Source organism: Rhamphochromis longiceps, linkage group LG3 (assembly GCF_057381845.1).
Source record: "Rhamphochromis longiceps isolate RC_006_pf linkage group LG3, R_longiceps_female_GT1.1, whole genome shotgun sequence".
Taxonomy (NCBI): Eukaryota; Metazoa; Chordata; class Actinopteri; order Cichliformes; family Cichlidae; genus Rhamphochromis; species Rhamphochromis longiceps.
Genome location: NC_140559.1, coordinates 65,367,054 through 65,610,846, shown reverse-complemented (window position 1 = coordinate 65,610,846; position 243,793 = coordinate 65,367,054). Strand labels below are relative to the sequence as shown.

The window sequence follows — 243,793 nt, the reverse complement described above, 5'->3', positions numbered from 1 at the left end:
AAATCTTGACATATTCAGGACCAGAGATGGAAAAAAGTAATCGGATTACAGTAACGCGTTACAAGTAACGCATTACTGTAATCCGATTACTTTTTTCAAGTAACGAGTAAAGTAAGGGATTACTATTGCAAAAACGGTAATTAGATTACCGTTACTTTCCCGTAGGAACGCTGCGTTACTGCGTTACTAAAACCGTGATTTTTTTGCGAGAATGTCTCATGACAGTGACAATAGCAAGTGCGACGTTTGTGACAACAGCTGTGTGCAGATCAACAATGGATCACATATCGAGTGCGGGAGAGAGTATGAGCGTGCAGCGTTTAAAGCGTGGAAGTACTGACCTTACTTTGAGTTTGATTCCATAAAAAGTGACAAAAACATTAGTGTCCGTTGTGCGTGGGAAGAAAACTTCTTTTTACAGCGAAAAAAACCTCCTAAACTTCCAAGCAAGCACCGAGTGCGCTACCACGTAATGGGAAACTCACAGAGAAACTTGCGGATTCTTCCACTGACCGCTGCGGCACACCTGCACCAGGATAATCCTCCGCCTACCCTACTCCCTCTTTACAGGTGAAAATAGAGCAAAAAGACCGCTAGTCTTTGACTTTATTTATTTTCTGCTGTGTTTTACTTGCATCTATTTGAAAGACTGTGTGTAAACACACAAAAAATATATATTTTATGTGCTGGAATGTGCAGAAAATAGGTTTAAATATTAAACAAATTTCTTCCAGTCAGAGAATGTTGCATATAATTAAATGTTTGCTTGATGCATAAAGTTAAAATATTAAAAGTAATAAAACAAGTTTTAAAAAGAGACTTTTCATCTGATTACATTTTGTATGATGGATTATGTAGAAAAGGTAGAATTGGGCTGAAAGATCTATCGCTTTATCACCTATTCAGGTTGTAAATCGTGTTTTTAAATAGTAACTAAGTAACTAAGTAATTAATTACTTTTGAAAATAAGTAATCAGTAAAGTAACGGGATTACTTTTTTGGGGAAGCAATCAGTAATTAGTTACTGATTACTTTTTTCAAGTAACTTGACCAACACCAAAGAGAGTGAACATGAAAGCAGCATGCAGCTGTAGCTGGGGTATGGATAGAATTAAACCCAGAATTTTTTTCTTATTCTTATTTTATTAAATTATATTTTTATGTATGTACATGTTTAGAATTAATGTAATTATTTGGTAAAATATGTTTAAATGTTTTGTATTATGAAGTAAAAAAAAGTTTTTTGATTGTGTTTATTTTGTTTTATTTTGATCTTGAACAAACTTGGTGGCTGTAGGGCAAATTTTATTGGATGGTGAAAATGATTGGCTTTTATCAGTTTATTCTTTCCTGTATTCGTGGCTGTTTGGTTTGGAGCTCGGTTTTACTTTGGTGGTTCGGACCGGAAGTGGTTTCTTTTCCTGAGTATTTTGACGCTCGGATGAGTCTGTGAGGGAGGCACAGTTGAAGAACGCTGGCAGTGTCGAGGGTCACAGGAATGTATAGTAAACACAGGCAGAAAAATACTCACACATCCCCGGCACAGTGTGGACGTGTGCTCGCTCTTCTTTGTTTCTTGGTGCTGAACGGCGCAGTGGAAGGAGCCCCCAGACACGGAGAGCGAGGTAAGAGTACCGCCGAAGAAACTTCTTGTGCTTAACAGTTGCTGTTGACCCGCAAAAGCGCCTGCCTCTGTGAGAAGGCTTTAGTTTAAGCAAGAAACATGTCACTTTGACACACAGAAGACCGTATTTTTGGTCTGTGTGATGACGTTTCAGTGAAAAAAGATGTTATCAAAGCTGTTATTAACGGCCAACACATGACCTGCAGACCTTTGCTGGGTGTCCTGTACTCAAGAGTACGCCACTGACTGCAGCAGCAGTGCGATATCTGTTAGATGTGATGTTACTGTGATGTTAATGGGGGAGGGGGCTCTTCTACTGAAATCTACCAAAGACTCGCCATGTTTAGGAAATCAGAGGCCAGATGTGTTCCAGGCGTTATGCTGGGCAGACACTGTGCGATTTTTTTTCAGTCGCGCGATTCAGCTCCTGCTCAAACTGCACGATTGACTCGCAGGAGTTCGTAGATCACGGCACAGGGTCTCACACTATACGACCCGATGCTCTGATGCGACCTGAGTGCTCAAACTGTGCGTCCATAAAATGAAGGTTATAACAGAAATTCTGTCGCTCGCTCTCTCTCTCTGTCTTTCACTCACACAGACACACCACCACCATCAACTTTGTTAAATTGCTAATGAAAAACATTGATCAGGCAGCTGTGATTGAGCAGGAGTGTAGATCCAACTATTTTCATGGTTGTTGTGGTCGTGATAATTTTGTGAGGCCACATCGAAAAGGCTCGGGTGAGCTTGCCATAGTTCTACAAGTTGTGCCTCCATCGCTTGTGTCCAGATCACACGCCGCACTGCCGTGCTGCGCCGTCTTTTTCGCTGACATTTGTGTTTGCGCGTGCGCAGTGTGAGAAGCTGCGACGACACCCTCGCGACCAAGCGATTGATGATCGCACGACTCAAAAATCGCACAGTGTAAGCCCAGCATTAACGAGTTATTGTGAGCAGGCCAGATTCTAACTGTGGCATCGTCTGCGTCTCCCCAACACGGCGAGGGAATTTATCCATGACCTCTTTTACAAGTGTGTTAAGTTTGTTACAACTCAGTGATGTCTTTAGGGGAACTCGCATGTGTGAGTTCAGTATGAGGCCGGTCCATCTTCGTGCGCTGCCCATAAAAGGCAGGCTCAGAGAGTCGCTGGAGGATAGGCAGACTGATGCAGCCCAGAGCCAACAGGCTGGCTCCCACACTGGATTTATGTATGATTAAGGATGATATGAGAGAAGAAACGGCTAATTTATTGGTAAATAAATCAATGATGATGATGATATGATGCATCCACTGTTACTACTAATTTTAGAAGTAACAATAGTAACTGAAATAAAATTATTAATGATGATGATAACAATCATGAATGATAAGTTATTAATACAGTGTAGCTGCCACGTTTGTAAAGTGGTATGGGAGTGGTTGAGTTAGTGGTATTTCGTTAAGTAACCGGGTGATTCAGTCTTTGATGTCTGAGTTTTTTCTTTCTTTTTTGTGTGGTGTAAATGTGGCATTTACATTACTGTGGCAAGTTTAGATTCTTCACCTGCAACTGATTATAAGTGATAAAGTGTCAATCTAAAGAACATGTAAAGCCACCGGTCTAAGTGCCTTTAATCAGTTCTTGCGTGCTGCTTACAGCTCTCATCCCTGCATATGTCTTCTGTTTGGAATTCTGTTCTGCAGGACAGTCACCCACTTCCTCTCTAACTCTGGTGCCCTCTCAGACCCTCACTTATTCTCTCATGAATTTTGAATTACTTTTCACAGAGTTAACATCACAGGTACAGAGATATCATATCATATCTGTCATATCACGGATCTGAGAGAAGAAGGGAAGGAGCTATATGAAAATGATTTGTGATGTTGCAGAGCTGGATGACTGCACTTCTGTTCTGTAAGTGCTGATTTATGACTAAAAATCTTAAATCCTGTAACAAATCACTAAAAGCTCACTTAAAAATATCTTAATTGGCTCCCCTGTGGGCTCTGAAAGGGAAACTCCAGCAAATACATATAACCGGTAGGAAAATCCTAACATCTATCAGCATGTCTACAGGTAATACAAATAAAGAAACAAAAAGAACAAAACAACAACATGCAGGTCATAAAGAACTAGATTTCCATACTGGATCAGATTTACTGGACAGAAGAGGAATGAATGTTAACAGAAGCAAGACAGAATACTTATGTTTGTGCATGCAAGGGAAATGGTTGTAAAAGTGAACACCAAAGGAGTGGAGAGAGTGAAGTTAGATGTTCAAATATCTGGGTCAACCATTTAAAGCAACAGAGAGGTGAAAAAGAAAGTGCAGGCAGAGTTGAGTGGGTGGAGACGAGTGCCAGTGTTGATTGGTGAGAGAAGGGTAACAGCAAGAATGAAAGGGATTTAAAAAAAACCTACCCACCACTTTAATCACACATTGTTTTAACATATGGTATAGAAACTGAACATTTAGAATAGAATAGAATTGAACTTTATTGTCATTGCACATGTCACAGGTACAAGGCAACAAAATGCAGTTTGCATCCATCCAGAAGTGCTTTAGCCATGATATAGATATATTACAAATATATTAGGGGTGTGTATTGGCAAGAATCTGGCGATACAATATCTGTCATAATACAGGGGAGACGATACGATATATTGCGATACTAAAAGCCAGGCGATATTTGTGTTTAGGACTGAATTTAATTAGGAAAACTCACAGTAAACAGTCCAAACTGTTAAATGCTTGACATGAGCCATCTAAAACAAAAACACTCTCTCTAAGTTCAAAATGAATGGAGAAATTAACATCTGCCTTATGAGAAGTCATGTTAAATAAACAAACAAAAACTACTTTACTGAAATATCAACTATTTCTTTAACATGAAAAAAGGTAAACAATGTAACACTGAGGTCTTACTTACTAAGTACTATGATTGTAAAAAACGAAAACAAAGCACTTTTTATGTGACCTTAACATAAACAAATATAAATCAAAAATGAAACTGCTTGAAGAATCCAAGTAAACATTAACAAACAATGTAAAGTGCTATTAAAATTAAGTGTTAATAAAATAAAGTACAGCTCTGCAATGTCCATCAATGGAACACTTTTAGTAAAAGCTGAAAAGGGGAATTTACTCATTCAAATAAGTGCTTATGAGACTCAACCAAAATACCAAGCATTCTCAAATCTGAGATTTTACATGTTATAGTGTTTTCTCAGTGCTTATTTTTCAATTTCCAGATTTTTGTGCAGGAATACAAGCTGGTCGACATGGTCAGCTCTCAGGACACTTCTCTGTGCATTTACCATGTCTCCTGCAGAGGAGAAAACTCTCTCTGCAGAGACACTTGTTCCAGGAATGCATAGGAAACTCCTTGCTACTTTGGATAGTTGAGGGTATTCCTGTTCATGGTCCTTCCACCAACTGAGAGGATTTCCTGTGAGAGGCAAAGGGGTCTCATCTCTATACCTCTTGATCTCAGCTGCAGCAACATCATGTTCTGATTTTGGTGCAGTATTGTCACAAACATAGCTCCAAGCAAGTCCACCAATGCACATGAGGTCCTCTGTCTCTTTAGAGGTGGCAGAGGGATCGAGTCAAAGCTGTTTTTGTTATGTGGGTGATAATCCTCCTCTGTGGTATTCTCTTCCTCCACTTGTTTGTCAGACTCCTTATTCTTTTGCTCCTTAAAAACATTAAATTAAAATAGTATTAATGTCACAAAGTCAAAATTTAAAACCAAGATTCACCCTGTTCTGCTCTAATATCTGATGACAAATGTCATCAATATACTTTTTTTTTTTTTTAACTTTATTCACTTTCTTATAAATTCAGTTGAATTTTTCCAAGTAAATTCATTCATTTATTTACTTCCTTTTTTCCCCCTTCTTTATCACAGCCACCACAGTGTCCAACAGTCTGGAATAGGTCTCACTGGCCTCTGCTTCAGACAGGAAGGGCAGGTCCTTAAACCGAGGATCAACAGTTGATGCCATCCATAGTGTCTCCCTCTCATTTACATATCTCTTTCCCAGATCTTCTGCTATGGCAGTCTTAATGTCCCTTACTGTCGGTGTATCATCAACACTTTCTTGTGCACCCATCACAAGCTTGGCATGAAGAGGAGCAATGATGGACAGGGTTGGCATGCTCCCCTCTCTCACCAGGGTGGCGTCCTTCATAGGCTTGAGTGCCCTGACAACTTCTTCTGCACATATGATGTCAGACTCACTTAATGTGAAAATTTCTTTTTCACTCTTCCTAACTTCTGCAGAAAGCAGAGCCGCACAGATGGCTGGTTGCTGTTCTAAAAATCGATCTATCATATCATAGGAGCTGTTCCATCTTGTAATTACGTCCGTGATCAATCTGTGAGCTGGTAGCTGAAGGAGGCACTGTTTCTGCTTCAACTGATTGCTGGCTGTGGTGCTGCGCCTAAAAAAGGCTGTTACACGTCGGATCCTCCCGAGAAGTCGCACCACGGATTGTATTTTCATTGCTTTCTGTGAGGCGAGATTCAGACTGTGTGCAAAACATTGTATGTGCGTTATGCCTGCAAGTCTAGCCGTGAGAGCCATGTTTGGTGCATTATCGGTAACAACAACAACAAGGTCCTTTGCGTTCAATCCCCATTCAGCCACAGCGTCAGTTAGTAACGCTGCAATGTGTTCACCTGTGTGACTGTCATGCATGGCTCGGGTTTGTAGTACATGAGACTGAAGGTTCCACTGGTCCGTTATGTGATGAGCTGTAACAGTTACGTACGATTCAGTGGCTCTCGAAGTCCAAGAATCGCATGTCAAAGCAACTGTCTCTGCCGAGCTGAGAGAGTCCAGCACTGTCGCTTTGACTTCTTGGTACAACTTTGGCAGAGCGATGTCCGTGATGTGTTGTCGGGAAGGAACGGTGTAACGGGGCTCCAGCGTTTTAATCCTATTACGAAATCCTTTATTCTCCACAACACTCAGAGGGCGCATGTCTTTGCAAATAAAAACAAGTACTGACTGCGTTATTTTTGTTGCACGAGTTGAAGTTGCTGGTAGTTTCAAAAAGTTAACTTCTTCAATTGTCCGTTGAGCGAGATCACCTCATTTCGTTTTAAAATTAGCATTTGACGCTACATCGCTATGGTGTCTACACACGTGTGTTTGTAAATTTGTGGTGTTACCCGAATATTTGACTCTATTTGTCATAAATCCAAAATAAGTCCACACATCAGCTTTGAAAGCTGCTGGGGCCGGCTGTATCCTCTCCTCTTCGGTCATCAGTTAGCTAGCACAATTGGCCACTCATCCACTGTTCTACTTCGTTGGTTTTTGGCAAACTAGACGCTTCTACAGTTATCGCGAGACCTCATTTTTCCGTAACGTAAAGGCGGTAAAAACGGCAAACAAGTGGCCGGAGTTTGAATTGCAACATACAAAAGAAATACACAGTAAATGCATGTAATTTTTCAATTAAAAAATCGATAACACTGATTTTGAATATCGATTCAGTATCATTACACGAAATATCGCGGTATTTTAATGTATCGATATTTTCCTACATCCCTAAAATATATATTAGCAATAATATAGATATGTAAGTATATTACAGAAATGGGTCTATTATGGTATGTTATAATGTACACGGTATGAAGGTATGTTATGAATATGCTATAACTATAAGTATGTACAGGCTATGAACAGGATATAAATATGAAAAACTATACAGAATATGAGATGTACAGCTATACATAAATGTGAACTATGCAAGTAATAAACAGTTGTAGAATTAAAAATTATTGTATTTTACAGAATGATTATTTATACAGAATTATACAGTAGTGCAGTTAAGATAAGTGAGATATGTGGATAATTTCTACAGAGGCTATATAAAGTGCTAGTGGTTGAGATTGGTGGTTCAGACCATGTTATTATTGTGTCCGATACAGTTGTCCGTTGTGTGTGTGTGTGTGTGTGTGTGTGTGTGTGTGTGTGTGTGTGTGTGTGTGTCCAGTCCATGTGTTTAATGTGGGTCAGATGTCAGGAGGCAGAGTTCAGGAGTCTGGCAGCTGTGGGGAAGAAGCTGTTCCGGTACCTGGTGGTCTTAGTCCGGAGGCTCCTGTAGCGCCTCCCAGAAGGCAGGAGGGTGAAGAGTCCATGTGCTGGGTGACTGGGGTCTTTGATGATTTAACAGTGTTTCCTGAAAACCTTCTCTTTAAAGCCATAAAGCCTTTGAATGAAAACAAACGCTGTTGTGACAGTGATGTACAGTCTTGTGGTATTATTTCTATACATTTTACGTCAGATAAAAACTTTGGTTGTAAGCTTCAGATAATTATTTAATAAAAGCGAGACATTTTAAATGAGAATAAGAAAGTATTTCCTTGTGCCCACCTCTCCCTGTTAATTCCCTACCTGGCCCCTGGCAAAACTTTGCTAGATCCGCACCTGCACAGTTACCAGCTGTCAGCGTAAAAAAGGATCCTGGTGTTATTTGTCTCTCAGAAACTTCCCTTCAACTCATTCATGTCACCTAAAAGGTAAGCCTGTTTCTCCATCACCTGTTCAGCTCTGATGATTCAGTAAGGACATCTCCTGGTTTCATCCTCATGTTTCCCTCTCACCAGATAACCAAATGATATCATGACCAGCAGTTTTACAGCTGTGGCTCCAGCAAACATAAGCTGATACTAGAAATTAATATTAAATAAATTCTAACAACAGCTGATCAAGCTTAAACGTGCTGCTGTTGCTGTTGTCCGGTGATTTCCTCTTTCTGGCGCAAAGTGGGCGATAAACAAACAAGAGAGACAGAACTTGCTCCAGAAAAACCGATCAGCTGATCATTGATCGGTTTCATGATTGAAGTAGCAACAGGAGAGGAGGGGGACAGAATGAGAGAAGAAGAGGCAGCTGTGCAGCGTAAAGACAGAATAACTCCAGCTTTGTGTCTTTTTCCATTCTAGCTGAAGTCCGGGACAAACTGTTCCTTTTCACCTCAATACGAAGCGCGTAATATTTTCTCTGAATGCGGGACGATTCCGTCTTTTTACAGGACGGTTGGCAACTCTACTAACTAACCTTATGAATAAAATAAAGTTCGCTCCAACAATTCTGATGAAAACTCCGTCATGCTAGCTAGTACGCAGTACGAGTTATTGTAACTGACTGTAAAAAGTCAGCACAACGAAAATAAACTCCACCTAAACTTGGTTTATATCTGACCCAGATAGACTGCAGGTCATAACTTCTTACCTGAAGTTCAATTCACCTGACACTCGGACCCGTGCTGCCTCGGGTCTCTCCTCCTCCTGCCTCCCCTCTCCCTCATCCACCTGCTGGCCTCCACCACTTGCTAATGTTACTGAATCTGTGGAAGCTCCGCCATAGCCACCACCAAACAAATGAGTTGTTTTTACACACCGGCCAGCATCTGGCCAATCCACCACCTCTCATTGTTTATACCGTTACAAAAAAAGAAAAAAAAAATCGGCCCACCAAGTTTGTCCGATGGCCAGTCCAGCTATGGTCATGCCATCACGCGTGCTTGCTCATAGGGGTCATATGTTTGTTGGGGTTTTCTGTTTCTTTATATTATTGTAGGGTTTTTATCTTACAACAACAGTTACCTTGAGATAGGGCTGCTCAATTAATCGAATTTTAATCACGATTACGATCTGGGCTTTCAACGATCATTAAAAATGACTGAGCCGATTATTAGCCCCTCCCTCATTTATCCGCGACACCTTATAAACCGGTCCTGGCGCAAAAAAGGTTGGAGACCGCTGATTAAGAGGACCCGAGGGAAGCTCGGAAAGCTAAGCAGAAGTTATTTGGAGAGGAGAGTGACTGCCGTTGGTTGAAAAGAGAGGTAAAAAAAACTTCAGTGGTGTTGCACACTATTTTATATTATTTTTTTAAAGTCATTGTTAACCCTTTAAAGCCGTCAAAGCAGCACGCTCCATTTTGTGTAACTATTTTTAAATCCCTGTAGAACCGGAACTGCGTAAGCTAGCGCAATAATTTGTTTTGCATATGAAACCGGAGGAGTTGTACTTACATCTTATGCCATCAGCTTGTCCTCGGTCACGGTTTCCTTCCACATAAAGCTTTGCAAAAATTGCATAAAAAGCGCTTGCAGGAACAAAAACATAATATTCCAGAAAGACGTTTTGCAGATCCGATCAGCTGTTCGTAACACTTCCCACAGTGAAACAGACGTCTGCGGGAACTATTGCATGCCCGCCATTTCCTGGCCGAAACCGGAAGTGACGTCATCTTCGCGGAAAATGTAGTTTTTTTTAACTTGTAGGCCTTAAAAGCCTATACTGGTCATGTTTGACTTTTCTGAATAGTTTCTGTGATGCTTAACTCAAATTGCACTGCTGGAAATAGCTTATTTTGATGCACCTGCTGTTTTTGCATCATAGGATTGTTTTTTGGTTTTTCCTGTAGTATATAAAAATTGGTGTATCTCCAAAATAAAACTATGAACACACTCAAAATAAATTTCCTGTTGATGTAAACTATTTTTTGCAACTTTTTTGTATTTAAAGTTTTGAGGGATCTTAAATTTCTCCAAGTAGAAATATATGTAAAAAAACCAAAAACGATTTTCAATTTTCTTGTAGTTTATTGCACTTTTTTGCAATTAATGTAGTTACTATGGACTTAATGCATACATATTATTAAAATATGGGCTATAACAGTTGTATAGCAACTTGAAATGCTCCCACAAATGGCACTACAACATGTAAAAAAAATAATATAAGCTCTGGCGGACTTGGTCCTATGGTAGGTCTTAAAGGGTTAAATAAATATCGTCAAATAATCGAGATCTCAATTTCAGTGAAAATAATCGTGATTATCATTTTTGCCATAATCGAGCAGCCCTACCTTGAGATACCTATTGTTCTGATTTGTCGGTAATAAAAATGGAATAAATAATTGAATTCCTGCATCTTTTCCCCATTTTCCTGGCTTTGGTGTTTCATACAGCTTCGTGATTACTTCATTTGGGGGTGCAGTTAAAGGCTGAGCTCAGATTGATAAAAATGCTTGATTATGTTGTTGACAAAGCTTTAAAGGCTGTAACCTTCCAATTCTGGTTATAGTATTCCCGTATTTGGGAAAAGTCCTGTTCCAGATTATCTGTCTCTGTGTTTGGAAACTATCTAGTACTCCCTTTACATAGTTTCAGTTGTAAGGCCTTTTTTAAATTAGGAGGAAATTTTGTGTAATTCACTTTCAATGCGGTTTTGTTTATATAGAACCAAATCACAGCATCAGTCGCCTCAAGGCACTTTATATTGTAAGGTCGACACTACAATAATACCTACAGAGAAAAACCCAACAATCATATGACCCCCAATTAGCAAGCACTTTGTTGACAGTGGGAAGGAAAAACTCCCTTTTAACAGGAAGAGACCTGCAGAAACAGGCTCAGGGAGGATCTGCCATCCGCCACGACCAGTTGGGGTGAGAGAAGGAAGACAGGATAAAAGACATGCTGTGGAAGAGAGACAGATATTAATAACATAAAAAGAATAATATAAAATACATAGTAAAAAAAAAAAATTATACTGGGTTTAAAAGCCAAACCCAAAAGGTAGGTCTTTAGAGCAGATTTAAGAGAGCCAGAGATTAATAACAAGTATGACTCAATGAAGAGAGGTCTATTAACAAACATTCTTTAATAATTACATTTTTTAGTAAGGAATGTGACTTTCTTTAGCTAAGAAACACAATTCCAGAATAACAAATATATTTTTCTGCAACATATCTGAATAACAAAAAAGCTTAACTTAAGAAATGTTAAACATGACATATTTCACGCAGTAAACATTAAAATTTTTACATTTTCAAAGCAATGAGTAACATATTCATACATGATGTATGTGATCATGTCATGTGAGTCAACAAAGTGAAGTTAACTCTGAACTTTGGTTAACAAACAGAATTCCTCTGAAACTTCCTCAAACCAATGAGCACCATATTTCCTGCATGCTGTATGCACTCATGTTTTCCAAAACATTTTTTGTACTACTTAGCTGTGTTGTTTTTGAAAAAGTTGTTGTATCTCATTAATGTAAGTCTCTCAAAGCATTCACTTGACAGTCTGTTCCTTCTGGGTGTAAGCACAAGATTGCCGAGGCTAAAAAGCCTTTCGGCTGGTGCGCTTGATGGTGTGGCTGTGTTGTACCTCAGTGAAATTGCCTTAATCCTGGGAAATTGGCGAAGAACACCCAGCTCAGACCCAGCAGATTTCAAATATTCCATCACCTCTGTTTCAGCAGAGTAGGTACAGTCGTCCTCCTCAAATGAAAAAAAGTCATCAGTGGAGTTAGCAGGGTTCTTGTGATCTTGAGCAGGTTGTTGGTCTTCAAGAGACAACCCACGGCACTCTGTAGTAAGCATTGCCCTAACCATGTCTTTTTTCTCTTCTTCTCTGATCTAGCGTAGCTTAAATTTAGGCAAAGTGACTGCAGCCAGGAGAGCTTCTTTATTGTCCATCATTGAGGAAAAGCGCACCTTGATCGCCTATGAGAAAAAAATACATCAGACACTTCACATAAGAGCATGATAAATAAAACAAAAATTTATTTTAGGGTAAGGGTATATATAGATTACCTTAACAATGATATCAGGGAGGGATGCTATCAGCTTAAGCTCGTCCTGCAGTGCCAGCATCCTGGACATCCAAAATAGCAGTTCTCTTCTCCTTGCAATATGTCTAGTGCAACAGTGAGTGGCTTCAACACGATACAATACTCCTTTAGGAACAGATACTCCCGATCAGTGAAGCATTTGACTCCAAACTGAGTGCAGACCGTATTTAATTCAGCAAGGGGAATGTCAGTGATCCTGGACAGAGCGTCGTGAAATGAATTCCATCGTGTTGAAACAGGCACTATGAGTTTTTTCTTGAAAAAATTATCTACCAACTCTGAAGCAACAGAAGAACGGTTTGCTTTTGTCCACATTGCAGAACACTTTGAAGCCGAATGTACTTGCTCGATTTCATTGCCGATGACATCATATGTGTGTCTCCCTCGAACTCTTTTACATGCTAGCGCTGCATGTCCTCGTACAAAAGTAGAAGGAGCAATCCAGTGTGCCGTCATTCCGAGAAAACTTTTGTTATGGCTGGTCCAAATGTCAGCAGTCGTGGAAATATATTCCAAACTCTCGAATGTCTCTTTAAGCTCCATTTCCATGTCAGCATAACACTTAAGTAGAAAACGTTTTTCGATCATGCAGTGCTGCTTTTTTGCCACACACAGGTATTGTGTTTAATATGCACCTAAAAGACGGAGACTCTACAGTACGCAGCGGTAGCATCTCTTCCACAATCATTTTCTTAAGCTCACCTTCAGACACTTTCTGTGCTGCTGAAGTGAAATCAAGTTTCGTCTGCTTAGCAGTAGTTGCCGCGGTGTTATCCATGGATGATGAACAAGAATCACTCAGAAGGCTTTATCTGTGCTGCCGTGTCAGGTGCTTCAGCAGATTACTCGTGCTATTGACTGCGGCCGATAATTTTTTCTCCCCAGGACATAGCTTACATATTACCGTAATGTTCTTGTCTGCTTGTTTTAGAAAAGTGAAGTGACGGGAATATTTCCATTTCATAAAACAGGCCCCCGCTTCAGCCGAGTCCGACATCTTCCGCTGTAGGATACGACTATGCGGCAAACTGGCGCGAAATGACGTACAGCTGCACTACAGTGATGTTAAAGCGGCAGAGTTTATTTTTACCTTTAGAAGATAAATTATTGAAATTAAATAATGATTTTCAGCGAGTTCAGTTATTTTACAATGTAACGCAAGTACATTGCGTTACATTGTAACGCAAACTTCACATTTACCTAATGACTGACACTATCACCACTATTGGGCAGAGAGGTCAGTTTCATGATGATTCATATGCAAATTGTCATGACCATCGATCAGTGGTTATTGATCAATGACCATGAGTACCGTTCACAGAGAGTTGAGGAATGGCTGCAGTCACAGGATTGTAAGATGGTGAAAGATGTACCCTTAGGTCAGCTCCTCGATTCAGAGATGGTCTTTCCCAGTTCACATAAATGACAACAACAGTAGCAGACCCTGATCACAAGATGGCAGTAATTTATACTGGATTTAGTATAGGCTAGATGCATGCACCCGAGTGACACTGTTGTCTAAGATCAAAGGAGAGAGATCACTTTACTTTGGTATTTTTTCATTTGTCTATTTTTAGTTTCAACAAGATGAGCATTGCTTACCTTGCTTATCCTGCCAGAAGGCCACTGCTCCTATCTTGGTTGTTGTTGTATTTGTATTGTTCATGTTATATCAACCATAGTTTCTTTGTTTGATAAATCCCATCTAGTCCAAAAGTATACGTCAGGTGCAACTTTTTCCAGTCTGCATGCTGGTATAGCTTTGAATATCTTATAATCTACATTGCAAACACACTTACTCTCATGGTCCGGAGCAGAGATGGGCAGTAATGCATTACTGTAATCTGATTACTTTTTTCAGGTAACGAGTAAAGTAAGGGATTACTATTGCAAAAACGGTATTCAGATTACCGTTACTTTCCCGTAGGAACGCTGCGTTACTAAAACCGTGATTTTTTTTTTTTTTTGTGAGAATGTCTCATGACGGTGATGTAAGCGAGTGCGACGTTTGTGACAACAGCAGTGTGCATATCAACAATGGATTATATATCGAGTGCGGGAGAGAGTATGAGCGTGCAGCGTTTAAAATAGAGATGGCACGATACCACTTTTTTATGTCTGATACCGATACCGATATCATAAATTTGGATATCTGTCGATACCGATATGAATCCGATATAGTGTTTTTTAATCAACAAAACTGTTTTTTAAATATCTTGCTGCATTTTGTATAAGTTCATACTCAAGTTTAAAACAACAACTACACTAAAGCTATTCTGTTATACCTGTATGCAAAAAAAAAATTTCATAGTTCAGCAATACTGATCAATCTAATAAACTTAAACCTACACCATCCTCCCTATTCTGGTATTTTAAAGAGTACTTATGGTAAATATTAAGCAACCTAACTAACAGGGTTCCAACTCCCAGCAACAACAAAAATAAATAAATAAAAAATAGGGAACCACCCCTCACGCTCCACCTCATGATGCTTAATCGACGTAATCAACCTTAATTTGATGCAGTGTGAAAAAAAATGCACAGAAATCAATTATTTTTCAAGAAATATTAAATAGATTCAACATCTTTCTTCAACAAAATTGCAGACTGCACAGATGGTACCTTCCCAAAGGAAAAAGTACTATAGCTTACTAGGGTATTTATATTAGACTTAATAGTCACTATATACAGTAATTGACTTCTATTCATTTTACATCAAATTAAAACTTTGGGTGTCAGATAATTATTTATTAAAAGCTCGACATTTTAAATGAGAATAAGAAAGAAAAGTATGTCTTTGCCCCCTTTTCCCTGTTAATGCCCTATCGGCCTCCCTGGCTAAACTTTGCTAGATCCGCCCCTGCACAGTTACCAGCCGTCAGCTACGTAGAAAAGGATCCTGGTGTAGAAAGTAATATTAAATAAATTGTAACAACAGCTTATCAAGCTTAAACGTGCTGCTGTTGTTCAACCGCTGGTTTCCTCTTTCTGGTGCAAAGTGGGCCAAAAACAAACAAGAGAGACGGACTCACGACAGAAAAGCCGATCAGCTGATCATTAAGCAGTTTCATGATTTCATGATAGCAGCAGGAGAGGGAGGGGGAGAGAAGAGGCAGTCGCTCCATATATCGTTTGTTAAGCTTAACGCAGGAATGCTTTACAAACATTCAGAGATGGACTTACACACTTGCTTTACTTCTCTCGGAGATAACTTTGTCGGAGATGAAATGCCGGGTTGCTAGCGAAGCTCCACATGCTATCCAGACCACCGACAGGTCCCGCATGCCACAGCCGCTCTATCACGTGATGCATACTGCTCCGACGTGCTAACGTTCTGAGGTGAGTTACGGCGTGTTGCAAGTTTTGTGAGGTGCTTTCGTGATATTTAATGGATCGGATTACATTTTTTATTTTTCTCCGATATCCGATCCAGTAATTTAGGTCAGTATCGGACCGATACCGATACATAAATATCGGATCAGTCCATCTCTAGTTTAAAATGTTGAAGTACTGACCTTATTTTGAGTTTGATTCCATAAAAAGTGACAAAAACATTAGTGTCCCGTTGTGCGTGGGAAGAAAACTTCTTTTTACAGCGAAAAAAACCCCCTAAACTTCCAAGCAAGAACCGAGTGCGCTACCACGTAATGGGAAACTCACAGAGAAACTCGCGGATTCTTAAACTGACCACTGCGGCAAACCTGCACCAGGGCAAACCTCCGCCTACGCCACTGCTGCTTTACAGGTGAAAAAAGAGCAACAGGACCGCTAGTCTTTGATGTTATTTATTTTCTGCTGTGTTTTACTTGCATGTATTTGAAAGAGTGAGTGTAAACACACACACACACAAAAAATATTTTATGTGCTGGAATGTGCAGAAAATAGGTTTAAATATTAAACAAATTTCTTCCAGTCAGAGAATGTTGCATATAATGAAATTTTTGCTTGATGCATAAAGTTAAAAGGTTAAAACTAATAAAACAAGTTTTAAAAAGAGACTTTTCATTTGATTACATTTTGTATGATGGATTATGTAGAAAAAGTAGAATTGGGCTGAAAGATCTATCGCTTTATCACCTACTCAGGTTGTAAATCGTGTTTTTAAAAAGTAACTAAGTAATTAATTACTTTTGAAAATAAGTAATCAGTAAAGTAACGGGATTACTTTTTGGGGAAGTAATCAGTAATTAGTTACTGATTACTTTTTTCAAGTAACTTGACCAACACTGGTCCTGAGTCTGCTGGCTCAGTGTTTTGTGTTTCTTTATGCTTTTGTTTATTCTGAGTATGTATTCTGTTATGATTTGCCATTTGTTAGGTTTCTGTTCTGTGCCTGCCCTGGCCCCACTTCTGTGTTCTGTTTGTCTATGGTGTCACTCTGTCTGTTTAGTTCACTGCCTTGTCTGGTTCTCTGTGTCTGAGTTTCCTGTTTTATTGTGAAGGTCCCCGTCTCATGTGAGTGTGTTCTGTTTTCGAAGCTTTTCAACACAGTCCTCTCTGGTGACATCTGGTGGCCAAAAATATGAAGAGCAGCTTGAATCCACAAAATAAAACCAACTGCTTCATTAAGATTGCTCACTCTACAGAGTGGAATTCTGTCTGATATTGGGCCACCGTTGTGTTGCTTTAAACGTGTATTTTTTGGGATGACAAAAATGTTATTTATTTCTTTAATAAATCATTTTGACCAGTAAACTTTCCTTGTTTAAACATGCATCATGGTGTGGTCTTTCTTTGCTTGTGACGTCTTGATGTTGGTAAATACAATCATTGAAAAATACCACGTTACATATAATGATATACAACACATTATGGAGTATGCTTCTGCTGTGAGGTCCCGCCTCCATGTACTTATGCAGTTAATCGCTAGATGGTTATTTTTATAAATAATATTACATTAGGGAAATTTCCCTATAATTTTAATAAATTTCCCTTTTTTGACACGCACCGGAGCGTCAGCTTCAAGCGGGCCATCACTATTATTTAGTTTTCCCAGTTTAGGTTTCTTTAGTCATTTGTCATTCCTCACTGCCTCTTCCGTCACCCTATTACTTGTAAATAAACGTCACTTGCATTATCAGTTAACTGCCTGCATTTTGGGTCCTTTTCCCTCCAACACAACACGGCCTCGCCTCGACAGCCGTGACACTGTCACCTGACCTCAAACAATAAAACAGAATACTGAAGTTTGTCTTATTCAACTTTCCTAAATTAGAAAGGAATGATATCTTTTATGCAGTCTGACTGCTATTTTTTTTCTTAGAGATGTAGTGATGCTACACTGTCAGCAAGCTGACCCAGTCTATGTAAGAAATCCCACATTATATTAATCTCCCTAATTCTTTTGTGTCTCCAAGGACTGCAGCAGGGAAGGACCGTGATGGTGGAATGGATTTCTCCAAGTCAAACGAAGAGGCATAAAGAACCTGCCACAAAGGTCAGATATATGTATATATATATATATATATATATATATATATATATATATATATATATATATATATATATATATATATATATATATATATATATATTACCGTACACCCTGCCCTATATGAGACAACTGTTGTTGTCATTTGACACCATATTAATAAATTTAAAGGGAAAGGGAAAATATCTCATTAACCTTTCACTTACCTTTTATTTATTGTCACTAAGCTCCATGGCAGCTTAAAATGAGGCTAAAAAAGTGGTATAATAATTGGTCTGTTGTCCATGGCCAGTCATTTAACTGTTTATTATTAGGCCAGTTTATGTGGCTGGTAACTACTGTAGAATGAAAGTCCATGTCTTAGTCCAGCCTCATATTGCTAATTATAGATCAGTTTGTAGTTGTACTTGGTAAGTATGTCTGTTGCTGGACTCCGCCACAGGTGGGATCCAATGTATGAAGATGAAACAAAAAGTCCCAAAACATTATCTATACTTATGTCCAAATATATGTACATAATGACTGCACAATTGCTTGGTATCTGTACTTGTACCTGATTTTTGACTTTGAATATTTAAGCATGGCCATGGATGTTAGTGGCAGCAATGTTGTTGTTGTTTTTTTTTTTTTTAAACCACCTCTGTCATTAAGGACATCTGTTATCATGATGGGATGCTTTCCTCTGTGGATTCTTTATTCACTTGAAAGCTTTTACTGCCTTCATCGCCAGCCGACACATTGTTTCAACCTCCACAACCTTTACTGTTTCAGATGGACACAAACATACTAAAAGATACACATTCAGGTGGGAGAATGAAGCCACTAAAGTTTTAAACTCATCTGCTCATCTTGTTTGCATGAAATTGGTAGTTTGGAAACGGTTTTCAGTGACTTGCTGTACTCAATCTCTGTTTGGCCTGATGGTACCTTGATGCCAACCAAGGAGGAAAAAATTATTGTAAAAAAATTGTTAATTTACAGTTTGTCCTACTCTTATTAGCGTCAGCTGTATTTAGTCCGCACCTCTTAGAAATAAATAGAATAGATCCGTCACTGTTACAAGAACAACAAAACACAGTATGGCATCTCTTCATTAGCTGCGTGTAGATTTTTACATTAAAAATCCTTTAAAATAAACAAACCAAAAAAAGTTATATATATATAAAATAAATAAAATATAAGAAGCAATGTCATCAGTGGTAGTACACATTGAGTAAGAGGTAGGAATGTTGCAAAACTGTAAACGCTGGCAGCAAAACGTGAACACAACTTCAACACAGCTGTCATCTTTACACACAGCAACTCACAATTGAAAACACGTTTCTAATGGTGTGTTCAACCCCTTTGAACGAAACTGCAAGAGTTAAAGATCTACAATATCAGTATGTGCAAGTGTAACCTACACATACTTTCAGCAGCGACTCTTTGAGTACAATTCTATGTCCATAGGCCTACTGTTTGTATTCTAGATTGTTACAGATGGTACTCTTGCAGTACTGTAGACTATACTGTAATGCACATATATCTGGAGTGCATATACTGTAAATACACTATTTCACAAGTCTCTTTCTGCATCACTTACACACACTTATTTTTATAGAGAGTGTATTACATAGAAAATCTATGGATTACATAGAAAAGCCCCATGAATATATTTTCCATAGATGAAGTAGGGTTCAATCTGGCAAAAAGGAGGTGGAGAGGCAGGAACATAACTGGTCAATGTCCCTGGCCAAATCCCTCACCAACGTACTGGCAATTGTACCCTTTGTGCATTTTACACACCGGCCTGGGGGCGCTGGAGTGCAACACAAGAAAAATAATAAAAAGAAGTAAATCACACAGCGACAGTTTTACAATGACTAGTCGTTTTATTAACTTGACAGGTAGCGAGCGTCAGGGCGGGCATGGCCAAAACAACAAACAAAACACACTGGAAATGAATCAGAACTAACTTACCTATAGTGAATCAACCCCAAAAGAAAATACAAACCTCTAACCCAGGGGTGCCCAATCCCGGTCCTCAAGAGCTACCGTCCTGCAGCTTTTAGATGCATCCTTGTTCCCACACACCTGAATCAAATGAATGGCTTGTTATGAGGCCTTTGCCAAACATGATGGCATGCTGAAGAGATCAAACCATTTGATTCAGCTGTGTTGGAGTAGGGATGCATCTAAAAGCTGCAGGATAGTAGCTCTCGAGGACCGGGATTGGGCACCCCTGCTCTAACCTGTCTCCCTACCCGAAACAGGAGAAAAAGGTTGTAAAAGAAACGGCTTCCCACCCCTACAGCTACCATGTCCAGATACGACTCTCTAAACTGTTTTTACTGCAGCCCAGCTCTGTCACACGCCACGAAGGGCCCCAAACTCACTGGAAACAGGAAGTAGTAGGAGGGGCTGGCGGCCCAGTCAGGTCCCAATTTGTAGCTGGCCTCATTCCCTCTTCCACCAATGGTCAGCCTCCACCTGGAAACTTACATAACAGACATCACAGAGTACAAACAATGCCCCCCGCATGGTGTGGCAAGTAACAGCACCACACGGCAACAATGACCTGGGTCATAACATGCAGCTATAGGTAACTGGGGTGGGAAGCATATTGCATTACAAGCATGTTGATTGTGATGTGGATGAGGTGCTCTGGCAGACTGAAAGAGAAGAGAGGATGCAGCAAAGTTGTTTTTTTTTTTGTTTTTTTTTTTACTGTAACTCTATGCAGTAGGTTCCTCTGTTGTATATGCAGACCACGGTATGCAGTGATGGGAGTACAAATAACGAGTACAAGTAAGTTACAAGTAATGCCGTTACTTTTTTCACTAATGGGTAATCTAACTAATTACTATTCCTATCGTTACAACGCCGTTACAGTTACTAACAAGAAAATGCGGTCCATTACTAATTTTTAAACAAACAGACGGTTGAAGCTGTGTTCAACTTACCGCATCTTATATCGGTTGTACGGAAGTAGCTGACTACGTAAGTAATCTGGACTGTACAGCTTTAAGCAGCTGCGCACGCTCCCAAGGACGGTAATCATGATCACTGTCTAGCACAACACCTGGAGCTCAGGGGGCAAAACTGAGCTCCAGGTGTTGTGCTAGACAGTGCTGGCATGAGTGCTTCGGCTCGACATCAGTAGCATCAAAGAACTTATGCACACAGGGACTATTCGGCACATCATATGGACATCTACCAAAGAGCAGCTCGCTAACTGCCTGACAAAAGTGGGGATATCAGCACTTGGACTGCTAAGAGCCCTGAGAGAAGGGGAATGGCAGCTAGAAAGCTGAAAGGACTAATGACAAAAAATAAAAAATTAACACTCATAAAAATGTTTCTTTTAAACACTAGTTTGGAATGTTAAATTATGTTTATGTTATATTGTTCAAAAAGAAAAAAAAAATTGTTCTAATCTGTTTTCCTTTCCTTAAAAGAAAAAGGGAAGATGTTAAGATGTATCTGTCCCACTGCGCAAGTGTCCGGTGAAGGGGGGCATGGCTACACGCAGGCGGGAAGGGGAAGTAGGAGTTTTTGGAGTGTCAGTTTTTTCTTGTGTGAAGGAACGAAAGAAGGCAACCATTAAAGTTGGAGTTAACATACCAGTTGTGTGATTATTGGACTAACACGTTTACTGTCTAGGACAGCGCAGCGAGCACTCTCTGCTTATGAGTAAAAAAAAACAAAACAGGGGAAGTTTTAGGAGTGACGGAGGGAGAGAGCAGAAAAAGAAGGAGAGCAAGTTTTGCGATGTGAGAGATTTGTGACGTTTAGCGTGTTTGAGTGTGTAGTTAATGTGTTGTCTTGTGTAGTTAGTGTGTAGTGTTGTGAATAGTTTTGTGTTGTGTGTCAGAACAATGAGGCGAATGCTGTCTCCAGGTAGAAACAGGAGTGATACACCTGCTGCTTTCAGACCTGCAGGTATCAGGCTGTGATGTCTCCTTTATAGTGGACAGAAATAAATTTTTTGGAGTGGCGCAAATAATTTGTGTGGCATCTTATTGAAGAACAGCTGATTGTTCTGTAAATAGTTTGAAATGGTTATTTAAAAAATCAAGGTAAAAGGTAAATGGATGCAAATAACTTTGTTGTTTGCAAAACTTGTGCATAGGATTTTAAAATTGACAATTTATATTTGCATTTTAAGTTATGAAATATGATTCATTAAACATGTTTGTGGTTGTTACAGTAAAAAATATAACCTTTTCCACTCTGATTTTATGTTTTTTGTCTGATTTTTGATCAATTGCGTTAATACAGTATATCAAAATGAAAACATGACTGTAAATTCAGACACGTGAGGTTGTGCTGAAAAGGATGATACCAAACAAGGCAAAGGAAATAGTTTTTAAAGGTGAAATGTGGAGGAAACATCAAAAGTAGTTAAAAATGGCCAATTATACCCTGGACCCCAGAGGGTTAAACGTTTTCTTCAAAGTAACGCAATAGTTACTTTTTAAGTAATTAATTACTTTTCAAGTAATTAATTACTTTTAGAATCTTGTAACTCAGTTACTAACTCAGTTACTTTTTTTGAAGAAGTAACTAGTAACTAGAATTAATTACTTTTCAAAGTAACTTGGCCAACACTGATGGAGTGGACGGAGAGTGTGCGAGTGTGAAGAGGAGTGGACGGAGAGTGTGCGTGTCTTTCCCGTTCGTGTGTGGCCCCCCGGAGCCCGGCTTTCCCCTCACTTTTGTAAATAATCACCTGGTGCATCATAATAAAGACTCTTGTGCTTTCAAGACCTAGAGCCTGCGCGTGAGTCCGTTCAGTCCCGTTGTGACAGAACGGTCCAGCCACAATGGACTCAGCAGGCTCGGCGTCACCCGCCCCAGCCCCGGTCTCGTTGGATGAGCTGTTGCAGCGACACGAGCATATGTTGATGCGGCTCAGTGGAGACGTTGCCGCTTTGTCTCTGGCTCTCGCCCAGCGGACCCCGTTGACTGACTCTCCGCCCCCGCCAGCCTCTCCGGCAGACGAACCCATCCCGGGCGCGAGCGCGTCTCAGCCCGCAAGCGCGGCCCAAACTACACCTGTGGTCGTCGGGCATCAGCCTCCCTCTCCTGAACTGTTTCATGGTGAGTTGGATAAGTGTGCAGGATTTCTCACACAACTCACTTATTTTTTTCGTCAGCAAATTCACTGGTACCCTGGCGATGGAGATAAGATTTCCTTCTTTGTGCAACTGTTACGTGATCGCGCTCTACAGTGGGCCCAGGCAGTGCTACGATCCCACCCCGACATCTCCTACCCCGAGTTTTTGTCTAAGTTTAAGAGCGTTTTTGACAAAGGATCCGAGGCTGCCGCCGCCGCTCAACGCCTGTTAAATCTTAAACAAGGTAGACGCAGGATGTCGGATTATTCTGTCAATTTCTGGGTTTTGGCTGAGCAAACGGGGTGGGGGCAGGAGGCGCTAAAGAGTGCCTTGCTTAATAACATCTGTGATGAATTAAAAGGCGAACTAATAATGCATGACCTGCCTGCCTCTCTTGACTCTCTAATGACTCTGTGCATTAAGTTAGATGATCGCCTTCAGGCTCGCAGAGACCTCCGGGGGCGGGCCTTTCAGGAGCCACGGGCGCTCTTGGGCCCACCAGCGGGGGAATGGAGGGCTAAACCCAGTGCTGCCCACAGTGGCGAGCTAAGCGAGGAAGGCGAGCAGCCCATGCAGCTGGGTCGCTCACGGCTAACACCCGCGGAACGTCAGCAACGCATGGTCTCTGGTGAGTGCCTGTACTGCGGCCGTAAGGGCCACTTCATTGCCACCTGTCCATCTCGACCAAAAGGGGGCGCCCGCCCGTAGTTAAGGGAGTACTGGTGGGCGACCTGTCTAGTAAAAGCTCCCTTCCGCGCTTAATGTTACCGGCCAAGTTAACAGTTCACACAAAAACCCATTCTGTGATGGCGTTAATTGACTCTGGCGCGGAACAGAGCTTTATCGATTCAGCCCTCGCGGAAAAATTAGGGGTTGGGTCTGACCCTCTACCTCATCGTTTACATGTCACCGCCTTATCTGGGCAGCGGCTGCCTGATATAACCCATGTCTCAGAGCCCGTGTCACTCACACTCTCCGGCAACCACACCGAGGTTCTAAGCCTATTCGTGTTTAAAGCTCCTCAAACACCGCTTGTCTTAGGTCACCCCTGGTTGCGACAGCATAACCCTCATATCGACTGGAAATCTGAATGCGTGGTGGGCTGGGGAGTGGATTGTCACATGAATTGCCTCCGGGCTGCCACTCCGCCCTCCGCGTCTCCTCCAAATAACCTGTCTGAGCCTCCGGATCTCACCTCTGTTCCACCTGTGTATCACGACTTGGCTGAAGTTTTTCGTAAAGATCATGCACAATCGTTACCACCTCATCGGCCGTATGACTGCGCCATTGATCTTCTCCCAGGCGCCACACTCCCCACCTGTCGCCTTTATAGTCTCCCCCAACCTGAGAGAGCGTCTATGGAGAAATACATCACGGACTCACTGGCAGCAGGCATAATCCGGCCGTCCTCTTCCCCTGTGGCAGCCGGCTTCTTCTTTGTAGAAAAGAAGGACAAGTCTCTCCGGCCTTGCATTGATTACCGCGGCCTTAATAACATTATGGTTAAGAACAAATACCCCCTACCGCTCCTTTCCTCGGCTTTTGAACTTCTGCACGAGACAACGATCTTCAGTAAATTAGACCTCCGCAATGCCTACCATCTAGTTCGGATCAGGGAAGGCGACGAATGGAAAACAGCTTTTAACACCCATCTGGGGCATTTTGAGTACCTGGTGATGCCCTTTGGGCTGACTAACGCCCCAGCAGTTTTCCAGGCCCTCGTGAATGACGTCCTCCGGGACTTTATCAATCGGTGCGCATTTGTCTACTTGGATGATATCCTTATCTTCTCTAAAACAGTGGCGGAGCACGAGACACACGTCAGACAGATTCTGCAGCGTTTGCTGGAAAACAGACTGTTTGTGAAAAGCGAAAAGTGTGACTTTCACGTGGACTCCGTGGCCTTTCTCGGATACATAATAGAGCGGGGTGATCTGAAACCCGACCCGGCGAAGGTCCAAACAGTGCTTACCTGGCCCGAACCCCCAAACCGTCGACAGCTCCAGCGCTTTTTAGGCTTTGCCAACTTCTACCGCCGCTTCATCCGAGATTTCAGTAAACTCGCTCTGCCTTTAACCAGACTCACTTCTCCTAAAGTGTCTTTTCAGTGGGACCAATCCGCGCAGGAGGCTTTCCTACGTCTCAAAGAACGGTTCGCTACAGCACCTATCCTCTGCCAACCCGACCTCCAGCAACAGTTCGTCGTTGAAGTGGACGCATCGGATTCCGGGGTCGGGGCGGTGTTGTCCCAACGGAGGGAGGGTAAGCTCCACCCATGTGCCTTTTTCTCTCACAGTCTCTCCCCAGCAGAGCGCAATTATGATGTTGGAGACCGGGAACTTCTGGCTATCAAGTTAGCACTGGAGGAATGGAGACATTGGCTAGAGGGAGCCACTCAACCATTCATCGTGTGGACAGACCACAGAAACCTTGAGTATCTCCGAGCCGCAAAGCGACTCAATCCCCGGCAAGCGAGGTGGGCTCTCTTTTTCACGAGATTCAACTTTTCAATTACGTACAGGCCCGGGAGCCGCAATGTGAAGCCAGACGCCCTCTCCCGACTGTATGACTCCTCTGAAGCGGAACCCGAGCCAGGTCCGATTCTTCCTGCCTCCTGCTCCATCGGCACGGTGACCTGGGAAATCGAATCTCAGATTAAAGAAGCTCAGAAAACAGAACCAGATCCCGGGACCGGGCCCCCAGGTCAGTTGTTTGTGCCCTCCTCTGTTCGTTCTCAGGTACTGCAATGGGCACACGCCGCCCGGTTCACCTGTCACCCGGGAGTACACCGCACCATACGATTCCTCCAGCGTTACTTCTGGTGGCCCACTTTGGCTCGGGATGCACGGGAATACGTCGCCGCCTGCACGACCTGCGCCCGTAACAAGTCGTCCAACCAACCTCCCTCCGGTTTGCTACAACCGCTGCCCACTCCGGGACGGCCTTGGTCCCACATAGCCTTGGATTTCGTCACCGGATTACCGGCTTCAAAAGGTAACACAGTCATTCTAACCGTTGTGGACAGGTTTTCTAAAGCTGTCCATTTCGTTGCCTTGCCCAAGCTGCCTACGGCCCTGGAAACCGCTCACCTCCTCACCACGCATGTATTCCGCCTCCATGGAATTCCGGAGGACATTATGTCAGACCGTGGCCCCCAGTTCACTTCACGGGTCTGGAGGGAGTTTTGCTCCGCCCTCGGCGCTAAGGTTAGTCTGTCCTCTGGCTTCCACCCTCAGACCAACGGGCAGGCTGAGCGGGCGAACCAAGAACTGGAGGCTGCTCTGCGGTGTGTGGTGTCCACAAATCAAACGACCTGGAGTGACCAGCTGCCATGGATTGAGTACGCCCACAATTGCCTGACTTCCTCAGCCACTGGAGTTTCACCTTTTGAGGCGTCATTAGGATTTCAGCCTCCGCTCTTTCCGGCCGTTGAGGGTGACCTCTCTGTGCCATCCGTCCAACACCACCTGCGTAGATGTTGCCGGGTGTGGAGAGCCACCCGAGCTGCCCTCCTCCGGACGACGGCACGTAACAAACAGCTCGCAGACCGCCATCGGACACCGGCTCCTGAGTATGCGGTCGGACAAAAGGTATGGCTGTCCACCCGCTATGTGCCCCTCCGGGCGGAGTCCAAGAAACTGTCTCCTACTTTTATTGGGCCATTCGAAATCGGTGCGCTTGTGAACCCTGTGTCTGTTCGGTTGAACCTTCCGCGCAACATGCGTGTCCACGACGTTTTCCATGTCTCCCAGATTAAGCCCGTGCTCTCCAGTCCTTTGTGCCCTCCTTCCGGGCCCCCGCCTCCCGCCCGGATCGTTGATGGGCTGCCGGCGTATGGGGTCTCCCGCATTATGGACTCTCGGCGCCGGGGGCGGGGGGTCCAGTATTTGGTCGATTGGGAGGGCTACGGGCCGGAGGAGCGCTCCTGGGTGCCTCGCTCGGCTGTTTTGTGTCGGCGCCTGCTCCGTGACTTCCATCGCCGGCACCCTGGTAAGCCCGGTGGGTCGCCGGGTGGCTCCCGTTGAGGGGGGGGTACTGTCAGGGTCCCTGTGCCTACCCGGTCGGCTCAGTACGGCTACATATGTTTTGTATTCCTTTTTTTATTTTTTTCCTGCTCTCTCCTTTCCCCTCTTTCCCTCCTCCCTCTGCCTGGGCGGAGCTAACCTGCGGGCTCCTGCCCTTGGCCCACGCACCTGTGGCTCATCACGAGTGATCCAGCTCCTTTATAAGACGGCAGCCCTGTGTTTCTCGTCGCTGGACCGTTGCCGACCCTCGTCAGTGTAACCCCAGCTCAATGACTTCAGAAGTGTTTCATAGCGATTTACCTAACTACCCATTCGTGTCTCTGTGTACAGATTCCCTGGACCTACCCCTGTGTTACCCGAGTGAGTGGAGTGTGAGGAGGAGTGGACGGAGAGTGTGCGAGTGTGAAGAGGAGTGGACGGAGAGTGTGCGTGTCTTTCCCGTTCGTGTGTGGACCCCCGGAGCCCGGCTTTCCCCTCACTTTTGTAAATAATCACCTGGTGCATCATAATAAAGACTCTTGTGCTTTCAAGACCTAGAGCCTGCGCGTGAGTCCGTTCAGTCCCGTTGTGACACAATATGCTTTTGGAAAATGTGTGTAAACAATTAGGAAAAACTGTAATGCTCATGATTATGCAAAGGGGAAACCCAAGTGAACAATAAAATTATGCATGAAATTATAAGTCAGGCTCACGTAACCAGCATACTAACGAGTGGCCAATGCTAACATAGAAGATGTGGGTACAGGTGAGATCTATGTAAATGACATATTCCAAGACATAGCAGGTCTGTTGCATTTGAAGCAGTTTACTCCTCACATGTGGAGTGATAAAATTCCTAATGACACATTTCCAGTTAAATGTCCTCCACCGCATGTTTTTAGTAGCCACACAAAAGCCTACCAAACTCTTTCTCATCAGTCATACGTCCCTGGTGTGAACCCATCGTCCTTGGAAATCCCCCTTATTAATGTTTGAGCATTAATATTTAAGTTGTTTAGCAAGAGAATATAGTGACACAGGGTCTAGTTTACTCCTGAGTGAGGTGTTCAGATTCCCCTCCCCGACTATAGTTGGAATTTTATCCATCCATCCATTCGCTTCCGCTTATCCTTTTCAGGGTCAGAGGGGGCGCTGGAGCCTATCCCAGCTGTCATAGAGTGAGAGGCGGGGTACCATCCTGGACAGGTCGCCAGCCTGTCGTGGGGCCAACACACAGAGGCTGACAACCATTTGTGCTCGCATTTACTCCCACATTCACACCTGTGGGCAATTTGGATTAATCAATTAACTTATCTAAGTATATTTAGGGCTTTGGAGCGTGATGTCACGGGGGTGGGCGTGGAAAGGATTTTGGCCTGATGTGCCATTTTCCGGGTCCAAAGTGCAAGCGAAAAAAGAGCGAAGGCACACACAACAGCCATGGTTCGTATTTGCTGTATTGGCTGCACAGTTCGATCGCACGACCGGCAAGAGAATAAGCTTGAAAATGGTTTATCTTTTCACTCTTTCCCAACCTGGAAGCAACATGAGGCAGCTCGTGTATCGATGTTACCAAACGAAGGCGTCTAGTCTGGATAGCAGCTGTGAGACGAGTTGATATCCAGTTCTCTTCTATCTCCAAATATCTGGTGGTGTGCTCCAGATATTTTCATTCCGGTAAGTTCTAACTATGTTCATATCACTCTTTATAGCCTATTAGTTTTATTTTCAATGCACTCTGAGGTCACAGCAAATTAGAACAAACATCCTAATGAGTGATTTTGCAGAACTACCCTCTATTTATAGAGTTGCTAATTATTTGGCATTATTGCAGCAAACCAGCCTATGACAAGGATGACATTGTGACTGGGTTCCAGCGCTACACAAGGGACCTGCTTCAAACATACCACCATGCCAATCAGATTACTTCTTCATGTGAGGGTGAAGAGGTGACCCTCCTGGATAAGATGGTGAAGGTTTGCTGCGTTTGGTGAACAGTGTGGTAGTAAAACCAGGGGAAAATGAAACTTGCTCCTGTTAAATATTCTTAAGTCTTTTGCTGTATAAATAGTGGTATTTTTTCAAAAGATACAGTAAATAAAGTGCTGGTAGTGGGTGACATCATGTAAACACTGTCATGATTTTGTGTAAACATTTTGTCATTTGTAAACTATAAATGACATGGATTCTACACTGTTACTGATGTGATGTTCTATAAAGTGGTTTTAATTTTTTTTAAAAAAGAGGCAAAAATTAGTTTGTTTCTTTATTCCACTTTTGAACAGTGGTACTCAGTCGGGACATATTTGGTAAATGCAAATTATTTACACGGCAGTGCACTTCAGGCATAAATCTAGACCCCTAGATAAAACATTATTGGTCATTCCCACGACCCACAGCTTTACCGTGTTCCAGCAAAGTATCCAGTAGCAGTGACAACTCCTCCACAGTAGCAGGTGGGATTTTTCTGTTTTGAGGACGGCTCCTTTTACCTTTCAATATGGATGGTCTGTTTATGTTTTGATCAAGAGCCTTTTTTGGGCAGCTGAAGAGGAGAAGTATTATGGCCAACCTCTGGTCATATTACCCAGCAAAACCCAGTATGCATGTTCATCTGTAACAGTCCTTGTGCCACGGATCCGCACAGTTGCTTCTACATTAAACAGAAGAACAGTGACGTGGGTGCAGGTCTCCACGACTCCGGCCATACAGCTGCAGTGGGCGGCTTCAACCTTCCCTGTGGTGCTCACAGTGACCCATGACTGCAATGCTGGTTCATTCAGTCTTTGAAAGTTGTCATGTATTTAATATATATTCTTAATGCTTATTTGCTGGTTATATTGTTTTATGTATAGGCCTTTATAAACCAGGCCCAGAGGTGACAAAGAACTAGGTCGCAGGCTGACAGGAAACTGCATGCTTTTGCAGAGCATATGAGGTGCAGACAGAAAGTGAAACTAAGCAGAGTGTTTGATTGAAACTTAAAGTGTGCGTGACGTCTAGAGAAAGTATATAACAATCAAGCTGGCTGCTGCTGCTTTAGACTTGAGCTGGTGTCTCTGTGTGCTCAGTCTCCTTTTCCGGAAATGTAAAATAAAGATTATTTTTTGAGTTAGACCACTTTGAGCCATGAGTTTTTCTTCGCCGCCAAAAGTGGGAGTGCAGGACCTGAAACACACGCAAAGTTCATTTAAAGACAAGAACTATGAGCCAAGGCCGACACAAATGTGTTTTATCTACTTTATCATAACTGTAACAAAGTGTTTAGAAAGTTAGCACATACATGTAATTTTTCATTTCTTTATGTGTCCATCTATAGAACGCTGCATGTTATAGTGTAAATATGCCTGTTATCTCTCAGAAACCTGCCTGCAGAAAATGAACCTAAAGTATGTAATGCAAGGATGTAATCACTTTCAAGATGGAGAAAGCATAAAGTGACAATTATGAATCACTTAATATGATAAGGAGATTCTGCAGGTCATTAATCAATGTATAAAACTAAAATAAAATGTATTTTTGTGACACAGGATACAAACATGGAAGCAAGATGTATAATTAGAATTATTTATAATAAATATGAATAAATCATTGCCATTTCTTTAACCATAAAGAAAAATTAAATCCTCCAGGACAATGTTACATCAATGCACAGAACTCACTATGTTTTCCATCTAACAGAGCCTCCACATGTTCTCACTGTAATTTCCCCCTCATGAGTGAATTTATGCTGCACTAATTTGAATGTTCGGGGGAAAATCAAATGCATTTCACTCGCAGTACTCAAGCTGACTTACCTTTGTTTGAATGACGACTTGTACACGCTGACTCCACAGACAAGGTACGAAATATGTCAGGCTATGCCAATAGCGGTTGGTCTTCAGGGTTTCTACTCCATGGCCGTATTTCATACTGGTCCACATTTTCTGCAAGTACTGCCGCTCCACCTCTGGACGCAATTGGTCTCTATATAGTTGATTCTCTTTTGAGCTGCTTTTAAGTATCTTTCTTGTATTCGTCGTTCCAACACAGTGTGTTTGTTTTGATTGTGGACCCGGAAAATGGCGCCGCGCTCCCACAATGCATTGCGGCGTCAACTCCAAAGGCCTATAGTTCCAAGAAGATGGAGAAAATGCCAGGTCAGCTGAGGAGATATATGGTCTCCTCAGCTGAACTGGAAAAAATGTTCATGCATTTGTGTCATCGCGTTTAGATTATTGTAATGCCCTGTTTACCAGCTTGGACAAATCATCTCTCTCGCCTCCAAGCCATACAAAATGCACCGGCAAGGCTACTAACATGTTCTAGCAATCAGAGATGTTTTTTCATTCATATAGCACTATTGTAATCATACTGACCACTATAAACTTCAGGCACTTTATCTACCTCTAATTCATAGTAGATTTAAAATCACAAGTTAACCCAATAGGCATGGCTTTGAATAGTGAAAAGAAGCCAAAGCACCTGGAGCTAACCCAGTTTTCATCATGACCTTACAGGAGGAATATCCAGTCAGAGGAAAGATCTTGCTCTCGTCCAGTGACCTCCAGCTGGTGCTACAAGTGGAACATAATCAGTAAGTTCTCATGTCAGCCTAATCTCTCATATATCCTTCTGTGCCTCTGATGTTATTGGTACACAGTGCTATCTGGTTGACTGCTGTCCATTTGTTGTCTAGCTGTTTTATTTATTTATTTTTTTGCTTGCCTTTGGTTTATTATCTGAATAATTAGACGGCTAAGATTTAATGGGCCTGTTAGTGGTCTTTTGCTCTGATGACTCTAGATCTTGGTAAACACAAATGAATTCTACTCCAGAGGTCCAGCAATATCAGCTGTCACCAGTGCCTCTAGTTACCTTTACTTCTGGTTGCTCAGGTGTCTTTGACTTAGCCAGAAAGAAGTCAACCTGGAGCCAGCTAGGGTTACCTTTTCTGTGCTCAACACACACTGCCTCACCAGCACTCATTTTTCCTTGTGACTTGCCGTCACTCCATCACACCCTCTGTCAGTCTGGTGCTGATGCACACTAAAATCAAATCAAATCAATTTATTTATATAGCACTTTTCACAGGATAAAAACCACAAAGTGCTTCACAGTAATATAAAACAGAAATACATAAAATACATTAATAATAAAACACACAGCACAAATCTAATTAAAAGTAGTCTTAATACCAAATAATAACTAGAAAAGGTTGCATTTCCTGTGAAAATGCAGTGTGAATGCTGTGTATAAATATTTTTATTTATCAAAAGTACTACAAAATAGCAGAAATACTATTATTTAGCAGAAATACTATAACATAGCAGAAGTACTATGATTTGTCACAAATACTACCATTTAGCACAAATACTATAATTTAAAACAAATACAGTGGAACCCCGACTTAAAAAATTAATTTGTTCCAGAGGGTCTTTTGTAAGTCAAAATTTTCGTAAGTCGAAGCACCTTTTTCCATCGCCTTTTGAGTGAGATGATGCTGGCTGAAGATGAGGTTCTTGGTGGAGGAGGAGTGGCAGTTTTCTATTTTATCTATTTCGTAACGTGGACATTTTGCCATACCACGGGCAGAAATTTCCTACCCTCAAACAAATGTAAGTCATGGCCAAACGGTAATAGGTAAGAAAAAAATTGTTGACTCATGAGCGTCAGGAGTGTCTGAAGATATATTGACACAAGCCTCATGTCTTAACTTCGTTTCGTTAAGGAGACATGACAATTAGAAAATGTGTCTCATTGGAGAATTCCAGCGCTGATTTTGAACAAAGTGTCCATTGAGTTTCTATGGAGAGTTTTCAGACTTTGTGCTGCTCTGAGGAGATTTTCCAAAAATCTCTAACTCCCACAACAATGATAGTGACATTTTCTGAAAGCCATAGAAAATACCTATGTTTTGATGTGAAATTGGTGAGGGTACAGAAAAAAAACATGGCTCAGCCCAGCAAGCAAAGCTGGTGATCACACTGATAATGTTGTCCCATTCAGTAAAATGGGCCAAAAATGACATAAAAAGCTTAATATCTGAAAAAGTATAAAAGTTATGTGCACCAAAAGATATAGCACGCTTCACCTCTTTTTAGCACAATTTTCAGCCTCTTCTGCTCTTTTCAGCACAATTTTCAGGTTCTGTCTGTCTACTCTGTCTTTGCTGCACAGCTGCCTCTTCTCTCATTCTCTCCTTCTCTCTCGCCTGTTGCTACTAAAATCATGAAACTAATCAGTGATCAGGGCCCTGTTTCAGGAAGCCAGTTTAGTGGAAAAACTGAGTAAGTATACCCTGAGTTAACGAAAACTCTGGGTTTTCGGTTTCACAAAGCGAGTTCAGATGAAGCCTCAGTGAGTCACCATGACGACACACTCCGTGAAGCTAACCTGCCCCCTAGCAGGTTTACTACAACTAACCCTGACTGTCTCCGCCCCTTTGTCGGAAACCTGACAGTAGGAAGTGTCGGACATGGCGTGTCCCTTCCTTGAAGAGCCAGTAGATCGTGAAGCCCAAATTCTCTGCAGAGCTCTCCGCCGGGAGAGAGTGATCAGAGCGCGTTTGGACATTTTATCATTTCCTGATGATTTTCTGTGCGAACGTTACCGTTTCTCAGCACAATCTATAAGTTATTTGGATAACATCCTCAGGCCATATATTACGCATGTGACACATCGCGGACATGCTCTCATTTCATTACATATTATTTGTATTGCACTTCGGTTTTTTGCAAACGGGAGCTTTCTGTATAATATTGGTGACGCTGAGCACGTTTCCAAGGCTACCGTCTGTCGGGCAGTCAGGAATGTTACAGTTGCACTGAAACGTCTCCTGTACTCGTTTGTGGTGTTCCCCGGTCATAGACCCACAAGATTTATCAAAGAGGGATTCCACAAAATTGCAGGTATCAGGATGACCAAAACTTAATTTATGATGTGGTGATACTTGGACTACTACTTAAATTTTACATTTATTTTCACGGTTCCCAGGCGTGTATAGATGGCACTCACATTCCAATCATTGCTCCTTCAGTAAATGAAGGAGACTATGTGAACAGGAAGTCTTTCCACAGCATTAATGTACAGGTACATAGTTCCCTGTAGCATTTCAAACTAACAAATCATTTCATTATAGTAATGGATGCTAATTTGTGTTCTCTGCACTGTGAAGATCATATATGATGCTGCCAACATTATCACAAATGTGGAAGCCAAGTGGCCAGGCTCTGTCCATGACTCACAAATATTCCGTGAATGTACACTGAGCACAAAATTTGGACATGGTGAGTTGAGAATACTTTAAAATATATAAAGACCAATTGCTTCAGGGACATTTGAACTGAAGTGTATCTATCTGTCTTAGGAGAGTTCACTGGCTACTTGCTTGGTGATAGGGGGTATCCATGTTTACCCTATTTGCTTACCCCTTACTCTGACCCTGAACCGGGCCCACAGCAGCGATATAATCTGGCTAATTGCAGGACAAGAGACAGAATTGAAATGACTATCGGAATGCTTAAGGCCCGGTTCCAGTGCCTGCAAAGACTCAGGGTCACCCCAGAAAGGGCATGTGACATTATTGTGGCATGTGTGATTCTTCACAACATTGCCACAATTAGAGGAGAACACTGTCCTTCTGAACCAAACATCAGCAGTGATCCAAACCATGAACATCCTGACCCTCCCACGGACATACAAGATGGAAGCGCAGTCAGAGACACCATATGTCACAATCATTTCTTTTGACCCATCACCTCAACATGTTGAAAGAAGAATAAACAGATTTTTGTTCAACTGGCTTTATTGGTCGCCTGTATTTCCTGTACACAAAGTATTAAAAGATGTAAACCTCATAAAGTGTCTCCGTTGCTTCCTCCTCTGTAACAGCTGTCAATGTTTCTTCATTATTTTCCTGTAGTAAAGAAATAAACAACATTGCTGTTCTACTGTAAACTCATATAATCTGTGGAGTATTACTCACAACTGCATGTTGGTCTGGCTCAACAGGAGGCTGCACCAGATGCAGTACACCACCACCATCAACTGATAGAATATGAGGTTTATACAGGTCACCTATAACTTACAAGGGACCAAATGGCAATTAACAAACATACCAATCACCTTACACTTCATTGTCATTATGCTCTCAAAGACAACCAAGACTGAGGGAAGGCAAAATCAGTAGGAAAATAACTTCACTACAAAATAATCCATTATGGTAAAGAGTTTATCAAATGAATGAGTAGCACTGCAAAGGTGACTGTGAAGAAAGGATGTATGCACATCATGTATTATTTTGAATTTACCCCCTATGTAGGCACTTGTGTCTTGCGGGGTTATTGACTCAGAGGATGTCCCCGCAGAGATGCCTTCAGCCACAGGGCGCCCACTGTTTTGGCTGAGGGCCAACTGCTCAGCCTCTGTGAGTGGTGGTGGTGGAGGACCCCCACCTGTTTTTCGGGCCTCCGCTTTTTTTCTGTTGGCTATAACGGGCCACATTTGAGCATACAGAGTAAGCAAATATGTACTTGTAATGTGCTCAGATAATTTCAATAAGTGCTTACAGAAAGAAAATTAATGTAGCCTCTAACTGCAATTGATTTACATGGGACAAACAGACCAAGCACTATGGCTCATAATACAATTACACCTTACCTGTTTGGACTATATTTTTATATTTCATTTTTACTTGCTGCCAGGCACGTTTGGGGCCTGTTGGGTTGCACTTGTGCTCACATCATCACAAAATCAAATGTATAAAATAAAAAATTAAATATAATAAAATAACATGTTAAATGGGTGGAAATCCCTAGATCAATGTTTAAATTAACACTCACGCATTGACTCTGTCGGCTATGTTTTGCCATGCATGCTCCCTTTTTTTGGCAGCTGAGGCTGTGTTACTTTTTTTCTGCAAAATTTGCATGTTATCGGCATATGCTGCCATCAGAATTTCGGCGTCAAGCGCTGTAAAATACATTGACCGCGCCTTCTTTCCCTCCGTCTCCATGGTGACTCGCTTAATCTGTGCTCCACTAATCAGGGCTTTATGTATCCTCGTGCGCGCACTTCACTTGGGGTTAAAGCAACTCCGCGTTGATTGAACTACTTGTTATCAGCCTTTCTGAAACCGAATATTCCGAGTTGGACAGTTCGGGGTTACTCAACCCTGAGTATCGTTTTTCACTCTGGGTTTTCTAAACCGGCTTCCTGAAACAGGGCCCAGCTGATCGGCTTTTCTCTCTTGTTTGTTTATCGCCCACTTTGCGCCAGAAAGAGGAAACCAGCGGATGTCGCGCTAAACAACAGCAGCACGTTTAAGCTTGATCAGCTGTTGTTAGAATTTATTTGATATTCATTTCTAGTATCAGCTGATGTTTGCTGGAGCCACAGCTGTAAAAGCTGTTGAACATTATGTCAGTTTGGATATCCTAGTGAGAGGGAAACGTGAAGATGAAACCAGGAGATGTCCTTACTGAATAATCAGAGCTGAACAGGTGATGGAGAAACAGGTTTACCTTTTAGGTGACATAAATGAGTTGAAGGGAAGTTATGAACTGTTTCTGAGAGACAAATAACACCAGGATCCTTTTTTAGGTAGCTGACAGCTGGTAACTGTGCAGGGGCGGGTCTAGCAAAATCTTTGCCAGGGGCCAGGTAGGGCATTTACAGGACAAGGGGGGCGCAAAGAAATAATTTTCTTTCTTATTCTCATTTAAAATATCTAGCTTTTATTAAATGATTATGTGGATCGGATCTTTCAACCAAAGTTTTTATAATAATGTACGAAATTGACTGTAGATCATTGTCAGTCAATCAGAACGCTGTGTAAAAATAACAAAAAACAAAAAGGTGCATGCAAAACATTTCTTTACTCCCAAGAAAATCAATCTGCTACACTGTTTACTTTAAACCACTCCAAATTTAAATGGTAAATTCTAAATTGTGCCTTGTCTTTATCCCCTGAGACTTAAGCATATATTTATTTTCTTACTTCTTTTATTTCTATTTATTAGTTTTTTGGCTGTGATGTACCTGCAGCCTCGTCCTCTCGTCTCTCTGTATGCTGCGCTGCATATAGGAGAGATCAAAATACAGTTTACTATGATTAGCGCCTTGACCTGAATTTTAAAAATATTTGGCAAAAAGCACTATGCTGCTAAAAAAGGAAAAATAAATATTTGCAAAATATCTGGATAAATATTTATTTTACGTGTTTGATGTGTGTGGCGGGGCGTGGTCTGCAGTGCTGCTGCAGGGGAGGCGGACCCACCTGAGCGGCATCTGCAATCACGCCTCTCCGGCTTAGAGACTCTCAGCTGTTGTGTTGGTGTGTCGGGCTGTGTGGGTCAATAAAGAAATGCTACAAAGCGTGTTCATGCAAACATCGCCATGTCTGCCGTGGTACAATGGGACTTCTGCTCCTGAACCTGTGCGCACAGCATCTGCAAATCGGGGCTGTACGAAGTCACTTCATCTTTACGCAAGACTGTAAGCTGTCATCTGTGAGGAGCGAGCGGTGTTTGTTTTTACCGTAGTTCATGGTGGAGAATAGCTGCTCTGCTGCGTTTTGCTCCCTGTAGCCGTATGAATGGCAAACTGCACTCATTGGCAGCGGCATAGGCACACTTAAAATTTCTTCTGAAATTTTCGCTCTCTAGTTTTTTGTCACATTTCCAACCCACTTCCTTTATCCAGTCTTGTGACCGGCAAAAGTGACCCAAAATGGGCACTCTAGGTGTAGTTACTGTTTGTTTGTGTATTTTTAAGTCGTTTTAAACCTTGTGATCAACAAAAAGTAAGAGTAAAACAAGAACTGACTGCATTGCAGTCAGGGCAGGAGCAGGAGCTTCGCTCATGCGCGATTTATTTGCAGTTTGGACCTATAGGTGTGAGCATCTCCTGCTCTGACAGCAGCTCGGGTGGACTTCTGCGTGAGGACTATCTGCCACCTGTGAGCCCAACTGACAGTAAGAGCGATACTTGCTTCCACGTCAAAAAGTCGTCATAAGTCTCCCGATAAGACCAGAAAAAGTCGCCAGATTTGTCGCTAGTCGCTTTTTAGAAAAAAGTTACTAAGGGGGTTTGAAAACTCGCTAAATATAGCGACAAAGTCGCTAAGTTGTCAACACTGCGGCACTGTCTGCCGACTTGCAGTTTTAAGGCTCAGGGAAACGAGCCCGCCAGCACTCTCTAGCGGCTGCGACCACTGGCGATAAGGAAAGGCTGCTTTTCATAGAGGACTCGCTTGGGGAGATGTCTTCTGGTTGACGCCAGCTCCCAGAAGAGCCTCGGGAACTCTCGTGTGATCTTTGGATACCTTCAGAATGGATTATTATTTAATCTGAAAAATTCTGTTAGATTTCCCACTTACCACTACAGGGAGCCCAAGTACCACCAGTGGTACGTGTATCACAGTTTGAGAACCAATGATCTAGACATAAAATTAAAGTCTTGATAACTCTAAAATCTGAACACAGAAAATAATTGGCTAGGACCTGTAGATCTGCCTTAGCAGTGATTGAATGTAATGGATAAGTGGCTGGATATCTGGCTGCTTTACACATTACAATCAATAAATACAGAGAACCAGATTTTAAAGGGGGAAGAGGACCCATACAGTCTATTCTAGATGAGAGTACTCTTAAAAAAGGTGTTTGACTTCACTGAGAATGCTTGTCTAGCACAGCACAGAAAGTCTAAGATCAGGCAACAAAGGAGGTTTGAATTACAGGGTGGGCCATTTATATGAATACACCGTAATAACATGGGAATGGTTGGTGATATTAAAGTCCTGTTTGTGGCACATTAGTATATGTGAGGGGGCAAACTCGTCAAGATGGGTGGTGACCATGGTGGCCATTTAGAAGTCGGCCATCTTGGTTACAACTTTTGTTTTTTAAATAGGAAGAGGGCCATGTGACACATCAAACTTATTGGTAATGTCACAAGAAAAACAATGGTGTGCTTGGTTTCAACGTAACTTTATTCTTATGCACCCTTACAAACTCCAGCTACTGCAGCATCTTAACGAGGATGACCCAGATCGGCGCACAGAATTTGCAGAATGGGCAAAACAAAAATTGGAACAGGACCCTCAGTTCATGCAGAAGATTGTGTTCAGTGATGAGGCAAACTTTTATGTGAATGGTGAAGTTAACAAACAAAACCACCGCTATTGGTCTGACACTAACCCACATTGGATGGATCCCTCCAAGACTGTTGGAACAACAAAAGTGATGGTTTGGTGTGGTATATGGGGTACAACGATAGTGGGCCCATTCTTCATCAATGGAAACCTCAAGGCCACTGGATATTTGAAATTGCTACATGATGATGTGTTTCCCTCTTTGTGCACTGAAGCTTGCACGTTCCCTGAGTTTTTCCAGCAAGATGGTGCACCACCACATTATGGGTGCCAGGTCCGAGCATTCCTAGATGAACAGTTTCCTGGAAAGTCGATTGGTCGTCGTGGACCAGTTGAATGGCCCCCAAGGTCTCCAGATCTGACCCCCTTAGACTTTTATCTTTGGGGTAATCTGAAGGCAATTGTCTATGGTGTGAAGATACGAGATGTGTAGCACCTGAAACTATGGATACTGGATGCCTGTGCTGGCATTTCTCCTGTGGTGTTGCTATCAGTTTGTGAAGAGTGGGAGAAGAGGGTTGCATTGACAATCCAACACAATGGGCAGCACATTGAACACATTTTATAAGTGGTGAGAAACTCACCACCCATCTTGAGGGGTTTGTCCCCTCACATATACTAGTGCCACAAACAGGACTTTAATATCACCAACCATTCCCATTTTATTATGGTGTATCCATATAAATGGCCCACCCTGTACTATGTCTTCTAATGATACTGCCTAGGGGAAGTATGTATAATGTAAACAGAATTGGTCCTAGCACTGAACCCCGTGGAACGCCATAATTGACCTTAGTGTGTGAAGAGGACTCTCTATTTACATGTACAAATTGGAGTCTATTAGATAGATATGATACAAACCACTGCAGCGCACTACCTGTAATACCTACAACATGTTCTAATCGCTCTAATAGGATATTATGGTCGACAGTATCGAACGCTGCACTAAGGTCTAGCAGGACAAGCACAGAGATGAGTCCACTGTCAGAGGTCATAAGAAGATCATTTGTAACCTTCACTAAAGCTGTTTCTGTGCTGTGATGAGCTCTGAAACCTGACTGAAACTCTTCAAATAAACCATTCCTCTGCAGATGATCTGTTAGCTGTTTGAAACTACTCTTTCAATGATTTTTGATATGAAAGGAAGGTTGGAGATTGGCCTATAATTAGCTAAGACTGCTGGGTCTAGAAATGCTTTTTGAGTAAAGGTTTAACTACAGCCAGCTTGAAGGCCTGTGGTACATAGCCGATTATTAGAGATAGGTTGATCATATTTAAGATCGAAGAATTAATTAATGGCAGGACTTCTTTGAGCAGTTTTGTAGGAATGGGGTCTAAAAGACACGTTGATGGTTTGGAGGAAGTAATTATAGAAGTTAACTCAGAAAGATCAGTTGGAGAAAAAGAGTCTAACTTAACATCAATGGTACTAAGAGTAGCTGTAGATAATATTACATCTGTGGGATGATTATTGGTAATTTTTTCTCTAATGATAAAAATTTTATTTGTGAAGAAGTTCATGAAGTCATTACTAGTTAACGTTAAAGGGATGGTTGGCTCAACAGAGCTCTGACTTTTTGTCAGCCTGGCTACAGTGCTGAAGAGAAACCTGGGGTTGTTCTTATTTTCTTCAATCAGTGATGAATAAGATAAGATAACCTTTATTAGTCCCACACGTGGGAAATTTGTTTTGTCACAGCAGGAAGTGGACAGTGCAAAAGTTATGAAGCAAAAATTAGAATATAATAAGAATAAATACAGTACACAACTGTACAGAATAGAATAAAATACTATATACAGTAGAATAAAATAGAATAAAATATACAATAGGATAAAAATAGAATACAAATGCTGTATACAACTGAGTAAAAATACGATGCCAGAAAAGAGTATTGCACTTAGTGTTATTGGACATGTGTGGATGTGTGTGTTTGATCAGTTGAAGTCTTGAAGTTGGAGTCTGACAGCAGTGGGGAGGAAAGACCTGCAAAATCTCTCTGTCCCACACCGTGGGTGCCGCAGCCACTGAAGGAGCTGCTCATTGCTGTCACATTCTCCTGCATGGGGTGGGAGATGTTGTCCAACAGGGATGACAGCTTAGCCACCATTCTCCTGTCACTCACCACCTCCACTGGGTCCAGAGGGCATCCTAGAACAGAGCTGGCCCTTCTGATCAGCCTGTTCAGTCTCTTCCTATCCCCGGCAGAGATGCTGCCATCCCAGCAGACCACACCGTAAAAGATGGCTGAGGCCACCACAGAGTCATAGAAGGTCTTTAGAATAGTAAGATGTTCTGGCTTTGCAGAGGGCTTTCTTATAAAGCAAACAAAGGCTAAATGATGATCCTCTAAATTTGTGACACGCCATTTCTTCTCCAGCTTACGGGTTATCTGCTTTAGGCTATGCGTTTGAGAATTATACCACGGAGTCAGGTACATCTGTTTTGAGGCCTTAGTTTTCACAGGAGCTACAGTATCCAGAGTCGTACGTAGTGAGGAGGTAAAATTATTAACAAGATAATCGACCTCCGTTGGAGTAGCGTTCAGATAGCTGCTCTGCTCTATGTTGGTACAGGTCATTGAAGATGATAACAGTGAGTGGATTATATTCTTAAACTTAGTTACAGCGCTTTCAGAAAGACATCTACTGTGATAAAGTCTACTCTCCACTGCTGTGTATTCAGTTATTGTAAATGTAAATGTTATCAGGAAATGATCAGACAGGAGAGGGTTTTCAGGAAACACTGTTAATGTTACGTTTCTATTTCATATGTTAACACAGTGGTTAACCTGTAGATCCTATTTTTCTAGGCCCCCCTTTTGTTTTACAAGACAAATGTCCCCCCCCCCCCCGCACACACACGCACACACAAACACGTCCTCCAACCACACACACCCATATTTTTCTCCATTGTGGTTTATTTCACACCTCAAACATTTAGCATTTAGTAGACAATTAAGTAAATACAAGTAAAAAGGAATAAATTACAGGTAGTAAGAAAATAAACTACTAACTTGTTTATGCTACATTCACACCTACACGGGTATTTTTGAAAACGCAGCTGTTTCGTCCACACGTAAATGAATTGCAGAATGGCAGATAGTCAGATTAACAGTATTTTGTCTCTATCTTCAGGTTTTACACGCTTACATACACACACCCAGTTACTGTCCCTCCATTTAGAAAGGCAGAGGCGTCATGATGTAATTATTTTATGTGTAGTTGTTTTTTTTCCTGTGTAATAATATTCAACATTGCTATCTATACATTTTTCGAAAAATGCCTCTCTGTGGAAATTGGTTTAAAAACACAAAAAACTGTTTGTCCGTGATTTGAATCGAGGGAACAAATCGTGGCAGGATCAGCCTGATATTATTTGTATCCCACTGTAACTTTACTGTATAAAGAGCTAACGTCTCCAAAATGTCAGGAGTAGTTGGTCATTACAACAAGTGTTTGTGAACTAAAAATCAAGAATGTGGGATCCTGTTTGTCCGTGATTTGAAGAGCCCAGCGTGTGATCCCGACGAAGGGAAAAGCAATTCTGCAGGGGAGACCTACCTTGGCACTTGTGCAGGTGAAACCAAAGGGAAGATATGCTTCACCATATTTTCTAGTCTTTGGCTTAGAATGAAGTTGGTTTGGAAATATACTCAGCGATGCTTCATCTCCTGCTTTGTGTTTGTGTGGGAGCCCCGTCAAAAACCTGTCAATTATGCTATTATTTACTTGTATGTTATTTAATTTTTTTTCCCCTTTTCATACTGCGCCTCCCCTGCAATGGCTCTGTGCCCCCCCTAGGGGGCGGGCTCCACACTTTGGGAAGGTCAGAGTTAACACAAGATCTAGAGTGTGATTAAAGTGGTGGGTGGGTTCTTTTACAGTTTGAGAGAAGCCAATTGAGTCTAATAACAGATTAAATGCCATGTTGAGGCTGTCATTTTTAGCATCTACATGGATTAAAATCACCCATAATAATTATTTTATCTGAGCTTAGCACTAAATCAGATAAAAAGTCTGAGAAATCAGACAGAAACTCTGTGTAAAGCCCAGGTGGACGATAGATGGCATTGGTGGGGACGGATGATTCAACCACCGAACCCTGCCCTGTTTTTTTTTTTCCACCCTTTTTATGTTTTCTTCTTGATAAAAAAAAGAAGAGAAATATACTTGCCTACATATGCTATTCTACAAGCTTTTAAACCATTAAAAATTACAATTAGTAATTTATAGTTGTATATGTGAATTATATAATGTTAAATTACTATTAAACAAATGACTGACTAAGTATTTTAGGCTTTAGTTTACTTCAGCCATATTCCATATAAATCAGATATCATACAAAAGTAAAAATAGCTTCAAATACAGTCATAACAATAAAAGAATATGACTTTAAGGACTTAACAACATTACTTCAGCTATAGTACACCAACATCTCTGATACATTAGCACTAAGGGAACACTGAATGACCCGGTGGTTTTTGTCCATAAAACTACTCATCTAAGATTACCATAAAGTAAAAGATCTCTCAGCAACATTATGCAACATTTTAGGCACTATTGCCCCTATCAAATCAGTGAGCTGGGATGTTTTCTTCTAAACATGAACTACTGTTACAGCAACAGACATGGACTACTGGTGCCCCACACAACAACTCAATGTCCACTATGTGAAGGAGCCAAACACATGCCTGCTCCTCTCGTTAATCTGTAGCACCAAAACATCAGTCAGGTACCAGTTACCTTGCCTCTTCACCTCTGTCCGAGCTACAACATGGCAGAGCTGCCTCTGTCACCTGATAAATAACAGTGAGACATTCCACATACATGCAGTCACACATGTGCTTCAGATACAGTAATGAACCAATAGGTCATCATCCAATTTCACGTGTGATCTTGTATCATCATTACTCTCTAAGCTTTGTGCTGGTTCTTCTGTCATCTGACAAATAGGACATACATGACAATAAGAATAAAATGGGTAGCTGCTTCAGTGTTTCTGTCAATTTGTGCAGATCTTGCCTCATCTGTAATGTTTGTAGGGTGAGTGCATTTTTAAAACAATTTGTGCAAACTGCACTACAAGGTGGAATATTTGCAAAATCATGCCTACCTCATGATATTTTGTCTCAAAAATTAACCCTATGAATATGTCAGTGCCATTAGGATGAAATTATTGTGTCACCAACATTTTAACATTAGACATATAATTTTAACAGCCTCTGTAAACTAATATCCTGGCTTGCTCAAGGCTGCCGTTTTCTCTGACAGTTTCAATCAAAATTAGAAATGCTACTCTGAGACTGAGATAACTAATAGTGCTGCCTGTGGTGCAGTCAGTTTCCAAAACACGTTATTCATTGTTACAATTTTAGACTGTGGGCCAAAGCCTAGCATAGCCTGTAACGTTATTATGACGGAGACATTTTATGAGTGAACTTGACTTTAAATGACTTACAGGTTTCTTTGAAAAGTGCTTTCTTATATCCAGGTTCTTCCTTTTTGTGGCATCCTCCTCTCCTCCTTGGAGGGCCTTGCAGCGCAGGCTTGCCGCTGCTAAAACTAAACAGAGCTCCCTGAGAGGCACAGCCAATCACATTGGCCATATTTGTCACATGAGGTAGGACTCCAGTAGCGAACGTAATTTAACTCTTTCTGCACCGCTAGGTGAATGAGATGTTGACAGATCTTTTTTTTTCTTTCTATCGGGTTTGTTTTTCTTTACTCAAAGAGATCAAATTATTGGTGGGGACAATTCAATAATCGTTGGATATTGGTAGGGACATGTCCCTTCCGTCCATGCCAAATCTACGCCCTTGGATGATAACAAATAAGACTGGTTTCTGAGTTTTACAGCTGGGGTGGACAATGTTAAGCATCAGGCTTTCAAATTAATTAAAAGTCTGTCTTGGTCTTTCATTAATTAATAGGCTGGTGTGAAAAATTGCTGCCACACCGCCCTCTCGGCCTGTGCTTCGAGATTTCTGGTAGTTAGAATGACTAGGGGGTTTTTGATTCATTTAAACTGACATACTCATCCTGCTGCAACCAGGTTTCTGTAAGGCAGAGTAAATCGATTTGCTGATCAATTATTAAGTCATGTACTAACAGAGACTTGGAGGAGAGAGACCTAATATTTAATAATACACATTTCACTGTTTTACTCTTTGGTTCAGATGTGGATACTTTATTGTTCTTTCTTTGTGATTTTTTTTATGTTTAAGTTGTTTGTTGCTGGTTTTTAGTTTGTTTTTTGTCTGTTTAGGAGCTGACACAGTCTCAGTGGAGATGGGTTTTTTGGGGGAGTAGCAGGAGGAGAGAAGCTGCAGAAAGGCGTGTAAGACTGCAACTCTGCTTCCTGGTCCCAACTCTGGATAGTCATATTTTGGGGTTTTTAATAAATTTGTCCATATTTCTAGAAATGAGAGCTGCTCCATCCAAAGTGGGATGGATGCCGTCTCTCCTAACAAGACTCGGTTGCCTACAGAAGGTTTGCCAATTATCTATGAAGCCCACATCGTTTTCTGGACACCACTCAGACAGCCAGAAATTTAAGGAGAACATGCTGCTAAACATGTCACTCCTGGTCTGATTGGGGAGGGCACCAGAGAAAACTACAGAGTCCAACATTGTTTTGACAAAGTTACATACGATTCAATATTGATTTTAGTGACCTCCGATTGGCGTAACCGGGTGTCATTACTGCCGACGTGAATTATGATTTTACTGAATTTACGTTTACCCTTAGCCAGCAGTTTTAAATTTCCCTCAATGTCGCCTGCTCTGGCCCCTGGAAGACAATTGACTATGGTTGCCGGTGTCTCTAGCTTCACATGTCTGAGAACAGAATCACCAATTACCAGAGTTTGACCCCCGGCGGGTGTGTCGCCGAGTGGGGAAAAACGGTTAGACACATGAACGGGTTGGTGGTGTACCTGGGGCTTCTGTTTAAGACTATGCTTCCTCCTCACCGTCACCCAGCCACCCTCTTTCCCCAGCTGCTTGGGGTCTGCCGGGGAACAGCTAGCGGGGCCTACACTATCTTCGGCTGCAGCAGCTACAGGGGCCTGGCTAGCTACAGGTGAATGAAGCCGAGTCTCTAATTCAGTAATCCTGGCCTCCAGAGCTGCAAATATGCTACATTTGTTACAGATATCATTACTGCTAAAGGAGGCCGAGGAGTAACTAAACATCTGACACAATGAGCAGGAAAGTGCAGGAGGGACAGGTGAAGTAGCCATGGTGCTAGTGAGTCGGCTACGAGCTAAGCTAAGCTAGCGAAACAGTACAGACACAGCGAGTGAATACGTTGGTTATAAATTAGGTAGTGACTACACAGAAACTGTGCTTCGGATGAAACGTGAAAATTATACTATGAAAAATGAATGTATATAAAAGTTTTTAATTAAATTGCTAAGCAGATAAGCTACTCAAAAACACCACTGTGTTTGAGCAGGAACAGGAAGTGATACTCTACCGCAGAGAGAGCGAACACCAAGTGACAGTGCTACCAAGAGTTAGGAGCGATCCTTTTCAGTTTTTTCTTTCATCATCTCCAACTCTCTTTGCTGTTTAAATCTCTCATGGTTCAGCTGTAATGAAAATTCTTTCTGCTATTCAAATGTTAAGTTTGTGATTGCTGATACAAGTGTGTTTGGTAAAACCTTACCTTTAGTTCAAACCAAAATCCTTGCAGTGTTTTAATAGTTAAAACATTGAAATCCTGCCTCCAAGTATGGTTCCTGCAGGAAGACTGTGTGGATAGGGTCAATTCAGTAAAAATCTGTCACCAACCTTGACTTATCAAAGGATTATTAGCGAGTTCATTTAACTACATGTGTCTCAGATTTTGTGTGTCACTATCATTTTCTGTAGCACAGTTATGTGCTTTGGTCTCCTAAAATCCCCTGCTATATTCCAGTGTCTCATTCACATTCTTTTTGTACACATTGTTTTGTTGGTATAAACAATTATCAATTTTCACATATAAAGAGTGAAAAAAAGTTTATGACAAGAAAGTATTCTGTGTGATCTTGGCTTCAGGTTGTGTTTGATTTGCTGTCTGCCACTGATGCTGACACTTGCATTCAAAAGGGATTTTAAAAAATTAGGTATTTTATAATTACTTACACTTTCCTCTGTTTCTCTTTCTCTCCCCCCCCCCTCTCTCTCAGTGAGCTTTTGGGTCAAGACTTTACAGAGACATACTACACAGAGGATGGGAAACCTGTTACTCTTACTAATCACAATTACACTGTAAGTATAAAGAAACAAGAAGGGGTAGATGCCTAAGAAAATTTCAGTTATATTATCAATCTATTCAGGCTAACTCATCTTAAAGAATTTCCTGATTGTAACATAAACTCAATTTATGTGCTCTAAACTTGGGTCTCTGTTTGTGAAGTTCATTGTTCCAAAAAGCAGGCAGATCAGTTCCCTCTCTTCATAGAATGATTCTTTTAACCCAGATTTTTGAGATAAAACTATATAAACAAACAGACTCTGGTAATGGTGCTAAAGTACTGAAACTTGTTTACTTCCTAATGCTAGCTGTTTCTATTTGAAGGGCAGTCTGAGATTATAGGAGAGCGAGAGGGTGAGATCACTTTACTTTGGTATGTTTGAATTTGTGTATTTTTAGATTTGACAATGCACGCACTGCTTCCCTTGGACCAGCTGGCGAGCACTGTGAGGGTCATGTTCTTTACTTTTCCAGCGCGTTCAGTACCACCAGGCTGACCCTCCTGGGTGATAAGCTGAGAGTGATGTGGGTGGATGCCTTTCTTGTTTCCTGGATTGTTGATTGTCTGTGATGACACAGTGTACCGGGCTGTGGTTGACTTCTTTGTCACGTGGTGCAAGCAGAATCATCTGCAGGTCAGCGTGACAAAGACCAAAAAAATGATTGTGGACTGTAACCTCTGGTACAATCCAGGGGGTCATTGTGGAGGACTATAAATAGCTCGGAGTACACATAGATAATAAACTGGAGTGGGTTAAAAATACCACTGCATTCTCAAGGAAGGGCCAGAGTCAACTCTATTTTCTGAGGTGGCTGAGAGGGTTCGACTTGGACAAAAAATTGGCCTGGGCATTTTGACTAGAGATTAGCTCACCAGGTATTATAGGAAAAGCCATGAAGCCTAATAAACTTAGACCTACACCATCCTCCCTATTCTGGTATTCTAACCCGTACTTAGTGGAAACCAAAAGACTGCTTTGTTAAGTTAAGCTCCTGAACTATCTATAGGGTGGGCCATTTATATGGATACACCATAATAAAATGGGAATGGTTGGTGATATCAAAGTCCTGTTTGTGGCACATTAGTATATGTGAGGGGGCAAAACCCTCAAGATGGGTGGTGACCATGGTGGCCATTTAGAAGTTGGCCATCTTGGATACAACTTTAGTTTTTTTCAATTGGAAGAGGGCCATGTGACACATCAAACTTATTGGTAATGTCACAAGAAAAACAATGGTGTGCTTTGCTTCCATGTCTGTGTTGTCCTCCCTCTGACTTGTCTGTTTTACAAATGTGTCTGCAGCTGCCTTCACAGTTGCGAAGTACCTGGCGATACTTTTGAGGCTATCTTGTGTGGCGGTCATCATATGATGGGCAGAGAAAATGTCTATCCCATTTGACTGGAGGTACTTCAACAGAAGAGTTGTATGCTCAAACACTCTAAGAAATCTGTGCTGTTAACACAGTTTCATGCTTCAAGAGACACTCTTTAAAGCCTTGTGCTTTGGCATAAACAGCTGGCTTTTCTTTTTCCCTCTTTTTAATCTTCCAGCGTGAGCACTGCATCAACAAAGAGGGCATCATCATCTGGTTTTCCAAAATGTCCACAAAGATTTTTTGGAGGGCATCATGCTTGGCGCACCACCATGTCTCACCTATTGGATTGAAGCATCTGTGTCTTGTCTCTTCTTGGGTTTGTTTCTCCTACAGATTAACCCTGTGATAGGACTCCTTGAACACTGTACTGCTCCGTTAGAGCTGGGCGATAGAACGATAACGATATGTATTGCGAAATAACTTTTTCTCGATAGAAAAGTTAAACTATTGCGATAGGCCTCATCTCTCTTGTCCTCTTAAAAAAAAAAAAAAAGAACAGCCAATCCAAATTAAGTAGCGCAGAGCCGAACCAATCACAGCCGCAGCGTCACGTCACGTGACTTGTTACGTACAGCACAAGTGCCAAGCCGCACATGTCAGGGCTCTGTGTGCGGGCAGGCAGAGATGAGGATCCAAATGCAGGACTCGAACACGGAATTGAAACTCAAAAACCTCAGCTTTATTGCTGGCAGGAAAACAAACATGAAGTGATGATGGAACACTGAGACCAAGGACACACAGGCATAATCTGATGGTACGACGCGACACCGAGCATGGGAAAACACAGGGCTTATATACACAGGGTAGTAACGGGGGAATCGGCAACAGGAGGGAGACACAGCTGGGAGAGATCAGGGCTAACGAGACAGGGGGAACAAAGCTGCACACACTAACATCAGACAGGAACAAGAACCTTCAAAGTAAAACAGGAAACAAAACACACTTTACTAAGACACAGACTAGACAGAGACAGACTTGACACTGACCAAAGGCTACTAAATGATAATCATAATCACAACAGTATCAGATCATAAATCATAATATGGAAAAACACCAAGAACCAGAGAAACAAAGGAAAATCCATGATGCAAAAGCACCAAAACATAATGAACTCAAAATACTGGGTCCAACGGACCCAGAACCGTGACAGCACATGTGTATTTGTTTGGGAAGCATATATATATATATATATATATATATATATATATATATATATATATATATATATATATTAGGGGTGCAATGATACTCGTATCGATATTGAACCGTTCGATACAGTGCTGTCGGTTCGCTATGCATATGTATCGAACAATACAACATTTTTAATTGATTAACTTTTCTTCTGACGATGCTGTCTGTGTTGAGCGTGGGTGGTGGATCTGCGTTCGACTACTCCGCCTTGGCTGCACTGTCGAGCGCAGATCCATTGAGCGCAGGGCAAGCTAACAAGACAGAAGCTAAGCTCGTTGCAACATGGCAAATTGAACCTCCCCCACCCTCATTCAGATCTGGCCTTTGGGACTATTTTGGTCTTCATGTGAAGCATGACCCTGAAGGTAAGCATCTCAGGGACAAAAGTAAAACAATATGTCGGATGTGCCACGCAATGCTCAATTACATGGGTGGGAACTACTGCGTTAGCGCAGTTTGCTCGTTAACACGCACGAGGCGATACGCCGTAGCTCGTTAACAGAGATTTGCCGTGTTGTGGCGTTAACGTCACGGGTGGGAACAAAATGAATATGACTGCACATTTACGCCGACATCATCCTAGTGTAAAGACAGGTGGAAGCAGACAAAAACAACAAGCACGCATGCTACAAACTTTACCCGAGTCATTTAGACAGCCGTAAGCATGTGATTCTCCTTATGGGGACCTGATATGTTTAATATGCTGCTGAGAATATAGCCCAGAAGAAGTGTATAGTATAGCTTTTATTTTGGAAAGAGACATTTCTCTGTAATAAACTCTCTTTTCCAAAGATGAGTGATGTCTCGATTAGATTGACTTATTATTTTATCCCTTTGTTGTTTCAGCAACATTAAATTTAAAAACTGTACGTTTGAGTTAAAATATATATTTATTATTTTAATAAATGACAAATTAAAAAAGCATGAACATTTTTTTGTATCGAAAACATATCGACTCTGGTGTCACAGTTCGATATTTTTTCGATACAAAAAAAATGCGCTAACGCACTAGTTCCCACCAATATAATTGAGCATTGCGTGGCACATCCGACATAGTGTTTTACTTTTGTCCATGACGCGCTTACCTTCAGGGTCATACGTCACATGAAAACCAAAATAGTTCCAAACGCCAGATCTGAATGGGGGAGGGGGGGGTTTCAATTTGCCATGTTGCAAGGAGAGCTTAACTTCGGTCTCCTAGCTTGCCCTGTGCTCAGTGAATCTGCGTTCTACTACTCCGCCTAGGCTGTACTGTCGAGCGCAGATCCACTGAGCACTCAACACAGACAGCATCGTCAGAAGGAAAGTTGATAAAATTAATTAAAAATTTTGTATTGTTCGATACATATGTGTACCGAACCAAAAGCACTGTATCGAACGGTTCAATATCGATACGAGTATTGTTGCACCCCTAATATATATATATATATATATATATATATATATTTATATATATATATATATATATATTTATATATATATATATATATATATAACTCTGTCATGCTAGCTACTACACAGTACGAGTCATTGTAACTGACTGTAAAACGTAACGTTAGCACAGCGAAAATAAAATACACCTAAGCTTGGTTTATATCTGACCCAGATTGGCTGCAGTTCATAACTTCTTACCTGAAGTTCAGTTCCCCTGCCCCTCTGCCCAGCGACCTTGGGTCTCCCCTCCTCCTGCCTTCCCTTTCCCTCATCTACCTCTTGGCCTCCACCACTTACTAATGTTACTGAATCTGTGGAAGCTCCGCCATAGCCACCACCTGCCTGAAGGGCTTGTTTCTTATTGGCCCTTATTTTTTCCGCACCTCCTTTTCACTTTTTGTTCACCATTTTCTTGTCTTTGTCTGTGATAAGATTGCTTTCAGAGCCGTTGCCCGAGCAAGGGGGGGGCTGTAATTGTGCCAGCCCAGAGTCGATCATGACCAATTAGCCAATCCACCACCTTTCATTTTTTTAAACCGTTACAACCCCCCCCCCCCCCCCCCCCAAAAAAAAAACAAAACAAAACAAAAAACAAAACAAAAAACATCGGCCCATAACAACAAAAAATCACCAATGGCCCACCAGGAAAATGCCCGATGGCCAGTCCAGCTGTGCTGGGGTCCATTAATATCTATCAGACAATGCTCAGGAGATTTCTTTATGAGTCTGTTGTGGCCAGTGCCATCCTCTATGCTGTTGCATGCTGGGGCGGCAGGTTGACGGTCTCAGATGCCAATAGACTCAGTAAACTAATTCACAAGGCCAAGAATGTTGTTGGGACAGAGCTGGACTCCCTTAAGGTGATGTTGGAGAGGTGGATGTTGTCTAAGACAAGGACAATGCTGGACAAAACCTCCCACCCACTTCATGATATGCAGGACAGTCATAGGAGAACGTTCAGTGAGAGACAAAGGCTACGTTCACACTGCAGGTCTTAATGCTCAATTCAGATTGTTTTGATCAAATCTGACTTTTTTTGTCTGCTTGTTCACACTACAAATAAAATGTGACCGCAAACGCGCTCTAGTGTGAATCCTCAAAGCGGCCCACATGCCCAAAAGAAGACATCACACACAACGCGCTCTGTTTAGACCCAGACCAAACAGTATTGTTTGACTGATGGCCCTTAATATAAAGACTTGTTGCGGACTTTACGTTTCCCAATTTTGCTTTAAGTTATAAAGTTATTTTGTTATTTACATATGGCCTACTACTATACTACTACTACTATCCTTATTGCTGTTTTAGAGGAGCGGTGCTGTTGGGTCTAAACTCAGACCCCGCTGTATCCAGGACTTATTCCCATGAAAGAAAAACAAGGCAACAGTGTTCGATCGATTTCTTGCGCAAGGGAGGCCCTTCCATCTGTGACCAGCACGTCGAAATGACCACAATGGTGGCCCTCCTCTCGCTGCCTTTTATTGACAAACTTCAAACAATAGTTTACAAAACACCTCCCCCTGCAACCCCGTTTGGTTACATAGACAAGGACTGTATGTAAATGTATACACTGTGTGTGTGTGTGTGTGTGTGTGTTAGACCTCCTGCTGACCAAAGGGTCGTAAACCCAGGAAGCTTACATCAAAAGAAACAGATCTTTCAGATAGGATGTATCTACAATAAAACCTCCCCCAGCACAGAGTGGCTGGAGAGGTGGTCAGAATCAAAGAGATGGCTTTGATCCTACTGCTTAAACTAAGACTATACAAATTTAAGAAACACAATGGCAACATTCAACAATTAGACTTAACATTTCCCTCCTTTTTGTCATTGTATACTTGAATTTCAACTTATGCACCCTTTGTTTGGACAGTGTTAGTATAGATTTCATTCATACACAGTAAACTACATCCTATACATAAGCAAATCAGTATCAACAGTTCAAAAACAGGAATTACTATTTTCAAAAGAAGATGCCACCAAGGACCAGGTAACCAAGCTATCCAGCCTTGTGGCAGATCTACTCCTGTCGTGCAATTCATTATGTATTTCTTCAAGTAAACAACTGAATGTCAAAGGTCAAACAAGAAGAATCATCATTCTCAAAAATCATATGTCTCTACAATCCATCTGTATACAGACATAGGCATTTAACCACATCAGTTGACTTTATTGTTTGTCCATGTGGCTCTCAGCTAACTTCAAAGTTGCAGCCTGGTCAACACCCTTCTTTATGACTCCTATCAACCCCCCAAATCTTCTCACTGTAGGCATCCTGTGGGGGTTAGAGTCAACTGGTGAATTATCTGCATTTACGACTCTTCTCCTGTCCTGTTGTCACCACAGAAAAAGCTTTGTAAAGGAAATTGGATCAAGGTGTTTTGATCTTCTTGGCTCAAAACCTCAAGTGTTCATGATGTAAATGTAGACAAAAGGCTTCTCTGTTTACATCCTTCTTGCAGAAGACAAAAGAATAGGTGATGTTGCCATGTTCCATGGTTAATCTCCAACTTGGGCTAATCCATTGTCCTTCATACACATAGGCAATTGGCCTGTTTCCAGTTCGTTTAACTGTATAATGTCCTGCAGCAAGTCATATTCTTTGAGTCAGACGAGCAGGTCTGTCCTACCAGAGCAGTTCACCTTCCCAGCTACTGGTGAATCAACCTTCCATTCAGGTTCAGAGCAGTTGAAAAGTTGGCAGTGTTCCTGGATGTGTTGCCAAAGCAACCAAACAAACTGTCTCGCTCTCAGTGATGCTATAGGGCCACAGTCCAGAAGAATATGTAGCCAGTGGCATCACAAGCATAACCATTGGTCTCGTTGTTTATGTGAGCGGTTGTGTTCTTAAACTGCCACCAGTAGTTGTTGAAAACCCATGCAGGTACTGGGTGTGGTTTGCTCTGTTCCAGTGCGTTCCCTGTCATCCCACTCAGGGTCCACAGGCACAAGAAGATGCACAGCACATTCCCAGCCATTCTGATGAGTACCTGTGGCTCAGTTGGTTTCTTCACCGGATTGAGACGAGGGGCCCTGGAGGCTTTCCCCCCCCTTTGTTCCCGGTCTTCCTGCCACTTACTCCGAGCTGGCCTGGATGTGTGTCACCTTCTTGCAGTGCGCTTGATATATCCAAGTGTTCCTTCCAGCAATCTTCACTGCTGTGGTCGTCGTCAGCAGCATCCGATATGGACCTTTCCATCGTGGACTGGACCAGCACTTCCTCTCCATGGCCTTATCATCATCCAATCTCCAGACTTCAGACTCTGCTCCTGCGGAGAAACAGAATCATCTTGCATTTGTGCTGTTCACAGAACCACAAGTCCATCGCTGGACCTCCTCTGCACTGTCACTTTTTGGAGCTTGGCACGCTCCCTCAGGTTCCATTTTGTGGGCGATCCTCTCAGCCACTCCTTCTCGTCATGGCACCCCACGACATCTACAAATTGAAAAAATGACACTCCTCTCGCCACACGGCTTTCGCCATGTGTCAACTCCCCAATGAGACATGTACAAGAGTGTTGCACCGTCTCCCTAAAACAATCTCCAGGGTTGGTCCCTTGGAGCAGCTTCACTCCAAGCTGTAACCCTGTGTAAAACATTAATCAGCACTTAAATGTTCAGCTTGTTTAACTCCCAGCTCCTGTATCTTAGAAGACAAAGTCTTAAATTTAAAACAACTTCACATTTGCAACCAACTATAGATCATAAGAGTAATAAAGTATTCAGCATCACAGAGACAAGTATCATTGCAGGTTTATTCTAAACTCATTAAACTCCTATTTTTCCCCATAATTTGTTCCAAATTATTTAACATCTCAACGTTATTCCACATTGTAATCAGTGAACTTCACTTATAGGCCATCAAAGCCTCATCTGAACATGGATGCACCACTTGCATAGGTTTAATACTTGTAAATAAACAGCTAATCACACAAATCACTGCAACAATAATAGAAAACATTGTTTAATGTTACTTCTGGACCCCACCTCTTGACGCATGGACACTCTCATGCGTCAACTCACCAAACCTGGATCCCTGCCTTAAAAACTGGCTCCACCAGGAGCCTGCATACTCAAGATCTGGAAATAAAATCAAACTTCACACGTATAAACAAGTATATCACAAGGGTAACAAGCATTCAGCATCAGCGAGACAAGTGTCATGTGCAGGTTTTCTCAAATCATTAAATCACTATTATTACCATAATTCGCCTCAAACATGGATCATCCCATGTGCTCAGTTAACATTAATGTAATTGGTGACTTCTCTTAAGCAAAGTCACTCCACTCATATATTATTATGGGTCCAAAAGTGGCCAGCAAATGAGCCCATAATAAACTATTCCATAAACACCGTAATCTCTTATTTGTTTTACTCATGTCACTTCTCCGCTTCTGCCGAATCCTCCACAGCATTCTCAAAGAAACAAACATTAGCAATACACATTGACTGTGGTCAGATGGAGGTCAGACACAGGTCAACAGGTTCCAGAGGTGCCATAAAAACACCATAAAGTTAGCCATCCCTAGCCGTGGAAAGAATGTCATTCACATATAAACCCAGAAATCCTGTAGTGGGAAAGAACATCAACCAGTTGTCCTGGTATAAATCGCATCATCAATTCACATGAAGAACTGGCATGCTGTAAGAAAAGAAAATGCAAATATCAGCGCTTGTGCAGGCGTATGCATACTTTGTCACAGTTATCTCTGTGAGCAACACAAGCCTATGAATAACACACACATGGTAAATTCACAGACAGAGAATTTAAACTAAAAAGGTTAAATTTTCAGAGTTCACATAGTCATGTGACCCACAGGAGGAATCCTGTGGTCTCCTTCTGCTCCTGCAACAGAGACACACACAGAGATACATCCACACCTTTATCAGGTGGGGGTTGACTTCACAGAATGGTGTTAAGTCAGTCAGTCTTGTCAGCTTTTGTCAGTCAGTCAGTTCCCCATTTATTTTAAAATTCTCACTCATTCACTCAGTGATTCCTTCTTTTGCTAATTGTGGAAATTATCGTCGCATTCGTTTCCACGCTCAGCAAAACAACGTCATTTCAAAAAGAAAAATAATTTAGACTGGATTTCCTTGTTGAATCCTTTTGGACAGGAACTTGTTTCCTGATTGTCCCAAATAAGAGCCCATTTTAATTTTGGAGAAGCTCACTTTGCAACAGTTTTCTCGACGACGCTTCGGTTCTAATCGTGCAGATCTGCTCAAACAGAGATCATCAAACAAAACTTTCAGTGCACCATGAAAGTAACAAAATAAAAGAAAGAAAATAAAGGAAATCAAAGGAAAGAAAGGCCTTGTTTAAGTCATGACACGTGTTCTTCATGCCAGGGGAATAAATCGTAACAACCCAATTGGCAGGTTCAACTTTAGTAATAAAAGACAAATCAAACAGCCAGTTTAATCTCAAACATTCATCCAATCAGCCATACACACAACATACAGCTTAACCCTGTTGTCTTAGCACATAATAAGTTTCTTCTCGTGTGTCATGGTAAAACTTCTTCACACACCAGAAACTCACAATCAGCTCACTCAACTCACTCATTTAAGACCTCTCATCAGCATTCTGTTTTCTCCTCTATGATGCAACCATCTGTCCTCCTATAATATTCAGTCCACTAGTCTATGTATCACTTTCATCTCACTGGTGACTTGGACAAGATGACAAACAGAATCTCATGCTTACGATGCTGTCTGGTCTTCATGAGTATCATTGTATGTGTATATGCATGTATGGTTAATGCATTTTGCATTAACCATACATGAAAATCAGTATGTTTTTATGTTCATCTCTCATCACACTTTCATTATTCTCATCACTGCTTAAAACAACACACATCTCTCTCTGTTTTTCTTCTTTAACTGTACTTTTCTCCAAAACAGAAAATAGCATTACAGCTGTTTCAGACTGAGAAACACCAAACACTCTTCGTGCTATCATTCATCCACACAACTATTTTATTTCTTTTTGTCCACTGGGCAGGTGACCTGCAGAATCACGTCTGCCCCAGCTGGATACCTTTCACACACACCATGACGTCAGACACTCTCACACTCGCGGAATTGATCAGGAGAAAAACTTTCTTCATCTTCATACTCTGTTACAGAAACACCATATGTTTTTTTTTTTTTTTTTGTGTTGTGTCAGGGATGGATATGTAGTTGTAACGTTTGTGTTCACTAACTTTACTTTCTGTTTCCTACCCTGCCTACTCTGTCTTGGACTCAATGCTGCTCCTAATGTCTCTCCATACTCAGCCTTTAATTTCTCCTCCACCTCTGCCTCTGCTCTCTCACACTCTTCTCTGGCTCTACTTTCTGCTAACATTCTTGCTCTTCCTAATGCTTTTCTACGGTGTTGTTCTAAAGTAGTTGCAGTGGATTGAGCTGTTTCATCCTCAGGTTTCACAACTACTGCTTGCAATATTGCTCTTTTAACATTCTGTGCTTCTCTCCTCTTCTGAGTCTGCTCCAGCCACAACTTAACAACTGCTAACTGCAATTCCTTCCTCTGCTTCGCTTTACCTGTGTTACCTGCTACACTTACAGCTATTCTTTCTACCAGCATTTTACACTTAACTTCCACTAATGTCCCTTCAAATCCATATTTCTTACACCAACAACCTACATACTGCGTGCTGCCTGGTGAAAATTTCTCCATAAATTTTACATCTCCTTCTAAGGCAGACTTACACATTTTATTCTCCATTACAAGACAACAATCAGCCACACTCACGCAGACCACGTCTGGCCCGCACACACACACAACATAGGCCTATCGCTTGCGTCTGCACGCACAGCTAGCGCTCTCTGTTGAAAACTCTCAAACGCCCCATATGGCGGAGAATTCAACCTTCGGACACTCTCCAACGCCCCAAATGGCGGAGATTCCAGACTCCAAACCTAGGTTCTCTCCACGCCCCAAATGGCGGAGAACTCTCTACGCCCCAAATGGCGGAGAAGCCTGCGTCTCTCTCACGCGGCTAGCGCGCTCCCGGACTCACGTTTAACGCACAGCCCGTAGCCGCTCTCTATTGTTTTGGGTCCACGTGCGCTCTCGTGACCAGCGCTCCCCCGGACTCAAACGTTTCACGCAGAATCACGGTGACGCGTTTTCTATCTAGGATCCTAAATTCATTCACACGGTTATAGAGACGCTCTCCGATTGCTTACCGTTGAGTTTCGTTTCGTTCACAGGAGAGTCCTAGAATCCCGTCAGTCGCCGTCCAAGAGGGGAGTTCAGACGCTATTCCACCGGCCTGGTCACGAATTTAACACTCCAGGTCTTTGTCAGGCATCCTAACGGCCTGGTCGTCGACAGTCTGCGGCGTGTCCTCTCTCCCCTCAGTGTGCGGCGAAATTCTTGGACTCCGGCTCGAAGGACCAATTAATGTTGGGTCTAAACTCAGACCCCGCTGTATCCAGGACTTATTCCCATGAAAGAAAAACAAGGCAACAGTGTTCGATCGATTTCTTGCGCAAGGGAGGCCCTTCCATCTGTGACCAGCACGTCGAAATGACCACAATGGTGGCCCTCCTCTCACTGCCTTTTATTGACAAACGTCAAACAATAGTTTACAAAACACCTCCCCCTGCAACCCCGTTTGGTTACATAGACAAGGACTGTATGTAAATGTTAGAGATGGCACGATACCACTTTTTTATGTCCGATACCGATACCGATATCATAAATTTGGATATCTGCCGATACCGATATGAATCCGATATAGTGTTTTTTAATCAACAAAACTGTTTTTTAAAATATCTTGCTGCATTTTGCAAGTCTGCAAGTTCATACTCAAGTTTAAAACAACAACTACACTAAAGCTATTCTGTTATACCTGTATACAAAAAAATATTTCATAGTTCAGCAATACTGATCAATCTAATAAACTTAGACCTACACCATCCTCCCTATTCTGGTATTTTAAAGAGTACTTAGCGTAAATATTAAGCAACCTAACTAATAGGGTTCCAACTCCCAGCAACAACAAAAAGAAATAAATAAAAAATAAGGAACCACCCCTCACGCGCCACCTCATGATGCTTAATCGACGTAATCAACCTTAATTTGATGCAGTGTGAAAAAAAATGCACAGAAATCAATTATTTTTCAAGAAATATTAAATAGATTCAACATCTTTCTTCAACAAAATTGCAGACTGCACAGATGGTACCTTCCCAAAGTAAAAAGTACTATAGCATACTAGGGTATATATTAGACTTAATAGTCACTATATACAGTAATTGACTTCTATTCATTTTACATCAAATTAAAACTTTGGGTGTCAGATAATTATTTATTAAAAGCTCGACATTTTAAATGAGAATAAGAAAGAAAAGTATGTCTTTGTGCCCCCTTTTCCCTGTTCATGCCCTATCGGCCCCCCTGGCTAAACTTTGCTAGAACCGCCCCTGCACAGTTACCAGCGTCAGCTACGTAGAAAAAGATCCTGGTGTAGAAAGAAATATTAAATAAATTCTAACAACAGCTTATCAAGCTTAAACGTTCTGCTGTTGTTCAGCCGCTGGTTTCCTCTTTCTGGTGCAAAGTGGGCCAAAAACAAACAAGAGACACGGACTCGCGACAGAAAAGCCGATCAGCTGATCATTTAAGCAGTTTCACGATTGAAGTAGCAGCCGGAGAGCGAGAGGCAGTCGCTTGTTAAGCTTAACGCAGGAATGCTTTACAAACATTCAGAGATGGACTTACACACTTGCTTTACTTCTCTCGGGGATAACTTTGTCGGAGATGAAATGCCAGGTTGCTAGCGAATCTCCACATGCTATCCAGACCACCGACAGGTCCGGCATGCCACAGCTGCTCTATCACGTGATGCATACTGCTCCGACTGCTAACGTTCTGAGGTGAGTTACGGCGTGTTGCAAGTTTTGCGAGGTGCTTTCGTGATATTTAATGGATCGGATTACATTTTTTATTTTTCTCCGATATCCGATCCAGTAATTTAGGTCAGTATCGGACCGATACCGATACGTAATATCGGATCGGTCCATCTCTAGTAAATGTATACACTGTGTGTGTGTGTGTGTGTGTGTGTGTGTGTGTGTGTGTGTGTGTGTGTGTGTGTGTGTGTGTGTTAGACCTCCTGCTGACCAAAGGGTCGTAAACCCAGATCTTTCAGATAGGATGTACAGTGGGGCAAAAAAGTATTTAGTCAGCCACCGATTGTGCAAGTTCCCCCACTTAAAATGATGACAGAGGTCAGTAATTCGCACCAGAGGTACACTTCAACTGTGAGAGACAGAATGTGAAAAAAAATCCATGAATTCACATGGTAGGATTTGTAAAGAATTTATTCGTAAATCAGGGTGGAAAATAAGTATTTGGTCACCTCAAACAAGGAAAATCTCTGGCTCTCACAGACCTGTAACGTCTTCTGTAAGAAGCTTTTCTGTCCCCCACTCGTTACCTGTATGAATGGCACCTGTTTGAACTCATCATCTGTATAAAAGACACCTGTCCACAGCCTCAAACAGTCAGACTCCAAACTCCGCCATGGCCAAGACCAAAGAGCTTTCGAAGGACACCAGGAAAAGTATTGTAGACCTGCACCAGACTGGGAAGAGTGAATCTACAATAGGCAAGCAGCTTGGTGTGAAAAAATCAACTGTGGGAGCAATCATCAGAAAATGGAAGACATACAAGACCACTGATAATCTCCCTCGATCTGGGGCTCCACGCAAGATCTCATCCCGTGGGGTCAAAATGATCATGAGAACGGTGAGCAAAGATCCCAGAACCACACGGGGGGACCTGGTGAATGACCTGCAGAGAGCTGGGACCAAAGTAACAAAGGTCACCATCAGTAACACACTACAACGGCAGGGAATCAAATCCTGCAGTGCCAGACGTGTTCCGCTGCTGAAGCCAGTGCATGTCCAGGCCCGTCTGAAGTTTGCCAGAGAGCACATGGATGATACAGCAGAGGATTGGGAGAATGTCATGTGGTCAGATGAAACCAAAGTAGAACTTTTTGATATATAAACTCAACTCGTCGTGTTTGGAGGAAGAAGAATACTGAGTTGCATCCCAAGAACACCATACCTACTGTGAAGCATGGGGGTGGAAACATCATGCTATGGGGCTGTTTTTCTGCCAACGGGACAGGACGACTGATCCGTGTTAAGGACAGAATGAATGGGGCCATGTATCGTGAGATTTTGAGCCAAAACCTCCTTCCATCAGTGAGAACTTTGAAGATGAAACGAGGCTGGGTCTTCCAACATGACAATGATCCAAAACACACCGCCCGGGCAACAAAGGAGTGGCTCCGTAAGAAGCATTTGAAAGTCCTGGAGTGGCCTAGCCAGTCTCCAGACCTCAACCCCATAGAAAATCTGTGGCGGGAGTCCGTGTTGCTCGGCGACAGCCCCAAAACATCACTGCTCTCGAGAAGATCTGCATGGAGGAATGGGCCAAAATACCAGCTACTGTGTGTGCAAACCTGGTAAAGACCTATAGTAAACGTTTGACCTCTGTTATTGCCAACAAAGGTTATGTTACAAAGTATTGAGTTGTATTTTTGTTATTGACCAAATACTTATTTTCCACCCTGATTTACGAATAAATTCTTTACAAATCCTACCATGTGGATTCATGGATTTTTTTTTCACATTCTGTCTCTCACAGTTGAAGTGTACCTCTGGTGCAAATTACTGACCTCTGTCATCATTTTAAGTGGGGGAACTTGCACAATCGGTGGCTGACTAAATACTTTTATGCCCCACTGTATCTACAATAAAACCTCCCCCAGCACAGAGTGGCTGGAGAGGTGGTCAGAATCAAAGAGATGGCTTTGATCCTACTGCTTAAACTAAGACTATACAAATTTAAGAAACACAATGGCAACATTCAACAATTAGACTTAACAGGTGCTTCAAAGGATAGCTGCAGATTTCTGTCAGAATCTGCAGATTATACAGTACAAATATAATGTTCACGTTTCTCCAGCGCTGTCTTCCCAGCAGTTTCACTAACATCTACACGGGATGGCCAGGAAGCATTCACAATGTCTTCTCGGGCGCTGATAATTGCCGTCTGTCAGTTGTGACATGGCCATTCAAACAGCAGTCGCTTTCTAAAACATCAGATGTGTATCAGATTCAGTACCACATACGAAAGTGACCCAGGTCGGATTTGAAAATATCGGATTTGTGCTGTTCACACTGTCATACCATGATCACTATCATACCATGGGTCACATAGGGTCAAAAAAGTCGGATTTGATGCGCTTTCGCCTGCAGTGTGAACGTAGCCTAAGATCACCCAAATGCACCACTAAATGACACATGAAATCATTCCTGCCTGTGGCTATCAATGCTAACTCTAACCCTGTACAACTCCTCCACCTAATGCACAGTGCAGTAGTTACACCCTATTGCATATGCTCTACAGGGAAAATAACAAGCTTATAGTTTAGAGTAAAATGTCAATCATATATTCACCTCTGTAATATTCTTGATATTAATTATTTAGCTATTTATATATATTTGAGCTATTTGTTATATTTTGTAAACTTTGTAATATATTGGTATCATTTATTTTAGTTCAGTCTTTTCCTGATATTGTCTTGGAGCAACTGTAACCACATAATTCCCTTGGTGATTAATAAAATATTCTGATTCTGATTACTTGTCCTGATGGAAAACCACTGCCATGTCCTCAAACCAGAGATGCCAGTGTGAAACTAGTCAAGGTTAGGATTGTGAATACAAAGCCAAGGGTCCCCGAGAATTAGAGGTGTCAGCAGGGCTTAGTTTTTAACACTTCTTGGCCCACCCTAAAGCTCTTCTTTGTAGTAATTCCACCAGGCAGGCCATTCTTATGCTGTCAGAAATACAACTGTGCTGTTGAAACACAGGGAAACACTGAAAATCCACTACTAGTCTCTATTAGGACTGGGCGATATGACCCAAAAATCATATCTTGATATTCTTTAACTGGATGGCAACATATGATATATATCTCGATATTTTTTTAAAGCCATAAAGTAAGAATAAAAAGAGGGTTCTTAGTCAAAGCTGTGTCTATAAGATGTTAAACTGTGTGTCTTTTTCATAACAGTGACATGGTTGTATTTTCCTTAACTGAACGAGTCGTCAGTCATTTTTGCACAATGGGAGGAGGTGCTGTCGCGTCGTCCATGTTTTCTACAGTCATTGGTAAAGACAAACGAGGCCCTGGTTGATGTGACTTCCTTGTTACGTGATTTGAATTGTTGAAAAGATGCAGGAAATACAGGAAATGTTTCGCATGATCTGGATCCGAGTTTAATGTAAATTAATAAAACACACCCTCCCAACTTGCCAAATGTCAGTTATGTCCAAGTCAGACAAGGACTTCCTGTAATTTTTGTGGACATATATAAATCAATATGTATTTATTTAAGTGTGTGTGTATTTCAATTGTCTAAGTATATATCTTTCCAAATGTGCTATTGGTATTAAATTCTCACCAGATGTAAGTAAAAAAAAACCATACATCCACACATACAAAAAAAACCCCCAAAAAACCATAGATATCTGTAAAAATGTGTAATAGTAGGAAATGACAGAAAAAGTATTGAACACATTAAAAGGAAATCAACATAAACCAGACATAACCAGAGGGAAAACTGTTCCGGTTGATGGAAAACACTGGGGAAAACTGTGGCGTCACAAGAACAGTTTTTTTACGAGAATGGGAGCAAACACTTGCTCAGGTGAGGAATTGCTACTCTTAATCCACTGCTGTGAGACCTGCCTTCCTGAACAGACAGAAAGAAGGATGGTTGCGGACAGGAGCTGGCTGGCAGTGGTGAGGATGGAAGCTGGTGAAAGGTACCCTTAACTGTACTGGTAATATGTCCATATACAGGACATGGGCGAGGTTGCAATGGAATGGGCGAGGTTGCAAATTTTCTGAGTTAAAGGAAACTAACAAACCTAAAATCAATCATACAGAACAATACAGAAATAGAACAATATGGGAATCAGGAAAAATCATAACCACAAGGAAAACAAATTATATTTATAGAAACTACAAGCATAAATGACTTCTCAAAACTCAAAACAGTGAAGACTTAAAAGACTTCTCTGATGTTGTGCAGCCAGATGCAACCAAGTGAAAGGAGGAGCTGTTCAACTTTGTCTATGGTGACATCCTGAATAACATCCAGAAGTCTCTCTAACAAAAGTAATCTAATCTCCAACAGGTCAATCCATCACACCGAAGAAACAATTCTGTATTTTTGTAGAGCTTTTTTGCTAATGAAAGATGGAGATAATGTTTCTAAATCTTTTCTCTTTCAGGATCATTGCTTTTACCATGGCCATGTAAGAAAACATCCAGATTCCTGGGTTGCACTCCGCACATGCTCAGGATTCAGGTACTGTCCCTACCTCATGATTAATTGTTGTTACACTGTATCAAGTGTTATTAGGTGAACATAAACAAACATTAATCTATCTTTTTTTCATTTATCTGGTGCCACGTCACTGGTGTTATATATGTGTTATACAAGCTATCGCCAGTAGTGGTCACCATGTAATGTGTGTGTATCTTCCTGAGGTATAATGAATAAAAAGAAGAAGCCTGAATGTAAACAGCTAACGTGTTTATCTGTCTGGCTCTGTATAACTCCTGCTTAGTTAATGACACAAACAGGGGAAAACATAACAGCGGGGATAACCTCCACCTTTAGGCGTGCTGGCATACTATCCGCCACCTGATCCAACTCACCACCTGGTTGGGATCAGCTGACAGTTCAGCTCTTTTCTTCATCTGTGTCCAGAACTTATGGGTATAGATCCGATGATACAATTACAAAAGCAATCGTGTATTCCACAAATAGGAATGCACATTGTATTGCCTATTGCTGCACCTGTAAGAGACAGAAAAAGCAAAACAAAACAAATGTACAGCACACAAAAAAATACAGAGATACATAAATCTACAATATTCCTATAGTGTGTGTGTGTGTCTGTGAGAGGGAGAGAGTGAGTGAGTGTGAGAATGCCTGTGTCTTTGTGACAAATTTACTTGATAATGAGGGTGAGAAGCTGCAGCAATGCCCTGCAGAAACCTGGGGCAGACAGAGATAAAACCAGTACAACCACGCTATCCGCAGCTTCCAAGAGTACCAAAGGCCACCACTAGCACCCCAGGGCCACATCTCAAGACCGTCAAGCAGCACCCACCCCAGTCCTCCACCACCACCAACTGAGGTAGATGCACAGGCCAAACAGCAACCGCAGCTCTCCAGCCCTCAGGAAGACCGCCAGTCACCTGCAGCCCAGGAGACCACCACCATCCACCTCCAATTCAAATAGGGAAACGAGACTACAGCAGATCACCCCCACTAAGTAATGGAATTGATCAGTGGGAACCAGAGAGAGATAAATTCATCCAGTTGGTGTTTTGAGGAGACAGACATTTTCTCCAGACCAATGTGGTCAAGAACTAAATCTTTATATTGAACACATAAGCATCAGGCTTTTCTTGGTGATGCATAAGGAAGTAAGGAGTACACATGATGTATTTGCTTCCATATCTAGTTCACTTATGTTAACTATGTTATGTTGCACAGTGAGGTTGAGATATAGCAACTAAACCACGTGGTTAGGTCTTCACATATCTTCTGCAAGAACTGTTGGACAGGCATGCAGAACCATATAGCATGCACATAGCTCTCAACAGAGTTGTCTTTGCAATAGGTGCATATGTTCGATTGTGTAAGACCCATTGGGAACAACCTTTGTCCCGTGTAGTGTGTTCTATAGAGATTATTGTGTAAGTTGTAAGTTGGGGCATTTAGTCATTTTTAAACAATAGCTTATAGCATTTTTGATCACCGTTTGGGCAGGTATTTAAAACATTTTGTTACCCAAGTAGGTATTTCTTGATTCAGTTGACCAGGATTGAATGTTTCTTCTATGATGGATTTCAGTTGATGATATTCAAGAATGTCACATTTGCTCAGTCTATGTTTTGATAGTTCTTCAAATGAAATGAATTTTCCATCTTGTATAACATGTTCTAGATTTTTTAAATCCCTTTCTCATACCATGATAAAAAACTTAGTATACCCTTTTTCTGATAAACAACTGGATTGTTCCAAAAGGGTGTTAGTTTACATGGAATAAGCGAAGACTTAGTTGTTTTTAGGAATTCCCACCAGGCTGTCAGAGAAGTGTTTATGTTGAGGCTTTTAAAGTAGTTATGCTGCTTAATACTGGAGATGAGGAAAGGCAGATTACAGATTTTTGCTTTTGCACAGAATGCTTCTTCTAGGTCCAGTGAATGATTGTCTAATAATTTTATTTTTCAATTTTTCAAATTATTTTATTTATACAGCACCAAATCACAACAACAGTTGCTTTAAGGTACTTTATATTGTAAGGTAGACCCTACAATAACTCATACAGAGAAAAACTGCCTTCTGCGATGACCCGTTGGGGTGAGAGAAGGAAGACAGGATAAAGACATGCTGTGGAAAAGAGCCAGAGCATAACTAAGGGAGGATTCAGGGTCACCTGATCCAGCCCTAATTATATGCTTTCGCAAAAAGGAAAGTTTGAAGCCTAATCTTAAAAGTAGAGAGTGTCTGTCTCCTGAATCCAATGTGGAAGCTGATTCCACAGAAGAGGGGCCTGAAAACTGGAGGCTCTCCCTCCCATTCTACTTTTAAATACTCTAGAAACAACAAGTAACCCTGCAGTGTGAGACCAAAGTGCCCTAATGGGGTGATTTGGTACTATAAGGCAGCTGTTCCCAACCCCCGGGCCAAGGACCGATACCGGTCCATGAGTCGTTTGGTACCGGGCCGCAAAAGTTGAGGCTCGAGTGTGAAATATATGGTTTTCAGGGTTTTTATCGTTAACTTGGTTTCCCTGGGTCTTTCCCATGTTGTAATTGTGTGTCTTATTTTGAAAGAAATATTTGCATGTTACCATAGCAACCAGAGAGCATTAAAGGGCAAGAAGAGGATGTTACTCTCAATGTTGTTGCCGCATTTCAGGAGGACGCTGCTAACGGAGTTACACAATTACACAGTGATTTCGCGGTTATTATTATATTTACAAAATACCACAGTTTTTGTCTTGGTCGTATCATTTTATTTTGTTGTAATTATCCGTGACACCTTAAACGGCGGTCCGTGAAAATATTGTCTGATGTTAAATCTGTCCGTGGCACAAAAAAGGTTGGGGACTGCTGCTATAAGGTCATTAGCCCTTTAAACCCAAACCTGCAGGACACCGGCCCTCGAGGCCTGGAGTTGGACACCCTTGCTAAAAAGGGGTTAGGGTTTAAAGGGTTAAGATAAGATGGGGACTGATTATTCAGGACCTTGTATGTGAGGAGCAGGATTTTGAATTCAGTTCTGGATTTAACAGGGAGCCAATGAAGAGAAGCCAATATAGGAAAAATCTGCTTTTTCTAGCCTCTGTCAGTACTCCTGCTGCAACATTTTGCATCAACTGAAGGCTTTTCAGGGAGTTTTTAGGAAATCCTGATAATAATGAATTACAGTAGTCCAACATAGACTTAATAAATGCATGAACTAGTTTTTAGCGTCACTCTGAGACAGGATATTTCTAATTTTAGAGATTTTGCACAAGTGAAAGAAAGTAGTCCTGCATATTTGTTTAATATGTGCATTGAAGGACATGTCCTGGTCAAAAATGACTCCAAGTTTCCTCACAGTGTTACTGGAGGCCAAGGTAATGCCATCAAGAGTAAGAATCTGGTTAGATACCATAGTTCTAAGATTAATAATAAGCTTAGTTTAATCATTTTGAAACGTATATCAATCTTTTGGATTGGATGTAGTGATAAATGTCTGTATTTTAATGTCTGAGTTGGCTGGAAGTTTCACTCACATGTAACTGCTTCACTTCTTGCATGCATTACCTGGCTACAAGCACAAGTTAACTGAGTAGGCTAGTAGCAGGTCAAATTAGCTTAGCCTTAAGAACGATGATGCATCTCCTTTTGTTTGCTGGTAGTATGGTGATGCTTTAGTCTTTAGTCTGGGATGTGATATCCTTCTTTTCCTAAATGGCAAGATTGGAGGGAGGTCTGAAGAGAGCCACAGATACTTCATCCTAATTTGTTCTGCTTCATGCCGTACTAGTTTATTAATCCTTATTCCCGTGGCTGTTATATGAGCAGCTGTTGTGAAGATATGGCAAATAAAATCCTTTTGGCTACAACAGGGGTCGGCAACCTTTCTGATGATGAGTGCCATCTAAAATATTCTCAAAAGCAAATGTGCTATGTCAACCGTTGCATAAACAATAAATTTAATAACGCTGCATATCAACAGTTAAACACTACATAGAGCAACTTTATTGAACTATATTTTTTGACACATGTTGGCAAAGTGCAGATCAGCTATTTTCAAAAAACACGTTTTTATACATAACAAGAACACCAAAGGAAGCATACAACAGAAAATGCAAATGCTATTTAAGGTCTCATCACAACAGTGACATGAAAAAATAAACTGGGCCTATATGACATTGGTTAATACAGGGATGTACATGTTAATGTGAATCCTGCCCCTGCTTTGCATTTGCCGGTTGTGTTATCTGGGGATCACATTTTGTAACTCACACAGGTCTTCAGCAGTCAGACTGCTATGGGAGGCAAAACAAGTCTGTATTTTTTGTCTATCTTTGTGCTTCAATTCAAACTGCAACACTTTTTCCCCCTTTTACACAGAGGGCTGATATCACTGAATTCTAGTGACACCTACTACCTGGAGCCAATCAGCAGTGTAGATCCAGTCTACCACTCACTGTTGAGTACCATGAAGCTGCCAATTAAGGGTGGAAGCTGCTACCACACGCATCACACCACACAGCCCAACCTTTTCTCTAATCTGCTCTCATCATTTCATTCAAGGGTGAGTCTTCCAGAAATCAGTGGTACACCTTTTCTAAACCAAATTGGGTTGATTAAGTCAAAAATTACATTAGGTTTATATAGACAGATCTGGAACAGAGAAAAATAATGAATTACTCCCCCAAAAGGGAGAAAGCACAACCAGAATATGTGTAGCCACCTCAAACAGGATTTAAACCAGAAACCTTCTCTCTGTGAGCGAATTTCTAAACCACTCCACCACCATTCAGTCTATTTTGTAGCTTTCATGTCTGTGTCAAAGCACTTTCTCTAAAGGTACCACTGGCGTCTATGTTCTCTTGCTAAAAGTATTTACTTACCTGCCTTCACACACGAATTACTTGAGTGACATCTCATTCTTAATCCATAGGGTCTAATAAAACGTTGGCCATCCCTTTGCAGCTATAACAGATTCAGTTCTTCTAGGAAAGCTTTTTACGAGGTTTAGGGGTGTGACACAATAAGACCTAATTTATTTCAAAGATGTTTCATTGGACTAAGGCCAGGACTCACTGCAGGCAAGTCAATTTTGTTTGTTTGTTTGTGATGCAACAACAAAGAAAAGAAAAAACACAATCAAACAAAGCATAAGGAAAACAGGAATATTTTAAATGTAATTCTTCCCTCAAATTGTATCCCACATTCCTTTTAGAAAACAGATTTATAATATTGTCAGGAAGGTTGTATATTGCTTAATACATAATTTGTTCAGTGTAAAAATGAACCAGAAACCAAGAAACTCATGATCTTTTTCTATTTCCACACCATCTTTGTGAATCTGTGCTTATGAGTTAATTTGAAAATTCCCAAATAACATGATTTTAGTTTTGCTTAGATTCAATCATATTTTGTTCTTGTCAAACCATGTTGTCTTTTTGTACATTTCTAAAGCTACCATGGAGGTGCTGTGTAGCAGTCAGAGGTAGGACTTAAATACAGGACTCCAATGAAACGGTTCAACTGAGAGAGGCAGCTTTTATTTGCTGTGGAAAACTTTAAATGGAACACGGAGACGAGTCACTAATACGAGAAATGTGGAATGCAGAGACCACACCCCTGCCTCACACCCCCACTGCCCAATAAGGCCGGGGCTCTGGGTCTCTTCCACAGTGTATGTTATGTTTAGCTTTGTCGTCCTCCTGTCAGCCCCAACAGGGCAGTTGGCAGCCTTCAACTGCTTGATCATAGGGGGTTAACTGTTGACTGTTGTTGCTATTTCATATAATATAATATAATATAATATAATATAATCATATAAATACAATTGATTGATTCAATATTTTGTTTTTGTTTACTGCTTTAAAGGATCTCTTTTAGTGCTGAGCAGTTATATCTTCATCCAGTGTTTTTCCCCATAGTTCACTGTCTAAATATGTATAATATTTCATGTCAAGTCTGTGACAGCCTTTTTACACCTTTTCTGCACATTCGTCCACTCTAATGGACTGACAAGTATGTGTCTCTTAACATTTTAGGTATTCCCTATCTCCTATCTTTGTTTGAGAGTGTTTTAGCCCATCAGTTTATGTTACTGTATTTATAAACATGTTGCTCCTTCCTTCTTCTCTTTAATGGCAGGTTAAAAGGAATACCTTGGGTACGACTAAGTACATCGAACTGTACATTGTGGCGGATAATACATTGGTAAGATGACTCATCACCTGCCTTATTCATGCCCAAGCCGATTATTCCTGTGCAACTACAGGAATAATCTACTACTACATTTGTCTGCTAAGATCAAACTCACACAGCAGGATGGACACTCAGTTACATACTAAACAATTATGTAATTCAAGATAATATGACTCTTTTATATGGACAATTCTAAGCTTATCTAGTAGTTGTACTGAGGCAAAAGTAAGTGGAGTTAGTATTTGTCTGCTTAATGTGGGGATAGATTTAGGTTGAATTGCCAGGTGGACGGACTTTCAAATGGTTGTTCTGCAGTAATTAAATACTATGTCTCAATTGAAGTACACTTTGGGCTCCTGCCACATGTAAGGCGACTGGAACACAATTCATTAAAAAATACTGACAGTATTCTCGCCAGTATTCTTCTTGATGTTTATTAAAGGGAAAAACACATTTTAGTTGTAAACCACCATCAGCATTACTAAGATCCAGCAGTGTATACAATGTTCAGAGATTCTAAGTTGGGCAAAGTGTTATAAAATATATTTACCAATAAGAAGACTGAAGTCCTCTCCCACTCTAATTGGTATCAGTCGGGATTAATTGTTTCTAAAATGTTTTACATTTTCCCCTCATGGCTAACATTCATTTATGTAATCGTGCAGTTTCAACGGCAGAATCAAGATTATGAAAAGACTAAGGCGAGGATAATGGAAATTGCTAATTATGTGGATAAGGTAAGGATGAGGGCTTCTGCTGTTCACTCCTGTTCTCCAGAGAACAGACAGTTTGATTCAACAAGCTATTGTTGCTGGGTCCACATATATTTCCTTGTCATGTATTAGTTATCTACTTTGAGATAACTTTTATGTTCTAAATCCGTAGTGATTGAAAACACACAAATACAGTACTTAATATGACTTCACCTGTCAGTAGTTTTAATATTGTGACAGTCACTAGTAATAGTTGTTGTTGTTTTTTTTTATTTGCCATTTGGAAAAATGTAGAAAAATAATATCTGTTGTGTCTATGTTCAGTTCTACAGGGCTCTGAACATCCGTGTGCCTCTCATTGGTCTGGAGGTTTGGACTAAAAGAGATCAGTGCATCATCACCGAGGAGCCAAATGCAACCCTTTGGTCCTTCCTCCAATGGAGACAGAAGCTAAAATCACGCAAGAAGCATGACAATGCCCAGTTGCTTACGTAAGAAACATACCACAGCACTGAGCCAACACCAGACATGTAGAAAACAAAATCATGTTGTTTACATCGGGTCTTTCACCTCTGTCTGAAGCATTTTTGTATTTCAAGCAGGAACTTTAAATCATTTTCATACCTGTTGGAATCAAAATAATATTTTTCTTGTCAGTTCACAGCTACCTTTTCAGTGATCAGTTGGAAACAGAGTGGATATGCCGACTGTGGTTTTTCATTAAAAAAATAGTTATACTATACAGTCAAGGGAAAAATAATGTGTCAAGTATACCCAGTGATTTAACAGTGTGTAAAACCAGTAGCAAGTAGTAACTTGCAGTAATCACTTTCTGAATGACTCTCACATCATTGTGAAGAAATGTTTTACAGTTACTCAGGAAGATTGTGACATTTTGTTAACATACCACTGAATGCCAAAAATTCAGCTTCTATCGAGGTGACTACATTTTCTCAAAAATAATTAATGAAATGATTAGCAGCACCTGGCTGTTACTTATCCTTTAAATTCCTGTGTACTCAGTTTTACACATATATGCCTCTGCATAAGGTCCTGTGAAAACATATTTTCATGACTTTAGTATACAAATTCAGTATGGCTTCATTGCTGTCTGCGGAATAAATGCTAAATTTATTTTATGAATCCATTCAAGTGGTTTACATAATAGACATTTGTTCACTTTTTCATATTCTTAGTGACTTTACATGGACTTGCATGACAGAAAATGTGACCTTTTTTCATTGACAAGAAGTTTAAAAAAAATATTATTTGTTAAAGGTCTATGAAAGAATGTGTGACTTTCTTTTGTCAAATAAGTCAAGAATTGGGGTGGCTGTGAAACTGATTAGGCTCCAACGTTTATCTTTTGTTTATCTGAAACTGGGTCACAGTGTCAGCAGACTAAGTGGAGTATTTCCAGCAAGCCTTTACAGTGTTGTGATACAATACTGCAATGGCAGGAAGTAATATCTCTTATTTCAACCACCTACAAATTATATTTTTAGTATTCTTAGAATTTACTGCTCCTATCACAAGACGACAAAACAAAAAAACAAGAGGAGAAAAACAACATCCAGGACTCAGACTCTGTAGAGGCTCTCTCAGTGAGGCCTGTGATTAAAATCACTGTTATTCTTCATTTTTAATTCAACATATTTATTGTTTATGTATTTTATTTATATTCAACATGCCAGTATTGAGCAATTGAGCCAAGCCAACTTTATTTATAAAGCACTTTAAAAACAGGGAGTACTGACCAAAGTGCTGAACATAATTCAGTTCAATTCAATTTTATTTATACACAACAACAGCAGCCTCAAGGTTCAAGAGAAGTAAGCCAGGATAAAAGAAATGCTGTGGAAGAGAGCCAAAAGATTAATAAAATATAAGTACTATAAATAAAATACATAGTAAAAAAAACCAATAAAATTATAGAACATCAATATCAAAATGAACATTCTAGACTGGGTTTAAAAGCCAAACCGAAAAGGTCGGTCTTTAGACCAGATTAGAAAACACAAGCAAAACTTTAATCATGATGGAGAGGTGATGGCATCTCTGACCATGTTCAGTCTAATAAATCAGGGAAGTTGAGCAGGTGCAGGTTCAGCAGCATGTCTGAATGTAATACATTTAATTATTACATTTTTGTTGTTAAGCATTTTCACAGCGACTCTAAAGTGGCCTGCCATCTGTCACTGCCATTTGTGTTTGTGTTTGTGCTGTTTCTGGCACTTGTTACTCAAATTGTAAAATCAATAATATTGGATCACCATTCACGGGGGAAACGCAGTGGTAAGCTGGAAAGTGGACATCTTCGTCTGCTTATGGATTGGCTCATCGCCTCTTTCCTTCCCGGTCTACACCTGGTAGGTACCTGCTGCCGGACCCAAAGAGCTATTCCGGCTGTCACAGCCCCGTTGCTTGGCACCAGAGAAAGCACCAGGTGATCCAGGAGAGAAGGACAATTGCTGCCTAAGCATCATAACATTGGTGTAACCTTGGTGTAACACTCCCACTTTCCCATGTGGTTACTTGGGAAAATGAATTAGAATCAGAATCAGAATCAGAATGGGTTTATTGCCAGATGTTGAGGTTTACAACATTAGGAAATTGCTGCGGTGCTTCAGTGCAGACAATAAGAATTAAAGTGCTATGTAGAAAGAAAGAAAGATATGTGCATGAGATATACATGAGATATATACATGAGAATAAGAATTATGAGTGCTACGTAGAAAGATATATACATGAGTGCAGGTGGTGATCAGTTACCCATCCATGCATTATACTGTGAAAGCATCCGATGTAACAGGATTGATCTGTAATTGTTTCACTGAATATCAAGCTCAGGAGAATTGTATTAAATCAGTTGCGCTCAACCTCTGTGATGTTTAGACCTGGGCTGATAATTAGCACAGTGCCATGTGTCTCTGCACTCACCATTGTATGATGAGCCTCTGGCAGTTGGTTAATATATAAACTAATAAATGCTTATAAAACAAACAAAAGATTTTGCTTCCAATAGAGCAAAAAACTCAAAATAGTAGCAGGAGCAGCACAAATGTTAATTAGAAAAATGTAGACTCGGTGATTAGATGTGCTGATACATTAGGATCTGTTTTGTTTTCATTATTCAGTCAGAGCTTGATTCTGTTTTAGCATGCCAAGAGACCAACTGCATTCAGTGCATCCACTGTGGACCCCGAAGTGAACAGGAAGAAGGTTGAGGTTAAGTCATAATTCACTCTGTTTCTCGTGTTTTTTCTCTGTGTGAAAGGGGTGTGACATTCAAGGGGACAACTATCGGCATGGCACCACTGGAGGGGATGTGCAGCCTGGAAAACTCTGGAGGCATCAATGTGGTATGTGGAAATACATTTCTACTTTTCTTTCCTTCTTCCTCCTCTTTTTCTCTGTCTTCACGTCATGTAATTTTTTCCTGCTCGCTTCACTGTCTGTTTTTGGGCATGGAGAGTATCCACTGAAATATCACTGACCATCTTATTTGTATTATCAGATGGTCAATGATCCAGGTTAAAAGCCCACTAATTAACAGGCTTATATAAACAGGTAAATTACAAATCCAGAGGGTTTTTTTTCTAATTTTTAGCTTTTTCATTTTCTTATAATAATTCACAGCTGACATCATTCTGCTTTCTAGCAACAGCTGAATTCAAAAGAAAAACTTGCTGTACTGCTCAGATAGCGAGACAGCCGCTGCTCCTAGAGAAGCCTTTAGTATCTGACTCAAAATAAATGTTGTTGATGTACCCCACATATTATTGGGATCACTGCAGTCTGAAATAATGGAATAAAAATCCCAAAAAAGTTTATTCTGTTCACCTGGACGTAGCGTTTTAAGTGGGAGAAACATTTTGTCACTCATCGAAGTGATGATAAATGAGCCGCTCAGTCTCAGCTGACTGCAGGTTTCCCTAACCTTTTAAACCATACATACTGACTGAAACTAGTACAACTGGCAAAAATGGGCTATGAGGTCAGTTTCTTCATTAATATGCAAATTGTCATGACCATTTCCGTACCTGGTTGACTGAGCATCCATTTAGACACTAGAAAAATAATTTTATTTTGTTTATCAAGCTATTGTTAATGGGACATGGACATGCCCACGAATTGAGGCATGTGTAAACCGTGTGTAAATCGTATGTGCGTGTTATGCCTGTTGATGTCTACATTATTTTCTGACATGAAATTTTGAGACAGGAGAAAGTACTGGAGATGGTTCTTTGGTATTAACGAACTGTAATATAGAAGTTTTAAAAAAAATCAAGAGCTCTGTGTGTTGCGAGTCTTCTAGGCTTAGCACCCCTCTGGCCATGCTGGAAACACACTCACTCATTTTGTTACTTTAATAAAGATATAATTTAATGTATGTTAAAAGTAACAAATTCATTCTTTAAACATGTCAGTTTGAAAAGTTAACAATCAAAAAAATAATATATCACTGAAAAAGGAACACAAAGTTAGACAATCAGTCAAACAAATACAAATTTATAACCAGGAGTTTTGAGATACAACATACAAATCCACAGTTCAACTTTTAACTTAGATGCACTAAAATCATTTTAATAGACTTAACAATAACCATAATAACCTGGCCCAACCATGAAGTCAGCTTACTTTGACACACCCATATTAAATTAGTTTGAACATATTGTTGATAGACTGCATCACATAAGTGACAGCTCCTTTTGTTATTCCTCTACAGGACCACTCAGAGCTGTCCATTGGTGCTGCAGCCACCATGGCCCACGAGATTGGCCACAACTTTGGGATGAGCCATGACCATGACAGCTGCTGTGTGGAGGCCACTGCCGATCAAGGAGGCTGTGTGATGGCCGCTGCCACCGGGTTAGCCACGAGCTCTGCACAGGACTAAAGAAACATCCTAGTCACCCTCAGATGTTGTTACTAACACCTTGATTTCAACTCAAGTCAATTTTATTTATATAGCACCACAACAGCAATTCCCTCAAGCTTCCTTATAAAGACCCTACAATAATATAGTAAACATGACAAGGACGTGGCAACAACGAAAGGAAAAAACCTTTTAACAGGAAGAAATGTTTTATAGAACGAAGCAGCCATAACACACTGACACATTACATTACTTGACACATGAAAAACAGTTCTAGCTGCTGAAATACTAGCATGGCTGTTTAACAAACTATTCCCTTGATAATTTTTTATTAGATTTTTATATTTTGCCTTTGAATTTGTTTTTCTTGTGTTGTCCTGTAAATAGGTACTACAAATCTGAATGAAGGAAAACAAGTATTTGTGTGAAAGACTTTGTTCCTTGATAAACATGATAAACAACTTAGTTCAATAAAAATTACAATATAACAAACTGACATAATACAATACAATATCAGACAGAAAGCGTAGAATCAAAATATCATGTAAGCTTTTCACGGTTTACAATAAGTAGCAGTGGCTATAGTGGAGCTAAACTGAAACCTAAGGATTGCTTTCCTCCAGCACTGTCTAAGACAGGGGTCTCAAACCCGCGGCCCGGGGACCATTTGCAGCCCACGTCACCCCTACTTGCAGCCCGCATATTGAGGTGAAGAAATATATATATATACACTCAACAAAAATATAAACGCAACACCTTTGTTTTTGCTCCCATTCCCCATGGGATGGACGTAGAGACCTAAAATTCATTCCAGATACACAATATAACCATCCCTCCCAAACAGTGGTCACAAATCAGTCCAAATGTGTGGTAGTGGGCACATCTGCTATATTGAGATAATCCATCCCACCTCACAGGTGTGCCACATCAGGATGCTGATCTGACATCATGAGTAGTGCACAGGTGTACCTCAGACTGCCCACAACAAAAGGCCACCCTGGAATGTGCAGTTTTTTGCGCTATTGGGGGTCTGGGGACCCAGAACCGGTCAGTATCTGGTGTGACCACCATTTGCCTCATGCAGTGCAACACATCGTCGCATGGAGTCTATCAGATTGTCAATTGTGGCCTGTGGAATGTTGGTCCACTCCACTTCAATGGCTGTGCGAGGTTGTTGGATATTCGTGGGAACTGGTACACGCTGTCGTATACGCCGGTCAAGCACATCCCGAACATGCTCAATGGGTGACATGTCCGGTGAGTATGCTGGCCATGCAAGAACTGGGACATTCTCAGCTGCCAACTGCCCTGAACAATGTGAACCATGATTCATCCGTGAAGCGCACACCTCTCCAACGTGCCAGACGCCATCGAATGTGAGCATTTGCCCACACAAGTCTGTTACGGCGACGAGCTGGAGTCAGGTGAAGACCCCGATGAGGACGATGGGCATGCAGTTGAGCGTCCCTGAGACGGTTTCTGACAGTTTGTGCAGAAATTGTTTGGTTGTGCAAACCAATTGTTCCAGCAGCTGTCTGGGTGGCTGGTCTCAGACGATCTTGGAGGTGAACCTGCTGGATGTGGAGGTCCTGGGCTGGTGTGGTTACACGAGGTCTGCGGTTGTGAGGCCGGTTGGATGTGCTGCCATATTCTCTGAAACGCCTGTGGAGACGGCTTATGGTTGAGAAATGAACATTCAATGCACGGGCGACAGATCTGGTTGACATTCCTGCTGTCAGCATGCCAATTGCACGCTCCCTCATTGCTTGTGGCATCTGTGGCATTTTGCTGTGAGACAAAACTGCACATTCCAGGGTGGCCTTTTGTTGTGGGCAGTCTGAGGTACACCTGTGCACTACTCATGATGTCAGATCAGCATCCTGATGTGGCACACCTGTGAGGTGGGATGGATTATCTCAATATAGCAGATGTGCCCACTACCACACATTTGGACTGATTTGTGACCACTGTTTGGGAGGGATGGTTATATTGTGTATCTGGAATGAATTTTAGGTCTCTACGTCCATCCCATGGGGAATGGGAGCAGTAACAAAGGTGTTGCGTTTATATTTTTGTTGAGTGTATATATATATATATATATATATATATATATATATATATATATCCAGCAGATCCCGGGAATAACATCGGAGATCTCTGTCCAGAAGAGCGCAGTCCTGGGAACAGCTAAGATACTGCGCAGGACCCTCAAGCTCCCAGGCCTCTGGTAGAGGACCCGAGCTTGAAGGATAAACCGCCCGCAGGGGCGTGCTGGGTGTTTTTTTATACATATATATATATATATATATATATATATATATATATATATATATATAATTTAAAAAAAATGATTTAACATGAAGGCAATATGAGCAGTGTTACAGGCATAGCCCTTTGTGACAGTGTATGGACAGTGTAGTCCGTGCTGCAAGGAGAATGTGTGGGACTGCCCCTCCCTTTGTGTGTGTGTGTGTGTGTGAGTGCGAGGCACGGAGGAAAAGGAGAGTTGAAAAGTACAAGTTGCTACTGGTGAGAAACAGAAGATGAAAGCATGTAAATATAATAATAACCACTGCAAGTGTAGAGTGCCTGACGAGCCCAGTTGTAAGTAAACTGTTAAGACTCGTCTATACACGGTTTGTGTTTTCCAATAACGTTCAGTCATAGGTTTTTTTGTCATATTTAAAATAAACAAAAACACTAAATTTTTGGAAATATTTGTGGACTTTCCCTCTGATGAGATGACAGTGCCAGCAGTGGCCCCCAGCTCCTCTGAGTTTGAGATCCCTGGTCTGTCAGCTTATACACGTGACTAGTTTACAAAGGAAGTGGCTTAAAAGTCTAGGCAATAGCTGAGAAGGCCACGGGATTAAGATAAGTGCAGAACTGTTCTAGAGTCAGTGCATCTTCTTTATATATCACCTTGATGATTATGATGACCATGGATTTAGCCTCTAGATGAGCATCTATGTTGAGAAGAGGGAGGTAGCTGAATAGTACTTGGAAGGTGTTTTGCCCATGCACGCTTTTTCCTTCTTTTTTTCTTACACCCATGTCCAAGATTACTGTGGTAGTCGTACATTCAATATTAATGGTTTCTGTGATGGGAGCAGGGATGGTAAAGAGCCATGTTTAAGCCTAACTGCAAAATATATTAAAATACTTCATCATTCACAGCTTCACCTTTGTTTTTTTATCTTTGAAAAAAAAATAGTTCAAGTTATACAAAGCAGTAACACACAGCTCATTCAGAACCTGTGACCTCTGTCTCTCACATGCTCTCTCTCTCCCTCTGCTAATTGCTAATGACTTAAATAGTATATCAGTCAAAATACTTACAGATTGAATAATTGTAAAATGTACAAATGCATGCATAACATTGATATTTTTTTACTTTCTGTTCAATGTTAATAATATGATAATGTCCCTGTCCAGGCACCCATTCCCTCGAGTCTTCAGTTACTGCAGCAAACGCGATTTGGACCGCTATTTCCAGAAGGGAGGGGGCATGTGCTTATATAACATTCCCAACATGAACGATCTGGTGGGGGGCAAGAAGTGTGGCAACGGCTTTGTGGAGGACGGAGAAGAGTGTGATTGTGGAGAACCAGATGTGAGGACAAGTATTCAATTTGAACTTATATTAACTTTCCCTACCAGATAAAAGGATAAATAAAGCAGAGGTGGGAAACTCCAGGCCTCAAGGGCTGGTGTCCTGTAGGTTGCAGATATATCACCCTGGGTCAATACACCTGCATCGAATGATTTGTTCATTACCAGGCCTCTGGAGAACTTCATGACATGTTGTGGAGGTCATTTAGCCATTTGAATCAGCTGTGTTGGACCAAGGACGCATCTAAAACCTGCAGGACACAGGCCTGACCCCTGCAATAAAGTAATGCATTATGTTTAATTCTCGTAAGTTAAAAAACTTTTTTGATGCTCATTTACTTTTTGTAACAGCTTCAAACCTTGGTTATGATTTACTTGTCCTATTATTAAATTATTTTGCAGACAATTGTCAGCTGATTTTCACACAAAACTTAGCTGAAGAGAAAATATCCAACTTTTGACAAAACCATCTCATCATCATGTCCATTCTGTAGTTTTTTCAGCTTTTAAAAACAGATGAAATGCTATGCTATGTTGTTATAGATAATCGGATTTTTAATTGTCATACCACTGTGCAGAGTTCTCATCTTTGTCGAATGTAGGTTTAAATAGAAGAGAAAAGCCAGAGTATTCTTATTATGAAAGTAATGACTTCACATCACTGCATTTCAGATGCATTTATTTACTGTATTGTTTAAAAAAATTAAACAGCACTTTTTTGAGACTGTGATACGACGCCCACTGCGGTGGCTGTACCTCAGGAGGTAGAGCAGATCATCTACTAATCAGAAGGTTGGTGGGTTAGGTTATCCCTAACCCTAAAGTTGGCATGCCTTAGGCATGAGGTTAACCCCAAGTCTGTTTCCGATGCATCCATTGGAGTAAGGAGTAATGTTAGATAGAAAGCACTTCTGCATAGAAATAGTGCTTGTGCCCATTGTGATTCAGCATACAAGCCTTTGTTAGGGAGTATGGATGTACTGCGATCACTGTTGTTTTCTACTGGTGCCAAAAGCGGTGGTCCACTGACAGTCTTGAAAGAAAATGAGGAGACTTCACACACACTTCTATACTTATTCACCACTATGCTAGTACTAATGCAGCTAGTTCATGTTATTTACACCAAATATTGATCCCGTCATCTGAATGTCAAAGTGGAAATCAAGACTCGAGTCCTGATTTCGGTGAGTGGATTAAAAGTGCATTTTTAAGCCTTCCTTATGTGCAGATAAGATAAGATAAGAAGAACTTTATTTATCCCGAGGGAAATTCTTTTGTCATACACATTGCAGTCACACATTGCTCAACAATTTTGGAGCCGCAACTGCGAAGGCCTGTCCCCTCGAGTATCCATTATGTCTTTAGAACAAGGAAAAGCATTTGGTCTGCTGACCTGAGAGAACGAGGCAGAACAAGGCAGCAGCTCAGACAGATACTCTGAACAGAGAAGTATGTGTGTGTGTGTGCGTGTGTGTGTGCGCGCGCGCGCGCGTGTGTGTGTGTGTGTAGTTGCTTTTGCTTATTGGTTAAATATAGTTCTTTTTACATAACTGAGCTTACTCTGTAAAAAAGGTGATTAAACATAACCTTCAAATCATTTATGAAGTCCGTTTTATTCGAATCATTAAAGTTAAAGCAGAGGTTATTATTTTATTATTATTGTTTTTCGTTATGTACGCTTCAGTGTTTAAACCTTGATATTGTGTGTTATTGTATGATTGTCAACAGGAATGTGAAAACGACTGCTGCAATCCCAATAACTGTACCTTGAAGGAGGCGGTCCAGTGTGCCCATGGAATGTGCTGCGAGGGGTGCAAAGTAAGAGAAAGCCGAGAAAGACAAAGCTGATTCTGATGCGTCGGGTCTGTGTTTACATCTTTGTGTGGAATCCGTGTACCTGCTCTCATCTGCTGTTTGGTTGTTGTTGAAATGGTTTTGTGAGCTTTAATCTGAGAATCTGGCGTTTATCAGAATCAGAATCAGAATCAGAATGGGGTTTATTGCCAAATGTTGAGCAGGTTTACAACATTAGGAAATTGCTGCGGTGCTTCAGTGCAAACATGCTGTCATAAATAGCACTTAAATAGACATGGAAAAAAATAAAAGTAGGGATAAGAATTAAAAGTGCTACGTGGAAAGATATGTGCATGAGATATATACATGAGAATAAGAATTAAGAGTGCTACGTTGAAAGATATATACATGAGTGCAGGTGGTGATCAGTGCCAAACATAGAATGATGCAGTGACACAGCGTAGGGTCATGTGTTAGTGGCGGGTACAGTCATATGGTTATTGTTCATGTGTCCAACAGCAGAGGGGAAGAAACTGTTCTTATGGCGAGAGGTTCTGGTGCGAATGGACCGGAGCCTCCTGCCTGAGGGGAGCAGGTCAAACAGACTGTGTCCAGGGTGAGAAGGGTCAGCTGAGATCCGGGCTGCACGCCGCAGTGTCCTGGAGGTGTACAGGTCCTGCAGAGATGGGAGTCTGCAGCCAATCACCTTCTCAGCAGAGCGCACAACACGCTGCAGTCTCTGTTTGTCCCTGATAGTGGCTCCAGCGTACCACACGGTGATGGAGGAGGTGAGGATGGACTCGATGATTGCAGTGTAGAACTGCATCATCGTCCGTGTTGGCAGGTTGAATTTCTTCAGCTGCCTCAGGAAGTACATCCTCTGCTGGGCTTTCTTTCTTGTTTATGGCAAAACACAGTTATATTTAAAAGTTGATTCTGGATTTAATGAATTGATATCGCTTTATTCAAGCTACTCACCTCCCACTTCCACCTGCACTTTCAACTGGACCACGGCCAATCAGAGAGGTCCCGCCCCTGACTATCTCTGATTGGTTTAGTCCACGATAGGGGCATGATGTGTGTCTGTTGTTGACCACAGGGAAGGTTGCAGATTTTTTTTTTTTTTTTTTGCTACCTGAACAGTTGGTCGCACAGGTGCAACCAAATATTTTTTTTTTAGTCGCACCACTGAAAAATTTGGTCGCACTCTAGAGCCCTGTATTTGTTGTCTTGTGAGTATAATGGTTAACACACTCGCCTTACAAGTGAAGGATTAGTGTTGCAAGATAATCTCGTGTACTCCAAGTGCAGGTCCCGAGGTTGGATAAATGGTAGGGCTGTGTCAGGGGATGTGGGTTAAAAATCAGGTCCAAATCAGATGTGCTGGTCCATCCATTGTGGCAACAATTTGTTTGTTCTCCTTTATACGTTTGCATTTTAAACCTAATGGTTTTACTTAAAAACTCTTTTAATACTGTTTTTAGTTTTTCTTCTCATTTAGACTAAAGAGTATTTCATATAAACATTGGTTCAAATAACTATTTGTAATGTGTAAGTGTGCTTTTAGATTTAAACCACCTCCAGGATTTTGTTTTTTACATCAACAATGAACACACAAAGATATTTTCTAGAAAAAAGCTTTCATAAACCTTCTGTATATTGCCTACCCCTATGGTGATGGGAGGTAGAGCTGTCATTTGCTTGGGAAAATCTGTTTGCTTTGGGAAAATTCTAGTTAAACGCATCAGAAATCAAATTTGAAGTATTTGTAGGCAGATATTTACACTTTAATCCTTATATGTAGAAGGCTTCAGTGTGCATCATTTTGCTAAGTATCACTAAACTAAAGATGCTTCTCCATGTCTTGTGCTCCTTTCCTCCTTCCTCACCCTCTGTTCCCTACGCATGTCAGTTGAAGCAGGCGGGTACCATGTGCCGGCGCCCAGCAGGAGCATGTGACCTTCCAGAATACTGCACTGGGGCTTCTCCTTACTGCCCTGCCAACGTTTACCTGCTGGATGGCTCCTCTTGTCAATACGGAATGGCCTACTGCTACAATGGCATGTGCCTCACCCATGAACAGCAGTGCTTGCAGCTCTGGGGCTACGGTAATGAAAATGGTTTTACATGCACTTCATCACCTCCCTCAATATGACATTAATTTACTGCACATGCCTATAAACCACTAAGTCTTTGTTGAAGGTCAGTATTTAATAAAACTACAAATGAAATGTCCATACTGTCAGCTTACCAAGGTTAGTTAGTTGACATTGTATTCCAACTTATGTTTCCTAAAAGTGATGTCTTCAATTTCTTGTAACTCTTCCGTCTAGTCATCCAAACATCTGTGTTCTCTTCTCAGGAAGTTTAGTACATAGTAAATAGCCTGGTACTTGGAAAGGTCTATCCTTACTTTCACAAAGCACTCAAAGCACCAAACATTCACATATCCTTACATTTCTAATGTTACTCAACTTTTGATGTAGTGACTTTTGCCTTTGGGGTATTTTGGGAAAATAGAGTTAATTGGGTATGATATGTTTCCAGGAGCTCAACCGGCCCATGATGTCTGCTTTGAAGATGTCAATGCAGCAGGAAATGATTTTGGAAATTGTGGGAAAGATGAATATGGCACCTATGTGAAGTGTAAGAAAAGGTAAGTGAAGCTTCACATATCAGGTATCACCGCATGTGTTAAATAGCATCAGCTATTTACCGTAGGGTTATCCACACTGATAACAGATACAACTAATATTGGAAATGCTTTTGTTGAACATATCTTTACAGTACTATACTTTGACACATCATGGAGCCACACAGCTTTCAAATGTAGTGTAACAGTTTATTTTTAGTGTGTCAAAGAGTCTGATGGCAGCAGAAGGAACAACCTGCTGTAACGTTTCCTCAGACAGCCTTTCGTCCTGGGAGCTCAGCCACATAGCTTCCTGGTCGGCAACTCGACGCCTTTGGACAGCTTTCCAGCTGTTCCTGCACACACACACACACACACACACACACACACACACACACACACACACACACACACACACACACACACACACACACACACACACACCCTCTCTGGTCCTCAGCATCACTACAAAAAGAGAGAGCGTTCGTTAGTGAAATCCCCTCCACCTGGCCCTCAGCTTCCCTGTTCCCTGCTGCAGCACGCCTCCACTGCAGCAGAGCCAGGGACCACACCCCTGCCACCCACCCCCACCACCTGACTGAGGCTGGGGCTAGATCCTGCCGAACCTACTCCCCCACCGGGAGGAAATCGGCCACGACCATCTGCCTTCCCGACCTGTGGACCACCTTGAACTTAAATGGGTGCAAAGCCAGATATGAGGGTAGAAACAGAGTTATGATGAATATTAAGATAAATATTAAATAGATGAATATAGCAATATAGGTAAAAACATGTGGGCAAATATGTCATGGTGTACAAAAGTGATGGGGTGCATCAAAGTGTCATTAATACTGTTCCACATGTGTGGATCTGTGGATGAGTTAAAGAGTCTGATGGCAGCAGAAGGAACGAACTCCTGTGATGTTCCTGCGAGACTGCGAGGTTGAAGGAACCTGTTGCCGAAACTGCTCTTCAGATTGTCAGGTGTGTTATCAAGGGGGTGGGAGTCATTGTCCATGACTGCCAGCATTCTGTCACTGATCACCTCCTCCTCATGCCAACAACAGACGGATAAAACATATAGAGCAGGCTGCTGCATACATTGAAGGAGCTGAACCTTCGTAAAACCCTTTTTGTAGGCAGCTCCGTGTCCAATCCAATAATGGCCGTGTCATCAGAGGCTTTCTGGAGGAGACAAGTTTTTGTGATGTACTTGAAGTTGGCCGAGTAGATGGTGAAGAGGAAAGGGGACAGAACAGTTGATTGGGATGCTCCTATTTTGCTGTTAAGACTCTCTGACACACAGCTCTGCAGTCTCACAAACTGTCGTCTGCCTGTCAGGTAGTCGGTGATCCACTGGACCAGTGGAGCCTCCGCCTGCATGTTCTCCAACTTCTCTCAGCAGCCCTGCCTGGATCGTATTAAAGGCACTAGAGAAGTCGAAGAACATTATCCGAACTGTGGTGTTGGGTCTGTCGGGGGAGGAATACCCTCTCTGCAGCAGATGTATCACTGCATCATCCACCCCTAAGTGGGGCTGGTATGCAAAGTGCAGAGGGTCTTGCTCACAAGGAGTCTGAGGTGTTCCAGGATAAGCTCTCTGTAACTTTCATAACATGAGAGGTTAGTGTTACAGGCCTGTAGTCATTTATTGCCCTGGATGATTTTCTTAGGCACTGGGACCACTCGTGATGTTTTCCATAGCACTGGGACTCTCTGGAGGTGCATGCTCAGGTTGTATAGGTGATGAATTATTCCACACAGCTGGCTAGCACAGGCCTTCAGCATATAGTAGTAGATAGAGCAGTTACTTTAGACTCTAAGACCAGATTGACCAACCTGTGCGCCTCCTGGATTGATTACAAGAAAGCCTATGACATAATGCCCCACACATGGATACTAGATTGCATTGAACTTTACAAGGTCAACAGGATCCTTGGACTCTTTAAGAAAGCTGCTGATCTCAAACCTGCACAGCATCTGCTTTAAACACTAAATGTAGTTAAAGATCTTCACTTGTATGTTGATCTGTAATTATTAGAGATGGACCGATCCGATATTACGTATGGGTATCGGTCCGATACTGACGTGAATTACTGGATCGGATATCGGAGGGAAATAAAAAATGTAATCCGATCCATTAAATATCAAAAAAGCACCTCACAAAACTTGCGACATGGCGTAACTCGGCTCATAACCGTAGCACGTGGCAGCAGTGTGCCTCACGTGATAGAGCGGCTGTGTGTTTTTGTAGCCTCGTTACCAATGCGGCATTTCATCTCCGAGGAAGTTATCCCAGAGAGAAGTAAAGCAAATGTGTAAGTTCATCTCTGAATGTTTGTAAAGCATTCCGGCGTTAAGCTTAATAACGATATATGGAGCGACTGCCTCTTCTTGCTGCTACTTCAATCATGAAACTGATCAATGATCAGCTGATCGGCTTTTCTGTCGCGAGTCCGTGTCTCTAGTTTGTTTTTGGCCCACTTCGCACCAGAAAGAGGAAACCAGCGGCTGAACAACAGCAGAACGTTTGACCTTGATAAGCTGTTGTTAGAATTTATTTAATATTACTTTCTACACCAGGATCCTTTTCTAGCTGACAGCTGGTAACTGTGCAGGGGCGGATCTAGCAAAGTTTAGCCAGGGGGGCCGATAGGGCATGAACAGGGAAAAGGGGGCACAAAGACATACTTTTCTTTCTTATTCTCATTTAAAATGTCTAGCTTTTAATAAATAATTATCTGAATCTTACACCCAAAGTTTTAATCTGATGTAAAATGTATAGAAGTCCATTACTGTATATAGTAACTATTAAGTCTAATATACCCTAGTAAGCTATAGTACTTTTTCCTTTGGGAAGATACCATCTGTGCAGTCTGCAAATCTGTTGAAGAAAGATGTTGAATCTATTTAATTATTCTTGAAAAATAATTGATTTCTGTGCATTTTTTTCACACTGCATCAAATTAAAGTTGATTACGTCGATTAAGCATCATGAGGTGGAGCGTGAGGGGTGGTTCCCTATTTTGTTTTTTGTTTTTTTGCTGGGAGTTTGCAACCCTATTCGTTAGGTTGCTTACTCTTTAAAATACCAGAATAGGGAGGATGGTGCAGGTTTAAGTTTATTAGATTGATCAGTGTTGCTGAACTATGAAATATTTTGGGTGCAGTGTATTTTTTGCATACAGGTATAACAGAATAGCTTTAGTGGGTTTTTTTTTGTTTGTTTGTTTTTACTTGAGTATGAACTTATACAAAAAGCAGCAAGATATTAAAAAACTGTTTTATTGATTAAAACACACTATATCGGATTCATATCGGTATCGGCAGATATCCAAATTTGTGATATCGGTATCGGACATAAAAAAATGGTATCGTGCCATCTCTAGTAATTATTTCACACTATGTTTTGCTAATAGTGTGTTATTTACCACAAGTGTTCAAAGTCATTCTGTGTAATCAGAGAGCATGCATAACTTATTCAATGCCATGTGCTAACAATAGGAGCAATAAGCTACATAGATGATGTTTCCTTTCCATGCTTGGATAACATGTTCTGCCATTTGTTAGATTAGAAAGTAAACAATATTGCACATGGTGGAGCTTATTCTTTGGGTTAACTCGTCTATGAACATTATACACTTTCAATACGTAGATATCCACATCATCATAAATTTACAGTGATGAGCAAGTAAAGTTAATCACAAGTACCACTATATCATTTTTTTTCAATCCCTCGAGGACATATTCATTCATTTATTCATAGGTTGTGTCTTAATCTTTATTCCAAGTTGTCACATTTAGTTTATAACCATGTCCTTTGGTGAAAGACTCTGAGCCTTTCCTCATTTGTTGCTAAAAGAAACTAGTTCTCACCACTACTTCCACTATATTTACTTTTTTATCCAGGGCTAGTTTTAATCCCATGTACAGAGCTATTCGTCCTACCATATGGCATCTCCCCTACCATTATATCTCAAGCAGTGGATAATTGATGTATTTTTGAACCCAACTGCGCTACTGTGGCTGTTCATCAACATTCAGAGGTTATTTGAAATGGTTTCTCAGAGGTTAAATGACTGGCCATTGAAAAATTAAGTCTTATGTGCTTGTATCTTTGTTTAGCGATGCCAAGTGTGGGAAGATTCAGTGCCACAGTGCTGCCACAAAGCCAAAAGGCACCAATGCTGTGTCAATTGACACTACCATCAAGACTGGAGGAACAGAGGTGAAATGTCGTGGCACATACGTCTACAGCACCCAGGATGGCCAGGGTGACCTGCCTGACCCGGGTCTTGTCATGACCGGCACCAAGTGCGGAGAGGGCAAGGTGGGTTCAGACCAAGCTGGAATTTTGTGGTCAGGCAAATATTGATTGAAAACATGAAAACTTGATACTTACTGCATGTTGAAGTTGCCCTGTGGCTGGGGCCCTATCCAGATCAGTCAAATGTGGCATGCATGGAGCAGACATCAACGGATCACTGGGTCATGGTCTGTGGTGTTGCTATTGAGGTGCCAAGCATGCACCCACTTGTCACCACCTAGAGTACCAGAAGCCCAAAACAATAGCAGGATAAGTTGTTTAGTATAACCACAAAAGATTTGGCAAACCACATACTCACCTCTATTCCTTAATACATAGATGTATTTTCCTTAAGAATATGGCAACATTCAAGAAGAAATAAACAGGCTTTCCAACGGTAGAAGATTCATTGCCAAGAAGCATTGTTAGAACAAAGAAATAAGTGTAAATTGCCATATATTTATCAGTTTTAATATAACCTCCTGCCAAATATAAAGTTAAATGTTTAGAGCCAGTTAGTCTGGCCCCAAGTGGTCTACACGTTGACTAATATGGCTTTAATGTCACTTACATCTCTTTGATGTTGGCTTCTGAATTGAACTGAATTAAATATTTTGTAATTTCGAGATTACACTTTATACCCAGATATAATATAACGGTATTAGGTAATAAAAAATTTATTAAATGTTTTAAATGAAATTAACGAGCATTTAAATCATTATTGAAATATTTAATTAATGAATTCCATTTTTTATTAATTAATAAAATTGTAATTAATTAGTAAGTAGCATATTTAATTCATCATTTTGTCATTCCTGGCTCCCTTATAGGCCTAAGTTAACAGACTCATTCAGATGTGGTCTGAATGTAACTGAAACTTCAAGGAAAGTTTGATATCTCTGACTCTTTAAGTATAAGCTGTTTGTGGTTTTTATTTACTGTGTAAAGGAGCATGGTTTATAGTTGTCACCTGTTCCCTTTGTCAAAATTTACTGATCTAATATAATGCACTGATCATTCGATCAATGCATATTATTGATCTAATAAAAAGGGCTACTGGGGGTTAAGGAGGCCTGTTTGTGTATCTTGTTTATTTGGCACTTTGTCGAATGGAATATAAAGTTGTAAGTAAATTCCCCACATACACCCTACAAAATAAGAGCTGAATTATGTGTGAGATACAAATGGATGAAAATGTACCCATCTGCAAATTGTCTTTCTGTATATATTGCTTTCTCTCTGTAGTATCCCCACAAGAGTTAGGCCAAGGAGCCCCTTTAAACTCTGCGTGTACCTGCTCTGTAATCGTTATGTAATCTTTGTCCTTCTGTTGCCAAAGGTGTGCAGAGACCGCAGATGCCAAAATGCCTCTTTTACTGAGTTAGAGACTTGCCTTGCACGCTGTCACAACAATGGGGTAAGCATACAGACACACACACCAATATAAATGTATATATACACAATAATCACACAGAGTCACACAACAAAACATGGTGTCAAAACAGATGCTTACTCTGGATGGCATTACCTTGGCCTCCAGTAACACTGTAAGAAGTCTTGGAGTCAATTTTGATTGTCCTTCAGTGTGCATATGAAACACTGTCTTCTTCCATGTGTGGAACATCTTAAAACTAAAAACATCCTGATGCTGAAAAACTAGTTCCTGCACTTCCAATAATTCATTATTATCATGCACTCCTAAAAGCTCCCTGAAAAGCCTTCAGTTTGATTAAAAAATGCTGCAGCGAGAGTACTGACAGGGTCTAGAGAGAGAGACTATATTTCACCCATACTGGCCCCCTGTTAAATTCAGTAAGATTAAAAATTCTTCTCCTGACATACAAGGTCTTGAATTGTCAAGCCCCATCTTATCCTTGAGACCTCAAGTACTATATCACCCCAATACAGTACTTCTCTCAGAGACCACTTGTTTACTTGTTGTTCCTAGGATATTTAAAAGTACAATAGAATGGGAGGCAGCACCTTCAGTCTTTACAGGACGGAGGCAACGGAGCACCAGGGAGGAGGTCTATGGCACAGTCATAGGGCCTGTGCAGAGGAAGAAATAATGTTTTATCTTTATTAAAAACCTCATGTAAGTCATGATGTGCTAGTGGCACAGAGGATAAATCAGGCTTAGGCTCGGGTTCTGTCTGGGGACTATTTAAAGCAGGGGGCAGAGCTGATTTTAAATAGTGAGCCAGGCAAAACAAACTCCAGCTCTTCACTCGCCCTTTTGACCAGTCAGTATGGGGGTTATGTCTTGCTAACCAAGGAGTCTTGGAAACAGAAAAGGTGACAAAGGTGACAGATTCCCTGTGATTGCCAGAGACTAGGTCCAAGTGGACAGGTTCTGTCTGGTGTGTTATGGTTGCATAATGAAGGTGTTTGATAGATTTTGTTAGCGAGCCTAGAGGTGAATTGAGTCCAGAGGGCAGGCAAATAGGTGACTGCAAGGTAGCTTAGTCCAGACTTGTCAAAAACAAAATCATTTGGAGGCCAAGTTGCCAGTGATTAGCAGACAATCTGGCAGAGAATGGAGGCTGAAGCTGGTATTTGTGTACCCGTGCTTGATTGTAGCTTGGTGTGTCTTGACCAGGGCAAAGTTTTTCCAATGCCCAGTTTTACACATATGTTATGAGAATAACCCTAGTTGGCACAGCCTAGTTTGTGTTTTGAACTGCTCAGCAGCTTTTTCGAAGTGGATCCTGTCTCACCTGACAGAGTCTATTATATCAGGATTGAATTAGTATTTGAAACAATATGAGTAACAAGAAAATGCAAGCATAGAGTCTCCTTTAATCTCTTTCTTCCCCGCTGTCAGTGAAAATATTAGAAATTAGCTGAAGTCAGGAATATTTAAAATATTCAATATGCAGTTTTTTCTCCAGTATGAAAATTTCATAGTGTTGAGATAAATGCGCATATAAATAAATACAAGCACACAATGCCTTAATGCATTGACTAATACACCTCCAGGTAGTCACAAATATCCAAGCATGCACACAATCACACACACAGACATGTATACAAAGGGAGAGAAAGGGGTCAGAGACCAACTTAAGACATTTCTTTTGTGTGTATAATATTCAGGTGTGTAACAGCAATGGGAACTGCCACTGTAATCAAGGCTGGGCACCACCCTTCTGTGAGAAGCCAGGACTTGGTGGCAGTGTGGACAGTGGGCCGGTTCAGTATGGCAGTGAGTATACAACATAAACCTATGCCTTAAAGAAAATGTTTTTTCACCTTCAATATATTTGAACATTTTTGGTGTGCTGGATGGTAAAAAGCATTATCGCCATGATCCTGCAACACTGGGTGTTTCATCTCTGTTTGCTGTTTCCTTTCTTGATGGCTTCCTCTTATGTGCAGGGGTTGAGGGTAGCCTCCTTGAATGTGAATGGGTGCAGGGATGCAAATAAGAAGTAATCAAGCAGAAGAGACTAGATATAGTCTTCAAGAAACACATACTGACAGTACAAATGAAGTAGACGGGTCTGTGGTGGGGTAGCAGTTTTTTAGCCATGGGACAAATTTTAGCACAGGTGTTGCTATTTTATTTTCTCCTTCTCTAAATGCAAATATTACTTTCAGCATGGAGTAAAGCGCAGAGCTGAAATAGACGTTTTTATTTTTACTTTGATTAATGTCTATGCACCAAACTTAGGGTCTGAGCGTAAGGTTTTGTTTTTAAACATTAAAAGAGAAATTAAGAGGTGCTGATCAAGGGGACTGTGTTTTATTGGGTGGGGACTGGAATTGTTGTCTTGATTTTACTTTGGATGGGACTGGGGAGGACCCGCATCTTCAGTCGTCTTCTGATGATTCTGGTGATTTTAATTCCCTTACTCAATAGTGGGAAGTAGGAAAGGCCCAGATTTGTGTGTTTTGCAGCAGCAATATGGTTTTAATTTGACAGCCAATATCAAGAGAACTCTGCAGGAGTTAAAGAAGAGATAAAACATAAAAAGAATGTCTCTGGTTCACAGTTAGATCAGCAGAATAATGACTGTTGTAATGTAATGACTGTTTAAATTCTAAAAGACAAGAGCTTGATCATTTTCAATATGAGAGAGCTAAAGGAGCTTTGGTTCGAGCATGCTTCACCAGACTCCAGGACATGGACGCCTCAACCTTTTCTTTAATTTGGGGAAGTCTGTAGCCCAGAGAAAACAAATGGTGTGTCTTCGTCTTTCGAATGAAAATGTGATCACAGATCCAGCTGAGATGAGAAGGCATGCGGTGGACTTTTACACAGACTTGTTCAGGGCAGATAGCAGCGATGTAGACTCTGCTTCAGAACTTCTGCAGGGGCTTCCTCAACTCGGTCCAGAGGATCGGGACATCTTAAGCATGGATATAACTTTGAATGAGCCGTCTGCTGCTGTATCTCAGATGGCTTCAGGCAAAGCTCCAGGAATAGATGGTTTCCCGTCAGACTTTTTTAAGCACTTCTGGAGTCTTCTGGGTCTGGACCTTCTAGAAGTGTTTAAGGAATGTTTTAAAGAAGGGAAACTTCCAGATTCCTGTAGGCATGCAGTTATTTCTCTCATACCAAAAAAGGGAGATTGAACCCTTCTTAAAAACTGGAGACGAGTGGCCCTGGTACAGATTATAAGATACTTTCCAAGGTCCTATCAGATAGACTGAAAATGGTCATTTAACTGTTGACTGGTGTGGATCAATCTTATTGTATTCCAGATAGGTCTATGATAGATAATTTATTTTTAATGAGAGATGTATTTGACATATGTAAACTACACTATACTAGAGTTGGCTTTTGACCGTGTAGACCATGCTTTTCTTTTTTCCACCCAGAAGACCTTTGTTGTTGGGCAGGGGTTCCAGACATGGGTGAAGCTGTGGTATAGCGACACTTGCTGTGTTGTGAAGGTGGGAGGAGGGTTGAGTTGCCCTGTGCCAGTTAGGAGAGAGATTAGGCAGGGTTGTGCTATCTCAGCCAGCTCTATAGCATTGCTATTTAGCCTTTTCTGTGCAGGTTGAGGAACAAGCTGAGGGGTTTCTCTTTGCCAGATCTGCCTCAGAGCCCTCCTGTTATTGTGTCAGCATACGCTGATGATGTTAATGTTTTATATGAAAAAGCTTCTTCAGCCAGGGTTAATTGGGAGAAGAGTGAGGTGTGTTTAGTGGGGCAGTGGAGTTTGGCATGTATTACTAGACTCCCTGGGAATCTTTGATGGGGTTAAAGGGCTATTAAAACTCTTGGGTTTTACTTGGGGAGTGATGACTTTCGCACAGACTCCTGACCCCAGACCTGGGATGTGGCTTTTTGAAGAGCCGCTGTTTTTTAATGACTTTTTTCCAAGTACTGTGTTTTCTACTGCCACTATAAGGAGCAAGTTTGTGGAGACTGGTATTATCAAACTGGGCCATCTCACAAGGATGTCAATGGGAACTCTTGGGTGTGTCACAGGCCTCCAGAGTGCTGGGAAGGATTGTGGAGGAAACTTGGCAATCCCTGTCGGCATCACTGGGAGAGTTTACTGGAAACTGTGTCCTAGCTGATCAATGGGCTGATGACAGCGGATATGTTTTTCTCTCCTTGATGGTCTTTAAGGAGCAGCCTGAGGGGAGCCTACTTCTCTCCCTGAGAACATCAGTGCTAGATAGTTTCAGCTCTTGTGGAAAGAAGCAGCTATATTACAGCTGTGTTACCTGCAGGTGGAGGGTCCATATAAGCCTCCTGTTGAAAAACGGATGGCTGACCTCCAGTGGAGGATTATACATTGAGCAATAGCCACAAACAGACACAGAGCCCACCTGGATCCAAGCACTGGGGAGGGATGTCCTTTCTGTTCACAAAGGGAGACGCTGGAGCACTTAGTGGTTCATACAGTGGAGCACTGTAACAAAAAATAATTTCCCCCAGGGATCAATAAAGTATTCTGATTCTGATTCTGATTCTGATTGTCTGCGGCTAGTGGGTTTATTTTCTTTGTTGCAGGAGTGGGTGGAATCTCTGCAGGAGAAATTCTCTGTACCCTTGTTTGTCTTTGGTCCTAAGTATTCAGTGAAGAAAGGACGGACTCTGGTTCGGATTAATTTTTTGTTTGGTACATCCAAGCTGGCAATATAGAAGACTAGGAAGAACCAGAAGTTAGGTCAGGGTTGGACTGATGCTGTGCATAGTTTAAAGGGATTGTTCAATTTCAACTCAGTTTTATTTATACAGCACCAAATCACAACAAAAGTCGCCTCAAGGCGCTTTATATTGCAAAGTAGATACCCAACAATCATATGACCCCCTATGAGCAAGCACTTTGGCGACAGTGGGAAGGAAAAACTCGCTTTTAACAGGAAGAAACCTCTGGCAGAACCAGGCTCAGGGAGGGGCAGGGCCATCTGCTGCGACTGGTTGGGGTGAGAGAAGGAAAACGGGATAAAAATTGTTGGCATTGCGTCTGACAGTACAGCATGATTTTAACTCTCTGACTAAAGATCTGGATTCCTTTACAACTATGTGGGGGATTGGACAGGTTTTGTGTTCAATAGGAGCAGATGGGACATTTGTCCTTAATTTTTAAGTATGTGTGTGTGAGTTTGGTTGGGGTTAGTAAATGGTTAGTGCATATTGATGTTGCTGATGATGTAGTAGCAACTTTGTGTTAGGTTTGACTTTTTCGTGGTTTTTCTTTTTAATGTGGTGTAAATAAAGTTGTGTTAAAAGCCAAAGTCTCTCTCTCTCCCTTTCTCTTTCTCTGTCATGTCCATTTCTTTTTTCTATTCCTCCTCCTTTTTCTCCTCTTTCACAAGCCTGGGCTTTACCCGCTGCCTGCTACAGCTTAATACTCACTCTGAAAATAAACAAAACATAACTTTATAGTTAACATTGTTTTTCCCTCTGACTCGCTGACAGGCTCAGAATGTTCGATCACTAGAAGTAAACAGAAAATTTTGACATGGATGGCCCTTTTTCCTTGATACTTGCTGATCTAAATTAAAGTGTTTCAATTGCCATATAAATATACTAGTAAACACATTAGTGTGTATGTATATATGTGTTTGTGTATGTCAACAGGTCAGGTGGGGCTGGTGGCTGGACTGTTGTTTGCCTTCTTGGTGGTTTTACCTGCAGTGCTGCTGGTCTTCTACTGCCACAGGATCAAGACGTCTTATTACCATAAGTGGCTTTCCCAAAGAAAAAAGAACACATGCAAGAAGTACTGTCTGTCTTTCACTGTTTGTCTGTTTCTTAACACTACATTTTCTTGATACAACAAAAAGAGGAAAGCCTAGAATTTAAAAAAGTAGCATTTTCATTTTGGGGTCTAGCAAGTAAAACTATATAATATGCACTGATGTATTATGATGCTCAAAACTGAAAAATAATGTACATTTTAGAATGACAGAAAAATGCCTTTTTTCAGGGAACACAAAACGGGTTAACAATTTAAAGCAGTTCTGCAGCAGTGGAGGTTGATTGAGCGTTAAAAGCTGGTACTACTAATTCCTACAGGTGTTCGCAACTTTTCTGGATTACTTCCAACCCCCTCTGTCTGCATAAAAGTAGTGTTGGAACACACTGTGGTTTCTTTCACCATCAAAAGGCACTCAGAAGCAAACTGACAGGAAGAGATCTGCAGACCCAAAACCACAAATGAATCAGAGGACAAGTTTCTGAGAGTTAACAGCTTGCGTAATAGGTTGCTCACAGGAAAACAGCTTCAAGTACACTTTAACAGTGGTCTTCAAGCTGTAGGTTTCACAGGACGAGTTGCGGCAAGAAAGCCACTGCTAAGGCGTCAGAATAAGACAAAGAGGCTTGCCTCAGCCATGAAACACTGCAATTAGACTACTGAAGACCAGAGTATAATGGGCTAATGAATCAAAATTTGTAGTCTTCGATTCATCATACAGGATCTTTGTACACCGTCGAGTAGGGTGATTCCACAGTGTGTGGCATCAACTGTCAAACATGGAGGAGGAAGTGTGATGGTCTGGGCTGTTTTGCTGATCCAGGGTCAATGACTTGTACAGAATGAGAGGCAAAATGGTGCCAGTAAACCATTTTAATATGATTTGTTGATTGGTTCGCCTCTGTCTTTGTAACAGACCATAGTGCTGCCCCCTCCATTGGCGTACTTATCAATCGCTAATGTCTCACTTGTAAGCTGAAGGTTGTCAGTGTGATACAGCATGGGGCATTTTTAAGAATGAGGTTTTTTTTCTCTCTTTTTGTTTCTCAGTACAAACAGTAAAGGTATCACAAACACAAACACAAACAGAAATTCCATAGACTGGTTAGAACAAATTATTTCTAAGATGGTAGCTTAGTCAAAGAACCATCTCACTCAGTTAGACTTGTCTAATCACTGGATGGAAGCATTTGTTTAATTTCATTTCCACTAACATCAGCTGGATAAGAAGCTTCATGTTCCGTTCTAGTTTTCTTATCTCTCAATTTGGGCCATAAAACCAGAATGTCAGAATGAGCGAAGTGATGAAGCTGTACATCTTCCATGCAACAGGCTCTTGTTTATTTTTTTGTCTTTCTGTGCTCAGGATGGAGGGATCAGCAGATAAGCGAAAGAATGGCCATCTTAATCCTGCCTTTCACCTGAAAGTTGTAGGACCAATCAACACAGTTAATGGCCACAAGGGGGTGAGTGATATGTGTGTTTCTAGTGTGTTACAAAATAAAGCAAAAGAAAGGGAAGGAGGAAATGGGAGTAGGGTGATGACTGTTTTTCTGTGAATGAATAACTGAGTGTCCATGAGGTTAACCTTCATATTGAATTAAATATTCAGTTTGTCAAATTATTGTTTAAGCATCCTATGTCTTAATATCAGCCTGAAGTTAACATTTTAATATCTGACTTATAAGATACAAAATGCACACATGTACTGCACACATAACAAATTGGTATCTCAGAGTTTTTACCCCTCAGCCATAAATGGCCGATGGAGTTTTGGCATCACCCTGTCAGGTTGGTGGATGAACAGGCGGCATGAACACCCAAGTTTGTGAATGTGGTAACTTGAGAATGAGGTGGTATAAGAGTTTCAAATAGGAAAGTGGAGAAGGAGACTCCCTTACTGATACAGAGTGAGTAGAAGATTGATGATGAAAGCTTCCACTGCATGGATTTCATTTTTTTATGTTTTATGTTGCTTTTATCTAGCTTTAATTTCTCTTAGGAAATACTAACACAAAAATGTATACAAAAAAATACTTTAAAATGGTGAAATGATAAAATTACATGAGAGATGTGAAGAAGAACGTCAAAGGTGAGTAGATAAAGAGGACAGTGGCATTATTCATCACCGAAAGAGATGGAGCTACAAAGAACATTTCAAAAAGGACTGCTTTAATGAAAAAGAAGCAAGAAAATAAAAATGAAAATAATTATTTTTCAAACGTGTGTTTGGTTTGTTACTAAAATGACTACATTTTTTTTTAATGTTGCAAACTTTTCAATTTCTTTCCAATAATACCAGTAGTGACTAAAAACAAAAGGAGTTTTTACCTCTGAAAGGCTAAAAACATTAGCATGGAGTGTATAAATTAAACCAAAGAGTCATAAGCCAAATATCAATTACATATAGGGCACCAGTGAGTGCATAAAACAATATATAAATAAAAATAATATGCAAAAAAAAGCAGCTAGTAAATTATAAGATTAAAAAACCTCCTGAATCATGGGACAAATTTTGCAGCAGAATGGTAGATATCATTTAGTGATCCAAATTTTAATTTAAGATTATTGGATTTATGTTTCCAGAGTGTTTCTAGGACTACGAATTAACAAGTGGCAGTAGACAGAAATAAAAATATCAATTGAGAATATAAGTCTAAGATTTTGAGAAAAAAAGTTCAACTTTGGTTTTTCTGTGCTTTGCTATTCAGGGCACATCAAAGTACAGACAATGTTAATACAATCAAAATCGCCAAATAAAACTATTTTTGGCTTGTTTTCCCAATAATACATAGAATTAATATTACCTGAGAAAGAAGAAGGTACAGATGCGTGTACTTTCATGGAGAAGTTTATAGCGGACATTTTTAAAACCCCCCCCCCCCCCCGTCCTTGAGAGAGCACAAAGGATAACCACAAGTCAAGTCAAAGTTCTATTGCAAACCGATCGAGAACTTTCATAATTAAGTGCTTAAGTTACAGAGATCGTGGAAGGCAGAGAAAATGTTGACATGTGAAAATATGCGTCCTATAAGCTTAGTCAATACAGATAATAAAATTCTCTGTAAAATTCTCTCCAAAAGATTAGAAAATGTTTTTCCAGTTATTATAGGAGATGATCAAAATGGATTTGTTAAATATAAGCAGGGTTTTCATAATGTAAGACGAGTCCTCAACATTCTTCATAATCAAAGTGAACAGGAAGATACAGCCATTCCCTCGCTCAAAGCGGAGAAGGATTTTGATCGAATCGAACAGCCATATCTCTTTGATGTCATTGTTAGATTTGGGTTTGGTAAATCATTTTTGCATTGGATCAAACTACTGCACTGTCATTCTGTTCCTCAGGTTATGACTAATGAGATAATTTCGGAACCATTTGAGATTAAAAGAGGGTGTCTGCAGGGTTCACCATTATCTCCACTTTTATTCCTTTTAGCTATTGAACCTTTGGGAATAGGTGTTAGAACCAGTGGACAAATACAAGGTGTTACGATTGGTAGAAAGGAGCATAGAATCGCTTTATTTGATGATGATGTCATATTATTTTTAAAGCAACTAAAATTTTCTGTGCCTGCAGTAAAGGATTTAATAGACCGGTTTGGGGCCTTCTCAGGGTAGAAAATAAATGTAACAAAATCATCATTAATGGTACTTAAACAAGAATATAGTCAAAACGTAAGTCAGAATATAACTGGCTTTACTGTTAATTCTGAATTCACTTATCTAGGCATTAAAATAGTTCCTTCACTAAAAGATGTGGCCCTACTTAACTATAATACAATTCTACAGAAAGTTTCCAACTATCTGGAGCGTTGTATAAGTTTACCATTATCTATTATTGGAAGGATAAGTGTTCTTAAAATGAATGTATTACCTAAACCAGGTGTCGGCAACCTGCGGCTCTTTAGTCCTTATACTGTGGCTCCGCGTGGTTTGGGAAAATAAGTTAGAAGTATTTAGCTGAAGTGTATTTTCTTTATGTTAGTTCTTTTTAACTTGTAGTTCTAAATTGGAAGATTATTGTGATATTGAAATATAAACATAAAATTATATTCTATTATTTTTTCATAGCTCAAAATTAGTCACACTCACGGAAGCCGGTATACCCGCAGAAACGCCGTGCATTTATCGAGACTTTCAACCACAGAGAGGCCAATTATGGATCTTCGGATCCACATTATGTCAGCAGCTGTTCTCCACCGTGAACTATGTTAAAGACAAACACCGTTCACGCCTGACAGATGACAGCTTACAGTCCTGCGTAAACTGACTTCGTACATTTGCAGACGCTGTCTGCAGAGGATCAGGAGCAGAAGTCCCATTGTAAACATATCACAGCAGACCCGACGATGTTTGCATGAACACGCTTTTCAGCATCTCTATACTGACCACTTTTCACACACGGTTGCTGTACGCATGCAGCCGGCTGTAGCTTTTCAGCTCACAGCTGACATACACCACCAACAACACAACAGCACAGATAGCGCAGACGTAAAGGCAGCAAGGCGTGATTGCCGTTGTGTCGCTCAGGTGCGTCCGCCTCCCCTGCAGCGGCGCCGCAGACCACGCCCCGCCGCACACATTAACCAGGGAAAATACATATTTAGGCAGAATTTTGCAAATATCTATTTTTCATTTTTTAGCAGCATAGTGTCTTTTTTTTCCAATTATTTTTTAAAAGTCAGCTCAAGGCTCCAACAGCCCAAAGGCAATATAAGGGTGGCGGCTCACAACAGTTTTTGTTTGCTACATGGATCATTTTAGTTCAGCTGGGTGTCTTTTTTCTTTTGTTATATTTCTTTAAGAGTTCAAAATGTGTTAATTACATAAATAAAATGTAATTTTCTCTGTAGCACTTCATGGATTTCATAAGCAGCACACCTTAGTTGTTCACACAAAGCATAAAGGTAAAAAACAATATATAAAGTGTTATCTTCATTTTAGATGTTAAAAAGTATTTGCGGCTCCCAGTGTTTTCTTTTGCATGGAAACTGGGTGTAAAAGGTTGCAGACCCCTGACCTAAACTCTTGTATATGTTTCAGACTGAATTGTTTACCAAAGTAGCATGATTAATCAGAGAGTTTATTTGGAACAAGAAGCGTCCCCGCATTCGCTTGTCTTTGTTGTATCTTCCCTTCGATACAGGGGGGTTGAAATGCCCCAATTTTTACTGGTACTATCTGGCTATTCAACTAAGGACAATAATGTGTTATTTTTCATCCCAAAATATCCCTTCTTGGGTGGGGATGGAAGCAAATTCTCTTAAAATTCCATTAAACTTGTACTTATACTCTGCACAGCCAAAACAATTAAAGAAAGAAACAAATAATCCTATAGTCTGAAATATGATTGAAGTTTGATTTACAATAAAAGAAATGGTGAATATTAAGAACAATCTCTCTCAGTTTAGTCCTATTTGGGGAAATGCTTTATTTGTACCAGGAAAATGATCTTTTCTGTGATGGAATAATGGTTTCATTTGAGGATTTAGTCTCAAAATTTCAAATTCCAACAAAACATTTCTTTAAGTATTTACAGATTAGAAGCTTCATTTCTTCCATGCATGTTCCCCAGTTAACTAATTTAGAGGCGTTAATGGTGAAAAAATGTTGTAACAAAGACTTAATTTCAACATTTTATAACTGGATTGTCTCTGCCTCTCCAGAAACATCAGCTTCTCAGTTAGAAATGATCTAAATATTAATATTTCTGAGGAGACATGAAGTCAATTTGCTTAAAATCACAAAATCGGTTAATAGTAACCTAAAGCTATTACAAAACAACTGGATCATGCAGACATATGTAACACTGGTGAAATTGAATAAATATAACAACAAAATTCCAAATACATGCTTTCCACTGTATATGGGAATGCAGAATTGTCCGCGCATTTTGGCAGGAAGTGATAACCAAAATAAACCAAATTTTAACTACAAAGAATGCTTTAGATGCAGAAATGTTGCTACTACATATGTATCCTAAAAATCTTAAACTAAGAGCCCATCAAATTAAGTTTATGGATTATTGTACATTACAGGCAAAACGTATAATTGCATTAAACTGGAAAAAATCAGATCCTCCTGCTATTGGTGCTTGGATAAATTCTTTGGCACAATGTATGGCAATTGAAAGGATAACATATTTTCTTAAATACAAGTTAACATATTTTGATGATATTTGGAAGCCATTTAAAAACTTTATAAAAGAAGCAAATATCAGACAACTCCTGCAGGAGTGTCGATGAGGTGAAAATTGTTTTGTTTGTGCTAGCTATTTCTATTTTGTTTTTTGTTTTTTTTCCTTCTTTTTGTTTCCTTCAATTGTATAAATGCCACATATTGTACTAATGTATGTATACTTCATGTGTTTTTATTTGATGTAGGTTTGGGAGAGAGCAGGGATGGGAGGTGAGGGGGTAAAAGTGTTCTTACTACTGCGGCATATTACTGTGAAAACAAATCTTTGTATGCTGTTGCAAAACCAATAAAAATATTGTAAAAAAAAAAGAAAAAAAGAATTAATATTACCATTATCATGAAAGTCATGAATTTAATCTGCACGCTTTACTTGATGATATCTCATTATGTAGCAAATGCCTCTGACAGAAACATGTCCAGGGGCCCATTGGTACACACATACAAGCTCATTCTCTAACCTCTGCTGGCTTTGAAATGGAATTTACATCGATCACTTATCATCATCAAACAAGCAAAAACGTCTCTGTGTTGACTTATTTTGCATAAATGTGTTTTCACAGATCCTAGTTAATCACTTAATAGTTTTATTTATAACTGTAGGTCTAAAGAAAAAGCAAAGAACCAAAAAATGTCATGAATTAATGTGAAGTCTATTATCTCACTGTTGTTTTATGAATAAGATTCTCCTATTGGTAAAGTATGCATTCTTTCTCTTCATGACCAAAGTAGGAAATGAATGCCCATATGAGTTCTTCTCTCTGTGAAATGATTTGAAGCTGTTTTTCTGTTAGGTTTGTTAACATTTGTTAACATAAATGCCTTGAAGTGACTGTTGTTGTGATTTGGTGCTATATATATATATATATATATATATATATATATATATATATATATATATGGGATTTAACTGAATTTCTTGTAATTGTAGATTTCTCACACCAGCAAAGAGGTCCCATCTCTTAGACCAGGCCCAAATGGCACCCACCCAGTCAACATAGTGCGACCTCTGAGACCTGCCTCATTTGCCAAGGGTGGTCCACGGACTCTTCCAACTGGCAAGCATCCAGTAGCACCACCCAAATCCCCATCAACACCTCAGAGACTGAGCCCGCCACAGAAACCTCTACCCCTTACTCCAGCACGATCTCCCCTGGTAAGGCCCTTTATAGAGTGTAAGGAAAAAGTCAGGGCATATAAACTCAAAATAGTCTACAGAGGACAGGAGCTTTAGACAAGCAAAAATGCAAAATTACCTAGACAAGGGAAGGTATCCTAGACAGATGCCCAAATCACCTCAATTGCCTCCTTTGATATGGAGGAGCAGCAGCTGTTTTCTGTAACCTTCTCAAATGACTGAATTCTTCACCCTCTCTCTAAGGGAGTGTCTAATCAACCTTTGGAGAGAGCTAATTTCTGCCGCATGTATCTGCAATCTCAATAAAAACTCCGGCAATGGAAGGAGCGGTGGGCTCTGTGCTTCATGACTGGTGTATTAACAGTAAAATTGTAGACCCTTACTGCTCACTGGACTTAAACGCTTTGTCTATTCAGTACAGGCCCTTTTCTCGACCTCGGAAGCTAACAGTAGCAATAATTACCATTGTTTAGCAGAGAGAGCACCCAGAGGGCATCCATGTTGTTGCTTGCGACTTTAATATGTTTGAAATCTGATAATACCTCCCACCCACTCCACGACGCGCCGGCTAGTCACAGGAGCACATTCAGTGGGACACTGAGATTCCAAAAAAGCACCACTGAACGAAACAGGAAATCATTACATCGTTACACCCTTTATTGCACACGCTCTTTTCTGCTCAGTAATATTCTTGTAAACATTCTTGAATATTTATTTATAATCACCTCCGTCAATTCTTGATTCCTTATTATTGAGTGATTTGTATATGTTGTGCTATTTCTTAAATTTGTAAAGCTGTAACATATTGTATTATATTGTTAAATAGTTTAGTCTGTTACTGTTTTACTATATTGAAGCAACTGTAACCCACATAAAGTAAAAATTCCCCTCTCGCTCCTGCGGGCGGTCTGTCCTTCAAGCTTGGGTCCTCTACCTGAGGCCTGGGAGCTCGATGGTCATACATATGTATGTATATGAGAGAGAGAAGATCTTAGTGCTGTTTTAAGTGCAAGAGCTAATAGTGCTGCATTAAAGCATATTAGAAGAACAGAAATATACTTTATATAATGTTTACCTTTAGTCAGTAATTTTTTTGATTTATAAGTGGATATAAGCTACCAACCTCCAAAAACATTTTGCATGTCACTGTTCAGTAATGTACATAAAGCTAATATCTTTCTTTTAGTTGGTGTCTGAGCTGCAGCCCACACCCAAATTCCCTCCTCAGAGGCCTCTCCCCTTGAGCCCTACCAGAGCAGTCTCCCCCCAAGTGAGTCCAGTCCCGACCTCACTCTCCAAAGCCCCTCCAGGCCTACTGGTCATGATGCCCTCAGCAGCAGGACCGAAACCTGTGGGCAAAGTCTCTGCCATCCCACCTTTGAGAGCTATCAGGTGGGTTAACACAATGATTCTGCAGAGTCACGTACAGTGGGGAAAATAATTATTTGTTCATTTCTGTATATACAGGCCACTTATAAGTGAGCAAACTTACAATCAGTGGCTCAGTCTCTAATTTGTATCCAGTTTTATTTTATTGGAAAGACTGAATGTCAAAAAAAGTCTCTCTCTCGATTCAGAGATGGTCTTTCCCTTTTCACGTAAATGGCCGCTTAACAGCATACACTTAGTTTTACACTTGCGTACACTTGTTAAGTGCAGGAGGATTGCCAGGATTTATACATCGGGGAAACCAAACAACCTCTGGGTAAAACACAGAAGAGCCACCTCGTCAGGCCAGGACTCTGCAGTCTATTTACACCTACAGGCCAGTGGACACTCTTTCAATGATGAGTATGTAACATCCTGGACAGGGAGGAACGCTGGTTTGAGGGCGGAGTCAAGGAGGGCATTTACGTGAAAAGGGAAAGACCATCTCTGAATCCAGGAGGGGGCCTAAGGGTACATCTGTCACCATCTTACATGCTGTGATGGCAGCCATTCCCCAACTCTCTGTAAATGGTACTCATGGCCATTGATCAGTGGGTTTTGGTCAGTGGTTGTTGATCAATGGTCATGAGAATCTGCATAATTAAGATTAAGGAACTGACCTCACAGCCCATTGTCCCTTCAGTGAGCTGGTTTCAGTCATTATGCAAATGTACTGTTTATAAGGTTTGGGGAAACCTGCAGTCAGCTGAGACTGAAGAAGTCACTTGGATGATGACGAAACGTTTCTCCCACAAAACGCTACGTCCAGATGAACAGAATCAACTTTTGGAGATTTACTTTCCTGGATGATTGAGAATGGATCAAGTAGAAGATAAAGAAATCTTAAATAGAAATGTGACTGCTGACATGTATTTGGGTGTGGGTGGGGTGGTATTACAAATGGGATAAAGTGGCAGGATTGAGCAGCAGTGCAGACTGAGCAGTACACGATTTTAGAGTGGCAGTTAGTACAGTAATGCACGGAGTAAAGGTTTTTATTTTTATTTAAATACTAATAAAAATTAATTTAAAGATCATCAGTTATACCACAATCTTTGTTTTTCTCTGCTCTTTTCAGACCGGTTCCAGGCACCAAATTAAACACAGCTTCACATCCAGCATGAAAATGATCTTCTTCTGGCCTCTCCTCTCTGTTTTGAGGTGGCAGTAGCTGACAGCCTATTTGCACTAAAGAGACTTTGGCTGTTGAACCACAGAGATCTCACAGAAGTTAGAGGAGAACAAAACACAAAACTGAAAATGGAGAGACAGAGGAGCAAACTAACTTAACCACAATGATTAAGTGGTCAAGTGGTTGTGCAAATAGGCCTTGCAGACTAACACAAGTGTAATTGTTGGGGGATGGTCAAATTTACCCAGTTAATTTTTAGGGTTTTGTTTTGTTTTTGCTAATGTCCGTCTATAAAAATGCATTTTGTACTGACTTATGTTTTGTTTACAGTTTGTTTCGTGTCACGTGGTATGATTTATTATATCCACCAAAGAGATCTCGTCATTCCTGAGTAGGGATGGGTATCACATAAACGGTAATAACCAGACCGAAAAGCAGCGCACATTTCGGTGCTTTATTTCGGTGCTTTCTTTTCCTGAGATGTCATACACTTTAGATTCTAGCCAATCATTTTACGTTTCCGAGGATAGTAGGCGAGCCCAGGTACGTATGTTCTTTTAGAGCAGAGCTACAGATTAAAAACGCCCAAGGCGAAGCGGTCAAAGTCTGGCTGTACTTCACAGCAAAAGATGCAAACTCAGCAGCCTGCAACAAGTGCTTTAAGGTGATACTGTGCAAAGGAGGTAACACCTCGAATCTGATGAAACACCTGGCAACGCATAGCGTTTTTTTAAAAGCAGAGAAATGCACCGTATTTGATAGCTTGCTGCAAGACCTCACACCGTGCACATCTACTGCGGGTGTGGTGCCTGTTATCGGTCCCGGAGTTAGCAACATCCCCCAAGAACCCGAAGAGTAGAGTCCTGGCCCCTAGCCCTGCCAGTGTAGCAGAAATGATGAGGATGATGATGCAGCAGCAGCCGTTCTTCTCTGCGTGAGTAGCTTATTGTTGTTCGTGTGTAATTTACGTTGAGTAGGCTAACCACGTTATTACATTAATGCATGTAAGGTGAACTAGCAAACACCGTCGTAGTTACATGAGGCTGTCTTCTTGTTTGATGGCAGATACTCCCTTCACCCTGCCAAAAAGGCTAAAATGACCAAAGAAAAAGTGGAAAACAGTTAAACATGAAAGGTTTTTGGACAAAGTTGGTGTTTTTTCCCCCCCATTGATTAAGCACTGCTTCCAGCCAAGAGTGATACCATAAATCCCCTATAGCTGCAGAAAAGGCTAACATTGTTATCTTTTTACAAAAAAACAGCTGAACATGAGAAGTTTGTGTTCTTCATTCTTTAAGCACCGGTTTGAGCAACGTTTAAGCACCGGCACCGTTTCAAAACTATCAGTTTGGTACTGGTATTGGATAAAACCTAAACGATACCCATCCCTATTCCTGAGGTGTCCTGAAAGCTTGAAAATAAGTTGAAAAATAGTTTACTATGAGTCACCTCATCTATACTTCTAGGTTTTCTAATTTATTCTATCATAAGAGCAATGTTTGAGGTCTAAATTCAGAAATACTGGCACATGAGTTGATAGAAAAGCTAATGACACAGCAGCTTTTTATCAACACTGTTTACATGCTGGAGGGGTAGATGAGGCCTGCAGGACACACATGGGTGGTTTTTCTTGATTTAAATTTGTTTTCCTATCATAAAATTACATAAAATATTTTTTACAAAACTATCAAGGTTTATTTTTCTCCTTTTTTTTTTTTTTTAACTTTCATGAATCTAAAATAAAGATTTTGTGGAAATATTACAAAGGATTTTTCTCTCTTTTGTCTGCTTGTAAGATCTGTTTCACGAATTCCCATGGCCCTCAAACTTATGCAGAGACAAAATCTACTTCTGTTTCAGCCTAATCCAAATATAGTGTAGATGGCTTTTATACTACCCCTATCTGTATATAATCTGCTCCTATTGCACTTACTTCTCTTGCACTTCTGATTAGATGCAAATTGTATTTCGTTACCCTGTATTTATACATGTGTAATGACAATAAAGTTGAATCCTAATCCTAAAGATCAGAGCTTAGTAAACAGGAAAGTTGGTTGTTTTCCTATTGTGGTAGACTGTTAACACTGAGGTCTTTTGTCACATCCTGAGATGTGTAACCATGCCAAAGTTCAACAAAAGAAAATACAATGTAGTGTTTCTCATGTTTACACATTTCCCATTGGATCAGGTAATTATTATAAACTGCTGATGGCAGTCAGGTGTCATTTAGGCTTAGCAGCAGAAGAGGACATAGCAAGATGACATATTTATAACCACTGCTGTCAAAGCTTTATTTCAGGAAAAGTTAATAGAATCCCATTGAAAAAGTGTATGAATACAGAGTTTTATATCTTAGGGTAAGGTCTTTGGCTAGTCCATTGAGCTCCAGTCTTTTGAGAAGTATTAGTAGTAGGGTCTACTTAAAAAGAAAATGGATAGAAAAATATCAAGGACAGGATTATGAAGATGTCAGCGTTTGAGTTGAAGAGCATCATAGGCATAGCAACACAGAATGTTAGAATAGTGATGAAGAAAAGATGTGGGTTTGAATCTCAGGTTACTATGAATAAAAATTAAAATCAATCAAAAATTTCAAAGTTAAATCAAAAGTAATTTATATTATTTCAGACTTTCTTTCAAATCAAGTTCAGAGTACCAGTGACATTAGCTTTGAGGAAAAAACAGTTGAAGTTGAATGTATCTATTGCAGTGAGTCTGCCAATTTGGTAGAGTGGATTGCAGCCAGGTGATGTTGTGGTGAGGATCATCCCCGTAAGTATTTTGTAACCTGGGTTGTCGGTGTTGTCTGCCGTGACGCATCAAGGTCCATCCACCTATTGTATGTGTCAAGTTAATTTTTTTTTTAACAAATAATCGTTTTTGAATTTCAAATAAAAATAGTTTTTTAAACTTTCTGAATTCTATAGTATTTATCTTTATTAAATTGAACAAAAACAACTGATGTCACCGAGTCAATGCGTTTCTCGCCATTATAATGGTGAGAAACGCATGTATACATGCACTTGCAATGGGTTATAAGCAAACTTTCTCGACTAAAGAAAAACACTTCTTCATTTTGTGAATAATTAGAAGCGTTAATTGAGACTAACATAAATCTGCTTCCTCAGTCAAGGTATAAATGAGTACAAGGAAGGAAATTTTTGTTTACACAATGCTTGTACCCACTTACTCCTAATCAAAGGTGCTATATCCAAGCTTATATATGCACAAGGGGTCTAGTAGAGTGCATGTTTGGTGTTTGAAAGAGTCATTTTCAGTGCCTTTGGAATATACTTTGATTCATGCCGAGAAGATGCCTTCAATTCCAACAAACCACAGACAAGGACTTGAACATGTCATGGTCAAATTACTGCATTCTACTCTGTATTTTTTTTATTCATTGCTGGTATATTGAGACTGATGCATCTCACATTTTCATTTCTAATTCTACTTGGAGTATCTTCTTTTTCATTTCATGCTCCTCCTTTAGATACTTCAACTTGTGTTAATGAAATTCAATAGCCAGCTTTTCATTCATCGTAAGTCTTCTGTTCGAGCAGTGCTGGCACACATCATAGCTTCTGAGGAAGCTATGCCTTGCAACTCTGCAGTTCTGTCCATTTCACTTCCACCTACACACAAGAACAGTTCATATGATCAAATGAACACATTAAACGAGACACCTGTTGATGAAAAACAATAATCTGAAATGAGAGAATAGCTAAATCAATGCACTAATATACTCAAATCAGGTGTGCTTGATCCCTCATCTGAACTGGCTCTCTGTCCTGGTCGTTGTGTCCCTGGGCAAGACACTTTACCCTACTTGCCTACTGGTGTTGGCCAGAGGGGCCGATGGCGCGATATGGCAGCCTCGCTTCTGTCAGTCTGCCCCAGGGCAGCTGTGGCTACAACCGTAGCTTGCCTCCACCAGTGTGTGAATGTGAGAGTGAATGAATAGTGGCATTGTAAAGCGCTTTGGGTGCCTTGAAAAGCGCTATATAAATCCAATCCATTATTATTATTATTATTAACTGTCTAGATGGCCATTATAGGATATGTTCGCCAAAGGTTGTTGGTTCTCTATTATTCCTGTCAGCAATTCACTCAACTGCTCAGTGTCCTTATTTGCAGGTCCTTCAGCAGTCTTAAACCTCTCTCTTCAGGTTTCTGCAACAGTCTTTTTTAGATTTTTTTTTATATTCGTCCACAAAACTTGTATAACATAAAATATGAAATGAAAACCCTTTAACATCACATAACAGTAACAGAAGTAGGGCCGCTAACACGGTCACATAAAGTTAACAATCCTTACCTAAAGTTGGTGAATTACCCTGTAAAAATTTGTTCATTGCACTGAACTCATTACAGATGGATTGCCATGAAAAAGAAACTGATTCATCTCTGATAATATTTAATATTATGATCAGTCTGTCATAATGTTGAAATCAGCTGGAGATGCACTGATTACAACTCCTTTTCCAAAAAAGCTGGGGCACAGTAAAATGGAGATAAAAACCAAATGCAATTCACAGTGAACAACACATCATGAAGCTTTAATTAGAAGCAAAACCCAGACTGTAGAATGTAATCCAGTCTGATTTCAGAATCCCTTTTCTATTTGGAGTAACCATGTTCAGACCTCATGTGATCCTATAGCTAAAATTTGTTCAGATTAATTCTGGCGAACTCAGACTTAAACTCTAAAGAAAGTCTTTGTGGCAACAAGAACAGGAATATTTTCAAACAGGTATGCACAGGTGAGCTCAGCTGTAATTAATGGCAAGTATTCTGCATGGGTGTGGGTGTGCGTGGCTCATATTTAATTTACATTTCATTTCACTACATTTCACTGTGTGTCGCTACATTTCACTGTGTGTTATACTTGTATAACTATGCATGTGACAAATAAAGAACCTTGAAACCTTGAACCTGAACATAAGACCACACTCCAAATAAAATAAAGATGGCAACCCATTTCCATGTAGATTCCTTTAATGTTATAGTTTTTTCTGAAACGTTTGAAAACAAGGCCCTGATGAACAAAGCAGAGCCAACTAAATAATAAAACAGCTTTATATGGCATAGTTTGGTGGTGGACTATCAAAATAAATGAATCATAAATAATAAATAGCTGGACTGAAGAATGTCTTCCACAAGGAGGCTGAACAAAATAACAGCTGTAAAATGATCACCTGGCAAAAAAAGCAGTTAGAATAAAACCTGTGTACACAAATTACTTCATTTAGCCTCCAGATGATATTACTGGTTTATCCTCATGTAAGACAAGCACAGTAACTCTTTGCTTTATTTTTAGCAACCTCTAAAACCACATTCTTTAGCTACTCTTTTTTTTCCAGAGTTATTTGGGTGTCTAAGTGAAAACATGGGGCAGTGGTAACAAGATTGTTCATAAATTTTGTGTTAATCCTGATTCTTTTGGTTAACAGCTGCTTGATATCTGTCTTCTTTTTCATTACATTCATTCATTTCATGTCTTTGGGAATGTAAGCCTGGCTGCATCATAGTATTTCACATGTAGCTCTTGGCAGCCGTGTGGTCAGCTAGCTCCAGTTGGCTACACATAATTCAGCTAATTTGAACCTCAATCAAGCATACGAGAACCTAAACCATGTGTTTCACACAGTGCCATGACTGAAAGGAAACCATCACAATAAGGCAAAATTGCCTGCCACACTCCAGCCAGATCAAAGCCTTGTGGTTTTGCCATCCATAAGGTTTATTTTCTCCTATCATTCCCAATGAGCACTGATGGGCATTTTTAAAGTGAGATAGCAGCTTGATGTGTTGCCTTATAGCTTAGTTACAGCTCTTTTTCCCATAAGCGGGATGCTAATGCCCATAAGTGAAAGCAAATGTGAATTCCAAGAGAATCCAGGGTTTAAGTGTTCCCATGGCCCACAGGAGGGGAAATTTTGCAGAGAAAATAAGAATCTGATTTTCTATACTCTCAGCTGTAGCTCGAGATACTCGAGATGCCATCACCTGCGTTTTATGGTGAGAAATAAATTTGAGCTTAGCCAGGTAAATTCTGTTCCCATGGGTACAATCTGCCTGTAGACATAAATGACTGTGAATGAGCCAGTATCATAAACTGAAACTGACCTCACCTTCTTCACATTTATGGGGATTAAGAATCAAAAGAACCATGCTCATATCAGCATAAGCTGTGTACACAAATGCTGCTGTAAAAATTGAGTTAGTCTGAGGTCACAAGTTGGCGCTTGCAGAGAGAGGGGGATGTGCAAAGCAACCTGGCAGCCTTTCTTGGGGGAAGCCCTATTTTGATCCCTCAGATTGTACCAGATCCATGCATCTGGTTAACAGAGGATCTTCTAGGAAGTGGTGTACTTCGAGGCCATTTTTTGTTATTAAAATAGTTAAGTGGCTCATAAAAGTTTGATCAATCATATACTGGCAAAGCTTGCAATCAGCTCAAGTCAGTCGTAAGACTTCCAACTGTTTCCATGGGTGCCAAGCAACAGATGTATAAGAAAATATTGCTGTAAAGGTTGTATGTATGTGTGTTCACTTCATATAAATAGCTGCATTCTTCGTTTTTCTTCGATCCCAACTTCTTGTACAGTACACTCTAAGTGATGAGGGAGAGATTTTTTAAGGACTCCACAAAAGCAATTCACTTTTTACTCACCTGTAAAAGCCAAAATTACTGTATTTTCTATAAATAACTATACCCAGAAGCTGCCTTTCAGTTTCTAAACATGAAAAACATACACAAGGTTTTCAAATTACAAACGTAGTTGTTAGCAGAATAAACAAAATCAGGATATAGTAAAATGCAAGTAAAACAGAACTTGAAATGTTGTGTCTAGGGCTTTTATTTTGTTTATTTGTCTCACATTCAGTTTGGTTTGTGCTCAACCAGATATCATCTAAGAATAAGGGAACAAATGCTATTATCTTAAAGTTCACACTGGCTATGCTTATAAAAAACAACACACATCTACTTGCACATCTGTTTCCACAGTACCTTAGTGCTACAATCAACAACACAATAGAACTATGTTTTATTTTATCTGTCTGTCACCAAACATATATGGCAACTGTCTAGTGAAATTTGTTTTCTACTCTAAGTGAAACGTCAATCTATAAGAAAAATCTGACAACAGGTCAAGCATGCAACAGAATCTAGAAAAATAAACATTCTTTAAATGCCCTTGTCACTTACATGAGGTCTTAGTTTTGTCTGGGCATAGCAGTAGTGTTTGAACAACTGATCTTTTAATTGTTCTCTCGAGGAACTCTGAAAATGTCCATCTGCATTTTGTTCATACAGTATTTTCTGGAGTCAAGTTAAAACTACCTGGAATTAGAATGTCTGACAGCACAATCCTGTAAGAGTAAGCATTAATCCCTGAGTAAATATAACTTAAGGCATTCACAAACGTGGTATGTAATGTGCTACTCTTCTACTCTCTTCTCAACTTTGTGTTCTTTGATTTTTTTTCCCATCTTTTTTTACCGAGATGGTTGGTGAACAAGTTATTATACATCTCATCCTCTTCCTGCTGCTCCCTCATGTCTTTGTGCCAGGGTCCCCACACCCCACCGTTGTACTGAGGATTAGAACGCAGGTCTTTAGTTGGGTAGCACACCGGCACAGCAGTCTTGTTGTACTGAGCTAGCCGCATTAGCATCTTCTTTACTATATGCGGGTAGCGCTGAGACAAGTCCACTCTCTCATAGGGGTCCGCTGTAATGTTGAACAGCCAGATGGACTTACCTCGGTCCCAGCGGACGCGTTCATTATGCAAGCGAGTGGTTAGCCGCTGATTCAAAAAAGTTTGTGGGGGCACCCAGTCACTGTAACCAGGCACACCTGTTAGTAGCTTCCAGTGGCCAACTCGGAGTGCAGCCTGAATAGCTGTGTTCCATAGGCCGTACCCAGCCTTCCACGATCCATTTTTGGCTTTGATGTAAATTGGGTCAATATTATGGAGAATGTCATGACGAGGTGATGGGCGGCCTTCACTAATAGTTTCCCAGACGTCATACCCATCCAGATTCAGATCTTCATCTAAAGTTCCCTCACCTAGGGTTACCAGTGTAGGGAACCAGTCAGTAATATGGATCAAAGATCGACATTTTGTTCCTTTGTTCATTAACAAGGGACTGTGAACAAAGCCCACTGCCTTGATCCCCCCTTCCCAGTATGTGGCCTTACTACCCCTCAAGGGCCAGTTACTTCCTCCTGCTAAAGGCTGGCCCCCATTGTCAGAAGAGTACACTATAACTGTGTTGTCATAATAACCATAGTGTTTTAGTGCTAATGTGAGGTTATGAATGGCTTCATCCAGGCAGGAAACCATGGCAGCATATTTACGACGGTACGGGTTTGGGATGCCCTTGTATCGCTCGAGGTAGCGAGCAGGAACTTGCAGTGGGGAATGAACCGCCTGGTAAGCCAAGTACAGAAACAAAGGTTGCTTACGAGGGTTGTGATTTGCTAAAATACTGACAGCCTTTTGTGTAAACATCACAGTAGAGTACAAGCCGCGGTCCTGTTCCCAAGCTGCTTCTTCCCCTTCATACAGATCATAGCCACACATGCTAGGGCCTTGGCATTTGTAATGACTGTAGTAGTCCCCACTTCCTAGCAGGGAGCCAAAGAACGTGTCAAAGCCACGCTGGGTAGGAAGGCATCCACGTTTGTAGAAGCCCAGGTGCCACTTCCCTACCATGTGGGTGGAGTAGCCTGCGTTCTTTAGCTTCTGGGGCAGAGTGATATTTTCCAGGGGTAGGCAGTTGGGCTGAGCAGCTCGGATGACAGAATGCTGAAGGCCTGTGTGGATCTGATATCTAAAGGAAAAAAGAAAAAAGAGATAAATTGTCATATATTAACCACAGTAGCCCTACACACCCCAATAGGGTGACTTTTCACAGAGAGGATCTCTGTACTGAAAATTTTACACCAATATGTTATTATCCAAAGCAGAAGAGGGCTTATAGGCCTGCAAGGGCAGGGTAATGTTGAGAAGTCCAGTGAAAAGAAGTTGATGGGTAATGGGAGGCAAAAATAACAGACCAAAGACCAGACAGTAAACTATGATTTGTAGCAAAGGGTGACCTGCAGCCAACTTGGCAGCAGGTCACCCTGTACTTCATCTGATAAATGAAGAACAGATACTATACTAAATGCAAATATAAACTCCTAATTTTGGTGTGCAAGGGAATTCATTTTTTTTAGATGGGTGATTTATTTGACTTTTAATGCTACTTTGCAAAAACTTGGACCTGCAGGAGTTTTATAGAATCGTTTATGAGTTCTAACTCAAAACACAGATTTTCCACGTGCAGAACTTCCAAGAATGTCCCAGTCATATGCCTCCACACAATCAGTTACTCAACAATTGAAAACATCACAACAGAGGAGGCTTGACATAAGTTTCCAAAGTGACATAAACACTTTCTTTATATACTTAAAAAATAAGTGAAAACACAAAGTGTTATTGTAATATGTCCTATAAATTATTATATCTGAATTCCCTTAGTATGCTACACTCCACCTTAAATGAAAGCAGTTTGCTTCATAATTGCTTCATTCCAGTATACTTCAATAATGTACACTCAGCAGACAATGGCTTAAATAGTAATCACTTATTATTGCTATGTAGTTTCAGTAAGTTTGTACTTCTCTTCTCAGGTACATAAATAGCAGAGCTGTTGAATAGGTTCCCAGCTTCAAGTTCTTCAGAACCCCCAGATCTCTAAGAATCTGTCCTGGTCAACTAACACCTCCAGCCTGGTCAAGAAGACCCATCGGTGCCTCTTCTTCTTGAGGACATTGAAGAAGAACAACTGACATACTGGGTAATGTCTACCGCTGTGCGATAGAGAGCATTGAGAGCATGTCACAGTCTGGTATGGTAATTGCTCTGTCGCTGACCACAAAGCACTCCGGCAGGTGGTGAAAACTGCCTAACACATCACAGTGACTCCACTTTCCTGCCATTGAGGATGTCTACAAGAAGAGATGTCTATGCCGAGCACGCATCATTCTCAGGGATTCCTCTCATCCTGCCAATGAAGTCTTCCAGCTCCTCCCCTCTAGAAGGCGCTACAGGACCTCACAGACTAAAACCAGCAGGATTAGGAACAGCTTCTTCCCAACTGCTGTCACCCTACTGAACTCAGTCCCCCACTGAACCTTTCCATTCACACTCAACTTAACCCGTCTACACTGCTCCTCCCCCCTATCCCTCCCAATGACCACAATCATGACTGTCATTTATTCTAATCATTCACCGTATGCTCACACTGGTTACTGCTATAGTTTTAGGACACTGGCATAGCATAGTCTCTGTCATAGTGCGTACACTGTTCACTATTATAGTCTGTTCAGATCGCTAGGCTTTCACTACTGTAGATGTCTTGATGCATGCTCAATCATCCAGGTAAGTAAATCTCCAAAAGCGATTCTGTTCATTTGGCCGTAGCGTCACAATTAACCTTAACAAGCAACATGCAACTAACCATAACATGTCTTTAATATGATTGTGACGGAACTCACAATCATATTAATTGTGACGGAACTGGAAGTGGATTTGAAGAGGTGACAGTACAAACCACTGCACTACTCTACCAGTCCAAGTGAATATTTGTAGCAAATTGATTGGGATGAAGGGATTTCTGGGATATGGTTGGACGAAAAAATGGTACTTCCCTGCAAGCATAAAATACCAGACCTTTTCGTATAAAAATGTACTTCTGGCTGGCTATAGCACAACTGGAACACAAACTATTACATGACCTACATGCAAAACTGGTGTGGTTCTAAAGAGAAATGTTAAATCAGATGTACAATGAAAAACTGACTTTGTATCTAACACCATTTAACTTGCGACACAGCATTCTGTGTATTATGTAGAACTGCTTTTCAAATTTGTCTGATCTTTTCATTTTATCATTAAACAAAAAGTTGTGCATATTGCATTGCATATGGGTGTAACCTTTCAGCCATTTGATCATAAGCACAGAGCTTTCTAGGCTGAGCACATGTGTGATGAATTGATGGGATTATAGCTGTTATACAGTTTCATGGAGCCAACAGCTGAAGTAAATACTCTTCAGATGCTAAGGATTTTGCTTAAGTGGAGAATATTTGTATGATTATTTCTCACCATCTCTGCTAACTTGTTCCTGGGAAATCCTAACCTACCTCATCACCAGTGTTTCAGTGCCAGCTGCAGCTGGCAGAATTATGCTTTTGGCCTTACACTGTGCTTTGCTAATTCAAAATGTGTTTTTGGCCCTTTTCCAAAACTACTGGGGACTGCAAATGCAATCTTTATAACATAGAAAATATTTTTGACTCATATCCAAAGCTGGTTCCCATGACTTTTGAAATTTCAAACTTTACAGGATAATAGTAAGGCCCATATCTGAATCTGATGTTTCTAGGCATTGCAAGTCTTTGAGGTGGATTTAAAACGAGACCATACCAGACCTTATTGTATAATATGGCAATGGGTCGACTTTCTTGTCAATTGGTGGTCTAGGCAGGTGAAGCACTGTAACTGTAACCCAGCTACATTCAGTGTTCAGCTGACTGCATAAGGTATGATTTATGCAACCACTGCCTTAAACAGTCCTTGTAATTTTTGTTATCTGTGACTTTTCAGATTTACTGCTTAGATGCCAAAATACAGTTACTTGCATTAATAAACAGAAAAATTTGTGGTTGAGTGTTATACTTTCTGACATCTCAGAGAAGTCCAGTGTACCAGTTTAAATTTGGGTATAAAATGTGAATTCATTTTGCTGCCTAATAAATAAAATATATTGTCACAAATTAATCTGAAGGTCAAAAAAAATAATAACAATAATAATAGCACTGTCATTATGCTCTTAAATAGCATATTGACAGTGCTATTGAAGTTTGATTAAAACCATGTTTCCTACTGCCATTGTATTGAGAAAATATAGGAATATATTGATTGATATGTGGTATTTCCCCAAAGTACAGTGGTATTTCTTTCATATATATATATATATATATATATATATATATATATATATATATATATATATATATATATATATATATATATATATATATATATATACACACATATATATATATATATATATATATATATATATATATATATATTGTTAAAAACTAACTGAGAACTTGGATCTAATACTCTAAATTATCTTCAATCTCTTTTAATTCTATTTAAATAAAGATTACTCTTCTCCTTCTGCCTTTTGAATCAGTCCCGATAGAACAAAAGAGAAAACTACAAAACAACAATGTCAAATGTATTTAGACATATACATGTGCGTTAAGACTTGACCCTAAAGAGCCCCAAAGCAGCTCCTGCAGGTTTGATGGTGTTCACATACCAAAAGGTTACAGCCGTGTAATTGGCATGTCATGCTAAGAGCAGCCTGGGCTCGCTCCACAAATCAGTAAAACCAGCTTGAGGTCTTGATGGAAAATGCTACAGAGGTAAAGACTTTCAAAGTATGTCTGTGTTGTTTCTTTTTGACATACACGAGGGTGAATATGATTTGACTTTATAGGTTTTGGAGCACCTGAAGGACATTTCTAGGTCTTTAGTGTTTATAAGGACTTAAATAATGACTGCAGTAACTACTGCTCTCTTGAGACCAGCAGGGCATAAGCCGAGGATCTAAAGCTTTGGGGGCTGGCTCTTTTATCTAGCCTGGACTCAAGCCTCACATAGCCAGAAAAATATTTCCAACAAAGAGTGGCTCACTTCCAGTTCTTATCATGTACAGACAGCTGTTGTATTTGCCCAGGAAAATGCAAGTTCTGCTTTCAAACACAGCTATAATCATGCTATCTCTCTGGTTTATTTACACAACCACTAAGCCAAAACGCCAGCAAATCATACACGTCATTAAACTTGAATCACAGAGCCCTGACAATCGCTAAGGTCCCACATGGCAAGTGAATTGGTGACTCCTTCAACCACTGAGGTTGAGGAGGTTCCCGGACAGACTAGCTGCCCAAACTGGGAGCTTTTCCTAGTGTTTCTGCACAACTTTCTCATCAAACATGGCTCAAATAAGAAGCCTCAGCCTAATGATCTGCATTTAATCAAAGTCAGCCTCGAGTAGTTCATCTTACTTTGCTCTTCCTTATAGCAGCTTCTTTGTTAATTTCCTTGCTATCTCTGCAGTTCTATTGCTCCCTTGGCTTGGATTTTATGTTGTGTATCTTAGATTACTCTTGGAACTAACATTGCTGAGTCGTTCCATGCACTTGTACCATGCACTATCATAGATAACAGTCACATACTGAAAGTGTTAACTTGTGGCACTGACGATGTTTTAATATTGCCCATACGCTGTATATTTGCTCCAGACCAGTCGATTCCCAGTTATCATTTAACTTCCTTTGTTTGATTAACTTGAGCAAAGCTGTGATGGCTGGCAGTCCCTTGGGCAGTTTTGTTGGATTAAAAACATTCTGTCAACCTTGGCAGAATGTTTTTAATCCAGCGATACAGCCCAAGGGACGGCACACTTTCTGTAGAAATGTGAACATTAAATCAATAAATGCACCCATCTTTCCCTAGAAACAACTCCATTATCCTGCCCTTTTTACAAGTTTGCCTGGGTAGGTTATCTTGTCCAATTAGGACAACATCTCCTATATTCACCAGAGTAGGCGTAGGAGTTTCATACTTGTGACTAGATTTTACATCCATCAAGAAGTTTTTCCACCAGCAGTTCCACCCCCATCTTGGACCCATGTCCTCCTGGCTTTTGCTGGTCACCTGAGATGGCAGAAGAGAAATTAGTCTCCCACCAACCAGGAAATGAGAGGGTATAAGTAACTGGAGCTCTGACGCTTCACTGTATACAAAGAACAGAGGTCTGGGATTTAAAACTGCCTTTCCTCCTATCAGCGAACTCAGGGGATCCTATCCTATCAGGGGCGATCATGGCTTAAGAGTTGGGAGTTCGCCTTGTTCCTTGGGCAAGACACTTCACCCATTGCCTACTGGTGGTGGTCAGAAGGCCCGGTGGCGCCAGTGTCCGGCAGCCTCGCCTCTGTCAGTGCGCCCCAGGGTGGCTGTGGCTTGCCATCACCAGTGTGTGTGAATGTGTGTGGATGACTGGATGTGTAAAACCCTTTGGGGTCCTTAGGGACTAGTAAAGCGCTATACAAATACCATTTACCATTTAACTCCTCAAAGTTTAGTGAAGCCCTCCGTAGGACCCTCTTTAGACTTGTTTTATAGACCCCAAAAGTCTTTCCCACAAGCAGCCCCACAAAGCAGCATGCATGACAATAAATTTCTAGGTGATCCTGTTATCACTGAAAAATCTTGTAATCTCTGATTCTTTAATTGACTTCCAAAAACTTAAATCATAAAACTTGGTCTGCTCAAGCAAACGTTTTGGCATTGTCGCTCGGTAATGGAGATGTGACTTGCTATGCTAGTTTCACCTTCATTCACCTGCAACTCTAACAACATGACACTAACCATCTGCCCCTTAACAACCAGTACATCTCCCTCACTTGCAAAAGAGTATCTCTGACCCCATCACACAATACACTACTGAATAAGAAGCTGAGAGTATCTATTACTGGTAGGCAGTACCACTAGCTCAAACTAAAATCAGGATACTGCAGCCTGTCTCCCACTATCTGTGTTTATGTAATAATGGCTTCAAATCTTTGATTGTTGAGTCTCTCTTGACATCTTGCTCGTATTTCAGGTTTAAGATTTCCTTTGCTGAAATTATGTTCTTGGGTAACTTTCCTCTAAAAAACATCTGCCATGGTGAGCTACTCTGGAATTAGTGCTCCCTTTATTGTTTGACTACAGTGGGAATTGACCATGAGCCTTTTAACCCATAGTTATTCTCAGTACTGTTTTTAACCTTCTGTACTTCTCTAGGTCTAGCTGTGGTTCAGCTCATTCAGTGCTGGTAAGCTATACTGTAGCCTACAAGGTAGATCTTAGCTCAGAGTTCACCTCATCTTGAACACATCAATCCTTTTTAACTTCATCAGTGAAACATGTATTCCACCACAGCTTACTTTGAATAAGGTTCTGAACACTGTCATGTGGTGTTTAGCTCAGCAGGATTGCTTTTGCTATCACAGTGTGACCACAGCTCTGGATTTGTGAAACTTTGTAATTGAGTCACAATGTTGAGGCAGCAGCACTGTCACTGGAATCCAGTGTTGGGGAGTAGCGGAATATATGTACCGGCATTATGGATTTAAAATACAAAATATGAGTAACTGTATTCTGTTACAGTTACCGTTTAAATGGGCGGTAATCAGAATACTTTATATTGTATTGTAATGCTCCTAAAACATCAGAATGATGCATCAAACACCACTCTTAATTTATCTCATAATGTGGCATGTAGTATTTCACAGTCAGGCTGTTTGCCAGTTGTCTCAGTGACACTTGATGCTGAAAGTGGTCCAAGCAATGTACATCCTAAACTGCTTTCAACAGCTATTAGTGATTTTGTTATTTTCTCAACCTTGCAACACACTACTTGCCATTAATAATTCACTCCTATTGATAATAAGAGTTCAGTGCCTTTTATTGTGAAACCAACAAGCTGCTCTGTCCTTTTCAACTCTTTGCTGTGTATTCACCACATTTTCCAGTGACACTCCCACATGAGCGGATGATCCGAAGTTGTGCCTCAGCAATGATAGCCAGAGGTGTGGACTCGAGTCACATGACTTGGACTTGAGTCAGACTCGAGTCATTAATTTTATGACTTTAGACTTGACTTGAAAAAATGTTCTAAGACTTGTGACTTGACTTGGACTTTTACACCAATGACTTGGGACTTGAATTGGACTTGAACCGGTTTACTTGAAAAGACTTGATATTTTACCCCAAATATAAAATTTAACACGCATATTATATAGAGATTGAAAATGTAACGTCATTCACGGGTAGAACCGCAAAGGATTCTGGGAACTCGTGGCAAGCGGTACTAGCGCACGCAGGCTTTCAATTAAAATCAGTTATACAGCGATAAAAAAGAAACACAAAAATGTCAAGAAGCTGTTGTATTATTAACTGCAATAGCCGGTCGCATGACAGCCACGGGAAGCCGACGGGTAAAGAGATCGGTTGTTATCGGATTACGTCGTTGAAGAGAAATTGTTCGAGCCATGTTTCCGAAGTAATAAAGAGGCGACTGGATTGCAGCCATTCAAAGACCAATTATAACGTCCCAGAACACCAGCTCACAGGTTAGTCTGCTCCAAGCATTTCCACACAGGTCAGTCTGCTGTTGTAGTTAATGCGTCATTTTTCTTAACATAATTGGTGATATAGGTTACAAGCAGTGGCGGCTGGCCCATAGGGGGCGCTCGGGCTCCGCCCCCCCAAATGTGGAGGAGTAAAAATATATATTTTTAAAAAATTCATCAATGATAGTTTTACTATGTGTGTGCCCATATACAGCCAGGCGTATTTTAACATTTTCACCAGCTGACTCATTAAAGTTCAACCAACAAACGGTGTTTTTCTTCTTCTGGGGCGCTCGTCAAAGCGCCCTTGATATGCAGCGAAATAGCCTATCATTAAATGGTTGCCAGGGGAAAATAATAAATATTTGACCTATCAGCGTCGCTGAATTAAATGGTTTGGGGGCGCTTAAAATTGCGCCCCTGCAGAAAACGCGCGAAGATTTGCTGTTCTAGAATTTTACCTCAGTCAGTAGCCTAAGTGAGCTATAAGGTCAGAGAGAGACGATGGCAGCGGTATTGTTAACGGTTGAGGCACAGCCTCCCCCAAATTCGGTTAGATCGCTTCTAACCTACCCTTTTGCCAGAAGGACAATGGCAGAAAAACTGCAAGTTAAAGAGTTGGGACCTGACAAGCCCGAAATTCAACTAACCCAGGCAACGAAGGAGAAGTCAAAAGCATACAACAGGACTTTTTGTCGGAGTTGGTTCCAGCGCAAGTCGTGGCTGACAGGCTGTGGAACAGCTAATGCACTTTTTTGTTTCCCGTGCATACTGTTCAAAAGTGACAAGTGTGATTTGACGTGGACACAATCTGGACAAACCGACTTAAAGCACCTCTCCGAACGAATCAAGAAACATGAAAGCTCACGAGTTCATATGGACAACAGTGTAAAGCTAGCTGTGCTAGGGAAAACTAGCATAGCGGCGCAGCTAGATGATGGACATCGGATTGCTTTAAGAAGGCACAACGAAGAGGTAGATAAAAACCGTCATATTTTATCTAAAATCATCGATTGTATTAAGTTTTGTGGTGCTTTTGAGCTAGCAATGCGGGGACATGATGAAAGTGATTCCTCAGACAATCCAGGGATTTTTAGAGGTTTAGTCGACTTGATGGCATCAATTGATCACGACTTGAGGCAACACCTTGAAAATGCTACTGTATTTAAAGGCACCTCGAAAACAGTCCAGAACGAGATCCTGGATTGCATGTTGGCAGTTCTGAGAGAAAGGATCGTGGAAGAAGTAAAGGCAGCGAAGTTTTTAGCCATTCAAGCTGATGAAACCACTGACATTTCTACACACTGTCAGTTAGTCATGGTGCTAAGATACATTGACCAACGAAACCGTATTCAAGAGCGTTTTTTTGAATTCATCAAGCTACCCAATGCTTGTGCAGATGCAATAGCCAGTGCCTTATCGGAGAGGCTGCGCTTCATCCTCCCCCAGGGACAAGAGAGAAAGTTGATCGCCCAGGCCTACGATGGGGCCGCTGTAATGAGGGGTACCACTGGAGGAGTGCAGCGTAAGATACAGGACATTTATGCTAACGCTCACTACGTACATTGTTATGCCCATCAGTTAAACCTGGTAATGCAACAAGCAACCTCCCACATCCCTCAAATCAGTCACTTTTTTTCCGACATAGCAGGATTCGCTTCTTTTTTTACTAAATCGAGCAAGAGGACTGCAGTGCTTGACGAGGTGGTGGCGCACCGACTTCCAAGTGCATCGGCAACCCGTTGGAACTTCAACAGTCGTGCTGTGAATACAGTGTATGAACATAAAGACGATCTGGTGAGGTGTTTTCAGACCATCCGTAACAGTGAAGGATTTGATGCCCCTACAAAGAGAGATGCCGGTGGTTTCGTGAGAATGCTGGAAGACGAAGCTTTCTGTTTTTTCCTGGCCTTGTTTCACAAGATAATGCCACATGTAGACATGCTGTATAACCACCTACAGAAGAGAAACATCGATTCTGTCACCATCGCAGGGATCACCCAGACATTCATCAGCCGCATGCAGGCTATCAGGTAGGCATAAAAGCATAAATATGTAACCTAGAATAAATGTTAATTATCTATGCATAGATTCTATCAAATTCTCTGCATATATTCTGTGTTCTGTGACTTAAATGTTTAATGGAATTCAGATAATTTTGATTTATATCAGCCTTTGAAGTAATTTTATGAAAAATATTTGATTAAGTATATTTGATGAAGTATATTCCCAGTAATGATTTGATGTAGCCTATACCATAGGCTATTTCCTGAAATTATGACCAGGGCCTTTATTTACTTGCACTGGTTTTCCCCCAGCCATTAAACCAGGTCCGGTTATTAATTAAATCCGGTAATTCCCGGTAATTAGAACACAACCTTTGTTTGGTTTGTGTTTGGTTAATATATCCCTATTCAGTTTTCAGAAGCCATTAATGAAACTTATGTATTGGATCAGGGAGGCACTTCCTAATCTGGTTGTGGATGAGGAGTACAGGGGACCTGTTCAAGACCCACCCACAAAGAGACGGAGAACATTGGGGGAAGACAGGCAACACCATTTGGCACTGGAGGTAAGCACTAGCTGCTTGGTCTGATTTAAATCGGATCATCAGATAAAATCTAATGACGATGCTGTCAGATGTCATTTGATATAGTGGTCATGACTGTTTTGTTTTGTTATGGACAGATTTTTTTTTTCAGAATAATGATTAACATGAGACATGTGCCAAAGTCTTACCACTGAATCTAACTCTTACCAATTATATATTATTGGATAGGTGTGCGACACCATTATGAGCCATGCCAAGGAGAGGTTTTCTTTCACCAAGCACCTTGTCAGCGCCACTCTGTTGCAAGGAGACTTGTTCCAACAACACAGCAAAAATTTTCCAGATGCAGCACTACAAACCACAGTGGAAGCCTATCCCTCATTGGACAAAGCCAGACTTAAAACAGAACTGTCCCTGATCTACGACAACGAGGAGTTTCAGAGTTGTAGTGGTGCGCTGGCGCTCTATCAGGTTCTGATGGAAAACAACCTTCAAGACACATTCACCGAAACTGTAAGTCTTCTTAACATCCTCATCACCACACCAATGACAACATCAGAATCGGAGAGGTGTTTCTCTACTTTAAAGAGGATAAAAACTTTCCTGAGAAACAATATGGCTCAGGATCGGCTCAACGCTCTGGCTATGCTGTCCATAGAGAAAAAACTCACACAAGAACTTCCTGATTTCAACACCAGGGTCATCGAGAAATTTGCCACTCAGAAAGACAGACGAGCAAAGTTCTTGTACAAATAAGAACCCTTAACCATATTTACTCTCTTTCTCCATCCCTCTCTCTTTCTCTCTTTAGCCCACCCCCCCAATCAGTTTACAGTTGTTGTTTTCAATAGTTATTTTTCATTCATTCAAAAAAAAAAAAAAAAAATCTGTTCATGTTCATTTTTACAAATCTATACAAATGGCCAGAATATGGTTGTTCATTTTAAATTTAAATTAAAATTGTGTTGTTTGATGTACTCATTAAATGGGTCATTTTAGTCGATATCATAAAAATTGCCCCCCCTGAGATTTTTTTCAGGAGCCGCCACTGGTTACAAGCAAGTCTGGCGCTGAACAGAAATTGTCGCGCTATGCTCCTTTATTTATTGTGTTTATTGTGCATAAATAGTGAATTGTCCTGACACAATATTGCGTTTCGCTTCTGTTATTATGGTACATTGACAAAAACATATACTTTTATTCACAGGATAAAACTGTTGTTTTGTATCACTAATTGCCCAGTGCGATTACAGCATACAGTATTATTGTCACTGCTACATTTCTGTGATGCTACCAGAAATTATTTCCACTGCTAATTAATTACCGTTGAGCTCAAAGGTTATATTAATAAACGGTTAACGAATGTGTATTTATGACGACGATTTGTGAGACTGGTAAACTTATGATACATACGATGGTCTTTACTTTCTACACGGTGCATTTCAAGGTCCTGCACCCATCCGTCGGTAAACTGTACCTGGGCTTGTTGCAGTGACCGGAAGTTACTAAACTTCATGAGTGTGTGCACTCACTCCAAGAAGCGTATAATTATAAATATGCATATAAATATGCTACGATGAGATAGCTGACTTCATCTAACTAGCAAATGTTGTCCAGGCTACGTTGGTGATACAGTTTTTTTTAATGTGTATGATATTTTTGTCATGCGATTTTAAAGCCGGTCCTACAAGCGCATCCAAGAATAACATGCAGCTTATCTCAGAACTGTCGGTGAAAATTATTCTTGGAGCTAGGTTTAATTGAGCTGCATTTTAAAGAGGTGCAATTTCACAATTTGTGTATATTTTCTAAGTTCACTATTTTGTCATGTGTTGAGAAAAACAGATTTAAAAATTACATGGTCTAATATTTACATTTAGCATATAACTGCGACATGCTTTTTTCCGTTTTTTTTTTTAAGACTCGAAAGGACTTGAAATTCAAAATTTCAGACTTGTGACTTTACTTGGACTTTTACACCAGTGACTTGAGACTCGACTCTGACTTGCCTGACATTACTTGAGACTTGACTTGAGACTTGAGGATAAAGACTTGAGACTTACTTGAGACTTGCAAAACAATGACTTGGTCCCACCTCTGATGATAGCATTAGCTCTTTCACTATGCTCTCATGAACTATGCGTTTTTGGCTGCCTCCATCTGGCAAGCAATGACACCAAAGCATTTGTTCTGCTACTATCAGTACTCAAATGTACTTCTTTTTGATCGCAAACTAATTGATGATGTCAGGAGGTGAAACACTCAACTCTGCAGAATTTCACTATGTGTTAAGGCAGACATAACACTATGCCAGTTTTCTTGCTTCCTCTTTGTGAGCAGTCACAGAATGTTCTGGATAATATTCTCTTTCATGTTTGTACTTGCACAATATATCCAGTGTGATAAACTCCATTTGCTGTGTGTAGCTCTATGTATGCCCTTAGGGCGACTTTTTCACTGGGGTACTGAATTTTGTTTATTGGTTCTGAAGAGGTTCTATTGGCGCTCTTGTTAATGTTCCAGTCAGATAGCTTCTCCCATTTACACAGTACATCACTGTTATGAATAACTGTTTTATACTGAGACCAGAATTCATGCCGCTAACTTGTTTTTCTATCAGCAACATAACTGATTGTTTGTCTGATGACCTGAGTGAACTTGAACTTGCATCACTACCCTGTACACTCGTAGATTTGCACGCCTTCTGAATTAATCTACTGGTGCAAGCTTGCCATGCAAGACTATGGTCGTGGTATCCCTGAATACTTGCAATCTCTACCTACAGATCATCCATTGGCATTATAACATCAGTGCCATGATCCATTAAACTTTCCTCCTTGGCTGACAAGACGGACAGCATTTTACAGTGATGTGGATTGTTCCCTGCTTTCTTCGAATCTATTCAATGTACTCGGCCACCTCTGCAGCTAGTGTAAGCTAGTGTTAGCTTCTTGTGTCATGCAGAAGTCAGGTTTCTAAACAGCTCTCGACAACTGTTAGAATTCAAAAGGCAAGAAGCAATCAGCTAAGTAAAGAGAAACAGCTGTCCATCATTACTTTAAGAACTGAAGGTCAGTCAGTGAGGAAAATTGCTAAAACTTTGAATGTGTCCCCAAGTGCAGTCACAAAAACCATCAAAAAGGGAAAGGGAAAGGAAAACCAAGAGTCACCTCTTCTGCTGAAGATAAATTCATCTGAGTCACCAGCCTCAGAAATCGCAAGTTAACTGCACCGCAGGTTAGAGCCAAGATAAATGCCACACAGAGTTCCAGTAGCAAACACATCTTTACATGTTCAGAGGAGACTGTGTGAATCAGACCTTTATGGTCAAACAGCTGCTAAGAAACCACAACTAAGGAAAAGCATCAAGCAGAAGAGATTTGTTTGAGCCAAAAAACACAATGGACATTAGACCAATGGAAATCTGTGCTTTGGTCTAATGAGTTTGGTTCCACCTGCCATATCTTTGTGTGGCGCAGAAAAGGTGAACGAATGGTCACTGCATTCATGGTTTCCACTGTGAAGCATGGAGCAGGAGGTGTGGTGGTGTGGCGGTTCTTTGCTGGACCATCATTCATTTTTCAGCAGGACAATGACCCCAAACACACCTCCAGGCTGTATAAGGCCTATTTGACCGAGAAGGAGAGTGATGGAGAGCTGCGCCAGATGGCCTGGCCTCCACAGTCACCTGACCTAAACCCAATTGAGATGGTTTTGGATGAGATGGACCGCAAAGTGAAGGCAAAAGGGCCAACAAGTGCTCAGCATATCTAGGAACTCCTTCAAGACTGCTGGAAAACCATTTCAGGTGACGACCTCATGAAGCTCATTGAGAGAATGCCAAGAGTGAGCAAAGCAGTAATCAAAGGGGTGGCTCTCTTGAACAATCTAAAATCTAAAAAATGTTTTGAGTAATTTTTAACTTTTCTGTTTACTTTATAATTCTATATGTGTTCATTCATAGTTTTGATGCCTTCAGTGAGAATCTACAATGTAAATAGTCATAAAAATAAGGAAAAACCATTAAATGGTTGCCCAAACTTTTGACTGATAGTGTATAATGTGAGTATGGTGAACAAGAAGATGGTTCAGATGCAGCTGGTAGCCAAGGTAACCAGTCTAAACAACCTGTAAAAACTCAGTCAGGAGCTTAAGAAGGTCTTATGTTTTGGATTCAGTCCTTTAGTGACTTAAATTTGTCATGACAAGTCTCTCCAAGTATGCCAGTGAGACTTGAGACAATTTTGTTTTCTGAGCTTTTGTGAATATCCAGTTTACACAGACATGTAATGTTTTAGTCTCAACACAGGAAGAGATGCTTTTCTTTCACCCATATTCAACCTCATCATGCTTATCTCGCCATCAAACTGTTTAACTCCTCACTGGAGGGGAGAGGGAGGAGAAACAGGGGGACAAGGGAGGGCGGGAACAACTGAGTTGTAGGTACTTTTCTACACTGTGCAATATTTGCAATATTTGTCTTTTGTTTTTTGTTTTGTCTTTTTTCTTATATTTGACTGTGCAATAATCGCTGTGCAATATACTCACTCAAATGAGCAATCCTATTTATCCATATTGTATATTCTGTATCTATATATGTGTATATATGGTGTATTTATGCTTATATCCTTACTCTCATTCCCCTTAATGTATCTGTAACATGCAACTTCTTTCGGTGCTTTGCTACTGGAAACTGAATTTCCCGGAGGAATCCACCCGAGGGATTAATAAAGTTTCATCTAATCTAATCTAATCTCTCTGTGACCACCTGCTCATTATCAGAAGCATGGAACCATAACTGAATCTACACCTAGATGGATCCTAAGGTCGCGGCTCCACTTGGTGATCAGAGCAGTGGGCAGCAGCCAGGGGTGCTACAGTTTTCTCATTATTGTCTTGGACACCCATCAATGTGATGCAAAACATTGTATAAACTCTTTTGTTAGCTCTTTTGGTTTGGGCCCAACAGGGCCTTCAAAGACAGCAATAGTTAGATCTGCAAATCAATGTTTAGGTGGAAAGTCTGAAAAAGTGTTATAGTTGAGTAGTAATGAAATTGTTACAATTCAAAGAAAGCATCAAACTATGTAATTGTTTGCCATATCCTTTTAATCTTCAAAGCTCTTCAAAGTTTGATTAATTTCCTGATGCTTAATTTCCTGCCTTGTGTCTTCTTTGTAAATTTAAAAATGTTTGGAAATAAAAGATTTATGGCATAATTTTTTTTTACTCTTACTGTAATCTTGTACTTGGAAGCGACTTACTTCACTTTAAAGTTAAGAAAAATGTAGAATGGGAAAATGCTGTTCCCAGAAAGGGGTGGTCAGGTGGCCTAATTCCTCCTGAAAGATGATTTGTCTCTAGACTACAGTACTTGAGTAATCTTGCCATAGGCATAGATTGGATAAGAGCATGTATATGACCAGTGCATGAATGTAACTTCAGTAATTGTTTTGGGGTACAACTTTAATGTACTTTAAGGTACTTTAATTTTTTATATAATGTACTCTAGGTGTTTCTCTTATGCTGATATATGCTTCTAATGCACTATAATAATGGACTTTGTACCCCACACAATGTTTAAGCTTTAGTCAGTTATTATTTTTCAGATTTTAAGATACGAATATGACACTGTAATATTATAAAATAAAGCTACACTGCAGATAAGTAGTTATATTGATCCCCAGCTGCAGCAAGAATGTAATAAAAACAATAAAGATTATAACAATAAATATAGTATAATGTGTATATGTATTTATCACCGCTCACTCAAAACAAAGCACTTTTTCAGTGCACTTTTCGCGTGACAGATCTGTATGAGGGCACGGACAGCACATGAGCCTGGAGATCGCTTCCTCTAGTGTATTTATTTCTGACCAAACACGTCCTTGATCTTCCCAGACGCCAATAGTTTCTCCTCTAAACTCCACGACGCATGGTTACTACAACCGGGACAGAGCAGAGAACAGTCTCTATAATGCACTCTACCTTCCCGTCATGAGCTGGCTCCTGGACGGGCTGCAGAGAGGTTGGACGTAGTAATTCTCCAGTTTGACTCCCTCTGCTGCCAACTGGTCCAAGGTCGGGGTTTTGATCTCCGAGCCGTGGTACCCGACATCCCGGAAGCCTTGATCATCCACCAGGATAAAAATGATATGTGGCTGAGAGCTCGATTTCCCAAACTCATTCCCTTGGTTGTGCAGCTCAGCGTTCCAGTTTTCCCACGACATCTGAACGCTCCAGGTCTGCGAAATAATACAACCGAAGAATAAACTTAACGGTACCCACAAGATAAACATGTTTCAGGCAGATTTAGATTCAAGTCGGCGTTAACTGTTGGCCCATAACGCTGTGTATGCGGGCGGCGGCGTTTTGCACATGTTCAGGGGGAACGGCAACACTTGGAAATCGGGTTCAGTCTTTCTCTCCACGCCAACAATCCTCTGAGAGCTCCAGGATTTGAGGAAAGGTCCCAGAAAACAAACACATCTGGCGTAGCTGCTTTTTTCCTTTTACCGCGGGCGAAAACGTTCATACCGTGATAGACACACAAGCCCATGCTGAGGTTTGTCGCAGCACAGCTTTAGTCATTCTTCCGGTTGCGTAGTTTTTGTCAGAAGACGCGCTGGACTTCCAGAGCTAACTCGCAGCGTGTAACAGCTGCTCCACTGCAGATGTTCTCCATCCTGTGACTGAGCCGCGTTTCCAAGCTGTCAGCGCTCTGAGGACTGAATCCACACGCTGAGGAGGCAGGTCCTTCTCTCTTTGCAGCTCCCAGAGCAACGTTTTACCAAGAAACATCCAGGAGCGGCCCTTAACCCCCGTGTGTGTTAGCCACAACTACAAAAATTATGTTTGTAGTACTCATCTTTAAAGATGAACTAAAACTCGAAAAAATTACCCCCCCTCCCAAAGAATAATTAATAATTATATCTTAAGTTAATGCTCAACCCTGTTAAATCACATGCAAGTGAGACTAGCAAGATGAGGGCACGAAGACGACAGAAAAACTGATGAATACCAGTATTTTCAGCTGTATAACTACAGCTAATGAGGATTTGATAACTTGAAGGACTTTTGTAGGTAAAATAAAAAAGTAAGTAATGGTTTTGAAGTGCCGTGTTTCACTTACAGAAACAACAATATACGATCAAAATGTTCTGAGACTGTCTGGTTGCAATATGTTTATGCACATGCAACATCTACTGTTGGGATTCTGGGATAAACATAAAAGGACTGGTTCTTATACAACCCATTTCTACTTACTCTTCTTGAGCACTCAAAGTGCTTGATACAACTCGTCTCATTCACACCTATTCATACAAGCACTTTTTGATGGTTTTCTATTTAAATGCTTCCAGTCTAACATTCTCACATTCAAACTCTGAAGTATTGAAGTTGCCAGCATTCTTGCAAAAAACATTTTAGATGGTGAGTGTGTTACACTGACAGTTACATCTGGCTTCATCAAATTGCTGATAGGTTTCTGAAATTAATACATGATTTTTACATTTACATTTCTTATCTCTGTATTAAGACCATTATAGAAAAGGGCTGTGTCCTTTTTCAGAAAACAAGCTAGTAGGGTATTGAAATAGCGTTGCATTTTAGCAGGCGCTCAAAGTTCTATGAAAAATGTGCACTAGTGTTGTGACATCTAAATGAGGTGGGACTTGGCAGCCTGGTTAATTAGAAAATAAAACATTCTAATGTTATAAAGTTATTTTTGTAGGGTAACCTTAGACTAACCAAAAGAGGCTGAACCTTGAAAACACTCTTATAGAAAGGCAAGAAAAAAAAACCCAAGCACCTGGCTAATAGTTGATATGTTTATTTGTAAAATTGTTGCTGTGAGTTTGACAGAAAAGTGAGGACTGTGCTGATGCAGGCAGAAGGTCTTAACTGTACCATGCAATTGTTCATTTGCCAAATATAAAAGCCATTAAACTTATCCATAAATCCATTATCCATGACACATGGTGATGCACTGTCATGTAATGTGCTTGTGCAATCAAATTTTTTGTGATGTAGCGTTCTTCAAACATTATTCACTTACTCTCAGTTAAGTTAGGTTGGGGATGAAGATTTTTCCTGCTTTCACTGTCACCAGGACCTGAATTAAAAGCAGAAATGTCATACAAGTTGGTAGAAGGCATTCGAATTGAATAGAGGTTGCAGCTTTGCAAGCTAATAGTTCCCTCATAAATCCCAGAAAGAAATGTTTAGGTATCTAAGCTGAAAAATCTTAAAAGAATAAATTTAGCCTCAATGTAACCTTGACAGAAATAGGAGTGGGTTTTTTAAAAACCGTTTTTCTAAATATGAGACTCATTTAAGGTGTTTGTTTGCTCCCAGGTGATACAGCAGTCTCTATCTGGTGCTGACCTAAATCTCTCCATATGATCCAATTGTGCTATGTAAAGAAACCTGCTGTAAGTCAATGACCTGGGCCAGAGATGTTAGGAAAGACTGGAGGTGCTGTGAAAGGCCCTCACATTCTGTAACTTTAAGTATACAAAGTATACTTCACCTACCGCCTACTGGTGTTGGCCAGAGGGGCTGATGGCGCGATATGGCAGCCTCGCTTCTGTCAGTCTGCCCCAGGGCAGCTGTGGCTACAAGTGCAGCTTGCCTCCACCAGTGTGTGAATGTGAGAGTGAATGAATAGTGGGATTGTAAAGTGTTTTAAGTGTCTTGAAAAGCGCTACATAAATGCAATCCATTATTATTATTATTATTATTATTATTATTATTATTATTATTATTATTATTATTGTATTCGCATGCACATACACACCAGTCAACAGAGTAGTGTGTAGACAAATTATTTTTCTTGTTAGAAAAAAAGCTGATAGATTTAAGCATCCAGAGCAAAGATTGTGCAGGAGAGTTCATTTAGCATGTCTGCACGTGTTACTAGAATAGAAATGATTTATGAATCATCAGTCCATGATAAAAATCAAATGTATTCAGTTTCCTAAATAACACAATTCACAAACTTAATGTTCAGCATTGAAAGAGGTACAATTACTTAGTCGTGCTATTACAAAGAGATGAATATAAGGTTCAGAAACAGGATGTGACCTCAAGTTCTTAGAATGTTTTAGGAACTGAGCTCATCAAAAGTCACTTTTACTATGTGGTGGGATAGTTTTCAAGCAACACCTCATTTGATAGTCTGAAACAAATAATAAATGGTTACAAAAAAGAACAGTCTCGCCACATTAAATGGACATTATGTGCAATTGCTAAGTTTTCATGAGTCTCTGCAACTGCATTATGCTTAGGAGCTATCAGACACAGCTATTAATTATGATGATAAATGCATTTGAGATGCAGTATTTTTTTTTTTTACTTAGTGCTTCTTCCCCTAAAATCTAACCAGGCTTTATAATCTATACTGCAACAAGGCACTGAGAAGTCAGATATTAAATACTTTAATGTTCAGTTTAGAAAGTTGTTTTTATCTTTGAACATAGTTCAGGAGTCTGACCAAGAAAATATAGATGACTAAGTTAAAATAACTACCATTCGATGAACACTAGTGCAGTAGCCTGGAGCGCTGCAGGCACTGAAAATGAAAATGAAGATACTGGCGTCCCAGTCCAACCAAGTCATAGCTTATGTTTTCCAAGTGGAAGTTTGTTAGGCAGTTTGCTGACTTTAAGTTTGTCTAACCAAAACCTCAATAGCACAGGTGTTCAGTCTTATAAATTAGGTGACTTTTCAATCGTTTGATGGGAAATAATGCTTTGGAAGGATTAACATGGCATAATGTACTCATACCCTACAAATGGAAATGCCTACCTAGAGGTCATGTGCCATATAGGCCGCCAAGCTATTTCATTTTCTCCTGAAAAACATTATTCTTATTTTTTCCATGAACAAAAAGCAAGGAAAATCAGGGCAAATGTCAGATCTTGTAAAATGTATTCTGTGTTTCATCAAGAGTGGCAGGCTAAATTCTGTCAGGGAGCTGCAACTTTTTGTGCCAAGTGCGAACTACAACCACATTTTACAGTTTTTCTCGATTGCTTAAACACTATAACCAGGCTTTTAAACTAAAATTTCAAAACCGTAACGCTATTTTTCAAAAAGCTCACCCATTTCCCTGAACTATAAACACTATTCCCTGCTTTGACACATGAGTCAAATTTGGTGAACTGTTACTGCAAAACTCTACACACAAATCCCTACATTTTTCAGTGCTTACACCATGTAGTCATTTAGAAAGCACTAGCATTCAATAATGTTAACTTAAGTCAGCATAGCTTGAGCTCAATTAGCACACAATTAACCAGGTGGAAACACTAGGAGTCAAAATTTATCACACACCAATCAGAACCTTCGAATGTGTGACAGTTACAGTAATGAGTGCTTCTATTTTTGTAGGACACAGAGACGACCACCTGGTGGAGGCAGGTTAAGGCTTTTGTCGGAGGGGCAAGAGAGGGAACTTGTAAACATGGTAATTGCAAATAATGTAATCCGCCTGCAAGAGATTCAAAGGAGAGTGATTGAGGATGATCATCTTTTTCGAGGCATAAATGCCATCAGCCTCTCCACAATTGATCGCATCCTCCGAAAGAATCAATTCCGGATGAAACAGGCATACCGAGTCCCTTTCGAACGAAACTCTGACAGAGTGAAAAACCAACGTGTGGAATATGTTCAGGTATGAGTTTGGATATTGTATAAAGTATTGTGTACCATCACAGCATGGCAGTTTATGCTGCCATTTCAGCACTCTTGAACTGTGGTTCAGGGTACCGATTGACTCTACTGTGTTATGTGTTTTGCAGAGAATCTTTGAGATTGAAGGACGGCCTGTTCCCCATGAAATAATCTTTGTGGATGAGGCAGGTTTTAACCTGACCAAAAGAAGGAAAAGGGGGAGGAACATAATTGGCCATCGGGCTATTGTAAATGTCCCTGGTCAGCGTGGGGGGAATGTCACTATGTGCACAGCCATCAGCCAACGAGGGGTACTCCACCGCCATGCCGTACTAGGACCCTATAACACTATGCTTCTCCTTGCTTTTCTTGATGGTTTAAGACAACATATGTTCCAGCTGGACTACAGGGAACCAGCACAGCCAGAGCAGCCTCACTACGTTGTTGTGTGGGATAACGTCAGCTTCCATCGCGCTGCTCTGGTTCGTGACTGGTTTACCAATAACCCAAGGTTTTCTAATATCTTTCTGCCTGCATACTCTCCCTTTCTAAACCCGATAGAGGAGTTATTTTCGGCATGGCGGTGGAAAGTGTATGACCGAGAACCTTATGTCCGTGTTCACCTCCTTCAGGCCATGGAAGAAGCCTGCCTAGACATATCAGTAGATGCATGCCAGGGGTGGATCAGGCATGCAAGAGGATTTTACCCCCGCTGCCTGGCTAGGGCCAATATAGCCTGTGATGTGGATGAGATTCTCTGGCCTGACCCAGACCAAAGACAAGATGCTGAGGTGGAATAATGTTTTTTGGTGTGTGTTGTACTGTATAGTACATGAATAAAAATGTGCCACTGTACATACATTGGTTGCGTCTTTTGTGTTTATCATGTGAAAAGGTTTTTGAAGGGGAGAACCATAAGCAACCTAATTGTTTTGGAACTATTGTTTTGAATTAATTGTACCAGTGTGCAAAACTCTGTTGTAGTGTGTGTGTTTTTGAGGGCTTGTGTTTGATGTCTGAGGGCAAAGTTTGGTTTTTCAGCAAGAGTGAATAGTTTTGAGTGTAGAGCTTCATTTTGACCTGGAAATAGGATGTTTGGGAAATTGAGTGAGATGTTATGGATTTGTGTTTACTGTTGTGAGAATATGAGGCATAGTTTCAAGAAATGTGTTTTAGCAATCGAGAAAAACTGTAATACTAAATAAACACTTCCAACACATGTAAAAACTGTAACCTTTTAGAGTGCTTTTGCCTGTATACAACAGCAATGTAGTGGATGATTTCATTGTGTGAGCAGAATGAGATCTGAAGTGGATTACCCATATGAGCTCCCACCCCAGCTCTGTTATTGTCTCACACATTCCAGAGTGAGTTGATGGTGAACCAGATGGAGTCTACAAAGCAACTGTGTCTCAGTGGAGAGAACCCATGATTAGCTGATAGAAGAGAAATGTCAGCAATGCTGAGAGCTGCCTTAGTTCAGCTTTTGGCCCATTTAAGTTATGTTAAACTTTATTAACTGTTTGAAAAGCAAAACATTGTTCAGAGACTTTCAGCTCTTTTTGGGGAATCTGAATTAGCAATTTTGGGCCACTGGGGATAATCCAAACAGGTACGCTGTGTTCACACTACAACTGTGGACACTGGTTGGACTGGCTTTCCAACCAAAAATGTATAAATAATGTTGTCAGTCTTTTTTGAGTGACCTTTCTAGAAAGTTGAGAATGGCTTTAATATACTCTTTGCTTTTAATTCTGTTTGGTCTTCACTACTTCTAAACACGATGTTTAGAAGTACACACTGTGTTTTCAGCTAACTTTTTTAAACTATACAGTATAATCCACTGGCTAGTTGCTGAGTTTTAACTTTGTACAGCAGTGTAAATTAGGTTACGTCAAAACAGTGAAACTGCTGATCATAAAATGAAATCTGTGGATAAGGATTGTTTTTGTCAGGATACCTTGGCATTACATATGAACCTGTTATGCACGCTTTAATGTTATTTTCGATGTTAAATGTACTGGGTTAACAATCTAAACAAAAGTAAGCAGCAAGAAACAAACAAACCAAGTCAACTAAGCTTCAAGGATGGGAAACACCATTAGAAGCCTTGTGATTTGCACTAATCCTCACCCGTTTATCTCCTTATTTGAACTTTGTCTCTCTTTAAAACCAGAGTTTGCTTTCAGTGCTCAAATTTGTCACAAGTATGGCATCAAGGGAACTATGTCAGAGGACCTTTTGTGTGTTTCTCAGAGACACTAGTGGGCGCTGAGTGATGGGTTTTAATGAGATCATCTATATATGGTCAAGAAAGAGAGATTCTGCAATATTTTAGTACAACCTTTGATGCATTTTCTTCTGTGTATAACACCATCTATCACCATCTGGAAACTTTTTCTCTCCCCTACAACAATCTAGCGAGTCAGCTTATCTTAAAAGGCTAAAGGCAATGCTTTGACCTTTCAGCAGATCCACTCCAAATCTGGGGTGAGTTAAAAGTTATAATGAACAGCAGGCGATCCCAATAAAGAGTGATTAGGAAAAACAACACAGCAGACGCCTCCACAATAAATTAGTATTCAGCTCTAGGCTCCTGGGTTTTACGGGACTGACTGGGCAGAAACAAGCTGTTTCTTGCTAACATTTCGTGTCTACCAGCCATTTTAGTTTAATAATAAGCTGTACCATTTTACACAAAGGACAATGTTGTTTAAAAGATCACTTTTTCCAGCTTGTGTTGTGTAGGTTCTGTTGTGTTTATTAACCAGATTCAGTAAAATGATGATGGCTGTAACACAATCTTAAAATGATATTCAGTGTATTGCTCCATCAAAGCCACAGTCCTAACCTGCTGTTGCCTGCATTGTCTGCACGTCAGACAAGCCACAGCAAAGAAACCTTACTGGGTTAACAGAAGGGGCCCTGTTTGTTTCTGCTTGGCTGACTTCAGACATACTCTTCTGTTCAGATACAATCGCTATCTGCTTGGTTTCCATGATGTTGCTCAGGTGAACAAGAATCAGAATTCTCACCTGTCACCCACAGTTGCAGATGTTTGAACAGCTTTAGTCTGTGCGGATGCAGATGGATGATAGATTGCAGTGAAGCAAATTCAGAGAACAAAAGACAGAGTGAAAATTCTTAAAGCACAAGAGCAGTCAAAGAGCATAGAAAGACTGTCACCATTTAGCATATACAATTACCATATAATTGTAAAGTGACTTTTCCCCCGATATTTAATTTATTTTAATTTTTGGAGATTGCTTAGATGGCTTAGCAGTTTCAATGCTTTCTATTCAGATCATTTGGGGGAGTCATGATCGAAGCTTGTTTCATCACACAGACCAAAACAGTCAGTAAATACCACTATGTTTAGTTTTATACCAGGATGTGTGCCTTAAATTTACAGGTGAAACATAATGTATGAATCCAAACAAAATAAAAGTGACAGGAAGTTTTTGTCCTTAATTTAATTTTTGAAATTCAAGTTTCATGGTCAATGCCAGGAATGTTTACACAGTCCCTAAGAGCAAGAAGCAAGAAGAAAGATCTGTGCCATTGTCTCCTCACTTGTGAAAACCACTAAAATTAAGGGGACATTCCAAGCCACAAAAGAGGCTGGAGAGATGAACACGATGATAGTTGTAATGGTGGCCTTGACACCCTGTTCAGATGAAGAACAGATAAGGACGAGCTGTTGAGAAAATCCTCCACACAGACCTGTTGCCTTTTGAAATGTGGGCAAGTGTTGATGCAAAGGTATGCATGGTAAGTGGAAACCCTTATTTCGTTCTTGACTTTCAGGTACATAACACAGCTAGAGGGAAGACGCTACACACACAGGCCACTGGGGCCAAGGGCAAAGGCAGACAAAACAGATTGTGAGGCAGATAGTGTATTGCAAAAAGAGATACAGTGGGGCAAAAAAGTATTTAGTCAGCCACCGATTGTGCAAGTTCCCCCACTTAAAATGATGACAGAGGTCAGTAATTTGCACCAGAGGTACACTTCAACTGTGAGAGACAGAATGTGAAAAAAAAAATCCATGAATCCACATGGTAGGATTTGTAAAGAATTTATTCGTAAATCAGGGTGGAAAATAAGTATTTGGTCAATAACAAAAATACAACTCAATACTTTGTAACATAACCTTTGTTGGCAATAACAGAGGTCAAACGTTTACTATAGGTCTTTACCAGGTTTGCACACACAGTAGCTGGTATTTTGGCCCATTCCTCCATGCAGATCTTCTCGAGAGCAGTGATGTTTTGGGGCTGTCGCCGAGCAACGCGGACTTTCAACTCCCGCCACAGATTTTCTATGGGGTTGAGGTCTGGAGACTGGCTAGGCCACTCCAGGACTTTCAAATGCTTCTTACGGAGCCACTCCTTTGTTGCCCGGGCGGTGTGTTTTGGATCATTGTCATGTTGGAAGACCCAGCCTCGTTTCATCTTCAAAGTTCTCACTGATGGAAGGAGGTTTTGGCTCAAAATCTCACGATACATGGCCCCATTCATTCTGTCCTTAACACGGATCAGTCGTCCTGTCCCCTTGGCAGAAAAACAGCCCCATAGCATGAAGTTTCCACCCCCATGCTTCACAGTAGGTATGGTGTTCTTGGGATGCAACTCAGTATTCTTCTTCCTCCAAACACGACGAGTTGAGTTTATACCAAGAAGTTCTACTTTGGTTTCATCTGACCACATGACATTCTCCCAATCCTCTGCTGTATCATCCATGTGCTCTCTGGCAAACTTCAGACGGGCCTGGACATGCACTGGCTTCAGCAGCGGAACACGTCTGGCACTGCGGGATTTGATTCCCTGCCGTTGTAGTGTGTTACTGATGGTGACCTTTGTTACTTTGGTCCCAGCTCTCTGCAGGTCATTCACCAGGTCCCCCCGTGTGGTTCTGGGATCTTTGCTCACCGTTCTCATGATCATTTTGACCCCACGGGATGAGATCTTGCGTGGAGCCCCAGATCGAGGGAGATTATCAGTGGTCTTGTATGTCTTCCATTTTCTGATGATTGCTCCCACAGTTGATTTTTTCACACCAAGCTGCTTGCCTATTGTAGATTCACTCTTCCCAGTCTGGTGCAGGTCTACAATACTTTTCCTGGTGTCCTTCGAAAGCTCTTTGGTCTTGGCCAAGGCGGAGTTTGGAGTCTGACTGTTTGAGGCTGTGGACAGGTGTCTTTTATACAGATGATGAGTTCAAACAGGTGCCATCCATACAGGTAACGAGTGGGGGACAGAAAAGCTTCTTACAGGAGACGTTACAGGTCTGTGAGAGCCAGAGATTTTCCTTGTTTGAGGTGACCAAATACTTATTTTCCACCCTGATTTACGAATAAATTCTTTACAAATCCTACCATGTGGATTCATGGATTTTTTTTTCACATTCTGTCTCTCACAGTTGAAGTGTACCTCTGGTGCAAATTACTGACCTCTGTCATCATTTTAAGTGGGGGAACTTGCACAATCGGTGGCTGACTAAATACTTTTTTGCCCCACTGTAGTTAAGATAGTCTTCATCCAAACATGGAATGTTGATGAGGGGGAAGAGAGGAAAGAGAAGATTCAACTTAAATGCTTTGATACACTGTGTTTTCAGCTAATCTTTTTGGTTTCATTGGTCTCTACAATATTTATTTAAAAAAAAACTGTTCCCTTGCTACTGTAATTTGCTATCCACCTGTACTTTCACTGTGTGTGGATTAAGAGGAAATAATTACACATAAGTAATATAATGTTCTTCTGTATTATTTGAACCCACTAAGGTGAGCAGGAGATTAGAGTTGTAAGACGGCAGTGATCTGAATCGGGAACCAGCCTAAACCTAACTTTTGATCCCAAATTTTCTGGCCAGACATTATGGCAAAAGAACTGTCTCATAGATGGTCTAACATTCTTACCAAACCCCAACTAACTTATGTCCTACAAAACCAGCAATATTTCAAGACCACTGATAATCGATAAATTAGTGTCTCAGTGATGTACAGAACAGGGAATGTAATCTCTGTCAGTCTTAGCTTTTGCTATTATTTCACAGTGGTTTCTATTTGTTATGTATGGCTGGTCCCCTGCATGGTGCTCATTTAGTATTTAATTAAATAAAACAAAGAAAGTAAAATTCAGCAAACATTTAACAGTGTGTCTTGACGCCTACTCAATCACCTAGCAAGTAAACAGTACATTTCCACAAAGACTGAAACTAGCCCACTGAATGAACAATGGGCTATGAGGTCAGTTTCTTGATCATTAATATGCAAATTGTTGTGATACAGTCTAAAATCTAAGCAGCAGATCTAACAGGGACTTACCATGCTTCTAGATGAAAATACTCTTAAAAAGGTGTTTGAATTCACTGAGAAGGCTTGTCTATAACAGCATGAAAAGTCTAAGACCCAGTAACAAAGGAAGCTTGACTTAATTGTTGTGCGTCAGAAACCACAGTGATATAGGGAGAGTGTCCAAAGCGGCCAGACGAGAGAGGAGGATGCCACACCGAGGATGGGGACAAGTGGGTTAAAAATTTGTTTGACAAACCAGTCACCCAAGCAGAGAAAAACGACGCCACTTCGACGCCGAGCCAAATCCTGCTAGTGCAGTGGATCCCAAACTTTTTTTGCTAGGCCCCCCTTTGTTTTACAAGAAAAATGTCCCCCCCCCATGCGCACGTGCACAAACACACAGAGATTTTTTAAAACTCCTTTTTTGCATTTACGAGTGGACGAGGAATACAGAGTTCGTATGTGCCTTTTTTCACGTCATGCTGTGCGCCACGTTATTGTTTACATGAGATGAATTGCATATTCTGTCTTATTTTGGATATTTCTATTTTGTCTCTATCTTCAGGTTTTACATGCTTACACACACACACACGCAGTTACTGTCCCTCCATTTAGAAAGGCAGAGGCCTCATGGTATAATTATTTTACATGTAGTTGGTTTTTTCCTGTGTAATAATATTCAACATAGCTATCAATACATTTTTGCTAAATGGGTTTAAAAACATAAACAACTGTGGGATACTGTTTGTCCGTGATTTGAACCGGGGGAACAAATCGTGGCAGGATCAGCCTGATATTATTTGTATCCCACTGTAACTTCACTGTATAAACACCTAACATCTAGAAATGTCAGGAGTAGTTAGTCATTACAACAAGTGTTTGTGAACTAAAAATCAAGAATGTGGGATCCTGTTTGTCCGTGATTTGGCACTTGTGCAGGTGAAACCAAAGGGAAGATTTGCTTCACCATATTTTCTAGTCTTTGGCTTAGAATGAAGTTGGTTTGGAAACATATTCAGCGATGCTTCATCTCCTGCTTTGCGTTTGTGGAGGCACCCCGTGCTAGCAGTGTCCAAGCGTTGCTTCTTTTTTTTTTTTTTCCCCTTTTCATACCCCCCCCCCCCCCCCCCCCCCCCCCCCCTTGCAATGGCTCTGCGCCCCCCCTAGGGGGCGGGCCCCACACTTTGGGAAGGTCTGTGCTGGTGGAACTGATCACAGCCACAGAAACAGTGATTTGAAACATTATCATTACAGACATGGAAGCAGAGCAACTACAGCAACTATCGGCCTGTCTCAGCAATGCAAAGCCCCCAGCATCCAACATCAGCATGGAGGAGAGGAAGGCACTCACATCACTTAGTAATTACAATAACATTATCATCCTTCCAGCAGACAAGGGTAGGTGCACAAGAAAGACTATTATTATAAACTTTTGTCAAGTAAAAATACTTATGAGCCCCTGAAACGAGACCCAGGAAGTGGGTGATAGATTGTCTGAAGCAGTTAGAACAAGACAATGCTATTGATCGGACCTCATACCACAGGCTTTACCCAGGGGAATCAACACCAAGTCTGTATGGTTTACTGAAGATACATACACATATGATAAATGTACCAATTATCATACAGACAATTGGTACATTTAAGACCAATTGTCTGTATGATAAACTCGGTCACCTATAACATTTCAAAATTTCTGGCTTCTGTTCTCAACCCCTTGGTGGGCAGCAGAGATGGGCAGTAACACGTTACTTCTAACGCGTTACTGCCCATCTCAGTAACGCGTTACTGTAATCTGATTACTTTTTTCAAGTAACGAGTAAAGTAAGGGATTACTATTGCAAAAACTGTAATTAGATTACCGTTACTTTCCCGTAGGAACGCTGCGTTGCTGCGTTACTGCGTTACTAAAACCGGGATTTTTTTCCGAGAATGTCTCATGACAATGACGTAAGCGAGTGCGACGTTCGTGACAACAGCTGTGTGCAGATCAACAATGGATCAAATATCGAGTGCGGGAGAGAGTATGAGTGTGCAGCGTTTAAAGCGTGGAAGTACTGACCTTACTTTGAGTTTGATTCCATAAAAAGTGACAAAAACATTAGCGTCCGTTGTGCGTGGGAAGAAAACTTCTTTTTACAGCGAAAAAAACCCCTAAGCAAGCACGAGTGCGCTACGACGTAATGGGAAATTCACAGAGAAACTCGTGGATTCTTCCACTGACCGCTGCAGCACACCTGCACCAGGGCAAACCTCCGCACCCACACCCAGAACACCTGGATTTTGTTGAGAAGGTGAGAGATGTCATTATGGAGGCAGATAAAACAATGATCTCGTACAATGTTACATCTCTCTTCACTTGCGTTCCAGTCGCTGATGACCCCAACCTCAGCAACAGGACCACTCTCAGCCCCGACCAAGTATGTTTGCTTTTGGAACTGTGTCTTAATTCCACCTATTTCACATGCAAGGGTCAGTACTAGAGGCAGAAACATTGCTCCCCAGTTTCACTCATTGTACATGGAAGAAGTGGAAAAGAATGCTTTGCTATCCTACCCTGGAACACCACCAAGTCAATGGTTCATGTATGTGGATAAAACCTGGGTGAAAATCAAATTTCATGATGTACAACAATTCATGGAGTTGACCATGGATCAACTCGGTGGACCAACACATCAAATTCACCAGGGAGGATATGAAGTGGGAGGTTAGCCTTCTTAGACTTTGAGATTTCCATCAGTAATGGGCAGTGTTGGGTAAGTTACTTTAAATTAGTAACTTAGTTACATTACTAGTTACTTCTATCAAAAGTAACTCAGTTACTTCAAGTTACTCGTTACTTTCAAAGTAACTAGTTACTAGGGAAAGTAACTTTGATTTTACTCAGAATTCTCTTGTTAATGTGTTGCTTCCATAACTTTGCCAGTCTTCTAACTTGCTTACTTGCCACAAGTGCACTGTGCCACCTACCAATAGAAAGGAAAAGATAATGTGCATATTTCCACGAGAGAAATCCCACGCCTGGACCGTCATTGACTGCTGCCAAGACTCTAGCCTACGTCACAGCGTCATGTGCGCTTTTTACATCCAACACAAAAACTGCAGTCGTGGTGCTTTCAATTGTACTCAGAACTCGGAAATTCTGCCTTCTGAATAGGAAGATGTAGGTAACACCAGACTGCAGATGAGCTGCATACAGGGCTGGACTGGGACAAAAAATTGGCCCGGGCATTTTGACTAGAGGCCGGCCCACCATTATAGGAAAAATCTTAAAGCCTTTGAATGAAAACAAACACTGTTGTGACAGTGATGTACACTGTTTTGATGGTATATATATGTATCAATCTATCAATCGTTTGCTGTAAGATTCAGATAATTATTTTTTAAAAGCTAGACATTTTAAATGAGAATAAGAAAGAAAAGTATTTCCTTGTGCCCCCCCTTTCCCTGTTAATGCCCCACCTGGCCCCCTGGCAAAACTTTGCTAGACCCGCCCCTGCACAGTTACCAGCTGTCAGCTACCTAAAAAGGATCCTGGTGTTATTTGTCTCTCAGAAACAGTTCATAACTTCCCTTCAACTCATTCATGTCACCTAAAGGGTAAACCTGTTTCTCCATCACCTGTTCAGCTCTGATGATTCAGTAAGGACGTCTCCTGGTTTCATCTTCATGTTTCCCTCTCACCAGATAACCAAACGATATCATGACCAGCAGGTTTACAGCTGTGGCTCCAGCAAACATCAGCTGATAGTAGAAACTTCTTACCTGAAGTTCAGTTCACACTTGGACCGCCGGCCACCTCAGGTCTCTTTTCCTTCTGCGTCCCTTTTCCTTCATCCACCTGCTGGCCTCCACCACTTGCTAATGTCACTGAATCTGTGGAAGCCCCGCCATAGTCACCACACGAAGTAACGAGTAACGACCCTATCTAAATCGTAGTAACGACTAACGCGTTCCTGATTTTGGAATAATAACAAGTTACCGTGCTCGTTACCACAATAATAACGTAGTTACTGTAACGCGTTACTTAATAACGCGTTAGTCCCAACATTGGTAATGGGGGACATTTAAAAGTTTATGTGTACTGTAAATCTAGGCATAGGGTTCAGTATTTAAGATTTGAATCTCATCGTCCACTGGAGCACAAACTGGATGCCATCAGGACACTAAAACATAGAGCGAACACCATCCCCACAGACACAGTGGCCAGGGAAGCAGAAGGACATCACATCAAGAATCTCCAAAGGTTGATTCTGTTCATCTGGACGTAACGATTTCAGTGGGAGAATCTCTCCTTAAAAGCTGAGAAGCATTTAGAGAGATTCTCCCTCCCACTGAAAGTATTACGTTCAGATGAACAGAAACAACCTTTGGAGATTTAATTACCTGGATGATTGAGAATGCATCAAGATCACATCAAGAAGGCCCTGAGTAAAAGTGGTTATCCCAGTTGGACATTTTTCAAAGCTGGGAAAGAAAGCTCCAGTGAAGGACAATTGCTGCCTAAGCGAAAACCCTTAGTGATCCCTTATGTGTGAACAAGTAAACATGAGACAGAGCAACTGGTAAAGGACAAAACTGAGATTTGCACTGAGATTTTCCTTATTTTACTTCTCTTTAAGATGCTGCACCATCAGGTGGGACAAGGTTCCAGGCTGACTCCTGCAGATAGTTGTGTCAACATTTTGCATCGATCATTGCATGGAATCCCTTGATTTGAGCAAACCATAATCTTAATCATAATCTTGTTTTTCTTGCATATTTACTATGCTCAACATAACATTCTCTCCATGTTTCATCATTTTGCCATTTCAGAAAGTAGTTTTCTGTAGAGTGATGGAAAGTAACGGTATGAAGGTATAAAATCAGATGCTGGAAGTGAAGTGAAATAACTGTTTTGCTAATCATCAGTCAGAGTCAACTCTCAATTCAGTTTTAAGAACTTTGTGTCTTAAAATGAACTTTGTTGACAGATCTGTCAATTGAGTTTTTAAACGCCTTTGCATTGACCAGATGCTGAATCCTTATGATTAGATTCATACAAATGAATAGTTGTGGGCTCCTTACCTTTGTAGCTAAAAACAAAATTGCAAGTTGTGTGCAAGTAAGAATGATGAGTCAGCAGGGTTGATCAGAAAAACATCTGCTTTCATTATTCTTTAACCTGTCCCCACTTAGGAACAACCTCTTTGCTGTCCTAGATTCTAATCCAACTCATTCTCCAAATATACACCCACACACTGGGTGCAGCACCGGGAACCAATCAGGGATTTCTGTTGGCTCCAAGCCGGTGACCTGCAGTGAACAGAGTGATTCATATCCACAAGTAAGGTAGAAAAGTGTATAATAATTAATGTCTTAAATTAAATGTATTCATTGTGTGACTTAACTCTGAGGGAACAGACAGAATTGTACTTTTTACAAAGGAAGTCTCACTAGCAGGAACACTTTTGTTCCCTGATCTCTTTCTGTTAATTTACTTCACCATCTTCTTCTACCTTCGAGGTGCTCCCTATTGGTGGCTCGGTTCATCACCCTATCTCTTGCATCCTCCGTTGGCACAACAACCCTCCTTTACTACATTCTTGAATCTTCTTTTGCTCTTACCTGGCCACTTCATCTTCAACATTCTTTATGCGCTATATTCACACTCTGTCCTCTGTGCATGTCCAGTCCACCTCAAGCTTGAGTCTCTGTCATAGTCCTGGGTTTTTAGACCTTGAGTTTAGAGTTCATCTTTAAACTCTAAACTTTTAGAGTTTAGAGTTTAACCTGTCAACAAATATTCTCTATTCTCTCTTGTCATTAGCTTGTTTGTTGTTTATATTTTAATCTTCTTGTATTTTCATAGCATTTCTTCCAGTTACAACTTACAATAGCATATTTTTCACAATTACCCAGGTGGAAAGAAATGTAGAGGAATTTGAATCATAGTCTGCCTGCACCCTCAATTTCACATTTCACAATTTACACTGCTGCCTGGCCTAATGGAGGTTTTGTTGCCCAGCCTGAAGGCCCAACAGAATTCTGGTCATATCTCCAACAGTGCCTGCATTTTCCCCAGGTGTGTTGGATAAAACTAGGCACCACTCTTTCTCACCACCCAGTTCTGAGGACACCTTAACCACCCTGTCTTTCTCCTTTGGTCTGAGGATGCCAAGCACCTACCTGCTACTCCACATAGGTCCACTGATGCGAGGCATCAGTCTGCTGGCTGCTCTGCCCAGGGCCCAACCCAGAGACCGCTCCGCTCTGCAGCCTCCCCTGAGACCCCATTCACTGTAGTTCTGCCCCTTAGGTTCTGCTTCCTGAGATTAGCCTAACCTTGAAGCTGCTTCCTCAGAGCTTGCCACATCCATGACTGAGTGTTCTGACACTTCTGAGTTTCCTAGTTCTGACTCTTCTACTGAGACAGCTAACTGTATCTTTTGTGCCTGCTAATCGGGACTATCCTGAACCCAGTGAGTCCAAAATGACCTGCACAGCCCCAGCTAGTAAATCCAGTCTGTCCTGTGGAGCTCCAGCCAGGCCCTGAGGAACCATTGTGCTCCGTACAGCTCTAACAGCCTCTGCCTGTGGTCCTGCCTGAGGGTTCCTGTCACCTGAGGGAGGAGGTTCAATGTTGCCTGATTCAGGTCTGCTGCCCTCTCCACTCCTCTGCTTGCCTCCAGCAAGCCTGGGTTTCTACATCTTCATTGCTGGCCCCCCACTAAATCTGCAGTGCCTGTCACCTTCACTGCGGCTACGTCCACACTAGCCCGGATAGATTTATAAAATTGCGTTTTCGTCTGAAAATGCTCAGTGTCCACACTAGCATTTTCAGTTGTTTTCACAGAGTTGCGCGGCCACATTGAAACGGCCGAAAACGTTTCCGTTCCAGTACTGTGCATGCATGAAACGCAAGAAGATTTGACCTGCCTCATTTCTGTCTGCCGCTTATTTACTTTCCAGCTCTTTGAAATGCTGCGGCAAAATGTTGAGGAAAAGCACCGAGTTGTTTAAATGGACTAACAATGAGGTGGAGTTGTTGCTGCGAGTAACACAAAAGTACAAAGTTGCAAAAGCAAGTGAGAATTAAAGAATTTGAAGAAAAGCTATCTGGAGCATATACAGACCGATAGGGTTAGAGCAAAAACGCGGTCTCAGTGTGGACAGGAGGCTAAAATGAAGAGAAAACGATGTGTTTTCAAACGAAAACCCATTAGTGTGGACGTAGCCTGGTCTCCACCCCTGCTGTTCCAGGGGGGTCTCCAACAGCTGTTGGCTGTTTTCTGGACTGTTCTTTAGCTACCTTGGCATCAATTTTCATGCTCACTGTCGAGGGTTCGAACCCTGGACTTGCAGTCACAGAAAGTATAATCCCAGCCATCTGCAAAGAATTTACATTACAATACACCAACTATGCATATGCCTCATGGACTTTAAGTGTGACTGGAGCTCAAGAGGTAGAGTAGGTCATCTAATAATCAAAAGGTATGAGGCGCCTTGAGGGGACTGTTGATGTCCGTTGTCACCATATAAATAAAATGAATTGAAAATAGAATTGAAGGTTGGTGTTAAGTTTGCTGCCTTTTGTTTATTAATTTTACAGTCGGCATGACATTTATGATCAGAATGACTACACTATGTTGTGAAAAATTATACTTTGATGCCACCTGTCCAACAGAAAAAAATCCTCTTGAGAGTGAACCAAGTGCCCTTAAAGGCACGGGGCTGTGTATTTTGGGCCCTCTGGACTGTAACATTTTCACTCCACAGTTTGCACATTTCTTGTGTAGTAAATTTAATTAGAAATTGATATTATTTTTATCCACAAAGTACATTTATCAGGGCATGGTGGCGATCAAAAACAAGGAAAAACACACAATTTTATTTTTAAAATATGAAAAATATATTAAAAAAAAATTAAATACATAAAAATATAAAAAGGCCAACATCTAAGACCAAATACCTCAAAAATAAGCTGCTACAGTGCTCGCTATGTTATAAGTAATGAGATGTCCTAGTCATAACTTGGACTTGGGGCTATTTGTTGACAGAATGTCTTGCTCCAGTTAATGCAAATACACTCAAATTATGCACTGATAACAAAAGAAGGCAGTCTGGAGAGTGCTACTGGAGTTTTAAATAGTTCAGCCAGCAAGAAACTAATTACTGCTCAGCATTATAGACAATGGTGTCCTCTGCAGTGGCTTGGTCTCTTGGGAAGTTTCATTTTCCCTCTCCTTCCACCCCCTGACTGCCAGAGGTCAAAGACTCTACAGAGACAGAGACTCTGTTGTGTCACACCAAAACGTGTCCTAGAGCTCCAGTTTTAAACAGCTGAATTTGAGTATAGATAACCTTTAAAGTCAGTCTGCATTCACTGAGGCATTACTGAGTCAGATTGCTGACTTTAAGACATTCTTATTCACTCTTATCCTACATTGCATTCATGTGAGATAAAAGACAGGACAAGATGGATTCAAACATGACAATAAAATAAACTTCAAAACAACAAAATTTAAAAGAGACAATATAAAAACACTGCATCAAAATCAAACAACCAAACAACCAAACAAAAGCAACATATGTAACTGGCTGACATGATGTGAATGTCGATATTATTCAGTCAGAAGAAAAACTTTGCTGTAATGCCAGTGAAATATGATGCAGAGGAAAGAAAAAGAATAGTTAAAAAACACTATGGTGGGCAAACAACATGTGCAGTGAAAAAAAGGGTATTTGTGTAATTTTGCAAATGATCATATTTCGGAATAAGAACACCTTAAAATACGGCTATGGAAAAGCTGACCTGACAGCTCTGGATTCTGAGCCATAGATGAGGAGAATGGATTTTGCTAGCTTGGAAATGGAGAAGGAGTTGAAATAAGGACATCGTCCCTCACAAAGGAAGCACTAATTTAGCAGTGTAGACTGGGAAAGTGACATTAACACATCCCGAGTCCCTGAGTTTTTCTTTTTACTTGATTTATTTTCTTTTTTATTTTTAAACCCTTATAGGCCCACGCCAGGGAAATTTTGTAGTCCTCTGCATTTAACCCATTCACTGGGGAGCAGTGTGTAGAGACGGTACCTTTACGGTACCTTGCTCAAGGGTAACTCATACCTCAGGGTAGCCGTTCGGTGGATTCAAACCCCCTGACCCCAGCCTTCAAATCATGGGGCGAACACTCTACCTACTGAGCTAGCCCTGCTCAGTTGCATACAGGACTCCAAATAAAGATTCAGAAGCTAGATGTGTTACTTTACTGAAATAAATATAGGTGTCAGCATAGTCATTTTAATTTGAGTGTATGGGTTTAAATCACTGTAATTTTCATTAAGCTTGAAATATGCTATTTCAAGAAATTCTCTCATTTCATCAGATTTTCTAATTAAACACTCTTTATGCTTATATTCTATTTACATTCATTCCTTTTCATTGTGGACTTTTACATTTCTAGGCTTTCATATCAGCAATTGTCCCAATCATAGAGTAGTTTGATGGTGATTCAGTGTCTCTTAAAGGTCCCTGTTTTCTTGCAATCACTTCTTATTGTAAAATAAGTTTGTTTTTTGCAGAAACTTGAGAATTACATCTCGAAATCAAGTGTTAAACGCCTTTATTATGAAACCTGCTTTTATTATTATTTATTTATTATTATTTAGTGAACAGGAGAGGAACCTGACACACAAACTTGTTACCAATGTTCCCTCTAAGCTGCGTGCGTGCGCAATTGCGCACTGGTGGCACGACCTCTGCGTACAGAAAATCTGCGTTGCGCACAAAAAAAGAAAAAAAAAAACTAACCTGATTTGAAAATAAAACTTTAACAATTCTGTTTTGCAGTGTTAGTCAGTAAGTGACTGGCTGCTCCCGCATCGGATTAGAACGAAGCCACCTTATCCTGTAGTCCAGCCAGTAATGCGATTCACATTCGTATATAAGCAGTTAATTAACGTCGTTGACAGGCTATGACAGCGTCCTTATGTGCAACACCGGTGTTTTAGCTAGCAAAGCGGCGTGGCTGATGTGGAGTTTATGGCAACGTGTACAACCATTGGAGATGTGAGCAGGACAGACGGAAATTGACGGAAAAAGTGTGGACTTTATACCAGTTTTAAATTGTGTTGATAGGCCACGTAAAACCAGAGTTATGATAAAAAAATATCTGCAATGTTTGTTTTTCCTGAATACTATCGTTTATATTTACTGTGGTAAGAAATGGTAAAAACTGCATTTTATAAGGAAAACACTCTCCGCCTGTGAGCAAAACCAACCCCCCCCCCCCCCCCCCCCCCCTTTCCTATTCGTTGGAAAAAGTACCCTGATGACCAATCAAAAAATGACATGGCGACATGGCATTTAGTTGTTTAGGAAAGGGGGAAGTTTTAGGAGTGACGGCGGTGTTTTGAGATGAGAGATTTGCCACGTTTAGCGCAAATCTTGTGTAGTTAGTGTGTAGTGTAGTCAATAGTTTTGTTGTGTGTGTCAGAACAATGAGGCAACTGCTGAATGTTACAGGTGTTACAGCAGTGATACATCTGTTGTCAGGCCTGCAGGTATCAGGCTGTTGTTCTCCTTTATCTCATAGTGGACAGAAATTATTTTTTGGAGTGACACAAATGATTTGTGTGGCATCAGATTTGATGCAGAAGTAACTATATAATTAATTACCCAACATTGGTCATTATATACTGTATTTTGCAGACAGAGTTACAGGACTCTCTCCCAGACCACAGACTCATAATACAAGACAGAGCTTTACTGAAGTTCAAGTTATTTTTACTTCCAATATTGTTAACATACTACACAGGTCATGAACAAGATTTTTAAAAAATTTCATGGTAAGTGGGCTAAAGCACTTAATTAAAAGTAGTCTAACATAAATGTAAATGCTGTAATTTTATTATTTTAATTAACCATGTAACTTGAATGGATTCGATGCTGCTGTGACCACAGTGCACACGTCTGCTGTTACTCAAAGTGGTCCAAGGGGCCGCTCAGGGAGTTTGTGTGTTCGCTCAGACACATGAAAAATTAGAGGGAACATTGCTTGTTACTACATTAAACAAGTGTAACATGAAGTTAAACTTGTGTAAATAACAAAGCAAAGTAAAAAGCTACCTATTCAGTGTACTTTTCACTCACATTTAGATTATATCGACTATGTACAGGGCACTGGAAACTGTAAATAAAGCTTTACTTATTTATATTATTTTGAAAAATAAAGCAATATTACATCACTCTTATTCTATATTTTATTTTATTTTTCTTTTCTTATTCTACTTTAAATGCTGCTTAATGTTCACATTAAGATTATATTTCTGGTTGTTTCCATAAATCTTGACTTAAAGAAAGTCCATCCATCCATCCATCTGGGACCCGGTCACAAAAACCCCAGTGGTATTTTATTTTTTTCTGGGGACAGCATGACAACAGCTGTAATGTTTCAGTTTCAGTTCCAGTTTTGATGTTGCAGATGCATTGTCAGTATTTTATCATTACTTTTTAATAACATAGCTCTTTTTTTCTGTGGGATAGTTCTTGAAGTCCTGCTGGTGCATTTAACTGAGACAGGTCTGAGGGTTGGTCGGTAATCAACCCCTCCCAAACACACACACACACACACACACACACACACACACACACACACACACACACACACACACACACACACACACACACACACACAGAGAATTTAATAACATCCCAGCCAAACTCACACAAAGGACGCTCACAGTAGCCCTGCTCAGTTATTTTTAGCAGCCTTATTTGCTGGCTGGTCGAAGTTGGAGTTGTGTGAAGTGGACTTGGCACTGCAGTCAGTACACATATAGCTATATATATGGATGTGTGTGGGTATGTGTGTGTGTGAGCCCTTGTTGACACAAAAAAGATGAGGAGTGTTTCAGGCAACACACTGACTTTCTTTCACCATGCATGAACTGTGCTGAAAAGAGCTTTTTCATTGCCGCTCACCTGCTCGCACTGGATACACAAAACTGCAACGATACCACGGCTCTGTGTGTATATGCCTACCTCAGGTTATGATGGATCTATGGATGTGTGGTTGAGATTCTGGTCAGACCGGAGTATGAGCATGACATATTCCTGAAAAAACACAGATCCCTGAATTTAAACAAACACATATACACAATTTTGATTGGGGTACATTTGTGGTACACTTAACATTTTAGACTAGTGAGTACTGTCTTAGTATGAACTTTATTTCATATGTTTTTGATATTGTCATATTTGCATTTGCTGTTGATTATCTTTGCATTTATGTTAAAAGACTGTAAGTGAAATAAAAAAACAACACGATTGAGCAAGGTGATTTCATTTCAGCAGAGTGCACAGATGGTAAAATAGAGAACAGTAGAGAGAAGCTTCGGGCTTGAAGACACTTTCATTACAAAGAATCTTTTGTTAGTGTAGCAGGATAGTTAGGATAGCTAATATATTTTAGAATACGAGCACAGACTGGTGCTTGCTTGTGAAATGTTTTTAGTTATACAGCCTTTTAAGTTCTGTGCCTGAAATGCCAATTGGTTTTCAGTCTCTATAACATGATCTCAGACAGTTTTGAATTCTACTTTTTTATTTTGCTGTGACAAAAAAAGGGGTCTGAAAAACAACCAAAAAGTAAAAACAATAACAACAACATTGTTAAAAAACAAAACAATACTACAAATGTCCCTTTGGTCAGTGAAGCATCCTCCTTCATTAAAAACTGATAAGATATTTCTCTCTTTTATGTCACTACTTTGACACTGAAGTTTCTTTGGGGTTTTTTGTGATGCTAAAACACCACACATGTCTTTAATAAAACAGACAAAGTCATAGTGGCTGTAATGCTCTACATCACTTAGTCATTCAGTTCTTCTTTGAGCAAGTAATGCTAAAAATCTGTGTTGCAGTGGAGCCACATGTTGTGCATTATGTTGAGTAATGTGCTGTTAAAACTGAGGAAAAACTGACATGTGACCTTAATGAGGTCTGTGCACATCTCAAATAATAAGCAACAGAATCATTTTACTTATGGGGGTGTTTGACACTTTGTAAAAACTTGTTCTATTAGAAGTCTTGGATAAAAGCCTCCCCCAAATGACACCTAAACTCAGTTTTTTCCAAAGCATGATTTCATTAGTTGCTGTTCCAGGATACATTTAGCCACATAAATGTCACTTTGTGTTGCACCAAACCTACTATCAAATAACGGCAGCACAATGAGAGCTGCAGTGATCCACATGCAAGTTGCGTGGCTAAACCAGAGCCAGCTGAGTATGTTTTTGTGTGAGTGTGTTGCATCATTGCTGCAGCGACGGAAGAGAGACAGATGTGCCATAAAAGTTAAGGAACCTCCTTTCCTCTGTCTCCTTCAGAGATCCTCCCCATTCCCCCTCCCCCTGTGCTCCTTATGCCCGGCGATTTCATCCTCCCTCTGTTTATCCATGCCCTCAGAGGTCAACAGGTGTGTTTCTCATGAAACATTTATTGTGTTCATTAACAGAACAGAGGGCAGCATACATAAATCAGATTTGTTCACCCCGGGAAGAATGCCGATATGAGAGTGTAACCATGCATGGGAAGTGTGACTACTAAGGCGTGTAGAAAAGTCTTTGAAGACCAAGATGCGCACATGCTTGATTTAGAGAGTGACTGATGGAAAGATGAGGAATATATTTCTACAAAAAATATGGATTTATCAAACCAGGGCCACAAAACATGAGAAATGTGCATGAAGAGAGAAACCTAGGTGAAATATCACCTTCTTGTCTCACTAGCCTAGATGAGTCTTGACAACACACAATGGAAACTCTGAGAATGAACTCTTTCAACTGCTGCAGGCTGAAAGATAAATAGCAGCTGCTACAGGGGCAATTCCAGAGTCAACAGAGACCCAAAGGCAGGCCTTCTGCAAATGCTGGAGTACAAATGAAAATATTAAGGGGCCTAATGACTAACATTGACTGGCCACCGTGTTAAGCACACTTGCTCAAGTGCGCATTAACACAAATATCTAGTCAGCCGCTAACATGGCTCACATGGAAGTACAGACAGTATAGACATGGTCACGATGACCCACCGATTTCCAACTTGAGCATCAAAATCGTGGGAAGAAAAGGTGATTTAAGTGACTTTGAACATAGAATGGATTGTTCAGTAATGTGAATGCTGATTAAGCTTATTCCGCATTCACTGACTGAGATTCTAGTTTTATTTCACACATTTTTCGCCGGCTGTCTCCTTCAATACCGTCCAGCCACCACTAAACCACCATTAGATATCTCTTCTTTTCGAAATGTGTGCTTGTATTTTTCTCATTTCTAACTTTTATATTTTTTTAAAATATTCAACTTTATTCAACAAACATTTATAATGTAATTCATTTGTATTTCAGGGCTGCTGTGTCCACAGTTTTCGCTCTACAGCCATCATTGTACCCTCAAAACGTAACCACCATTGTGTCTTTCCAATGACATGTCTCTCAGTGCTAAGAGATTATTTGAAATGTGTGGATCCAAGTGGAGGGAGTACCTTCTAACAGACCCATTGATATACATTGTATTTTCAGTTAGGAGCTCATCCCAACAGCAGGAAAGACTGCACTCTTTAAATTGCTCCTGTGACCACATTTTCTACACCAGGAACATAAAACACACACTGTTGTGTAGAACAAGTCCTTGAGACCCTCGTGATTCAAACAGTATTTTGAGTTACGGTCTTGGATTTAGAAGCTGTTTTTCAGCAGGTGGGCCACAGAGTAGCAGCATGTCAGTATTTGCTGCAGTCCAACTGAAAGCTGTTGGCAGCTGTTGGTGAAATTAAATGCACGGGAATGACAGAGCATTTGGATTGGCACATTCATTTCAGGGTTAGTTTTAACTGGTGGGTTTGTTTTCAGCAGACAGGTGGTTCAAACCTGGGCAGTTGAAGCAGCTGATGACTTTTACTATAATCTTTTTTGATTGGATGATTAGAACTGAAACCATTTACCTGTCTGTAGTGGATTCTCCCAAAATCTTCTAACCTAACCTAACTAGTGTTCCTGTTTTTTAGTCTTTATAGTTTATCTCCCCTCTGATAGGTTTGTAACTTAAACCTATTCGCTGGAACGTTGAAGACAATATAATTACACAGCATAGCAAGACACGAGTAGGCAAAGTTCTTCATGTTTCTCGTGCACGGGAGAGAACCGGACAAGCGCTGTTCCTTCACTTGACCCCAGTTGCTCTTGTCCGCTCTCCCGTAACACTGCCCTTTTATTGAGGTTACATGAATATACATAGGTTCATTAACATATGACGTATACATACACACAAAGAGTACCTTGCCTGTGCGTTGTGTAAGCGTGTGTGTGTGTGTGTGTGGGGGGGGGGAGGGGGGGGTCAGAGTGTGACCCTATAAGGACTTCCCTAAACCTGCTGGTCTGGAAGTTTATCCTACCATAAAACAATAAGACAAGGTACGACCTCTCCCATGCTCCCAGAGTGCTCTGGAATGCACACAAAGTTTGCAGACTATTTACCCTTGTATGGTGTTCGGGTCTGTGAGACCCGTGTTCAGTTTTTTTCAAAAGAAAAATTAAACAATTAATTATTTTTTCACGTGTAAATGTGTTGTGTCTTTCCACTCACTCCACTTGATTATAACTGATTTATTTATAACATTTTATATAAAAGAAAAACAAGAAGCACATTAATTCATAAATGTGATCTAACAAAGGTAAAGGGAAAAAATTAACCATGTTTGCTGTTCATATGTCTTGTAATTGGGATGAAGTAAACATCTGTTGAGTAATTTAACATAAAATTGTTTGATAGTGTTAATTTGGAAAGCCAAAACTCTAGCGGGTCCACCAGACCCATGAACACTGGCTGAGTAACAAAAATACGAACACCACACAAGGGTTAAGGATCAAACCTCTACCAATCTAAAACTAATTATAAAACTCTAAGCATATATAAGTAGATATTTCTAAGCATAAATGATAATCAACAATACAAAACCTGACACCCTCTAACAGTCTTAAAATAAACCCCCCAAACAGTTAAAGATTAACAATGATTTTACCTGCAAAAACACAAACACTCAGCAAGTTAGTTAGTGTCAGCTGATAGCTTTCAAAATATTTCAATGAGCAACAAGATTAGAGTGAAATTTTCCCAGGCTATATTGGCAGATTTCCGTTCCCTTCAGTGACCATGTACAGTATTTATACTAGTATAAAGTACAGTGCAGTATAAAGTAGAATTCAGTGAATGAATCTAGCACTGACCATGAAAACCACAGCTGCTGTGCACCACGCCAACATAGTGGATTGCTATAAATTAACTACAGTACGGCAAACTAACCTGCTTTTCCAACGTTACCACAAAGTTATTAGTATATAGGCTAGGTTAGTTAGTATACCTCAGTTTGTTCTGCAGGGTGTTTGACAAACAAAAATACATAGTTTATCAAAATAATTCATATAGACCCAATCTGAGTAATTTTCAGTTTGCCAGAGAGGGGAAGACATGAGGCAAAGGGCTGCGGGTCAGATTCAAACCCGGGGTGGCTGCTTTACGCCATATGGTCGGCTGATCAGATGGCGAACTAAACCGGCTCCCACCAATAAAGTGCCTTACTTTTAAATATTACCCCTCTTCTTCCCTTCCTGCCCTGTGTTTCTTACATCTTTCACCAGTAAAGTTATTTCTCACTCTTTCCTCTCCCAGACACACTGTGTGAAAGTGCACAGAAACCGTTTGAGTGATTTTTGTTGAGCTGTTAGATATGTTGAAATTACATGCTACAGTGTTTTACTCCCTTTATGCATGCTGCTTTTCTGCAGCGCTTGCTGAAGTACCACAGCGACAATTTTGGGACATCTGCACTTTTTCTAGCTCGCTTAAAACCCCTCAGTATAGCCCTATAAATGATATGTAAATATACTGTATGGTTGTGCCTGTGATAATCTTTTATGTGTTATTGTTCTCTCCATTTAGCTTAATGTTTGATGGCACACAGTGATGTGCAACAACAACAACAACAACTCAAATTAAACTAAAGTAGAGAGCATTTTTGACAATGTAAGGAGAAAAAAGTACACATACTATAAAAATAAACAACAACAACAACAACAACAACCACAACCACAACATTCAATAATCAAGTAACTCTAATAAAGTAAGCAAAGACGTATTTGTACTTTGTCAAAGATTTGGGACTTTGTGGGAAAACTTTCAGGGCTTAACCCCAATAAGACGTGATGCTGGGAAAGGCAGATGTTAGTTTGCTGTTCCTACTGTTTACCCTGACAATTAAATATTTTCTCTCACCTGTTATAAATAAGACAATTGCCAGACTGGATCCTAAAGCTAGTTTATTGACGAGGCAGCATTAAAACTGTAATTTAGTCATATGAGTGGACAGTAAAAGTTTTTTTTTTAAAAAAGGGGGAAAAAATAGGTAGACAGTGTGGTTCACGCTTGTCTTGAATGGACAGCTAGAAGATAACATTGTCACATTGTCAAGTCTAATTGTGTGGATGCCTTAATAGGCATCCACACTATTGAGTTCCTGTTTCTCTTTATTCTTTATTATTCCGGGTGTTTCCGTACACTTTTCGCCGTGGATCTACTTCCACAATTTTTGTGCTATTTTCACCGTTCAAACTCTAAACTGTTCTGCTCTTTCTGCTAATGCCGGCTATGACTTCTGGTGTTTATTACTATTATACTTTTTAAAATATTACACTTTTTTCCTTTAATTTGTCCCATTGAAATGAATGGGAAACTTCCACAATTCTGCTAAAACTTTCTTGTCTTTGAAACTTAACTACTGCCTCATACTTTCACCTAGAAACTCCATTCAAACTTTAAAATGTTCTCAAATGATTTGGCTATTCCTGTGTGATTCAGCTTTTTCAGATCTTCTACCGTTTTCATCTTATCTCTCTTTAAGTCTTCAGTTGCAAAATTGTGATTTTTCAGAAAATACATGCGTTGCTATGGTTGCTATGCAATTAACTCAGAGGGGACAGTGAAACTGTTTGAATTTTCTCTTCATGTCCAAACAACTTCTTGCTACTCGCTCAATTTCCACTCAAGCCCCACAAATTATACATCAAAACGTAGGTATTTTTGCTGGCTTTCAGAAAATGTCACTATCATTGTTGTGGGACTCATAGATATTTTGCAAATCTCCTCAGAGTAACACAAAGTCAGAAAACTCTCCATATAAACTCAATGGAGAGTTTGTTCAAAATCACCGCTGGATTTCTCTAATGAGAGGCATTTTCAAATTGTCATATCTCCTTAACGAAGCGAAGTTAAGACATGAGGCTTGTCCCCGTATATCTTCAGACACTCCTGACGCTCACAATTCAAGAATTTCTTTCTCACCTATTACCGTTCTGAAATGAGTTGGACTTGTTTGAGGGTAGGAAATTTGTCCCTCGCTCAGATTTAATCAGATTTCAATCTCTGGAAATGAACCACTTTTTTCTCTCGTCATATCTTTTTGATGGATTTCCACAGAGCCCTGAAAATTTCCATGACTGTTCACCAAAGCCTGCTGTTTCTTACGGTGAAAGAATGATTTTGATGCTCCATATAGATTTAGAGTTACCAAAGGTTGTTTGAGCGCAAGTCAAGGCAGTTTTTGCTTCGCCTCTACTCAGTTACAGTGTATTACAAGTCATATATCTTTAATAATTTATGTTTTATCTCTGAATTATGAAGACCTGAAGATTCCCCCATCTCTTCTGAATAAAACGATGCCTGAATGACCGTTCTAGCCTCTACGGTTAGGAAATTATGGCCATTTGTTCGAGGGGAATCCTGAATGTCAGAAATACACTGAAGAAAACTCACACCTCTCTCTGTGTCTGTGTGTGTAAGGGCTGACTACAGCAGGTGCAGCTAATTTAACTGACCTACATATACCAAGCCCAGACTCTCCACAGCTCCTGTTCCCTTTACTCTCTGTGTATGTGTGTCTGTGTATCAATATTTCTCCTATGTTTAGGTATTACTCCTCAATCATAGTATTTCTGCTAAAGCAAAGTACTTCTACTACATCTTAGTACTTCTGCTAAATCATAGTATTTCTGCTAATTCATAGTATTTTTGCAAAATCATGGTATTTGTGCAAAATCATGGTTTTGGGGCCAAATATTTCTGTTATTTTATAATATATGTGCTGAATATATTATATGTGCCAAATCATAGTATTTATCCCAAATTATAGTATTTATGCCAAATTACAGTATTTCTGCTAAAACGCAGAAATAGTACCTTTTAGCAGGAATTTCTACCAAAAGATAGTACTTCTGCTAAATCAGAGTATTTCTGCTAAACCAGAGTATTCCTGCCAAATCATAGTATTTGTACTGAAACATGGTACTTCTGCCCAATCATAGTATTTGTACTAAATCATAGTACTTGTGCCAAATCATAGTATTTATACCCAATCATAGTATTTCTGCTAAATCATAGCATTTGTGCCAAATCATGGTATTTGTGCAAAAACATAGTATGTCTGCAAAACCATAGTATATCTGTTATGTTATAGTATTACTACTAAGGCATAGTATTTCTGCCAAATCATAGTGTGTGTGCCAAATCGCAGTATTTATACCAAATCACAGTATTTGTGGTAAAACATAGTATTTCTGCCATATTGTGGTATTTGTGCAAGAACATTGAACTGTTATGTTATAGTATTACTACTAAGTCATAGTATTTCTGCCAAATCATAGTATTTGTGCCAAAGCATCGTATTTGTATGGATTCATAGTATTTCTTCTAAATCATAGTATTTCAATCAAATCTCAGTAGTTGTTGTTAAAACGCAGTATTATTGCCAAATCATAGTATTTGTACCCAATCATAGTATTTCTGCTAAATCATAGCATTTGTGCCAAATCATGGTATTTGTGCAAAAACATAGTATGTCTGCAAAACCATAGTATATCTCTTATGTTATAGTATTACTACTAAGGCATAGTATTTCTGCCAAATCATAGTATTTGTACTAAATCATAGTACTTGTGCCAAATCATAGTATTTGTTGCACATCATAGTATTAGAACCAAAACATAGTATTTGTCCCAAAGTATCGTATTTGTATGGAGTAATAGTATTTCTTCTAAATCATAGTATTTCAATTAAATCTCAGTAGTTGTGTTAAAATGCAGTATTATTGCCAAATCATAGTATTTGTACCCAATCATAGTATTTTTGCCAAATCATGGTATTTGTGCCCAAATAATAATTCTGTTATGTTATAGTATTACTACTAAGTTGTAGCATATCTGTTATGTTATAGTGTATCTGCGGAATATAGTATGTGTGCCAAATCATAGTATTTATACCAAATCACAGTATTTGTGCTAAAACATAGTATTTCTGCCATATTGTGGTATTTGTGCAAGAACATTGAACTGTTATGTTATAGTATTACTACTAAGTCATAGTATTTCTGCGTTGTTATAGTATTTGTGCTAAAACGTAGTATCTCTGCCAAGTCATAGAATTAATGCAATTTCATAGTTTTTTTTAGGAAATCTGTTATGTTATAGTATTACTACTAAGTCATAGTATTTCTGCCAAATCATAGTATTTGTACTAAATCATAGTATTTCTGCCAAATCATAGTATTTGTGTGAATTTGTATACTGTAATATCACTGTATTATGTAGTGGCTAAGTAGGGGCTGTTTACTAAGTGCATCAGTGTAAATAGGTCATCTCTTGTGTTGGAGTGCCCTCTTGTGGCGCCTTTTGGGTAGTGCCTTAGTAAACGGGAACCCTGTAAAAAGTGGCATCAGACTGATTTGTAGTGGAGGAATTTGTTACCAGTTTTCTTAATCTTTAATCTGTATGCATGTTGTAATGCATACCCTGTTCTTAATCATAGAAACCACACCATATCACCTCTCCACATCCTCCTACTGTATGCCATACCTCCCTGTACCATCCATCTGACCGCAATAAACTCCACCTCGTGGTAATCTAATCCCTGGATGTCTGACTCTCCTTCTGACTGAGGATAGTTATAGTATTTGAGCCAAATCATAGTATTTGTGCTAAAACATAGTATTTCTTCCAAATCATAGTATTTGTGCCAAAGTATAGTATTTCTTCCAAATCATAGTATAACTGCACAATAAAGGTTCTTGAGCCACATCAGTGTTTGTGCCAAATCTTAGTATTTCTTCTAAATCCTAGTAATTCTGCTCAATGATAGAATTTCTGCTATGCTTTAGTACTTTTTTCCTAGATTGTAGTACTTCTGCTAAGTCAAAGTATTTTATGTAAATCATAGTATTTCTACCAAGTCCCAATGTTTCTGCTAAATCATAAATAATGTTTTAGTACAAATTGTATGATTTGGTGGAACTTTCTGTGTTCCAGCACAAATGCTATGATTTGGCAGGAAAAAAATATTATTTAGCATAAATACTAAGTTTTAGCAGAAATGCTATGTTTAAACTTTAAAAAATTCTGCTATTTCTGCTGATGTGTGTTATGACTTTTGACCATTGAAATGAATGGAACACATTATCAATGTGGTCACTGATTTTGCATGATGGGCTGAGCTGTGTTTTACCTCAGTGAGATAAGCATCCGTTCTCAGACTGGGAGGCCTGGGTTCAAATCCAGCTTATGGCAACATTTCTTTCACTTAACAGTTAAACTTTTTTTAAACTCTTTTCAACACAAATTTCATTTTTTTCACCCCTTTTCAGCAAAATTTTCAGTTTTTTTAACCCCTTTTCAGCACAAATCCAAACTTTTTCAGCTCTTTTTCAGCAAAAACCTCTTTTCAGCAGAATTCTGCTCAGTCACCTCTTTTCAGCAGAAATTCTGCTGATTGAACTCTTTTCAGCAGAATTTTCACCCCCTTTTTTTTGCCCAAATTCTGCTAGCACAATTGTCAATCTCTCCACCTTTTCTTTGTGAGAAAGTGTTTGGCTCAGTGAGCTAAATAGCTGCCCTTTGACCAGGAGGGCCAGGTTCGAATCCTGCTCAGGGCATCTTTTTTTTTTTTTTTTTTTTTTTGTTTCAACTTTTTCAGCTTTTTTCAGCAGATATCTTCAGCCGTTAAGGCATCCACACTGCATTTTCGCAGGAAATGCAAATTTTTCTAGTTCTCATTTGGTTTCAGTCTGCAAACACACACATGTGTAGTACTTAACTGACAAATAAGCCCTGGACAACTAAGCTTGCCATGCCATGCATGGTGAGAACATTTACATGTAGACTAAAAAATGTATATGCAAGCACCTACCAGCATTTCACTTTCAACTCAGACTTGGTGATGATTCAATTTACAAATCCATAGTGAAACTTTGTGATTCCTTTACAGGAATAAAAATGCTTCACCAAACTGTGCATGTTTACCATTTCTTAATGTCAAAGCTTTGAGGTATTTTTGAAACCTAATCATCTTTGGGGCGATATACATATGCTTAGGGCTAAGTTATTGTCTTTGGATATAGTGCAGGTGGTTTCTAATAAGGCTGTAGGCCAACATATGAACTCGTTTGTAAAAGCAAGGAACTATGCATCTTTAAAAGAAAATCTCAACCACAGATTTTACAAGAAAATGCCTTTTAAATGGTCAAATGGATATACTTAAGACACTTGGACTAAATAAACAAGCTGAAAGATGGAGCTCCAGCTTGACAAGAAAGGTTTTAATTGAGATGGTACCTTTGTTTATCTTGGCACAAAAACCAGAACCCATAGTTGTAGATAAGGAGAAATAAACTTACATACACAGGGTCTTATTTTCAACAAACCTTTTTTGGTTACATTTTTTCCAGAAATTTAGTTTTGGTTTTTTTTTTAGTTAACTAAAATGTTATTTCACATTTAGTTTTCGGTTTAGTGTTATAGCTAATTATAACAACCTTGACTGTGTGTCTGTAAAAACTATGCTTGCATTTGGTTTCTACAGGAAATACAGGAATGTGTGCATCTGCGTGTGAATGAGACATGAAATGTCAATTGCAGAACTCCAGCTGTTGCACAAAGAGCGCCAAGAAATATGAGGCACAGAGCCAGCCTGACTGAGGGCTGCACACCAATTTCTGCAGCCAGTCTTTTAAGGTAAGACAACCATAACACAGGAGAAGAATGTGAAGGTAAATTATTACACTATGCAGTATTTCATCATATTCTCTGCTGTGAATATGTACTTGACAAAGAAACGAATATGCCCTTGCTGTCACGGTCCGCTGTGACGGACCGAGTGGAGAATGCGTGTAATGGACCCAGGTGCGTACACAAGTGAACAGACGGGAGTGAGCTTTAACAGAAGGCGAGCCTTTATTATGGCTGAAAACAAGGTGTGCAAATACAGCAGGGATGGAGTGGCTAAACAAAAACCTAAACTGGGAACAAACTATGGTGAGGCTATGGCTTGGAAGACAACAGACCAGGCATGGAAACACGGAGGGTGGGAACACAGACGACGCGACACAGACTGTAAGAAACACAGAGACTAAATTAGAGATGGACCGATCCGATATTACGTATCGGTATCGGTCCGATACTGACCTAAATTACTGGATCGGATATCGGAGAAAAATAAAAAATGTAATCCGATCCATTAAATATCACGAAAGCACCTCACAAAACTTGCAACACGCCGTAACTCGCCTCAGAACGTCGGAGCAGTATGCATCACATGATAGAGCAGCTGTGGCATGCGGGACCTGTCGGTGGTCTGGATAGCATTTGGAGCTTCGCTAGCAACCTGGCATTTCATCTCCGACAAAGTTATCCCTGAGAGAAGTAAAGCAAGTGTGTAAGTCCATCTCTGAATGTTTGTAAAGCATTCCCACGTTAAGCTTAACGAGCGACTGCCTCTCGCTCTCCGGCTGCTACTTCAATCCTGAAACTGCTTAAATCAGCTGATCGGCTTTTCTGTCGTGAGTCTCTCTTGTTTGTTTTTGGTCCACTTTGCGCCAGAAAGAGGAAACCAGCGGCTGAACAACAGCAGCACGTTTAAGCTTGATCAGCTGTTGTTAGAATGTATTTAATATTACTTTCTACACCAGGATCTTTTTCTACGTAGCTGACGGCTGGTAACTGTGCAGGGGCGGATCTAGCAAAGTTTAGCCAGGGGGGCCGATAGGGCATTAACTGGGAAAAGGGGGCACAAAGACATACTTTTCTTTCTTATTCTCATTTAAAATGTCTAGCTTTTAATAAATAATTATCTGACACCCAAAGTTTTAATTTGATGTAAAATGAATAGAAGTCAATTACTGTATATAGTGACTATTAAGTCTAATATATATACCCTAGTAAGCTATAGTACATTTTCCTTTGGGAAGGTACCATCTGTGCAGTCTGCAATTTTGTTGAAGAAAGATGTTGAATCTATTTAATATTTCTTGAAAAATAATTGATTTCTGTGCATTTTTTTTCACACTGCATCAAATTAAGGTTGATTACGTTGATTAAGCATCATGAGGTGGAGCGTGAGGGGTGGTTCCCTATTTTTTATTTATTTATTTTTGTTGTTGCTGGGAGTTGCAACCCTATTAGTTAGGTTGCTTAATATTTACGCTAAGTACTCTTTAAAATACCAGAATAGGGAGGATGGTGTAGGTCTAAGTTTATTAGATTGATCAGTATTGCTGAACTATGAAATATTTTTTTTGTATACAGGTATAACAGAATAGCTTTAGTGTAGTTGTTGTTTTAAACTTGAGTATGAACTTGCAGACTTGCAAAATGCAGCAAGATATTTTAAAAAACAGTTTTGTTGATTAAAAAACACTATATCGGATTCATATCGGTATCGGCAGATATCCAAATTTATGATATCGGTATCGGTATCGGACATAAAAAAGTGGTATCGTGCCATCTCTAGACTAAATACACATGAGGGATGATCAGGGGAAGTGGCCACACATGGGAACGCAGCTGACACACATGAACTTAACGACAGGACAGGAGGAGTGAGCTGAATACACAGACAGTGAATGCAGGCCTTCAAAGTAAAACAGGAAACATGAGACATGAACCGGGGAGACGTAGTACAGGGGGAGGTGACATAACTGACAGCATGAACTTGACAGTACAAGACACACAGACATAAACACACGAAGGGCAAGGGAGACGTAATGCAAGGGTAACATAATTACAAAAAGGACTGGACTACCTTAAAGAACCTAAGCAAACAATAAACATCAAAATAGGTTAAGCATAACACACTGGGTCACACGACCCAGGACCATGACACTTGCAGGTTACAGGAGAGGAGAAATGTGAAAAAGGTGAAAAAGTGTTGTGTGTTCCAGTGTAAGAGCTGATCTGGCCAGTAAATATGCTGAGAATCTGTGCATAAAAGCCTACCAAAACACTCACTTTCTAAAGGATCAGAAGGCACAGTTCAGGGTTCTTTAAACTTTCTGTGTTTTGTTCTTACAAAAATCCTTTTGTAGTGGGTCTAAAGCTAGCCTTCCCAGAGACTAACAGTTCATTTCCTGTACTCTCGCATGCCCCATAGAAGCCAAGCATTACTTCTGTGATTAATTCAGAAGTAAAGATCCAGACAACCTTGTCATCTTGTTCAGTGCTTCAGTGCTAAGCTGTACCTCAACACAACTGAAATGAAGAAACTGGCTGTATGCCCGGTCTAACACACAAACAATGGGATTTATGAATGTTGATGAAAGACAATACAATATGTATTCCACGTGCACTTCCTGGTCACTGTTCACTGTGGTGTTTATTAATCTCATTTAAGAAGTGAAGACTTTGTTCCAGAACCACCAGATGAAGCTTAGGAGGCAAAAGACAGATAACACCTGGTTATTAGAAAGCTATTTCCTCAATAAGAATGGCCCATTTTTTGTGCATGTAGTCACCTTCCCTCACACAACTCACAACACAGTGGGATGTGTGTTCCTATATTTGTAGAAACACAAAATAAACAAACAGTTGTGATAGACTAAACTTCAATTCAGTTTTATTTATACATTTACTAATTCTGAAATTAATTTAAGTCATTACCTGTTTGTGTTATAGTTTCTGAGCTGAAATGAGGCCTAGCATAAAAAATGTTTCAACCAGCATGCAGGAGGTGGGGGTGACCTTTAAACAGACATCCCCACTGAGTCTGGCCTTCTCTGCATCTGCTAGTTACTCCACCAGGTTCTGAAAATAGTAACAGACTGAAAAGCTCAACAGGCCCCACATGGTTTGCTGGGCACAGGTATCAGCCATTATGAACGTAGTGCATTCAGCTCAGCGGATGCAGATCTGATATAGATATAATGTACTATATTTTTTCAATTGAGAGATGTTCATTTTAGCAATAAAAATATTGTCTCTCCATTGGCTTATTTAGCTAAAAACTGAGCTGAATATTATCAGTGACTCTGTGGTGTAGTTGTTAACACATTTGCATTACATTTAAAAGATTATGTAAGGTTTTTTTAGAGTAGTTATAAAATGCTAAATTGTCTGATCGCATCTAACGAAATGGCTAACAGGCTCTGATCAAAGTCCAGTATCTGTTGGTGTTCTTGCCAGATTCTTCAGTTCTGTAGGGACTTAAGGGTTAAGGTCTGATCACATGTTTAAGCACAGAGAACAAGTGAAGTGTATGAGTTTCATGGCGCCAGAACAATTCCTGAGAGGGCTTGATGCCAGCACCCACAGTCTCTATTATGAAACATGACTGGGACTGTAGTCCTTTGATACAAAACCAGAGAGCTGTCAATACAGACCAACAGAGGCTTTGCAAGTGATACCAGTTTGGCTCTCGGAGATGAGGGCTGGACTGAAGTTACAAATGACCTCAAGCCAACCAACACTATTTGAGAGATTACAGTTCTCCTAACACTATGTCTCTAGATTTACTGCCTGCATGTGGCTAATTACTGTGATTGCAACTGGTTTAATTCAACCTGGAATATAGATTGATCGTTTATCCTACCATCTCCCACTTAAACTGGTTAATAAAATGGTCACACAGGAATGACAGCAAAAACTTTAAAAATCAGATCTGAGTGATGGACTGCATACTGGTTTTGCAATGAGAAAAGGCCAATCATTTTACGGAAGAGTAACAACTGAAAAGATAAAGAAAGATGAAATTAAACATTTGGATATAATTTAACCCAAAATTTAACTTATGATAAACAACATATCAAATGCTAACTTTCACACAGTATTGCTATTCTAACACTTTGTCTGACATTAATCCTTTGTGTAACATAAACACACAACTGCCCACAATTATAAAATAATATCAGATGTCAACAGCACAAAATACTGTCAATTTTAAATATGATAAATATTTCACTGGCAAGAAGGTCATCACTGCTTCTCCACCCCAATTTGTTGCTGCTATCAAAATCAAAATGTTCTCATTTTTTTCCTGTTTACAGGTTCTGTATGTCTATTATTATCTATTATGAATAAAATATGGGTTTCAAATCATTGTATTTTGGTTTCACACTGCGTCACAACTTTTTGGATGCTGAATCAGCTGATGCAAGATATACAAGTTGAAGACTGCACATTGTGTCATAGAGAAAAAGACTTTACTGAGCTTTTGGAGAGTCCAGTGATGAATGGCAACATGCTTGTGGTTGAGGAAAAGACATCAGGCTATGACATGTGTGATGAGTTCACTCCTGTGGTTTTACACACTCGTTACTTCCTATAGCTAGGAGGAAAGCTGAAGGGTTTGCATTAAGAAGTGCTTTAGAACATCTACAGGGAACTTGAAAAAGGTCGTTTATGGAAGGATGTGTTGTTATGGGTCCATTGAATGTGTTTAATCCTCTTGAGCCTTTTTATGTGAGGATGCGTGCAAGGGTCTGTGGCTCATAGTCTGTGACTGCAATTAATGCAGAGTTGTGTGGCTTCAAGTAATTCTATTCTCAAGTAGTGAGAATAGAATTTATTTTCTCCTGCTAATCTGGGTCCCAGTTGCAGCCTTTGTTTCAGTCTAAGCAGAGACCCTGGGACCTCCCTTTCTTTGGCCATCTCCTCCAGGTATTCTGGGTGGGACACTGAGATCTTCTCAAGCCAGCTTCAGTATGTTCTTAGTCTGCCTAAGGATCTCTTCTCAGTTGGTTGTTCCCAAAACACTTTACCTAGGAGGTATTTTGGGAACTTCATTCTGATCAGAATGAGGAACGTAGTCATTCTGATCAGGTGCCCAAACCACCTCAAATGGCTCAACTGTAGAAAAGCAGCAGCTCAACTTGTTTGTTTAGCATATGTGCAAATGTCCAAAACAGTCAGGACCCATTCCCCAACCTGAAGATGCAGGAAGCAATGTCTTATTCACTGGAGAGAACCCTAACATATAGGCACCTAACTGCTGGCATATGAGCATACACTTTTCTGCATTCATCTTCCATTAAAACGAACTCTAGTTGTGGGCTGTACTTCACAAAAAGATTAGTTTCAGAACCTAATATCTCCACTGAGGTGAGGCCACACATGTGTATTTCCTATCTTGCAACCTGTGGTGTAAGTTCCAGCTGTTTCTCCTCCTCCTACAACCAGTCCACCCCCTCCCTAGGCAAAATAGCGCCTGACTCCTACAGGTGGTGGGCCCACTAGAAAGATGGGCCCATGTGGATAATTCAGTCGGAGCCTGGCTGGTCCCCACGAGTTACCACAGTTCATTTTAAAAGATGTGTAAATAAAAATACTTTCTGACAGTTTGATGTGTGGTGTTCATATCCTGTGTCAGTCTGGGGACCTTGTTAATGACACCAGCTGCAGCTGGAAAGAAGCCATTTTTCATGAATCACAAGTTTCCCAAAGAAGGTTCGAAGCTTTTCATTAATTTTGGAAGAAGTTTGTCAAATCTCATCTGCCCACTTAGTGGTCCTGGAGGTGTGCAGGTCCCGCATGGCTTTCCTCCTGAAAGAAAAAGACAATTACTGACTGAGAAAAAAAACAACTATGATAAAATAATAATAATAATTAAAAAAAAATAGCACATAGACAAACATAGCAAAAAGAGAAGTACAGAGCCAACAAGACTTAAAAGCTAGCATTAACTGAAGTTGTCTTTCTTTTGTTTTGCAATTTTCTGTTTTGCAGAGTGACTTTTCCAAGTCTGCATACAATGGTTGTTTGGACCCCTTTAGGATTAACAAAACGTGGTATCTACAATATTAACTTATTAATTCAGTCATTTGTGCAGTGACACATTACATTAATATACAGTCAATTACAAGGTAGAAAGGTCTTTAATTATTCTACACTGCTCTCTAGTGTCGAAAAAATTGTAATTGTAAGCGTAACCTAAAACGTCATCAAAATCGCGACGCAATCTCACACGCATGCGCAATAGTGTGGAAGCTGACAAAATTCAAACTGGGTGGCGGGTAGTTGAAGTCGGTAGACGTAGAAGAAGAAGAAGAAAATAAAGAGTACAATCTATTTACTGTTGAGAGCTAGACCAAAGCGTTAAGAAAATGACAAGCACGTTGAAGGGAATTACTCTCAAAGGAAGCGCGGAGTTAGTAGCCGAGTTCTTTTGTAAGTATTTCTGTTATTTCGTCTTTTAGTCGCTCGTTTTCGACACCGAATAATTTGTAAAGACTGTCTAGTTGTCTGCCCTTCTATTGAGAATCGTGAACGTACACCATACATCGTTTCTATTCTACCGAGCTAATATATTAATTGATTCCCAGTTAGTTTTCTCTCGTGTTATTCGCTTTCTTGTGTAGTTGTTTTTGTAATCTTCTGTGCCTTTCAAGTTTGAATCATATAAGCCTCTAAAGTTTACGAATACTGGAATTCCGGCGTATTTGAAGCCTTTGATTTCCCCATTGTCATTCACAGCTTTCGGCATCAACAGCATCTTGTACCAACGGGGCATCTATCCTCCAGAGACATTCACCAGAGTTACCCACTATGACCTGAGTCTCCTACTAACTACCGACCCCAAGCTGAAGAGCTATCTGACTAACGTGGTGTCTCAACTTAAAGGTATCTCAATAGTGGGCTTCCCCACTCGTGACACAACTAAGGAGAAAGTGGAATAACTGTGGAACTGAGTGAGCTAACCAACTGCGGTCTGAAGGCACTCCAGTTGTAGTTTTGGGCTTCGAGTTCTGTAGCTATATCTACAAGGCTGCTGGCTTACGGCAAGAAATCTTACTCACGGTTATTTTGGTCACTATGGAGATGCTTTTTTTTCTTCGTTTTACATATTTACTCTTAGACCTTGAAAAAAATGTGGACATATTGTACTTAAGAAAAAAAACAAAACTTCAGTCTACTTTACTTTAAGTGGATTTCCTTGAACACCAGATAGAAAAGAAAAAACGTAATTGGTGAGAACTGAGCTCACAGCTTGGTGGGGAGTGACTTTGGATTTTTATGGAGAAGGCAAAGTAAAGGCAAAATCCGTAGTGAAGTACAAAATAAGATGATGTTTGTGAACAATGAATGATTTTGTCAATTTATTTTGCTAATTCGGTGATCGTCTTTACTCAATAAATAGTAACTTGTTAGTTGCGATTGCTGAGTAGGGCCACGTGGTGGTGCATTTCCCCCTCCCTTTTTTGTTGCGTTGAATTAGATCAGAGTCAGAATCGGAAAGACTTTATTTATCCCCAAGGGGCAATTAACGTACAGCAGAGCAGCATGATGTTGAAGATGAACGCAGATGCCTATGAGACTCATGCCTGAGATTTTAATTGGTATGACCTGGCATCTTATGATCAATGTTAAGTAACATACAAAGCAGCACACGTGAGTTTCCATTCCCATGTTACACAAATTTGTGTTAAGCTACTCTTAGGCTCTTGTCAGGTGAACTACAAGCTATTTCTGGTTAAAAACGCTAGATTTTTAATTTTTGATTTACCAATTTTTGATTTTGCCATAAATACTTATGTATGTGAATGAGGAAGGAGATCGGTGCACCCTTTTCTGTCCAAGGTGATGCCATTGTAATATTTTATTTTATTTTTTTCCTAAATCCAATGCAATGCAACTGTTGATGGCTGCCTCCTCAGGTTTCTTCCTGTTAAAAAGAAGTTTTTTTTATTCCCATCAATGCCTAGTGCTTGCTGTTCTGGGATCATCTGATTGTTTTTCTTTTTAGGCCTGTGGGGTCTTTACTTTAAAGTATAAAGTCTCTTGAAGCAACTGTTGTGATTTTTAGTGCAATGTAAATAAAACTAAATGGAGTAAATATCTCTGAATTGTCAGTTCAAGTTTAATGTAATTCGTACCAGAATATTCATATTTTTGGGTGCATATGTCAAATCACTCAAGCTCTCAATTGTGTAATGCTAAGAGTAGTGAAATTACAGAATACAAATCAATCATCATTTTTCTCACAGAAATTGTGATCTCTTGGATACTATATCCAAGAGATCAATATTTTGTATCCACAACTATTGTGGATACAAAATTCTGTGCATGTTTGTATTATGTTTTTAGGGTATTTAACTACCTCTCACTTTGCATAACAAACTTTAATAAGTGTTGCTTGCTCTTTTGGTGTTGCAGAGTGGCTGTTTGAGTGCACTGTGCAAAAGCTGGTGTTGGTGATCACGTGTCTGGAAACCAACGAGGTGCTCGAGAGATGGCAGTTTGACATTGAGTGTGACAAGTCGGCTAAAGAGAGCAGGTCAGGACCTCTATTACCTTTTTTTGTTTGTTTGTTTTGTTTTAAAGGCTCCATGCTAATGGTCATTAATTTTCTGTCTTCTAATTCCAACACCTGGCATGTTGCACTTGTACTTCCCCCACCGTCAGTTTGAGTGGAGTGATATATTATATAAATTGTTTTGAGCTTCAGGTACCCCAGGTGTGGACTATCAGGTTCCTGATTGGCAGTACCTGTGCGCATGGACTCTGCAACAGTGATTAGCTTGTCTCATTACAGAGAGATATTGAGATGAGATTCTGCAACCAGTGGCAATCTGGGACATGAAAGATGATAATGCTCAGCCCACCGAAGAGTGTGGTTTATCAAACTACCGCCAGAATTTGGGAGTAGGGAGGATGCAATGGTCTGCCTACAGTCTAACCAATTGTCGTTTAGTTTTGTGCTGTTTGTGCCAAAGTGATCAACATAATTAAGCTGGCTGGCTTACAACAAATGCTGGTGTGATCAGTATGAGAAGGAGCTGCCAGGCTGTTCTCCAATCAGTTGTAGCAGATGACTGCCTCTTCCTGAGCCTGGTTCTGCTGGAGTCGTCTTCCTCTTTAAGGACAGTTTTTGAGAATCTGCTATATCTTGACATGATTGTGTTGCACAGTTCTTAGATGCACATTCATGCTGTTGTTACTCAAGCAATGATATTAAAACCTTAACTGGTATTTGGCAAATTAAGGTCAACCCCTGCAGCAGCATGAACTCATGCTGTGTGTCATCTGCAGCCTCAGTAGCAATCTGACCAGGTTGTGTTCAGTTTTATATAAGCCCTTTCCACTGCAGTGTCAGATTTCCGTGGCTTGCAAGAGAGAATCCATTGTTGGCTTCTTAGGTTGCATCCCATGAGCCTCAACATTAGGTGTGTTGTGAGTCTGACTGCTTTTATGCTTGGCACTACTGTATAGAATTAATATAGCCATTCTGTCAACTTCACCCAATTTGGTAATTCTCCTCTGACCTCTTCAATTAGCACTGGATCTTTTAGATCAGTAGTTTAGTTTCTTAAATCAGAATAACTCGTACTGCTACTAGCTAGCATGACGGAGTTTATACAGCTGGGTGGATGCTATGATGTTACTGATAGTGAACTTTATTTTCTTCATAAGGTTAGTTAGTAGAGTTGCCAAACGCCCCGTTAAAAAAAAGAATCGTCCCGCATTCAGAGAAAATATTACGCGTTTCGTATTGAGCTGAAAAGGAGCACAGTTTGTCCCGTACTTCAGCTACAATGAAAAAATAAACACACAAAGCTGGATTTATTCTGTCGTTACGCTGTACAGCTGCCTCTTCTTCTCTCATCCGCTCCCCTCCCTCTCCTGTTGCTACTTCAATCATGAAACTGATCAATGATCAGCTGATCGTCTCTCTTGTTTGTTTTTTATTGCCCACTTTGCGCCAGAAAGAGGAAACTGCCGGATGTCGCGTTAAACAACAGCAGCATGTTTAAGCTTGATCAGCTGTTAGAATTTATTTAATATTAATTTCTACTATCAGCTGATGTTTGCTGGAGCCACAGCTGTAAAAGCTGCTGGTCATGGTGTCGGTTTGGATATGTGGTGAGAGGGAAACATGAAGATGAAACCAGGAGATGTCCTTACTGAATCATCAGAGCCGAACAGGTGATGGAGAAACAGGTTTACCTTTTAGGTGACATGAATGAGCTGAAGGGAAGTTATAAGGGAAGGAAGAAATACACAGATACATCTGTAGATTTGAGACAGAATTCACAATGTGTTTTTGGGACTTTCAGGTGTTTGGACCAATGTTTTATTTTCTGATCAAACCAGAAAGCTTTAATGAGCAGCTAGACTTGTCTCACATTAACTGGCTGAGTTAATGCCAGTTAATGCAACATCGAAGCAGCTGGAATCCATATATGTGCGTGTTCATGGAGCTGCATTTTCACCTGCTGGACATCACTACCTGACAAGTTTAACTGTCTTCAAAACATTACAGAGGCCTTATTGACAGTATTTGGTTCTACATATCTGTGTGAGCAGATTTCCTCTCACATGAAGAGTGTCCTCAGGTAGCCGTCTGAATGCTGGATGCTCGGAGCCCTGTGTCTCTGAGTGGGAGACCAGAGATCAGAGTGTATTAACAAACATGCCATATTGGCTCAGTTTATTTTTCTTATCATTGTTGCGAGGAGACCATAAATAGCATTTGTATTTTCTGTTGTACAGTTCATTTGCTGTTATGGATGAAAAGTGTCTTTTTATTTTTTTGTTTCAAAATAGCTGAAAGCTGCGAACTATAAAGTGGTTCTATATAGTGTGTAACTGTTAATATAGAGCGTTATTCAATTTCTTGCTAATACAATCATATGGCACACTGACTTCTGAGGACATTTTAGATGCACTCATCATCAGAAAGGTTGCCTACCCCTGCTCTAAGGCATCTGGACAGATCTGTTTACTTACTTATTGACAGGAGTTGAATGGTGCAGACTTTGGGTTGGTTGGCTGATTTGTCAACACAGATGTGAATTTGTATGTTTGCAGTGGATTAGTTTTTTTGTTTTGGTTTTTTGCAATAAAATGACATGAAATTTGTACTTTAGAAGAGTCTTTACAACAGATTATGTAATTTGGTTAAATGAGCATCTGTCATTACACTCAACTGACTATTGTTTGACTAATAAATAATGCATGTTAACTGAGTTCTCATGTGTCTCCCAGTGCACCCAGAGAGAAGTCCATTAAGACAATTCAGCATGAGATCCGCTCAGTTATCAGACAGATAACAGCCACTGTTACTTTCTTGCCCCTGCTGGAGACGCCATGTGAGTAATGAGACTTTTGACATTTGAGCCTTTGATGTGGTGGTTGGGTAATAATTTCAACTCCTCCCCTCAGGTGCTTTTGACCTCTTGGTTTATACAGACAAGGACCTGGTGGTTCCAGATAAATGGGAAGAATCAGGGCCGCAGACCATTGACCAGCCAGAGGAGGTGCGTTTGCATTCCTTCACCACTTCGATCCACAAGGTGAACAGCATGGTGGCGTACAAGAAGACTGAGTCAGCTTAAACTTCTAAACCACATGAGCTGTTACAGCACCGACCACTGATTCTCATAGAAACCAGTAGATCTAACACTGCCGTGTCTTTGTTCACTGCCTGTGCGTGACTGGACAACGAGGACCTGTTTTCCTTTGTTGAGCTTCACTGTGTCTTATTTGTCAATATGATAAGGACATGAAGGAAATGTGTTCTTTCTACATTGATGTAAATATTTCTGCCACGTGGCATTTGTCTGTAGAAAACAACTGTCTTTTCTTTAGTCTTTTGCTTTCTTTCATTCTTTCAGTCTGTTTTAGAAGATAGTGGTATATATGTTGAACTTTTATAAAATGACATAAATAAATGCATTTTGCTTTTTCCCAAAGAAGTGATTCTGTGGTTTTCTTTTGTTCAGGAGGTGCCAAGGTTTTTCATCGTGTTATTTATTTTGGAGCATTGTATAAAAGATATCACATGGTTTTTGGAGCCTTGAGACGATGCCGTCTTGGGGTGCATTTCAATAGTATAAGCTGACCTTTTCATCAAGGTCAAGAAAGAGAAGTTAGTTTGGAATGCACTCTTTTAGTAACGTGTTTTAATAACTGGAAAGCACACTGACATCCATCCATCCATTCATTGCTTGTTTAGTACATTTGAGAAATTATAGACAGCACACAGGAGACATAGTAAATAAGTATTATTTAATGGGACATACTATTCACTTCGCTCACAGTGTTGAAAGGTGTCGACAGTTGCAGATGTGTAACACCATCATAGTACCGTATCAGCATATTACATTTTGCAAAAGAAAACCCACAATTCTCTTACCTAAAAAAATCCATCCATCTGTCGTGTAATGTCCTCTCATATACATGCAAAAGAAAAAACTGACAACCAAGCAGTGAGGGTTTTTTTTTTTTTTTTCTCCAGAGAGCACAGAGGCTAAGCTACAGGCACAAGTAAAATAGTCCTGGAGACTTATTCAATGTACAAATGACAACCACGGACACAAATTAACTTTCTGAGCATGTACATCTACAAAAGTGCTTGAGTTTAAATGAGTCTGTCATGTCCATTAGTAAGCTGTTCATTAAATGCACCTATGTGGCTTCCAGACCTCTGTGACTCCTCATCAACAGTTTATTGGCTGGACAATTAACTGTTTTACCAGTTCTGCTGATTCAGCAGTTTCATTTACCAAAACATTTCAGAACTTTTTCTTTTCTGCATTAAAAAAAAAAAAGTTCTGAAGGGTAACAGTAGCATCCTTCAAAACTAGATAGTAAACATTCTAGGTGTAGAGAAAAATGTCATAGTAATGTTGCATTTTCTATTTATTCCTAGTGTGGACATGCTGAAATCACTTTTATTGAGGAGTAATTGTTCCTTCTTGCAGGATCAGCAAAAACCTGCATTTCTAGATAACATTTTCTAGATAATTGTGTGCTTTGACAAAAGAATGACCTTACAATATAGACTCCAATAAATATATAAAACAAAAATAAATATGCAATAGTTAAGACAGTGAATAAAATGTACGAAAGACTCAAACCCACGTCGTGTGTGTGTGTGTGCCGTGAAGACATAACAAGTCTATAAGATTATTGTGACACTAGTATACTACTAAGTATATAGTAGTTGCATTGTTTTCATCCCACTAGAATGGTGCTAATGGTGCTAAAGCTCCATGAACACTGGAAGCGACATACTGAATATAGACCATTCCAAGTGAATCACATCCCACAACTTCAAGTGATTACAGATGAAATAACCACAGGCAAATTCTTTGACTGTTCAGGCAGAGTAGAAAAGTGCTAAATAAGAATCAGTCCGTTTACCATTTCCTATTTGCTAAGGGAAGATTTTTTTTTTTAACCGAAGCAACTACCAATAGGAATAAAGAATACATATGAACTGGAAGTAAATATGTAGAGCTTCCAGTGTATGCAGCTTAACCATTCAGTGTTCCCTAAAGTTCACTACCTTTCACAGATAGTGTAGGTGAGACCATCAATATGAAAGCCACTCTATGCAAAAATAACAATGTCTATGGTAATAAATATAGCTTAGTGCTGACTTTGTTATTATCTCTGGTGAGTGAGAAAAAATGGTGGTGACAGGATAAAATGACCATGACCTCAGAAACCATGCTTTCTTGTTATGGACACATTTCATTCCTTTCTGTTCATGGTAGGGCTTAGCTGTAAAACTAGCATACAACTTTTTAATGAATGTTTGATAGTGGGGGTGGAAAGGTACAACTTTGATGTTATTTAATAGTTTATCTATTTTTATCTGTTGTGAAAAGTACTCACAAGAATTACTGATACTGAAGAGAAACCTGGGGGTTGTTCTTATTTTACAGTAAACCTGACCTCTGACCTTGAGATCACCTTGACTTGAGAAGGTCACAGGACTCAGACTTATACACTATTTTAGGTAGCTGCACCTGTGGTATCAATTTCAGAATCCTACACAAGTTATCTGATTCACAAACTTGGGTGTTGATGCTGCCCGCCCGTCTGGCAGCGTAGCCCCAAAATGATGAGGAAGATAAGGAACATTTCTTTGAATTAAAATTTTTCTAAAGTGTTATACTTTATAGGGAAATTGGTGAATTTAACATGGAAAAATTTCTTTATTTGCATAATTTTCAGTTTAGAAATCTGAACTTTGAGGCATCAGACAAAGAGCGATTCAGAAGACCCCTATGAGCAGAACACCAAGGGAACAGTTCACCCTGCCCGGGATAGGGTTACTGGGGCCCTGCCCTGGAGCCAGGCCTGGGGAGGGTGCCCGCGGGCAAGTGTCTTGTGGCCAGACCTTAGTCCATGGTGCCCGTCCGGTCACAGCCCGAAAAAGTGACATGGGCCCATCATCCTGTAGACCAACCAACCCCACGGCTTGGGCTCTGGAACCAGTCCCCTGGAGAGGGCTTGGACTCTGTCTCAGTCTAGTTGTCCCTGGTGAGAGGCGGGCTGGAGTGGGTATCCTAGTATTCCCTCAGGTTGCTGCCTGTACGTGGTGAAGAGAGAGCTGAGTGTAAAAGCAAAGCTTTCAATTTACCGGTCGATCTACGTCCCTACCCTCACCTATGGGTATGAGATGTGGGTAGGGACTAAATCCTTGGCTCCTCTGTGAGGTGTACCGGGCACGTCCCACCAGGAGGAGGCCCCAGGAGAGACCAAGACCACTGGAGGGATTATATCTCTTGGCTGGCCTGGGAACGCCTTGGTGTTCCCCTGGTCAAGCTGGAGGAGATGGCAGTAAATGGTTCTTAACAGTGCTTTTCTACTCTTCTGAGCACTCAAAGTGCTTTACACAACTTGTGCATTCACCCATTCACACCCATTCGCACAAACACATTTCCTTAGTGCTTTCTAACTAACATTCACACAATTCAATTCAATTTTATTTATAGCGCCAAATCACAACAAAAGTTACCTCAAGGTGCTTTATGTTGTACAGTATATCCTATAATAATAGATACAGATAATAGATATCTATGTTTTTAGATATAAATAGTGAAACCAGCATTACCAGAAGGATATCTCATATGTTGATCTCCTCAGTAAGGAGTGTTTGCTTGTTGTGTCACTGTAACATCACGAGCTGCAGAGCTGCTGAGAGAAACTGAATGACTGACCTTATGTCCATAAGTTTACAACCCAACTATATCTTCTGTGGGTATTTAAATATTTAAGGAGAAAATAAGAATTAATTTCTTTCAGGTCCATCCATCCATCCATCTTCATCCGCTTTGTCCGGGGCCGGGTCGCGGGGGCAGCAGCCTAAGCAAAGAGGCTCAGACCTCCCTCTCCCCAACCACCTCCTCCAGCTTATCCGGGGGAATACCAAGGCGTTCCCAGGCCAGCCGAGAGATATAATCTCTCCAGCGTGTCCTGGGTCTGCCCCGGGGCCTCCTCCCGGTGGGACATGCCTGGAACATCTCACCCAGGAGGCGCCCAGGGGGCATCCTTGTCAGATGCCCGAACCACCTCAGCTGGCTCCTTTCGATGTGGAGCAGCAGCTGCTCTACTCTGAGCCCCTCCCGGATGGCCGAACTTCTCACCCTATCTCTAAGGGAGAGGCCAGCCACCCTTCGGAGGAAGCTCATTTCTGCCGCTTGTATCCGCGATCTCGTTCTTTCGGTCACTACCCACAGCTCGTGGCCATAGGTGAGGGTAGGGACGTAGATCGACCGGTAAATTGAGAGCTTCGCTTTTACACTCAGCTCCCTCTTCACCACGACGGACCGGTGCAGCGTCCGCATTACTGCAGCTGCAGCCCCAATCCGTCTGTCGATCTCCGGCTCCCTTCTCAATTTCTTTCAGGTTCCAATGTAAAATAAGTAATCTATATAATATATCAGGCATTACCCCTTTTTGCTTCTGTTTTGGTTAAAAAAAAATGCTGAAAGAGGAGAGAAATGATCAGACTATCAGAAAAGAAGGAGCATGTGCCTCTGTCTGCTATCATCTGGCCAAACCATGGTCACACTGCCACCTGCTGGGACAAAGATGTTATGACAGCTACAGGATTGTTTAGAAAATAGAGAGGCCTATTTAGTTGAAATTAATTATTTTAGGGCATTTTCAAATGAAAGTATTTCAATATGTAGTAAAATGATGTATAAATTATTTTTTAAAGTATAAATTATTTCACACAAACTTGATCACATATAAATATAAATGAACCCCAAATCAACTGTGTAGTATATTCATTTCATAATTTTTCAGCACTAACTCATAATATTTTACAAGGACATGGTTTCTTTATATATATTCTAATCTTAAGCACTTAAAGTGTTCATGACACATTCATTCAATGCTTCAAACATGGGGGCTATAGGTGGCGTGTACTGTCTTACCCACGGGCACTTTATCATGCAGAATGGAGGAACCTGGGACTGATCCACTGATTTTCTGAATATTGGATACGTGCCCCATAAACATTACAGGGTGTATAACCCACTTAATAAATAATTAAATAATAATAATAATAATTTTCTTAGCAACATATTCAGTCATGGTTGTAGGTGCACCCAGGAGAGCACGCCATGTCATCACAGAGCCTCGGTTTATGTTAACATAAATGTAGCAATTTCAAATTTGACCTGATGATGGCAGTGGTTTTTCACACCTACACTGCCAAAAGCCAGTTAGTTAGAAGTGTGTGTGTGTGTGCGCGCGTGTGTGTGTGTGTGTGTGTGTGTGTGTGTGTGTATGTATGCCTTATTTTCACACTTACTGTCAAATTTGGTAGAGAACGACTCTGTTGACCTGCAGCCCTGATCATAGGCTCTGAAAATGGATTTGTATAAAAACTCTCAGTCATTCCAATATTTTTCTCAGCTCCACTAAAACAAGATGTAAGTCTGCACTATAATCCCATCTTGGCAAACATCTGGACAAAAAGGAACGAGGATGAAAAGATAGTGTACTGTGAAAAAGCCTTAAGCCTAAAAGTCTTTATTCCCTTATTTCCTGGGACTCAAAGTTTTAGTCTAGCCTTTGACCTTTGTGAGGAGTTGTGCTTTCTGAGTGCTCTTGTTATTTTTAAAGTGTTATTGACTGTTACGTGCCTGTGTTGGTGGGTTATCTGTTTCTTAATGTGTGTATGCAAATTCACCTGTGCAGGGGCTCGGCTGTGATTGGTGGATCTAAGGAACGGCCTGATGTAACTGGTTCCTGCTGTGGACATGGACTATAAAAGGGCGACCGAACAGCTGCGGTGCGGGGGGTGTGGCAGACTTCAGCAATAGCTATTTGGTGAAAGGGTCGGGCATGTGTGTGAAGTGCGGGGCAAGTAGGGGTGAGCTGCCGATTATTTTGGGAAGCCTTCTTTTCTCCTGTGTTTTTAGACCAGGGAGGTCAGACTGTGTCATTTCTTTCTTTTCTTTTCCGTAAACAGGTCAGAGGGGAACCGAAGCCTAGGTTGAGTTTTGTTTGTTGTGTTGGCCTTAGCTCACCCCAAAATTATACACTCCCACTACCGTGAGTGCCATTGTTGTCAATAAACTGTTGCTAAAAGTCCGATGCTGTGGCTGTGTCTGTTTGGGCGTGGGAAGTCACGGGACACCCCGCTCTTGTTACGGTCATTTCGAGCCGGGTCGTAACATTGACCTACAGATCTCCAGGCTTTCTGAAGGTCTTTCAGAATTTACCTTTGGCTGCTTTTTCACTTACTTCAGTCCAGTCCTTGTGCCTGAGCATTTTCTTGTTTGTTAAATCACCTAACACTGACCTCTGTATCATTTAAGCATTAGAAATGTGCTTAACTCAAAGGATGAATCATCACTGTGGAGGACAAAAGAAAATTCCAGATTACATAAGAAGTGGGTCAGATCATTTCGTATGTCAGTGTGGAGGATGTCAGGAGAGAGGTGCAACGTCTACAGACATCCGTGAAACACAGTGGAGCCTCCATTATGGTCTGAGGCTTAATTTCAGCCAGTGCTGTTGGAATCTTGTCTTGTTGGAATACATTTACCTAACAAGCAAAATATTCCTGGTTCAATTCCTTAAGGCAGGGGTAGGCAACCTTTCTGATGATGAGTGCCATCTAAAATTTCCTCAGAAGTCAGTGTGCCATATTTCATTTACCATTTACCATATGATCACATTAGCAATAAATTTATTTACGTTCTATATTAACTGTTACACACTATATAAAACTCTCTTATAGAATTATATTTGTTCGCAGATTTTGTCACCTAGCAGCGAATAGTTATCAGCTATTTTGAAACAAAAAAAGACACTTTAAACATAAAAACTCCATAACAGCAAATGAACTGTACAACAGAAAATGGAAATGCTATTTATGGTCTCCTCACAACAATGATAAGAAAAATAAACTGGGCCAATATGGCATGTTTGTTAATAGAGGGATACACATGTTAATCTGATCTCTGGTCTCCCACTCAGAGACACAGGTCTCCGAGTGTCCAGCATTCAGACGGCTACCTGAGGACACTCATGTGAGAGAAAATCTGCTCACACAGATATGTAGAACCAAATACTGTCAATAAGGCCTCTGCAATGTTCTGACTTGTTGGTATATGTATGATTTCTGTACATTTTACGTCAGATAAAAACTTTGGTGTGAGATTTAGATAATTATTTAATAAAAGCTAGATATGTTAAACGAGAATAAGAAAGAAAAGTATTTCTTTGTGCCCCCCTTTCCCTTTTAGCCCTACATGCCCCCCTGGCAAAACTTTGCTAGACCCGCTCCTGCACAGTTACCAGCTGTCAGCTACCTAAAAAAGGATCCTGGTGTTATTTGTCTCTCAGAAACAGTTGATAACTTCCCTTCAACTCATTCATGTCACCTAAAAGGTAAGCCTGTTTCTCCATCACCTGTTCAGCTCTGATGATTCAGTAAGGACATCTCCTGGTTTCATCTTCATGTTTCCCTCTCACCAGATAACCAAACCGACATCATGACCAGCAGGTTTACAGCTGTGGCTCCAGCAAACATCAGCTGATACTAGAAATTAATATTAAATAAATTCTAACAGCTGATCAAGCTTAAACGTGCTGCTGTTGTTTAACACGACCTGCGCTGGTTTCTTCTTTCTGGCGCAAAGTGGTAACATCAACAAATTAAATTTCTTTTAGCAATTTTTTTTTAAATGTCACAATTCCATCCCTGCTCCTTTATCCGGGCTTGGAACGGCAAAAGTGACCTGAAATAGGCACTCTGGTGGAGTTACTTTGTGTGTGCGTGTTTATAAGTAGTTTTAAACCTTGTAATCAGCATAACAGTAAAAGAAGAACTGACTGCGTTACAGTCAGTGCGGGAGCAGCGGCTTCGGTCATTTGCAGTTTGGACGCATAGGTGTGAACATCTCCTGCAGCGGGGGGAGGACTATCCTCCGCCCGTGAGTGCTTTGGCCTACAGCAGCACCCGCTGCTTACTGAGAGTAAGAGCAATACGCCCTTTCACGTCAAAACGTCGTCATAAATAAGTCTCCAGTAACACCAGAAAAAGTCACCAGATTGGTGGCTAGTTGCTTTTTAGAAAAAAAAGTCGCTTAGGGGGTCTGAAAACTCACTAAATATAACGAGAAAGTCGCTAAGTTGGAAACACTGCTGGACCGGCGGCCGCCTCGAGTCTCTCCTCCTTTTATCATAGGTGATCATTTTCTTCACTTATTGAATGTGATATGAAAAAAGTGTGATGATCCTCTGCTCTCTCATTGCTTTTAAATACAGTTCCTACAAAATCATGTAAGGACACGCGATGATCATTTAACTCACAAAATAATAGATATATATACAGTGGCTTGCAAAAGTATTCGGCCCCCTTGAACTTCTCCACATTTTGTCACATTACAGCCACAAACATGAATCAGTTTTATTGACTGGCAGCTGTACTCGCAGCAAAAGGTGGTTCTACAAAGTATTGACTCAGGGGGCTGAATAATTACACACACCCCACTTTGCAGTTATTTATTTGTAAAAAAAAATGTTTGGAATCATGTATGATTTTCGTTCCACTTCTCACGTGTGCACCACTTTGTGTTGGTCTTTCACGTGGAATTCCAATAAAATTGATTCATGTTTGTGGCTGTAATGTGAGAAAATGTGGAAAAGTTCAAGGGGGCCGAATACTTTTGCAAGCCACTGTATACAGCCCCTGATGAGAATGTAATGACATTGAAAACAATATAAAGCCTGGATGTTGCTCATTAATACCCTCGAAAGTTCCCCAGTATGACAAACTTTGGCCTTTGTTTTGGTTGGAGTTCCAGTAAATACGCTGCTAACGCTTCTAGAAGGCCTTCCTGGAAGGTTTGAGTCTGGCCTCTGACTGGTACCGTCAGGCCAAACCACGGTCGCACTGCCATCTCTTGGTACAAAGATGTTACGACAGCTACAGTCCCGTTTAGAAACCAGATCTCCAGCTGATCTCCAATTTTTTAACCACTAACCACTGATAGTTTGTAAGCAGATGGCATATGGCAGGACTTTTGAAGATTTATGATTATTATTTATTTAGTATTTTCTAAACGTAATAAAAAGGACTTAAAGTGATTAAGAAACATTCATAGAGTTCCTTATCTATCACACAAACACTGTATAGTACAAGAGTGTATATCTTATCTACCATTAAATGAGGCGTTGTTGTAGCTCAGAGGGGAGAGCAGGTCATCTACTGTTTAAAAAAAAACCTGTTTCAGTCTACATGCCCAAACTCCACATTTCTCTCCGATGTGTTAATTAGAATGTGAATATTAGCTAGAACGCACTTTGGCAATGAATGAGTGTGAATGAGGTAAATTGTGTAAAGTGTTTAAAGTGCTAAACCAGAGTAGAAAAGTAGAAAAATTCTTTTACAGCACTTTGGTCAACAGCTGTTATTTTTACATGTGCTATAGAAATACATTTGACTTTGAATATTTGATGACCTGCTCTACTTTCAAGGAAATAAAGAATCCATAATGTATATAAAAAAGTATTAATATCCATTTTCTTAACGACATATTCAGCCATGGTGGGAGGGGACCATAACCCAGCAAGAACAAGGATAGCTGCAGTGGACAGTTGCCATCACAAAGCTTCAATAACAATTTGCAGAGTAAAATTTGTAGAGTAATTATGAAATTTCAAGTTTGGCCTGATGATGGCAGTGTTTTTTCACTTCCACACTGCCAAAAGCCAGTCACTGTTACACAGAAGTGTGTGTTAGTCTTATTGTCGTTTGAATAACACATTTAGCACAGAACAGCTCTTTAGCTGTTGTACAAGTGTAGTGTCACGGTCATGGTCACACCACATGTGCTAATCATTAAAACCTTTGTATTACCCACAATTATTTGTGGATCAACTTCAGACTTCACAACAACAAAATAGTTTGCCTTGTGGGAAATGTGTAACTAGGATGACTAAGCACTGACCTTGACCATCATTGTTAGAATCCAAGGTAAAAGTTGATCTTGGAAAAATATAAAAATATAAAAATATATGGACACGGGTCCATCATCCTGCAGGCCAACAGGAGGCACCGTGCATTGTATGCCGGGCTGCAATCAGGACCAGAGGCCCTGGCGGACCAATCCCCGGCTACCAAGACTGGCAACTGGGACATGGAATATCACCTCTCTGGTGGGGAGGACCCTGAGTTAGTGTGTGAGGTTGAGAGGTGCCGGCTAGATAACTATTCTCCTGGAGAGGGCTTGGACTCTGTCTCAGTCTGGAGTTGCCCCTGGTGAGAGGCGGGCTGGAATGGGTATCCTAGTATCCCCTCAGCTTGCTGCCTGTACGTGGTGAAGAGAGAGCTGAGTGTAAAAGCAAAGCTCTCAATTTACCGGTCAATCTAAGTCCCTACCCTCACCTATGGCCGTTCAGTTGTTGTCTCGCTCTAACATCACAAGCTGCAGAGCTGCTGCGAGAACAGGAGTACACGAAAAGCTGAAACTTTCTATTTAAAAACTGTGTTTTATATTCAATTTCGATCTTTAGGAGGGGGAAAGACCCTACTATCTCAGTGTTGCAGAAGAAATCGAGACTAATTACATCAGCTTCTATTGTCCAATTTTTTGTAAGCCTGTTTGACTTGCAGCCTCAGTTTCCCATTCTTAGCAGCCGGTCTTGTGCTGCTCTATCCCATCTGCTCCAATTTATGACATGCTGTTCATTCAGAGATGCTCTTCTTCTTCTTCATTACCATGCAAAATTCAAATTTACTTGAATGACCTTATGTCCATAAGTTTAGAACCCAATTATATCTACTGTGGCAATTTAAATATTTAAGGAGAAAATAAGAATTAAAGTCTTCCAGGTTCCAATTTAAAATAAGTCATCTATATAATAGATGAGGCATGACCCCTTTTAGCTTCCGTTTTGGTTACATATATATATATATATATATATATATATATATATATATAAAACAAGCCGAAAAGCAGCACGAGGGATCAGTAAAGCTGCAGAAGAAGATCAGCAGTAGCTTGGGGGTATGCTGACAAATCCATGGATACAGATTGCTTCTAATTTCTTTCATTATGAGCAATAGCATTTGTTGTCTCTCTTGTATCAGTGCCTGTCACATATAAAGGAGAAGCTGCGCTGGTGCCAGATGGAGGTCAAGGTGAAGAGAGAGCAACTGACTGAGGTGGAGGCCATGGTGGCTGGGAAGAGGGACCACCTAACCAGGGTCAAGCAAGAAAACAGTCGCCTGCACAGACAAAACCTGAGGTTGAAGGAGCAGCGTGGGCTGCTGGGCAACAGGGTCCTGCTGCAGGACTTTGAGGATACTGTGAATGCCTCTGACCAACTGGAGGAACAACTAGAACATCTGAAGTGCTGGCAAGCCGAGATCCTCTTCAGCTGTGGCGGGTGGAAGAGTCAATAATGACTAAAACTTTATCTCAGGTTTCAAAAAGCTATGAAAAAAATGAGAAAAGAACACATTTAGCTGGAGCTACCAGGAATGAGAACGAGCACTAGCCTTTACAGTTTGATACAGTGTAGAGTCTCACTGTAAACTAAGCCTGCGTGCAGTAAAACTTGGAAAACCATAATCTGGATAAGAAGTCATGGTCGGAATTCCATGCATCCTCTCAAAAAAGATTATCATCTTAGATAAGGTGACTCAGACATGTTGAAGCAATCTTAAAAACATTGATAGAAATAAAGATACATTTTTGTGCAGTTTTTGTATTTTAATATGAAAATTTACTTTTTTTTACCAGAAGGTTTTAGTGTATTTGTCCTGTAGTAAAAAGAAAAATAATTAATTAAATTTAATTTTACAAAGAAAACGTAGTAGCGGTTAATACTGTCACCTCACAACTAGAAGGTTGTATATTTATAGTTCATGGCTGGCTTCAGCTTCTGTGTGAGAATAACTGGTGATTTTGAATTGCCTGTAGGTGAAGATGTGAGAGCGACTGGTCGTCTGTCTTCTCTGCCACATGTGGATTTCATACTTCTTAAACGTTACCTTGACATCTTTGATAGACTTTCTAGCCAGAGATTGTGTTCAGCAATATTTAATCCAACTATTTATGGATTAAAAAGACAAAAAGACTTTGACAGCAATTGTATGAAATCCATAAATTATATGTATATGTATATATATATATATATATATATATATATATATATATATATATATATATATATATAAAACACCCAGCACGCCCCTGCGGGCGGTTTTATCCTTCAAGCTCGGGTCCTCTACCAGAGGCCTGGGAGCTTGAGGGTCCTGCGCAGTATCTTAGCTGTTCCCAGGACTGCGCTCTTCTGGACAGAGATCTCCGATGTTATTCCCGGGATCTGCTGGAGCCACTCGCCTAGCTTGGGAGTCACCGCACCTAGTGCTCCGATTACCACGGGGACCACCGTTACCTTCACCCTCCACATCCTCTCGAGCTCTTCTCTGAGCCCTTGGTATTTCTCCAGCTTCTCGTGTTCCTTCTTCCTGATATTGCTGTCATTCGGAACCGCTACATCGATCACTACGGCCGTCTTCTTCTGTTTGTCTACCACCACTATGTCCGGTTGGTTAGCCACCACCATTTTGTCCGTCTGTATCTGGAAGTCCCACAGGATCTTAGCTCGGTCATTCTCCACCACCCTTGGGGGCATCTCCCATTTTGACCTCGGGACTTCCAGGTTATACTCGGCATAGATGTTCCTGTACACTATGCCGGCCACTTGGTTATGGCGTTCCAAATTCAAATTCAAATTCAAATTTTATTTGTCACGTACACAGTCATACACAGTACGATATGTAGTGAAATGCTTGGACAACTGCTCGTGACCTAAAGAAAACAAAAAAGGAAAAGGCTATGAATAAGATAGGAAATAAATATGAAAAATTAAAAAGGGTAAATTTAACTAGGAAGGAATAGAATATAAATTAAGGTTAAAAATGAAATAACTGTACAACACAAATTAGAATGAAGGGTAAATTTAACTGGGAAGAATAAGATAAAGATAAATATATAAATTAAAGTTGAAAATAAAATAACTGTACAACAAAATACACAATACACAATATAGAACTATATAAGAATGTATGAAGAAATCTAAATATAAATAAATATATACACAATAACAGCAGCTGTACAAGTATTAACTGGAAATGAAGAATATAGTGACCAGTGTTGTGCAAAACCAAAGTCCAGAAAGTCCAGTGTGTGTGTAAGAACTGTATGTGTGGGTCAGTACTGTGTGGTGGTGTGATTGAGAGACCGTATCGCCTGCGGGAAGAAGCTCCTCCTCAGTCTCTCTGTGTTGGTCTTCAGGGAGCGGAATCGCTTTCCTGACCTCAACAGAGAGAACAGTCTGTTGTTGGGATGGCTGAGGTCCTTCACGATCTTCCTGGCCTTGGTCCAGCACCGCCTGCTGTAGATTGAGTGCAGGTCAGGCAGCTCGGAGCGGATGGTGCGCTCAGCTGACCGCACAACCCTCTGTAGAGCTCGTCTGTCCTGCATGGTGCTGTTCCCGAACCAGGTTAAGATGTTTCCCGCCAGGATGCTCTCTATGGTGCACGAGTAAAAGTTCCTGAGCACCTTGGAGGGCAGTTGGAAGTCTCTCAAGCGTCTGAGGTGGTAGAGACGCTGTCGGGCCTTTTTCACCACGGTGTTGATGTGACAGGACCATGACAGGTCCTGCGTGATGTGAACTCCGAGGTATTTGAAGCTGTCCACTCTCTCCACTGGGCACTCGTTGATGACGGGGGTCTGGTAGTTCCTCTCCTGCTTAGTGCTGAAGTCCACTATCAGCTCCTTTGTCTTACTGACGTTTAGAAGGAGGTTGTTCCTCTGGCACCAGTTCTCCAGATTCCTAATCTCCTTCAGGTAGGCCGTCTCGTTGTTATCAGAGATCAGGCCCACCACGACGGTGTCGTCAGCAAACTTGATGATGGTGGTGGAGCTGGTAGTGGCCACACAGTCATATGTGTACAGAGAGTACAGCAGGGGGCTCAGAACACACCCCTGGGGGGCTCCAGTGCTGAGAGTGGTGGAGGCTGAGACATGTCCGCCCATCCTTACTGCCTGTGGTCTGCCAGTTAGGAAGTTGGAGATCCACTGACACATAGATGAGCTGAGTCCCAGATGCTCCAGCTTGGTGGTGAGTGTGGAGGGAATTATGGTGTTAAATGCAGAGCTGTAGTCTATGAAGAGCATTTTAACATAATTCCCCCTTCTAGTGTCCAAGTGAGTGAGTGATGTGTGGAGGAGATGAGAGATGGCATCGTCTGTGGAACGATTTGGACGGTAAGCGAACTGTAGTGGGTCCAGTGTGTCTGGTAGTGAAGAAATGATGAAGTCTCTGACCAGGCGTTCAAAGCACTTCATCACTACTGAGGTGAGGGCTACAGGGCGATAGTCATTGAGAGAAGCAGGGTGGGGTTTCTTCGGGACAGGAACAATGATGGACTCTTTGAAGCATGTGGGGATCACCGACTGAGATAAAGAGATGTTGAATATCTCAGTGAACACAGGAGCTAGCTGGTATGCGCAGTCTCTTAGGATACGACCTGGGATGCCGTCTGGTCCTGCTGCTTTCCTGGTGTTCACTCTCTTGAAGGCTCTCCTTACTTCATGCTCGGAGATGACGAGCACGTTTCCGGTGCTGGCAGTATCTTCCTGTCTGCAGCCGTTAGCGCCGCTAACACTAGCATTGTTGGAGACCTTAGCTGCAGCCTCGAAGCGAGCATAGAAAGTGTTCAGCTCGTCTGCCAGAGTCACGGCCGCGTTCGTCATACCGGTTGTTGGTGCTTTATAGTCCGTTATTGTCCTTAGTCCCCGCCACAGGCTCCTAGAGTCACTCTGTTGGAGTTGTGACTCTAGTTTCCTCCCGTAGCGCTGCTTCGCCTCTTTCACCGCCCTCCATGTATGCCTTGCCTGCTAGCATCTTGCACCCTGCTGTTATGTGCTGGATTGTCTCTGGGGCATCTTTACACAGCCTATACCTGGGGTCTTGCTTGGTGTGATAGACCCCAGCCTCTATGGATCTTGTACTCAGAGCTTGTTCTTGTGCTGCCATGATTAGTGCCTCTGTGCTGTCTTTCAGTCCAGCTTTGTCCAGCCACTGGTAGGATTTCTGGATATCAGCCACCTCCTCTATCTGCCGGTGGTACATACCGTGCAGGGGCCTGTCCTTCCATGATGGTTCCTCGTCTCCCTCCTCTTTCTTGGGTTTCTGCTGCCTGAGGTATTCACTGAGCACTCGGTCAGTTGGGGCCATCTTCCCAATGTATTCTTGGATGTTTGTTGTCTCATCCTGAACTGTGGTGCTGACACTCACCAGTCCCCGGCCCCCTTCCTTCCGCTTAGCGTACAGCCTCAGGGTGCTGGACTTGGGGTGAAACCCTCCATGCATGGTAAGGAGCTTTCTTGTCTTTATGTCAGTGGCTTCTATCTCCTCCTTTGGCCAGCCTATTACCCCAGCAGGGTACCTGATCACGGGCAGGGCGTACGTGTTGATGGCCCGGATCTTGTTCTTACCATTCAGCTGACTCCTCAGGACTTGCCTGACCCTCTGCAGGTACTTGGTGGTTGCAGCCTTTCCAGCGGCCTCTTCATGGTTCCCAAGGTATTTATAAATCAGTCTCTAACACTGCAAGTTTACACTTAATGTAAAAGAGCTAGCGTCACAGCAAGAGAGTTACATGATGCTGATAGGACACTGAGGTGACTGTTTTTTTTAACTTCAGGCACAGAATCTTCTTTGGTTCAGTCTTTTTTTAAGACAGAATCATCCTAGTGAATGCACATCTCTATAGGGCAAACCTTAAAACTGTAACCTAACACAAAATACATTTCAGTGACGACCACATTTATTTAATTCCATATACATGTAAAAACCATCAGCACATATCTCCACCCTTTCTGCATACATTGAGAATCTGAAACATGGAAAACTGCACCAAGACCCAGTGCAGAAAAGAGTAGGCTTCACAGATAAGACAATGATTAAATCAGACACAGTATAAACCGAGGACCTGGAGTGGAAGTGGATTGCTAGGTGTCATGCAGGTGCACGGCAACTGTGGGCAGGCTAAAGCAGCTTAAATAACACACCCTATAGACAACTGCATAGAGACATCAGTTGTTGTGTGAATGGCAGCTTATAACAACCAATGTCTTTTAGTTTTGAAAAAATGTATACACATCATACACATGCTGTAGTGTAGTGATGAATATATCATGGCTATCCTCCTGGCACTTAACAGCGTACACTATATTACAGGTACAGAGTAATATAGTACTGTGACTGTTTGTGCCGGGGGACCTCATCCTTGTGAAAGGTACAGAGACACGGTGTTTAGAGAAAATGTGCCTTAGCTGTTCCAATACTCCTGACACATAAGCATCACTGAGTGTTTTCACTTAGGCAGCAGTTGTCCTTCTTTCTTGCATGGGCTGGAGTTTTCTTTAGGTGCCTTTCCAGCTTTGACACATGTCCAGCTGGGATAGCCTCCATTATCATTAATGGAGCTCCAGTGGAGAGCGTGCAGTCCTTCAAGTATCTCGGTGTCAACATCTCCTCAGACCTGACATGGTCTGCCCACATTCAGGTCCAGACCAAAAAGGCTAGGCAGTGCCTGTACAACCTACGACAACTGAGGAAGTTCAGGGTCTCTCCAGTGATCCTCAGGACTTTCTATACAGGTGCTGTGGAGAGATGTGAGAGATTTTGAAGGACCCATCCCATCTGTTGCTGGGATGGGACGGGTGCCCCCCACCCCCCTATTATCCTTAAGTGACTGAGACAGGACTCATTATCATATTCAAATCAAATCAAATCAAATCACTTTTATTGTCACATCACATGTGCAGGCACACTGGCACAGCACATGCGAGTGAAATTCTTGTGTGCGAGCCCCACAAGCAACAGAGATGTGCAAACACAACAACACAAACGAGCAAAATACAAGAATGGCCAACCTGAAACTAATAAATATATGTACAATATATAATAGTGTATGCATTTCTGGATGTGTATACTAAATATTTTCCTACGAGTGTGTGTGTGTGTGTGTGTGTGTGTGTGTGTGTGTGTGTGTGTGTGTGTGTGTGTGTGTGTGTGTGTGTGTGTATACACATTTTTACAAATTAAATAGTAAAAATAAATAAATAAATAATAAAAATAATAAAATATATAAAATATACAGAGTTGAATATGTGCAAAACAAGTGGCATTTATATACAGTGTGTAGTGCAGTGCATATATTCTCATATCATCCTGATTCTTCTGGCCTCGCTATAGCACATGACATTTTAACACCCTTCCCACACAATGTGCACAAGATGTAATTTTCCATATTGTTTTATTTTATTTTATTTCTATTTATATAATGTACATAACTCACCCACTTGCAACACATAATGTCCTCTTTGTATATACTCATTCACTGTATATAAAGTTCTGTCTTTCTCTTTTTTTCGTTGCACAGTCGAGGAGTGTATCAGGTCACATTTCACTGTGTGTTATACCTGTATAGCCATGCACGTGACAAATAAAGAATCTTGAATCACATTTACTCTGGGCCTTCTTGATGTGATGTTCTTCTGCTTCCCTGGCCACTGTGTCTGTAGGGATGGTGTTCACTCTATGTTGCAGCGTCCTGGTGACACCCAGTATATGCTTCAGTGGATGAAGAGAGTCAAACATTAAATTCTGATCTGTATGCGTAGGTTTACGGTACACATCAACTTTTAAATGTCCCAGATTACTGATGAAAATCTCAGCCAGATGAACAGAATCAACCTTTTAGGAGTGTGGATAAAAGTTTGTTAGGTTGCCAGCTGTGCCACGTTTTGATCTAGTTGCCAAACCTGGAAACCTACAATCCATCAGCCCAAGTGTTTCCTGTATAATCTGTTTATACAGAATAAATATTACAGAAAGAAGTATTTTCTGTTCATCAGAACATTTTGTCTCATCAAAATATTATTTGTCAGAAAAATGAAATAAATCCAATGAGTGAAATGGTCTAAAAATTATTTTAGACCATTTTAAATTCATCCATTTGCTTCAGCTTATCCTTTTCAGGGTTGCGGGGGGCACTGGAGCCTATCCCAGCTATCTTAGGGCAAGAGGCAGGGTACACCCTGGACAGGTTGCCAGTCTGTCGCAGGGCTACCACACAGAGACAAACAACCATCCGTACTCACATTCACTCATGGATTCACACTTATGGGCAATTTAGATTTTTCAATTGACCTATCCCCTCTAACTGCATGTCTTTGGACGGTGGGAGGAAGCCGGAGTACCCGGAGAGAACCCACACAAACATGGGGAGAACATGCAAACTCCACACAGAAAGATCCCGGCTTGATAGTGGAATTGAACTCAGGACCTTCTTGCAGGTAACTGTGCTACCCCATTTTAAATCACACTAAAATACTATTAGTGTATTTGAGTGCATTGCTGACCACTATTAATCATGTGCTTCATAACATGAGCCAAGGTGTGAAAAAAAGTGTGGGTCATTATCACCAGAGGTTTTGGGTGAAACCAGTGGCACCAGTGTCTGGCAGCCTCGCCTCTGTCAGTGCGCCCCAGAGTGGCTGTGGCTGCAATGTAGCTGCCATCACCAGTGTGTGAATGTGTGTGTAGATGACTGGATGTGTAAAGTGCTTTGGGGTCTTTAGGGACTAGTAAAGCACTATACAAATACAGGCCATTTACCATTTATATGAAAAAAGTGTGATGATCCTCTGCTCTCCATTACATTATTTAAATACAGTTCTTACAATATCATGTAAGAACACGTGATGATCATTCTCATTGAGTGGTAAATGGCCTGTATTTATACAGCGCTTTACTAGTCCCTAAGGACCCCAAAGCGCTTTACATATCCAGTCATCCACCCATTCACACACACATTCACACACTGGTGATGGCAAGCTACATTGTAGCCACAGCCACCCTGGGGCGCACTGACAGAGGCGAGGCTGCCGGACACTGGCGCCACCGGGCCCTCTGACCATTGTGAATCTACACAATACTAGATTTAAATACATTAAATAGAAACAAAGAATAGTGCTGCGGAAACGACACACTCTTCACTAATCGGGATAATTTCAGAGTTTTCTTCAAAGTTTTCTTCTTTATCAATGAGTGATACACGTTTTTATTAAACATTTGAACATAATACAAGACAAACTCTCGTACAGGATATAAAGTCGGAGAGCTACATGTTTTGAAATACACGCAGACATACCAAGACATTTTTGACAGTTTCATGCTCCCAATTTTGTGGAAACAGTTTGGAGATGACCCCTTCCTGTTCCAACATGACTGTGCAGCAGCGCACAAAGAAGGGTCTAGAAAGACATGTATGAGCGAGTTTGGTATAGAAGAACTTGACCAGTCTACAGGGAGTGCAGAATTATTAGGCAAGTTGTATTTTTGAGGAATAATTTTATTATTGAACAACATCCATGTTCTCAATGAACCCAAAAAACTCATTAATATCAAAGCTGAATGTTTGTGGAAGTAGTTTTTAGTTTGTTTTTAGTTTTAGCTATTTTAGGGGGATATCTGTGTGTGCAGGTGACTATTACTGTGCATAATTATTAGGCAACTTAACAAAAAACAAATATATACCCATTTCAATTATTTATTTTTACCAGTGAAACCAATATAACATCTCCACATTCACAAATATACATTTCTGACATTCAAAAACAAAACAAAAACAAATCAGCGACCAATATAGCCACCTTTCTTTGCAAGGACACTCAAAAGCCTGCCATCCATGGATTCTGTCAGTGTTTTGATCTGTTCACCATCAACATTGCGTGCAGCAGCAACCACAGCCTCCCAGACACTGTTCAGAGAGTTGTACTGTTTTCCCTCCTTGTAAATCTCACATTTGATGATGGACCACAGGTTCTCAATGGGGTTCAGATCAGGTGAACAAGGAGGCCATGTCATTAGTTTTTCTTCTTTTATACCCTTTCTTGCCAGCCACGCTGTGGAGTACTTGGACGCGTGTGATGGAGCATTGTCCTGCATGAAAATCATGTTTTTCTTGAAGGATGCAGACTTCTTCCTGTACCACTGCTTGAAGAAGGTGTCTTCCAGAAACTGGCAGTAGGACTGGGAGTTGAGCTTGACTCCATCCTCAACCCGAAAAGGCCCCACAAGCTCATCTTTGATGATACCAGCCCAAACCAGTACTCCACCTCCACCTTGCTGGCGTCTGAGTCGGACTGGAGCTCTCTGCCCTTTACCAATCCAGCCACGGGCCCATCCATCTGGCCCATCAAGACTCACTCTCATTTCATCAGTCCATAAAACCTTAGAAAAATCAGTCTTGAGATATTTCTTGGCCCAGTCTTGACGTTTCAGCTTGTGTGTCTTGTTCAGTGGTGGTCGTCTTTCAGCCTTTCTTACCTTGGCCATGTCTCTGACATCACAAGGTGTGCAATAGCACACCTTGTGCTTTTGGGCACTCCAGTGATGTTGCAGCTCTGAAATATGGCCAAACTGGTGGCAAGTGGCATCTTGGCAGCTGCATGCTTGACTTTTCTCAGTTCATTGGCAGTTATTTTGCGCCTTGGTTTTTCCACACGCTTCTTGCGACCCTGTTGACTATTTTGAATGAAACGCTTGATTGTTCGATGATCACGCTTCAGAAGCTTTGCAATTTTGAGACTGCTGCATCCCTCTGCAAGATATCCCACTATTTTTGACTTTTCTGAGCCTGTCAAGTCCTTCTTTTGACCCATTTTGCCAAAGGAAAGGACGTTGCCTAATAATTATGCACACCTGATATAGGGTGTTGATGTCATTAGACCACACCCCTTCTCATTACAGAGATGCACATCACCTAATATGTTTAATTGGTAGTAGGCTTTCAAGCCTATACAGCTTGGAGTAAGACAACATGCATGAAGAGGATGATGTGGACAAAATACTCATTTGCCTAATAATTCTGCACTCCCTGTAAAATTGGGGTTCATAAAAATCCAAATGAACTCCCTTTGTGTAGTACATTCATATATAAATTTTTTAAGTACTAACCCCTGACAGTTTGCAAGCAGATCAAGCAGAATTTTTGGAGGTTGTTTATGATTATTTATTTAAAGTGATTAAGAAACATTCATAGAGTTCTTTATCTACACAAACACTGTATAGTACAAGAGGTTCTAGGTGGTATTTATCTTACTTAATGTTACATTAGGAGTTGCTGTAGCTCAAGAGGGAGAGCAGGTCACTTTGGTCAACAGCTACAGAAATACATTTTACTTTGGCTTTGATCCACTTTCAAGGAAATAAACATTCCATAAAATTTTTTCCTGTCATTACAGAACCTCAGTGACAATTTGCAGGATAAAATTTGTAGAGTAATTTTGAAATTTCAAGTTTGACCTGATGATGGCAGTGTTTTTTCACTTCTACACTGTCACCGTTACAAAAAAGTGCTTAACTCAAAAGAATCAACCATGTTGTGTGTACAAAAAACAGACAATGTTGCAAATAATTAATTTTAAATTATCTTTAGGTGCTTGTTATTAATAGCCTGTCACAAAACAGATCATTTGTTCTTAATTCTTTAAATTAATCTACAAAAATTCAAAATGTAACACAGTTTGGCAGGAAAAAATACTATTTTATGCCCAGTGATTCTCAAGCAGTCATTAGTCAAATCTTAGCATTTCCTGATATGGTGAGTAGAGTGTTCTAAAAGACAAATTGAAGAGACTGGAAAAGCGGAGAATTAAAGAAAAAAAAAAGTCGTCCTCTGGTTTAATATATTTCTTCAACATTAAATGATCCAGTGACAGTTGTCAGTATTCCCACTGCTGCACAGCAACAACAACTGTTGATCATTCATTCAGCAAATTTTATTTTTCAAATTGTTAACAAATACAGTTTAAAACATTAATTAGTCATTGTCAATTTGTGATTTGTCCTGTTCTCATTGTGTGACGAATTATGATGGCTGTTTGGTAGCCGTCTGCATACAATGCATACTCTCTCTCTCTCTTCATGTGTGTGTGTTTCTCTGGTGAATTTCGACAACAGTTTTATGTTAACATACAATCCTTAATATGTTTTATGTGTGTGTGTGTTTGTGTGTGGGGGAGGGGGGGAGGGGGGGGCACCATAGAGAGTGTTTGCCCAGGGCGCCAAACAGGCTAGGACCGCCACTGACCATCACGTTAATCTAGCTAAGTGTAAACAGCAGTAAATACTAAATATTGAATGTTCTTGTGTAGCAAGCAGGACCGACAGCGCACAATGTGCTTGGAAATAGCACCAATAAAGGTGTAGTTTATGTCTATGAACAGTGACAGTGACTTCCTGACAAATAGACCACAGTCTGTCAGACCCGCCCCCCACCGGTCCAGCACCATCACACTCAGCACCGGGTCTCCACAAGGATGTGTTTTGAGTCCCCTCCTGTTTACGCTCTACACATCCGACTGCTCCCCTACCCATCTCTCAAACACCATCATAAAGTTCGCGGATGACACCACAGTGGTTGGACTCATCTCAAGGGGGGATGAGTCGGACTACAGAGATGAGGTCAACAGACTGACTGAGTGGTGTTCAGTTAACAACCTCCAACTGAACACCACGAAAACTAAAGAACTTATCTTGGACTTCAGGAAGGGCAGAGCAGACCCGGCCCCACTTTACATTCACGGGAGCTGTGTGGAGAGGGTACACTCCATGAGGTTTCTGGGTGTGCAGATATCTGATGACCTCTCCTGGACTGCAAATACTACAGCGGTGGTTAAAAAGGCCCAGCAGCGTCTCCACTTTCTGAGAGTGCTCAGGAGGAACAACCTGGAGGAGAGGCTGCTGGTGACATTTTACAGAGCCACCATAGAGAGCATCCTAACGTACGGCGTAACAACATGGTATGCAGGGTGCTCAGCTGTGGACAGGAAAGTACTGCAGAGGGTCATCAACACAGCCCAGAAGATCACTGGCTGCTCTCTGCCCAGCCTGGAGGTCACTGCAAACTCTCGGTACCTCAGCAGAGCTGGTAATATCATCAAGGACCACTCTCACCCCAGCAACCAACTGTTTGAACTATTACCGTCAGGCCGACGGTACAGGTCACATAAAACCAGGACAAACAGATTCGGGGTTGACTTCTTTCCCAGAGCTATCACCGTAGTAAATAAGCACAAAAACAATTGAACCTATTCCATACCGTCACTGTCATTATATTATGCTGCTATTCATACTGTCATTATATTATGCTGCTATTCATACTGTCATTATATTAATGCTGCTATCCTGTATATATTGTACATACTATTGTTTGAGTACTTATGATTGGTTTTTTCTGTACTTTTTATATCTTACATTTATATTTATTATTGAAACTTGCACCAAGGGAGTGGCACTCCAATTTCGTTGTACTCTGTACAATGACAATAAAGGCTATTCTATTCTATTCTATTCTATTCTACAGCTGCTGGATGGGATTAGCATGTCATAGCTATCTACCAAACTGCTAATTGGGGGATTTCAGGCCATCTATGGATCATTTTTGCTAACTGTTTATTCAGCTTAGGCTCAAAGAGCTGCAGCCTGTGCCCTAGCTGTCATAGGGCAAGAGGCGTGGTCCACCTGCACAGGTGAGCAGTCCATCACAGGGCCAACAGAAAGAGACAGAGAAGCACTCTCTCACATCCACACCTACAGCCAATTTAGAAGCACCAATGAACCTAAGCAGCATTTCATTGGACTGTGGGAGAACATCCAACCTCCACAGAAAGGCCAACAAGCTTCAACCTACAACCTTCTTGCTTTAAGGCACTAGTGCGAACCACTTTTCCCCATTTCAGCCCAAATCCTGCATCTTCCTGTTTCTGACTCCAGGCCAGCTCCACTAACACTTTCTCATCAGACACTGCCACCTAGTGGAGGAAGTCTTAGTTCCATTTGAAGCTTCAGATTACAGTTAGTTCCTTTACAAAGAGGTGGAGGTGGTGGGGCCACAGCACCATCATCACTGAGTGCCATAGGACACTTAACCTTTGTTTCCATATGCTGGGAACTTCCTGTTGTTCCAAGGAGGACTGGAAAATGTGTGAAAATCTCCCAGTCAGTTCCTCACAGCACACTTCAATCATTTCCCTCCCACAGCATCAGGACCAGGGCTTTTTCTCTCTTTGGTCCCACTAAGAGATTTCCACACAAACACCTCATCAGTGGGACTCTCAGAGCTACCAGCCCTTTGCTGCAATCACAAAGCTCTTCATTGAAATCAATGATATCAAAGCTGGAATCAAATGAGTCCAAGTCTTCTGCTGATTCAGCATCACATTCATCTTTGCTCCTTGTTCTGCATCCCCACCATGGACTTCATTCCTTTCCAAGCCAGCCTTGAGTGTCCTTTATTCAGCTCATCCTCTGCTTTACTTTTACACCTGATTTTAGCTGCTTTATCTCTCTTTCAACAAGTTTCTGTGCCTCAATCTTTTTCTTTTCTCCCTCATAACAAGACAGCTTCTTCTGCCTGAGAACATGTTGGAGTGATTTACTAATCCAGGGCTGCTTATTGGGGAAAATACTTCCTGTTTTCAAAGTACTCCCCATTTTTCCCAGAAAGAAATGTAAGTAGAAATCGATGATCTAAGTGAGAACATGAGCCTTTATAAAGTCCCAGTGGGTGCAGTCAAAGCAGTCCCTCAGTCCCAGTATAGAGTCTTTGGTCCAGACTGGAACAACTGTGTGCCCAGTTTGAGCTCTCTTCAGTGCTGTGACCTGACAGACCCAGAGGGGCCATCACATCACATTTAGAAGCTCCCCTAATGGAGCCACAACACATGTCCAACACTTAGTCTGTCTTGTTGGACCAACTGGAAGAAATGATTCAAGGACTTAGTCACAGAACAGAGATTCAAATCTCCAAAATCCAACTGGCTGCATCAGGACATATAGTCTGAAACTCTGCACAGTTTCCTGTTTGAAGCTGCTTCCTGTTGGCTTCAGCTGTTTGGAGTTTCCATTTTCTAAACTTCTACATTCTGAACCTTCTTCAGCTCTGAACAGATGATGAAACACTGAATGATTTCAAGCTCACACTTTGTCTAATAAACTTACATCTTTCATTCTTTATACAGATTTAGTCGCTGTGGTTTGTCAGAGATCAGCTGTGATTATCTGGCAGCAGCACTGAAGTCCAACCCCTCCCATCTGAGACAGCTGGACCTGTGGGACAACAACCTGAAGGATCCAGATGTGAAGCAGCTGTCTGATCTTCAGAGTCCAGACTACAGACTGGAGACTCTGAGGTCAGTAGAGTGATGGAGTGAGTGGGTGGTGCTGTCAGCAGTATTGTACTAAACACAGTCAGTATGAAACAAAGATCCAGTGTTTCCTGTAAAGCTGCCGCTTCTCAGTGAAGCTGTGAGAGGAGAATGGTGACAGGCTTCAGGATTGGACACAAACACTTCCTGTTTCTGACCTTTATGGTCACCATAGTAATGGCTGACACGCTCTGATCAAACACTGTCAACAGCCAATCAGCTCTCTGAACAAAGCAGCACGCAGACCAATGACTGCATTCATTTCCAAGTTTAAAGCAGTGAAGAACACAGTCTGTAGGTGAGGAAGAATTTAGTGAGAGCAGATGTTTGGATGGAATTCCTCCAGTTAACAGCTGGAACTGTCCATCTGGATTGTTGGGCTTGTTGTTGGGGTTCCTACAGAGCTCAGAGTGGACACACCAAGGTTCTTCTAATGAATGAAAGTCCAAACTCAAACTAGGAGGGAAAAACATTTTCATCAACTTCAATAAAAATCCAAAGATTAGAAAAAGTGAAGCAACAATGAGTCCTAGTACAGTCCCAGCACTGAAGTCCCTGCTGCTCTTTATACTGGATGTGCTGCATCACTGACTGACAGCTGATGAAGAGTCTCTGGAAACACTCGTTTATCTCCTCTGCTCTTCCTTCTTCTCTCTGCAGGTGGAGCTGATGATGGTAAACAGGACGTGTGTGTGCTGAGAGAGGAGGAGCTGTGTCCTGATGATCCAGAGAGGTTGAAGCAGCAGCAGCTTGTGTGTAGAGACGCTCTGACTGGGCCATGTTACTGGGAGGTGGAGAGGAGAGCTTCATCCAGCAGTGACTGACAGAGGAATGAGAAGAAGTGCAGATGACTGTCAGTGCTGCAGAGTGAACTGCTCTGAGAACAGCTCCACTGTCAGACACAATGTAGAGTCCAGCATCATCCCTGTGTGTCCCTCTGGATCTGACAGAGGATCATCAGTGTATCTGGACTGCTCTGCTGCTGCGCTGTCCTTCTACAGTCTCTGCACAGTCTCTGTCTGACTCTGGCTTCAGACCCTCCTGGATCAAACTCACCTGGAAAGACTTTCAAACATCACTCAATAGATTTGAATACAGAATATATTTGATATATACTGTAGATGTACTGTAGAGTTGCAGTTTGTCACTTGTAAATACAGTCTGTGAGCAGCTATGAGCTGAAAGATCTTTCTAGAAACACGAAATGTTTTCACTCTTCTGTTGCTTTTTCAGTTCATTTTATTAGATAGTTAAGTTTGAAACAATAAGTAGTTGAAATATTAAGAAATAATACATAAGAAATAAATAGTAATCCATGTTTGTTGATTAGATTTATATGTTTAAATGTGTTATTTGTGCTAATTGTGCAATTATAGAGGAACCTTTTCTAAAGTTGTGTTGTGGCTAAGAGGGCATTTTTTGGCTGTCACACTCAGCAAGCTAATTAAGAGACGAGCCACGAGGTTTGCACGTCTGCAGAAAGATAAATAAAGAGTGCCTTTTCTGGACATCCCCACCGAGTAAAAATGAAAGTTTATTCCCTTTGAGTGAGGCCAATGAGGTAAATGTTTTGTTTATTATCGTTGTATGTAAATGCACGAGTTTTGCATGGTATTCAAGTGCAATAGCCGCAGTGTGAAGTGTAATGTGTACTTTATTGATCATTTTGTTGGAATGTTTCGTTGTATATAATGCTTAAGGACTTTAGTAAGAATATTCATTTAAGTTTGTATTTCCTTTTAGTTCTGACGGCATTGTATCGGCTGTGGTTGGACATCATTACATGTTAAGACATGTGGAAGAATCCTCCTGTCCGAAATAAATGTCAGTTTAAACACAAAGAACAAGTTGAGCTTTATTAAGACTCGAGGGGAGTAACAATGATCATTGTTCTGACAGCATTTTGAGTGGGAACAGTTCAAAGTTATTTACTGATTGAAACGAGCTGAATGTTTCTGTGCACGATGAAGAAGATCAGCAGCAGCAGCTCAGCTGATCAATGAGTTGACATCTATCAGTCGTTTCATGAGATGAAGTCATCAGCAGACATTTGTTCTAACTGTGTGATGAATGTCAGAACGTCAGGGCTCTGCTTTAGTCACTACTTGATGATCATTGGCTCATTGTTGAATCCAGTGGCCCAGTCTGACCTCTGAGGAGGAAACACATGTTTACTGAGTGAATCGCTGCCATTAGGAACTAGTTTTTCATATCACAGCCTAGAAATCACACAGGACCATTTCTGCAAGTGAAAAGTCGTGATTGGAGGAAAATAATTGTATCGTTTGTGCAACTGTTGTTTGTAAATTAAGAATTGTCCCAACTACATGTGCTGCTGACCTTTGACCTTTTCTTTAGGTGCACAGAGGCCAGAGGAGTCTGTGGAAACATCCAGAACTGAGGCAGTGCTACAGATGTCTTCAAATAAAGTGGTGTATTATCCATGGATGCGTTCCATTTCTGTTCAGACCTGCTCGCTGTCAATGGGCTTCATTCCCAGTGTTGGGGAGTAACGGAGTACATGTACCGCCGTTACATATTTAAAATACAAATATTTTTGTTGTTGTTGTTGTTGTGCTAAGCTAACAGGCAGAATGCTACAGGCATAGCCCTAACGAATGTAGCCTCATGGGCAGTGTAGTCCGTGCTGCAGGGAGAATGGACTGCCATACCCGTCTGTGAGCGCGAGGAGGGAGAAAAAGGAGAGTGGAAAACTACGAGTTGTCATCGAGCAGAAACGGGAGCTGGAAGCATGTAAATATAATAATAACCACTGCAGCCAAGAAGAGTGCCTGACGAGCCCAGTTGTAATGAGCTATTAAGACTCGACTGTACGCTGTGTTCGTGTTTTCCTCCGAAACAATAAGCTCCGTTGGAGCAGCCTTTCGACGCCTCTCTCTGTCTCTCGCTAGCAAACTTGACCCAGTCAACAAAGTAATTTTTCGGCTCCGAGCCCGACACGGACCCCGACGTATTAGCCAGAGGTCCCTTTACTACGGTTCGGAGCTGCGGAGCTTCAGTAATAGTAATAAATCACATTCATGTAGTTGTAAACAGCATGATAATATATTAAGTAATCCAAAGTATTCAGAATACGTTACTCTCATTGAGTAATGTAACGGAATACGTTACAAAATACATTTTGGGGCATGTATTCTGTAATCTCTAGTGGAATACATTTTAAAAGTAACCTTCCCAACACTGTTCATTCCATTTCAGACTGCCGGTGGTCGGCTGGAATCCAAACTCAACATGGCTCCTGTGTTAGAAGAGCCTCTGATTTTAAAATATGCACATTTAATAGTTTCTTTCCAACACTATGGAGCTACCAGCCCAGTATATGTAGCCCACAGTAGATGGAGTTATCAAGCTGCACTGACAAACATCATGACTCATGTAATCTCTACATGTGGACCTTTCACAGATGGATCCAAGTGCAGATTCAACTCTGCATTACATTTGACTTCAGCTGTTACACACTTTCATTTTCTAGCTGTGTCACTTCCTGCTTTTTGGATCAGATAGTTTATCCATGTCCGCAAATGTTTGGCTGCATATTTTTATCATCTATATTTTCCAGTCTTCATACAGCCGATATTTCATGTGAACTCCAATATGCCACCTGCCATCACGTTTTCAGGGTTCATTCAGTGTTGGAAATGTAGGACAAACAGCAGCACATGTTCTCTAAATGTTTGCAGTAATTTTTAAATGAAGCTGATACTACATGAGACATTTTCCACATTTATTGTCTTTGAACAGAGAATAATAAAGCCATCAAACATATACAGGTTTGTGCAAATACAAATGCCTGTGGTGCATTTGATGACCTGCAGAGGAGAACAAGTCGGGCTTTTCAGCCCTAACACAACCTCTTTGTTCTCAATACTATAAAACCTTAAAAGGCTGATATGCAAGTTTGCATGAATCACCAACACAGTTGTATTTTTTCTACTATAGTTATATTTAAGGTGATCAAATATCTGCTGACTGATTAGATCCAGTATCTATTACAGATGAACTGGATATCACAGCGCATGCTGTTAATCCGTCATATCAAACTAAACAGTGTTGCTGGTGTAAATATCCTCCAATAAAGTCAGATTGTTGTGATTATGCTTCATTTTTATGTACTGGGGTATCAATGACCCCCACGCTGCCGCAGCAGCGCCTGTGCGTGGCCCCCAAGTGCTACGTTTTCTTTCCCGATCCCCTGACGAACCCATTAGAATCGCTCTGGGGCACTCTTCGACCCCAAATGATCGTTCTGTTTTTTTCATTCTCATTCACCTGTCTCTACTGAGGGTGGGGTACTTTGGGACCCCCGGGGTCTGGGGCTGCCCCGAAGGGGAGCAGGGGGCATATAAGTCTGTGGACGGACCTGCGCTAGGTTCTTCGGATCACAATGTTATTCATCTCCTCCCTGCTTACAGATCTGTGATTAGGAGGGAGAAGGCCTGTGTGAAGCGGACTAATGTCTGGACAAAAGACAGTTGTGTTGCCCTTCAGGGGTGTTTTGATTGCACTGATTGGTCCTTGTTTCAAGAGAGCACTTCTGATTTGGATGAACTCACTGATGTGGTGTGTAGCAAAGACTCTGTGATTCCAGTCAGAGAATTTAAGACTTTCCCTAATAACAAACCGTGGCTCTCTAAAGATATTAAGGATCTGATACTTAAAAGGAAACTTGCTTTTAACGAGGGAGACGTTCCCACTATGAGAATATTGAGGAAGGAGGTGAGGGCTGCACCCTCTGTCAGAGTCAAAGTCTTTAGGTCTGTAAGGGATATAATACTCTTCATCTTTGCCTGACTGCCTCTTTTTCTTGGTCTTTGGTCGCTCTTCGCCATCTTCCTGCTGACCTCTTCTTTTACCACCTACCATCTCTGAAAACACCCCCTGGTGGAAATAGAAAGAATTACATGGTACAAAGTGACAAAACATGATACAGAGATCCTACTATCTTCCTCTTCTAGTTTGTATACAACATCATCTACATCAAAACTGCACTTTATTTTGCTTCTTCTTTATCAGACAGCACAAACAACTTTCTCATTTTGACTCAAATATTGGTTTTGAATGAAAATTATGCAACAATCCTGGGTGTTTATTCAACTTGTGAGCAGGTTTTCTAATCCACCGTACTATTATTATTGACACTAGTACATGTTCGTGCTGCTGGCAAACTAATAAACTCAAGAGCATATAGCAAAGCAAAAAAGTGAAAAGTAGGTCTTGCCTACATAAATAAACATAAGACAGTTGTGAGACTTTGACATAGTAACATGTGCAGTAATATTTACACCTGTGATGACATCTCACAAGCATTAGCCTTATTTTGAAACCAAGATTGTTTACACAGAGTTTGTAATTGCAGAGAAATGCTCCATTTATTTTGGTCATTTCATTTTTGAGCAGGAAGCTCACCTTTTTTGTTATAGCCTTTAGCTGAATAGAGAGTTTTCCAATTAAATACATATTCTTTAAATAATGTTCCCTCTTATAAGAAGTAGGATAATTAAATTAAAAAAAAAAAAAAAACGTATTATACCTCTATCACTTAGAAAAAAACCCTGTTTTTTTTCTGTTGTCTGTTATATAACGTTAGTGATGCTCGTTTCAATTCATTTCTTAATCAGCTAAACAAGTCAGTTAAGAAACAGTCAAATATTAAGTTAAATTTGAAAACGGTTTAAAAAAAAACATCCCCATTCCAAAATGTCACATGACAATCTCATTGGCTCACGGAGTTATGATGTCACTACACTTTGATCTTTTGAAGTTTTTCCTTAAACAGGGGTGAGAAACAGCAGTTTTTTAGTTCGTGTCTTCGCAGCATTTGTGTTTGCAGCCTTCACACGTTCACCACAGAAACTTTTGGAAACCTTTGCAGAGTTGTCGTGTACAACCTTCAACATGTATCCAACAAGACACCAACTGTTGGGGGAAAGCTCTGCAAAAACCCAGGAGAAATAAAGACACAATGAGACAAAGTTACTTTTTATGCTTTAACGTGCACACGGGTAAGCTGTTAAGAACAACTCACACCCATGAACAGAGGCTTGGCATTTTTATAGGCACAAATCACAGAGACGGTGAGAACAGGATAAGAAAATAATAAACAGATAAAATAAACAACTCCATATGTGGCGCTAGTCTCGTCAGCAGAGAGCTGGGAGAAAGATAAAATAATCTAAAACAATATGTCCCAAAACAATATGTCTTCGCTGGGAAAGTCTAAAAGGATAATTCTAAACTAATCTAACCATAGACAAAGGGCATCTTTGTACATTTAAAAGAAGGTAAAGAAACATAGAATCATTTTCCACTAACATATTCCCTCCTGTTTTAACTTATTTTAAATGTATACAACAATTGTCTGTAAAGGTTATTTATTAAGTATCTTTAGCAATTTTTTAATTGTCAAAATGTCAGCATAGCATAAATGTAAATCATGTGGTCTAAAGAATGAAACAAATAAAATAATAAAAAGAACAAAGAAAAGTATAGTAAATAAAATAGCAACAGGAATAATCAAGAGAAAACAATAAAACTAAAACTACAAAAAATAAAAGGATAAAACCTTATATTGTACCTGCATAAACTACTAATGTGTTAATCAGTGCATGATCACTTGACAAGTCATTTTTAATCACCACGTCATTTATTAGCAGCTATTACAAGTTGTCCTCTAACAGAATTGCAACGGGATGCTGTTCTTTTTGAGACACGGCAACATAAGCAGTCATTGTAGGTGTGTGGTCAGTGACATATTTTTGCAGAACGGTCAAATTCTGCAAAACTTAATAAATGTCTCCTCCAGCTTCGTATCCATCAGGGATAAAAGTGCAACATGTCTCCCCGATCAGCTTACAAACTCCTCCTTGTGATGCTGTTAGCAGGTCTAGTGTCAGTCTGTTCTGCAGCACCATCATTCTGATGGCCTTCTGTTCTCCTGCTAAGGCCGTTCCCAGGGTCTTAGTTAAGTTGATGTGTCGTAGCAGAGCATATCGGTTGATTTCCACGTGATCCCGCACCTCGGCAACTCCAATGCCGGGGATCAAGCTCTGTAAGAATTTCACTCCTCCTCAGATGTGAAACTCTGGTTCCTTTACTGCTTGGTGCCGTCCGTGCACATCCTGTCTGGTACTGAGTCTTTGTTTGTAGTGGCATCCGGTAGATAGGTGAGTAGGCAGCTCCCCCACTGCCCGCGATCCATTGTTCATCACACATACTGGCAGTTGTGCTGCGTGCAGTTTGTTCAGTAGAATTACATCAGGCAGTGGGTCTGAGACTTGGGGCCAGGTCAGTAGCTAGGTCTGTCCGGAACAGTTCACATTTGTGGGTCATGATGACCTCCAGGTTGCTTTTGCTGGGATGCTGTAGTTGGCCTTGGACCAAAGAGTACCGTAGCCTGGATGTGTTGCCAGGCCCAACAGGCACCAACTGCGATCTTCAGGTATGCTGTACGGCCACAGGCCAAACGTCTGTGAGGATAGGGGCATATGGGTACATGCAAAGCAGTCAGTTTTATTATTCAGGTGAGCTGTAGTGTTCATAAACTGCCACCAGAAATTAGTGGCGTAGCCATGGGGAAACTTGGTGTACTTTCCTTTGTCATACAGTGTCTGCCTTTTCTTCATATAGCGTGACTTGTTGTCCCTCACGGAAGCAAAGATGAGGAGCCCGGTCAGGGTCAGGGCCGCTGCAGCTGTTAGGAGCCACCACCTCATGACAACAGGACACACCCTCCTGTCGTGAGTAGACCCCCCGGCCAGGAAGGCTGACCCCTCCACCGGGCGAGATCACAACGATTGGGCGAGCCTGTGTCGGCTGAGTTTAGATGGCTTCACTTACTCGCCTGCAGTGACTCTGATGGATCCAGGATGGTCGTTCCGCAATTTTGCAAGCGGTGGGCGTGGTGAGGAGAACCTGATGTGGTCCCTCCCACCTGGGTGTGCTCCAGTTTTTCCTTTGGAGCACCTTGATCAGAACCCAGACACTGGGCTGTAATCTGCAAGACACTTGATAGACATCATTACATTCTTCGTTATTTACAATCATCTCTTTATTTTCCTACAACTTAGACATACATTTTGCTACTGAAATTGTATCTGCCTTTTTCACTGGGTAGATTTCCGGCCACTTTGAGAACACGTCTATGACCACTAGGGCGTATTTCGACCCTTGGCATTCATTTAGCTCAATAAAGTCCATATGAATTGTGTGAAAAGGATAAGGTGGTGTGGGAAAACGGCCTCTTTTTGGTCTCAGGTTCCCCTGAGCATTCTATTTTTGACACGCCATGCATGTTCTGACAAATTGTTTTGCTGAAGTTCCAAAATTTACAGTGTAGAAATGAGAGTTGACAATACAGGTCATTGCCCCCGTTGACAAATGCGTACAGCCATGAGTCACTAACGCCGCCATTTTGTGGAGGGATTTTGGCAACACTGGCTTGCCATAACACATCATTAAGTCGTTTGTCAGAACTGCACCGTGTTTTAGCCATTTTGCCTGCTCGGCTGTGCTTGCTGCTTTTTGTTCATTTTTCAACACATCCAGTGGAATCTGATGTGTGTCTACTGCCATCAATGTGATGTTTGTCGTTTGTGCCGCCTGTTTTGCTGCTCTGTCAGCAAAGTTATTGCCTGTAGTAATGAAAGAGCCATCAGTTTTGTGTGCTGCACATTTACACAATGCGAGTTGTTGTGGTAAATGTATTACAGTCAGTAGGCGTTGTAGCAGGCTGGCATGCTGAATGAACCGGTGGATGTGGTTGATGTAATCATTCCTCTGTTTTGCCAAATATTCTGCAAAATGATGCACAGCAGAGAAAACATACTGGCTGTCTGTATAAATGTTTATTTGTTTATCTTTGTGTATTTCACATGCGCGAATCACAGCTATCAGCTCAGCGCTCTGTGCAGAATATGAAGAAGAAAGTGGTTTTGCTTCTATTATCCTACTATCTGTGGTTACTGCGTAACCTACACAATTTCGGCCTGTGCTGTAAGGTCAAATAAGTTCTTAAGTGGCTGCCTCAAAACTGTTTTGCATTATTTCTCTGTGGCCTACTCCTACAATCTCGTGTGAAGTGACCTTCCTCTCCACGGTTCTAGCAGGCGTTGTCTCTATGTTATCTGCTGTTTCTGCGTGACTGTCTGCAGCCTTGGTGTTTGTGACTTTGCTCGCCTCTCTGTTCCTGATAGCCACCTGCGGATTAGTGTTTTAGTCTATTGTCAACACGTCAGCCTTATTTTTAAGTTACAGAATGCTTCTTCTTTTTTTTGTCTTGGTTTGGGAGAATAGATGCAACACTACATTTTCACTTAAGGCAGTTTGAAATAATTTCTAGTTTTCAAACAAATCATGGATCTCACACATTTCAAACTTTCAAGTTAGGGTTGTTTCCCATTTATACATATATATATATATTTAACTTTGCATTGCTCATAGCTCATAGCTCTAAACCTAGGCATTTTTCAATCATATGCCTAATCACCATGTGTCACTGTGATTCTCAAGTATTGTCACAAGTTCGTTTAAATTCGTTTCCAAAACCAACAAAATAATCAAACAAAAACATAAACGTGTCAGGACACAAAAGAAAAAAGAAAAATGCTGCCACCCGAACAAGGCAGAAGTCTGCATATGTTGGCTTTTAATAGCATGCAGCTTCTGCTCTAAAAGAAACAAATAAATAAAAATAAAAGAAAATGTGTAACATGCTCATCAGCTTAGCAGTGTCTACATATTTAATTCAGCTTCTCAATCCTGTAGTTTTAGCTGTTGTCTACAGGGTTTTGCTTATTGGTTGTTATTATAGGTGTGCTCTATATCTCAGCAATGTGTCATGCTAGAATGATAGCTGTGAAGCTGGTCAAGTGCCTCTATGCACTTCATTAGTTAGTTATTCTCTGTATTGTCTTCATCTCACATGTCATTACACTGAGTTTCAGCAAACCTTAAGCTTGATGCAGACTACTGCTTAACAATTATCCACCTCACATCATAACCGACTAAGGTGCCTCTTCATATTAACATTATGTCATTGTTAATATTATCCTCTTTGTCTTATATAACAGCAATAGCATATTATAATATTTTATTAGTGTGTACCACTATACTACTACTGAGCCAATTTGATAGTTAGGATCATCTTATTTAGCAAACAGATAATTTAGAATTCATCCAATCTGCGGTCACATTTGTTCTCTCTGTTGCATGGCGGACCAGGCAGTTCTATTATAATATATTATTTATATTTTATTTTGTATCCATCAAGGGCTTCAGATGACCTGCAGTATCATCCTTTTCCCAAGGTGGAGACAGTTACCTTTTCACACACTGTCCTTGGCTGAACAGTGACACAGCCTTAATATACTTTATTTATGTTATTAAAATATTTTCGTGTGAATTATTTGCTTTATATCCATTTTATACATTGTGGGCATGGTCATCATGCCAACTGTGTTTCATTGATAATATCACTTTACAGGTTGTTATCCTTGCTATTATTAATTTCAAATACTCTAAAGATAATTTCTACTGTAATTTTCCCTTTGTTTATCTTTATTTCGTACTTTTTATATTTATATCTACTCAGTGGGGTCTGTTTTCAACCCTTTGGCAAAAAGATTACGCCGCTTCTCCTTCCTGTCGTGGCCGGCCAAATGACCTCTTAGCCATCCAAAGGGCATTACATGACAGTAAGAAGGAAAACTACCATCTCCAGAATAAAATTCAACAGATTGAAGATGAGAAACTTCAACTGGAGGAGAAGTGTAGACAGATGGAAGTGAAATATAAAAACCTGGAAGAAAGACAACAACGCCAGCCCGACATAAATATTATTAATGACGGTTGGGGAATCAAGTTTGGACAAGCCCGAGACCAGATTGTCTTCCTAATTAAGGAAGACAAGCAAAAGAGCGCGGAACTAAAGGAGATGTCCAACCAGCTTAAAGACAGCAAAGCTACGGTTGAGAAGACAGAATGGGATCTCCAATATATGGACCAAAAGAATCGGCTGCTCCAAACAAACTTCGATGAAGCTGTGAAAAAAAATAAAGAAATCCTCCAACAGAAGGAAGAACAGGAGAAAAAGCAAAGAGACATGGAGCACAAACTCAAAGTCACGGAGGAAAAATACACAATGCTGAAAGAAAAGGTGGATGATACTCTGCGCCAAAATAAAGACCTTCTTCAAGAGAAAAAGCAACTAGAAGGGGAAAAAGAAAAACTGGACAAACAATGCTCACACATGCAGAAAAGGATGGATCAAATGGCGAGAAACAACTCCGAGCTCACTAAGGGGATATTGTTGGAATACAACAACTTGAAGCGCAAACACACTGAAATGCAGGCGCAAAAGCAAGAACAAGACAACATACATGGCGACCTGCAGCGTACGCTCCAAGATATCCACAGAAGAAATGAGGAGCTACAAGACATGTACAAAGAAGTACAACAGAGAAACACAGACATGCACAAGGACAAGATAATGCAGGAGGAAACATCCAAAGAGCTCAAGGAAAAGCTTGAAGAAAAACAAGCAACATTGGAAGAGGTGGAGAAAACATGCAAGAAGCTTGAGAAACAAAACGTAGAAACCATCGATGAGTTGAGAACCCTCATCCTGGAAAAAAAAGCTCTTGTAGAAAATTGCATGAAAAAGAAGAACAAACGCTTCCGCTGGCCCTGGAGGAGGAACTCTACTGCTTCCTCACCTGGTGTAGCCTCGTCTTGCTCCACCTCTGTTCACCCCCCCAACCAGTCCCGGCAGTTGACTGTCCCCTCCTGAGCCTGGTTCTGCCAGAGGTTTCTGCCCGTTTAAAGGCAGTTTTTCCTCCCAACTGTCGCCTAGTGCGTGCTCAGAGGGGATTGTTGGGGATTTCTCTCCTCTACCTTGTTTCATTATTTACTTAACTTTTTGTTCTTACTTCATTTTACCTTGTTTCATTATTTACTTGTTAACTCTTTCTTTTTCAACTTATTTATAAAACAATAAACAATTGAATTTATCCTTTGAGTATTTTTCATCTATACCTTTTTCAAACATTCATATCTGTCGTTTATCTTCTTCTTGAAACCTCATAAATGGTGAAGGAAAAATCCAACAGTTCATCTATATATAAAGAAGCACTTAAACTAAAACTGACATAGCTACGTTAATCCTACCGTAAAACAATAAGACGAGGTACGACCTCTCTCATGCTCCTAGGATGTGGGGGTGAACGCCAGAACACCCTGGAATGTTACAGACCTCCTAGGATGAGACATTCTTTCAATATGCCACCAACTATATACTTCTACACACAAATGATTACATGCAGTATTCTACCATATGCAAACTTATATCATTAAAAGACTATACTGACTACTAAGTAAAATTTTCCATTGACATACTTCATCATGAGAAGTATGGCTGCTGTGCCAACCTTGTTGTTGGTCAAAACTCCCTCACTTTCTATCTGCTGGATGAGTGTCCTTATACCAAGGTTCCATTTGAGCTTCTGGCTGGAGAAATAGTTAATAATCCTTCTGCCTTTGGTTATGAGGGCCTGACCTAAGCACTCACTGATATCGATGCCTGTGAGTTTGTAAAAGTGGTTCGAAAGACCTTTCCGAGTAAACAAGAATGGCCACTGCTCCTGAATTTCAGCTACTGAAGGTGAGGGACAACTGTTGATAAGCTGCCGCTGAGAAATATATGTGAGGCACATGAAGTCATCCACATCAGGTCTCTCCACAGCTCCAGGTCCTTGTGAATTGAAAATTGTTAACAAGATGTGTTTCTTTTCCTCTAAAGAAGTTGGCGTTTCCCCCTCAGGAAGTTCAACTGGCTGCCAATTTATACAACCATAGCTATCAACAAGGCATCTAACTTTTTTAGGTGGGGTTGCACTACTGTTGGGACTGCAGTCTTCCTCATTCCTGGTTCTCTTTGTTTGACGAAGACGATTTGATGCTTCTTAGTAGTGAATAATGTCCACAACCCAGTCTTTCTGACCATACTTCTCCTGTCCTCTGGATGAGCTCTGTCTCCTCTTGTGATTGCATGCGACAGTCGGAGTGGAAATCTTTCCCAAGGAATCTGGAAGTGTGAGACCCAAGAGCTGGAGTAATGGTTGTACATAGTGGTGGACGTGGAGGAGGAGGGGTGAGGTGGATGGCTTGATGTTTCAGCTGATGCAGCAGGGCAAGGCTCCAGAGTAATGGTGTCATTCAGGTTCTCTGGTCTGTTGCCATCTAAAAAAAATAAAATAAATAAAGATCATTGGAAAAGCTACCTTAAAAAGCTACTATGTCAACAAATATGTCCTCACTAAAAGATGAACCCTTCAATTAGGATTGAGTAGTAACGGCAAGGCAGTTTTGGGGACCTTGTCTGAAGATGAAAAGAAGCAATCCCAGGACTGCAAAAGAACTACAAACTCAAGGTCTTGCATTGAAAAGACCTTGAGTCAATATGTTTTACAGCATGTCACAATTTCAAACCCTTAGTTGTACCACTACCAATGAAAGGTTAATGGTGTTAGATTTAGTGTCTACTTTTGTTTATGTTTTCCGTGTTAATTATCTACCGGACAATGTGAGCCCCAAAACGCTGTTCAATATTATACCGTCAAAGTACATGTGTAGTATGGTGAAGAGAACAAAAAAGCTAATCAAGCTAATCAGTGACATATGAGTCTATGAGTGACCTTCAAATCATAGACTCAAGTCTATGATTTATACAGAACCTACACAAACCTCCTTTAAATGCAAAAAGTAGTTTACGTATTTGAATTGGTGTGAGAAAGGGTTTGAGATCTTCTGCCTCCACAAACAAAAGATCACTTTTTTGTTGTACACCAATAACGTCCGTCAGATGTTCTACAATGCAGATTATTTTCTCTCTGTCTAGTGCCGGCAGGAGCCTTGTGAGTTCCTCTTCAATTTCCATCCCTGAAAAAGAATTAAGAGGAAACTGAATGGTGTAGGGAGACAACAAAAAGACCTGCCATGTTATAAAGTGGTAGTGGGTAATAATCCATCAGACTGTCAGCATTTACACACACACTTCTTTCTGGAGGGCAACGCAAGCAGTGAAGTCCAAGGTCAATGAGAAGTACGGATTGATGCAACTCGAGCACAAAGTACAATCCAGAATCATTAACAAGTATAACAGCTATCTTCCCAAAAACCAAGCCATCATCACTGTCATCTACAATGGAAACATAGCCTTTCACATACTTGGTACCTTTGTGGACAACTGCTGACACATCCAAAGTGGTCTGATTAGTGCAGCCGGCTTTTGCCACAGCTTCTTGAATGACAGCGTTGTAAAGATGATGATTGTAATCACTTGCTTCTCCAATGATTTGAACTGTAGGTGGAAACAATTGGCCCACTGAGAGGTAGGACTGCAGTAACTGATGCCGTTCTGTCAGAGTCTTGCATAAGTTGACGAAGTTGTGCACTGTTCTTGTACATGCTTTGAAATACGAGTGCTTGCTCTCAAACCTAAGGGTCCACAAACGAATGTGTGGTCCAAAGTGAAGGATAAGCTCTGCATAATGTAACAAATAGTGAGTTCATAGTGACTAATAGTGACTTCAGTGCACGGTTGCAGGCATCAGCTGACACAGAATCGCTGGCACAGGCTGGTTAGTTATTTAATGGTTTCAGCTTTGTTTATTTGATCTAAAACTTCAGTGCACGGTCGCAGGGATCAGCTGACACAGATCGCTGGCACAGGCTGGTTAGTTATTTAATGGTTTCAGCTAAGTTTATTTGATCTAAAACTTCAGTCCACGGTTGCAGGGATCAGCTGAAACAGATCGCTGGCACAGGCTGGTTAGTTGTTTAGTGGTTTCAGCTTAGTTTATTTGATCTAAAACTTCAGTGCACGGTCGCAGTGATCAGCTGACACAGATCGCTGGTTAGTTATTTAATGGTTTCAGCTTTGTTAATTTGATCTAAAACTTCAGTGCACGGTTGCAGGGATCAGCTGACACAGATCGCTGTCACAGGCTGGTTAGTTATTTAATTGTTTCAGCTAAGTTTATTTGATCTAAAACTTCAGTGCACGATTGCAGGGATCAGCTGACACAGATTGCTGGTACAGGCTGGTTAGTTATTTAATGGTTTCAGCCAAGTTTATCTAAAACTTCAGTGCACGGTTGCAGGGATCAGCTGAAACAGATCGCTGGTACAGGCTGGTTAGTTATTTAATGGTTTCAGCCAAGTTTATCTAAAACTTCAGTGCACGGTTGCAGGGATCAGCTGACACAGATCCCTTGCACAGGCTGGTTAGTTATTTAATGGTTTCAACTTAGTTTATTTTATCTAAAACTTCAGTGCACGGTCGCAGGGATCCGCTGACACAGATCGCTGGCACAGATCGCTGGTTAGTTATTTAATGGTTTCAGGTTAGTTTATTTGATCTACAACTTCAGTCCACGTTCGCAGGGATCAGCTGACACAGATCGCTCGCACAGGCTGGTTAGTTATTTAATGGTTTCAGGTTAGTTTATTTGATCTAATACTTCAGGGCATGGTCGCAAAGATCAGCTGACACAGATCGCTGGGACAGGCTGGTTAGTCATTTAATGGTTTCAGCTTAGTTTATCTAAAACTTCAGTGCACGATTGCAGGGATCAGCTGACACAGATCGCTGGCACAGGCTGGTTAGTTATTTAATGGTTTCAGCTTAGTTTATTTGATCTAAGACTTCAGTGCACGGTTGCAGGGATCAGCTGACACAGATCGCTGTCACAGGCTGGTTAGTTATTTAATGGTTTCAACTTAGTTTATTTTATCTAAAACTTCAGTGCACGGTCGCAGTGATCAGCTGACACAGATCGCTGGTTAGTTATTTAATGGTTTCAGCTTTGTTTATTTGATCTAAAACTTCAGTCCACGTTCGCAGGGATCAGCTGACACAGATCGCTGGCACAGGCTGGTTAGTTATTTAATGGTTTCAGCTTAGTTTATTTGATCTAAGACTTCAGTGCACGTTCGCAAAGATCAGCTGACACAGATCGCTGGCACAGGCTGGTTAGTTATTTAATGGTTTCAGCTTAGTTTATCTAAAACTTCAGTGCACGGTTGCAGGGATCAGCTGACACAGATCGCTCGCACAGGCTGGTTAGTTATTTAATGGTTTCAGCTTAGTTTATTTTCTGTAAAACTTCAGTGCACGGTCGCAGGGATCCGCTGACACAGATCGCTGGCACAGGCTGGTTAGTTATTTAATGCTTTCAGCTTAGTTTATCTAAAACTTCAGTGCACAGTTGCAGGGATCAGCTGACACAGATCCCTGGCACAGGCTGGTTAGTTATTTAATGGTTTCAACTTAGTTTATTTTCTCTAAAACTTCAGTGCACGGTCGCAGGGATCCGCTGACACAGATCGCTGGCACAGGCTGGTTAGTTATTTAATGGTTTCAGCTTAGTTTATCTAAAACTTCAGTGCACGGTTGCAGGGATCAGCTGACACAGATCGCTGGCACAGGCTGGTTAGTTATTTAATGGTTTCAGCTTAGTTTATCTAAAACTTCAGTGCACGGTTGCAGGGATCAGCTGACACAGATCGCTCGCACAGGCTGGTTAGTTATTTAATGGTTTCAGGTTAGTTTATTTGATCTAAAACTTCAGTCCACGTTCGCAGGGATCAGCTGACACAGATCGCTGGCACAGGCTGGTTAGTTATTTAATGGTTTCAGCTTAGTTTATTTGATCTAAAACTTCAGTGCACGGTTGCAGGGATCAGCTGACACAGATCGCTGGCACAGGCTGGTTAGTTATTTAATGGTTTCAGCTTAGTTTATCTAAAACTTCAGTGCACGGTTGCAGGGATCAGCTGACACAGATCGCTGGCACAGGCTGGTTAGTTATTTAATGGTTTCAGCTTTGTTTATTTGATCTAAAACTTCAGTGCACGGTTGCAGGGATCAGCTGACACAGATCCCTGGCACAGGCTGGTTAGTTATTTAATGGTTTCAGGTTAGTTTATTTGATCTAAAACTTCAGTGCACGTTCGCAAAGATCAGCTGAAACAGATCGCTGGCACAGATCCTTTGCACAGGCTGGTTAGTTATTTAATGGTTTTAACTTAGTTTATTTTATCTTAAACTTCAGTGCACGGTCGCAGGGATCCGCTGACACAGATCGCTGGTTAGTTATTTAATGGTTTCAGCTTAGTTTATTTTATCTAAAACTTCAGTGCACGGTCGCAGGGATCAGCTGACACAGATCGCTGGTTAGTTATTTAATGGTTTCAGCTTAGTTTATTTTATCTAAAACTTCAGTCCACGTTCGCAGGGATCAGCTGACACAGATCGCTGGCACAGATCCCTTGCACAGGCTGGTTAGTTATTTAATGGTTTTAACTTAGTTTATCTAAAACTTCAGTGCACGGTTGCAGGGATCAGCTGAAACAGATCGCTGGCACAGGCTGGTTAGTTGTTTAGTGGTTTCAGCTTAGTTTATTTGATCTAAAACTTCAGTGCACGGTCGCAGTGATCAGCTGACACAGATCGCTGGTTAGTTATTTAATGGTTTCAGCTTTGTTAATTTGATCTAAAACTTCAGTGCACGGTTGCAGGGATCAGCTGACACAGATCGCTGTCACAGGCTGGTTAGTTATTTAATTGTTTCAGCTAAGTTTATTTGATCTAAAACTTCAGTGCACGATTGCAGGGATCAGCTGACACAGATTGCTGGTACAGGCTGGTTAGTTATTTAATGGTTTCAGCCAAGTTTATCTAAAACTTCAGTGCACGGTTGCAGGGATCAGCTGAAACAGATCGCTGGTACAGGCTGGTTAGTTATTTAATGGTTTCAGCCAAGTTTATCTAAAACTTCAGTGCACGGTTGCAGGGATCAGCTGACACAGATCCCTTGCACAGGCTGGTTAGTTATTTAATGGTTTCAACTTAGTTTATTTTATCTAAAACTTCAGTGCACGGTCGCAGGGATCCGCTGACACAGATCGCTGGCACAGATCGCTGGTTAGTTATTTAATGGTTTCAACTTAGTTTATTTTATCTAAAACTTCAGTGCACGGTCGCAGTGATCAGCTGACACAGATCGCTGGTTAGTTATTTAATGGTTTCAGCTTTGTTTATTTGATCTAAAACTTCAGTCCACGTTCGCAGGGATCAGCTGACACAGATCGCTGGCACAGGCTGGTTAGTTATTTAATGGTTTCAGCTTAGTTTATTTGATCTAAAACTTCAGTGCACGGTTGCAGGGATCAGCTGACATAGATCGCTGGCACAGGCTGGTTAGTTATTTAATGGTTTCAGCTTAGTTTATTTGATCTAAGACTTCAGTGCACGGTTGCAGGGATCAGCTGACACAGATCGCTGGCACAGGCTGGTTAGTTATTTCGTGGTTTCAGCTTAGTTTATCTAAAACTTCAGTGCACAGTTGCAGGGATCAGCTGACACAGATCCCTGGCACAGGCTGGTTAGTTATTTAATGGTTTCAGCTTAGTTTATTTTGATCTAAGACTTCAGTGCACGGTTGCAGGGATCAGCTGAAACAGATTGCTGGCACAGGCTGGTTAGTTATTTAATGGTTTCAACTTAGTTTATTTTCTCTAAAACTTCAGTGCACGGTCGCAGGGATCCGCTGACACAGATCGCTGGCACAGGCTGGTTAGTTATTTAATGGTTTCAGCTTAGTTTATCTAAAACTTCAGTGCACAGTTGCAGGGATCAGCTGACACAGATCCCTGGCACAGGCTGGTTAGTTATTTAATGGTTTCAACTAGTTTATTTTCTCTAAAACTTCAGTGCACGGTCGCAGGGATCCGCTGACACAGATCGCTGGCACAGGCTGGTTAGTTATTTAATGGTTTCAGCTTAGTTTATCTAAAACTTCAGTGCACAGTTGCAGGGATCAGCTGACACAGATCCCTGGCACAGGCTGGTTAGTTATTTAATGGTTTCAACTTAGTTTATTTTCTCTAAAACTTCAGTGCACGGTCGCAGGGATCCGCTGACACAGATCGCTGGCACAGGCTGGTTAGTTATTTAATGGTTTCAGCTTAGTTTATCTAAAACTTCAGTGCACGGTTGCAGGGATCAGCTGACACAGATCGCTCGCACAGGCTGGTTAGTTATTTAATGGTTTCAGCTTAGTTTATCTAAAACTTCAGTGCACGGTTGCAGGGATCAGCTGACACAGATCGCTGGCACAGGCTGGTTAGTTATTTAGTGGTTTCAGCTTAGTTTATTTTATCTTAAACTTCAGTGCACGGTCGCAGGGATCAGCTGACACAGATCGCTGGTTAGTTATTTAATGGTTTCAGCTTTGTTTATTTGATCTAAAACTTCAGTCCACGTTCGCAGGGATCAGCTGACACAGATCTCTGGCACAGGCTGGTTAGTTATTTAATGGTTTCAGCTTAGTTTATTTGATCTAAAACTTCAGTGCACGGTTGCAGGGATCAGCTGACACAGATCGCTGGCACAGGCTGGTTAGTTATTTCGTGGTTTCAGCTTAGTTTATTTTGATCTAAGACTTCAGTGCACATTCGCAAAGATCAGCTGAAACAGATCGCTGGCACAGGCTGGTTAGTTATTTAATTGTTTCAGCTTAGTTTATCTAATACTTCAGTGCACGGTTGCAGGGATCAGCTGACACAGATCGTTGGCACAGGCTGGTTAGTTATTTAATGGTTTCAACTTAGTTTATCTAAAACTTCAGTGCACGGTTGCAGGAATCAGCTGACACAGATCGCTGGCACAGGCTGGTTAGTTATTTAATGGTTTCGGTTTGGTTTATTTTATCTAAAACTTCAGTGCACGGTTGCAGGGATCAGCTGACACAGATCGCTGGCACAGGCTGGTTAGTTATTTAATGGTTTCAGCTTAGTTTATCTAAAACTTCAGTGCACGGTTGCAGAGATCAGCTGACACAGATCCCTGGCACAGGCTGGTTAGTTATTTAATGGTTTTAACTTAGTTTATTTGATCTAAAACTTCAGTGCACGATTGCAGGGATCAGCTGAAACAGATCGCTGGTACAGGCTGGTTGGTTATTTAATGATTTCAGCCAAGTTTATCTAAAACTTCAGTGCGCGGTTGCAGGGATCAGCTGACACAGATCCCTTGCACAGGCTGGTTAGTTATTTAATGGTTTCAACTTAGTTTATTTGATCTAAAACTTCAGTGCACGGTTGCAGGGATCAGCTGACACAGATCCCTGGCACAGGCTGGTTAGTTATTTAATGGTTTCAGGTTAGTTTATTTGATCTAAAACTTCAGTGCACGATTGCAGGGATCAGCTGACACAGACCGCTGGCACAGGCTGGTTAGTTATTTAATGGTTTTAACTTAGTTTATTTTATCTTAAACTTCAGTGCACGGTCGCAGGGATCCGCTGACACAGATCGCTGGTTAGTTATTTAATGGTTTCAGCTTAGTTTATTTTATCTTAAACTTCAGTGCACGGTCGCAGGGATCAGCTGACACAGATCGCTGGCACAGGCTGGTTAGTTATTTAATGGTTTCAGCTTTGTTTATTTGATCTAAAACTTCAGTCCACGTTCGCAGGGATCAGCTGACACAGATCGCTGGCACAGGCTGGTTAGTTATTTAATGGTTTCAACTTTGTTTATTTGATCTAAGACTTCAGTGCACGGTTGCAGGGATCAGCTGACACAGATCGCTGGCACAGGCTGGTTAGTTATTTAATGGTTTCAACTTAGTTTATTTTATCTAAAACTTCAGTGCACGGTCGCAGTGATCAGCTGACACAGATCGCTGGATAGTTATTTAATGGTTTCAGCTTTGTTTATTTGATCTAAAACTTCAGTCCACGTTCGCAGGGATCAGCTGACACAGATCGCTGGCACAGGCTGGTTAGTTATTTAATGGTTTCAGCTTAGTTTATTTGATCTAAGACTTCAGTGCACGGTTGCAGGGATCAGCTGACACAGATCGCTGGCACATGCTGGTTAGTTATTTCGTGGTTTCAGCTTAGTTTATTTTGATCTAAGACTTCAGTGCACGTTCGCAAAGATCAGCTGAAACAGATTGCTGGCACAGGCTGGTTAGTTATTTAATGGTTTCAGCTTAGTTTATCTAAAACTTCAGTGCACAGTTGCAGGGATCAGCTGACACAGATCCCTGGCACAGGCTGGTTAGTTATTTAATGGTTTCAACTTAGTTTATTTTCTCTAAAACTTCAGTGCACGGTCGCAGGGATCCGCTGACACAGATCGCTCGCACAGGCTGGTTAGTTATTTAATGGTTTCAGCTTAGTTTATCTAAAACTTCAGTGCACGGTTGCAGGGATCAGCTGACACAGATCGCTGGCACAGGCTGGTTAGTTATTTAATGGTTTCAGCCAAGTTTATCTAAAACTTCAGTGCACGGTTGCAGGGATCAGCTGGCACAGATCGCTGGCACAGGCTGGTTAGTTATTTAATGGTTTCAGCTTACTTTATTTTCTGTAAAACTTCAGTGCACAGTTGCAGGGATCAGCTAACACAGATCCCTGGCACAGGCTGGTTAGTTATTTAGTGGTTTCAGCTTAGTTTATTTTATCTTAACCTTCAGTGCACGGTCGCAGGGATCAGCTGACACAGATCGCTGGCACAGGCTGGTTAGTTATTTCGTGGTTTCAGCTTAGTTTATTTTGATCTAAGACTTCAGTGCACATTCGCAAAGATCAGCTGAAACAGATCGCTGGCACAGGCTGGTTAGTTATTTAATTGTTTCAGCTTAGTTTATCTAAAACTTCAGTGCACGGTTGCAGGGATCAGCTGACACAGATCGTTGGCACAGGCTGGTTAGTTATTTAATGGTTTCAACTTAGTTTATCTAAAACTTCAGTGCACGGTTGCAGGAATCAGCTGACACAGATCGCTGGCACAGGCTGGTTAGTTATTTAATGGTTTTAACTTAGTTTATTTGATCTAAAACTTCAGTGCACGATTGCAGGGATCAGCTGACACAGATCGCTGGCACAGGCTGGTTAGTTATTTAATGGTTTCGGTTTGGTTTATTTTATCTAAAACTTCAGTGCACGGTTGCAGGGATCAGCTGACACAGATCGCTGGCATAGGCTGGTTAGTTATTTAATGGTTTCAGCTTAGTTTATCTAAAACTTCAGTGCACGGTTGCAGAGATCAGCTGAAACAGATCGCTGGTACAGGCTGGTTAGTTATTTAATGGTTTCAGCCAAGTTTATCTAAAACTTCAGTGCGCGGTTGCAGGGATCAGCTGACACAGATCGCTGGCACAGGCTGGTTAGTTATTTAATGGTTTCAGCTTAGTTTATTTTATCTAAAACTTCAGTGCACGGTCGCAGTGATCAGCTGACACAGATCTCTGGCACAGGCTGGTTAGTTATTTAATGGTTTCAGCTTAGTTTATTTGATCTAAAACTTCAGTGCACGGTTGCAGGGATCAGCTGACACAGATCGCTGGCACAGGCTGGTTAGTTATTTAATGGTTTCAGCTTTGTTTATTTGATCTAAAACTTCAGTCCACGTTCGCAGGGATCAGCTGACACAGATCTCTGGCACAGGCTGGTTGGTTATTTAATGGTTTCAGCTTAGTTTATTTGATCTAAAACTTCAGTGCACGGTTGCAGGGATCAGCTGACACAGATCCCTGGCACAGGCTGGTTAGTTATTTAATGGTTTCAGGTTAGTTTATTTGATCTAAAACTTCAGTGCACGTTCGCAAAGATCAGCTGAAACAGATCGCTGGCACAGATCCTTTGCACAGGCTGGTTAGTTATTTAATGGTTTTAACTTAGTTTATTTTATCTTAAACTTCAGTGCACGGTCGCAGGGATCCGCTGACACAGATCGCTGGTTAGTTATTTAATGGTTTCAGCTTAGTTTATTTTATCTAAAACTTCAGTGCACGGTCGCAGGGATCAGCTGACACAGATCGCTGGTTAGTTATTTAATGGTTTCAGCTTAGTTTATTTTATCTAAAACTTCAGTCCACGTTCGCAGGGATCAGCTGACACAGATCGCTGGCACAGATCCCTTGCACAGGCTGGTTAGTTATTTAATGGTTTTAACTTAGTTTATCTAAAACTTCAGTGCACGGTTGCAGGGATCAGCTGAAACAGATCGCTGGCACAGGCTGGTTAGTTGTTTAGTGGTTTCAGCTTAGTTTATTTGATCTAAAACTTCAGTGCACGGTCGCAGTGATCAGCTGACACAGATCGCTGGTTAGTTATTTAATGGTTTCAGCTTTGTTAATTTGATCTAAAACTTCAGTGCACGGTTGCAGGGATCAGCTGACACAGATCGCTGTCACAGGCTGGTTAGTTATTTAATTGTTTCAGCTAAGTTTATTTGATCTAAAACTTCAGTGCACGATTGCAGGGATCAGCTGACACAGATTGCTGGTACAGGCTGGTTAGTTATTTAATGGTTTCAGCCAAGTTTATCTAAAACTTCAGTGCACGGTTGCAGGGATCAGCTGAAACAGATCGCTGGTACAGGCTGGTTAGTTATTTAATGGTTTCAGCCAAGTTTATCTAAAACTTCAGTGCACGGTTGCAGGGATCAGCTGACACAGATCCCTTGCACAGGCTGGTTAGTTATTTAATGGTTTCAACTTAGTTTATTTTATCTAAAACTTCAGTGCACGGTCGCAGGGATCCGCTGACACAGATCGCTGGCACAGATCGCTGGTTAGTTATTTAATGGTTTCAACTTAGTTTATTTTATCTAAAACTTCAGTGCACGGTCGCAGTGATCAGCTGACACAGATCGCTGGTTAGTTATTTAATGGTTTCAGCTTTGTTTATTTGATCTAAAACTTCAGTCCACGTTCGCAGGGATCAGCTGACACAGATCGCTGGCACAGGCTGGTTAGTTATTTAATGGTTTCAGCTTAGTTTATTTGATCTAAAACTTCAGTGCACGGTTGCAGGGATCAGCTGACATAGATCGCTGGCACAGGCTGGTTAGTTATTTAATGGTTTCAGCTTAGTTTATTTGATCTAAGACTTCAGTGCACGGTTGCAGGGATCAGCTGACACAGATCGCTGGCACAGGCTGGTTAGTTATTTCGTGGTTTCAGCTTAGTTTATCTAAAACTTCAGTGCACAGTTGCAGGGATCAGCTGACACAGATCCCTGGCACAGGCTGGTTAGTTATTTAATGGTTTCAGCTTAGTTTATTTTGATCTAAGACTTCAGTGCACGGTTGCAGGGATCAGCTGAAACAGATTGCTGGCACAGGCTGGTTAGTTATTTAATGGTTTCAACTTAGTTTATTTTCTCTAAAACTTCAGTGCACGGTCGCAGGGATCCGCTGACACAGATCGCTGGCACAGGCTGGTTAGTTATTTAATGGTTTCAGCTTAGTTTATCTAAAACTTCAGTGCACAGTTGCAGGGATCAGCTGACACAGATCCCTGGCACAGGCTGGTTAGTTATTTAATGGTTTCAACTAGTTTATTTTCTCTAAAACTTCAGTGCACGGTCGCAGGGATCCGCTGACACAGATCGCTGGCACAGGCTGGTTAGTTATTTAATGGTTTCAGCTTAGTTTATCTAAAACTTCAGTGCACAGTTGCAGGGATCAGCTGACACAGATCCCTGGCACAGGCTGGTTAGTTATTTAATGGTTTCAACTTAGTTTATTTTCTCTAAAACTTCAGTGCACGGTCGCAGGGATCCGCTGACACAGATCGCTGGCACAGGCTGGTTAGTTATTTAATGGTTTCAGCTTAGTTTATCTAAAACTTCAGTGCACGGTTGCAGGGATCAGCTGACACAGATTGCTCGCACAGGCTGGTTAGTTATTTAATGGTTTCAGCTTAGTTTATCTAAAACTTCAGTGCACGGTTGCAGGGATCAGCTGACACAGATCGCTGGCACAGGCTGGTTAGTTATTTAGTGGTTTCAGCTTAGTTTATTTTATCTTAAACTTCAGTGCACGGTCGCAGGGATCAGCTGACACAGATCGCTGGTTAGTTATTTAATGGTTTCAGCTTTGTTTATTTGATCTAAAACTTCAGTCCACGTTCGCAGGGATCAGCTGACACAGATCTCTGGCACAGGCTGGTTAGTTATTTAATGGTTTCAGCTTAGTTTATTTGATCTAAAACTTCAGTGCACGGTTGCAGGGATCAGCTGACACAGATCGCTGGCACAGGCTGGTTAGTTATTTCGTGGTTTCAGCTTAGTTTATTTTGATCTAAGACTTCAGTGCACATTCGCAAAGATCAGCTGAAACAGATCGCTGGCACAGGCTGGTTAGTTATTTAATTGTTTCAGCTTAGTTTATCTAATACTTCAGTGCACGGTTGCAGGGATCAGCTGACACAGATCGTTGGCACAGGCTGGTTAGTTATTTAATGGTTTCAACTTAGTTTATCTAAAACTTCAGTGCACGGTTGCAGGAATCAGCTGACACAGATCGCTGGCACAGGCTGGTTAGTTATTTAATGGTTTCGGTTTGGTTTATTTTATCTAAAACTTCAGTGCACGGTTGCAGGGATCAGCTGACACAGATCGCTGGCACAGGCTGGTTAGTTATTTAATGGTTTCAGCTTAGTTTATCTAAAACTTCAGTGCACGGTTGCAGAGATCAGCTGACACAGATCCCTGGCACAGGCTGGTTAGTTATTTAATGGTTTTAACTTAGTTTATTTGATCTAAAACTTCAGTGCACGATTGCAGGGATCAGCTGAAACAGATCGCTGGTACAGGCTGGTTGGTTATTTAATGATTTCAGCCAAGTTTATCTAAAACTTCAGTGCGCGGTTGCAGGGATCAGCTGACACAGATCCCTTGCACAGGCTGGTTAGTTATTTAATGGTTTCAACTTAGTTTATTTGATCTAAAACTTCAGTGCACGGTTGCAGGGATCAGCTGACACAGATCCCTGGCACAGGCTGGTTAGTTATTTAATGGTTTCAGGTTAGTTTATTTGATCTAAAACTTCAGTGCACGATTGCAGGGATCAGCTGACACAGACCGCTGGCACAGGCTGGTTAGTTATTTAATGGTTTTAACTTAGTTTATTTTATCTTAAACTTCAGTGCACGGTCGCAGGGATCCGCTGACACAGATCGCTGGTTAGTTATTTAATGGTTTCAGCTTAGTTTATTTTATCTTAAACTTCAGTGCACGGTCGCAGGGATCAGCTGACACAGATCGCTGGCACAGGCTGGTTAGTTATTTAATGGTTTCAGCTTTGTTTATTTGATCTAAAACTTCAGTCCACGTTCGCAGGGATCAGCTGACACAGATCGCTGGCACAGGCTGGTTAGTTATTTAATGGTTTCAACTTTGTTTATTTGATCTAAGACTTCAGTGCACGGTTGCAGGGATCAGCTGACACAGATCGCTGGCACAGGCTGGTTAGTTATTTAATGGTTTCAACTTAGTTTATTTTATCTAAAACTTCAGTGCACGGTCGCAGTGATCAGCTGACACAGATCGCTGGATAGTTATTTAATGGTTTCAGCTTTGTTTATTTGATCTAAAACTTCAGTCCACGTTCGCAGGGATCAGCTGACACAGATCGCTGGCACAGGCTGGTTAGTTATTTAATGGTTTCAGCTTAGTTTATTTGATCTAAGACTTCAGTGCACGGTTGCAGGGATCAGCTGACACAGATCGCTGGCACATGCTGGTTAGTTATTTCGTGGTTTCAGCTTAGTTTATTTTGATCTAAGACTTCAGTGCACGTTCGCAAAGATCAGCTGAAACAGATTGCTGGCACAGGCTGGTTAGTTATTTAATGGTTTCAGCTTAGTTTATCTAAAACTTCAGTGCACAGTTGCAGGGATCAGCTGACACAGATCCCTGGCACAGGCTGGTTAGTTATTTAATGGTTTCAACTTAGTTTATTTTCTCTAAAACTTCAGTGCACGGTCGCAGGGATCCGCTGACACAGATCGCTCGCACAGGCTGGTTAGTTATTTAATGGTTTCAGCTTAGTTTATCTAAAACTTCAGTGCACGGTTGCAGGGATCAGCTGACACAGATCGCTGGCACAGGCTGGTTAGTTATTTAATGGTTTCAGCCAAGTTTATCTAAAACTTCAGTGCACGGTTGCAGGGATCAGCTGGCACAGATCGCTGGCACAGGCTGGTTAGTTATTTAATGGTTTCAGCTTACTTTATTTTCTGTAAAACTTCAGTGCACAGTTGCAGGGATCAGCTAACACAGATCCCTGGCACAGGCTGGTTAGTTATTTCGTGGTTTCAGCTTAGTTTATTTTGATCTAAGACTTCAGTGCACATTCGCAAAGATCAGCTGAAACAGATCGCTGGCACAGGCTGGTTAGTTATTTAATTGTTTCAGCTTAGTTTATCTAAAACTTCAGTGCACGGTTGCAGGGATCAGCTGACACAGATCGTTGGCACAGGCTGGTTAGTTATTTAATGGTTTCAACTTAGTTTATCTAAAACTTCAGTGCACGGTCGCAGGAATCAGCTGACACAGATCGCTGGCACAGGCTGGTTAGTTATTTAATGGTTTTAACTTAGTTTATTTGATCTAAGACGTAAGTGCACGATTGCAGGGATCAGCTGACACAGATCGCTGGCACAGGCTGGTTAGTTATTTAATGGTTTCGGTTTGGTTTATTTTATCTAAAACTTCAGTGCACGGTTGCAGGGATCAGCTGACACAGATCGCTGGCATAGGCTGGTTAGTTATTTAATGGTTTCAGCTTAGTTTATCTAAAACTTCAGTGCACGGTTGCAGAGATCAGCTGAAACAGATCGCTGGTACAGGCTGGTTAGTTATTTAATGGTTTCAGCCAAGTTTATCTAAAACTTCAGTGCGCGGTTGCAGGGATCAGCTGACACAGATCCCTTGCACAGGCTGGTTAGTTATTTAATGGTTTCAACTTAGTTTATTTTATCTAAAACTTCAGTGCACGGTCGCAGTGATCAGCTGACACAGATCTCTGGCACAGGCTGGTTAGTTATTTAATGGTTTCAGCTTAGTTTATTTGATCTAAGTCTTCAGTGCACGGTTGCAGGGATCAGCTGACAGAGATCGCTGGCACAGGCTGGTTAGTTATTTAATGGTTTCAGCTTAGTTTATTTTATCTAAAACTTCAGTCCACGTTCGCAGGGATCAGCTGACACAGATCTCTGGCACAGGCTGGTTGGTTATTTAATGGTTTCAGCTTAGTTTATTTGATCTAAAACTTCAGTGCACGGTTGCAGGGATCAGCTGACACAGATCGCTGGCACAGGCTGGTTAGTTATTTAATGGTTTCAGCTTAGTTTATTTGATCTAAAACTTCAGTGCACGGTTGCAGGGATCAGCTGACACAGATCGTTGGCACAGGCTGGTTAGTTATTTAATGGTTTCAACTTAGTTTATCTAAAACTTCAGTGCACGGTTGCAGGAATCAGCTGACACAGATCGCTGGCACAGGCTGGTTAGTTATTTAATGGTTTCAGCTTAGTTTATCTAAAACTTCAGTGCACGGTTGCAGGGATCAGATGAAACAGATCGCTGGCACAGGCTGGTTAGTTATTTAATGGTTTCGGTTTGGTTTATTTTATCTAAAACTTCAGTGCACGGTTGCAGGGATCAGCTGACACAGATCGCTGGCACAGGCTGGTTAGTTATTTAATGGTTTCAGCTTAGTTTATCTAAAACTTCAGTGCACGGTTGCAGGGATCAGATGAAACAGATCGCTGGCACAGGCTGGCTAGTTATCTAATGGTTTCAGCTTAGTTTATCTAAAACTTCAGTGTACGGTTGCAGGGATCAGCTGACACAGATCCCTGGCACAGGCTGGCTAGTTATTTAATGGTTTCAGCTTAGTTTATCTAAAACTTCAGTGTACGGTTGCAGGGATCAGCTGACACAGATCGCTGGCACAGGCTGGTTAGTTATTTAATGGTTTCAGCTTAGTTTAACTAAAACTTCAGTGCACGGTTGCAGGGATCAGCTGAAACAGATCGCTGGTACAGGCTGGTTAGTTATTTAATGGTTTCAGCCAAGGTTATCTAAAACTTCAGTGCACGGTTGCAGGGATCAGCTGACACAGATCCCTGGCACAGGCTGGTTAGTTATTTAATGGTTTTGGTTTGGTTTATTTTATCTAAAACCTCAGTGCACGGTTGCAGGGATCAGATGAAACAGATCGCTGGCACAGGCTGGTTAGTTATTTAATGGTTTTAACTTAGTTTATTTGATCTAAAACTTCAGTGCACGATTGCAGGGATCAGCTGACACAGATCGCTGGCACAGGCTGGTTAGTTATTTAATGGTTTCAGCTTAGTTTATCTAAAACTTCAGTGCACGGTTGCAGGGATCAGCTGACACAGATCCCTGGCACAGGCTGGTTAGTTATTTAATGGTTTTAACTTAGTTTATTTGATCTAAAACTTCAGTGCACGATTGCAGGGATCAGCTGAAACAGATCGCTGGTACAGGCTGGTTAGTTATTTAATGGTTTCAGCCAAGTTTATCTAAAACTTCAGTGCGCGGTTGCAGGGATCAGCTGACACAGATCCCTTGCACAGGCTGGTTAGTTATTTAATGGTTTCAACTTAGTTTATTTTATCTAAAACTTCAGTGCACGGTCGCAGGGATCCGCTGACACAGATCGCTGGCACAGGCTGGTTAGTTATTTAATGGTTTCAGCTTAGTTTATTTGATCTAAAACTTCAGTGCACGGTTGCAGGGATCAGCTGACACAGATCGCTGTCACAGGCTGGTTAGTTATTTAATGGTTTCAGGTTAGTTTATTTGATCTAAGACTTCAGTGCATGGTCGCAAAGATCAGCTGACACAGATCCCTGACACACGCTGGTTAGTTATTTAATGGTTTCAACTTAGTTTATTTTCTCTAAAACTTCAGTGCACGGTTGCAGGGATCAGCTGACACAGATCGCTGGTTAGTTATTTAATGGTTTCAGCTTTGTTTATTTGATCTATAACTTCAGTCCACGTTCGCAGGGATCAGCTGACACAGATCTCTGGCACAGGCTGGTTAGTTATTTAATGGTTTCAGCTTAGTTTATTTGATCTAAGACTTCAGTGCACGGTCGCAGTGATCAGCTGACACAGATCTCTGGCACAGGCTGGTTAGTTATTTAATGGTTTCAGCTTAGTTTATTTGATCTAAGACGTAAGTGCACGGTTGCAGGGATCAGCTGACACAGATCGCTGGCACAGGCTGGTTAGTTATTTAATGGTTTCAGCTTATTTTATTTGATCTAAGACGTAAGTGCACGGTTGCAGGGATCAGCTGACACAGATCGCTGGCACAGGCTGGTTAGTTATTTAATGGTTTCAGCTTAGTTTATTTGATCTAAAACTTCAGTGTACGGTTGCAGGGATCAGCTGACACAGATCGCTGGCACAGGCTGGTTAGTTATTTAATGGTTTCAGCTTAGTTTAACTAAAACTTCAGTGCACGGTTGCAGGGATCAGCTGAAACAGATCGCTGGTACAGGCTGGTTAGTTATTTAATGGTTTCAGCCAAGGTTATCTAAAACTTCAGTGCACGGTTGCAGGGATCAGCTGACACAGATCCCTGGCACAGGCTGGTTAGTTATTTAATGGTTTTGGTTTGGTTTATTTTATCTAAAACCTCAGTGCACGGTTGCAGGGATCAGATGAAACAGATCGCTGGCACAGGCTGGTTAGTTATTTAATGGTTTTAACTTAGTTTATTTGATCTAAAACTTCAGTGCACGATTGCAGGGATCAGCTGACACAGATCGCTGGCACAGGCTGGTTAGTTATTTAATGGTTTCAGCTTAGTTTATCTAAAACTTCAGTGCACGGTTGCAGGGATCAGCTGACACAGATCCCTGGCACAGGCTGGTTAGTTATTTAATGGTTTCAGCCAAGTTTATCTAAAACTTCAGTGCGCGGTTGCAGGGATCAGCTGACACAGATCCCTTGCACAGGCTGGTTAGTTATTTAATGGTTTCAACTTAGTTTATTTTATCTAAAACTTCAGTGCACGGTCGCAGGGATCCGCTGGCACAGGCTGGTTAGTTATTTAATGGTTTCAGCTTAGTTTATTTGATCTAAAACTTCAGTGCACGGTTGCAGGGATCAGCTGACACAGATCGCTGTCACAGGCTGGTTAGTTATTTAAATGGTTTCAGGTTAGTTTATTTGATCTAAGACTTCAGTGCATGGTCGCAAAGATCAGCTGACACAGATCCCTGACACACGCTGGTTAGTTATTTAATGGTTTCAACTTAGTTTATTTTCTCTAAAACTTCAGTGCACGGTTGCAGGGATCAGCTGACACAGATCGCTGGTTAGTTATTTAATGGTTTCAGCTTTGTTTATTTGATCTATAACTTCAGTCCACGTTCGCAGGGATCAGCTGACACAGATCTCTGGCACAGGCTGGTTAGTTATTTAATGGTTTCAGCTTAGTTTATTTGATCTAAGACTTCAGTGCACGGTCGCAGTGATCAGCTGACACAGATCTCTGGCACAGGCTGGTTAGTTATTTAATGGTTTCAGCTTAGTTTATTTGATCTAAGACGTAAGTGCACGGTTGCAGGGATCAGCTGACACAGATCGCTGGCACAGGCTGGTTAGTTATTTAATGGTTTCAGCTTAGTTTATTTGATCTAAGACGTAAGTGCACGGTTGCAGGGATCAGCTGACACAGATCGCTGGCACAGGCTGGTTAGTTATTTAATGGTTTCAGCTTAGTTTATTTGATCTAAAACTTCAGTGCACGGTTGCAGGGATCAGCTGACAGATCGCTGGCACAGGCTGGTTAGTTATTTAATGGTTTCAGCTTAGTTCATCTAAAACTTCAGTGCACGGTTGCAGGGATCAGCTGACACAGATCGTTGGCACAGGCTGGTTAGTTATTTAATGGTTTTAACTTAGTTTATTTGATCTAAAACTTCAGTGCACGGTTGCAGGAATCAGCTGACACAGATCGCTGGCACAGGCTGGTTAGTTATTTAATGGTTTCGGTTTGGTTTATTTTATCTAAAACTTCAGTGCACGGTTGCAGGGATCAGCTGACACAGATCGCTGGCACAGGCTGGTCAGTTATTTAATGGTTTCAACTTAGTTTATTTTATCTAAAACTTCAGTGCACGGTCGCAGTGATCAGCTGACACAGATCGCTGGCACAGGCTGGTTAGTTATTTAATGGTTTCAACTTAGTTTATTTTCTCTAAAACTTCAGTGCACGGTCGCAGGGATCCGCTGACACAGATCGCTGGCACAGGCTGGTTAGTTATTTAATGGTTTCAGCTTAGTTTATCTAAAACTTCAGTGCACGGTTGCAGGGATCAGCTGACACAGATCGCTCGCACAGGCTGGTTAGTTATTTAATGGTTTCAGCTTAGTTTATCTAAAACTTCAGTGCACGGTTGCAGGGATCAGCTGACACAGATCGCTGGCACAGGCTGGTTAGTTATTTAATGGTTTCAGCCAAGTTTATCTAAAACTTCAGTGCACGGTTGCAGGGATCAGCTGGCACAGATCGCTGGCACAGGCTGGTTAGTTCTTTAATGGTTTCAGCTTACTTTATTTTCTGTAAAACTTCAGTGCACAGTTGCAGGGATCAGCTAACACAGATCCCTGGCACAGGCTGGTTAGTTATTTAATGGTTTCAACTTAGTTTATTTTCTCTAAAAATTCAGTGCACGGTTGCAGGGATCAGTTGACAAAGATTCCTGGCACAGGCTGGTTAGTTATTTAATGGTTTCAACTTAGTTTATTTTCTCTAAAACTTCAGTGCACGGTTGCAGGGATCAGCTGACACAGATCGCTGGCACAGGCTGGTTAGTTATTTAGTGGTTTCAGCTTAGTTTATTTTATCTTAAACTTCAGTGCACGGTCGCAGGGATCAGCTGACACAGATCGCTGGTTAGTTATTTAATGGTTTCAGCTTTGTTTATTTGATCTAAAACTTCAGTCCACGTTCGCAGGGATCAGCTGACACAGATCTCTGGCACAGGCTGGTTAGTTATTTAATGGTTTCAGCTTAGTTTGTTTGATCTAAAACTTCAGTGCACGGTTGCAGGGATCAGCTGACACAGATCGCTGGCACAGGCTGGTTAGTTATTTCGTGGTTTCAGCTTAGTTTATTTTGATCTAAGACTTCAGTGCACATTCGCAAAGATCAGCTGAAACAGATCGCTGGCACAGGCTGGTTAGTTATTTAATGGTTTCAACTTAGTTTATTTTCTCTAAAATTTCAGTGCACGGTTGCAGGGATCAGCTGACACAGATCCCTTGCACAGGCTGGTTAGTTATTTAATGGTTTCAACTTAGTTTATTTGATCTAAAACTTCAGTGCACGGTTGCAGGGATCAGCTGACACAGATCCCTGGCACAGGCTGGTTAGTTATTTAATGGTTTCAGGTTAGTTTATTTGATCTAAAACTTCAGTGCACGTTCGCAAAGATCAGCTGAAACAGATCGCTGGCACAGATCCCTTGCACAGGCTGGTTAGTTATTTAATGGTTTTAACTTAGTTTATTTTATCTTAAACTTCAGTGCACGGTCGCAGGGATCCGCTGACACAGATCGCTGGTTAGTTATTTAATGGTTTCAGCTTAGTTTATTTTATCTAAAACTTCAGTGCACGGTCGCAGGGATCAGCTGACACAGATCGCTGGTTAGTTATTTAATGGTTTCAGCTTTGTTTATTTGATCTAAAACTTCAGTCCACGTTTGCAGGGATCAGCTGACACAGATCGCTGGCACAGATCCCTTGCACAGGCTGGTTAGTTATTTAATGGTTTTAACTTAGTTTATTTTATCTTAAACTTCAGTGCACGGTCGCAGGGATCCGCTGACACAGATCGCTGGTTAGTTATTTAATGGTTTCAGCTTAGTTTATTTTATCTAAAACTTCAGTGCACGGTCGCAGGGATCAGCTGACACAGATCGCTGGTTAGTTATTTAATGGTTTCAGCTTAGTTTATTTTGATCTAAAACTTCAGTCCACGTTCGCAGGGATCAGCTGACACAGATCGCTGGCACAGGCTGGTTAGTTATTTAATGGTTTCAGCTTAGTTTATTTGATCTAAGACTTCAGTGCACGGTTGCAGGGATCAGCTGACACAGATCGCTGGCACAGGCTGGTTAGTTATTTAATGGTTTCAACTTAGTTTATTTTATCTAAAACTTCAGTGCACGGTCGCAGTGATCAGCTGACACAGATCGCTGGCACAGGCTGGTTAGTTATTTCGTGGTTTCAGCTTAGTTTATTTTGATCTAAGACTTCAGTGCACGTTCGCAAAGATCAGCTGAAACAGATTGCTGGCACAGGCTGGTTAGTTATTTAATGGTTTCAGCTTAGTTTATTTTGATCTAAGACTTCAGTGCACGTTCGCAAAGATCAGCTGAAACAGATTGCTGGCACAGGCTGGTTAGTTATTTAATGGTTTCAGCTTAGTTTATTTTATCTAAAACTTCAGTGCACGGTTGCAGGGATCAGCTGACACAGATCGCTGGCACAGGCTGGTTAGTTATTTCGTGGTTTCAGCTTAGTTTATTTTGATCTAAGACTTCAGTGCACGTTCGCAAAGATCAGCTGAAACAGATTGCTGGCACAGGCTGGTTAGTTATTTAATGGTTTCAGCTTAGTTTATTTTATCTAAAACTTCAGTGCACGGTTGCAGGGATCAGCTGACACAGATCGCTGGCACAGGCTGGTTAGTTATTTCGTGGTTTCAGCTTAGTTTATTTTGATCTAAGACTTCAGTGCACGTTCGCAAAGATCAGCTGAAACAGATTGCTGGCACAGGCTGGTTAGTTATTTAATGGTTTCAGCTTAGTTTATCTAAAACTTCAGTGCACAGTTGCAGGGATCAGCTGACACAGATCCCTGGCAAAGGCTGGTTAGTTATTTAATGGTTTCAACTTAGTTTATTTTCTCTAAAACTTCAGTGCACGGTCGCAGGGATCCGCTGACACAGATCGCTGGCACAGGCTGGTTAGTTATTTAATGGTTTCAGCTTAGTTTATCTAAAACTTCAGTGCATGGTTGCAGGGATCAGCTGACACAGATCGCTCGCACAGGCTGGTTAGTTATTTAATGGTTTCAGCTTAGTTTATCTAAAACTTCAGTGCACGGTTGCAGGGATCAGCTGACACAGATCGCTGGCACAGGCTGGTTAGTTATTTAATGGTTTCAGCCAAGTTTATCTAAAACTTCAGAGCACGGTTGCAGGGATCAGCTGACACAGATCGCTGGCACAGGCTGGTTAGTTATTTCGTGGTTTCAGCTTAGTTTATTTTGATCTAAAACTTCAGTGCACATTCGCAAAGATCAGCTGAAACAGATCGCTGGCACAGGCTGGTTAGTTATTTAATTGTTTCAGCTTAGTTTATCTAAAACTTCAGTGCACGGTTGCAGGGATCAGCTGACACAGATCGTTGGCACAGGCTGGTTAGTTATTTAATGGTTTCAACTTAGTTTATCTAAAACTTCAGTGCACGGTTGCAGAGATCAGCTGACACAGATCCCTGGCACAGGCTGGTTAGTTATTTAATGGTTTTAACTTAGTTTATTTGATCTAAAACTTCAGTGCACGATTGCAGGGATCAGCTGAAACAGATCGCTGGTACAGGCTGGTTAGTTATTTAATGGTTTCAGCCAAGTTTATCTAAAACTTCAGTGCGCGGTTGCAGGGATCAGCTGACACAGATCCCTTGCACAGGCTGGTTAGTTATTTAATGGTTTCAACTTAGTTTATTTTATCTAAAACTTCAGTGCACGGTCGCAGGGATCCGCTGACACAGATCGCTGGCACAGGCTGGTTAGTTATTTAATGGTTTCAGCTTAGTTTATCTAAAACTTCAGTGCACGGTTGCAGAGATCAGCTGACACAGATCCCTGGCACAGGCTGGTTAGTTATTTAATGGTTTTAACTTAGTTTATTTGATCTAAAACTTCAGTGCACGGTCGCAGGGATCCGCTGACACAGATCGCTGGCACAGGCTGGTTAGTTATTTAATGGTTTCAGCTTAGTTTATTTGATCTAAAACTTCAGTGCACGGTTGCAGGGATCAGCTGACACAGATCGCTGGCACAGGCTGGTTAGTTATTTAATGGTTTCAACTTAGTTTATCTAAAACTTCAGTGCACGGTTGCAGGAATCAGCTGACACAGATCGCTGGCACAGGCTGGTTAGTTATTTAATGGTTTCGGTTTGGTTTATTTTATCTAAAACTTCAGTGCACGGTTGCAGGGATCAGCTGACACAGATCGCTGGCACAGGCTGGTTAGTTATTTAATGGTTTCAGCTTAGTTTATCTAAAACTTCAGTGCACGGTTGCAGAGATCAGCTGACACAGATCCCTGGCACAGGCTGGTTAGTTATTTAATGGTTTTAACTTAGTTTATTTGATCTAAAACTTCAGTGCACGATTGCAGGGATCAGCTGAAACAGATCGCTGGTACAGGCTGGTTAGTTATTTAATGGTTTCAGCCAAGTTTATCTAAAACTTCAGTGCGCGGTTGCAGGGATCAGCTGACACAGATCCCTTGCACAGGCTGGTTAGTTATTTAATGGTTTCAACTTAGTTTATTTTATCTAAAACTTCAGTGCACGGTCGCAGGGATCCGCTGACACAGATCGCTGGCACAGGCTGGTTAGTTATTTAATGGTTTCAGCTTAGTTTATTTGATCTAAAACTTCAGTGCACGGTTGCAGGGATCAGCTGACACAGATCGCTGGCACAGGCTGGTTAGTTATTTAATGGTTTCAGCTTAGTTTATCTAAAACTTCAGTGCACGGTTGCAGGGATCAGCTGACACAGATCGTTGGCACAGGCTGGTTAGTTATTTAATGGTTTCAACTTAGTTTATCTAAAACTTCAGTGCACGGTTGCAGGGACCAGATGAAACAGATCGCTGGCACAGGCTGGTTAGTTATTTAATGGTTTCATCCAAGTTTATCTAAAACTTCAGTGTACGGTTGCAGGAATCAGCTGACACAGATCGCTGGCACAGGCTGGTTAGTTATTTAATGGTTTCAGCTTAGTTTATTTGATCTAAGACTTCAGTGCACGTTCGCAAAGATCAGCTGAAACAGATCGCTGGCACAGGCTGGTTAGTTATTTAATGGTTTCAACTTAGTTTATTTTATCTTAAACTTCAGTGCACGGTCGCAGGGATCCGCTGACACAGATCGCTGGTTAGTTATTTAATGGTTTCAGCTTAGTTTATTTTATCTAAAACTTCAGTGCACGGTCGCAGGGATCAGCTGACACAGATCGCTGGTTAGTTATTTCGTGGTTTCAGCTTAGTTTATTTTGATCTAAGACTTCAGTGCACATTCGCAAAGATCAGCTGAAACAGATCGCTGGCACAGGCTGGTTAGTTATTTAATTGTTTCAGCTTAGTTTATCTAAAACTTCAGTGCACGGTTGCAGGGATCAGCTGACACAGATCGCTCGCACAGGCTGGTTAGTTATTTAATGGTTTCAGCTTAGTTTATCTAAAACTTCAGTGCACGGTCGCAGGGATCAGCTGACACAGATCGCTGGCACAGGCTGGTTAGTTATTTAATGGTTTCAGCCAAGTTTATCTAAAACTTCAGTGCACGGTTGCAGGGATCAGCTGGCACAGATCGCTGGCACAGGCTGGTTAGTTATTTAATGGTTTCAGCTTACTTTATTTTCTGTAAAACTTCAGTGCACAGTTGCAGGGATCAGCTAACACAGATCCCTGACACACGCTGGTTAGTTATTTAATGGTTTCAACTTAGTTTATTTTCTCTAAAAATTCAGTGCACGGTTGCAGGGATCAGTTGACAAAGATTCCTGGCACAGGCTGGTTAGTTGTTTAGTGGTTTCAGCTTAGTTTATTTGATCTAAAACTTCAGTGCACGGTTGCAGGGATCAGCTGACACAGATCGCTGGTTAGTTATTTAATGGTTTCAACTTAGTTTATTTTCTCTAAAACTTCAGTGCACGGTTGCAGGGATCAGCTGACACAGATCGCTGGCACAGGCTGGTTAGTTGTTTAGTGGTTTCAGCTTAGTTTATTTGATCTAAAACTTCAGTCCACGTTCGCAGGGATCAGCTGACCCAGATCGCTGGCACAGGCTGGTTAGTTATTTAATGGTTTCAGCTTAGTTTATTTGATCTAAGACTTCAGTGCACGGTTGCAGGGATCAGCTGACACAGATCGCTGGCACAGGCTGGTTAGTTATTTAATGGTTTCAACTTAGTTTATTTTATCTAAAACTTCAGTGCACGGTTGCAGGGATCAGCTGACACAGATCGCTGGCACAGGCTGGTTAGTTATTTAATGGTTTCAGCTTAGTTTATTTGATCTAAGACGTAAGTGCACGGTTGCAGGGATCAGCTGAAACAGATCGCTGGTACAGGCTGGTTAGTTATTTAATGGTTTCAGCCAAGTTTATCTAAAACTTCAGTGCACGATTGCAGGGATCAGCTGAAACAGATCCCTTGCACAGGCTGGTTAGTTATTTAATGGTTTCAACTTAGTTTATTTTATCTAAAACTTCAGTGCACGGTCGCAGGGATCCGCTGACACAGATCGCTGGCACAGGCTGGTTAGTTATTTAATGGTTTCAGCTTTGTTTATTTGATCTAAAACTTCAGTGCACGGTTGCAGGGATCAGGTGACACAGATCGCTGTCACAGGCTGGTTAGTTATTTAAATGGTTTCAGGTTAGTTTATTTGATCTAAGACTTCAGTGCATGGTCGCAAAGATCAGCTGACACAGATCCCTGACACACGCTGGTTAGTTATTTAATGGTTTCAACTTAGTTTATTTTATCTAAAACTTCAGTGCACGGTTGCAGGGATCAGCTGACACAGATCGCTGGCACAGGCTGGTTAGTTATTTAATGGTTTCAGCTTAGTTTATTTGATCTAAGACGTAAGTGCACGGTTGCAGGGATCAGCTGAAACAGATCGCTGGTACAGGCTGGTTAGTTATTTAATGGTTTCAGCCAAGTTTATCTAAAACTTCAGTGCACGATTGCAGGGATCAGCTGAAACAGATCCCTTGCACAAGCTGGTTAGTTATTTAATGGTTTCAACTTAGTTTATTTTATCTAAAACTTCAGTGCACGGTCGCAGGGATCCGCTGACACAGATCGCTGGCACAGGCTGGTTAGTTATTTAATGGTTTCAGCTTTGTTTATTTGATCTAAAACTTCAGTGCACGGTTGCAGGGATCAGGTGACACAGATCGCTGTCACAGGCTGGTTAGTTATTTAAATGGTTTCAGGTTAGTTTATTTGATCTAAGACTTCAGTGCATGGTCGCAAAGATCAGCTGACACAGATCCCTGACACACGCTGGTTAGTTATTTAATGGTTTCAACTTAGTTTATTTTCTCTAAAACTTCAGTGCACGGTTGCAGGGATCAGCTGACACAGATCGCTGGCACAGGCTGGTTAGTTATTTAATGGTTTCAGCTTAGTTTATTTGATCTAAAACTTCAGTCCACGTTCGCAGGGATCAGCTGACACAGATCTCTGGCACAGGCTGGTTAGTTATTTAATGGTTTCAGCTTAGTTTATTTGATCTAAAACTTCAGTGCACGGTTGCAGGGATCAGCTGACACAGATCGCTCGCACAGGCTGGTTGGTTATTTAATGGTTTCAGGTTAGTTTATTTGATCTAAGACTTCAGTGCACGTTCGCAAAGATCAGCTGAAACAGATCGCTGGCACAGGCTGGTTAGTTATTTAATGGTTTCAACTTAGTTTATTTTGTCTAAAACTTCAGTGCACGGTCGCAGGGATCAGCTGACACAGATCGCTGGTTAGTTATTTAATGGTTTCAGCTTAGTTTATCTAAAACTTCAGTGCACGGTTGCAGGGATCAGCTGACACAGATCCCTGGCACAGGCTGGTTAGTTATTTAATGGTTTTAACTTAGTTTATTTGATCTAAAACTTCAGTGCACGATTGCAGGGATCAGCTGAAACAGATCGCTGGTACAGGCTGGTTAGTTATTTAATGGTTTCAGCCAAGTTTAGCTAAAACTTCAGTGCACGGTTGCAGGGATCAGCTGACACAGATCCCTTGCACAGGCTGGTTAGTTATTTAATGGTTTCAACTTAGTTGATTTTCTCTAAAAATTCAGTGCACGGTTGCAGGGATCAGTTGACAAAGATTCCTGGCACAGGCTGGTTAGTTATTTAATGGTTTCAACTTAGTTTATTTTCTCTAAAACTTCAGTGCACGGTTGCAGGGATCAGCTGACACAGATCGCTGGCACAGGCTGGTTAGTTATTTAGTGGTTTCAGCTTAGTTTATTTGATCTAAAACTTCAGTCCACGTTCGCAAAGATCAGCTGAAACAGATCGCTGGCACAGGCTGGTTAGTTATTTAATGGTTTCAACTTAGTTTATTTTATCTTAAACTTCAGTGCACGGTCGCAGGGATCCGCTGACACAGATCGCTGGTTAGTTATTTAATGGTTTCAGCTTAGTTTATTTTATCTAAGACTTCAGTGCACGGTCGCAGGGATCAGCTGACACAGATCGCTCGCACAGGCTGGTTAGTTATTTAATGGTTTCAACTTAGTTTATTTTATCTTAAACTTCAGTGCACGGTCGCAGGGATCCGCTGACACAGATCGCTGGTTAGTTATTTAATGGTTTCAGCTTAGTTTATTTGATCTAAGACGTAAGTGCACGGTTGCAGGGATCAGCTGACACAGATCGCTGGCACAGGCTGGTTAGTTATTTCGTGGTTTCAGCTTAGTTTATTTTGATCTAAGACTTCAGTGCACATTCGCAAAGATCAGCTGAAACAGATCGCTGGCACAGGCTGGTTAGTTATTTAATTGTTTCAGCTTAGTTTATCTAAAACTTCAGTGCACGGTTGCAGGGATCAGCTGACACAGATCGCTGGCACAGGCTGGTTAGTTATTTAATGGTTTCGGTTTGGTTTATTTTATCTAAAACTTCAGTGCACGGTTGCAGGGATCAGCTGACACAGATCGCTGGCACAGGCTGGTTAGTTATTTAATGGTTTCAGCTTAGTTTATCTAAAACTTCAGTGCACAGTTGCAGGGATCAGCTGAAACAGATCGCTGGTACAGGCTGGTTAGTTATTTAATGGTTTCAACTTAGTTTATTTTATCTAAAACTTCAGTGCACGGTCGCAGGGATCCGCTGACACAGATCGCTGTCACAGGCTGGTTAGTTATTTAAATGGTTTCAGGTTAGTTTATTTGATCTAAGACTTCAGTGCATGGTCGCAAAGATCAGCTGACACAGATCGCTCGCACAGGCTGGTTGGTTATTTAATGGTTTCAGGTTAGTTTATTTGATCTAAGACTTCAGTGCACGGTCGCAGGGATCAGCTGACACAGATCGCTGGTTAGTTATTTAATGGTTTCAGCTTTGTTTATTTGATCTAAAACTTCAGTGCACGGTCGCAGGGATCAGCTGACACAGATCGCTGGTTAGTTATTTAATGGTTTCAGCTTTGTTTATTTGATCTAAAACTTCAGTGCACGATTGCAGGGATCAGCTGAAACAGATCGCTGGTACAGGCTGGCTAGTTATTTAATGGTTTCAGCTTAGTTTATCTAAAACTTCAGTGCACGGTTGCAGGGATCAGCTGACACAGATCCCTTGCACAGGCTGGCTAGTTATTTAATGGTTTCAGCTTAGTTTATCTAAAACTTCAGTGCACGGTTGCAGGGATCAGCTGACACAGATCCCTGGCACAGGCTGGTTAGTTATTTAATGGTTTTAACTTAGTTTATTTGATCTAAAACTTCAGTGCACGATTGCAGGGATCAGCTGAAACAGATCGCTGGTACAGGCTGGTTAGTTATTTAATGGTTTCAGCCAAGTTTATCTAAAACTTCAGTGCACGGTTGCAGGGATCAGCTGACACAGAACCCTGGCACAGGCTGGTTAGTTATTTAATGGTTTTAACTTAGTTTATTTGATCTAAAACTTCAGTGCACGATTGCAGGGATCAGCTGAAACAGATCCCTGGCACAGGCTGGTTAGTTATTTAATGGTTTCAACTTAGTTTATTTTCTCTAAAAAGTCAGTGCACGGTTGCAGGGATCAGTTGACACAGAGCGCTGGCACAGGCTGGTTAGTTATTTAATGGTTTCAGCTTAGTTTATTTGATCTAAGACTTCAGTGCACGTTCGCAAAGATCAGCTGAAACAGATCGCTGGCACAGGCTGGCCAGTTATTTAATGGTTTCAACTTAGTTTATTTTATCTAAAACTTCAGTGCACGGTCGCAGGGATCAACTAACACAGATCCCTGACACACGCTGGTTAGTTATTTAAATGGTTTCAGGTTAGTTTATTTGATCTAAAACTTCAGTGCACGATTGCAGGGATCAGCTGAAACAGATCGCTGACACAGGCAGGTCAGTTATTTAATGGTTTCAGCTTAGTTTATCTAAAACTTCAGTGCACGGTTGCAGGGATCAGC

The 243,793-nt window shown here is 40.9% G+C and overlaps 5 protein-coding genes and 1 pseudogene across 9 annotated transcripts; 3 read left to right on the top strand and 3 right to left on the bottom strand.

The window, feature by feature from the left end:
- Positions 1–1,433: 1,433 nt before the first annotated feature.
- adam19a (ADAM metallopeptidase domain 19a) lies at positions 1,434–108,528 on the top strand. 4 transcript variants are annotated; one of them, XM_085400723.1, is made up of 24 exons: positions 1,434–1,625; positions 17,630–17,709; positions 31,306–31,382; positions 44,431–44,559; positions 47,114–47,195; positions 64,521–64,597; positions 68,935–69,118; positions 70,696–70,761; positions 71,415–71,486; positions 71,787–71,953; positions 74,740–74,824; positions 76,192–76,334; positions 79,777–79,954; positions 81,682–81,771; positions 83,660–83,855; positions 84,295–84,403; positions 88,505–88,709; positions 90,025–90,102; positions 91,779–91,887; positions 95,728–95,869; positions 97,212–97,311; positions 102,975–103,199; positions 104,368–104,573; positions 105,688–108,528. In XM_085400723.1, the coding sequence occupies exons 1-24, from the start codon at positions 1,499–1,501 to the stop codon at positions 105,731–105,733; spliced, it is 2,973 nt and encodes a 990-aa protein (XP_085256849.1). In that variant the 5' UTR covers positions 1,434–1,498; the 3' UTR covers positions 105,734–108,528. The 4 variants fall into 4 exon arrangements, with proteins under 4 accessions (XP_085256849.1, XP_085256850.1, XP_085256851.1 ...); XM_085400724.1 differs by lacking the exon at positions 44,431–44,559 and having other exon boundaries at positions 105,688–108,526; XM_085400725.1 differs by lacking the exons at positions 1,434–1,625; positions 17,630–17,709; positions 31,306–31,382; positions 44,431–44,559; positions 47,114–47,195 and adding exons at positions 48,486–48,588; positions 48,735–48,875.
- LOC146675755 (E3 SUMO-protein ligase ZBED1-like) lies at positions 5,488–6,939 on the bottom strand (annotated as a pseudogene).
- Positions 108,529–112,569: 4,041 nt separating the features above from the next.
- On the bottom strand, positions 112,570–147,930 carry arsj (arylsulfatase family, member J). 2 transcript variants are annotated; one of them, XM_085400721.1, is made up of 2 exons: positions 147,688–147,930; positions 112,570–114,582 (listed from the first exon to the last, which is right to left on the bottom strand). In XM_085400721.1, exons 1-2 carry the CDS (start codon positions 147,720–147,722, stop codon positions 113,193–113,195), a joined length of 1,425 nt encoding a protein of 474 aa, XP_085256847.1. In that variant the 5' UTR covers positions 147,723–147,930; the 3' UTR covers positions 112,570–113,192. The 2 variants fall into 2 exon arrangements, with proteins under 2 accessions (XP_085256847.1, XP_085256846.1); XM_085400720.1 differs by lacking the exon at positions 147,688–147,930 and adding an exon at positions 130,536–131,298 and having other exon boundaries at positions 112,571–114,582.
- On the top strand, positions 122,897–125,458 carry LOC146675753 (zinc finger MYM-type protein 1-like). The gene is made up of 3 exons (XM_085400722.1): positions 122,897–124,029; positions 124,454–124,568; positions 124,776–125,458. Exons 1-3 carry the CDS (start codon positions 123,044–123,046, stop codon positions 125,301–125,303), a joined length of 1,629 nt encoding a protein of 542 aa, XP_085256848.1. The 5' UTR covers positions 122,897–123,043; the 3' UTR covers positions 125,304–125,458.
- A 22,921-nt stretch (positions 147,931–170,851) lies between the features above and the next one.
- On the top strand, positions 170,852–176,560 carry LOC146675751 (mitotic spindle assembly checkpoint protein MAD2A-like). Its single transcript, XM_085400719.1, has 5 exons — positions 170,852–171,032; positions 171,339–171,485; positions 173,019–173,139; positions 175,851–175,954; positions 176,028–176,560. Exons 1-5 carry the CDS (start codon positions 170,969–170,971, stop codon positions 176,198–176,200), a joined length of 609 nt encoding a protein of 202 aa, XP_085256845.1. The 5' UTR covers positions 170,852–170,968; the 3' UTR covers positions 176,201–176,560.
- Positions 176,561–213,792: 37,232 nt separating this feature from the next.
- On the bottom strand, positions 213,793–215,068 carry LOC146675750 (uncharacterized). Its single transcript, XM_085401189.1, has 3 exons — positions 215,056–215,068; positions 214,448–214,681; positions 213,793–214,403 (listed from the first exon to the last, which is right to left on the bottom strand). The coding sequence occupies exons 1-3, from the start codon at positions 215,066–215,068 to the stop codon at positions 213,793–213,795; spliced, it is 858 nt and encodes a 285-aa protein (XP_085257315.1).
- Positions 215,069–243,793: the final 28,725 nt, after the last annotated feature.

Excerpts from the sequence above, each read along its gene's own strand:
- adam19a (XM_085400723.1), top strand. The coding sequence starts at position 1,499 with ATGTATAGTAAACACAGGCAGAAAAATACTCACACATCCCCGGCACAG. Across the intron at positions 31,383-44,430 it reads CTACAAGTGGAACATAATCA|GTTCTTCCTTTTTGTGGCAT; the intron begins GTAAGTTCTCAT and ends TCTTATATCCAG. Across the intron at positions 97,312-102,974 it reads CAGTTAATGGCCACAAGGGG|ATTTCTCACACCAGCAAAGA; the intron begins GTGAGTGATATG and ends TTGTAATTGTAG.
- LOC146675753 (XM_085400722.1), top strand. The coding sequence starts at position 123,044 with ATGCGGGGACATGATGAAAGTGATTCCTCAGACAATCCAGGGATTTTT. Across the intron at positions 124,030-124,453 it reads AGCCGCATGCAGGCTATCAG|GGAGGCACTTCCTAATCTGG; the intron begins GTAGGCATAAAA and ends GTATTGGATCAG. Across the intron at positions 124,569-124,775 it reads AACACCATTTGGCACTGGAG|GTGTGCGACACCATTATGAG; the intron begins GTAAGCACTAGC and ends ATTATTGGATAG.
- arsj (XM_085400720.1), bottom strand. The coding sequence starts at position 130,846 with ATGTTTATCTTGTGGGTACCGTTAAGTTTATTCTTCGGTTGTATTATT. Across the intron at positions 114,583-130,535 it reads AGCCAGCTCATGACGGGAAG|ATATCAGATCCACACAGGCC; the intron begins GTAGAGTGCATT and ends TTTTTCCTTTAG.
- LOC146675751 (XM_085400719.1), top strand. The coding sequence starts at position 170,969 with ATGACAAGCACGTTGAAGGGAATTACTCTCAAAGGAAGCGCGGAGTTA. Across the intron at positions 171,033-171,338 it reads GTTAGTAGCCGAGTTCTTTT|CTTTCGGCATCAACAGCATC; the intron begins GTAAGTATTTCT and ends TGTCATTCACAG. Across the intron at positions 171,486-173,018 it reads CGTGGTGTCTCAACTTAAAG|AGTGGCTGTTTGAGTGCACT; the intron begins GTATCTCAATAG and ends TTGGTGTTGCAG.
- LOC146675750 (XM_085401189.1), bottom strand. Across the intron at positions 214,404-214,447 it reads TCATCCAGAGGACAGGAGAA|AAGCATCAAATCGTCTTCGT; the intron begins GTATGGTCAGAA and ends TTCACTACTAAG.